This window comes from Podarcis pityusensis, assembly GCF_964106645.2.
Source record: "Podarcis pityusensis genome assembly, chromosome: 7".
Classification (NCBI taxonomy): domain Eukaryota; kingdom Metazoa; phylum Chordata; class Lepidosauria; order Squamata; family Lacertidae; genus Podarcis; species Podarcis pityusensis.
The window spans coordinates 76,746,597-77,034,168 of record NC_138031.1 but is presented as its reverse complement, the minus strand read 5'-3'; the positions used below and the strand labels follow the sequence as shown (position 1 = coordinate 77,034,168).

Here is a 287,572-nt window from a genome sequence, read left to right as displayed (position 1 = left end):
GATTTTTGCTGAAATTGTGACCCCGGGGCTTAGGGATTTTTTCAAAAAAATATTTTCTGCCGGTTAAGTTTTTCAGGGCTGATTTCTTATCCTGTCATAAGTAAACTTCTGTTTCGAGTGCCAAACCTTTCAGGAGAGCATTTTCAAGCTTTTGGCACCATTTTTGAGTGAATTGCCAAAAGTCAGATTTTTCCTGAAATTGTGACCCCGGGGCTTAGGGATTTTTTCAAAAAAATATTTTCTGCCGGTTAAGTTTTTCAGGGCTGATTTCTTATCCTGTCATAAGTAAACTTCTGTTTCGAGTGCCAAACCTTTCAGGAGAGCATTTTTAAGCTTTTGGCACCATTTTTGAGTGAATTGCCAAAAGTCAGATTTTTGCTGAAATTGTGACCCCGGGGCTTAGGGATTTTTTCAAAAAAATATTTTCTGCCGGTTAGGTTTTTGAGGGCTGATTTATTTTCCTTTGATAAAAAGACTTTTTTTTTCCATCGCCAAAGCTTTCAGGGGAGCATTTTCAAGCTTTTGGCACCATTTTTGAGTGAATTGCCAAAAGTCAGATTTTTGCTGAAATTGTGACCCCGGGGCTTAGGGATTTTTTCAAAAAAATTATTTTCTGCCGGTTAGGTTTTTGAGGGCTGATTTATTTTCCTTTGATAAAAAGCCTTCTGTTTCCATAGCCAAAGCTTTCAGGGGAGCATTTTCAAGCTTTTGGCACAATTTTTGAGTTGATTGCCAAAAGTCAGATTTTTGCTGAAATTGTGACCCCGGGGCTTAGGGATTTTTTCAAAAAAATTATTTTCTGCCGGTTAGGTTTTTGAGGGCTGATTTATTTTCCTTTGATAAAAAGACTTCTGTTTCCATCGCCAAAGCTTTCAGGGGAGCATTTTCAAGCTTTTGGCACAATTTTTGAGTGGATTGCCAAAAGTCAGATTTTTGCTGAAATTGTGACCCCGGGGCTTAGGGATTTTTTCAAAAAAAATATTTTCTGCCGGTTAAGTTTTTGAGGGCTGATTTCTTGTCCTGTGACAAAAAGCCTTCTGTTTCGAGTGCCAAACCTTTCAGGAGAGCATTTTCAAGCTTTTGGCACCATTTTTGAGTGAATTGCCAAAAGTCAGATTTTTGCTGAAATTGTGACCCCGGGGCTTAGGGATTTTTTCAAAAAAATATTTTCTGCCGGTTAAGTTTTTCAGGGCTGATTTCTTATCCTGTCATAAGTAAACTTCTGTTTCGAGTGCCAAACCTTTCAGGAGAGCATTTTCAAGCTTTTGGCACCATTTTTGAGTGAATTGCCAAAAGTCAGATTTTTGCTGAAATTGTGACCCCGGGGCTTAGGGATTTTTTCAAAAAAATATTTTCTGCCGGTTAAGTTTTTGAGGGCTGATTTCTTGTCCTGAGATAAAAAGCCTTCTGTTTCGAGTGCCAAACCTTTCAGGAGAGCATTTTCAAGCTTTTGGCACCATTTTTGAGTGAATTGCCAAAAGTCAGATTTTTGCTGAAATTGTGACCCCGGGGCTTAGGGATTTTTTCAAAAAAATTATTTTCTGCCGGTTAGGTTTTTGAGGGCTGATTTATTTTCCTTTGATAAAAAGCCTTCTGTTTCCATAGCCAAAGCTTTCAGGGGAGCATTTTCAAGCTTTTGGCACAATTTTTGAGTTGATTGCCAAAAGTCAGATTTTTGCTGAAATTGTGACCCCGGGGCTTAGGGATTTTTTCAAAAAAATTATTTTCTGCCGGTTAGGTTTTTGAGGGCTGATTTATTTTCCTTTGATAAAAAGACTTCTGTTTCCATCGCCAAAGCTTTCAGGGGAGCATTTTCAAGCTTTTGGCACAATTTTTGAGTGGATTGCCAAAAGTCAGATTTTTGCTGAAATTGTGACCCCGGGGCTTAGGGATTTTTTCAAAAAAATATTTTCTGCCGGTTAAGTTTTTGAGGGCTGATTTCTTGTCCTGTGATAAAAAGCATTCTGTTTCGAGTGCCAAACCTTTCAGGAGAGCATTTTCAAGCTTTTGGCACCATTTTTGAGTGAATTGCCAAAAGTCCGATTTTTGCTGAAATTGTGACCCCGGGGCTTAGGGATTTTTTCAAAAAAATATTTTCTGCCGGTTAAGTTTTTCAGGGCTGATTTCTTATCCTGTCATAAGTAAACTTCTGTTTCGAGTGCCAAACCTTTCAGGAGAGCATTTTCAAGCTTTTGGCACCATTTTTGAGTGAATTGCCAAAAGTCAGATTTTTGCTGAAATTGTGACCCCGGGGCTTAGGGATTTTTTCAAAAAAATATTTTCTGCCGGTTAAGTTTTTGAGGGCTGATTTCTTGTCCTGTGATAAAAAGCCCTTTTGTTTCGAGCGCCAAACCTTTCAGGAGAGCATTTTCAAGCTTTTGGCAACATTTTTGAGTGAATTGCCAAAAGTCAGATTTTTGCTGAAATTGTGACCCCGGGGCTTAGGGATTTTTTCAAAAAAATATTTTCTGCCGGTTAAGTTTTTGAGGGCTGATTTCTTGTCCTGTGATAAAGAGCCTTCTGTTTCGAGTGCCAAACCTTTCAGGAGAGCATTTTCAAGCTTTTGGCACCATTTTTGAGTGAATAGCCAAAAGTCAGATTTTTGCTAAAATTGTGACCCCGGGGCTTAGGGATTTTTTCAAAAAAATTATTTTCTGCCGGTTAGGTTTTTGAGGGCTGAATTATTTTCCTTTGATAAAAAGACTTCTGTTTCCATCGCCAAAGCTTTCAGGGGAGCATTTTCAAGCTTTTGGCACAATTTTTGAGTGGATTGCCAAAAGTCAGATTTTTGCTGAAATTGTGACCCCGGGGCTTAGGGATTTTTTCAAAAAAATATTTTCTGCCGGCTAAGTTTTTGAGGGCTGATTTCTTGTCTTGTGATAAAAAGCCTTCTGTTTCGAGTGCCAAACCTTTCAGGAGAGCATTTTCAAGCTTTTGGCACCATTTTTGAGTGAATTGCCAAAAGTCAGATTTTTGCTGAAATTGTGACCCCGGGGCTTAGGGATTTTTTCAAAAAAATATTTTCTGCCGGTTAAGTTTTTCAGGGCTGATTTCTTATCCTGTCATAAGTAAACTTCTGTTTCGAGTGCCAAACCTTTCAGGAGAGCATTTTCAAGCTTTTGGCACCATTTTTGAGTGAATTGCCAAAAGTCAGATTTTTGCTGAAATTGTGACCCCGGGGCTTAGGGATTTTTTCAAAAAAATATTTTCTGCCGGTTAGGTTTTTGAGGGCTGATTTATTTTCCTTTGATAAAAAGACTTTTTTTTCCATCGCCAAAGCTTTCAAAGGGAGCATTTTCAAGCTTTTGGCACCATTTTTTAGTGAATTGCCAAAAGTCAGATTTTTGCTAAAATTGTGACCCCGGGGCTTAGGGATTTTTTCAAAAAAATATTTTCTGCCGGTTAAGTTTTTGAGGGCTGATTTCTTGTCCTGAGATAAAAAGCCTTCTGTTTCGAGTGCCAAACCTTTCAGGAGAGCATTTTAAAGCTTTTGGCACCATTTTTGAGTGAATTGCCAAAAGTCAGATTTTTGCTGAAATTGTGACACCGGGGCTTAGGGATTTTTTCAAAAAAATATTTTCTGCCGGTTAGGTTTTTGAGGGCTGATTTCTTGTCCTGTGATAAAAAGCCTTCTGTTTCGAGTGCCAAACCTTTCAGGAGAGCATTTTCAAGCTTTTGGCACCATTTTTGAGTGAATTGCCAAAAGTCAGATTTTTGCTAAAATTGTGACCCCGGGGCTTAGGGATTTTTTCAAAAAAATTATTTTCTGCCGGTTAGGTTTTTGAGGGCTGATTTATTTTCCTTTGATAAAAAGACTTCTGTTTCCATCGCCAAAGCTTTCAGGGGAGCATTTTCAAGCTTTTGGCACAATTTTTGAGTGGATTGCCAAAAGTCAGATTTTTGCTGAAATTGTGACCCCGGGGCTTAGGGATTTTTTCAAAAAAATATTTTCTGCCGGTTAAGTTTTTGAGGGCTGATTTCTTGTCCTGTGATAAAAAGCCTTCTGTTTCGAGTGCCAAACCTTTCACAAGAGCATTTTCTGGCTTTTGGGACCATTTTTGAGTGAATTGCCAAAAGTCAGATTTTTGCTGAAATTGTGACCCCGGGGCTTAGGGATTTTTTCAAAAACATATTTTCTGCCGGTTAAGTTTTTGAGGGCTGATTTCTTGTCCTGTGATAAAAAGCCTTCTGTTTCGAGTGCCAAACCTTTCAGGAGAGCATTTTCAAGCTTTTGGCACCATTTTTGAGTGAATTGCCAAAAGTCAGATTTTTGCTGAAATTGTGACCCCGGGACTTAGGGATTTTTTCAAAAAAATATTTTCTGCCAGTTAAGTTTTTGAGGGCTGATTTCTTGTCCTGTGATAAAAAGCCTTCTGTTTCGAGTGCCAAACCTTTCAGGAGAGCATTTTCAAGCTTTTGGCACCATTTTTGAGTGAATTGCCAAAAGTCAGATTTTTGCTGAAATTGTGACCCCGGGGCTTAGGGATTTTTTCAAAAAAATATTTTCTGCCGGTTAAGTTTTTGAGGGCTGATTTCTTGTCCTGTGATAAAAAGCCTTCTTTTTCGAGTGCCAAACCTTTCAGGAGAGCATTTTCAAGCTTTTGGCACCATTTTTGAGTGAATTGCCAAAAGTCAGATTTTTGCTGAAATTGTGACCCCGGGGGTTAGGGATTTTTTCAAAAAAATATTTTCTGCCGGTTAAGTTTTTGAGGGCTGATTTCTTGTCCTGTGATGAAAAGCCTTCTGTTTCGAGTGCCAAACCTTTCAGGAGAGCATTTTCAAGCTTTTGGCACCATTTTTGAGTGAATTGCCAAAAGTCAGATTTTTGCTGAAATTGTGACCCCGGGGCTTAGGGATTTCTTCAAAAAAATATTTTCTGCCGGTTAAGTTTTTGAGGGCTGATTTCTTGTCCTGAGATAAAAAGCCTTCTATTTCGAGTGCCAAACCTTTCAGGAGAGCGTTTTCAAGCTTTTGGCACCATTTTTGAGTGAATTGCCAAAAGTCAGATTTTTGCTGAAATTGTGACCCCGGGGCTTAGGGATTTTTTCAAAAACATATTTTCTGCCGATTAAGTTTTTGAGGGCTGATTTCTTGTCCTGTGATAAAAAGCCTTCTGTTTCGAGTGCCAAACCTTTCAGGAGAGCATTTTCAAGCTTTTGGCACAATTTTTGAGTGAATTGCCAAAAGTCAGATTTTTGCTGAAATTGTGACCCCGGGGCTTAGGGATTTTTTCAAAAAAATATTTTCTGCCGGTTAAGTTTTTGAGGGCTGATTTCTTGTCCTGTGATAAAAAGCCTTCTGTTTCCAGTGCCAAACCTTTCAGGAGAGCATTTTCAAGCTTTTGGCACCATTTTTGAGTGAATTGCCAAAAGTCAGATTTTTGCTGAAATTGTGACCCCGGGGCTTAGGGATTTTTTCAAAAAAATATTTTTTGCCGGTTAGGTTTTTGAGGGCTGATTTCTTGTCCTGTGATAAAAAGCCTTCTGTTTCAAGTGCCAAACCTTTCAGGAGAGCATTTTCAAGCTTTTGGCACCATTTTTGAGTGAATTGCCAAAAGTCAGATTTTTGCTGAAATTGTGACCCCGGGGCTTAGGGATTTTTTCAAAAACATATTTTCTGCCGGTTAAGTTTTGGAGGGCTGATTTCTTGTCCTGTGATAAAAAGCCTTCTATTTCGAGTGCCAAACCTTTCACGAGAGCATTTTCTGGCTTTTGGGACCATTTTTGAGTGAATTGCCAAAAGTCAGATTTTTGCTGAAATTGTGACCCCGGGGCTTAGGGATTTTTTCAAAAACATATTTTCTGCCGGTTAAGTTTTGGAGGGCTGATTTCTTGTCCTGTGATAAAAAGCCTTCTGTTTCGAGTGCCAAACCTTTCAGGAGAGCATTTTCAAGCTTTTGGCACCATTTTTGAGTGAATTGCCAAAAGTCAGATTTTTGCTGAAATTGTGACCCCGGGACTTAGGGATTTTTTCAAAAAAATATTTTCTGCCAGTTAAGTTTTTGAGGGCTGATTTCTTGTCCTGTGATAAAAAGCCTTCTGTTTCGAGTGCCAAACCTTTCAGGAGAGCATTTTCAAGCTTTTGGCACCATTTTTGAGTGAATTGCCAAAAGTCAGATTTTTGCTGAAATTGTGACCCCGGGGCTTAGGGATTTTTTCAAAAAAATATTTTTTGCCGGTTAGGTTTTTGAGGGCTGATTTCTTGTCCTGTGATAAAAAGCCTTCTGTTTCGAGTGCCAAACCTTTCAGGAGAGCATTTTCAAGCTTTTGGCACCATTTTTGAGTGAATTGCCAAAAGTCAGATTTTTGCTGAAATTGTGACCCCGGGGCTTAGGTATTTTTTAAAAAAAATATTTTCTGCCGGTTAAGTTTTTGAGGGCTGATTTCTTGTCCTGAGATAAAAAGCCTTCTATTTCGAATGCCAAACCTTTCACGAGAGCATTTTCTGGCTTTTGGGACCATTTTTGAGTGAATTGCCAAAAGTCAGATTTTTGCTGAAATTGTGACCCCGGGGCTTAGGGATTTTTTCAAAAAAATATTTTCTGCCGGTTAAGTTTTTGAGGGCTGATTTCTTGTCCTGTGATGAAAAGCCTTCTGTTTCGAGTGCCAAACCTTTCAGGAGAGCATTTTCAAGCTTTTGGCACCATTTTTGAGTGAATTGCCAAAAGTCAGATTTTTGCTGAAATTGTGACCCCGGGGCTTAGGGATTTTTTCAAAAAAATATTTTCTGCCGGTTAAGTTTTTCAGGGCTGATTTCTTATCCTGTCATAAGTAAACTTCTGTTTCGAGTGCCAAACCTTTCAGGAGAGCATTTTCAAGCTTTTGGCACCATTTTTGAGTGAATTGCCAAAAGTCAGATTTTTGCTGAAATTGTGACCCCGGGGCTTAGGGATTTTTTCAAAAAAATATTTTCTGCCGGTTAGGTTTTTGAGGCCTGATTTATTTTCCTTTGATAAAAAGACTTTTTTTTCCATCGCCAAAGCTTTCAAAGGGAGCATTTTCAAGCTTTTGGCACCATTTTTTAGTGAATTGCCAAAAGTCAGATTTTTGCTAAAATTGTGACCCCGGGGCTTAGGGATTTTTTCAAAAAAATATTTTCTGCCGGTTAAGTTTTTGAGGGCTGATTTCTTGTCCTGAGATAAAAAGCCTTCTGTTTCGAGTGCCAAACCTTTCAGGAGAGCATTTTAAAGCTTTTGGCACCATTTTTGAGTGAATTGCCAAAAGTCAGATTTTTGCTGAAATTGTGACACCGGGGCTTAGGGATTTTTTCAAAAAAATTATTTTCTGCCGGTTAGGTTTTTGAGGGCTGATTTATTTTCCTTTGATAAAAAGACTTCTGTTTCCATCGCCAAAGCTTTCAGGGGAGCATTTTCAAGCTTTTGGCACAATTTTTGAGTGGATTGCCAAAAGTCAGATTTTTGCTGAAATTGTGACCCCGGGGCTTAGGGATTTTTTCAAAAACATATTTTCTGCCGGTTAAGTTTTTGAGGGCTGATTTCTTGTCCTGTGATAAAAAGCCTTCTGTTTCGAGTGCCAAACCTTTCAGGAGAGCATTTTCAAGCTTTTGGCACCATTTTTGAGTGAATTGCCAAAAGTCAGATTTTTGTTGAAATTGTGACCCCGGGACTTAGGGATTTTTTCAAAAAAATATTTTCTGCCAGTTAAGTTTTTGAGGGCTGATTTCTTGTCCTGTGATAAAAAGCCTTCTGTTTCGAGTGCCAAACCTTTCAGGAGAGCATTTTCAAGCTTTTGGCACCATTTTTGAGTGAATTGCCAAAAGTCAGATTTTTGCTGAAATTGTGACCCCGGGGCTTAGGGATTTCTTCAAAAAAATATTTTCTGCCGGTTAAGTTTTTGAGGGCTGATTTCTTGTCCTGAGATAAAAAGCCTTCTATTTCGAGTGCCAAACCTTTCACGAGAGCATTTTCTGGCTTTTGGGACCATTTTTGAGTGAATTGCCAAAAGTCAGATTTTTGCTGAAATTGTGACCCCGGGGCTTAGGGATTTTTTCAAAAAAATATTTTCTGCCGGTTAAGTTTTTGAGGGCTGATTTCTTGTCCTGTGATGAAAAGCCTTCTGTTTCGAGTGCCAAACCTTTCAGGAGAGCATTTTCAAGCTTTTGGCACCATTTTTGAGTGAATTGCCAAAAGTCAGATTTTTGCTGAAATTGTGACCCCGGGGCTTAGGGATTTCTTCAAAAAAATATTTTCTGCCGGTTAAGTTTTTGAGGGCTGATTTCTTGTCCTGTGATAAAAAGCCTTCTGTTTCCATCGCCAACGCTTTCAGGTGAGCATTTGCAACCGGCTGGCACCATTTTTTGAGTGAATTGCCAAAAGTCCGATTTTTGCTGAAATTGTGACCCCGGGGCTTAGGGATTTTTTCAAAAACATATTTTCTGCCGATTAAGTTTTTGAGGGCTGATTTCTTGTCCTGTGATAAAAAGCCTTCTGTTTCGAGTGCCAAACCTTTCAGGAGAGCATTTTCAAGCTTTTGGCACCATTTTTGAGTGAATTGCCAAAAGTCAGATTTTTGCTGAAATTGTGACCCCGGGGTTTAGGGATTTTTTCAAAAAAATATTTTCTGCCGGTTAAGTTTTTGAGGGCTGATTTCTTGTCCTGTGATAAAAAGCCTTCTGTTTCGAGTGCCAAACCTTTCAGGAGAGCATTTTCAAGCTTTTGGCACCATTTTTGAGTGAATTGCCAAAAGTCAGATTTTTGCTGAAATTGTGACCCCGGGGCTTAGGGATTTTTTCAAAAAAATATTTTTTGCCGGTTAGGTTTTTGAGGGCTGATTTCTTGTCCTGTGATAAAAAGCCTTCTGTTTCGAGTGCCAAACCTTTCAGGAGAGCATTTTCAAGCTTTTGACACCATTTTTGAGTGAATTGCCAAAAGTCAGATTTTTGCTGAAATTGTGACCCCGGGGCTTAGGGATTTTTTCAAAAAAATATTTTCTGCCGGTTAAGTTTTTGAGGGCTGATTTCTTGTCCTGAGATAAAAAGCCTTCTATTTCGAGTGCCAAACCTTTCAGGAGAGCATTTTCAAGCTTTTGGCACCATTTTTGAGTGAATTGCCAAAAGTCAGATTTTTGCTGAAATTGTGACCCCGGGGCTTAGGGATTTTTTCAAAAACATATTTTCTGCCGATTAAGTTTTTGAGGGCTGATTTCTTGTCCTGTGATAAAAAGCCTTCTGTTTCGAGTGCCAAACCTTTCAGGAGAGCATTTTCAAGCTTTTGGCACCATTTTTGAGTGAATTGCCAAAAGTCAGATTTTTGCTGAAATTGTGACCCCGGGGCTTAGGGATTTTTTCAAAAAAATATTTTCTGCCGGTTAAGTTTTGGAGGGCTGATTTCTTGTCCTGTGATAAAAAGCCTTCTGTTTCGAGTGCCAAACCTTTCACGAGAGCATTTTCTGGCTTTTGGCACCATTTTTGAGTGAATTGCCAAAAGTCAGATTTTTGCTGAAATTGTGACCCCCGGGGCTTAGGGATTTTTTAAAAAAAGAATTTTCTGCCGGTTAAGTTTTTGAGGGCTGATTTCTTGTCCTGTGATAAAAAGCCTTCTGTTTCGAGTGCCAAACCTTTCAGGAGAGCATTTTCTCGCTTTTGGCACCATTTTTGAGTGAATTGCCAAAGGTCAGATTTTTGCTGAAATTGTGACCCCGGGGCTTAGGGATTTTTTCAAAAAAATATTTTCTGCCGGTTAAGTTTTTGAGCGGTGATTTCTTGTCCTGTGATAAAAAGACTTCTGTTTCGAGTGCCAAAAATTTCAGGAGAGCATTTTCAAGCTTTTGGCACCATTTTTGAGTGAATTGCCAAAAGTCAGATTTTTGCTGAAATTGTGACCCCGGGGCTTAGGGATTTTTTCAAAAAAATATTTTCTGCCGGTTAAGTTTTTGAGGGCTGATTTCTTGTCCTGTGATAAAAAGCCTTCTGTTTCCATCGCCAAAGCTTTCAGGGGAGCATTTGAAACCGGTTGGCACCATTTTTGAGTGAATTGCCAAAATTCAGATTTTTGCTGAAATTGTGACCCCGGGGCTTAGGGATATTTTGAAAAAAATACTTTCTGCCGGTTAAGTTTTTGAGGGCTGATTTCTTGTCCTGTGATAAAAAGCCTTTTGTTTCCAGTGCCAAACCTTTCAGGAGAGTATTTTCAGGCTTTTGGCACCATTTTTGAGTGAATTGTCAAAAGTCAGGTTTTTGCTGAAATTGTGACCCCGGGGGTTAGGGATTTTTTCAAAAAAATATTTTCTGCCGGTTAAGTTTTTGAGGGCTGATTTCTTGTCCTTTGATAAAAAGCCTTCTGTTTCCATCACCAAAGCTTTCAGGGGAGCTTTTGAAACAGGTTGGCACCATTTTTTAGTGAATTGCCAAAATTCAGATTTTTGCTGAAATTGTGACCCCGGGGCTTAGGGATTTTTTCAAAAAAATATTTTCTGCCGGTTAAGTTTTTGAGCGGTGATTTCTTGTCCTGTGATAAAAAGACTTCTGTTTCGAGTGCCAAACCTTTCAGGAGAGCATTTTCAAGCTTTTGGCACCATTTTTGAGTGAATTGCCAAAAGTCAGATTTTTGCTGAAATTGTGACCCCGGGGCTTAGGGATTTTTTCAAAAAAATATTTTCTGCCGGTTAAGTTTTTGAGCGGTGATTTCTTGTCCTGTGATAAAAAGACTTCTGTTTCGAGTGCCAAACCTTTCAGGAGAGCATTTTCAAGCTTTTGGCACCATTTTTGAGTGAATTGCCAAAAGTCAGATTTTTGCTGAAATTGTGACCCCGGGGCTCAGGGATTTTTTCAAAAAAATATTTTCTGCCGGTTAAGTTTTTGAGGGCTGATTTCTTGTCCTGTGATAAAAAGCCTTCTGTTTCCATCGCCAAACCTTTCAGGAGAGCATTTTCAGGCTTTTGGCAACATTTTTGAGTGAATTGCCAAAAGTCAGATTTTTGCTGAAATTGTGACCCCGGGCCTTAGGGATTTTTTCAAAAAAATATTTTCTGCCGGTTAAGTTTTTGAGGGCTGATTTCTTGTCCTGTGATAAAAAGACTTCTGTTTCGAGTGCCAAACCTTTCAGGAGAGCATTTTCAAGCTTTTGGCACCATTTTTTAGTGAATTGCCAAAAGTCAGATTTTTGCTGAAATTGTGACCCCGGGGCTTAGGGATTTTTTCAAAAAAATATTTTCTGCCGGTTAAGTTTTTGAGGGCTGATTTCTTGTCCTGTGATAAAAAGCCTTCTGTTTCGAGTGCCAAACCTTTCAGGAGAGCATTTTCAAGCTTTTGGCACCACTTTTGAGTGAATTGCCAAAAGTCAGATTTTTGCTGAAATTGTGACCCCGGGGCTTAGGGATTTTTTCAAAAAAATATTTTCTGCCGGTTAGGTTTTTGAGGGCTGATTTATGTTCCTTTGATAAAATGACTTCTGTTTCCATCGCCAAAGCTTTCAGGGGAGCATTTTCAAGCTTTTGGCACAATTTTTGAGTGGATTGCCAAAAGTCAGATTTTTGCTGAAATTGTGACCCCGGGGCTTAGGGATTTTTTCAAAAAAATATTTTCTGCCGGTTAAGTTTTTGAGGGCTGATTTCTTGTCCTGTGATAAAAAGCCTTCTGTTTCGAGTGCCAAACCTTTCAGGAGAGCATTTTCAAGCTTTTGGCACCATTTTTGAGTGAATTGCCAAAAGTCAAATTTTTGCTGAAATTGTGACCCCGGGGCTTAGGGATTTTTTCAAAAAAATATTTTCTGCCGGTTAAGTTTTTGAGGGCTGATTTCTTGTCCTGTGATAAAAAGCCTTCTGTTTCGAGTGCCAAACCTTTCAGGAGAGCATTTTCAAGCTTTTGGCACCATTTTTGAGTGAATTGCCAAAAGTCAGATTTTTGCTGAAATTGTGACCCCGGGGCTTAGGGATCTTTTCAAAAAAATATTTTCTGCCAGTTAAGTTTTTGAGCGCTGATTTCTTGTCCTGTGATAAAAAGCCTTCTGTTTCGAGTGCCAAACCTTTCAGGAGAGCATTTTCAAGCTTTTGGCACCATTTTTGAGTGAATTGCCAAAAGTCAGATTTTTGCTGAAATTGTGACCCCGGGGCTTAGGGATTTTTTCAAAAAAATATTTTCTGCCGGTTAGGTTTTTGAGGGCTGATTTATTTTCCTTTGATAAAAAGCCTTCTGTTTCCATCGCCAAAGCTTTTAGGGGAGCATTTGAAACCGGTTGGCACCATTTTTGAGTGAATTGCCAAAATCAGATTTTTGCTGAAATTGTGATCCCGGGGCTTAGGGATTTTTTCAAAAAAATATTTTCTGCCGGTTAAGTTTTTGAGGGCTGATTTATTTTCCTTTGATAAAAAGACTTCTGTTTCCATCGCCAAAGCTTTCAGGGGAGCATTTTCAAGCTTTTGGCACAATTTTTGAGTTGATTGCCAAAAGTCAGATTTTTGCTGAAATTGTGACCCCGGGGCTTAGGGATTTTTTCAAAAAAATATTTTCTGCCGGTTAAGTTTTTGAGGGCTGATTTCTTGTCCTGTGATAAAAAGACTTCTGTTTCGAGTGCCAAACCTTTCAGGAGAGCATTTTCAAGCTTTTGGCACCATTTTTGAGTGAATTGCCAAAAGTCAGATTTTTGCTGAAATTGTGACCCCGGGGCTTAGGGATTTTTTCAAAAAAATTATTTTCTGCCGGTTAGGTTTTTGAGGGCTGATTTATTTTCCTTTGATAAAAAGCCTTCTGTTTCCATCGCCAAAGCTTTCAGGGGAGCATTTTCAAGCTTTTGGCACCATTTTTGAGTGATTTTTGAGTGAATTGCCAAAAGTCAGATTTTTGCTGAAATTGTGACCCCGGGGCTTAGGGATTTTTTCAAAAAAATATTTTCTGCCGGTTAGGTTTTTGAGGGCTGATTTATTTTCCTTTGATAAAAAGACTTCTGTTTCCATCGCCAAAGCTTTCAGGGGAGCATTTGAAACCGGTTGGCACCATTTTTAAGTGAATTGCCAAAAGTCAGATTTTTGCTGAAATTGTGATCCCGGGGCTTAGGGATTTTTTCAAAAAAATATTTTCTGCCGGTTAAGTTTTTGAGGGCTGATTTATTTTCCTTTGATAAAAAGACTTCTGTTTCCATCGCCAAAGCTTTCAGGGGAGCATTTTCAAGCTTTTGGCACAATTTTTGAGTTGATTGCCAAAAGTCAGATTTTTGCTGAAATTGTGACCCCGGGGCTTAGGGATTTTTTCAAAAAAATATTTTCTGCCGGTTAAGTTTTTGAGGGCTGATTTCTTCTCCTTTGATAAAGCCTTCTGTTTCGAGTGCCAAACCTTTCAGGAGAGCATTTTCAAGCTTTTGGCACCATTTTTGAGTGAATTGCCAAAAGTCAGATTTTTGCTGAAATTGTGACCCCGGGGCTTAGGGATTTTTTCAAAAAAATTATTTTCTGCCGGTTAGGTTTTTGAGGGCTGATTTATTTTCCTTTGATAAAAAGACTTCTGTTTCCATCGCCAAAGCTTTCAGGGGAGCATTTTCAAGCTTTTGGCACAATTTTTGAGTTGATTGCCAAAAGTCAGATTTTTGCTGAAATTGTGACCCCGGGGCTTAGGGATTTTTGCAAAAAAATATTTTCTGCCGGTTAAGTTTTTGAGGGCTGATTTATTTTCCTTTGATAAAAAGAATTCTGTTTCCATCGCCAAAGCTTTCAGGGGAGCATTTTCAAGCTTTTGGCACAATTTTTGAGTGGATTGCCAAAAGTCAGATTTTTGCTGAAATTGTGACCCCGGGGCTTAGGGATTTTTTCAAAAAAATATTTTCTGCCGGTTAAGTTTTTGAGGGCTGATTTCTTGTCCTGTGATAAAAAGCCTTCTGTTTCGAGTGCCAAACCTTTCAGGAGAGCATTTTCAAGCTTTTGGCACCATTTTTGAGTGAATTGCCAAAAGTCAGATTTTTGCTGAAATTGTGACCCCGGGGCTTAGGGATTTTTTCAAAAAAATATTTTCTGCCGGTTAAGTTTTTGAGGGCTGATTTCTTGTCCTGTGATAAAAAGCCTTCTGTTTCGAGTGCCAAACCTTTCAGGAGAGCATTTTCAAGCTTTTGGCACCATTTTTGAGTGAATTGCCAAAAGTCAGATTTTTGCTGAAATTGTGACCCCGGGGCTTAGGGATTTTTTCAAAAAAATATTTTCTGCCGGTTAAGTTTTTGAGTGCTGATTTCTTCTCCTTTGATAAAAAGCCTTCTGTTTCCATCGCCAAAGCTTTCAGGGGAGCATTTTCAAGCTTTTGGCACCATTTTTGAGTGAATTGCCAAAAGTCAGATTTTTGCTGAAGTTGTGACCCCGGGGCTTAGGGATTTTTTCAAAAAAATATTTTCTGCCGGTTAAGTTTTTGAGGGCTGATTTCTTGTCCTGTGATAAAAAGCCTTCTGTTTCGAGTGCCAAACCCTTCAGGAGAGCATTTTCAAGCTTTTGGCACCATTTTTGAGTGAATTGCCAAAAGTCAGATTTTTGCTGAAATTGTGACCCCGGGGCTTAGGGATTTTTTCAAAAAAATTATTTTCTGCGGGTTAGGTTTTTGAGGGCTGATTTATTTTTCTTTGATAAAAAGACTTCTGTTTCCATCGCCAAAGCTTTCAGGGGAGCATTTTCAAGCTTTTGGCACAATTTTTAAGTGGATTGCCAAAAGTCAGATTTTTGCTGAAATTGTGACCCCGGGGCTTAGGGATTTTTTCAAAAAAATATTTTCTGCCGGTTAAGTTTTTGAGGGCTGATTTCTTGTCCTGTGATAAAAAGACTTCTGTTTCGAGTGCCAAACCTTTCAGGAGAGCATTTTCAAGCTTTTGGCACCATTTTTGAGTGAATTGCCAAAAGTCAGATTTTTGCTGAAATTGTGACCCCGGGGCTTAGGGATTTTTTCAAAAAAATATTTTCTGCCGGTTAAGTTTTTGAGGGCTGATTTCTTGTCCTGTGATAAAAAGCCTTCTGTTTCGAGTGCCAAACCTTTCAGGAGAGCATTTTCAAGCTTTTGGCACCATTTTTGAGTGAATTGCCAAAAGTCAGATTTTTGCTGAAATTGTGACCCCGGGGCTTAGGGATTTTTTCAAAAAAATATTTTCTGCCGGTTAAGTTTTTGAGGGCTGATTTCTTGTCCTGTGATAAAAAGCCTTCTGTTTCGAGTGCCAAACCTTTCAGGAGAGCATTTTCAAGCTTTTGGCACCATTTTTGAGTGAATTGCCAAAAGTCAGATTTTTGCTGAAATTGTGACCCCGGGGCTTAGGGATTTTTTCAAAAAAATATTTTCTGCCGGTTAAGTTTTTGAGTGCTGATTTCTTCTCCTTTGATAAAAAGCCTTCTCTTTCCATCGCCAAAGCTTTCAGGGGAGCATTTTCAAGCTTTTGGCACCATTTTTGAGTGAATTGCCAAAAGTCAGATTTTTGCTGAAGTTGTGACCCCGGGGCTTAGGGATTTTTTCAAAAAAATATTTTCTGCCGGTTAAGTTTTTGAGGGCTGATTTCTTGTCCTGTGATAAAAAGCCTTCTGTTTCGAGTGCCAAACCCTTCAGGAGAGCATTTTCAAGCTTTTGGCACCATTTTTGAGTGAATTGCCAAAAGTCAGATTTTTGCTGAAATTGTGACACCGGGGCATAGGGATTTTTTCAAAAAAATTATTTTCTGCGGGTTAGGTTTTTGAGGGCTGATTTATTTTTCTTTGATAAAAAGACTTCTGTTTCCATCGCCAAAGCTTTCAGGGGAGCATTTTCAAGCTTTTGGCACAATTTTTAAGTGGATTGCCAAAAGTCAGATTTTTGCTGAAATTGTGACCCCGGGGCTTAGGGATTTTTTCAAAAAAATATTTTCTGCCGGTTAAGTTTTTGAGGGCTGATTTCTTGTCCTGTGATAAAAAGACTTCTGTTTCGAGTGCCAAACCTTTCAGGAGAGCATTTTCAAGCTTTTGGCACCATTTTTGAGTGAATTGCCAAAAGTCAGATTTTTGCTGAAATTGTGACCCCGGGGCTTAGGGATTTTTTCAAAAAAATATTTTCTGCCGGTTAAGTTTTTGAGGGCTGATTTCTTGTCCTGTGATAAAAAGACTTCTGTTTCGAGTGCCAAACCTTTCAGGAGAGCATTTTCAAGCTTTTGGCACCATTTTTGAGTGAATTGCCAAAAGTCAGATTTTTGCTGAAATTGTGACCCCGGGGCTTAGGGATTTCTTCAAAAAAATATTTTCTGCCGGTTAAGTTTTTGAGGGCTGATTTCTTGTCCTGTGATAAAAAGCCTTCTGTTTCCATCGCCAACGCTTTCAGGTGAGCATTTGCAACCGGCTGGCACCATTTTTTGAGTGAATTGCCAAAAGTCCGATTTTTGCTGAAATTGTGACCCCGGGGCTTAGGGATTTTTTCAAAAAAATATTTTCTGCCGGTTAAGTTTTTGAGGGCTGATTTGTTGTCCTGAGATAAAAAGCCTTTTATTTCGAGTGCCAAATCTTTCACGAGAGCATTTTCTGGCTTTTGGCACCATTTTTGAGTGAATTGCCAAAAGTCAGATTTTTGCTGAAATTGTGACCCCGGCGCTTAGGGATTTTTTCAAAAAAATATTTTCTGCCGGTTAAGTTTTTGAGGGCTGATTTCTTGTCCTGTGGTAAAAAGCCTTCTGTTTCGAGTGCCAAACCTTTCAGGAGAGCATTTTCAAGCTTTTGGCACCATTTTTGAGTGAATTGCCAAAAGTCAGATTTTTGCTGAAATTGTGACCCCGGGGCTTAGGGATTTTTTCAAAAAAATATTTTCTGCCGGTTAAGTTTTTGAGGGCTGATTTCTTGTCCTGAGATAAAAAGCCTTCTATTTCGAGTGCCAAACCTTTCACGAGAGCATTTTCTGGCTTTTGGCACCATTTTTGAGTGAATTGCCAAAAGTCAGATTTTTGCTGAAATTGTGACCCCCGGGGCTTAGGGATTTTTTAAAAAAAGAATTTTCTGCCGGTTAAGTTTTTGAGGGCTGATTTCTTGTCCTGTGATAAAAAGCCTTCTGTTTCGAGTGCCAAACCTTTCAGGAGAGCATTTTCTCGCTTTTGGCACCATTTTTGAGTGAATTGCCAAAGGTCAGATTTTTGCTGAAATTGTGACCCCGGGGCTTAGGGATTTTTTCAAAAAAATATTTTCTGCCGGTTAAGTTTTTGAGCGGTGATTTCTTGTCCTGTGATAAAAAGACTTCTGTTTCGAGTGCCAAAAATTTCAGGAGAGCATTTTCAAGCTTTTGGCACCATTTTTGAGTGAATTGCCAAAAGTCAGATTTTTGCTGAAATTGTGACCCCGGGGCTTAGGGATTTTTTCAAAAAAATATTTTCTGCCGGTTAAGTTTTTGAGGGCTGATTTCTTGTCCTGTGATAAAAAGCCTTCTGTTTCCATCGCCAAAGCTTTCAGGGGAGCATTTGAAACCGGTTGGCACCATTTTTGAGTGAATTGCCAAAATTCAGATTTTTGCTGAAATTGTGACCCCGGGGCTTAGGGATATTTTGAAAAAAATACTTTCTGCCGGTTAAGTTTTTGAGGGCTGATTTCTTGTCCTGTGATAAAAAGCCTTTTGTTTCCAGTGCCAAACCTTTCAGGAGAGTATTTTCAGGCTTTTGGCACCATTTTTGAGTGAATTGTCAAAAGTCAGGTTTTTGCTGAAATTGTGACCCCGGGGGTTAGGGATTTTTTCAAAAAAATATTTTCTGCCGGTTAAGTTTTTGAGGGCTGATTTCTTGTCCTTTGATAAAAAGCCTTCTGTTTCCATCACCAAAGCTTTCAGGGGAGCTTTTGAAACAGGTTGGCACCATTTTTTAGTGAATTGCCAAAATTCAGATTTTTGCTGAAATTGTGACCCCGGGGCTTAGGGATTTTTTCAAAAAAATATTTTCTGCCGGTTAAGTTTTTGAGCGGTGATTTCTTGTCCTGTGATAAAAAGACTTCTGTTTCGAGTGCCAAACCTTTCAGGAGAGCATTTTCAAGCTTTTGGCACCATTTTTGAGTGAATTGCCAAAAGTCAGATTTTTGCTGAAATTGTGACCCCGGGGCTTAGGGATTTTTTCAAAAAAATATTTTCTGCCGGTTAAGTTTTTGAGCGGTGATTTCTTGTCCTGTGATAAAAAGACTTCTGTTTCGAGTGCCAAACCTTTCAGGAGAGCATTTTCAAGCTTTTGGCACCATTTTTGAGTGAATTGCCAAAAGTCAGATTTTTGCTGAAATTGTGACCCCGGGGCTCAGGGATTTTTTCAAAAAAATATTTTCTGCCGGTTAAGTTTTTGAGGGCTGATTTCTTGTCCTGTGATAAAAAGCCTTCTGTTTCCATCGCCAAACCTTTCAGGAGAGCATTTTCAGGCTTTTGGCAACATTTTTGAGTGAATTGCCAAAAGTCAGATTTTTGCTGAAATTGTGACCCCGGGCCTTAGGGATTTTTTCAAAAAAATATTTTCTGCCGGTTAAGTTTTTGAGGGCTGATTTCTTGTCCTGTGATAAAAAGACTTCTGTTTCGAGTGCCAAACCTTTCAGGAGAGCATTTTCAAGCTTTTGGCACCATTTTTTAGTGAATTGCCAAAAGTCAGATTTTTGCTGAAATTGTGACCCCGGGGCTTAGGGATTTTTTCAAAAAAATATTTTCTGCCGGTTAAGTTTTTGAGGGCTGATTTCTTGTCCTGTGATAAAAAGCCTTCTGTTTCGAGTGCCAAACCTTTCAGGAGAGCATTTTCAAGCTTTTGGCACCACTTTTGAGTGAATTGCCAAAAGTCAGATTTTTGCTGAAATTGTGACCCCGGGGCTTAGGGATTTTTTCAAAAAAATATTTTCTGCCGGTTAGGTTTTTGAGGGCTGATTTATGTTCCTTTGATAAAATGACTTCTGTTTCCATCGCCAAAGCTTTCAGGGGAGCATTTTCAAGCTTTTGGCACAATTTTTGAGTGGATTGCCAAAAGTCAGATTTTTGCTGAAATTGTGACCCCGGGGCTTAGGGATTTTTTCAAAAAAATATTTTCTGCCGGTTAAGTTTTTGAGGGCTGATTTCTTGTCCTGTGATAAAAAGCCTTCTGTTTCGAGTGCCAAACCTTTCAGGAGAGCATTTTCAAGCTTTTGGCACCATTTTTGAGTGAATTGCCAAAAGTCAAATTTTTGCTGAAATTGTGACCCCGGGGCTTAGGGATTTTTTCAAAAAAATATTTTCTGCCGGTTAAGTTTTTGAGGGCTGATTTCTTGTCCTGTGATAAAAAGCCTTCTGTTTCGAGTGCCAAACCTTTCAGGAGAGCATTTTCAAGCTTTTGGCACCATTTTTGAGTGAATTGCCAAAAGTCAGATTTTTGCTGAAATTGTGACCCCGGGGCTTAGGGATCTTTTCAAAAAAATATTTTCTGCCAGTTAAGTTTTTGAGCGCTGATTTCTTGTCCTGTGATAAAAAGCCTTCTGTTTCGAGTGCCAAACCTTTCAGGAGAGCATTTTCAAGCTTTTGGCACCATTTTTGAGTGAATTGCCAAAAGTCAGATTTTTGCTGAAATTGTGACCCCGGGGCTTAGGGATTTTTTCAAAAAAATATTTTCTGCCGGTTAGGTTTTTGAGGGCTGATTTATTTTCCTTTGATAAAAAGCCTTCTGTTTCCATCGCCAAAGCTTTTAGGGGAGCATTTGAAACCGGTTGGCACCATTTTTGAGTGAATTGCCAAAATCAGATTTTTGCTGAAATTGTGACCCCGGGGCTTAGGGATTTTTTCAAAAAAATATTTTCTGCCGGTTAAGTTTTTGAGGGCTGATTTCTTGTCCTGTGATAAAAAGACTTCTGTTTCGAGTGCCAAACCTTTCAGGAGAGCATTTTCAAGCTTTTGGCACCATTTTTGAGTGAATTGCCAAAAGTCAGATTTTTGCTGAAATTGTGACCCCGGGGCTTAGGGATTTTTTCAAAAAAATTATTTTCTGCCGGTTAGGTTTTTGAGGGCTGATTTATTTTCCTTTGATAAAAAGCCTTCTGTTTCCATCGCCAAAGCTTTCAGGGGAGCATTTTCAAGCTTTTGGCACCATTTTTGAGTGAATTGCCAAAAGTCAGATTTTTGCTGAAATTGTGACCCCGGGGCTTAGGGATTTTTTCAAAAAAATATTTTCTGCCGGTTAGGTTTTTGAGGGCTGATTTATTTTCCTTTGATAAAAAGACTTCTGTTTCCATCGCCAAAGCTTTCAGGGGAGCATTTTCAAGCTTTTGGCACCATTTTTGAGTGAATTGCCAAAAGTCAGATTTTTGCTGAAATTGTGACCCCGGGGCTTAGGGATTTTTTCAAAAAAATTATTTTCTGCGGGTTAGGTTTTTGAGGGCTGATTTATTTTTCTTTGATAAAAAGACTTCTGTTTCCATCGCCAAAGCTTTCAGGGGAGCATTTTCAAGCTTTTGGCACAATTTTTAAGTGGATTGCCAAAAGTCAGATTTTTGCTGAAATTGTGACCCCGGGGCTTAGGGATTTTTTCAAAAAAATATTTTCTGCCGGTTAAGTTTTTGAGGGCTGATTTCTTGTCCTGTGATAAAAAGACTTCTGTTTCGAGTGCCAAACCTTTCAGGAGAGCATTTTCAAGCTTTTGGCACCATTTTTGAGTGAATTGCCAAAAGTCAGATTTTTGCTGAAATTGTGACCCCGGGGCTTAGGGATTTTTTCAAAAAAATATTTTCTGCCGGTTAAGTTTTTGAGGGCTGATTTCTTGTCCTGTGATAAAAAGCCTTCTGTTTCGAGTGCCAAACCTTTCAGGAGAGCATTTTCAAGCTTTTGGCACCATTTTTGAGTGAATTGCCAAAAGTCAGATTTTTGCTGAAATTGTGACCCCGGGGCTTAGGGATTTTTTCAAAAAAATATTTTCTGCCGGTTAAGTTTTTGAGGGCTGATTTCTTGTCCTGTGATAAAAAGCCTTCTGTTTCGAGTGCCAAACCTTTCAGGAGAGCATTTTCAAGCTTTTGGCACCATTTTTGAGTGAATTGCCAAAAGTCAGATTTTTGCTGAAATTGTGACCCCGGGGCTTAGGGATTTTTTCAAAAAAATATTTTCTGCCGGTTAAGTTTTTGAGTGCTGATTTCTTCTCCTTTGATAAAAAGCCTTCTGTTTCCATCGCCAAAGCTTTCAGGGGAGCATTTTCAAGCTTTTGGCACCATTTTTGAGTGAATTGCCAAAAGTCAGATTTTTGCTGAAGTTGTGACCCCGGGGCTTAGGGATTTTTTCAAAAAAATATTTTCTGCCGGTTAAGTTTTTGAGGGCTGATTTCTTGTCCTGTGATAAAAAGCCTTCTGTTTCGAGTGCCAAACCCTTCAGGAGAGCATTTTCAAGCTTTTGGCACCATTTTTGAGTGAATTGCCAAAAGTCAGATTTTTGCTGAAATTGTGACACCGGGGCATAGGGATTTTTTCAAAAAAATTATTTTCTGCGGGTTAGGTTTTTGAGGGCTGATTTATTTTTCTTTGATAAAAAGACTTCTGTTTCCATCGCCAAAGCTTTCAGGGGAGCATTTTCAAGCTTTTGGCACAATTTTTAAGTGGATTGCCAAAAGTCAGATTTTTGCTGAAATTGTGACCCCGGGGCTTAGGGATTTTTTCAAAAAAATATTTTCTGCCGGTTAAGTTTTTGAGGGCTGATTTCTTGTCCTGTGATAAAAAGACTTCTGTTTCGAGTGCCAAACCTTTCAGGAGAGCATTTTCAAGCTTTTGGCACCATTTTTGAGTGAATTGCCAAAAGTCAGATTTTTGCTGAAATTGTGACCCCGGGGCTTAGAGATTTTTTCAAAAAATTATTTTCTGCCGGTTAAGTTTTTGAGGGCTGATTTTTTGTCCTGTGATAAAAAGCCTTCTGTTTCGAGTGCCAAACCTTTCAGGAGAGCATTTTCAGGCTTTTGGCACCATTTTTGAGTGAATTGCCAAAAGTCAGATTTTTGCTGAAATTGTGACCCCGGGGCTTAGGGATTTTTTCAAAAAAATATTTTCTGCCGGTTAAGTTTTTGAGGGCTGATTTCTTGTCCTGTGATAAAAAGACTTCTGTTTCGAGTGCCAAACCTTTCAGGAGAGCATTTTCAGGCTTTTGGCACCATTTTTGAGTGAATTGCCAAAAGTCAGATTTTTGCTGAAATTGTGACCCCGGGGCTTAGGGATTTTTTCAAAAAAATATTTTCTGCCGGTTAAATTTTTGAGGGCTGATTTCTTGTCCTGTGATAAAAAGACTTCTGTTTCGAGTGCCAAACCTTTCAGGAGAGCATTTTCAAGCTTTTGGCACCATTTTTGAGTGAATTGCCAAAAGTCAGATTTTTGCTGAAATTGTGACCCCGGGGCTCAGGGATTTTTTCAAAAAAATATTTTCTGCCGGTTAAGTTTTTGAGGGCTGATTTCTTGTCCTGTGATAAAAAGCCTTCTGTTTCCATCGCCAAACCTTTCAGGAGAGCATTTTCAGGCTTTTGGCACGATTTTTGAGTGAATTGCCAAAAGTCAGATTTTTGCTGAAATTGTGACCCCGGGCCTTAGGGATTTTTTCAAAAAAATATTTTCTGCCGGTTAAGTTTTTGAGGGCTGATTTCTTGTCCTGTGATAAAAAGCCTTCTGTTTCGAGTGCCAAACCTTTCAGGAGAGCATTTTCAAGATTTTGGCACCATTTTTGAGTGAATTGCCAAAAGTCAGATTTTTGCTGAAATTGTGACCCCGGGGCTTAGGGATTTTTTCAAAAAAATATTTTCTGCCGGTTAAGTTTTTGAGTGCTGATTTATTTTATTTGATAAAAAGACTTCTGTTTCCATCGCCAAAGCTTTCAGGGGAGCATTTTCAAGCTTTTGGCACGATTTTTGAGTTGATTGCCAAAAGTCAGATTTTTGCTGAAATTGTGATCCCGGGCCTTAGGGATTTTTTCAAAAAAATATTTTCTGCCGGTTAAGTTTTTGAGGGCTGATTTCTTCTCCTTTGATAAAAAGCCTTCTGTTTCGAGTGCCAAACCTTTCAGGAGAGCATTTTCAAGCTTTTGGCACCATTTTTGAGTGAATTGCCAAAAGTCAGATTTTTGCTGAAATTGTGACCCCGGGGCTTAGGGATTTTTTCAAAAAAATTATTTTCTGCCGGTTAGGTTTTTGAGGGCTGATTTATTTTCCTTTGATAAAAAGACTTCTGTTTCCATTGCCAAAGCTTTCAGGGGAGCATTTTCAAGCTTTTGGCACAATTTTTGAGTTGATTGCCAAAAGTCAGATTTTTGCTGAAATTGTGACCCCGGGGCTTAGGGATTTTTGCAAAAAAATATTTTCTGCCGGTTAAGTTTTTGAGGGCTGATTTCTTGTCCTCTGATAAAAAGCCTTCTGTTTCGAGTGCCAAACCTTTCAGGAGAGCATTTTCAAGCTTTTGGCACCATTTTTGAGTGAATTGCCAAAAGTCAGATTTTTGCTGAAATTGTGACCCCGGGGCTTAGGGATTTTTTCAAAAAAATATTTTCTGCCGGTTAAGTTTTTGAGGGCTGATTTCTTGTCCTGTGATAAAGAGCCTTCTGTTTCGAGTGCCAAACCTTTCAGGAGAGCATTTTCAAGCTTTTGGCACCATTTTTGAGTGAATTGCCAAAAGTCAGATTTTTGCTGAAATTGTGACCCCGGGGCTTAGGGATTTTTTCAAAAAAATTATTTTCTGCCGGTTAGGTTTTTGAGGGCTGATTTATTTTCCTTTGATAAAAAGACTTCTGTTTCCATCGCCAAAGCTTTCAGGGGAGCATTTTCAAGCTTTTGGCACAATTTTTGAGTGGATTGCCTAAAGTCAGATTTTTGCTGAAATTGTGACCCCGGGGCTTAGGGATTTTTTCAAAAAAATATTTTCTGCCGGTTAAGTTTTTGAGGGCTGATTTCTTGTCCTGTGATAAAAAGCCTTCTGTTTCGAGTGACAAACCTTTCAGGAGAGCATTTTCAAGCTTTTGGCACCATTTTTGAGTGAATTGCCAAAAGTCAGATTTTTGCTGAAATTGTGACCCCGGGGCTTAGGGATTTTTTCAAAAAAATATTTTCTGCCGGTTAAGTTTTTGAGTGTTGATTTCTTCTCCTTTGATAAAAAGCCTTCTGTTTCCATCGCCAAAGCTTTCAGGGGAGCATTTTCAAGCTTTTGGCACCATTTTTGAGTGAATTGCCAAAAGTCAGATTTTTGCTGAAATTGTGACCCCGGGGCTTAGGGATTTTTTCAAAAAAATATTTTCTGCCGGTTAAGTTTTTGAGGGCTGATTTCTTGTCCTGTGATAAAAAGACTTCTGTTTCGAGTGCCAAACCTTTCAGGAGAGCATTTTCAAGCTTTTGGCACCATTTTTGAGTGAATTGCCAAAAGTCAGATTTTTGCTGAAATTGTGACCCCGGGGCTCAGGGATTTTTTCAAAAAAATATTTTCTGCCGGTTAAGTTTTTGAGGGCTGATTTCTTGTCCTGTGATAAAAAGCCTTCTGTTTCCATCGCCAAACCTTTCAGGAGAGCATTTTCAGGCTTTTGGCACGATTTTTGAGTGAATTGCCAAAAGTCAGATTTTTGCTGAAATTGTGACCCCGGGCCTTAGGGATTTTTTCAAAAAAATATTTTCTGCCGGTTAAGTTTTTGAGGGCTGATTTCTTGTCCTGTGATAAAAAGCCTTCTGTTTCGAGTGCCAAACCTTTCAGGAGAGCATTTTCAAGATTTTGGCACCATTTTTGAGTGAATTGCCAAAAGTCAGATTTTTGCTGAAATTGTGACCCCGGGGCTTAGGGATTTTTTCAAAAAAATATTTTCTGCCGGTTAAGTTTTTGAGTGCTGATTTATTTTATTTGATAAAAAGACTTCTGTTTCCATCGCCAAAGCTTTCAGGGGAGCATTTTCAAGCTTTTGGCACGATTTTTGAGTTGATTGCCAAAAGTCAGATTTTTGCTGAAATTGTGATCCCGGGCCTTAGGGATTTTTTCAAAAAAATATTTTCTGCCGGTTAAGTTTTTGAGGGCTGATTTCTTCTCCTTTGATAAAAAGCCTTCTGTTTCGAGTGCCAAACCTTTCAGGAGAGCATTTTAAAGCTTTTGGCACCATTTTTGAGTGAATTGCCAAAAGTCAGATTTTTGCTGAAATTGTGACCCCGGGGCTTAGGGATTTTTTCAAAAAAATTATTTTCTGCCGGTTAGGTTTTTGAGGGCTGATTTATTTTCCTTTGATAAAAAGACTTCTGTTTCCATTGCCAAAGCTTTCAGGGGAGCATTTTCAAGCTTTTGGCACAATTTTTGAGTTGATTGCCAAAAGTCAGATTTTTGCTGAAATTGTGACCCCGGGGCTTAGGGATTTTTGCAAAAAAATATTTTCTGCCGGTTAAGTTTTTGAGGGCTGATTTCTTGTCCTGTGATAAAAAGCCTTCTGTTTCGAGTGCCAAACCTTTCAGGAGAGCATTTTCAAGCTTTTGGCACCATTTTTGAGTGAATTGCCAAAAGTCAGATTTTTGCTGAAATTGTGACCCCGGGGCTTAGGGATTTTTTCAAAAAAATATTTTCTGCCGGTTAAGTTTTGGAGGGCTGATTTCTTGTCCTGTGATAAAAAGCCTTCTGTTTCGAGTGCCAAACCTTTCAGGAGAGCATTTTCAAGCTTTTGGCACCATTTTTGAGTGAATTGCCAAAAGTCAGATTTTTGCTGAAGTTGTGACCCCGGGGCTTAGGGATTTTTTCAAAAAAATATTTTCTGCCGGTTAAGTTTTTGAGGGCTGGTTTCTTGTCCTGTGATAAAAAGCCTTCTGTTTCGAGTGCCAAACCCTTCAGGAGAGCATTTTCAAGCTTTTGGCACCATTTTTGAGTGAATTGCCAAAAGTCAGATTTTTGCTGAAATTGTGACACCGGGGCTTAGGGATTTTTTCAAAAAAATTATTTTCTGCCGGTTAGGTTTTTGAGGGCTGATTTATTTTTCTTTGATAAAAAGACTTCTGTTTCCATCGCCAAAGCTTTCAGGGGAGCATTTTCAAGCTTTTGGCACAATTTTTAAGTGGATTGCCAAAAGTCAGATTTTTGCTGAAATTGTGACCCCGGGGCTTAGGGATTTTTTCAAAAAAATATTTTCTGCCGGTTAAGTTTTTGAGGGCTGATTTCTTGTCCTGTGATAAAAAGACTTCTGTTTCGAGTGCCAAACCTTTCAGGAGAGCATTTTCAAGCTTTTGGCACCATTTTTGAGTGAATTGCCAAAAGTCAGATTTTTGCTGAAATTGTGACCCCGGGGCTTAGGGATTTTTTCAAAAAAATTATTTTCTGCCGGTTAGGTTTTTGAGGGCTGATTTATTTTCCTTTGATAAAAAGCCTTCTGTTTCCATCGCCAAAGCTTTCAGGGGAGCATTTTCAAGCTTTTGGCACCATTTTTGAGTGAATTGCCAAAAGTGAGATTTTTGCTGAAATTGTGACCCCGGGGCTTAGGGATTTTTTCAAAAAAATATTTTCTGCCGGGTAGGTTTTTGAGGGCTGATTTATTTTCCTTTGATAAAAAGACTTCTGTTTCCATCGCCAAAGCTTTCAGGGGAGCATTTTCAAGCTTTTGGCACAATTTTTGAGTTGATTGCCAAAAGTCAGATTTTTGCTGAAATTGTGACCCCGGGGCTTAGGGATTTCTTCAAAAAAATATTTTCTGCCGGTTAAGTTTTTGAGGGCTGATTTCTTGTCCTGTGATAAAAAGCCTTCTGTTTCGAGTGCCAAACCTTTCAGGAGAGCATTTTCAAGCTTTTGGCACCATTTTTGAGTGGATTGCCAAAAGTCAGATTTTTGCTGAAATTGTGACCCCGGGGCTTAGGGATTTTTTCAAAAAAATATTTTCTGCCGGTTAAGTTTTTGAGGGCTGATTTCTTGTCCTGTGATAAAGAGCCTTCTGTTTCGAGTGCCAAACCTTTCAGGAGAGCATTTTCAAGCTTTTCGCACCATTTTTGAGTGTATTGCCAAAAGTCAGATTTTTGCTGAAATTGTGACCCCGGGGCTTAGGGATTTTTTCAAAAAAATTATTTTCTGCCGGTTAAGTTTTTCAGTGCTGATTTCTTCTCCTTTGATAAAAAGCCTTCTGTTTCCATCGCCAAAGCTTTCAGTGGAGCATTTTCAAGCTTTTGGCACCATTTTTGAGTGAATTGCCAAAAGTCAGATTTTTGCTGAAGTTGTGACCCCGGGGCTTAGGGATTTTTTCAAAAAAATATTTTCTGCCGGTTAAGTTTTTGAGGGCTGATTTCTTCTCCTTTGATAAAAAGCCTTCTGTTTCGAGTGCCAAACCTTTCAGGAGAGCATTTTAAAGCTTTTGGCACCATTTTTGAGTGAATTGCCAAAAGTCAGATTTTTGCTGAAATTGTGACCCCGGGGCTTAGGGATTTTTTCAAAAAAATTATTTTCTGCCGGTTAGGTTTTTGAGGGCTGATTTATTTTCCTTTGATAAAAAGACTTCTGTTTCCATTGCCAAAGCTTTCAGGGGAGCATTTTCAAGCTTTTGGCACAATTTTTGAGTTGATTGCCAAAAGTCAGATTTTTGCTGAAATTGTGACCCCGGGGCTTAGGGATTTTTGCAAAAAAATATTTTCTGCCGGTTAAGTTTTTGAGGGCTGATTTCTTGTCCTGTGATAAAAAGCCTTCTGTTTCGAGTGCCAAACCTTTCAGGAGAGCATTTTCAAGCTTTTGGCACCATTTTTGAGTGAATTGCCAAAAGTCAGATTTTTGCTGAAATTGTGACCCCGGGGCTTAGGGATTTTTTCAAAAAAATATTTTCTGCCGGTTAAGTTTTTGAGGGCTGATTTCTTGTCCTGTGATAAAGAGCCTTCTGTTTCGAGTGCCAAACCTTTCAGGAGAGCATTTTCAAGCTTTTGGCACCATTTTTGAGTGAATTGCCAAAAGTCAGATTTTTGCTGAAATTGTGACCCCGGGGCTTAGGGATTTTTTCAAAAAAATTATTTTCTGCCGGTTAGGTTTTTGAGGGCTGATTTATTTTCCTTTGATAAAAAGACTTCTGTTTCCATCGCCAAAGCTTTCAGGGGAGCATTTTCAAGCTTTTGGCACAATTTTTGAGTGGATTGCCAAAAGTCAGATTTTTGCTGAAATTGTGACCCCGGGGCTTAGGGATTTTTTCAAAAAAATATTTTCTGCCGGTTAAGTTTTTGAGGGCTGATTTCTTGTCCTGTGATAAAAAGCCTTCTGTTTCGAGTGACAAACCTTTCAGGAGAGCATTTTCAAGCTTTTGGCACCATTTTTGAGTGAATTGCCAAAAGTCAGATTTTTGCTGAAATTGTGACCCCGGGGCTTAGGGATTTTTTCAAAAACATATTTTCTGCCGGTTAAGTTTTGGAGGGCTGATTTCTTGTCCTGTGATAAAAAGCCTTCTGTTTCGAGTGCCAAACCTTTCAGGAGAGCATTTTCAAGCTTTTGGCACCATTTTTGAGTGAATTGCCAAAAGTCAGATTTTTGCTGAAGTTGTGACCCCGGGGCTTAGGGATTTTTTCAAAAAAATATTTTCTGCCGGTTAAGTTTTTGAGGGCTGATTTCTTGTCCTGTGATAAAAAGCCTTCTGTTTCGAGTGCCAAACCCTTCAGGAGAGCATTTTCAAGCTTTTGGCACCATTTTTGAGTGAATTGCCAAAAGTCAGATTTTTGCTGAAATTGTGACACCGGGGCTTAGGGATTTTTTCAAAAAAATTATTTTCTGCCGGTTAGGTTTTTGAGGGCTGATTTATTTTTCTTTGATAAAAAGACTTCTGTTTCCATCGCCAAAGCTTTCAGGGGAGCATTTTCAAGCTTTTGGCACAATTTTTAAGTGGATTGCCAAAAGTCAGATTTTTGCTGAAATTGTGACCCCGGGGCTTAGGGATTTTTTCAAAAAAATATTTTCTGCCGGTTAAGTTTTTGAGGGCTGATTTCTTGTCCTGTGATAAAAAGACTTCTGTTTCGAGTGCCAAACCTTTCAGGAGAGCATTTTCAAGCTTTTGGCACCATTTTTGAGTGAATTGCCAAAAGTCAGATTTTTGCTGAAATTGTGACCCCGGGGCTTAGGGATTTTTTCAAAAAAATTATTTTCTGCCGGTTAGGTTTTTGAGGGCTGATTTATTTTCCTTTGATAAAAAGCCTTCTGTTTCCATCGCCAAAGCTTTCAGGGGAGCATTTTCAAGCTTTTGGCACCATTTTTGAGTGAATTGCCAAAAGTGAGATTTTTGCTGAAATTGTGACCCCGGGGCTTAGGGATTTTTTCAAAAAAATATTTTCTGCCGGGTAGGTTTTTGAGGGCTGATTTATTTTCCTTTGATAAAAAGACTTCTGTTTCCATCGCCAAAGCTTTCAGGGGAGCATTTTCAAGCTTTTGGCACAATTTTTGAGTTGATTGCCAAAAGTCAGATTTTTGCTGAAATTGTGACCCCGGGGCTTAGGGATTTCTTCAAAAAAATATTTTCTGCCGGTTAAGTTTTTGAGGGCTGATTTCTTGTCCTGTGATAAAAAGCCTTCTGTTTCGAGTGCCAAACCTTTCAGGAGAGCATTTTCAAGCTTTTGGCACCATTTTTGAGTGGATTGCCAAAAGTCAGATTTTTGCTGAAATTGTGACCCCGGGGCTTAGGGATTTTTTCAAAAAAATATTTTCTGCCGGTTAAGTTTTTGAGGGCTGATTTCTTGTCCTGTGATAAAGAGCCTTCTGTTTCGAGTGCCAAACCTTTCAGGAGAGCATTTTCAAGCTTTTCGCACCATTTTTGAGTGTATTGCCAAAAGTCAGATTTTTGCTGAAATTGTGACCCCGGGGCTTAGGGATTTTTTCAAAAAAATTATTTTCTGCCGGTTAAGTTTTTCAGTGCTGATTTCTTCTCCTTTGATAAAAAGCCTTCTGTTTCCATCGCCAAAGCTTTCAGTGGAGCATTTTCAAGCTTTTGGCACCATTTTTGAGTGAATTGCCAAAAGTCAGATTTTTGCTGAAGTTGTGACCCCGGGGCTTAGGGATTTTTTCAAAAAAATTATTTTCTGCCAGTTAGGTTTTTGAGGGCTGATTTATTTTCCTTTGATAAAAAGACTTCTGTTTCCATCGCCAAAGCTTTCAGGGGAGCATTTTCAAGCTTTTGGCACAATTTTTGAGTGGATTGCCAAAAGTCAGATTTTTGCTGAAATTGTGACCCCGGGGCTTAGGGATTTTTTCAAAAAAATATTTTCTGCCGGTTAAGTTTTTGAGGGCTGATTTCTTGTCCTGTGATAAAAAGCCTTCTGTTTCGAGTGCCAAACCTTTCAGGAGAGCATTTTCAAGCTTTTGGCACCATTTTTGAGTGAATTGCCAAAAGTCAGATTTTTGCTGAAATTGTGACCCCGGGGCTTAGGGATTTTTTCAAAAAAATATTTTCTGCCGGTTAAGTTTTTGAGGGCTGATTTCTTGTCCTGTGATAAAAAGCCTTCTGTTTCGAGTGCCAAACCTTTCACGAGAGCATTTTCAAGCTTTTGGCACCATTTTTGAGTGAATTGCCAAAAGTCAGATTTTTGCTGAAATTGTGACCCCGGGGCTTAGGGATTTTTTCAAAAAAATATTTTCTGCCCGTTAAGTTTTTGAGTGCTGATTTCTTCTCCTTTGATAAAAAGCCTTCAGTTTCCATCGCCAAAGCTTTCAGGGGAGCATTTTCAAGCTTTTGGCACCATTTTTGAGTGAATTGCCAAAGTCAGATTTTTGCTGAAGTTGTGACCCCGGGGCTTAGGGATTTTTTCAAAAAAATATTTTCTGCCGGTTAGGTTTTTGAGGGCTGATTTCTTGTCCTTTGATAAAAAGGCTTCTGTTTCCATCGCCAAAGCTTTCAGGGGAGCATTTGAAACCGGTTGGCACCATTCTTTAGTGAATTGCCAAAAGTCAGATTTTTGCTGAAATTGTGATCCCGGGGCTTAGGGATTTTTTCAAAAAAATATTTTCTGCCGGTTAAGTTTTTGAGGGCTATTTTCTTGTCCTGTGATAAAAACCCTTCTGTTTCGAGTGCCAAACCTTTCAGGGGAGCATTTTCAAGCTTTTGGCACCATTTTTGAGTGAATTGCCAAAAGTCAGATTTTTGCTGAAATTGTGACCCCGGGGCTTAGGGATTTTTTCAAAAAAATATTTTCTGCCGGTTAGGTTTTTGAGGGCTGATTTATTTTCCTTTGATAAAAAGAATTCTGTTTCCATCGCCAAAGCTTTCAGGGGAGCATTTTCAAGCTTTTGGCACAATTTTTGAGTTGATTGCCAAAAGTCAGATTTTTGCTGAAATTGTGACCCTGGGGCTAAGGGATTTTTTCAAAAAAATATTTTCTGCCGGTTAAGTTTTTGAGGGCTGATTTCTTGTCCTGTGATAAAAAGCCTTCTGTTTCGAGTGCCAAACCTTTCAGGAGAGCATTTTCAAGCTTTTGGCACCATTTTTGAGTGAATTGCCAAAAGTCAGATTTTTGCTGAGATTGTGACCCCGGGGCTTAGGGATTTTTTCAAAAAAATATTTTCTGCCGGTTAAGTTTTTGAGTGCTGATTTCTTCTCCTTTGATAAAAAGCCTTCTGTTTCCATCGCCAAAGCTTTCAGGGGAGCATTTTCAAGCTTTTGGCACCATTTTTGAGTGAATTGCCAAAGTCAGATTTTTGCTGAAGTTGTGACCCCGGGGCTTAGGGATTTTTTCAAAAAAATATTTTCTGCCGGTTAGTTTTTTGTGGGCTGATTTCTTGTCCTTTGATAAAAAGGCTTCTGTTTCCATCGCCAAAGCTTTCAGGGGAGCATTTGAAACCGGTTGGCACCATTTTTTAGTGAATTGCCAAAAGTCAGATTTTTGCTGAAATTGTGATCCCGGGGCTTAGGGATTTTTTCAAAAAAATATTTTCTGCCGGTTAAGTTTTTGAGGGCTGATTTCTTGTCCTGTGATAAAAACCCTTCTGTTTTGAGTGCCAAACCTTTCAGGAGAGCATTTTCAAGCTTTTGGCACCATTTTTGAGTGAATTGCCAAAAGTCAGATTTTTGCTGAAATTGTGACCCCGGGGCTTAGGGATTTTTTCAAAAAAATATTTTCTGCCGGTTAAGTTTTTGAGTGCTGATTTCTTCTCCTTTGATAAAAAGCCTTCTGTTTCCATCGCCAAAGCTTTCAGGGGAGCATTTTCAAGCTTTTGGCACGATTTTTGAGTGAATTGCCAAAGTCAGATTTTTGCTGAAGTTGTGACCCCGGGGCTTAGGGATTTTTTCAAAAAAATATTTTCTGCCGGTTAGGTTTTTGAGGGCTGATTTCTTGTCCTTTGTTGAAAAGGCTTCTGTTTCCATCGCCAAAGCTTTCAGGGGAGCATTTGAAACCGGTTGGCACCATTTTTTAGTGAATTGCCAAAAGTCAGATTTTTGCTGAAATTGTGATCCCGGGGCTTAGGGATTTTTCCAAAAAAATATTTTCTGCCGGTTAAGTTTTTGAGGGCTGATTTCTTGTCCTGTGATAAAAACCCTTCTTTTTCGAGTGCCAAACCTTTCAGGAGAGCATTTTCAAGCTTTTGGCACCATTTTTGAGTGAATTGCCAAAAGTCAGATTTTTGCTGAAATTGTGACCCCGGGGCTTAGGGATTTTTTCAAAAAAATATTTTCTGCCGGTTAGGTTTTTGAGGGCTGATTTATTTTCCTTTGATAAAAAGAATTCTGTTTCCATCGCCAAAGCTTTCAGGGGAGCATTTGAAACCGGTTGGCACCATTTTTTAGTGAATTGCCAAAAGTCAGATTTTTGCTAAAATTGTGATCCCGGGGCTTAGGGATTTTTTCAAAAAAATATTTTCTGCCGGTTAGGTTTTTGAGGGCTGATTTATTTTCCTTTGATAAAAAGACTTCTGTTTCCATCGCCAAAGCTTTCAGGGGAGCATTTTCAAGCTTTTGGCACAATTTTTGAGTTGATTGCCAAAAGTCAGATTTTTGCTGAAATTGTGACCCCGGGGCTTAGGGATTTTTGCAAAAAAATATTTTCTGCCCGTTAAGTTTTTGAGGGCTGATTTCTTGTCCTGTGATAAAAAGCCTTCTGTTTCGAGTGCCAAACCTTTCACGAGAGCATTTTCAAGCTCTTGGCACCATTTTTGAGTGAATTGCCAAAAGTCAGATTTTTGCTGAAATTGTGACCCCGGGGCTTAGGGATTTTTTCAAAAAAATATTTTCTGCCGGTTAAGTTTTTGAGGGCTGATTTCTTGTCCTGTGATAAAGAGCCTTCTGTTTCCATCGCCAAAGCTTTCAGGGGAGCATTTTCAAGCTTTTCGCACAATTTTTGAGTGGATTGCCAAAAGTCAGATTTTTGCTGAAATTGTGACCCCGGGGCTTAGGGATTTTTTCAAAAAAATTATTTTCTGCCGGTTAGGTTTTTGAGGGCTGATTTATTTTCCTTTGATAAAAAGCCTTCTGTTTCGAGTGCCAAACCTTTCAGGAGAGCATTTTCAAGCTTTTGGCACCATTTTTGAGTGAATTGCCAAAAGTCAGCTTTTTGCTGAAATTGTGATCCCGGGGCTTAGGGATTTTTTCAAAAAAATATTTTCTGCCCGTTAGGTTTTTGAGTGCTGATTTCTTCTCCTTTGATAAAAAGCCTTCAGTTTCCATCGCCAAAGCTTTCAGGGGAGCATTTTCAAGCTTTTGGCACCATTTTTGAGTGAATTGCCAAAAGTCAGATTTTTGCTGAAATTGTGACCCCGGGGCTTAGGGATTTTTTCAAAAAAATATTTTCTGCCGGTTAGGTTTTTGAGGGCTGATTTCTTGTCCTTTGATGAAAAGGCTTCTGTTTCCATCGCCAAAGCTTTCAGGGGAGCATTTGAAACCGGTTGGCACCATTTTTTAGTGAATTGCCAAAAGTCAGATTTTTGCTGAAATTGTGATCCCGGGGCTTAGGGATTTTTCCAAAAAAATATTTTCTGCCGGTTAAGTTTTTGAGGGCTGATTTCTTGTCCTGTGATAAAAACCCTTCTTTTTCGAGTGCCAAACCTTTCAGGAGAGCATTTTCAAGCTTTTGGCACCATTTTTGAGTGAATTGCCAAAAGTCAGATTTTTGCTGAAATTGTGACCCCGGGGCTTAGGGATTTTTTCAAAAAAATATTTTCTGCCGGTTAGGTTTTTGAGGGCTGATTTATTTTCCTTTGATAAAAAGAATTCTGTTTCCATCGCCAAAGCTTTCAGGGGAGCATTTGAAACCGGTTGGCACCATTTTTTAGTGAATTGCCAAAAGTCAGATTTTTGCTAAAATTGTGATCCCGGGGCTTAGGGATTTTTTCAAAAAAATATTTTCTGCCGGTTAGGTTTTTGAGGGCTGATTTATTTTCCTTTGATAAAAAGACTTCTGTTTCCATCGCCAAAGCTTTCAGGGGAGCATTTTCAAGCTTTTGGCACAATTTTTGAGTTGATTGCCAAAAGTCAGATTTTTGCTGAAATTGTGACCCCGGGGCTTAGGGATTTTTGCAAAAAAATATTTTCTGCCCGTTAAGTTTTTGAGGGCTGATTTCTTGTCCTGTGATAAAAAGCCTTCTGTTTCGAGTGCCAAACCTTTCACGAGAGCATTTTCAAGCTCTTGGCACCATTTTTGAGTGAATTGCCAAAAGTCAGATTTTTGCTGAAATTGTGACCCCGGGGCTTAGGGATTTTTTCAAAAAAATATTTTCTGCCGGTTAAGTTTTTGAGGGCTGATTTCTTGTCCTGTGATAAAGAGCCTTCTGTTTCCATCGCCAAAGCTTTCAGGGGAGCATTTTCAAGCTTTTCGCACAATTTTTGAGTGGATTGCCAAAAGTCAGATTTTTGCTGAAATTGTGACCCCGGGGCTTAGGGATTTTTTCAAAAAAATTATTTTCTGCCGGTTAGGTTTTTGAGGGCTGATTTATTTTCCTTTGATAAAAAGCCTTCTGTTTCGAGTGCCAAACCTTTCAGGAGAGCATTTTCAAGCTTTTGGCACCATTTTTGAGTGAATTGCCAAAAGTCAGCTTTTTGCTGAAATTGTGATCCCGGGGCTTAGGGATTTTTTCAAAAAAATATTTTCTGCCCGTTAGGTTTTTGAGTGCTGATTTCTTCTCCTTTGATAAAAAGCCTTCAGTTTCCATCGCCAAAGCTTTCAGGGGAGCATTTTCAAGCTTTTGGCACCATTTTTGAGTGAATTGCCAAAAGTCAGATTTTTGCTGAAATTGTGACCCCGGGGCTTAGGGATTTTTTCAAAAAAATATTTTCTGCCGGTTAGGTTTTTGAGGGCTGATTTCTTGTCCTTTGATAAAAAGGCTTCTGTTTCCATCGCCAAAGCTTTCAGGGGAGCATTTGAAACCGGTTGGCACCATTTTTTAGTGAATTGCCAAAAGTCAGATTTTTGCTGAAATTGTGATCCCGGGGCTTAGGGATTTTTTCAAAAAAATATTTTCTGCCGGTTAAGTTTTTGAGGGCTATTTTCTTGTCCTGTGATAAAAACCCTTCTGTTTCGAGTGCCAAACCTTTCAGGGGAGCATTTTCAAGCTTTTGGCACCATTTTTGAGTGAATTGCCAAAAGTCAGATTTTTGCTGAAATTGTGACCCCGGGGCTTAGGGATTTTTTCAAAAAAATATTTTCTGCCGGTTAGGTTTTTGAGGGCTGATTTATTTTCCTTTGATAAAAAGAATTCTGTTTCCATCGCCAAAGCTTTCAGGGGAGCATTTTCAAGCTTTTGGCACAATTTTTGAGTTGATTGCCAAAAGTCAGATTTTTGCTGAAATTGTGACCCTGGGGCTAAGGGATTTTTTCAAAAAAATATTTTCTGCCGGTTAAGTTTTTGAGGGCTGATTTCTTGTCCTGTGATAAAAAGCCTTCTGTTTCGAGTGCCAAACCTTTCAGGAGAGCATTTTCAAGCTTTTGGCACCATTTTTGAGTGAATTGCCAAAAGTCAGATTTTTGCTGAAATTGTGACCCCGGGGCTTAGGGATTTTTTCAAAAAAATATTTTCTGCCGGTTAAGTTTTTGAGTGCTGATTTCTTCTCCTTTGATAAAAAGCCTTCTGTTTCCATCGCCAAAGCTTTCAGGGGAGCATTTTCAAGCTTTTGGCACCATTTTTGAGTGAATTGCCAAAGTCAGATTTTTGCTGAAGTTGTGACCCCGGGGCTTAGGGATTTTTTCAAAAAAATATTTTCTGCCGGTTAGTTTTTTGAGGGCTGATTTCTTGTCCTTTGATAAAAAGGCTTCTGTTTCCATCGCCAAAGCTTTCAGGGGAGCATTTGAAACCGGTTGGCACCATTTTTTAGTGAATTGCCAAAAGTCAGATTTTTGCTGAAATTGTGATCCCGGGGCTTAGGGATTTTTTCAAAAAAATATTTTCTGCCGGTTAAGTTTTTGAGGGCTGATTTCTTGTCCTGTGATAAAAAACCCTTCTGTTTTGAGTGCCAAACCTTTCAGGAGAGCATTTTCAAGCTTTTGGCACCATTTTTGAGTGAATTGCCAAAAGTCAGATTTTTGCTGAAATTGTGACCCCGGGGCTTAGGGATTTTTTCAAAAAAATATTTTCTGCCGGTTAAGTTTTTGAGTGCTGATTTCTTCTCCTTTGATAAAAAGCCTTCTGTTTCCATCGCCAAAGCTTTCAGGGGAGCATTTTCAAGCTTTTGGCACGATTTTTGAGTGAATTGCCAAAGTCAGATTTTTGCTGAAGTTGTGACCCCGGGGCTTAGGGATTTTTTCAAAAAAATATTTTCTGCCGGTTAGGTTTTTGAGGGCTGATTTCTTGTCCTTTGATGAAAAGGCTTCTGTTTCCATCGCCAAAGCTTTCAGGGGAGCATTTGAAACCGGTTGGCACCATTTTTTAGTGAATTGCCAAAAGTCAGATTTTTGCTGAAATTGTGATCCCGGGGCTTAGGGATTTTTTCAAAAAAATATTTTCTGCCGGTTAAGTTTTTGAGGGCTGATTTCTTGTCCTGTGATAAAAACCCTTCTTTTTCGAGTGCCAAACCTTTCAGGAGAGCATTTTCAAGCTTTTGGCACCATTTTTGAGTGAATTGCCAAAAGTCAGATTTTTGCTGAAATTGTGACCCCGGGGCTTAGGGATTTTTTCAAAAAAATATTTTCTGCCGGTTAAGTTTTTGAGGGCTGATTTCTTGTCCTGTGATAAAAAGCCTTCTGTTTCGAGTGCCAAACCTTTCAGGAGAGCATTTTCAAGCTTTTGGCACCATTTTTGAGTGAATTGCCAAAAGTCAGATTTTTGCTGAAATTGTGACCCCGGGGCTTAGGGATTTTTTCAAAGAAATATTTTCTGCCGGTTAGGTTTTTGAGGGCTGATTTATTTTCCTTTGATAAAAAGAATTCTGTTTCCATCGCCAAAGCTTTCAGGGGAGCATTTTCAAGCTTTTGGCACAATTTTTGAGTTGATTGCCAAAAGTCAGATTTTTGCTGAAGTTGTGACCCCGGGGCTTAGGGATTTTTTCAAAAAAATATTTTCTGCCGGTTAGGTTTTTGAGGGCTGATTTCTTGTCCTTTGATAAAAAGGCTTCTGTTTCCATCGCCAAAGCTTTCAGGGGAGCATTTGAAACCGGTTGGCACCATTTTTGAGTGAATTGCCAAAAGTCAGATTTTTGCTGAAATTGTGATCCCGGGGCTTAGGGATTTTTTCAAAAAAATATTTTCTGCCGGTTAGGTTTTTGAGGGCTGATTTCTTGCCCTTTGATAAAAAGCCTTCTGTTTCCATCGCCAAAGCTTTCAGGGGAGCATTTTCAAGCTTTTGGCACCATTTTTGAGTGAATTGCCAAAAGTCAGATTTTTGCTGAAGTTGTGACCCCGGGGCTTAGGGATTTTTTCAAAAAAATATTTTCTGCCGGTTAAGTTTTTGAGGGCTGATTTCTTGTCCTGTGATAAAAAGCCTTCTGTTTCGAGTGCCAAACCCTTCAGGAGAGCATTTTCAAGCTTTTGGCACCATTTTTGAGTGAATTGCCAAAAGTCAGATTTTTGCTGAAATTGTGACACCGGGGCTTAGGGATTTTTTCAAAAAAATTATTTTCTGCGGGTTAGGTTTTTGAGGGCTGATTTATTTTTCTTTGATAAAAAGACTTCTGTTTCCATCGCCAAAGCTTTCAGGGGAGCATTTTCAAGCTTTTGGCACAATTTTTAAGTGGATTGCCAAAAGTCAGATTTTTGCTGAAATTGTGACCCCGGGGCTTAGGGATTTTTTCAAAAAAATATTTTCTGCCGGTTAAGTTTTTGAGCGCTGATTTCTTGTCCTGTGATAAAAAGCCTTCTGTTTCCATCGCCAAAGCTTTCAGGGGAGCATTTGAAACCGGTTGGCACCATTTTTGAGTGAATTGCCAAAATTCAGATTTTTACTGAAATTGTGACCCCGGGGCTTAGGGATTTTTTCAAAAAAATATTTTCTGCCGGTTAAGTTTTTGAGGGCTGATTTCTTGTCCTTTGATAAAAAGACTTCTGTTTCGAGTGCCAAACCTTTCAACAGAGCATTTTCAAGCTTTTGGCACAATTTTTGAGTTGATTGCGAAAAGTCAGATTTTTGCTGAAATTGTGACCCTGGGGCTAAGGGATTTTTTCAAAAAAATATTTTCTGCCGGTTAAGTTTTTGAGGGCTGATTTCTTGTCCTGTGATAAAAAGCCTTCTGTTTCGAGTGCCAAACCTTTCAGGAGAGCATTTTCAAGCTTTTGGCACCATTTTTGAGTGAATTGCCAAAAGTCAGATTTTTGCTGAAATTGTGACCCCGGGGCTTAGGGATTTTTTCAAAAAAATATTTTCTGCCGGTTAAGTTTTTGAGGGCTGATTTCTTGTCCTGTGATAAAAAGCCTTCTGTTTCGAGTGCCAAACCTTTCAGGAGAGCATTTTCAAGCTTTTGGCACCATTTTTGAGTGAATTGCCAAAAGTCAGATTTTTGCTGAAATTGTGACCCCGGGGCTTAGGGATTTTTTCAAAAAAATATTTTCTGCCGGTGAAGTTTTTGAGTGCTGATTTCTTGTCCTGTGATAAAAAGCCTTCTGTTTCGAGTGCCAAACCTTTCAGGAGAGCATTTTCAAGCTTTTGGCACCATTTTTGAGTGAATTGCCAAAAGTCAGATTTTTGCTGAAATTGTGACCCCGGGGCTTAGGGATTTTTTCAAAAAAATATTTTCTGCCGGTTAAGTTTTTGAGCGCTGATTTCTTCTCCTTTGATAAAAAGCCTTCTGTTTCCATCGCCAAAGCTTTCAGGGGAGCATTTTCAAGCTTTTGGCACAATTTTTGAGTTGATTGCCAAAAGTCAGATTTTTGCTGAAATTGTGACCCCGGGGCTTAGGGATTTTTTCAAAAAAATATTTTCTGCCTGTTAAGTTTTTGAGGGCTGATTTCTTGTCCTGTGATAAAAAGCCTTCTGTTTCGAGTGCCAAACCTTTCACGAGAGCATTTTTGAAGCTTTTGGCCCATTTTTGAGAGAATTGTCAAAAGTCAGATTTTTGCTGAAATTGTGACCCCGGGGCTTAGGGATTTTTTCAAAAAAATATTTTCTGCCGGTTAAGTTTTTGAGGGCTGATTTCTTGTCCTGTGATGAAAAGCTTTCTGTTTCGAGTGCCAAACCTTTCAGGAGAGCATTTTCAAGCTTTTGGCACCATTTTTGAGTGAATTGCCAAAAGTCAGATTTTTGCTGAAATTGTGACCCCGGGGCTTAGGGATTTTTTCAAAAAAATATTTTCTGCCGGTTAGGTTTTTGAGGGCTGATTTATTTTCCTTTGATAAAAAGAATTCTGTTTCCATCGCCAAAGCTTTCAGGGGAGCATTTTCAAGCTTTTGGCACAATTTTTGAGTTGATTGCCAAAAGTCAGATTTTTGCTGAAGTTGTGACCCCGGGGCTTAGGGATTTTTTCAAAAAAATATTTTCTGCCGGTTAGGTTTTTGAGGGCTGATTTCTTGTCCTTTGATAAAAAGGCTTCTGTTTCCATCGCCAAAGCTTTCAGGGGAGCATTTGAAACCGGTTGGCACCATTTTTGAGTGAATTGCCAAAAGTCAGATTTTTGCTGAAATTGTGATCCCGGGGCTTAGGGATTTTTTCAAAAAAATATTTTCTGCCGGTTAGGTTTTTGAGGGCTGATTTCTTGCCCTTTGATAAAAAGGCTTCTGTTTCCATCGCCAAAGCTTTCAGGGGAGCATTTTCAAGCTTTTGGCACCATTTTTGAGTGAATTGCCAAAAGTCAGATTTTTGCTGAAGTTGTGACCCCGGGGCTTAGGGATTTTTTCAAAAAAATATTTTCTGCCGGTTAAGTTTTTGAGGGCTGATTTCTTGTCCTGTGATAAAAAGCCTTCTGTTTCGAGTGCCAAACCCTTCAGGAGAGCATTTTCAAGCTTTTGGCACCATTTTTGAGTGAATTGCCAAAAGTCAGATTTTTGCTGAAATTGTGACACCGGGGCTTAGGGATTTTTTCAAAAAAATTATTTTCTGCGGGTTAGGTTTTTGAGGGCTGATTTATTTTTCTTTGATAAAAAGACTTCTGTTTCCATCGCCAAAGCTTTCAGGGGAGCATTTTCAAGCTTTTGGCACAATTTTTAAGTGGATTGCCAAAAGTCAGATTTTTGCTGAAATTGTGACCCCGGGGCTTAGGGATTTTTTCAAAAAAATATTTTCTGCCGGTTAAGTTTTTGAGGGCTGATTTCTTGTCCTGTGATAAAAAGCCTTCTGTTTCCATCGCCAAAGCTTTCAGGGGAGCATTTGAAACCGGTTGGCACCATTTTTGAGTGAATTGCCAAAATTCAGATTTTTACTGAAATTGTGACCCCGGGGCTTAGGGATTTTTTCAAAAAAATATTTTCTGCCGGTTAAGTTTTTGAGGGCTGATTTCTTGTCCTTTGATAAAAAGACTTCTGTTTCGAGTGCCAAACCTTTCAACAGAGCATTTTCAAGCTTTTGGCACAATTTTTGAGTTGATTGCGAAAAGTCAGATTTTTGCTGAAATTGTGACCCTGGGGCTAAGGGATTTTTTCAAAAAAATATTTTCTGCCGGTTAAGTTTTTGAGGGCTGATTTCTTGTCCTGTGATAAAAAGCCTTCTGTTTCGAGTGCCAAACCTTTCAGGAGAGCATTTTCAAGCTTTTGGCACCATTTTTGAGTGAATTGCCAAAAGTCAGATTTTTGCTGAAATTGTGACCCCGGGGCTTAGGGATTTTTTCAAAAAAATATTTTCTGCCGGTTAAGTTTTTGAGGGCTGATTTCTTGTCCTGTGATAAAAAGACTTCTGTTTCGAGTGCCAAACCTTTCAGGAGAGCATTTTCAAGCTTTTGGCACCATTTTTGAGTGAATTGCCAAAAGTCAGATTTTTGCTGAAATTGTGACCCCGGGGCTTAGGGATTTTTTCAAAAAAATATTTTCTGCGGGTTAAGTTTTTGAGGGCTGATCTCTTCCCCTTTGATAAAAAGCCTTCTGTTTCCATCGCCAAAGCTTTCAGGGGAGCATTTTCAAGCTTTTGGCACCATTTTTGAGTGAATTGCCAAAAGTCAGATTTTTGCTGAAATTGTGACCCCGGGGCTTAGGGATTTTTTCAAAAAAATATTTTCTGCCGGTTAAGTTTTTGAGGGATTATTTCTTGTCCTTTGATAAAAAGACTTCTGTTTCGAGTGCCAAACCTTTCAGGAGAGCATTTTCAGGCTTTCGGCACCATTTTTGAGTGAATTGCCAAAAGTCAGATTTTTGCTGAAATTGTGACCCCGGGGCTTAGGGATTTTTTCAAAAAAATATTTTCTGCCGTTTAAGTTTTTGAGGGCTGATTTCTTGTCCTGTGATAAAAAGCCTTCTGTTTCGAGATCCAAACCTTTCAGGAGAGCATTTTCAAGCTTTTGGCACCATTTTTGAGTGAATTGCAAAAAGTCAAATTTTTGCTGAAATTGTGACCCCGGGTCTTAGGGATATTTTCAAAAAAATATTTTCTGCCGGTTAAGTTTTTGAGGGCTGATTTCTTGTCCTTTGATAAAAAGCCTTCTGTTTCCATCGCCAAAGTTTTCAGGGGAGCATTTGAAACCGGTTGGCACCATTTTTTAGTGAATTACTAAAAGTCAGATTTTTGCTGAAATTGTGACCCCGGGGCTTAGGGATTTTTTCAAAAAAATATTTTCTGCCGGTTAAGTTTTTGAGGGCTGATTTCTTGTCCTTTGATAAAAAGCCTTCTGTTTCCATCGCCAAAGCTTTCAGGGGAGCATTTGAAACCGGTTGGCACCATTTTTTATTGAATTGCCAAAAGTCTAATTTTTGCTGAAATTGTGACCCCGGGGCTTAGGGATTTTTTCAAAAAAATATTTTCTGCCGGTTAAGTTTTTGAGGCCTGATATCTTGTCCTGTGATAAATAGACTTCTGTTTCGATTGCCAAACCTTTCAGGAGAGCATTTTCAGGCTTTTGGCACCATTTTTTAGTGAATTGCCAAAAGTCAGATTTTTGCTGAAATTGTGACCCCGGGGCTTAGGGATTTTTTCAAAAAAATATTTTCTGCCGGTTAAGTTTTTGAGCGCTGATTTCTTGTCCTTTGATAAAAAGCCTTCTGTTTCGAGTGCCAAACCTTTCAGGAGAGCATTTTCAAGCTTTTGGCACCATTTTTGAGTGAATTGCCAAAAGTCAGATTTTTGCTGAAATTGTGACCCCGGGGCTTAGGGATTTTTTCAAAAAAATATTTTCTGCCGGTTAAGTTTTTGAGGGCTGATTTCTTGTCCTTTGATAAAAAGCCTTCTGTTTCCATCGCCAAAGCTTTCAGGGGAGCATTTGAAACCGGTTGGCACCATTTTTTAGTGAATTGCCAAAAGTCAGATTTTTGCTGAAATTGTGACCCCGGGGCTTAGGGATTTTTTCAAAAAAATATTTTCTGCCGGTTAAGTATGGAGGGCTGATTTCTTGTCCTGTGATAAAAAGACTTCTGTTTCGAGTGCCAAACCTTTCAGGAGAGCATTTTCAAGCTTTTGGCACCATTTTTGAGTGAATTGCCAAAAGTCAGATTTTTGCTGAAATTGTGACCCCAGGGCTTAGGGATTTTTTCAAAGAAATATTTTCTGCCGGTTAAGTTTTTGAGAGCTGATTTCTTTTCCTGTGATAAAAAGCCTTCTGTTTCGAGTGCCAAACCTTTCAGGAGAGCATTTTCAGGCTTTTGGCACCATTTTTGAGTGAATTGCCAAAAGTCAGATTTTTGCTGAAATTGTGACCCCGGGGCTTAGGGATTTTTTCAAAAAATATTTTCTGCCGGTTAAGTTTTTGAGGGCTGATTTCTTTTCCTGTGATAAAAAGCCTTCTGTTTCGAGATCCAAACCTTTCAGGAGAGCATTTTCAAGCTTTTGGCACCATTTTTGAGTGAATTGCCAAAAGTCAGATTTTTGCTGAAATTGTGACCCCGGGGCTTAGGGATTTTTTCAAAAAAATATTTTCTGCCGGTTAAGTTTTTGAGGGCTGATTTCTTGTCCTGTGACAAAAAGCCTTCTGTTTCCATCGCCAAAGCTTTCAGGTGAGCATTTGCAACTGGTTGGCACCATTTTTTGAGTGAATTGCCAAAAGTCAGATTTTTGCTGAAATTGTGACCCCGGGGCTTAGGGATTTTTTCAAAAAAATATTTTCTGCCGGTTAAGTTTTTGAGGGCTGATTTCTTATCCTGTGATAAAAAGCCTTCTGTTTCGAGTGCCAAACCTTTCAGGAGAGCATTGTCAGGCTTTTGGCACCATTTTTGAGTGAATTGCCAAAAGTCAGATTTTTGCTGAAATTGTGACCCCGGGGCTTAGGGATTTTTTCAAAAAAATATTTTCTGCCGGTTAAGTTTTTGAGGGCTGATTTCTTGTCCTTTGATAAAAAGCCTTCTGTTTCCATCACCAAAGCTTTCAGGGGAGCATTTGAAACCGGTTGGCACCATTTTTGAGTGAATTGCCAAAATTCAGATTTTTGCTGAAATTGTGACCCCGGGGCTTAGGGATTTTTTCAAAAAAATATTTTCTGCCGGTTAGGTTTTTGAGGGCTGATTTATTTTCCTTTGATAAAAAGACTTCTGTTTCCATCGCCAAAGCTTTCAGGGGAGCATTTTCAAGCTTTTGGCACCATTTTTGAGTGAATTGCCAAAAGTCAGATTTTTGCTGAAATTGTGACCCCGGGGCTTAGGGATTTTTTCAAAAAAATATTTTCTGCCGGTTAAGTTTTTGAGGGCTGATTTCTTGTCCTGTGATAAAAAGCCTTCTTTTTCGAGTGCCAAACCTTTCAGGAGAGCATTTTCAGGCTTTTGGCACCATTTTTGAGTGAATTGCCAAAAGTCAGATTTTTGCTGAAATTGTGACCCCGGGGCTTAGGGATTTTCTCAAAAAAATGTTTTCTGCCGGTTAGGTTTTTGAGGGCTGATTTATTTTCCTTTGATAAAAAGACTTCTGTTTCCATCGCCAAAGCTTTCCGGGGAGCATTTGAAACCGGTTGGCACCATTTTTGAGTGAATTGCCAAAAGTCAGATTTTTGCTGATATTGTGACCCCGGGGCTTAGGGATTTTTTCAAAAAAATATATTCTGCCGGTTTACTTTTTGAGCGCTGATTTCTTGTCATGTGATAAAAAGCCTTCTGTTTCGAGTGCCAAACCTTTCAGGAGAGCATTTTCAAGCTTTTGGCAGCATTTTTTAGTGAATTGCCAAAAGTCAGATTTTTGCTGAAATTGTGACCCCGGGGCTTAGGGATTTTTTCAAAAAAATATTTTCTGCCGGTTAAGTTTTTGAATGCTGATTTCTTGTCCTTTGTTAAAAAGCCTTCTGTTTCCATCGCCAAAGCTTTCAGGGGATCATTTGCATGCTTCTGGCACCATTTTTGAGTGCATTGCCAAAAGTCAGATTTTTGCTGAAATTGTGACCCTGGGACTTAGGGATTTTTTCAAAAAAATATTTTCTGCCGGTTAAGTTTTTGAGGGCTGATTTCTTGTCCTGTGATAAAAAGCCTTCTTTTTCGAGTGCCAAACCTTTCAGGAGAGCATTTTCAAGCTTTTGGCAGCATTTTTGAGTGAATTGCCAAAAGTCAGATTTTTGCTGAAATTGTGACCCCGGGGCTTAGGGATTTTTTCAAAAAAATATTTTCTGCCGGTTAAGTTTTTGAATGCTGATTTCTTGTCCTTTGTTAAAAAGCCTTCTGTTTCCATCGCCAAAGCTTTCAGGGGATCATTTGCATGCTTCTGGCACCATTTTTGAGTGCATTGCCAAAAGTCAGATTTTTGCTGAAATTGTGACCCCGGGGCTTAGGGATTTTTTCAAAAAAATATTTTCTGCCGGTTAAGTTTTTGAGGGCTGATTTCTTGTCCTTTGATAAAAAGCCTTCTGTTTCCATCGCCAAAGCTTTCAGGGGAGCATTTGAAACCGGTTGGCACCATTTTTTATTGAATTGCCAAAAGTCTAATTTTTGCTGAAATTGTGACCCCGGGGCTTAGGGATTTTTTCAAAAAAATATTTTCTGCCGGTTAAGTTTTTGAGGCCTGATATCTTGTCCTGTGATAAATAGACTTCTGTTTCGATTGCCAAACCTTTCAGGAGAGCATTTTCAGGCTTTTGGCACCATTTTTTAGTGAATTGCCAAAAGTCAGATTTTTGCTGAAATTGTGACCCCGGGGCTTAGGGATTTTTTCAAAAAAATATTTTCTGCCGGTTAAGTTTTTGAGCGCTGATTTCTTGTCCTTTGATAAAAAGCCTTCTGTTTCGAGTGCCAAACCTTTCAGGAGAGCATTTTCAAGCTTTTGGCACCATTTTTGAGTGAATTGCCAAAAGTCAGATTTTTGCTGAAATTGTGACCCCGGGGCTTAGGGATTTTTTCAAAAAAATATTTTCTGCCGGTTAAGTTTTTGAGGGCTGATTTCTTGTCCTTTGATAAAAAGCCTTCTGTTTCCATCGCCAAAGCTTTCAGGGGAGCATTTGAAACCGGTTGGCACCATTTTTTAGTGAATTGCCAAAAGTCAGATTTTTGCTGAAATTGTGACCCCGGGGCTTAGGGATTTTTTCAAAAAAATATTTTCTGCCGGTTAAGTATGGAGGGCTGATTTCTTGTCCTGTGATAAAAAGACTTCTGTTTCGAGTGCCAAACCTTTCAGGAGAGCATTTTCAAGCTTTTGGCACCATTTTTGAGTGAATTGCCAAAAGTCAGATTTTTGCTGAAATTGTGACCCCAGGGCTTAGGGATTTTTTCAAAGAAATATTTTCTGCCGGTTAAGTTTTTGAGAGCTGATTTCTTTTCCTGTGATAAAAAGCCTTCTGTTTCGAGTGCCAAACCTTTCAGGAGAGCATTTTCAGGCTTTTGGCACCATTTTTGAGTGAATTGCCAAAAGTCAGATTTTTGCTGAAATTGTGACCCCGGGGCTTAGGGATTTTTTCAAAAAATATTTTCTGCCGGTTAAGTTTTTGAGGGCTGATTTCTTTTCCTGTGATAAAAAGCCTTCTGTTTCGAGATCCAAACCTTTCAGGAGAGCATTTTCAAGCTTTTGGCACCATTTTTGAGTGAATTGCCAAAAGTCAGATTTTTGCTGAAATTGTGACCCCGGGGCTTAGGGATTTTTTCAAAAAAATATTTTCTGCCGGTTAAGTTTTTGAGGGCTGATTTCTTGTCCTGTGACAAAAAGCCTTCTGTTTCCATCGCCAAAGCTTTCAGGTGAGCATTTGCAACTGGTTGGCACCATTTTTTGAGTGAATTGCCAAAAGTCAGATTTTTGCTGAAATTGTGACCCCGGGGGCTTAGGGATTTTTTCAAAAAAATATTTTCTGCCGGTTAAGTTTTTGAGGGCTGATTTCTTATCCTGTGATAAAAAGCCTTCTGTTTCGAGTGCCAAACCTTTCAGGAGAGCATTGTCAGGCTTTTGGCACCATTTTTGAGTGAATTGCCAAAAGTCAGATTTTTGCTGAAATTGTGACCCCGGGGCTTAGGGATTTTTTCAAAAAAATATTTTCTGCCGGTTAAGTTTTTGAGGGCTGATTTCTTGTCCTTTGATAAAAAGCCTTCTGTTTCCATCACCAAAGCTTTCAGGGGAGCATTTGAAACCGGTTGGCACCATTTTTGAGTGAATTGCCAAAATTCAGATTTTTGCTGAAATTGTGACCCCGGGGCTTAGGGATTTTTTCAAAAAAATATTTTCTGCCGGTTAGGTTTTTGAGGGCTGATTTATTTTCCTTTGATAAAAAGACTTCTGTTTCCATCGCCAAAGCTTTCAGGGGAGCATTTTCAAGCTTTTGGCACCATTTTTGAGTGAATTGCCAAAAGTCAGATTTTTGCTGAAATTGTGACCCCGGGGCTTAGGGATTTTTTCAAAAAAATATTTTCTGCCGGTTAAGTTTTTGAGGGCTGATTTCTTGTCCTGTGATAAAAAGCCTTCTTTTTCGAGTGCCAAACCTTTCAGGAGAGCATTTTCAGGCTTTTGGCACCATTTTTGAGTGAATTGCCAAAAGTCAGATTTTTGCTGAAATTGTGACCCCGGGGCTTAGGGATTTTCTCAAAAAAATGTTTTCTGCCGGTTAGGTTTTTGAGGGCTGATTTATTTTCCTTTGATAAAAAGACTTCTGTTTCCATCGCCAAAGCTTTCCGGGGAGCATTTGAAACCGGTTGGCACCATTTTTGAGTGAATTGCCAAAAGTCAGATTTTTGCTGATATTGTGACCCCGGGGCTTAGGGATTTTTTCAAAAAAATATATTCTGCCGGTTTACTTTTTGAGCGCTGATTTCTTGTCATGTGATAAAAAGCCTTCTGTTTCGAGTGCCAAACCTTTCAGGAGAGCATTTTCAAGCTTTTGGCAGCATTTTTTAGTGAATTGCCAAAAGTCAGATTTTTGCTGAAATTGTGACCCCGGGGCTTAGGGATTTTTTCAAAAAAATATTTTCTGCCGGTTAAGTTTTTGAATGCTGATTTCTTGTCCTTTGTTAAAAAGCCTTCTGTTTCCATCGCCAAAGCTTTCAGGGGATCATTTGCATGCTTCTGGCACCATTTTTGAGTGCATTGCCAAAAGTCAGATTTTTGCTGAAATTGTGACCCTGGGACTTAGGGATTTTTTCAAAAAAATATTTTCTGCCGGTTAAGTTTTTGAGGGCTGATTTCTTGTCCTGTGATAAAAAGCCTTCTTTTTCGAGTGCCAAACCTTTCAGGAGAGCATTTTCAAGCTTTTGGCACCATTTTTGAGTGAATTGCCAAAAGTCAGATTTTTGCTGAAATTGTGACCCCGGGGCTTAGGGATTCTTTCAAAAAAATGTTTTCTGCCGGTTAGGTTTTTGAGGGCTGATTTATTTTCCTTTGATAAAAAGACTTCTGTTTCCATCGCCAAAGCTTTCAGGGGAGCTTTTTCAAGCTTTTGGCACCATTTTTGAGTGAATTGCCAAAAGTGAGATTTTTGCTGAAATTGTGACCCCGGGGCTTAGGGATTTTTTCAAAAAAATATTTTCTGCCGGTTAAGTTTTTGAGGGCTGATTTCTTGTCCTGTGATAAAAAGCCTTCTTTTTCGAGTGCCAAACCTTTCAGGAGAGCATTTTCAGGCTTTTGGCACCATTTTTGAGTGAATTGCCAAAAGTCAGATTTTTGCTGAAATTGTGACCCCGGGGTTTAGGGATTTTTTCAAAAAAATGTTTTCTGCCCCTTAGGTTTTTGAGGGCTGATTTATTTTCCTTTGATAAAAAGACTTCTGTTTCCATCGCCAAAGCTTTCAGGGGAGCATTTGAGACCGGTTGGCACCATTTTTGAGTGAATTGCCAAAAGTCAGATTTTTGCTGAAATTGTGACCCCGGGGCTTAGGGATTTTTTCAAAAAAATATATTCTGCCGGTTTACTTTTTGAGCGCTGATTTCTTGTCATGTGATAAAAAGCCTTCTGTTTCGAGTGCCAAACCTTTCAGGAGAGCATTTTCAAGCTTTTGGCAGCATTTTTTAGTGAATTGCCAAAAGTCAGATTTTTGCTGAAATTGTGACCCCGGGGCTTAGGGATTTTTTCAAAAAAATATTTTCTGCCGGTTAAGTTTTTGAATGCTGATTTCTTGTCCTTTGTTAAAAAGCCTTCTGTTTCCATCGCCAAAGCTTTCAGGGGATCATTTGCATGCTTCTGGCACCATTTTTGAGTGCATTGCCAAAAGTCAGATTTTTGCTGAAATTGTGACCCTGGGACTTAGGGATTTTTTCAAAAAAATATTTTCTGCCGGTTAAGTTTTTGAGGGCTGATTTCTTGTCCTGTGATAAAAAGCCTTCTTTTTCGAGTGCCAAACCTTTCAGGAGAGCATTTTCAAGCTTTTGGCACCATTTTTGAGTGAATTGCCAAAAGTCAGATTTTTGCTGAAATTGTGACCCCGGGGCTTAGGGATTTTTTCAAAAAAATATTTTCTGCCGGTTAAGTTTTTGAGCGCTGATTTCTTGTCCTTTGATAAAAAGCCTTCTGTTTCGAGTGCCAAACCTTTCAGGAGAGCATTTTCAAGCTTTTGGCACCATTTTTGAGTGAATTGCCAAAAGTCAGATTTTTGCTGAAATTGTGACCCCGGGGCTTAGGGATTTTTTCAAAAAAATATTTTCTGCCGGTTAAGTTTTTGAGGGCTGATTTCTTGTCCTTTGATAAAAAGCCTTCTGTTTCCATCGCCAAAGCTTTCAGGGGAGCATTTGAAACCGGTTGGCACCATTTTTTAGTGAATTGCCAAAAGTCAGATTTTTGCTGAAATTGTGACCCCGGGGCTTAGGGATTTTTTCAAAAAAATATTTTCTGCCGGTTAAGTATGGAGGGCTGATTTCTTGTCCTGTGATAAAAAGACTTCTGTTTCGAGTGCCAAACCTTTCAGGAGAGCATTTTCAAGCTTTTGGCACCATTTTTGAGTGAATTGCCAAAAGTCAGATTTTTGCTGAAATTGTGACCCCAGGGCTTAGGGATTTTTTCAAAGAAATATTTTCTGCCGGTTAAGTTTTTGAGAGCTGATTTCTTTTCCTGTGATAAAAAGCCTTCTGTTTCGAGTGCCAAACCTTTCAGGAGAGCATTTTCAGGCTTTTGGCACCATTTTTGAGTGAATTGCCAAAAGTCAGATTTTTGCTGAAATTGTGACCCCGGGGCTTAGGGATTTTTTCAAAAAATATTTTCTGCCGGTTAAGTTTTTGAGGGCTGATTTCTTTTCCTGTGATAAAAAGCCTTCTGTTTCGAGATCCAAACCTTTCAGGAGAGCATTTTCAAGCTTTTGGCACCATTTTTGAGTGAATTGCCAAAAGTCAGATTTTTGCTGAAATTGTGACCCCGGGGCTTAGGGATTTTTTCAAAAAAATATTTTCTGCCGGTTAAGTTTTTGAGGGCTGATTTCTTGTCCTGTGACAAAAAGCCTTCTGTTTCCATCGCCAAAGCTTTCAGGTGAGCATTTGCAACTGGTTGGCACCATTTTTTGAGTGAATTGCCAAAAGTCAGATTTTTGCTGAAATTGTGACCCCGGGGCTTAGGGATTTTTTCAAAAAAATATTTTCTGCCGGTTAAGTTTTTGAGGGCTGATTTCTTATCCTGTGATAAAAAGCCTTCTGTTTCGAGTGCCAAACCTTTCAGGAGAGCATTGTCAGGCTTTTGGCACCATTTTTGAGTGAATTGCCAAAAGTCAGATTTTTGCTGAAATTGTGACCCCGGGGCTTAGGGATTTTTTCAAAAAAATATTTTCTGCCGGTTAAGTTTTTGAGGGCTGATTTCTTGTCCTTTGATAAAAAGCCTTCTGTTTCCATCACCAAAGCTTTCAGGGGAGCATTTGAAACCGGTTGGCACCATTTTTGAGTGAATTGCCAAAATTCAGATTTTTGCTGAAATTGTGACCCCGGGGCTTAGGGATTTTTTCAAAAAAATATTTTCTGCCGGTTAGGTTTTTGAGGGCTGATTTATTTTCCTTTGATAAAAAGACTTCTGTTTCCATCGCCAAAGCTTTCAGGGGAGCATTTTCAAGCTTTTGGCACCATTTTTGAGTGAATTGCCAAAAGTCAGATTTTTGCTGAAATTGTGACCCCGGGGCTTAGGGATTTTTTCAAAAAAATATTTTCTGCCGGTTAAGTTTTTGAGGGCTGATTTCTTGTCCTGTGATAAAAAGCCTTCTTTTTCGAGTGCCAAACCTTTCAGGAGAGCATTTTCAGGCTTTTGGCACCATTTTTGAGTGAATTGCCAAAAGTCAGATTTTTGCTGAAATTGTGACCCCGGGGCTTAGGGATTTTCTCAAAAAAATGTTTTCTGCCGGTTAGGTTTTTGAGGGCTGATTTATTTTCCTTTGATAAAAAGACTTCTGTTTCCATCGCCAAAGCTTTCCGGGGAGCATTTGAAACCGGTTGGCACCATTTTTGAGTGAATTGCCAAAAGTCAGATTTTTGCTGATATTGTGACCCCGGGGCTTAGGGATTTTTTCAAAAAAATATATTCTGCCGGTTTACTTTTTGAGCGCTGATTTCTTGTCATGTGATAAAAAGCCTTCTGTTTCGAGTGCCAAACCTTTCAGGAGAGCATTTTCAAGCTTTTGGCAGCATTTTTTAGTGAATTGCCAAAAGTCAGATTTTTGCTGAAATTGTGACCCCGGGGCTTAGGGATTTTTTCAAAAAAATATTTTCTGCCGGTTAAGTTTTTGAATGCTGATTTCTTGTCCTTTGTTAAAAAGCCTTCTGTTTCCATCGCCAAAGCTTTCAGGGGATCATTTGCATGCTTCTGGCACCATTTTTGAGTGCATTGCCAAAAGTCAGATTTTTGCTGAAATTGTGACCCTGGGACTTAGGGATTTTTTCAAAAAAATATTTTCTGCCGGTTAAGTTTTTGAGGGCTGATTTCTTGTCCTGTGATAAAAAGCCTTCTTTTTCGAGTGCCAAACCTTTCAGGAGAGCATTTTCAAGCTTTTGGCACCATTTTTGAGTGAATTGCCAAAAGTCAGATTTTTGCTGAAATTGTGACCCCGGGGCTTAGGGATTCTTTCAAAAAAATGTTTTCTGCCGGTTAGGTTTTTGAGGGCTGATTTATTTTCCTTTGATAAAAAGACTTCTGTTTCCATCGCCAAAGCTTTCAGGGGAGCTTTTTCAAGCTTTTGGCACCATTTTTGAGTGAATTGCCAAAAGTGAGATTTTTGCTGAAATTGTGACCCCGGGGCTTAGGGATTTTTTCAAAAAAATATTTTCTGCCGGTTAAGTTTTTGAGGGCTGATTTCTTGTCCTGTGATAAAAAGCCTTCTTTTTCGAGTGCCAAACCTTTCAGGAGAGCATTTTCAGGCTTTTGGCACCATTTTTGAGTGAATTGCCAAAAGTCAGATTTTTGCTGAAATTGTGACCCCGGGGTTTAGGGATTTTTTCAAAAAAATGTTTTCTGCCCCTTAGGTTTTTGAGGGCTGATTTATTTTCCTTTGATAAAAAGACTTCTGTTTCCATCGCCAAAGCTTTCAGGGGAGCATTTGAGACCGGTTGGCACCATTTTTGAGTGAATTGCCAAAAGTCAGATTTTTGCTGAAATTGTGACCCCGGGGCTTAGGGATTTTTTCAAAAAAATATTTTCTGCCGGTTTACTTTTTGAGCGCTGATTTCTTGTCCTGTGATAAAAAGCCTTCTGTTTCGAGTGCCAAACCTTTCAGGAGAGCATTTTCAAGCCTTTGGCACCATTTTTGAGTGAATTGCCAAAAGTCAGATTATTGCTGAAATTGTGACCCCGGGGCTTAGGGATTTTTTCAAAAAAATATTTTCTGCCGGTTAAGTTTTTGAGGGCTGATTTCTTATCCTGTGATAAAAAGCCTTCTGTTTCGAGTGCCAAACCTTTCAGGAGAGCATTGTCAGGCTTTTGGCACCATTTTTGAGTGAATTGCCAAAAGTCAGATTTTTGCTGAAATTGTGACCCCGGGGCTTAGGGATTTTTTCAAAAAAATATTTTCTGCCGGTTAAGTTTTTGAGGGCTGATTTCTTGTCCTTTGATAAAAAGCCTTCTGTTTCCATCACCAAAGCTTTCAGGGGAGCATTTGAAACCGGTTGGCACCATTTTTGAGTGAATTGCCAAAATTCAGATTTTTGCTGAAATTGTGACCCCGGGGCTTAGGGATTTTTTCAAAAAAATATTTTCTGCCGGTTAAGTATGGAGGGCTGATTTCTTGTCCTGTGATAAAAAGACTTCTGTTTCGAGTGCCAAACCTTTCAGGAGAGCATTTTCAAGCTTTTGGCACCATTTTTGAATGAATTGCCAAAAGTCAGATTTTTGCTGAAATTGTGACCCCGGGGCTTAGGGATTTTTTCAAAAAAATATTTTCTGCCGGTTAAGTTTTTGAGGGCTGATTTCTTGTCCTGTGATAAAAAGCCTTCTGTTTCGAGTGCCAAACCTTTCAGGAGAGCATTTTCAGGCTTTTGGCACCATTTTTGAGTGAATTGCCAAAAGTCAGATTTTTGCTGAAATTGTGACCCCAGGGCTTAGGGATTTTTTCAAAAAAATATTTTCTGCCGGTTAGGTTTTAGAGGGCTGATTTATTTTCCTTTGATAAAAAGACTTCTGTTTCCATCGCCAACGCTTTCAGGTGAGCATTTGAAAAAATCCCTAAGCCCCGGGGTCACAATTTCAGCAAAAATCTCACTTTTGGCAATTAACTCAAAAATGGTGCCGAAAGCTTGAAAATGCTCCCCTGAAAGCTTTGGAGATGGAAACAGAAGGCTTTTTATCACAGGACAAGAAATCAGCCCTCGAAAACTTAACCGGCAGAAAATATTTTTTGGAAAAAATCCCTAAGCCCCGGGGTCACAATTTCAGCAAAAATCTGACTTTTGGCAATTCACTCAAAAATGGTGCAAAAAGCTTGAAAATGCTCTCCTGAAAGGTTTGGCACTCGAAACAGAAAGCTTTTTATCACAGGACACCAAATCAGCGCTCAAAAACTTAACCGGCAGAAAATATTTTTTGGAAAAAAAACCCTAAGCCCTGGGGTCACAATTTCAGCAAAAATCTGACTTTTGGCAATTCACTCAAAAATGGTGCCAAAAGCCTGAAAATGCTCTCCTGAAAGGTTTGGCACTCGCAACAGAAGGCTTTTTATCACAGGACAAGAAATCAGCCCTCAAAAACTTAACCGGCAGAAAATATTTTTTTGAAAAAATCCCTAAGCCCCGGGGTCACAATTTCAGCAAAAATCTGACTTTTGGCAATTCACTCAAAAATGGTGCCAAAAGCCTGAAAATGCTCCCCTGAAAGGTTTGGCACTCGAAACAGAAGGCTTTTTATCAAAGGACAAGAAATCAGCCCTCAAAAACTTAACCGGCAGAAAATATTTTTTTGAAAAAATCCCTAAGCCCCGGGGTCACAATTTCAGCAAAAATCTGACTTTTGGCAATTCACTCAAAAATGGTGCCAACCGGTTTCAAATGCTCCCTGAAAGCATTGGCGAAGGAAACAGAAGGCTTTTTATCACAGGACAAGAAATCAGCCCTCAAAAACTTAACCGTCAGAAAATATTTTTTTGAAAAAATCCCTAACCCCGGGGTCACAATTTCAGCAAAAATCTGACTTTTGGCAATTCACTCAAAAATGGTGCCAAAAGCCTGAAAATGCTCTGCTGAAAGGTTTGGCACTCGAAACAGAAGGCTTTTTATCACAGGACAAGAAATCAGCCCTCAAAAACTTAACCGGCAGAAAATATTTTTTTGAAAAAATCCCTAATCCCCGGGGTCACAATTTCAGCAAAAATCTGACTTTTGGCAATTCACTCAAAAATGGTTCCAAAAGCCTGAAAATGCTCTCCTGAAAGGTGTGGCACTCGAAACAGAAGGCTTTTTATCACAGGACAAGAAATCAGCCCTCAAAAACTTAACCGGCAGAAAATATTTTTTTGAAAATATCCCTAAGGCCCGGGGTCACAATTTCAGCAAAAATCTGACTTTTGGCAATTCACTCAAAAATGGTGCCAAAAGCCTGAAAATGCTCTCCTGAAAGGTTTGGCACTCGAAACAAAAGTCCTTTTATCAAAGGACAAGAAATCAGCGCTCAAAAACTTAACCGGCAGAAAATATTTTTTTGAAAAAATCCCTAAGCCCCGGGGTCACAATTTCAGCAAAAATCTGACTTTTGGCAATTCACTCAAAAATGGTGCCAACCGGTTTCAAATGCTCCCCTGAAAGCTTTGGCGATGGAAACAGAAGGCTTTTTATCACAGGACAAGAAATCAGCCCTCAAAAACTTAACCGGCAGAAAATATTTTTTTGAAAAAATCCCTAGGCCCCGGGGTCACAATTTCAGCAAAAATCTGACTTTTGGCAATTCTTTCAAAAATGGTGCCAACCGGTTTCAAATGCTCCCCTGAAAGCTTTGGCGATCGAAACAGAAGGCTTTTTATCACAGGACAAGAAATCAGTCCTCAAAAACTTAACCGGCAGAAAATATTTTTTTGAAAAAATCCCTAGGCCCCGGGGTCACAATTTCAGCAAAAATCTGACTTTTGGCAATTCTTTCAAAAATGGTGCCAACCGGTTTCAAATGCTCCCCTGAAAGCTTTGGCGATCGAAACAGAAGGCTTTTTATCACAGGACAAGAAATCAGCCCTCAAAAACTTAACCGGCAGAAAATATTTTTTTGAAAAAATCCCTAGGCCCCGGGGTCACAATTTCAGCAAAAATCTGACTTTTGGCAATTCTTTCAAAAATGGTGCCAACCGGTTTCAAATGCTCCCCTGAAAGCTTTGGCGATGGAAACAGAAGGCTTTTTATCACAGGACAAGAAATCAGCCCTCAAAAACTTAATTGGCAGAAAATATTTTTTTGAAAAAATCCCTAGGCCCCGGGGTCACAATTTCAGCAAAAATCTGACTTTTGGCAATTCACTCAAAAATGGTGCCAACCGGTTTCAAATGCTCCCCTGAAAGCTTTGGCGATCGAAACAGAAGGCTTTTTATCACAGGACAAGAAATCAGCCCTCAAAAACTTAACCGGCAGAAAATATTTTTTTGAAAAAATCCCTAAGCCCCGGGGTCACAATTTCAGCAAAAATCTGACTTTTGGCAATCAACTCAAAAATTGTGCCAAAAGCTTGAAAATGCTCCCCTGAAAGCTTTGGCGATGGAAACAGAAGTCTTTTTATCAAAGGAAAATAAATCAGCCCTCAAAAACCTAACCGGCAGAAAATATTTTTTTGAAAAAATCCCTAAGCCCCGGGGTCACAATTTCAGCAAAAATCTGACTTTTGGCAATTCACTAAAAAATGGTGCCAAAAGCTTGAAAATGCTCCCCTGAAAGCTTTGGCGATGGAAAAAAAAGTCTTTTTATCAAAGGAAAATAAATCAGCCCTCAAAAACCTAACCGGCAGAAAATATTTTTTTGAAAAAATCCCTAAGCCCCGGTGTCACAATTTCAGCAAAAATCTCACTTTTGGCAATTCACTCAAAAATGGTGCCAAAAGCTTGAAAATGCTCTCCTGAAAGGTTTGGCACTCGAAACAGAAGTCTTTTTATCACAGGACAAGAAATCAGCCCTCAAAAACTTAACCGGCAGAAAATATATTTCTGAAAAAATCCCTAAGCCCCGGGGTCACAATTTCAGCAAAAATCTGACTTTTGGCAATTCACTCAAAAATGGTGCCAAAAGCCTGAAAATGCTCTCCTGAAAGGTTTGGCACTCGAAACAGCAGGCTTTTTATCACAGGACAAGAAATCAGCGCGCAAAAACTAAACAGGCAGAAAATATTTTTTTGAAAAAATCCCTAAGCCCCGGGATCACAAATTCAGCAAAAATCTGACTTTTGGCAATTCACTCAAAAATGGTGCCAAAAGCCTGAAATTGCTCTCCTGAAAGGTTTGGCACTCGAAACAGAAGTCTTTTTATCACAGGACAAGAAATCAACCCTCAAAAATTTAACCGGCAGAAAATATATTTCTGAAAAAATCCCTAAGCCCCGGGGTCACAATTTCAGCAAAAATCTGACTTTTGGCAATTCACTCAAATATGGTGCCAAAAGCTTGAAAATGCTCTCGTGAAAGGTTTGGCACTCGAAACAGAAGGCTTTTTATCACAGGACAAGAAATCAGCCCTCAAAAACTTAACGGCAGAAAATATTTTTTTGAAAAAATCCCTAAGCCCCGGGGTCACAATTTCAGCAAAAATCTGACTTTTGGCAATTCACTCAAATATGGTGCCAAAAGCTTGAAAATGCTCTCGTGAAAGGTTTGGCACTCGAAACAGAAGGCTTTTTATCACATGACAAGAAATCAGCGCTCAAAAAGTAAACCGGCAGAATATATTTTTTTGAAAAAATCCTTAATCCCCGGGGTCACAATATCAGCAAAAATCTGACTTTTGGCAATTCACTCAAAAATGGTGCCAACCGGTTTCAAATGCTCCCCGGAAAGCTTTGGCGATGGAAACAGAAGTCTTTTTATCAAAGGAAAATAAATCAGCCCTCAAAAACCTAACCGGCAGAAAACATTTTTTTGAGAAAATCCCTAAGCCCCGGGGTCACAATTTCAGCAAAAATCTGACTTTTGGCAATTCACTCAAAAATGGTGCCAAAAGCCTGAAAATGCTCTCCTGTAAGGTTTGGCACTCGAAAAAGAAGGCTTTTTATCACAGGACAAGAAATCAGCCCTCAAAAACTTAACCGGCAGAAAATATATTTCTGAAAAAATCCCTAAGCCCCGGGGTCACAATTTCAGCAAAAATCTGACTTTTGGCAATTCACTCAAATATGGTGCCAAAAGCTTGAAAATGCTCTCGTGAAAGGTTTGGCACTCGAAACAGAAGGCTTTTTATCACAGGACAAGAAATCAGCCCTCAAAAACTTAACGGCAGAAAATATTTTTTTGAAAAAATCCCTAAGCCCCGGGGTCACAATTTCAGCAAAAATCTCACTTTTGGCAATTCACTCAGAAATGGTGCCAAAAGCTTGAAAATGCTCCCCTGAAAGCTTTGGCGATGGAAACAGAATTCTTTTTATCAAAGGAAAATAAATCAGCCCTCAAAAACCTAACCGGCAGAAAATATTTTTTTTTGAAAAAATCCCTAAGCCCCGGGGTCACAATTTCAGCAAAAATCTGACTTTTGGCAATTCACTCAAAAATGGTGCCAAAAGCTTGAAAATGCTCTCCTGAAAGGTTTTGCACTCGAAACAGAAGTCTTTTTATCACAGGACAAGAAATCAGCCCTCAAAAACTTAACCGGCAGAAAATATATTTCTGAAAAAATCCCTAAGCCCCGGGGTCACAATTTCAGCAAAAATCTGACTTTTGGCAATTCACTCAAAAATGGTGCCAAAAGCCTGAAAATGCTCTCCTGAAAGGTTTGGCACTCGAAACAGCAGGCTTTTTATCACAGGACAAGAAATCAGCGCGCAAAAACTAAACAGGCAGAAAATATTTTTTTGAAAAAATCCCTAAGCCCCGGGGTCACAATTTCAGCAAAAATCTGACTTTTGGCAATTCACTCAAAAATGGTGCCAAAAGCCTGAAATTGCTCTCCTGAAAGGTTTGGCACTCGAAACAGAAGTCTTTTTATCACAGGACAAGAAATCAACCCTCAAAAATTTAACCGGCAGAAAATATATTTCTGAAAAAATCCCTAAGCCCCGGGGTCACAATTTCAGCAAAAATCTGACTTTTGGCAATTCACTCAAATATGGTGCCAAAAGCTTGAAAATGCTCTCCTGAAAGGTTTGGCACTCGAAACAGAAGGCTTTTTATCACAGGACAAGAAATCAGCCCTCAAAAACTTAACGGCAGAAAATATTTTTTTGAAAAAATCCCTAAGCCCCGGGGTCACAATTTCAGCAAAAATCTGAATATTGGCAATTCACTAAAAAATGCTGCCAAAAGCTTGAAAATGCTCTCCTGAAATGTTTGGCACTCGAAACAGAAGGCTTTTTATCACATGACAAGAAATCAGCGCTCAAAAAGTAAACCGGCAGAATATATTTTTTTGAAAAAATCCCTAAGCCCCGGGGTCACAATATCAGCAAAAATCTGACTTTTGGCAATTCACTCAAAAATGGTGCCAACCGGTTTCAAATGCTCCCCGGAAAGCTTTGGCGATGGAAACAGAAGTCTTTTTATCAAAGGAAAATAAATCAGCCCTCAAAAACCTAACCGGCAGAAAACATTTTTTTGAGAAAATCCCTAAGCCCCGGGGTCACAATTTCAGCAAAAATCTGACTTTTGGCAATTCACTCAAAAATGGTGCCAAAAGCCTGAAAATGCTCTCCTGAAAGGTTTGGCACTCGAAAAAGAAGGCTTTTTATCACAGGACAAGAAATCAGCCCTCAAAAACTTAACCGGCAGAAAATATATTTCTGAAAAAATCCCTAAGCCCCGGGGTCACAATTTCAGCAAAAATCTGACTTTTGGCAATTCACTCAAAAATGGTGCCAAAAGCCTGAAAATGCTCTCCTGAAAGGTTTGGCACTCGAAAAAGAAGGCTTTTTATCACAGGACAAGAAATCAGCCCTCAAAAACTTAACCGGCAGAAAATATATTTCTGAAAAAATCCCTAAGCCCCGGGGTCACAATTTCAGCAAAAATCTGACTTTTGGCAATTCACTCAAATATGGTGCCAAAAGCTTGAAAATGCTCTCGTGAAAGGTTTGGCACTCGAAACAGAAGGCTTTTTATCACAGGACAAGAAATCAGCCCTCAAAAACTTAACGGCAGAAAATATTTTTTTGAAAAAATCCCTAAGCCCCGGGGTCACAATTTCAGCAAAAATCTCACTTTTGGCAATTCACTCAAAAATGGTGCCAAAAGCTTGAAAATGCTCCCCTGAAAGCTTTGGCGATGGAAACAGAAGTCTTTTTATCAAAGGAAAATAAATCAGCCCTCAAAAACCTAACCGGCAGAAAATATTTTTTTTTGAAAAAATCCCTAAGCCCCGGGGTCACAATTTCAGCAAAAATCTGACTTTTGGCAATTCACTCAAAAATGGTGCCAAAAGCTTGAAAATGCTCTCCTGAAAGGTTTTGCACTCGAAACAGAAGTCTTTTTATCACAGGACAAGAAATCAGCCCTCAAAAACTTAACCGGCAGAAAATATATTTCTGAAAAAATCCCTAAGCCCCGGGGTCACAATTTCAGCAAAAATCTGACTTTTGGCAATTCACTCAAAAATGGTGCCAAAAGCCTGAAAATGCTCTCCTGAAAGGTTTGGCACTCGAAACAGCAGGCTTTTTATCACAGGACAAGAAATCAGCGCGCAAAAACTAAACAGGCAGAAAATATTTTTTTGAAAAAATCCCTAAGCCCCGGGGTCACAATTTCAGCAAAAATCTGACTTTTGGCAATTCACTCAAAAATGGTGCCAAAAGCCTGAAATTGCTCTCCTGAAAGGTTTGGCACTCGAAACAGAAGTCTTTTTATCACAGGACAAGAAATCAACCCTCAAAAATTTAACCGGCAGAAAATATATTTCTGAAAAAATCCCTAAGCCCCGGGGTCACAATTTCAGCAAAAATCTGACTTTTGGCAATTCACTCAAATATGGTGCCAAAAGCTTGAAAATGCTCTCGTGAAAGGTTTGGCACTCGAAACAGAAGGCTTTTTATCACAGGACAAGAAATCAGCCCTCAAAAACTTAACGGCAGAAAATATTTTTTTGAAAAAATCCCTAAGCCCCGGGGTCACAATTTCAGCAAAAATTTGAATATTGGCAATTCACTAAAAAATGCTGCCAAAAGCTTGAAAATGCTCTCCTGAAAGGTTTGGCACTCGAAACAGAAGGCTTTTTATCACATGACAAGAAATCAGCGCTCAAAAAGTAAACCGGCAGAATATTTTTTTTTGAAAAAATCCCTAAGCCCCGGGGTCACAATATCAGCAAAAATCTGACTTTTGGCAATTCACTCAAAAATGGTGCCAACCGGTTTCAAATGCTCCCCGGAAAGCTTTGGCGATGGAAACAGAAGTCTTTTTATCAAAGGAAAATAAATCAGCCCTCAAAAACCTAACCGGCAGAAAACATTTTTTTGAGAAAATCCCTAAGCCCCGGGGTCACAATTTCAGCAAAAATCTGACTTTTGGCAATTCACTCAAATATGGTGCCAAAAGCTTGAAAATGCTCTCGTGAAAGGTTTGGCACTCGAAACAGAAGGCTTTTTATCACAGGACAAGAAATCAGCCCTCAAAAACTTAACGGCAGAAAATATTTTTTTGAAAAAATCCCTAAGCCCCGGGGTCACAATTTCAGCAAAAATCTCACTTTTGGCAATTCACTCAAAAATGGTGCCAAAAGCTTGAAAATGCTCCCCTGAAAGCTTTGGCGATGGAAACAGAAGTCTTTTTATCAAAGGAAAATAAATCAGCCCTCAAAAACCTAACCGGCAGAAAATATATTTCTGAAAAAATCCCTAAGCCCCGGGGTCACAATTTCAGCAAAAATCTGACTTTTGGCAATTCACTCAAATATGGTGCCAAAAGCTTGAAAATGCTCTCGTGAAAGGTTTGGCACTCGAAACAGAAGGCTTTTTATCACAGGACAAGAAATCAGCCCTCAAAAACTTAACGGCAGAAAATATTTTTTTGAAAAAATCCCTAAGCCCCGGGGTCACAATTTCAGCAAAAATTTGAATATTGGCAATTCACTAAAAAATGCTGCCAAAAGCTTGAAAATGCTCTCCTGAAAGGTTTGGCACTCGAAACAGAAGGCTTTTTATCACATGACAAGAAATCAGCGCTCAAAAAGTAAACCGGCAGAATATTTTTTTTTGAAAAAATCCCTAAGCCCCGGGGTCACAATATCAGCAAAAATCTGACTTTTGGCAATTCACTCAAAAATGGTGCCAACCGGTTTCAAATGCTCCCCGGAAAGCTTTGGCGATGGAAACAGAAGTCTTTTTATCAAAGGAAAATAAATCAGCCCTCAAAAACCTAACCGGCAGAAAACATTTTTTTGAGAAAATCCCTAAGCCCCGGGGTCACAATTTCAGCAAAAATCTGACTTTTGGCAATTCACTCAAATATGGTGCCAAAAGCTTGAAAATGCTCTCGTGAAAGGTTTGGCACTCGAAACAGAAGGCTTTTTATCACAGGACAAGAAATCAGCCCTCAAAAACTTAACGGCAGAAAATATTTTTTTGAAAAAATCCCTAAGCCCCGGGGTCACAATTTCAGCAAAAATTTGAATATTGGCAATTCACTAAAAAATGCTGCCAAAAGCTTGAAAATGCTCTCCTGAAAGGTTTGGCACTCGAAACAGAAGGCTTTTTATCACATGACAAGAAATCAGCGCTCAAAAAGTAAACCGGCAGAATATTTTTTTTTGAAAAAATCCCTAAGCCCCGGGGTCACAATATCAGCAAAAATCTGACTTTTGGCAATTCACTCAAAAATGGTGCCAACCGGTTTCAAATGCTCCCCGGAAAGCTTTGGCGATGGAAACAGAAGTCTTTTTATCAAAGGAAAATAAATCAGCCCTCAAAAACCTAACCGGCAGAAAACATTTTTTTGAGAAAATCCCTAAGCCCCGGGGTCACAATTTCAGCAAAAATCTGACTTTTGGCAATTCACTCAAATATGGTGCCAAAAGCTTGAAAATGCTCTCCTGAAAGGTTTGGCACTCGAAACAGAAGGCTTTTTATCACAGGACAAGAAATCAGCCCTCAAAAACTTAACGGCAGAAAATATTTTTTTGAAAAAATCCCTAAGCCCCGGGGTCACAATTTCAGCAAAAATCTGAATATTGGCAATTCACTAAAAAATGCTGCCAAAAGCTTGAAAATGCTCTCCTGAAATGTTTGGCACTCGAAACAGAAGGCTTTTTATCACATGACAAGAAATCAGCGCTCAAAAAGTAAACCGGCAGAATATATTTTTTTGAAAAAATCCCTAAGCCCCGGGGTCACAATATCAGCAAAAATCTGACTTTTGGCAATTCACTCAAAAATGGTGCCAACCGGTTTCAAATGCTCCCCGGAAAGCTTTGGCGATGGAAACAGAAGTCTTTTTATCAAAGGAAAATAAATCAGCCCTCAAAAACCTAACCGGCAGAAAACATTTTTTTGAGAAAATCCCTAAGCCCCGGGGTCACAATTTCAGCAAAAATCTGACTTTTGGCAATTCACTCAAAAATGGTGCCAAAAGCCTGAAAATGCTCTCCTGAAAGGTTTGGCACTCGAAAAAGAAGGCTTTTTATCACAGGACAAGAAATCAGCCCTCAAAAACTTAACCGGCAGAAAATATATTTCTGAAAAAATCCCTAAGGCCCGGGGTCACAATTTCAGCAAAAATCTGACTTTTGGCAATTCACTCAAAAATGGTGCCAAAAGCCTGAAAATGCTCTCCTGAAAGGTTTGGCACTCGAAAAAGAAGGCTTTTTATCACAGGACAAGAAATCAGCCCTCAAAAACTTAACCGGCAGAAAATATATTTCTGAAAAAATCCCTAAGCCCCGGGGTCACAATTTCAGCAAAAATCTGACTTTTGGCAATTCACTCAAATATGGTGCCAAAAGCTTGAAAATGCTCTCGTGAAAGGTTTGGCACTCGAAACAGAAGGCTTTTTATCACAGGACAAGAAATCAGCCCTCAAAAACTTAACGGCAGAAAATATTTTTTTGAAAAAATCCCTAAGCCCCGGGGTCACAATTTCAGCAAAAATCTCACTTTTGGCAATTCACTCAAAAATGGTGCCAAAAGCTTGAAAATGCTCCCCTGAAAGCTTTGGCGATGGAAACAGAAGTCTTTTTATCAAAGGAAAATAAATCAGCCCTCAAAAACCTAACCGGCAGAAAATATTTTTTTTTGAAAAAATCCCTAAGCCCCGGGGTCACAATTTCAGCAAAAATCTGACTTTTGGCAATTCACTCAAAAATGGTGCCAAAAGCTTGAAAATGCTCTCCTGAAAGGTTTTGCACTCGAAACAGAAGTCTTTTTATCACAGGACAAGAAATCAGCCCTCAAAAACTTAACCGGCAGAAAATATATTTCTGAAAAAATCCCTAAGCCCCGGGGTCACAATTTCAGCAAAAATCTGACTTTTGGCAATTCACTCAAAAATGGTGCCAAAAGCCTGAAAATGCTCTCCTGAAAGGTTTGGCACTCGAAACAGCAGGCTTTTTATCACAGGACAAGAAATCAGCGCGCAAAAACTAAACAGGCAGAAAATATTTTTTTGAAAAAATCCCTAAGCCCCGGGGTCACAATTTCAGCAAAAATCTGACTTTTGGCAATTCACTCAAAAATGGTGCCAAAAGCCTGAAATTGCTCTCCTGAAAGGTTTGGCACTCGAAACAGAAGTCTTTTTATCACAGGACAAGAAATCAACCCTCAAAAATTTAACCGGCAGAAAATATATTTCTGAAAAAATCCCTAAGCCCCGGGGTCACAATTTCAGCAAAAATCTGACTTTTGGCAATTCACTCAAATATGGTGCCAAAAGCTTGAAAATGCTCTCGTGAAAGGTTTGGCACTCGAAACAGAAGGCTTTTTATCACAGGACAAGAAATCAGCCCTCAAAAACTTAACGGCAGAAAATATTTTTTTGAAAAAATCCCTAAGCCCCGGGGTCACAATTTCAGCAAAAATTTGAATATTGGCAATTCACTAAAAAATGCTGCCAAAAGCTTGAAAATGCTCTCCTGAAAGGTTTGGCACTCGAAACAGAAGGCTTTTTATCACATGACAAGAAATCAGCGCTCAAAAAGTAAACCGGCAGAATATTTTTTTTTGAAAAAATCCCTAAGCCCCGGGGTCACAATATCAGCAAAAATCTGACTTTTGGCAATTCACTCAAAAATGGTGCCAACCGGTTTCAAATGCTCCCCGGAAAGCTTTGGCGATGGAAACAGAAGTCTTTTTATCAAAGGAAAATAAATCAGCCCTCAAAAACCTAACCGGCAGAAAACATTTTTTTGAGAAAATCCCTAAGCCCCGGGGTCACAATTTCAGCAAAAATCTGACTTTTGGCAATTCACTCAAATATGGTGCCAAAAGCTTGAAAATGCTCTCGTGAAAGGTTTGGCACTCGAAACAGAAGGCTTTTTATCACAGGACAAGAAATCAGCCCTCAAAAACTTAACGGCAGAAAATATTTTTTTGAAAAAATCCCTAAGCCCCGGGGTCACAATTTCAGCAAAAATCTCACTTTTGGCAATTCACTCAAAAATGGTGCCAAAAGCTTGAAAATGCTCCCCTGAAAGCTTTGGCGATGGAAACAGAAGTCTTTTTATCAAAGGAAAATAAATCAGCCCTCAAAAACCTAACCGGCAGAAAATATTTTTTTTTGAAAAAATCCCTAAGCCCCGGGGTCACAATTTCAGCAAAAATCTGACTTTTGGCAATTCACTCAAAAATGGTGCCAAAAGCTTGAAAATGCTCTCCTGAAAGGTTTTGCACTCGAAACAGAAGTCTTTTTATCACAGGACAAGAAATCAGCCCTCAAAAACTTAACCGGCAGAAAATATATTTCTGAAAAAATCCCTAAGCCCCGGGGTCACAATTTCAGCAAAAATCTGACTTTTGGCAATTCACTCAAAAATGGTGCCAAAAGCCTGAAAATGCTCTCCTGAAAGGTTTGGCACTGGAAACAGCAGGCTTTTTATCACAGGACAAGAAATCAGCGCGCAAAAACTAAACAGGCAGAAAATATTTTTTTGAAAAAATCCCTAAGCCCCGGGGTCACAATTTCAGCAAAAATCTGACTTTTGGCAATTCACTCAAAAATGGTGCCAAAAGCCTGAAATTGCTCTCCTGAAAGGTTTGGCACTCGAAACAGAAGTCTTTTTATCACAGGACAAGAAATCAACCCTCAAAAATTTAACCGGCAGAAAATATATTTCTGAAAAAATCCCTAAGCCCCGGGGTCACAATTTCAGCAAAAATCTGACTTTTGGCAATTCACTCAAATATGGTGCCAAAAGCTTGAAAATGCTCTCGTGAAAGGTTTGGCACTCGAAACAGAAGGCTTTTTATCACAGGACAAGAAATCAGCCCTCAAAAACTTAACGGCAGAAAATATTTTTTTGAAAAAATCCCTAAGCCCCGGGGTCACAATTTCAGCAAAAATCTGAATATTGGCAATTCACTAAAAAATGCTGCCAAAAGCTTGAAAATGCTCTCCTGAAAGGTTTGGCACTCGAAACAGAAGGCTTTTTATCACATGACAAGAAATCAGCGCTCAAAAAGTAAACCGGCAGAATATATTTTTTTGAAAAAATCCCTAAGCCCCGGGGTCACAATATCAGCAAAAATCTGACTTTTGGCAATTCACTCAAAAATGGTGCCAACCGGTTTCAAATGCTCCCCGGAAAGCTTTGGCGATGGAAACAGAAGTCTTTTTATCAAAGGAAAATAAATCAGCCCTCAAAAACCTAACCGGCAGAAAACATTTTTTTTGAGAAAATCCCTAAGCCCCGGGGTCACAATTTCAGCAAAAATCTGACTTTTGGCAATTCACTCAAAAATGGTGCCAAAAGCCTGAAAATGCTCTCCTGAAAGGTTTGGCACTCGAAACAGCAGGCTTTTTATCACAGGACAAGAAATCAGCCCTCAAAAACTTAACCGGCAGAAAATATTTTTTTGCAAAAATCCCTAAGCCCCGGGGTCACAATTTCAGCAAAAATCTGACTTTTGGCAATTCACTCAAAAATGGTGCCAAAAGCTTGAAAATGCTCTCCTGAAAGGTTTTGCACTCGAAACAGAAGTCTTTTTATCACAGGACAAGAAATCAACCCTCAAAAACTTAACCGGCAGAAAATATATTTCTGAAAAAATCCCTAAGCCCCGGGGTCACAATTTCAGCAAAAATCTGACTTTTGGCAATTCACTCAAAAATGGTGCCAAAAGCCTGAAAATGCTCTCCTGAAAGGTTTGGCACTCGAAACAGCAGGCTTTTTATCACAGGACAAGAAATCAGCGCTCAAAAACTAAACCGGCAGAAAATATTTTTTTGAAAAAATCCCTAAGCCCCGGGGTCACAATTTCAGCAAAAATCTGACTTTTAGCAATTCACTCAAAAATGGTGCCAAAAGCCTGAAAATGCTCCCCTGAAAGCTTTGGCGATGGAAACAGAAGTCTTTTTATCAAAGGAAAATAAATCAGCCCTCAAAAACCTAACCGGCAGAAAACATTTTTTTGAGAAAATCCCTAAGCCCCGGGGTAACAATTTCAGCAAAAATCTGACTTTTGGCAATTCACTCAAAAATGGTGCCAAAAGCCTGAAAATGCTCTCCTGAAAGGTTTGGCACTCGAAACAGCAGGCTTTTTATCACAGGACAAGAAATCAGCGCTCAAAAACTAAACCGGCAGAAAATATTTTTTTGAAAAAATCCCTAAGCCCCGGGGTCAAAATTTCAGCAAAAATCTGACTTTTAGCAATTCACTCAAAAATGGTGCCAAAAGCCTGAAAATGCTCCCCTGAAAGCTTTGGCGATGGAAACAGAAGTCTTTTTATCAAAGGAAAATAAATCAGCCCTCAAAAACCTAACCGGCAGAAAACATTTTTTTGAGAAAATCCCTAAGCCCCGAGGTAACAATTTCAGCAAAAATCTGACTTTTGGCAATTCACTCAAAAATGGTGCCAAAAGCCTGAAAATGCTCTCCTGAAAGGTTTGGCACTCGAAAAAGAAGGCTTTTTATCACAGGACAAGAAATCAGCCCTCAAAAACTTAACCGGCAGAAAATATTTTTTTGAAAAAATCCCTAAGCCCCGGGGTCACAATTTCAGCAAAAATCTCACTTTTGGCAATTCACTCAAAAATGGTGCCAAAAGCTTGAAAATGCTCCCCTGAAAGCTTTGGCGATGGAAACAGAAGTCTTTTTATCAAAGGAAAATAAATCAGCCCTCAAAAACCTAACCGGCAGTAAATATTTTTTTGAGAAAATCCCTAAGCCCCGGGGTCACAATTTCAGCAAAAATCTGACTTTTGGCAATTCACTCAAAAATGGTGCCAAAAGCTTGAAAATGCTCTCCTGAAAGGTTTTGCACTCGAAACAGAAGTCTTTTTATCACAGGACAAGAAATCAGCCCTCAAAAATTTAACCGGCAGAAAATATATTTCTGAAAAAATCCCTAAGCCCCGGGGTCACAATTTCAGCAAAAATCTGACTTTTGGCAATTCACTCAAAAATGGTGCCAAAAGCCTGAAAATGCTCTCCTGAAAGGTTTGGGACTCGAAACAGCAGGCTTTTTATCACAGGACAAGAAATCAGCGCTCAAAAACTGAACCGGCAGAAAATATTTTTTTGAAAAAAATCCCTAAGCCCCAGGGTCAAAATTTCAGCAAAAATCTGACTTTTGGCAATTCACTCAAAAATGGTGCCAAAAGCTTGAAAATGCTCCCCTGAAAGCTTTGGCGATGGAAAGAAAAGTCTTTTTATCAACGGAAAATAAATCAGCCCTCAAAAACCTAACCGGCAGAAAATATTTTTTTGAAAAAATCCCTAAGCCCCGGGGTCACAATTTCAGCAAAAATCTGACTTTTGGCAGTTCACTCAAAAATGGTGCCAAAAGCCTGAAAGTGCTCTCCTGAAAGGTTTGGCACTCGAAACAGAAGTCTTTTTATCACAGGACAAGAAATCAGCCCTCAAAAACTTAACCGGCAGAAAGTATTTTTTTGAAAAAATGCCTAAGCCCCGGGGTCACAATTTCAGCAAAAATCTGACTTTTGGCAATTCACTCAAAAATGGTGCCAAAAGCTTGAAAATGCTCTCCTGAAAAGTTTGGCACTCGAAACAGAAGTCTTTTTATCACAGGACAAGAAATCAGCCCTCAAAAACTTAACCGGCAGAAAATATATTTTTGAAAAAATCCCTAAGCCTCGGGGTCACAATTTCAGCAAAAATCTGACTTTGGCAATTCACTCAAAAATGGTGCCAGAAGCTTGCAAATGATCCCCTGAAAGCTTTGGCGATGGAAACAGAAGTCTTTTTATCAAAGGAAAATAAATCAGCCCTCAAAAACCTAACCGGCAGAAAATATTTTTTTGAAAAAATCCCTAAGCCCTGGGGTCACAATTTCAGCAAAAATCTGACTTTTGGCAATTCACTCAAAAATGGTGCCAAAAGCCTGAAAATGCTCTCCTGAAAGGTTTGGCACTCGAAACAGCAGGCTTTTTATCACAGGACAAGAAATCAGCGCTCAAAAACTAAACCGGCAGAAACTATTTTTTTGAAAAAATCCCTAAGCCCCGGGGTCAAAATTTCAGCAAAAACCTGACTTTTGGCAATTCACTCAAAAATGGTGCCAAAAGCTTGAAAATGCTCCCCTGAATGCTTTGGCGATGAAAACAGAAGTCTTTTTATCAACGGAAAATAAATCAGCCCTCAAAAACTTAACCGGCAGAAAGTATTTTTTTGAAAAAATCCCTAAACCCCGGAGTCACAATTTCAGCAATAATCTGACTTTTGGCAATTCACTCAAAAATGGTGCCAAAAGCTTGAAAATGCTCTCCTGAAAGGTTTGGCACTCGAAACAGAAGGCTTTTTATCACAGGACAAGAAATCAGCCCTCAAAAACTTAACCGGCAGAAAATTTTTTTTGGAAAAAATCCCTAAGCCACAATTTCAGCAAAAATCTGAATTTTGGCAATTCACTCAAAAATGGTGCCAAAAGCTTGAAAATGCTCTCCTGGAAGGTTTGGCACTCGAAACAGAAGGCTTTTTATCACAGGACAAGAAATCAGCCCTCAAAAACTAAACCGGCAGAAAATATTTTTTTGAAAAAATCCCTAAGCCCCGGGGTCACAATTTCAGCAAAAATCTGAATTTTGGCAATTCACTAAATAATGGTGTCAACCGGTTTCAAATGCTCCCCTGAAAGCTTTGGCGATGGAAACAGAAGTCTTTTTATCAAAGGAAAATAAATCAACGTTCAAAAACTTAACCGGCAGAAAATATTTTTTTGAAAAAATCCCTAAGCCCCGAGGTCACAATTTCAGCAAAAATCTGAATTTTGGCAATTAACTAAAAAATGGTGCCAACCGGTTTCAAATGCTCCCCTGAAAGCTTTGTCGATGGTAACAGAAGGCTTTTTATCAAAGGACAAGAAATCAACGCTCAAAAACTTAACCGGCAGAAAATATTTTTTTGAAAAAATCCCTAAGCCCCCGGGGTCACAATTTCAACAAAAATATGACTTTTGGCAATTCACTCAAAAATGGTGCCAAAAGCTTGAAAATGCTCTCCTGAAAGGTTTGGCACTCGAAACAGAAAGCTTTTTATCACAGGACAAGAAATCAGCCCTCAAAAACTTAACCGGCAGAAAGTATTTTTTTGAAAATATCCCTAAGCCCCGGGGTCACAATTTCAGCAAAAATCTGACTTTTGGCAATTACTCAAAAATGGTGCCAAAAGCTTGAAAATGCTCCCCTGAAAGCTTTGGTGATGGAAACAGAACTCTTTTTATCAAAGGAAAATAAATCAGCCCTCAAAAACCTAACCGGCAGAAAATATTTTTTTGAAAAAATCCCTAAGCCCCGGGGTCACAATTTCAGCAAAAATCTGACTTTTGGCAATTCACTCAAAAATGGTGCCAAAAGCCTGAAAATGCTCCCCTGAAAGGTTTGGCGATGGAAACAGAAGGCTTTTTATCAAAGTACAAGAAATGAACGCTCAGAAACTTAACCGGCAGAAAATATTTTTTTGAAAAAATCCCTAAGCTTTCGGGTCACAATTTCAGCAAAAATCTGACTTTTGGCAATTCACTCAAAAAATGGTGCAAAAAGCTTGAAAATGCTCTCCTGCAAGGTTTGGCACTCGAAACAGAAAGCTTTTTATCACAGGACACGAAATCAGCGCTCAAAAACTTAACCGGCAGAAAATATTTTTTTGAAAAAATCCCTAAGCCCTAGGGTCACAATTTCAGCAAAAATCTGACTTTTGGCAATTCACTCAAAAATCGTGCCAACCGGTTTCAAATGCTCCCCGGAAAGCTTTGGCGATGGAAACAGAAGTCTTTTTATCAAAGGAAAATAAATCAGCCCTCAAAAACCTAACCGGCAGAAAACATTTTTTTGAAAAAATCCCTAAGCCCCGGGGTCACAATTTCAGCAAAAATCTCACTTTTGGCAATTCACTCAAAAATGGTGCCAAAAGCCTGGAAATGCTCTCCTGAAAGGTTTGGCACTCGAAAAAGAAGGCTTTTTATCACAGGACAAGAAATCAGCCCTCAAAAACTTAACCGGCAGAAAATATTTTTTTGAAAAAATCCCTAAGCCCCGGGGTCACAATTTCAGCAAAAATCTGACTTTTGGCAATTCACTCAAAAATGGTGCCAAAAGCCTGAAAATGCTCTCCTGAAAGGTTTGGCACTCGAAACAGCAGGCTTTTTATCACAGGACAAGAAATCAGCGCTCAAAAACTAAACCGGCAGAAACTATTTTTTTGAAAAAATCCCTAAGCCCCGGGGTCAAAATTTCAGCAAAAACCTGACTTTTGGCAATTCACTCAAAAATGGTGCCAAAAGCTTGAAAATGCTCCCCTGAATGCTTTGGCGATGAAAACAGAAGTCTTTTTATCAACGGAAAATAAATCAGCCCTCAAAAACTTAACCGGCAGAAAGTATTTTTTTGAAAAAATCCCTAAACCCCGGAGTCACAATTTCAGCAATAATCTGACTTTTGGCAATTCACTCAAAAATGGTGCCAAAAGCTTGAAAATGCTCTCCTGAAAGGTTTGGCACTCGAAACAGAAGGCTTTTTATCACAGGACAAGAAATCAGCCCTCAAAAACTTAACCGGCAGAAAATTTTTTTTGGAAAAAATCCCTAAGCCACAATTTCAGCAAAAATCTGAATTTTGGCAATTCACTCAAAAATGGTGCCAAAAGCTTGAAAATGCTCTCCTGGAAGGTTTGGCACTCGAAACAGAAGGCTTTTTATCACAGGACAAGAAATCAGCCCTCAAAAACTAAACCGGCAGAAAATATTTTTTTGAAAAAATCCCTAAGCCCCGGGGTCACAATTTCAGCAAAAATCTGAATTTTGGCAATTCACTAAATAATGGTGTCAACCGGTTTCAAATGCTCCCCTGAAAGCTTTGGCGATGGAAACAGAAGTCTTTTTATCAAAGGAAAATAAATCAACGTTCAAAAACTTAACCGGCAGAAAATATTTTTTTGAAAAAATCCCTAAGCCCCGAGGTCACAATTTCAGCAAAAATCTGAATTTTGGCAATTAACTAAAAAATGGTGCCAACCGGTTTCAAATGCTCCCCTGAAAGCTTTGTCGATGGTAACAGAAGGCTTTTTATCAAAGGACAAGAAATCAACGCTCAAAAACTTAACCGGCAGAAAATATTTTTTTGAAAAAATCCCTAAGCCCCCGGGGTCACAATTTCAACAAAAATCTGACTTTTGGCAATTCACTCAAAAATGGTGCCAAAAGCTTGAAAATGCTCTCCTGAAAGGTTTGGCACTCGAAACAGAAAGCTTTTTATCACAGGACAAGAAATCAGCCCTCAAAAACTTAACCGGCAGAAAGTATTTTTTTGAAAATATCCCTAAGCCCCGGGGTCACAATTTCAGCAAAAATCTGACTTTTGGCAATTCACTCAAAAATGGTGCCAAAAGCTTGAAAATGCTCCCCTGAAAGCTTTGGTGATGGAAACAGAACTCTTTTTATCAAAGGAAAATAAATCAGCCCTCAAAAACCTAACCGGCAGAAAATATTTTTTTGAAAAAATCCCTAAGCCCCGGGGTCACAATTTCAGCAAAAATCTGACTTTTGGCAATTCACTCAAAAATGGTGCCAAAAGCCTGAAAATGCTCCCCTGAAAGGTTTGGCGATGGAAACAGAAGGCTTTTTATCAAAGTACAAGAAATGAACGCTCAGAAACTTAACCGGCAGAAAATATTTTTTTGAAAAAATCCCTAAGCTTTCGGGTCACAATTTCAGCAAAAATCTGACTTTTGGCAATTCACTCAAAAATGGTGCAAAAAGCTTGAAAATGCTCTCCTGCAAGGTTTGGCACTCGAAACAGAAAGCTTTTTATCACAGGACACGAAATCAGCGCTCAAAAACTTAACCGGCAGAAAATATTTTTTTGAAAAAATCCCTAAGCCCTAGGGTCACAATTTCAGCAAAAATCTGACTTTTGGCAATTCACTCAAAAATCGTGCCAACCGGTTTCAAATGCTCCCCGGAAAGCTTTGGCGATGGAAACAGAAGTCTTTTTATCAAAGGAAAATAAATCAGCCCTCAAAAACCTAACCGGCAGAAAACATTTTTTTGAAAAAATCCCTAAGCCCCGGGGTCACAATTTCAGCAAAAATCTGACTTTTGGCAATTCACTCAAAAATGGTGCCAAAAGCTTGAAAATGCTCGCCTGAAACATTTGGCATTCGAAACAGAAGGCTTTTTATCAAAGGACAAGAAATCAACGCTAAAAAAATTAACCGGCAGAAAATATTTTTTTGAAAAAATCCCTAAGCCCCGGGGTCAAAATTTCAGCAAAAACCTGACTTTTGGCAATTCACTCAAAAATGGTGCCAAAAGCTTGAAAATGCTCCCCTGAATGCTTTGGCGATGAAAACAGAAGTCTTTTTATCAACGGAAAATAAATCAGCCCTCAAAAACTTAACCGGCAGAAAGTATTTTTTTGAAAAAATCCCTAAACCCCGGAGTCACAATTTCAGCAATAATCTGACTTTTGGCAATTCACTCAAAAATGGTGCCAAAAGCTTGAAAATGCTCTCCTGAAAGGTTTGGCACTCGAAACAGAAGGCTTTTTATCACAGGACAAGAAATCAGCCCTCAAAAACTTAACCGGCAGAAAAAATTTTTTGGAAAAAATCCCTAAGCCACAATTTCAGCAAAAATCTGAATTTTGGCAATTCACTCAAAAATGGTGCCAAAAGCTTGAAAATGCTCTCCTGAAAGGTTTGGCACTCGAAACAGAAGGCTTTTTATCACAGGACAAGAAATCAGCCCTCAAAAACTAAACCGGCAGAAAATATTTTTTTGAAAAAATCCCTAAGCCCCGGGGTCACAATTTCAGCAAAAATCTGAATTTTGGCAATTCACTAAATAATGGTGTCAACCGGTTTCAAATGCTCCCCTGAAAGCTTTGGCGATGGAAACAGAAGTCTTTTTATCAAAGGAAAATAAATCAACGTTCAAAAACTTAACCGGCAGAAAATATTTTTTTGAAAAAATCCCTAAGCCCCGAGGTCACAATTTCAGCAAAAATCTGAATTTTGGCAATTAACTAAAAAATGGTGCCAACCGGTTTCAAATGCTCCCCTGAAAGCTTTGTCGATGGTAACAGAAGGCTTTTTATCAAAGGACAAGAAATCAACGCTCAAAAACTTAACCGGCAGAAAATATTTTTTTGAAAAAATCCCTAAGCCCCCGGGGTCACAATTTCAACAAAAATCTGACTTTTGGCAATTCACTCAAAAATGGTGCCAAAAGCTTGAAAATGCTCTCCTGAAAGGTTTGGCACTCGAAACAGAAAGCTTTTTATCACAGGACAAGAAATCAGCCCTCAAAAACTTAACCGGCAGAAAGTATTTTTTTGAAAATATCCCTAAGCCCCGGGGTCACAATTTCAGCAAAAATCTGACTTTTGGCAATTCACTCAAAAATGGTGCCAAAAGCTTGAAAATGCTCCCCTGAAAGCTTTGGTGATGGAAACAGAACTCTTTTTATCAAAGGAAAATAAATCAGCCCTCAAAAACCTAACCGGCAGAAAATATTTTTTTGAAAAAATCCCTAAGCCCCGGGGTCACAATTTCAGCAAAAATCTGACTTTTGGCAATTCACTCAAAAATGGTGCCAAAAGCCTGAAAATGCTCCCCTGAAAGGTTTGGCGATGGAAACAGAAGGCTTTTTATCAAAGTACAAGAAATGAACGCTCAGAAACTTAACCGGCAGAAAATATTTTTTTGAAAAAATCCCTAAGCTTTCGGGTCACAATTTCAGCAAAAATCTGACTTTTGGCAATTCACTCAAAAATGGTGCAAAAAGCTTGAAAATGCTCTCCTGCAAGGTTTGGCACTCGAAACAGAAAGCTTTTTATCACAGGACACGAAATCAGTGCTCAAAAACTTAACCGGCAGAAAATATTTTTTTGAAAAAATCCCTAAGCCCTAGGGTCACAATTTCAGCAAAAATCTGACTTTTGGCAATTCACTCAAAAATCGTGCCAACCGGTTTCAAATGCTCCCCGGAAAGCTTTGGCGATGGAAACAGAAGTCTTTTTATCAAAGGAAAATAAATCAGCCCTCAAAAACCTAACCGGCAGAAAACATTTTTTTGAAAAAATCCCTAAGCCCCGGGGTCACAATTTCAGCAAAAATCTGACTTTTGGCAATTCACTCAAAAATGGTGCCAAAAGCCTGAAAATGCTCTCCTGAAAGGTTTGGCACTCGAAAAAGAAGGCTTTTTATCACAGGACAAGAAATCAGCCCTCAAAAACTTAACCGGCAGAAAATATTTTTTTGAAAAAATCCCTAAGCCCCGGGGTCACAATTTCAGCAAAAATCTCACTTTTGGCAATTCACTCAAAAATGGTGCCAAAAGCCTGAAAATGCTCTCCTGAAAGGTTTGGCACTCGAAACAGCAGGCTTTTTATCACAGGACAAGAAATCAGCGCTCAAAAACTAAACCGGCAGAAAATATTTTTTTGAAAAAATCCCTAAGCCGCGAGGTCGAAATTTCAGCAAAAATCTGACTTTTGGCAATTCACTCAAAAATGGTGCCAAAAGCTTGAAAATGCTCCCCTGAAAGCTTTGGCGATGGAAACAAAAGTCTTTTTATCAAAGGAAAATAAATCAGCCCTCAAAAACCTAACCAGCAGAAAATATTTTTTTGAAAAAATCCCTAAGCCCCGGGGTCACAATTTCAGCAAAAATCTGACTTTTGGCAATTCACTCAAAAATGGTGCCAAAAGCTTGAAAATGCTCTCCTGAAAGGTTTGGCACTCGAAACAGAAGTCTTTTTATCACAGGACAAGAAATCAGCCCTCAAAAACTTAACCGGCAGAAAATATTTTTTTGAAAAAATCCCTAAGCCCCGGGGTCACAATTTCAGCAAAAATCTGACTTTTGGCAATTCACTCAAAAATGGTGCCAAAAGCTTGAAAATGCTCGCCTGAAACATTTGGCATTCGAAACAGAAGGCTTTTTATCAAAGGACAAGAAATCAACGCTAAAAAAATTAACCGGCAGAAAATATTTTTTTGAAAAAATCCCTAAGCCCCGGGGTCACAATTTCAGCAAAAATCTGACTTTTGGCAATTCACTCAAAAATGGTGCCAAAAGCTTGAAAATGCTCCCCTGAATGCTTTGGCGATGAAAACAGAAGTCTTTTTATCAACGGAAAATAAATCAGCCCTCAAAAACCTAACCGGCAGAAAATACTTTTTTGAAAAAATCCCTAAGCCCCGGGGTCACAATTTCAGCAAAAATCTGACTTTTGGCAATTCACTCAAAAATGGTGCCAAAAGCTTGAAAATGCTCTCCTGAAAGGTTTGGCACTCGAAACAGAAGTCTTTTTATCACAGGACAAGAAATCAGCCCTCAAAAACTTAACCGGCAGAAAGTATTTTTTTGAAAAAATCCCTAAGCCCCGGGGTCACAATTTCAGCAAAAATCTGACTTTTGGCAATTCACTCAAAAATGGTGCCAAAAGCTTGAAAATGCTCTCCTGCAAGGTTTGGCACTCGAAACAGAAGTCTTTTTATCACAGGACAAGAAATCAGCCCTCAAAAACTTAACCGGCAGAAAATATTTTTTTGAAAAAATCCCTAAGCCCCGGGGTCACAATTTCAGCAAAAATCTGACTTTTGGCAATTCACTCAAAAATGGTGCCAAAAGCTTGAAAATGCTCGCCTGAAACATTTGGCATTCGAAACAGAAGGCTTTTTATCAAAGGACAAGAAATCAACGCTAAAAAAATTAACCGGCAGAAAATATTTTTTTGAAAAAATCCCTAAGCCCCGGGGTCACAATTTCAGCAAAAATCTGACTTTTGGCAATTCACTCAAAAATGGTGCCAAAAGCTTGAAAATGCTCCCCTGAATGCTTTGGCGATGAAAACAGAAGTCTTTTTATCAACGGAAAATAAATCAGCCCTCAAAAACCTAACCGGCAGAAAATACTTTTTTGAAAAAATCCCTAAGCCCCGGGGTCACAATTTCAGCAAAAATCTGACTTTTGGCAATTCACTAAAAAATGGTGCCGAAAGCTTGAAAATGCTCCCCTGAAAGCTTTGGCGGTGGAAACAGAAGTCTTTTTATCAAAGGAAAATAAATCAGCCCTCTAAAACCTAACCGGCAGAAAATATTTTTTTGAAAAAATCCCTAAGCCCCGAGGTCAAAATTTCAGCAAAAATCTGACTTTTGGCAATTCACTCAAAAATGGTGCCAAAAGCTTGAAAATGCTCCCCTGAAAGCTTTGGAGATGGAAACAAAAGTCTTTTTATCAAAGGAAAATAAATCAGCCCTCAAAAACCTAACCAGCAGAAAATATTTTTTTGAAAAAATCCCTAAGCCCCGGGTCACAATTTCAGCAAAAATCTGACTTTTGGCAATTCACTCAAAAATGGTGCCAAAAGTTTGAAAATGCTCTCCTGAAAGGTTTGGCACTCGAAACAGAAGTCTTTTTATCACAGGACAAGAAATCAGCCCTCAAAAACTTAACCGGCAGAAAATATTTTTTTGAAAAAATCCCTAAGCCCCGGGGTCACAATTTCAGCAAAAATCTGACTTTTGGCAATTCACTCAAAAATGGTGCCAAAAGCTTGAAAATGCTCGCCTGAAACATTTGGCACTCGAAACAGAAGGCTTTTTATCAAAGGACAAGAATCAACGTTCAAAAACTTAACCGGCAGAAAATATTTTTTTGAAAAAATCCCTAAGCCCTAGGGTCACAATTTCAGCAAAAATCTGACTTTTGGCAATTCACTCAAAAATGGTGCCAACCGGTTTCAAATGCTCCCCGGAAAGCTTTGGCGATGGAAACAGAAGTCTTTTTATCAAAGGAAAATAAATCAGCCCTCAAAAACCTAACCGGCAGAAAACATTTTTTTGAAAAAATCCCTAAGCCCCGGGGTCACAATTTCAGCAAAAATCTGACTTTTGGCAATTCACTCAAAAATGGTGACAAAAGCCTGAAAATGCTCTCCTGAAAGGTTTGGCACTCGAAAAAGAAGGCTTTTTATCACAGGACAAGAAATCAGCCCTCAAAAACTTAACCGGCAGAAAATATTTTTTTGAAAAAATCCCTAAGCCCCGGGGTCACAATTTCAGCAAAAATCTCACTTTTGGCAATTCACTAAAAAATGGTGCCAAAAGCTTGAAAATGCTCCCCTGAAAGCTTTGGCGATGGAAACAGAAGTCTTTTTAACAAAGGAAAATAAATCAGCCCTCAAAAACCTAACCGGCAGAAAATATTTTTTTGAAAAAATCCCTAAGCCCCGGGGTCACAATTTCAGCAAAAATCTGACTTTTGGCAATTCACTCAAAAATGGTGCCAAAAGCTTGAAAATGCTCTCCTGAAAGGTTTTGCACTCGAAACATAAGTCTTTTTATCACAGGACAAGAAATCAGCCCTCAAAAACTTAACCGGCAGAAAATATTTTTTTGAAAAAATCCCTAAGCCAAAATCCCTAAGCCCCGGGGTCACAATTTCAGCAAAAATCTGACTTTTGGCAATTCACTCAAAAATGGTGCCAAAAGCCTGAAAATGCTCTCCTGAAAGGTTTGGCACTCGAAACAGCAGGCTTTTTATCACAGGACAAGAAATCAGCGCTCAAAAACTAAACCGGCAGAAAATATTTTTTTGAAAAAATCCCTAAGCCCCGAGGTCAAAATTTCAGCAAAAATCTGACTTTTGGCAATTCACTCAAAAATGGTGCCAAAAGCTTGAAAATGCTCCCCTGAAAGCTTTGGCGATGGAAACAAAAGTCTTTTTATCAAAGGAAAATAAATCAGCCCTCAAAAACCTAACCAGCAGAAAATATTTTTTTGAAAAAATCCCTAAGCCCCGGGGTCACAATTTCAGCAAAAATCTGACTTTTGGCAATTCACTCAAAAATGGTGCCAAAAGCTTGAAAATGCTCTCCTGAAAGGTTTGGCACTCGAAACAGAAGTCTTTTTATCACAGGACAAGAAATCAGCCCTCAAAAACTTAACCGGCAGAAAATATTTTTTTGAAAAAATCCCTAAGCCCCGGGGTCACAATTTCAGCAAAAATCTGACTTTTGGCAATTCACTCAAAAATGGTGCCAAAAGCCTGAAAATGCTCTCCTGAAAGGTTTGGCACTCGAAACAGCAGGCTTTTTATCACAGGACAAGAAATCAGCGCTCAAAAACTTAACCGGCAGAAAATATTTTTTTGAAAAAATCCCTAAGCCCCCGGGGTCACAATTTCAACAAAAATCTGACTTTTGGCAATTCACTCAAAAATGGTGCCAAAAGCTTGAAAATGCTCTCCTGAAAGGTTTGGCACTCGAAACAGAAAGCTTTTTATCACAGGACAAGAAATCAGCCCTCAAAAACTTAACCGGCAGAAAGTATGTTTTTGAAAATATCCCTAAGCCCCGGGGTCACAATTTCAGCAAAAATCTGACTTTTGGCAATTCACTCAAAAATGGTGCGAAAAGCTTGAAAATGCTCCCCTGAAAGCTTTGGTGATGGAAACAGAACTCTTTTTATCAAAGGAAAATAAATCAGCCCTCAAAAACCTAACCGGCAGAAAATATTTTTTTGAAAAAATCCCTAAGCCCCGGGGTCACAATTTCAGCAAAAATCTGACTTTTGGCAATTCACTCAAAAATGGTGCCAAAAGCCTGAAAATGCTCCCCTGAAAGGTTTGGCGATGGAAACAGAAGGCTTTTTATCAAAGGACAAGAAATGAACGCTCAGAAACTTAACCGGCAGAAAATATTTTTTTGAAAAAATCCCTAAGCTTTCGGGTCACAATTTCAGCAAAAATCTGACTTTTGGCAATTCACTCAAAAAATGGTGCCGAAAGCTTGAAAATGCTCCCCTGAAAGCTTTGGCGATGGAAACAGAAGTCTTTTTATCAAAGGAAAATAAATCAGCCCTCTAAAACCTAACCGGCAGAAAAAAATTTTTTGAAAAAATCCCTAAGCCCCGGGGTCACAATTTCAGCAAAAATCTGACTTTTGGCAATTCACTCAAAAATGGTGCCAAAAGCCAGAAAATGCTCTCCTGAAAGGTTTGGCACTCGAAACAGAAGGTTTTTTATCACAGGACAAGAAATCAGCCCTCAAAAACTTAACCGACAGAAAAATATTTTTTTGAAAAAATCCCTAAGCCCCGGGGTCACAATTTCAGCAAAAATCTGACTTTTGGCAATTCACTCAAAAATGGTGCCAAAAGCTTGAAAATGCTCTCCTGAAAGGTTTGGCACTCGAAACAGAAGTCTTTTTATCACAGGACAGGAAATCAGCGCTCAAAAACTAAACCGGCAGAAAATATTTTTTTGAAAAAATCCCTAAGCCCCGGTGTCACAATTTCAGCAAAAATCTGACTTTTGGCAATTCACTAAAAAATGGTGCCAAAAGCTTGAAAATGCTCCCCTGAAAGCTTTGGCGATGGAAACAGAAGTCTTTTTATCAAAGGAAAATAAATCAGCCCTCAAAAACCTAACCAGCAGAAAATATTTTTTTGAAAAAATCCCTAAGCCCCGGGGTCACAATTTCAGCAAAAATCTGACTTTTGGCAATTCACTCAAAAATGGTGCCAAAAGCTTGAAATGCTCTCCTGAAAGGTTTGGCACTCGAAACAGAAGTCTTTTTATCACAGGACAAGAAATCAGCCCTCAAAAACTTAACCGGCAGAAAATATTTTTTTGAAAAAATCCCTAAGCCCCGGGGTCACAATTTCAGCAAAAATCTGACTTTTGGCAATTCACTCAAAAATGGTGCCAAAAGCTTGAAAATGCTCGCCTGAAACATTTGGCATTCGAAACAGAAGGCTTTTTATCAAAGGACAAGAAATCAACGCTCAAAAACTTAACCGGCAGAAAATATTTTTTTGAAAAAATCCCTAAGCCCCGGGTCACAATTTCAGCAAAAATCTGACTTTTGGCAATTCACTCAAAAATGGTGCCAAACGCTTGAAAATGCTCCCCTGAATGCTTTGGCGATGAAAACAGAAGTCTTTTTATCAACGGAAAATAAATCAGCCCTCAAAAACCTAACCGGCAGAAAATACTTTTTTGAAAAAATCCCTAAGCCCCGGGGTCACAATTTCAGCAAAAATCTGACTTTTGGCAATTCACTCAGAAATGGTGCCAAAAGCCTGAAAATGCTCTCCTGAAAGGTTTGGCACTCGAAACAGAAGTCTTTTTATCACAGGACAAGAAATCAGCCCTCAAAAACTTAACCGGCAGAAAGTATTTTTTGAAAAAATCCCTAAGCCCCGGGGTCACAATTTCAGCAAAAATCTGACTTTTGGCAATTCACTCAAAAATGGTGCCGAAAGCTTGAAAATGCTCTCCTGAAAGGTTTGGCACTCGAAACAGAAGTCTTTTTATCACAGGACAGGAAATCAGCGCTCAAAAACTAAACCGGCAGAAAATATTTTTTTGAAAAAATCCCTAAGCCCCGGTGTCACAATTTCAGCAAAAATCTGACTTTTGGCAATTCACTCAAAAATGGTGCAAAAGCTTGAAAATGCTCCCCTGAAAGCTTTGGTGATGGAAACAGAACTCTTTTTATCAAAGGAAAATAAATCAGCCCTCAAAAACCTAACCGGCAGAAAATATTTTTTTGAAAAAATCCCTAAGCCCCGGGGTCACAATTTCAGCAAAATCTGACTTTTGGCAATTCACTCAAAAATGGTGCCAAAAGCCTGAAAAATGCTCCCCTGAAAGGTTTGGCGATGGAAACAGAAGGCTTTTTATCAAAGGACAAGAAATGAACGGCTCAGAAACTTAACCGGCAGAAAATATTTTTTTGAAAAAATCCCTAAGCTTTCGGGTCACAATTTCAGCAAAAATCTGACTTTGGCAATTCACTCAAAAATGGTGCAAAAAGCTTGAAAATGCTCTCCTGCAAGGTTTGGCAATCGAAACAGAAGCTTTTATCACAGGACACGAAATCAGCGCTCAAAAACTTAACCGGCAGAAAATATTTTTGGAAAAAAAACCCTAAGCCCTGGGGTCACAATTTCAGCAAAAATCTGACTTTTGGCAATTCACTCAAAAATGGTGCCAAAAGCTTGAAAATGCTCTCCTGAAAGGTTTGGCACTCGAAAACAAAAGTCTTTTTATCACAGGACAAGAAATTAGCCCTCAAAAACTTAACCGGCAGAAAATATTTTTTTGAAAAAATCCCTAAGCCCTAGGGTCACAATTTCAGCAAAAATCTGACTTTTGGCAATTCACTCAAAAATGGTGCCAACCGGTTTCAAATGCTCCCGAAAAGCTTTGGCGATGGAAACAGAAGTCTTTTTATCAAAGGAAAATAAATCAGCCCTCAAAAACCTAACCGGCAGAAAACATTTTTTTGAAAAAATCCCTAAGCCCCGGGGTCACAATTTCAGCAAAAATCTGACTTTTGGCAATTCACTCAAAAATGGTGACAAAAGCCTGAAAATGCTCTCCTGAAAAGTTTGCACTCGAAACAGAAGGCTTTTTATCACAGGACAAGAAATCAGCCCTCAAAAACTTAACCGTCAGAAAGTATTTTTTGAAAATATCCCTACCCCCCGGGGTCACAATTTCAGCAAAAATCTGACTTTTGGCAATTCACTCAAAAATGGTGCCAAAAGCTTGAAAATGCTCCCCTGAAAGCTATGGCGATGGAAACAGAAGGCTTTTTATTACTGGACAAGAAATCAGCCCTCTACAACTTAACCGACAGAAAAATATTTTTTTGAAAAAATCCCTAAGCCCCGGGGTCACAATTTCAGCAAAAAATCTCACTTTTGGCAATTCACTCAAAAATGGTGCCAAAAGCCTGAAAATGCTCTCCTGAAAGGTTTGGCACTCGAAACAGCAGGCTTTTTATCACAGGACAAGAAATCAGCGCTCAAAAACTAAACTGGCAGAAAATATTTTTTTGAAAAAATCCCTAAGCCCCGAGGTCAAAATTTCAGCAAAAATCTGACTTTGCAATTCACTCAAAAATGGTGCCAAAAGCTTGAAAATGCTCCCCGAAAGCTTTGGCGATGGAAACAAAAGTCTTTTTATCAAAGGAAAATGAATCAGCCCTCAAAAACCTAACCAGCAGAAAATATTTTTTTGAAAAAATCCCTAAGCCCCGGGGTCACAATTTCAGCAAAAATCTGACTTTGGCAATTCACTCAAAAATGGTGCCAAAAGCTTGAAAATGCTCTCCTGAAAGGTTTGGCACTCGAAACAGAAGTCTTTTTATCACAGGACAGGAAATCAGCGCTCAAAAACTAAACCGGCAGAAAATATTTTTTTCAAAAAATCCCTAAGCCCCGGGGTCACAATTTCAGCAAAAATCTGACTTTTGGCAATTCACTCAAAAATGGTGCCAAAAGCTTGAAAATGCTCCCCTGAATGCTTTGGCGATGAAAACAGAAGTCTTTTTATCAACGGAAAATAAATCAGCCTCAAAAACCTAACCGGCAGAAAATACTTTTTTGAAAAAATCCCTAAGCCCCGGGGTCACAATTTCAGCAAAAATCTGACTTTTGGCAATTCACTCAAAAATGGTGCCAAAAGCCTGAAAATGCTCTCCTGAAAGGTTTGGCACTCGAAACAGAAGTCTTTTTATCACAGGACAAGAAATCAGCCCTCAAAAACTTAACCGGCAGAAAGTATTTTTTTGAAAAAATCCCTAAGCCCCGGGGTCACAATTTCAGCAAAAATCTGACTTTTGGCAATTCACTCAAAAATGGTGCCGAAAGCTTGAAAATGCTCCCCTGAAAGCTTTGGCGATGGAAACAGAAGTCTTTTTATCAAAGGAAAATAAATCAGCCCTCTAAAACCTAACCGGCAGAAAATATTTTTTTGAAAAAATCCCTAAGCCCTGGGGTCACAATTTCAGCAAAAATCTGACTTTTGGCAATTCACTCAAAAATGGTGCCAAAAGCCAGAAAATGCTCTCCTGAAAGGTTTGGCACTCGAAACAGAAGTCTTTTTATCACAGGACAGGAAATCAGCGCTCAAAAACTAAACCGGCAGAAAATATTTTTTTCAAAAAATCCCTAAGCCCCGGTGTCACAATTTCAGCAAAAATCTGACTTTTGGCAATTCACTCAAAAATGGTGCCAAAAGCTTGAAAATGCTCCCCTGAAAGCTTTGGCGATGGAAACAGAAGTCTTTCTATCAAATGAAAATAAATCAGCCCTCAAAAACCTAACCGGCAGAAAACATTTTTTTGAAAAAATCCCTAAGCCCCGGGGTCACAATTTCAGCAAAAATCTGAATTTTGGCAATTTACTCAAAAATGGTGCCAACTGGTTTCAAATGCTCTCCTGAAAAGTTTGGCACTCGAAACAGAAGGCTTTTTATCACAGGACAAGAAATCAGCCCTCAAAAACTTAACCGTCAGAAAGTATTTTTTTGAAAATATCCCTACCCCCCGGGGTCACAATTTCAGCAAAAATCTGACTTTTGGCAATTCACTCAAAAATGGTGCCAAAAGCTTGAAAATGCTCCCCTGAAAGCTATGGCGATGGAAACAGAAGGCTTTTTATTACTGGACAAGAAATCAGCCCTCTACAACTTAACCGACAGAAAAATATTTTTTTGAAAAAATCCCTAAGCCCTAGGGTCACAATTTCAGCAAAAATCTGACTTTTGGCAATTCACTCAAAAATGGTGCCAACCGGTTTCAAATGCTCCCCGAAAAGCTTTGGCGATGGAAACAGAAGTCTTTTTATCAAAGGAAAATAAATCAGCCCTCAAAAACCTAACCGGCAGAAAACATTTTTTTGAAAAAATCCCTAAGCCCCGGGGTCACAATTTCAGCAAAAATCTGACTTTTGGCAATTCACTCAAAAATGGTGACAAAAGCCTGAAAATGCTCTCCTGAAAGGTTTGGCACTCGAAAAAGAAGGCTTTTTATCACAGGACAAGAAATCAGCCCTCAAAAACTTAACCGGCAGAAAATATTTTTTTGAAAAAATCCCTAAGCCCCGGGGTCACAATTTCAGCAAAAATCTCACTTTTGGCAATTCACTCAAAAATGGTGCCAAAAGCCTGAAAATGCTCTCCTGAAAGGTTTGGCACTCGAAACAGCAGGCTTTTTATCACAGGACAAGAAATCAGCGCTCAAAAACTAAACTGGCAGAAAATATTTTTTTGAAAAAATCCCTAAGCCCCGAGGTCAAAATTTCAGCAAAAATCTGACTTTTGGCAATTCACTCAAAAATGGTGCCAAAAGCTTGAAAATGCTCCCCGAAAGCTTTGGCGATGGAAACAAAAGTCTTTTTATCAAAGGAAAATGAATCAGCCCTCAAAAACCTAACCAGCAGAAAATATTTTTTTGAAAAAATCCCTAAGCCCCGGGGTCACAATTTCAGCAAAAATCTGACTTTTGGCAATTCACTCAAAAATGGTGCCAAAAGCTTGAAAATGCTCTCCTGAAAGGTTTGGCACTCGAAACAGAAGTCTTTTTATCACAGGACAGGAAATCAGCGCTCAAAAACTAAACCGGCAGAAAATATTTTTTTCAAAAAATCCCTAAGCCCCGGTGTCACAATTTCAGCAAAAATCTGACTTTTGGCAATTCACTCAAAAATGGTGCCAAAAGCTTGAAAATGCTCCCCTGAAAGCTTTGGCGATGGAAACAGAAGTCTTTCTATCAAATGAAAATAAATCAGCCCTCAAAAACCTAACCGGCAGAAAACATTTTTTTGAAAAAATCCCTAAGCCCCGGGGTCACAATTTCAGCAAAAATCTGAATTTTGGCAATTTACTCAAAAATGGTGGCAACTGGTTTCAAATGCTCTCCTGAAAAGTTTGGCACTCGAAACAGAAGGCTTTTTATCACAGGACAAGAAATCAGCCCTCAAAAACTTAACCGTCAGAAAGTATTTTTTTGAAAATATCCCTACCCCCCGGGGTCACAATTTCAGCAAAAATCTGACTTTTGGCAATTCACTCAAAAATGGTGCCAAAAGCTTGAAAATGCTCCCCTGAAAGCTATGGCGATGGAAACAGAAGGCTTTTTATTACTGGACAAGAAATCAGCCCTCTACAACTTAACCGACAGAAAAATATTTTTTTGAAAAAATCCCTAAGCCCCGGGGTCACAATTTCAGCAAAAATCTGAATTTTGGCAATTCACTAAATAATGGTGCCAACCGGTTTCAAATGCTCCCCTAAAAGCTTTGGCGATGGAAACAGAAGTCTTTTTATCAAAGGAAAATAAATCAACGTTCAAAAACTTAACCGGCAGAAAATATTTTTTAGAAAAAATCCCTAAGCCCCGGGGTCACAATTTCAGCAAAAATCTGACTTTTGGCAATTCACTCAAAAATGGTGCCAAAAGCCTGAAAATGCTCCCCTGAAAGGTTTGGCGATGGAAACAGAAGGCTTTTTATCAAAGGACAAGAAATGAACGCTCAGAAACTTAACCGGCAGAAAATATTTTTTTGAAAAAATCCCTAAGCTTTCGGGTCACAATTTCAGCAAAAATCTGACTTTTGGCAATTCACTCAAAAATGGTGCAAAAAGCTTGAAAATGCTCTCCTGAAAGGTTTGGCACTCGAAACAGAAAGCTTTTTATCACAGGACACCAAATCAGCGCTCAAAAACTTAACCGGCAGAAAATATTTTTTGGAAAAAAAACCCTAAGCCCTGGGGTCACAATTTCAGCAAAAATCTGACTTTTGGCAATTCACTCAAAAATGGTGCCAAAAGCTTGAAAATGCTCTCCTGAAAGGTTTGGCACTCGAAACAAAAGTCTTTTTATCACAGGACAAGAAATTAGCCCTCAAAAACTTAACCGGCAGAAAATATTTTTTTGAAAAAATCCCTAAGCCCCGGGGTCACAATTTCAGCAAAAATCTGAATTTTGGCAATTCACTAAAAAAATGGTGCCAAAAGCCTGAAAATGCTCTCCTGAAAGGTTTGGCACTCGAAACAGAAGTCTTTTTATCACAGGACAAGAAATTAGCCCTCAAAAACTTCACCGGCAGAAAATATTTTTTTGAAAAAATCCCTAAGCCCCGGGGTCACAATTTCAGCAAAAATCTGACTTTTGGCAATTCACTCAAAAATGGTGCCAAAAGCTTGAAAATGCTCTCCTGAAAGGTTTGGCACTCGAAACAAAAGGCTTTTTATCACAGGACAAGAAATCGGCCCTCAAAAACTTAACCGGCAGAAAATATTTTTTTCAAAAAATCCCTAAGCCCTAGGGTCACAATTTCAGCAAAAATCTGACTTTTGGCAATTCACTCAAAACTGGTGAAAACCGGTTTCAAATGCTCCCCGGAAAGCTTTGGCGATGGAAACAGAAGTCTTTTTATCAAAGGAAAATAAATCAGCCCTCAAAAACCTAACCGGCAGAAAACATTTTTTTGAAAAAATCCCTAAGCCCTGGGGTCACAATTTCAGCAAAAATCTGACTTTTGGCAATTCACTCAAAAATGGTGCCAAAAGCCTGAAAATGCTCTCCTGAAAGGTTTGGCACTCGAAAAAGAAGGCTTTTTATCACAGGACAAGAAATCAGCCCTCAAAAACTTAACCGGCAGAAAATATTTTTTTGAAAAAATCCCTAAGCCCCGGGGTCACAATTTCAGCAAAAATCTCACTTTTGGCAATTCACTAAAAAATGGTGCCAAAAGCTTGAAAATGCTCCCCTGAAAGCTTTGGCGATGCAAACAGAAGTTTTTATCAAAGGAAAATAAATCAGCCCTCAAAAACCTAACCGGCAGAAAATATTTTTTTGAAAAAATCCCTAAGCCCCGGGGTCACAATTTCAGCAAAAATCTGACTTTTGGCAATTCACTCAAAAATGGTGCCAAAAGCTTGAAAATGCTCTCCTGAAAGGTTTTGCACTCGAAACATAAGTCTTTTTATCACAGGACAAGAAATCAGCCCTCAAAAACTTAACCGGCAGAAAATATTTTTTTGAAAAAATCCCTAAGCCCCGGGGTCACAATTTCAGCAAAAATCTGACTTTTGGCAATTCACTCAAAAATGGTGCCAAAAGCCTGAAAATGCTCTCCTGAAAGCTTTGGCACTCGAAACAGCAGGCTTTTTATCACAGGACAAGAAATCAGCGCTCAAAAACTAAACCGGCAGAAAATATTTTTTTGAAAAAATCCCTAAGCCCCGGGGTCAAAATTTCAGCAAAAATCTGACTTTTGGCAATTCACTCAAAAATGGTGCCAAAAGCTTGAAAATGCTCCCCTGAAAGCTTTGGCGATGGAAACAAAAGTCTTTTTATCAAAGGAAAATAAATCAGCCCTCAAAAATCTAACCAGCAGAAAATATTTTTTTGAAAAAATCCCTAAGCCCCAGGGTCACAATTTCAGCAAAAATCTGACTTTTGGCAATTCACTAAAAAATGGTGCCAAAAGCTTGAAAATGCTCCCCTGAAAGCTTTGGCGATGGAAACAGAAGTCTTTTTATCAAAGGAAAATGAATCAGCCCTCAAAAACCTAACCGGCAGAAAATACTTTTTTGAAAAAATCCCTAAGCCCCGGGGTCACAATTTCAGCAAAAATCTGACTTTTGGCAATTCACTCAAAAATGGTGCCAAAAGCCTGAAAATGCTCTCCTGAAAGGTTTGGCACTCGAAACAGAAGTCTTTTTATCACAGGACAAGAAATCAGCCCTCAAAAACTTAACCGGCAGAAAGTATTTTTTTGAAAAAATCCCTAAGCCCCGGGGTCACAATTTCAGCAAAAATCTGACTTTTGGCAATTCACTCAAAAATGGTGCCAAAAGCTTGAAAATGCTCTCCTGAAAGGTTTGGCACTCGAAACAGAAGGCTTTTTATCACAGGACAAGAAATCAGCGCTCAAAAACTAAACCGGCAGAAAATATTTTTTTGAAAAAATCCCTAAGCCCCGGGGTCACAATTTCAGCAAAAATCTCACTTTTGGCAACTCACTCAAAAATGGTGCCAAAAGCTTGAAAATGCTCCCCTGAAAGCGTTGGCGATGGAAACAAAAGTCTTTTTCTCAAAGGAAAATAAATCAGCCCTCTAAAACCTTACCGGCAGAAAACATTTTTTTGAAAAAATCCCTAAGCCCCGGGGTCACAATTTCAGCAAAAATCTAACTTTTGGCAATTCACTCAAAAATGGTGCCAAAAGCTTGAAAATGCTCTCCAGAAAGGTTTGGCACTCGAAAAAGAAGGCTTTTTATCACAGGACAAGAAATCAGCCCTCAAAAACTTAACCGGCAGAAAATATTTTTTTGAAAAAATCCCTAAGCCCCAGGGTCACAATTTCTGCAAAAATCTGACTTTTGGCAATTCACTCAAAAATGGTGCCAAAAGCTTGAAAATGCTCTCCTGAAAGGTTTGGCACTCGAAACAGAAGTCTTTTTATCACAGGACAAGAAATCAGCCCTCAAAAACTTAACAGGCAGAAAATATATTTTTGAAAAAATCCCTAAGCCCCGGGGTCACAATTTCAGCAAAAATCTGACTTTTGGCAATTCACTAAAAAATGGTGCCAGAAGCTTGCAAATGATCCCCTGAAAGCTTTGGCGATGGAAACAGAAGGCTTTTTATCACAGGACAAGAAATCAGCCCTCAAAAACTTAACCGGCAGAAAATATTTTTTTGAAAAAATCCCTAAGCCCCGGGGTCACAATTTCAGCAAAAATCTGACTTTTGGCAATTCACTCAAAAATGGTGCCAAAAGCCTGAAAATGCTCTCCTGAAAGGTTTGGCACTCAAAACAGAAGGCTTTTTATAACAGGACAAGAAATCAGCCCTCAAAAACTAAACCGGCAGAAAATATTTTTTTGAAAAAATCCCTAAGCCCCGGGGTCACAATTTCAGCAAAAATCTCACTTTTGGCAATTAACTCAAAAATGGTGCCAAAAGCTTAAAAATGCTCCCCTGAAAGCTTTGGCGATGGAAACAAAAGTCTTTTTATCAAAGGAAAATAAATCAATCCTCAAAAACCTAACCGGCAGAAAATATTTTTTTGAAATAATCCCTAAGCCCCGGGGTCACAATTTCAGCAAAAATCTGACTTTTGGCAATTCACTCAAAAATGGTGCCAAAACCTTAAAAATGCTCTCCTGAAAGTTTTGGCACTCGAAACAGAAGTCTTTTTATCACAGGACAAGAAATAAGCCCTCAAAAACTTAACCGGCAGAAAATATTTTTTTGAAAAAATCCCTAAGCCCCGGGGTCACAATTTCAGCAAAAATCTGACTTTTGGCAATTCACTCAAAAATGGTGCCAAAAGCTTGAAAATGCTCCCCTGAAAGCTTTGGCGATGGAAACAGAAGTCTTTTTATCAAAGGAAAATAAATCAGCCCTCTAAAACCTAACCGGCAGAAAATATTTTTTTGAAAAAATCCCTAAGCCCTGGGGTCGCAATTTCAGCAAAAATCTGACTTTTGGCAATTCACTCAAAAATGGTGCCAAAAGCCTGAAAATGCTCTCCTGAAAGGTTTGGCACTCGAAACAGAAGGCTTTTTATCACAGGACAAGAAATCAGCCCTCAAAAACTTAACCGGCAGAAAATATTTTTTTGAAAAAATCCCTAAGCCCCGGGGTCACAATTTCAGCAAAAATCTGACTTTTGGCAATTCACTCAAAAATGGTGCCAAAAGCTTGAAAATGCTCTCCTGAAAGGTTTGGCACTCGAAACAGAAGTCTTTTTATCACAGGACAAGAAATCAGCGCTCAAAAACTAAACCGGCAGAAAATATTTTTTTGAAAAAATCCCTAAGCCCCGGGGTCACAATTTCAGCAAAAATCTGACTTTTGGCAATTCACTCAAAAATGGTGCCAAAAGCTTGAAAATGCTCGCCTGAAAGCGTTGGCGATGGAAACAGAAGTCTTTTTATCAAAGGAAAATAAATCAGCCCTATAAAACCTAACCGGCAGAAAACATTTTTTTGAAAAAATCCCTAAGCCACAATTTCAGCAAAAATCTGACTTTTGGGAATTCACTCAAAAATGGTGCCAAAAGCTTGAAAATGCTCTCCTGAAAGGTTTGGCACTCGAAACAGAAGGCTTTTTATCACAGGACAAGAAATCAGCGCTCAAAAACTAAACCGGCAGAAAATATTTTTTTGAAAAAATCCCTAAGCCCCGGGGTCACAATTTCAGCAAAAATCTGACTTTTGGCAATTCACTCAAAAATGGTGCCAAAAGCTTGAAAATGCTCCCCTGAAAGCTTTGGCGATGGAAACAGAAGTCTTTTTATCAAATGAAAATAAATCAGCCCTCAAAAACCTAACCGGCAGAAAACATTTTTTTGAAAAAATCCCTTAGCCCCGGGGTCACAATTTCAGCAAAAATCTGAATTTTGGCAATTCACTCAAAAATGGTGCCAACTGGTTTCAAATGCTCTCCTGAAAAGTTTGGCACTCGAAACAGAAGGCTTTTTATCACAGGACAAGAAATCAGCCCTCAAAAATTTAACCGTCAGAAAGTATTTTTTTGAAAATATCCCTACCCCCCGGGGTCACAATTTCAGCAAAAATCTGACTTTTGGCAATTCACTCAAAAATGGTGCCAAAAGCTTGAAAATGCTCCCCTGAAAGCTATGGCGATGGAAACAGACGGCTTTTTATTACAGGACAAGAAATCAGCCCTCTACAACTTAACCGACAGAAAAATATTTTTTTGAAAAAAATCCCTAAGCCCCGGGGTCACAATTTCACCAAAAATCTGACTTTTGGCAATTCACTCAAAAATGGTGCCAAAAGCTTGAAAATGCTCGCCTGAAAGCTTTGGCGATGGAAATAGAAGGCTTTTTATCAAAGGACAAGAAATCAGCACTCAAAAACTTAACCGGCAGAAAATATTTTTTTGAAAAAATCCCTAAGCCCCGGGGTCACAATTTCAGCAAAAATCTGACTTTTGGCAATTCACTCAAAAATGGTGCCAAAAGCTTGAAAATGCTCCCCTGAAAGCTTTGGCGATGGAAACAGAAGTCTTTTTATCAAAGGAAAATAAATCAGCCCTCAAAAACCTAACCGGCAGAAAATATTTTTTTGAAAAAATCCCTAAGCCCCGGGGTCACAATTTCAGCAAAAATCTGACTTCCTGCAATCCACTAAAAAATGGTGCCAACCGGTTTCAAATGCTCCCCTGAAAGCTTTGGCGATGGAAACAGAAGGCTTTTCATCACAGGACAAGAAATCAGCCCTCAAAAACTTAAGCGGCAGAAAATATTTTTTTGAAAAAATCCCTAAGCCCCGGGGTCACAATTTCAGCAAAAATCTGACTTTTGGCAATTGACTCAAAAATGGTGCCAAAAGCTTGAAATTGCTCCCCTGAAAGCTTTGGCGATGGAAACAGAAGTCTTTTTATCTTTTTTTTTTTTAAACAATTTATTAGGTTTTACAATAAAAATAAACATAATAAACAATATAACATTTGTCTTAACATAGTTTCACATTTTCTTTGGACTTCCTCACATCTCCCGCTCCCACTTTCATCGTTATAACATTTTGTCAGAAGTCTTTTTATCAAAGGAAAATAAATCAGCCCTCAAAAACCTAACTGGCAGAAAACATTTTTTTGAAAAAATCCCTAAGCCCCGGGGTCACAATTTCACCAAAAATCTGACTTTTGGCAATTCACTAAAAAATGGTGCCAAAAGCTTGAAAATGCTCGCCTGAAAGCTTTGGCGATGGAAATAGAAGGCTTTTTATCAAAGGACAAGAAATCAGCACTCAAAAACTTAACCGGCAGAAAATATTTTTTTGAAAAAATCCCTAAGCCCCGGGGTCACAATTTCAGCAAAAATCTGACTTTTGGCAATTCACTCAAAAATGGTGCCAAAAGCTTGAAAATGCTCCCCTGAAAGCTTTGGCGATGGAAACAGAAGTCTTTTTATCAAAGGAAAATAAATCAGCCCTCAAAAACCTAACCGGCAGAAAATATTTTTTTGAAAAAATCCCTAAGCCCCGGGGTCACAATTTCAGCAAAAATCTGACTTCTGGCAATCCACTAAAAAATGGTGCCAACCGGTTTCAAATGCTCCCCTGAAAGCTTTGGCGATGGAAACAGAAGGCTTTTCATCACAGGACAAGAAATCAGCCCTCAAAAACTTAAGCGGCAGAAAATATTTTTTTGAAAAAATCCCTAAGCCCCGGGGTCACAATTTCAGCAAAAATCTGACTTTTGGCAATTGACTCAAAAATGGTGCCAAAAGCTTGAAATTGCTCCCCTGAAAGCTTTGGCGATGGAAACAGAAGTCTTTTTATCTTTTTTTTTTTTTAAACAATTTATTAGGTTTTACAATAAAAATAAACATAATAAACAATATAACATTTGTCTTAACATAGTTTCACATTTTCTTTGGACTTCCTCACATCTCCCGCTCCCACTTTCATCGTTATAACATTTTGTCAGAAGTCTTTTTATCAAAGGAAAATAAATCAGCCCTCAAAAACCTAACTGGCAGAAAACATTTTTTTGAAAAAATCCCTAAGCCCCGGGGTCACAATTTCAGCAAAAATCTGACTTTTGGCAGTTCACTCAATAATGGTACCAAAAGCCTGAAAATGCTCTCCAGAAAAGTTTGGCTCTCGAAACAGAAGGCTTTTTATCACAGGACAAGAAATCAGCCCTCAAAAACTTAACCGGCAGAATTTTTTTTTTTGAAAAAATGCCTAAGCCCCGGGGTCACAATTTCAGCAAAAATCTGACTTTTGGCAATTCACTCAAAAATGGTGCCAAAAGCTTGAAAATGCTCTCCTGAAAGGTTTGGCACTCGAAACAGAAGGCTTTTTATAACAGGACAAGAAATCAGCCCTCAAAAACTAAACCGGCAGAAAATATTTCTTTGAAAAAATCCCTAAGCCCCGGGGTCACAATTTCAGCAAAAATCTGACTTTTGGCAATTCACTCAAAAATGGTGCCAAAACCTTAAAAATGCTCTCCTGAAAGTTTTGGCACTCGAAACAGAAGTCTTTTTATCACAGGACAAGAAATAAGCCCTCAAAAACTTAACCGGCAGAAAATATTTTTTTGAAAAAATCCCTAAGCCCCGGGGTCACAATTTCAGCAAAAATCTGACTTTTGGCAATTCACTCAAAAATGGTGCCAAAAGCTTGAAAATGCTCCCCTGAAAGCTTTGGCGATCGAAACAGAAGTCTTTTTATCAAAGGAAAATAAATCAGCCCTCTAAAACCTAACCGGCAGAAAATATTTTTTTGAAAAAATCCCTAAGCCCTGGGGTCACAATTTCAGCAAAAATCTGACTTTTGGCAATTCACTCAAAAATGGTGCCAAAAGCCTGAAAATGCTCTCCTGAAAGGTTTGGCACTCGAAACAGAAGGCTTTTTATCACAGGACAAGAAATCAGCCCTCAAAAACTTAACCGGCAGAAAATATTTTTTTGAAAAAATCCCTAAGCCCCGGGGTCACAATTTCAGCAAAAATCTGACTTTTGGCAATTCACTCAAAAATGGTGCCAAAAGCTTGAAAATGCTCTCCTGAAAGGTTTGGCACTCGAAACAGAAGGCTTTTTATCACAGGACAAGAAATCAGCGCTCAAAAACTAAACCGGCAGAAAATATTTTTTTGAAAAAATCCCTAAGCCCCGGGGTCACAATTTCAGCAAAAATCTGACTTTTGGCAATTCACTCAAAAATGGTGCCAAAAGCTTGAAAATGCTCTCCTGAAAGGTTTGGCACTCGAAACAGAAGGCTTTTTATCACAGGACAAGAAATCAGCCCTCAAAAACTTAACCGGCAGAAAAATTTTTTTTGAAAAAATCCCTAAGCCCCGGGGTCACAATTTCAGCAAAAATCTGACTTTTGGCAATTCACTCAAAAATGGTGCCAAAAGCTTGAAAATGCTCTCCTGAAAGGTTTGGCACTCGAAACAGAAGGCTTTTTATCACAGGACAAGAAATCAGCCCTCAAAAACTAAACCGGCAGAAAATATTTTTTTGAAAAAATCCCTAAGCCCCGGGGTCCCAATTTCAGCAAAAATCTGAATTTTGGCAATTCACTCAAAAATGGTGCCAAAAGCTTGAAAATGCTCTCCTGAAAGGTTTGGCACTCGAAACAGAAGGCTTTTTATCACAGGACAAGAAATCAGCGCTCAAAAACTAAACCGGCAGAAAATATTTTTTTGAAAAAATCCCTAAGCCCCGGTGTCACAATTTCAGCAAAAATCTGACTTTTGGCAATTCACTCAAAAATGGTGCCAAAAGCTTGAAAATGCTACCCTGAAAGCTTTGGCGATGGAAACAGAAGTCTTTTTATCAAATGAAAATAAATCAGCCCTCAAAAACCTAACCGGCAGAAAACATTTTTTTGAAAAAATCCCTTAGCCCCGGAGTCACAATTTCAGCAAAAATCTGAATTTTGGCAATTCACTCAAAAATGGTGCCAACTGGTTTCAAATGCTCTCCTGAAAAGTTTGGCACTCGAAACAGAAGGCTTTTTATCACAGGACAAGAAATCAGCCCTCAAAAATTTAACCGTCAGAAAGTATTTTTTTGAAAATATCCCTACCCCCCGGGGTCACAATTTCAGCAAAAATCTGACTTTTGGCAATTCACTCAAAAATGGTGCCAAAAGCTTGAAAATGCTCCCCTGAAAGCTATGGCGATGGAAACAGACGGCTTTTTATTACAGGACAAGAAATCAGCCCTCTACAACTTAACCGACAGAAAAATATTTTTTTGAAAAAAATCCCTAAGCCCCGGGGTCACAATTTCACCAAAAATCTGACTTTTGGCAATTCACTCAAAAATGGTGCCAAAAGCTTGAAAATGCTCGCCTGAAAGCTTTGGCGATGGAAATAGAAGGCTTTTTATCAAAGGACAAGAAATCAGCACTCAAAAACTTAACCGGCAGAAAATATTTTTTTGAAAAAATCCCTAAGCCCCGGGGTCACAATTTCAGCAAAAATCTGACTTTTGGCAATTCAATCAAAAATGGTGCCAAAAGCTTGAAAATGCTCCCCTGAAAGCTTTGGCGATGGAAACAGAAGTCTTTTTATCAAAGGAAAATAAATCAGCCCTCAAAAACCTAACCGGCAGAAAATATTTTTTTGAAAAAATCCCTAAGCCCCGGGGTCACAATTTCAGCAAAAATCTGACTTCTGGCAATCCACTAAAAAATGGTGGCAACCGGTTTCAAATGCTCCCCTGAAAGCTTTGGCGATGGAAACAGAAGGCTTTTCATCACAGGACAAGAAATCAGCCCTCAAAAACTTAAGCGGCAGAAAATATTTTTTTGAAAAAATCCCGAAGCCCCGGGGTCACAATTTCAGCAAAAATCTGACTTTTGGCAATTCACTCAAAAATGGTGCCAAAAGCTTGAAATTGCTCCCCTGAAAGCTTTGGCGATGGAAACAGAAGTCTTTTTATCTTTTTTTTTTTAAAAAAACAATTTATTAGGTTTTACAATAAAAATAAACATAATAAACAATATAACATTTGTCTTAACATAGTTTCACATTTTCTTTGGACTTCCTCACATCTCCCGCTCCCACTTTCATCGTTATAACATTTTGTCAGAAGTCTTTTTATCAAAGGAAAATAAATCAGCCCTCAAAAACCTAACTGGCAGAAAACATTTTTTTGAAAAAATCCCTAAGCCCCGGGGTCACAATTTCAGCAAAAATCTGAATTTTGGCAATTCACTCAATAATGGTACCAAAAGCCTGAAAATGCTCTCCTGAAAAGTTTGGCACTCGAAACAGAAGGCTTTTATTAACAGGACAAGAAATCAGCCCTCAAAAACTTAACCGTCAGAAAGTATTTTTTTGAAAATATCCCTACGCCCCGGGGTCACAATTTCAGCAAAAATCTGACTTTTGGCAATTCACTCAAAAATGGTGCCAAAAGCTTGAAAATGCTCTCCTGAAAGGTTTGGCACTCGAAACAGAAGTCATTTTATCAAAGGAAAATAAATCAGCCCTCAAAAACTTAACCGGAGGAAATATTTTTTTGAAAAAATCCCTAAGCCCCGGGGTCACAATTTCAGCAAAAATCTGACTTTTGGCAATTCACTCAAAAATGGTGCCAAAAGCCTGAAAATGCTCTCCTGAAAGATTTGGCACTCAAAACAGAAGGCTTTTTATCACAGGACAAGAAATCAGCCCTCAAAAACTTAACCGGCAGAAAGTATTTTTTTGAAAAAATCCCTAAGCCCCGAGGTCACAATTTCAGCAAAAATCTGAATTTTGGCAATTCACTCAAAAATGGTGCCAACCGGTTTCAAATGCTCCCCTGAAAGCTTTGGCGATGGAAACAGAAGTCTTTTTATCAAAGGAAAATAAATCAGCCCTCAAAAACCTATCCGGCAGAAAATATTTTTTTGAAAAAATCCCTAAGCCCCGGGGTCACAATTTCACCAAAAATCTGACTTTTGGCAATTCACTCAAAAATGGTGCCAAAAGCTTGAAAATGCTCTCCTGAAAGTTTTGGCGATGGAAACAGAAGTCTTTTTATCAAAGGAAAATGAATCAGCCCTCAAAAACCTATCCGGCAGAAAATATTTTTTTGAAAAAATCCCTAAGGCCCGGGGTCACAATTTCAGCAAAAATCTGACTTTTGGCAATTCACTCAAAAATGGTGCCAGAAGCTTGCAAATGATCCCCTGAAAGCTTTGGCGATGGAAACAGAAGGCTTTTTATCACAGGACAAGAAATCAGCATTCAAAAACTTAACCGGCAGAAAATATTTTTTTGAAAAAATCCCTAAGCCCCGGGGTCACAATTTCAGCAAAAATCTGACTTTTGGCAATTCACTCAAAAATGCTGCCAAAAGATTGAAAATGCTCTCCTGAAAGGTTTGGCACTCGAAACAGAAGTCTTTTTATCACAGGACAAGAAATCAGCCCTCAAAAACTTAACCGGCAGAAAATTTTTTTTTGAAAAAATCCCTAAGCCACAATTTCAGCAAAAATCTGACTTTTGGCAATTCACTCAAAAATGGTGCCAAAAGCTTGAAAATGCTCTCCTGAAAGGTTTGGCACTCGAAACAGAAGGCTTTTTATCACAGGACAAGAAATCAGCCCTCAAAAACTTAACCGGCAGAAAATATTTTTTTGAAAAAATCCCTAAGCCCCGGGGTCACAATTTCAGCAAAAATCTGACTTTTGGCAATTCACTCAAAAATGGTGCCAAAAGCTTGAAAATGCTCTCCTGAAAGGTTTGGCACTCGAAACAGAAGGCTTTTTATCACAGGACAAGAAATCAGCGCTCAAAAACTAAACCGGCAGAAAATATTTTTTTGAAAAAATCCCTAAGCCCCGGGGTCCCAATTTCAGCAAAAATCTGAATTTTGGCAATTCACTCAAAAATGGTGCCAAAAGCTTGAAAATGCTCTCCTGAAAGGTTTGGCACTCGAAACAGAAGTCTTTTTATCACAGGACAAGAAATCAGCGCTCAAAAACTTAACCAGCAGAAAATATTTTTTTGAAAAAATCCCTAAGCCCCGGGGTCACAATTTCAGCAAAAATCTGACTTTTGGCAATTCACTCAAAAATGGTGCCAAAAGCTTGAAAATGCTCCCCTGAAAGCTTTGGCGATGGAAACAGAAGTCTTTTTATCAAAGGAAAATAAATCAGCCCTCTAAAACCTAACCGGCAGAAAATATTTTTTTTTGAAAAAATCCCTAAGCCCTGGGGTCACAATTTCAGCAAAATCTGACTTTTGGCAATTCACTCAAAAATGGTGCCAAAAGCCAGAAAATGCTCTCCTGAAAGGTTTGGCACTCGAAACAGAAGGCTTTTTATCACAGGACAAGAAATCAGCCCTCAAAAACTTAACCGACAGAAAAATATTTTTTTGAAAAAATCCCTAAGCCCCGGGGTCACAATTTCACCAAAAATCTGACTTTTGGCAATTCACTCAAAAATGGTGCCAAAAGCTTGAAAATGCTCGCCTGAAAGGTTTGGCGATGGAAATAGAAGGCTTTTTATCAAAGGACAAGAAATCAGCACTCAAAAACTTAACCGGCAGAAAATATTTTTTTGAAAAAATCCCTAAGCCCCGGGGTCACAATTTCAGCAAAAATCTGACTTTTGGCAATTCACTCAAAAATGGTGCCAAAAGCTTGAAAATGCTCCCCTGAAAGCTTTGGCGATGGAAACAGAAGTCTTTTTATCAAAGGAAAATAAATCAGCCCTCAAAAACCTAACTGGCAGAAAACATTTTTTTGAAAAAATCCCTAAGCCCCGGGGTCACAATTTCAGCAAAAATCTGAATTTTGGCAATTCACTCAATAATGGTACCAAAAGCCTGAAAATGCTCTCCTGAAAAGTTTGGCACTCGAAACAGAAGGCTTTTTATCACAGGACAAGAAATCAGCCCTCAAAAACTTAACCGTCAGAAAGTATTTTTTTGAAAATATCCCTACGCCCCGGGGTCACAATTTCAGCAAAAATCTGACTTTTGGCAATTCACTCAAAAATGGTGCCAAAAGCTTGAAAATGCTCTCCTGAAAGGTTTGGCACTCGAAACAGAAGTCATTTTATCAAAGGAAAATAAATCAGCCCTCAAAAACTTAACCGGCAGAAAATATTTTTTTGAAAAAATCCCTAAGTCCCGGGGTCACAATTTCAGCAAAAATCTGACTTTTGGCAATTCACTCAAAAATGGTGCCAAAAGCCTGAAAATGCTCTCCTGAAAGATTTGGCACTCAAAACAGAAGGCTTTTTATCAAAGGACAAGAAATCAGCCCTCAAAAACTTAACCGGCAGAAAGTATTTTTTTGAAAAAATCCCTAAGCCCCGAGGTCACAATTTCAGCAAAAATCTGAATTTTGGCAATTCACTCAAAAATGGTGCCAACCGGTTTCCAATGCTCCCCTGAAAGCTTTGGCGATGGAAACAGAAGTCTTTTTATCAAAGGAAAATAAATCAGCCCTCAAAAACCTATCCGGCAGAAAATTTTTTTTTGAAAAAATCCCTAAGCCCCGGGGTCACAAATTTCACCAAAAATCTGACTTTTGGCAATTCACTCAAAAATGGTGCAAAAGCTTGAAAATGCTCTCCTGAAAGGTTTGGCACTCGAAACAGAAGGCTTTTTATCACAGGACAAGAAATCGGCCCTCAAAAACTTAACCGGCAGAAGTATTTTTTTGAAAAAATCCCTAAGCCCCCGAGGTCACAATTTCAGCAAAAATCTGAATTTGGCAATTCACTCAAAAATGGTGCCAACCGGTTTCCAATGCTCCCCTGAAAGCTTTGGCGATGGAAACAGAAGTCTTTTTATCAAAGGAAAATAAATCAGCCCTCAAAAACCTATCCGGCAGAAAATATTTTTTTGAAAAAATCCCTAAGCCCCGGGGTCACAATTTCACCAAAAATCTGACTTTTGGCAATTCACTCAAAAATGGTGCCAAAAGCTTGAAAATGCTCCCCTGAAAACTTTGGCGATGGAAACAGAAGTCTTTTTATCAAAGGAAAATAAATCAGCCCTCAAAAACCTAACCGGCAGAAAATATTTTTTTTGAAAAAAAACCCCTAAGCCCCGGGGTCACAATTTCAGCAAAAATCTGAATTTTGGCAATTCACTAAAAAATGGTGCCAACCGGTTTCAAATGCTCCCCTGAAAACTTTGGCGATGGAAACAGAAGGCTTTTTATCAAAGGACAAGAAATCAACGCTCAAAAACTTAACCGGCAGAAAATATTTTTTTGAAAAAATCCCTAAGCCCCGGGGTCACAATTTCAGCAAAAATCTGACTTTTGGCAATTCACTCAAAAATGGTGCCAAAAGCTTGAAAATGCTCTCCTGAAAGGTTTGGCACTCGAAACAGAAGGCTTTTTATCACAGGACAAGAAATCAGCCCTCAAAAACTTAACCGGCAGAAAATATTTTTTTGAAAAAATCCCTAAGCCCCGGGGTCACAATTTCAGCAAAAATCTGACTTTTGGCAATTCACTCAAAAATGGTGCCAAAAGCTTGAAAATGCTCCCCTGAAAGCTTTGGCGATGGAAACAGAAGTCTTTTTATCAAAGGAAAATAAATCAGCCCTCTAAAACCTAACCGGCAGAAAATATTTTTTTTTGAAAAAATCCCTAAGCCCTGGGGTCACAATTTCAGCAAAAATCTGACTTTTGGCAATTCACTCAAAAATGGTGCCAAAAGCCAGAAAATGCTCTCCTGAAAGGTTTGGCATTCGAAACAGAAGGCTTTTTATCACAGGACAAGAAATCAGCCCTCAAAAACTTAACCGACAGAAAAATATTTTTTTGAAAAAATCCCTAAGCCCCGGGGTCACAATTTCAGCAAAAATCTGACTTTTGGCAATTCACTCAAAAATGGTGCCAAAAGCTTAAAAATGCTCCCCTGAAAGCTTTGGCGATGGAAACAGAAGTCTTTTTATCAAAGGAAAATAAATCAGCCCTCAAAAACCTAACTGGCAGAAAACATTTTTTTGAAAAAATCCCTAAGCCCCGGGGTCACAATTTCAGCAAAAATCTGAATTTTGGCAATTCACTCAATAATGGTACCAAAAGCCTGAAAATGCTCTCCTGAAAAGTTTGGCACTCGAAACAGAAGGCTTTTTATCACAGGACAAGAAATCAGCCCTCAAAAACTTAACCGTCAGAAAGTATTTTTTTGAAAATATCCCTACGCCCCGGGGTCACAATTTCAGCAAAAATCTGACTTTTGGCAATTCACTCAAAAATGGTGCCAAAAGCTTGAAAATGCTCTCCTGAAAGGTTTGGCACTCGAAACAGAAGTCATTTTATCAAAGGAAAATAAATCAGCCCTCAAAAACTTAACCGGCAGAAAATATTTTTTTGAAAAAATCCCTAAGTCCCGGGGTCACAATTTCAGCAAAAATCTGACTTTTGGCAATTCACTCAAAAATGGTGCCAAAAGCCTGAATATGCTCTCCTGAAAGATTTGGCACTCAAAACAGAAGGCTTTTTATCAAAGGACAAGAAATCAGCCCTCAAAAACTTAACCGGCAGAAAGTATTTTTTTGAAAAAATCCCTAAGCCCCGAGGTCACAATTTCAGCAAAAATCTGAATTTTGGCAATTCATTAAAAAATGGTGCCAACCGGTTTCCAATGCTCCCCTGAAAGCTTTGGCGATGGAAACAGAAGTCTTTTTATCAAAGGAAAATAAATCAGCCCTCAAAAACCTATCCGGCAGAAAATATTTTTTTGAAAAAATCCCTAAGCCCCGGGGTCACAATTTCACCAAAAATCTGACTTTTGGCAATTCACTCAAAAATGGTGCCAAAAGCTTGAAAATGCTCCCCTGAAAGCTTTGGCGATGGAAACAGAAGTCTTTTTATCAAATGAAAATAAATCAGCCCTCAAAAACCTAACCGGCAGAAAACATTTTTTTGAAAAAATCCCTTAGCCCCGGGGTCACAATTTCAGCAAAAATCTGAATTTTGGCAATTCATTAAAAAATGGTGCCAACCGGTTTCCAATGCTCCCCTGAAAGCTTTGGCGATGGAAACAGAAGTCTTTTTATCAAAGGAAAATAAATCAGCCCTCAAAAACCTATCCGGCAGAAAATATTTTTTTTGAAAAAATCCCTAAGCCCCGGGGTCACAATTTCAGCAAAAATCTGACTTTTGGCAATTCACTCAAAAATGGTGCCAAAAGCTTGAAAATGCTCCCCTGAAAGCTTTGGCGATGGAAACAGAAGTCTTTTTATCAAAGGAAAATAAATCAGCCCTCTAAAACCTAACCGGCAGAAAATATTTTTTTTTGAAAAAATCCCTAAGCCCTGGGGTCACAATTTCAGCAAAAATCTGACTTTTGGCAATTCACTCAAAAATGGTGCCAAAAGCCAGAAAATGCTCTCCTGAAAGGTTTGGCATTCGAAACAGAAGGCTTTTTATCACAGGACAAGAAATCAGCCCTCAAAAACTTAACCGACAGAAAAATATTTTTTTGAAAAAATCCCTAAGCCCCGGGGTCACAATTTCAGCAAAAATCTGACTTTTGGCAATTCACTCAAAAATGGTGCCAAAAGCTTAAAAATGCTCCCCTGAAAGCTTTGGCGATGGAAACAGAAGTCTTTTTATCAAAGGAAAATAAATCAGCCCTCAAAAACCTAACTGGCAGAAAACATTTTTTTGAAAAAATCCCTAAGCCCCGGGGTCACAATTTCAGCAAAAATCTGAATTTTGGCAATTCACTCAATAATGGTACCAAAAGCCTGAAAATGCTCTCCTGAAAAGTTTGGCACTCGAAACAGAAGGCTTTTTATCACAGGACAAGAAATCAGCCCTCAAAAACTTAACCGTCAGAAAGTATTTTTTTGAAAATATCCCTACGCCCCGGGGTCACAATTTCAGCAAAAATCTGACTTTTGGCAATTCACTCAAAAATGGTGCCAAAAGCTTGAAAATGCTCTCCTGAAAGGTTTGGCACTCGAAACAGAAGTCATTTTATCAAAGGAAAATAAATCAGCCCTCAAAAACTTAACCGGCAGAAAATATTTTTTTGAAAAAATCCCTAAGTCCCGGGGTCACAATTTCAGCAAAAATCTGACTTTTGGCAATTCACTCAAAAATGGTGCCAAAAGCCTGAATATGCTCTCCTGAAAGATTTGGCACTCAAAACAGAAGGCTTTTTATCAAAGGACAAGAAATCAGCCCTCAAAAACTTAACCGGCAGAAAGTATTTTTTTGAAAAAATCCCTAAGCCCCGAGGTCACAATTTCAGCAAAAATCTGAATTTTGGCAATTCATTAAAAAATGGTGCCAACCGGTTTCCAATGCTCCCCTGAAAGCTTTGGCGATGGAAACAGAAGTCTTTTTATCAAAGGAAAATAAATCAGCCCTCAAAAACCTATCCGGCAGAAAATATTTTTTTGAAAAAATCCCTAAGCCCCGGGGTCACAATTTCACCAAAAATCTGACTTTTGGCAATTCACTCAAAAATGGTGCCAAAAGCTTGAAAATGCTCTCCTGAAAGGTTTGGCACTCGAAACAGAAGGCTTTTTATCACAGGACAAGAAATCGGCCCTCAAAAACTTAACCGGCAGAAAGTATTTTTTTGAAAAAATCCCTAAGCCCCGAGGTCACAATTTCAGCAAAAATCTGAATTTTGGCAATTCACTCAAAAATGGTGCCAACCGGTTTCCAATGCTCCCCTGAAAGCTTTGGCGATGGAAACAGAAGTCTTTTTATCAAAGGAAAATAAATCAGCCCTCAAAAACCTATCCGGCAGAAAATATTTTTTTGAAAAAATCCCTAAGCCCCGGGGTCACAATTTCACCAAAAATCTGACTTTTGGCAATTCACTCAAAAATGGTGCCAAAAGCTTGAAAATGCTCCCCTGAAAACTTTGGCGATGGAAACAGAAGTCTTTTTATCAAAGGAAAATAAATCAGCCCTCAAAAACCTAACCGGCAGAAAATATTTTTTTTGAAAAAAAACCCCTAAGCCCCGGGGTCACAATTTCAGCAAAAATCTGAATTTTGGCAATTCACTAAAAAATGGTGCCAACCGGTTTCAAATGCTCCCCTGAAAACTTTGGCGATGGAAACAGAAGGCTTTTTATCAAAGGACAAGAAATCAACGCTCAAAAACTTAACCGGCAGAAAATATTTTTTTGAAAAAATCCCTAAGCCCCGGGGTCACAATTTCAGCAAAAATCTGACTTTTGGCAATTCACTCAAAAATGGTGCCAAAAGCTTGAAAATGCTCTCCTGAAAGGTTTGGCACTCGAAACAGAAGGCTTTTTATCACAGGACAAGAAATCAGCCCTCAAAAACTTAACCGGCAGAAAATATTTTTTTGAAAAAATCCCTAAGCCCCGGGGTCACAATTTCAGCAAAAATCTGACTTTTGGCAATTCACTCAAAAATGGTGCCAAAAGCTTGAAAATGCTCCCCTGAAAGCTTTGGCGATGGAAACAGAAGTCTTTTTATCAAAGGAAAATAAATCAGCCCTCTAAAACCTAACCGGCAGAAAATATTTTTTTTTGAAAAAATCCCTAAGCCCTGGGGTCACAATTTCAGCAAAAATCTGACTTTTGGCAATTCACTCAAAAATGGTGCCAAAAGCCAGAAAATGCTCTCCTGAAAGGTTTGGCATTCGAAACAGAAGGCTTTTTATCACAGGACAAGAAATCAGCCCTCAAAAACTTAACCGACAGAAAAATATTTTTTTGAAAAAATCCCTAAGCCCCGGGGTCACAATTTCAGCAAAAATCTGAATTTTGGCAATTCACTCAAAAATGGTGCCAACTGGTTTCAAATGCTCTCCTGAAAAGTTTGGCACTCGAAACAGAAGGCTTTTTATCACAGGACAAGAAATCAGCCCTCAAAAACCTAACCGGCAGAAAATATTTTTTTTGAAAAAAAACCCCTAAGCCCCGGGGTCACAATTTCAGCAAAAATCTGAATTTTGGCAATTCACTAAAAAATGGTGCCAACCGGTTTCAAATGCTCCCCTGAAAACTTTGGCGATGGAAACAGAAGGCTTTTTATCAAAGGACAAGAAATCAACGCTCAAAAACTTAACCGGCAGAAAATATTTTTTTGAAAAAATCCCTAAGCCCCGGGGTCACAATTTCAGCAAAAATCTGACTTTTGGCAATTCACTCAAAAATGGTGCCAAAAGCTTGAAAATGCTCCCCTGAAAGCTTTGGCGATGGAAACAGAAGTCTTTTTATCAAAGGAAAATAAATCAGCCCTCTAAAACCTAACCGGCAGAAAATATTTTTTTTTGAAAAAATCCCTAAGCCCTGGGGTCACAATTTCAGCAAAAATCTGACTTTTGGCAATTCACTCAAAAATGGTGCCAAAAGCTTGAAAATGCTCTCCTGAAAGGTTTGGCACTCGAAACAGAAGGCTTTTTATCACAGGACAAGAAATCAGCCCTCAAAAACTTAACCGGCAGAAAATATTTTTTTGAAAAAATCCCTAAGCCCCGGGGTCACAATTTCAGCAAAAATCTGACTTTTGGCAATTCACTCAAAAATGGTGCCAAAAGCTTGAAAATGCTCCCCTGAAAGCTTTGGCGATGGAAACAGAAGGCTTTTTATCAAAGGAAAATAAATCAGCCCTCTAAAACCTAACCGGCAGAAAATATTTTTTTTTGAAAAAATCCCTAAGCCCTGGGGTCACAATTTCAGCAAAAATCTGACTTTTGGCAATTCACTCAAAAATGGTGCCAAAAGCCAGAAAATGCTCTCCTGAAAGGTTTGGCATTCGAAACAGAAGGCTTTTTATCACAGGACAAGAAATCAGCCCTCAAAAACTTAACCGACAGAAAAATATTTTTTTGAAAAAATCCCTAAGCCCCGGGGTCACAATTTCAGCAAAAATCTGAATTTTGGCAATCCACTAAAAAATGGTGCCAACCGGTTTCAAATGCTCCCCTGAAAGCTTTGGCGATGGAAACAGAAGGCTTTTCATCACAGGACAAGAAATCAGCCCTCAAAAACTTAAGCGGCAGAAAATATTTTTTTGAAAAAATCCCTAAGCCCCGAGGTCACAATTTCAGCAAAAATCTGACTTTTGGCAATTCACTCAAAAATGGTGCCAAAAGCCTGAAAATGCTCTCCTGAAAGGTTTGGCACTCAAAACAGAAGGCTTTTTATCACAGGACAAGAAATCAGCGCTCAAAAACTAAACCGGCAGAAAATATTTTTTTGAAAAAATCCCTAAGCCCCGGGGTCACAATTTCAGCAAAAATCTGACTTTTGGCAATTCACTCAAAAATGGTGCCAAAAGCTTGAAAATGCTCTCCTGAAAGGTTTGGCGATGGAAACAGAAGTCTTTTTATCAAAGGAAAATAAATCAGCCCTCAAAAACCTATCCGGCAGAATATATTTTTTTGAAAAAAAAACCCTAAGCCCTGGGGTCACAATTTCAGCAAAAATCTGACTTTTGGCAGTTCACTCAAAAATGGTGCCAAAAGCTTGAAAATGCTCTCCTGAAAGGTTTGGCACTCGAAACAGAAGGCTTTTTATCACAGGACAAGAAATCGGCCCTCAAAAACTTAACCGGCAGAAAATATTTTTTTGAAAAAATCCCTAAGCCCCGGGGTCACAATTTCAGCAAAAATCTGACTTTTGTCAATTCACTCAAAAATGGTGCCAAAAGCTTGAAAATGCTCCCCTGAAAGCTTTGGCGATGGAAACAGAAGTCCTTTTATCAAAGGAAAATAAATCAGCCCTCAAAACCTAACCGGCAGAAAATATTTTTTTTGAAAAAAAAACCCTAAGCCCCGGGGTCACAATTTCAGCAAAAATCTGAATTTTGGCAATTCACTAAAAAATGGTGCCAACCGGTTTCAAATGCTCCCCTGAAAACTTTGGCGATGGAAACAGAAGGCTTTTTATCAAAGGACAAGAAATCAACGATCAAAAACTTAACCGGCAGAAAATATTTTTTTGAAAAAATCCCTAAGCCCCGGGGTCACAATTTCAGCAAAAAACTGAATTTTGGCAATTCACTCAAAAATGGTGCCAAAAGCTTGAAAATGCTCTCCTGAAAGGTTTGGCACTCGAAACAGAAAGCTTTTTATCACAGGACAAGAAATCAGCCCTCAAAAACTTAACCGGCAGAAAATATTTTTTGGAAAAAAGAACCCTAAGCCCTGGGGTCACAATTTCAGCAAAAATCTGACTTTTGGCAGTTCACTCAAAAATGGTGCCAAAAGCTTGAAAATGCTCTCCTGAAAGGTTTGGCACTCGAAACAGAAGGCTTTTTATCACAGGACAAGAAATCAGCCCTCAAAAACTTAACCGGCAGAAAATATTTTTTTGAAAAAATCCCTAAGCCCCGGGGTCACAATTTCAGCAAAAATCTGAATTTTGGCAATTCACTCAAAAATGGTGCCAACCGGTTTCAAATGCTCCCCTGAAAGCTTTGGCGATGGAAACAGAAGGCTTTTTATTACAGGACAAGAAATCAGCCCTCTACAACTTAACCGACAGAAAAATATTTTTTTGAAAAAATCCCTAAGCCCCGGGGTCACAATTTCAGCAAAAATCTGACTTTTGGCAATTCACTCAAAAATGGTGCCAAAAGCTTGAAAATGCTCCCCTGAAAGCTTTGGCGATGGAAATAGAAGGCTTTTTATCAAAGGACAAGAAATCAGCACTCAAAAACTTAACCGGCAGAAAATATTTTTTTGAAAAAATCCCTAAGCCCCGGGGTCACAATTTCTGCAAAAATCTGACTTTTGTCAATTCACTCAAAAATGGTGCCAAAAGCTTGAAAATGCTCCCCTGAAAGCTTTGGCGATGGAAACAGAAGTCTTTTTATCAAAGGAAAATAAATCAGCCCTCAAAAACCTAACCGGCAGAAAATATTTTTTTTGAAAAAAAAACCCTAAGCCCCGGGGTCACAATTTCAGCAAAAATCTGAATTTTGGCAATTCACTAAAAAATGGTGCCAACCGGTTTCAAATGCTCCCCTGAAAGCTTTGGCGATGGAAACAGAAGTTTTTTTATCAAAGGAAAATAAATCAACGTTCAAAAATTTAACCGGCAGAAAATATTTTTTTGAAAAAATCCCTAAGCCCCCGAGGTCACAATTTCAGCAAAAATCTGACTTTTGGCAATTCACTCAAAAATGGTGCCAAAAGCTTGAAAATGCTCTCCTGAAAGGTTTGGCACTCGAAACAGAAGTCTTTTTATCACAAGACAAGAAATTAGCCCTCAAAAACTTAACCGGCAGAAAATATTTTTTTGAAAAAATCCCTAAGCCCCGGGGTCACAATTTCAGCAAAAATCTGAATTTTGGCAATACACTAAAAAAATGGTGCCAAAAGCCTGAAAATGCTCTCCTGAAAGGTTTGGCACTCGAAACAGAAGTCTTTTTATCACAGGACAAGAAATTAGCCCTCAAAAACTTAACCGGCAGAAAATATTTTTTTGAAAAAATCCCTAAGCCCCGGGGTCACAATTTCAGCAAAAATCTGACTTTTGGCAATTCACTCAAAAATGGTGCCAAAAGCTTGAAAATGCTCCCCTGAAAGCTTTGGCGATGGAAACAGAAGTCTTTTTATCAAAGGAAAATAAATCAGCCCTCAAAAACCTAACCGGCAGAAAATATTTTTTTGAAAAAATCCCTAAGCCCCGGGGTCACAATTTCAGCAAAAATCTGACTTTTGGCAATTCACTCAAAAATGGTGCCAAAAGCCTGAAAATGCTCTCCTGAAAGATTTGGCACTCAAAACAGAAGGCTTTTTATCAAAGGACAAGAAATCAGCCCTCAAAAACTTAACCGGCAGAAAGTATTTTTTTGAAAAAATCCCTAAGCCCCGAGGTCACAATTTCAGCAAAAATCTGAATTTTGGCAATTCACTCAAAAATGGTGCCAAAAGCTTAAAAATGCTCTCCTGAAAGGTTTGGCACTCGAAAAAGAAGGCTCTTTATCACAGGACAAGAAATCAGCCCTCAGAAACTTAACCGGCAGAAAATATTTTTTTGAAAAAATCCCTAAGCCCCGGGGTCACAATTTCAGCAAAAATCTGAATTTTGGCAATTCACTCAAAAATGGTGCCAACCGGTTGCAAATGCTCCCCTGAAAGCTTTGGCGATGGAAACAGAAGGCTTTTTATCAAAGGACAAGAAATCAACGCTCAAAAACTTAACCGGCAGAAAATATTTTTTTGAAAAAATCCCTAAGCCCCGGGGTCACAATTTCAGCAAAAATCTGACTTTTGGCAATTCACTCAAAAATGGTGCCAAAAGGTTGAAAATGCTCCCCTGAAAGCTTTGGCGATGGAAACAGAAGTCTTTTTATCAAAGGAAAATAAATCAGCCCTCAAAAACCTATCCGGCAGAAAATATTTTTTTGAAAAAATCCCTAAGCCCCGGGGTCACAATTTCAGCAAAAATCTGAATTTTGGCAATTCACTCAAAAAATGGTGCCAACCGGTTTCAAATGCTCCCCTGAAAACTTTGGCGATGGAAACAGAAGGCTTTTTATCAAAGGAAAAGAAATCAACGCTCAAAAACTTAACCGGCAGAAAATATTTTTTGGGAAAAAAAACCCTAAGCCCTAGGGTCACAATTTCAGCAAAAATCTGACTTTTGGCAATTCACTCAAAAATGGTGCCAAAAGCTTGAAAATGCTCTCCTGAAAGGTTTGGCACTCGAAACAGAAAGCTTTTTATCACAGGACACGAAATCAGCCCTCAAAAACTTAACCGGCAGAAAATATTATTTGGAAAAAAACCCCTAAGCCCTGGGGTCACAATTTCAGCAAAAATCTGACTTTTGGCAATTCACTCAAAAATGGTGCCAATAGCTTGAAAATGCTCTCCTGAAAGGTTTGGCACTCGGAACAGAAGTCTTTTTATCACAGGACAAGAAATCAGCCCTCAAAAACTTAACCGGCAGAAAATATTTTTTTGAAAAAATCCCTAAGCCCCGGGGTCACAATTTCAGCAAAAATCTGACTTTTGGCAATTCACTCAAAAATGGTGCCAAAAGCTTGAAAATGCTCCCCTGAAAGCTTTGGCGATGGAAACAGAAGTCTTTTTATCAAAGGAAAATAAATCAACGTTCAAAAATTTAATCGGCAGAAAATATTTTTTTGAAAAAATCCCTAAGCCCCCGGGGTCACAATTTCAGCAAAAATCTGACTTTTGGCAATTCACTCAAAAATGGTGCCAAAAGCTTGAAAATGCTCCCCTGAAAGCTATGGCGATGGAAACAGACGGCTTTTTATTACAGGACAAGAAATCAGCCCTCTACAACTTAACCGACAGAAAAATATTTTTTTGAAAAAATCCCTAAGCCCCGGGGTCACCATTTCACCAAAAATCTGACTTTTGGAAATTCACTCAAAAATGGTGCCAAAAGCCTGAAAATGCTCTCCTGAAAGATTTGGCACTCAAAACAGAAGGCTTTTTATCAAAGGACAAGAAATCAGCCCTCAAAAACTTAACCGGCAGAAAGTATTTTTTTGAAAAAATCCCTAAGCCCCGAGGTCACAATTTCAGCAAAAATCTGAATTTTGGCAATTCACTCAAAAATGGTGCCAAAAGCTTAAAAATGCTCTCCTGAAAGGTTTGGCACTCGAAAAAGAAGGCTCTTTATCACAGGACAAGAAATCAGCCCTCAGAAACTTAACCGGCAGAAAATATTTTTTTGAAAAAATCCCTAAGCCCCGGGGTCACAATTTCAGCAAAAATCTGAATTTTGGCAATTCACTCAAAAATGGTGCCAACCGGTTGCAAATGCTCCCCTGAAAGCTTTGGCGATGGAAACAGAAGGCTTTTTATCAAAGGACAAGAAATCAACGCTCAAAAACTTAACCGGCAGAAAATATTTTTTTGAAAAAATCCCTAAGCCCCGGGGTCACAATTTCAGCAAAAATCTGACTTTTGGCAATTCATTCAAAAATGGTGCCAAAAGGTTGAAAATGCTCCCCTGAAAGCTTTGGCGATGGAAACAGAAGTCTTTTTATCAAAGGAAAATAAATCAGCCCTCAAAAACCTATCCGGCAGAAAATATTTTTTTGAAAAAATCCCTAAGCCCCGGGGTCACAATTTCAGCAAAAATCTGAATTTTGGCAATTCACTCAAAAAATGGTGCCAACCGGTTTCAAATGCTCCCCTGAAAACTTTGGCGATGGAAACAGAAGGCTTTTTATCAAAGGAAAAGAAATCAACGCTCAAAAACTTAACCGGCAGAAAATATTTTTTGGGAAAAAAAACCCTAAGCCCTAGGGTCACAATTTCAGCAAAAATCTGACTTTTGGCAATTCACTCAAAAATGGTGCCAAAAGCTTGAAAATGCTCTCCTGAAAGGTTTGGCACTCGAAACAGAAAGCTTTTTATCACAGGACACGAAATCAGCCCTCAAAAACTTAACCGGCAGAAAATATTATTTGGAAAAAAACCCCTAAGCCCTGGGGTCACAATTTCAGCAAAAATCTGACTTTTGGCAATTCACTCAAAAATGGTGCCAAAAGCTTGAAAATGCTCTCCTGAAAGGTTTGGCACTCGAAACAGAAGTCTTTTTATCACAGGACAAGAAATTAGCCCTCAAAAACTTAACCGGCAGAAAATATTTTTTTGAAAAAATCCCTAAGCCCCGGGGTCACAATTTCAGCAAAAATCTGAATTTTGGCAATTCACTAAATAATGGTGCCAACCGGTTTCAAATGCTCCCCTGAAAGCTTTGGCGATGGAAACAGAAGTCTTTTTATCAAAGGAAAATAAATCAACGTTCAAAAATTTAATCGGCAGAAAATATTTTTTTGAAAAAATCCCTAAGCCCCCGGGGTCACAATTTCAGCAAAAATCTGACTTTTGGCAATTCACTCAAAAATGGTGCCAAAAGCTTGAAAATGCTCTCCTGAAAGGTTTGGCACTCGAAACAGAAGTCTTTTTATCACAGGACAAGAAATCAGCCCTCAAAAACGTAACCGGCAGAAAATATTTTTTTGAAAAAATCCCTAAGCCCCGGGGTCACAATTTCAGCAAAAATCTGAATTTTGGCAATTCACTAAAAAAATGGTGCCAAAAGCCTGAAAATGCCCTCCTGAAAGGTTTGGCACTCGAAACAGAAGTCTTTTTATCACAGGACAAGAAATTAGATCTCAAAAACTTAACCGGCAGAAAATATTTTTTTGGAAAAAATCCCTAAGCCCCGGGGTCACAATTTCAGCAAAAATCTGAATTTTGGCAATTCACTCAAAAATGGTGCCAACCGGTTTCAAATGCTCCCCTGAAAACTTTGGCGATGGAAACAGAAGGCTTTTTATCAAAGGAAAAGAAATCAACGCTCAAAAACTTAACCGGCAGAAAATATTTTTTGGAAAAAAAAACCCTAAGCCCTAGGGTCACAATTTCAGCAAAAATCTGACTTTTGGCAGTTCACTCAAAAATGGTGCCAAAAGCTTGAAAATGCTCTCCTGAAAGGTTTGGCACTCGAAACAGAAGGCTTTTTATCACAGGACAAGAAATCAGCCCTCAAAAACTTAACCGGCAGAAAATATTTTTTTGAAAAAATCCCTAAGCCCCGGGGTCACAATTTCAGCAAAAATCTGACTTTTGGCAATTCACTCAAAAATGGTGCCAAAAGCTTGAAAATGCTCCCCTGAAAGCTATGGCGATGGAAACAGACGGCTTTTTATTACAGGACAAGAAATCAGCCCTCTACAACTTAACCGACAGAAAAATATTTTTTTGAAAAAATCCCTAAGCCCCGGGGTCACCATTTCACCAAAAATCTGACTTTTGGAAATTCACTCAAAAATGGTGCCAAAAGCTTGAAAATGCTCGCCTGAAAGCTTTGGCGATGGAAATAGAAGGCTTTTTATCAAAGGACAAGAAATCAGCACTCAAAAACTTAACCGGCAGAAAATATTTTTTTGAAAAAATCCCTAAGCCCCGGGGTCACAATTTCAGCAAAAATCTGACTTTTGGCAATTCACTCAAAAATGGTGCCAAAAGCTTGAAAATGCTCCCCTGAAAGCTTTGGCGATGGAAACAGAAGTCTTTTTATCAAAGGAAAATAAATCAGCCCTCAAAAACCTAACCGGCAGAAAATATTTTTTTGAAAAAATCCCTAAGCCCCGGGGTCACAATTTCAGCAAAAATCTGACTTCTGGCAATCCACTAAAAAATGGTGCCAACCGGTTTCAAATGCTCCCCTGAAAGCTTTGGCGATGGAAACAGAAGGCTTTTCATCACAGGACAAGAAATCAGCCCTCAAAAACTTAAGCGGCAGAAAATATTTTTTTGAAAAAATCCCTAAGCCCCGAGGTCACAATTTCAGTAAAAATCTGACTTTTGGCAATTCACTCAAAAATGGTGCCAAAAGCTTGAAAATGCTCTCCTGAAAGGTTTGGCACTCGAAACAGAAGGCTTTTTATCACAGGACAAGAAATCAGCGCTCAAAAACTAAACCGGCAGAAAATATTTTTTTGAAAAAATCCCTAAGCCCCGGGGTCACAATTTCAGCAAAAATCTGACTTTTGGCAATTCACTCAAAAATGGTGCCAAAAGCTTGAAAATGCTCTCCTGAAAGGTTTGGCGATGGAAACAGAAGTCTTTTTATCAAAGGAAAATAAATCAGCCCTCAAAAACCTATCCGGCAGAATATATTTTTTTGAAAAAAAAACCCTAAGCCCCGAGGTCACAATTTCAGCAAAAATCTGAATTTTGGCAATTCACTCAAAAATGGTGCCAAAAGCTTAAAAATGCTCTCCTGAAAGGTTTGGCACTCGAAAAAGAAGGCTCTTTATCACAGGACAAGAAATCAGCCCTCAAAAACTTAACCGGCAGAAAATATTTTTTTGAAAAAATCCCTAAGCCCCGGGGTCACAATTTCAGCAAAAATCTGACTTTTACCAATTCACTCAAAAATGGTGCCAAAAGCTTGAAAATGCTCCCCTGAAAGCTTTGGCGATGGAAACAGAAGGCTTTTTATCAAAGGACAAGAAATCAACGCTCAAAAACTTAACCGGCAGAAAATATTTTTTTGAAAAAATCCCTAAGCCCCCGGGTCACAATTTCAGCAAAAAACTGAATTTTGGCAGTTCACTCAAAAATGGTGCGAAAAGCTTGAAAATGCTCTCCTGAAAGGTTTGGCACTCGAACCAGAAGGCTTTTTATCACAGGGCAAGAAATCGGCCCTCAAAAACTTAACCGGCAGAAAATATTTTTTTGAAAAAATCCCTAAGCCCCGGGGTCACAATTTCAGCAAAAATCTGAATTTTGGCAATTCACTCAAAAATGGTGCCAACCGGTTTCAAATGCTCCCCTGAAAGCTTTGGCGATGGAAACAGAAGGCTTTTTATTACAGGACAAGAAATCAGCCCTCTACAACTTAACCGACAGAAAAATATTTTTTTGAAAAAATCCCTAAGCCCCGGGGTCACAATTTCAGCAAAAATCTGACTTTTGGCAATTCACTCAAAAATGGTGCCAAAAGCTTGAAAATGCTCCCCTGAAAGCTTTGGCGATGGAAATAGAAGGCTTTTTATCAAAGGACAAGAAATCAGCACTCAAAAACTTAACCGGCAGAAAATATTTTTTTGAAAAAATCCCTAAGCCCCGGGGTCACAATTTCAGCAAAAATCTGACTTTTGGCAATTCACTCAAAAATGGTGCCAAAAGCTTGAAAATGCTCTCCTGAAAGGTTTGGCACTCGAAACAGAAAGGTTTTTATCACAGGACAAGAAATCAGCCCTCAAAAACTTAACCGGCAGAAAATATTTTTTGGAAAAAAAAACCCTAAGCCCTGGGGTCACAATTTCAGCAAAAATCTGACTTTTGGCAGTTCACTCAAAAATGGTGCCAAAAGCTTGAAAATGCTCTCCTGAAAGGTTTGGCACTCGAAACAGAAGGCTTTTTATCACAGGACAAGAAATCGGCCCTCAAAAACTTAACCGGCAGAAAATATTTTTTTGAAAAAATCCCTAAGTCACAATTTCAGCAAAAATCTGAATTTTGGCAATTCACTCAAAAATGGTGCCAACCGGTTTCAAATGCTCCCCTGAAAGCTTTGGCGATGGAAACAGAAGGCTTTTTATTACAGGACAAGAAATCAGCCCTCTACAACTTAACCGACAGAAAAATATTTTTTTGAAAAAATCCCTAAGCCCCGGGGTCACAATTTCAGCAAAAATCTGACTTTTGGCAATTCACTCAAAAATGGTGCCAAAAGCTTGAAAATGCTCCCCTGAAAGCTTTGGCGATGGAAATAGAAGGCTTTTTATCAATGGACAAGAAATCAGCACTCAAAAACTTAACCGGCAGAAAATATTTTTTTGAAAAAATCCCTAAGCCCCGGGGTCACAATTTCAGCAAAAATCTGAATTTTGGCAATTCACTAAAAAATGGTGCCAACCGGTTTCAAATGCTCCCCTGAAAGCTTTGGCGATGGAAATAGAAGGCTTTTTATCAAAGGACAAGAAATCAGCACTCAAAAACTTAACCGGCAGAAAATATTTTTTTGAAAAAATCCCTAAGCCCCGGGGTCACAATTTCAGCAAAAATCTGACTTTTGGCAATTCACTCAAAAATGGTGCCAAAAGCCTGAAAATGCTCTCCTGAAAGGTTTGGCACTCGAAACAGAAGGCTTTTTATCACAGGACAAGAAATCAGCCCTCAAAAACTTAACCGGCAGAAAAAATTTTTTTGAAAAAATCCCTAAGGGTCACAATTTCAGCAAAAATCTGACTTTTGGCAATTCACTCAAAAATGGTGCCAAAAGCTTGAAAATGCTCCCCTGAAAGCTTTGGCGATGGAAACAGAAGGCTTTTTATCACAGGACAAGAAATCAGCCCTCAAAAACTTAACCGGCAGAAAATATTTTTTTGAAAAAATCCCTAAGCCCCGAGGTCACAATTTCAGCAAAAATCTGACTTTTGGCAATTCACTCAAAAATGGTGCCAAAAGCCTGAAAATGCTCTCCTGAAAGGTTTGGCACTCGAAACAGAAGGCTTTTTATCACAGGACAAGAAATCAGCCCTCAAAAACTTAACCGGCAGGAAATATTTTTTTGAAAAAATCCCTAAGCCCCGGGGTCACAATTTCAGCAAAAATCTGACTTTTGGCAATTTACTCAAAAATGGTGCCAAAAGCTTGAAAATGCTCCCCTGAAAGCTTTGGCGATGGAAACAGAAGTCTTTTTATCAAAGGAAAATAAATCAGCCCTCAAAAACTTAACCGGCAGAAAATATTTTTTTGAAAAAATCCCTAAGCCCCCGGGTCACAATTTCAGCAAAAATCTGACTTTTGGCAATTCACTCAAAAATGGTGCCAAAAGCTTGAAAATGCTCCCCTGAAAGCTTTGGCGATGGAAACAGAAGTCTTTTTATCAAAGGAAAATAAATCAGCCCTCAAAAACCTAACCGGCAGAAAATATTTTTTTGAAAAAATCCCTAAGCCCCGGGGTCACAATTTCAGCAAAAATCTGACTTTTGGCAATTCACTCAAAAATGGTGCCAAAAGCCTGAAAATGCTCTCCTGAAAGGTTTGGCACTCAAAACAGAAGGCTTTTTATCACAGGCCAAGAAATCAGCCCTCAAAAGCTTAACCGGCAGAAAATATTTTTTTGAAAAAATCCCTAAGCCCCGGGGTCACAATTTCAGCAAAAATCTGAATTTTGGCAATTCACTAAAAAATGGTGCCAACCGGTTTCAAATGCTCCCCTGAAAGCTTTGGCGATGGAAATAGAAGGCTTTTTATCAAAGGACAAGAAATCAGCACTCAAAAACTTAACCGGCAGAAAATATTTTTTTGAAAAAATCCCTAAGCCCCGGGGTCACAATTTCAGTAAAAATCTGACTTTTGGCAATTCACTCAAAAATGGTGCCAAAAGCCTGAAAATGCTCTCCTGAAAGGTTTGGCACTCGAAACAGAAGGCTTTTTATCACAGGACAAGAAATCAGCCCTCAAAAACTTAACCGGCAGGAAATATTTTTTTGAAAAAATCCCTAAGGGTCACAATTTCAGCAAAAATCTGACTTCTGGCAATCCACTAAAAAATGGTGCCAACCGGTTTCAAATGCTCCCCTGAAAGCTTTGGCGATGGAAACAGAAGGCTTTTTATCACAGGACAAGAAATCAGCCCTCAAAAACTTAACCGGCAGAAAATATTTTTTTGAAAAAATCCCTAAGCCCCGAGGTCACAATTTCAGCAAAAATCTGACTTTTGGCAATTCACTCAAAAATGGTGCCAAAAGCCTGAAAATGCTCTTCTGAAAGGTTTGGCACTCGAAACAGAAGGCTTTTTATCACAGGACAAGAAATCAGCCCTCAAAAACTTAACCGGCAGAAAATATTTTTTTGAAAAAATCCCTAAGCCCCGGGGTCACAATTTCAGCAAAAATCTGACTTTTGGCAATTTACTCAAAAATGGTGCCAAAAGCTTGAAAATGCTCCCCTGAAAGCTTTGGCGATGGAAACAGAAGTCTTTTTATCAAAGGAAAATAAATCAGCCCTCAAAAACCTAACTGGCAGAAAATAATGTTTTGAAAAAATCCCTAAGCCCCGGGGTCACAATTTCAGCAAAAATCTGAATTTTGGCAATTCACTCAAAAATGGTGCCAAAAGCTTGAAAATGCTCCCCTGAAAGCTTTGGCGATGGAAACAGAAGGCTTCTTATCACAGGACAAGAAATCAGCGCTCAAAAACTTAACCGGCAGAAAATATTTTTTTGAAAAAATCCCTAAGCCCCGGGGTCACAATTTCAGCAAAAATCTGACTTGTGGCAATTCACTAAAAAATGGTGCCAACCGGTTTCAAATGCTCCACTGAAAGCTTTGGCGATGGAAACAGAAGTCTTTTTATCAAAGGAAAATAAATCAGCCCTCAAAAACCTAACCGGCATAAAATATTTTTTTGAAAAAATCCCTAAGGGTCACAATTTCAGCAAAAATCTGACTTCTGGCAATCCACTAAAAAATGTTGCCAACCGGTTTCAAATGCTCCCCTGAAAGCTTTGGCGATGGAAACAGAAGGCTTTTTATCACAGGACAAGAAATCAGCCCTCAAAAACTTAACCGGCAGAAAATATTTTTTTGAAAAAATCCCTAAGCCCCGAGGTCACAATTGCAGCAAAAATCTGACTTTTGGCAATTCACTCAAAAATGGTGCCAACCGGTTTCAAATGCTCTGCTGAAAGCTTTGGCGATAGAAACAGAAGGCTTTTTATCACAGGACAAGAAATCAGCGCTCAAAAACTTAACCGGCAGAAAATATTTTTTTGAAAAAAAACCCTAAGCCCCGGGGTCACAATTTCAGCAAAAATCTGACTTTTGGCAATTCACTCAAAAATGGTGCCAAAAGCCTGAAAATGCTCTCCTGAAAGGTTTGGCACTCGAAACAGAAGGCTTTTTATCACAGGACAAGAAATCAGCCCTCAAAAACTTAACCGGCAGGAAATATTTTTTTGAAAAAATCCCTAAGGGTCACAATTTCAGCAAAAATCTGACTTCTGGCAATCCACTAAAAAATGGTCCCAACCGGTTTCAAATGCTCCCCTGAAAGCTTTGGCGATGGAAACAGAAGTCTTTTTATCACAGGACAAGAAATCAGCCCTCAAAAACTTAACCGGCAGAAAATATTTTTTTGAAAAAATCCCTAAGCCCCGGGGTCACAATTTCAGCAAAAATCTGAATTTTGGCAATTCACTTAAAAATGGTGCCAAGCGGTTTCAAATGCTCCCCTGAAAGCTTTGGCGATGGAAACAGAAGGCTTTTTATCACAGGACAAGAAATCAGCGCTCAAAAACTTAACCGGCAGAAAATATTTTTTGGAAAAAATCCCTAAGCCCCGGGGTCACAATTGCAGCAAAAATCTGACTTTTGGCAATTCACTCAAAAATGGTGCCAACCGGTTTCAAATGCTCTGCTGAAAGCTTTGGCGATAGAAACAGAAGGCTTTTTATCACAGGACAAGAAATCAGCGCTCAAAAACTTAACCGGCAGAAAATATTTTTTTGAAAAAATCCCTAAGCCCCGGGGTCACAATTTCAGCAAAAATCTGAATTTTGGCAATTCACTCAAAAATGGTGCCAAAAGTCTGAAAATGCTGTCCTGAAAGGTTTGGCACTCGAAACAGAAGGCTTTTTATCACAGGACAAGAAATCAGCCCTCAAAAACTTAACCGGCAGAAAATATTTTTTTGAAAAAATCCCTAAGCCCCGGGGTCACAATTTCAGCAAAAATCGGAATTTTGGCAATTCAATCAAAAATGGTGCCAAAAGCTTGAAAATGCTCCCCTGAAAGCTTTGGCGATGGAAACAGAAGGCTTCTTATCACAGGACAAGAAATCAGCGCTCAAAAACTTAACCGGCAGAAAATATTTTTTTGAAAAAATCCCTAAGCCCCGGGGTCACCATTTCAGCAAAAATCTGACTTTTGGCAATTCACTCAAAAATGGTGCCAAAAGCTTAAAAATGCTCTCCTGAAAGGTTTGGCACTCGAAAAAGAAGGCTCTTTATCACAGGACAAGAAATCAGCCCTCAAAAACTTAACCGGCAGAAAATATTTTTTTGAAAAAATCCCTAAGCCCCGGGGTCACCATTTCAGCAAAAATCTGACTTTTGGCAATTCACTCAAAAATGGTGCCAAAAGCCTGAAAATGCTCTCCTGAAAGGTTTGGCACTCGAAACAGAAGGCTTTTTATCACAGGACAAGAAATCAGCCCTCAAAAACTTAACCGGCAGAAAATATTTTTTTGAAAAAATCCCTAAGCCCCGGGGTCACAATTTCAGCAAAAATCTGAACTTTGGCAATTCACTAAAAAATGGTGCCAACCGGTTTCAAATGCTCCCCTGAAAACTTTGGCGATGGAAACAGAAGTCTTTTTATCACAGGACAAGAAATCAGCCCTCAAAAACTTAACCGGCAGAAAATATTTTTTTGAAAAAATCCCTAAGGGTCACAATTTCAGCAAAAATCTGACTTCTGGCAATCTACTAAAAAATGGTGCCAACCGGTTTCAAATGCTCCCCTGAAAGCTTTGGCGATGGAAACAGAAGGCTTTTTATCACAGGACAAGAAATCAGCCCTCAAAAACTTAACCGGCAGAAAATATTTTTTTGAAAAAATCTCTAAGCCCCGAGGTCACAATTTCAGCAAAAATCTGACTTTTGGCAATTCACTCAAAAATGGTGCCAAAAGCCTGAAAATGCTCTCCTGAAAGGTTTGGCACTCGAAACAGAAGGCTTTTTATCACAGGACAAGAAATCAGCCCTCAAAAACTTAACCGGCAGAAAATATTTTTTTGAAAAAATCCCTAAGCCCCGGGGTCACAATTTCAGCAAAAATCTGACTTTTGGCAATTTACTCAAAAATGGTGCCAAAAGCTTGAAAATGCTCCCCTGAAAGCTTTGGCGATGGAAACAGAAGTCTTTTTATCAAAGGAAAATAAATCAGCCCTCAAAAACCTAACTGGCAGAAAATATTTTTTTGAAAAAAAACCCTAAGCCCCGGGGTCACAATTTCAGCAAAAATCTGACTTTTGGCAATTCACTCAAAAATGGTGCCAAAAGCCTGAAAATGCTCTCCTGAAAGGTTTGGCACTCGAAACAGAAGGCTTTTTATCACAGGACAAGAAATCAGCCCTCAAAAACTTAACCGGCAGGAAATATTTTTTTGAAAAAATCCCTAAGGGTCACAATTTCAGCAAAAATCTGACTTCTGGCAATCCACTAAAAAATGGTGCCAACCGGTTTCAAATGCTCCCCTGAAAGCTTTGGCGATGGAAACAGAAGTCTTTTTATCACAGGACAAGAAATAAGCCCTCAAAAACTTAACCGGCAGAAAATATTTTTTTGAACAAATCCCTAAGCCCCGAGGTCTCAATTTCAGCAAAAATCTGACTTTTGGCAATTCACTCGAAAATGGTGCCAAAAGCCTGAAAATGCTCTCCTGAAATGTTTGGCACTCGAACCAGAAGGCTTTTTATCACAGGACAAGAAATCAGCCCTCAAAAACTTCACCGGCAGAAAATATTTTTTTGAAAAAATCCCTAAGCCCCGGGGTCACAATTTCAGCAAAAATCTGACTTTTGGCAATTTACTCAAAAATGGTGCCAAAAGCTTGAAAATGCTCCCCTGAAAGCTTTGGCGATGGAAACAGAAGTCTTTTTATCAAAGGAAAATAAATCAGCCCTCAAAAACCTAACTGGCAGAAAATATTTTTTTGAAAAAAAACCCTAAGCCCCGGGGTCACAATTTCAGCAAAAATCTGACTTTTGGCAATTCACTAAAAAATGGTGCCAACCGGTTTCAAATGCTCCCCTGAAAGCTTTGGCGATGGAAACAGAAGGCTTTTTATCACAGGACAAGAAATCAGCCCTCAAAAACTTAACCGGCAGAAAATATTTTTTTGAAAAAATCCCTAAGCCCCGGGGTCACAATTTCAGCAAAAATCTGAATTTTGGCAATTCACTTAAAAATGGTGCCAAGCGGTTTCAAATGCTCCCCTGAAAGCTTTGGCGATGGAAACAGAAGGCTTTTTATCACAGGACAAGAAATCAGCGCTCAAAAACTTAACCGGCAGAAAATATTTTTTGGAAAAAATCCCTAAGCCCCGGGGTCACAATTGCAGCAAAAATCTGACTTTTGGCAATTCACTCAAAAATGGTGCCAACCGGTTTCAAATGCTCTGCTGAAAGCTTTGGCGATAGAAACAGAAGGCTTTTTATCACAGGACAAGAAATCAGCGCTCAAAAACTTAACCGGCAGAAAATATTTTTTTGAAAAAATCCCTAAGCCCCGGGGTCACAATTTCAGCAAAAATCTGAATTTTGGCAATTCACTCAAAAATGGTGCCAAAAGTCTGAAAATGCTGTCCTGAAAGGTTTGGCACTCGAAACAGAAGGCTTTTTATCACAGGACAAGAAATCAGCCCTCAAAAACTTAACCGGCAGAAAATATTTTTTTGAAAAAATCCCTAAGCCCCGGGGTCAAAATTTCAGCAAAAATCGGAATTTTGGCAATTCAATCAAAAATGGTGCCAAAAGCTTGAAAATGCTCCCCTGAAAGCTTTGGCGATGGAAACAGAAGGCTTCTTATCACAGGACAAGAAATCAGCGCTCAAAAACTTAACCGGCAGAAAATATTTTTTTGAAAAAATCCCTAAGCCCCGGGGTCACAATTTCAGCAAAAATCTGACTTGTGGCAATTCACTAAAAAATGGTGCCAACCGGTTTCAAATGCTCCGCTGAAAGCTTTGGCGATGGAAACAGAAGGCTTTTTATCAAAGGACAAGAAATCAGCACTCAAAAACTTAACCGGCAGAAAATATTTTTTTGAAAAAATCCCTAAGCCCCGGGGTCAAAATTTCAGCAAAAATCTGACTTTTGGCAATTCCCTCAAAAATCGTGCAAAAAGCTTGAAAATGCTCCCCTGAAAGCTTTGGCGATGGAAACAGAAGTCTTTTTATCAAAGGAAAATAAATCAGCCCTCAAAAACCTAACCGGCATAAAATATTTTTTTGAAAAAATCCCTAAGGGTCACAATTTCAGCAAAAATCTGACTTCTGGCAATCCACTAAAAAATGGTGCCAACCGGTTTCAAATGCTCCCCTGAAAGCTTTGGCGATGGAAACAGAAGGCTTTTTATCACAGGACAAGAAATCAGCCCTCAAAAACTTAACCGGCAGAAAATATTTTTTTGAAAAAATCCCTAAGCCCCAATTTCAGCAAAAATCTGACTTTTGGCAATGCACTCAAAAATGGTGCCAAAAGCCTGAAAATGCTCTCCTGAAAGGTTTGGCACTCGAAACAGAAGGCTTTTTATCACAGGACAAGAAATCAGCCCTCAAAAACTTAACCGGCAGAAAATATTTTTTTGAAAAAATCCCTAAGCCCCGGGGTCACAATTTCAGCAAAAATCTGAATTTTGGCAATTCACTAAAAAATGGTGCCAACCGGTTTCAAATGCTCCCCTGAAAACTTTGGCGATGGAAACAGGAGTCTTTTTATCACAGGACAAGAAATCAGCCCTCAAAAACTTAACCGGCAGGAAATATTTTTTTGAAAAAATCCCTAAGGGTCACAATTTCAGCAAAAATCTGACTTCTGGCAATCCACTAAAAAATGGTGCCAACCGGTTTCAAATGCTCCCCTGAAAGCTTTGGCGATGGAAACAGAAGGCTTTTTATCACAGGACAAGAAATCAGCCCTCAAAAACTTAACCGGCAGAAAATATTTTTTTGAAAAAATCTCTAAGCCCCGAGGTCACAATTTCAGCAAAAATCTGACTTTTGGCAATTCACTCAAAAATGGTGCCAAAAGCCTGAAAATGCTCTCCTGAAAGGTTTGGCACTCGAAACAGAAGGCTTTTTATCACAGGACAAGAAATCAGCCCTCAAAAACTTAACCGGCAGAAAATATTTTTTTGAAAAAATCCCTAAGCCCCGGGGTCACAATTTCAGCAAAAATCTGACTTTTGGCAATTTACTCAAAAATGGTGCCAAAAGCTTGAAAATGCTCCCCTGAAAGCTTTGGCGATGAAAACAGAAGTCTTTTTATCAAAGGAAAATAAATCAGCCCTCAAAAACCTAACTGGCAGAAAATATTTTTTTGAAAAAAAACCCTAAGCCCCGGGATCACAATTTCAGCAAAAATCTGACTTTTGGCAATTCACTCAAAAATGGTGCCAAAAGCCTGAAAATGCTCTCCTGAAAGGTTTGGCACTCGAAACAGAAGGCTTTTTATCACAGGACAAGAAATCAGCCCTCAAAAACTTAACCGGCAGGAAATATTTTTTTGAAAAAATCCCTAAGGGTCACAATTTCAGCAAAAATCTGACTTCTGGCAATCCACTAAAAAATGGTGCCATCCGGTTTTAATGCTCCCCTGAAAGCTTTGGCGATGGAAACAGAAGGCTTTTTATCACAGGACAAGAAATCAGCGCTCAAAAACTTAACCGGCAGAAAATATTTTTTTGAAAAAATCCCTAAGCCCCGGGGTCAAAATTTCAGCAAAAATCTGACTTTTGGCAATTCCCTCAAAAATCGTGCAAAAAGCTTGAAAATGCTCCCCTGAAAGCTTTGGCGATGGAAACAGAAGTCTTTTTATCAAAGGAAAATAAATCAGCCCTCAAAAACCTAACCGGCATAAAATATTTTTTTGAAAAAATCCCTAAGCCCTTGGGTCACAACTTCAGCAAAAATTTGACTTCTGGCAATCCACTAAAAAATGGTGCCAACCGGTTTCAAATGCTCCCCTGAAAGCTTTGGCGATGGAAACAGAAGGCTTTTTATCACAGGACAAGAAATCAGCCCTCAAAAACTTAACCGGCAGAAAATATTTTTTTGAAAAAATCCCTAAGCCCCGGGGTCACAATTTCAGCAAAAATCTGACTTTTGGCAATTCACTCAAAAATGGTGCCAAAAGCTTGAAAATGCTCTCCTGAAAGGTTTGGCACTCGAAACAGAAGTCTTTTTATCAAAGGAAAATAAATCAGCCCTCAAAAACCTAACTGGCAGAAAATATTTTTTTGAAAAAAAACCCTAAGCCCCGGGATCACAATTTCAGCAAAAATCTGACTTTTGGCAATTCACTCAAAAATGGTGCCAAAAGCCTGAAAATGCTCTCCTGAAAGGTTTGGCACTCGAAACAGAAGGCTTTTTATCACAGGACAAGAAATCAGCCCTCAAAAACTTAACCGGCAGGAAATATTTTTTTGAAAAAATCCCTAAGGGTCACAATTTCAGCAAAAATCTGACTTCTGGCAATCCACTAAAAAATGGTGCCAACCGGTTTTAATGCTCCCCTGAAAGCTTTGGCGATGGAAACAGAAGGCTTTTTATCACAGGACAAGAAATCAGCCCTCAAAAACTTAACCGGCAGAAAATATTTTTTTGAAAAAATCCCTAAGCCCCGGGGTCAAAATTTCAGCAAAAATCTGACTTTTGGCAATTCCCTCAAAAATCGTGCAAAAAGCTTGAAAATGCTCCCCTGAAAGCTTTGGCGATGGAAACAGAAGTCTTTTTATCAAAGGAAAATAAATCAGCCCTCAAAAACCTAACCGGCATAAAATATTTTTTTGAAAAAATCCCTAAGCCCTTGGGTCACAATTTCAGCAAAAATTTGACTTCTGGCAATCCACTAAAAAATGGTGCCAACCGGTTTCAAATGCTCCCCTGAAAGCTTTGGCGATGGAAACAGAAGGCTTTTTATCACAGGACAAGAAATCAGCCCTCAAAAACTTAACCGGCAGAAAATATTTTTTTGAAAAAATCCCTAAGCCCCGGGGTCACAATTTCAGCAAAAATCTGACTTTTGGCAATTCACTCAAAAATGGTGCCAAAAGCTTGAAAATGCTCTCCTGAAAGGTTTGGCACTCGAAACAGAAGTCTTTTTATCACAGGACAAGAAATCAGCCCTCAAAAACTTAACCGGCAGAAAATATTTTTTTGAAAAAATCCCTAAGCCCCCGGGTCACAATTTCAGCAAAAAACTGAATTTTGGCAATTCACTCAAAAATGGTGCCAAAAGCTTGAAAATGCTCCCCTGAAAGCTTTGGCGATGGAAACAGAAGGCTTTTTATCAAAGGAAAATAAATCAGCCCTCAAAAACCTAACCGGCAGAAAATATTTTTTTGAAAAAATCCCTAAGCCCCTGGGGGCACAATTTCAGCAAAAATCTGACTTTTGGCAATTCACTCAAAAATGGTGCCAAAAGCTTGAAAATGCTCTCCTGAAAGGTTTGGCACTCGAAACAGAAGGCTTTTTATCACAGGACAAGAAATCAGCCCTCAAAAACTTAACCGGCAGAAAATATTTTTTTGAAAAAATCCCTAAGCCCCCGGGTCACAATTTCAGCAAAAATCTGACTTTTGGCAATTTACTCAAAATTGCTGCCAAAAGCTTGAAAATGCTCTCCTGAAAGGTTTGGCACTCGAAACAGAAGTCTTTTTATCACAGGACAAGAAATCAGCCCTCAAAAACTTAACCGGCAGAAAATATTTTTTTGAAAAAATCCCTAAGCCCCGGGGTCACAATTTCAGCAAAAATCTGACTTGTGGCAATTCACTAAAAAATGGTGCCAACCGGTTTCAAATGCTCCCCTGAAAGCTTTGGCGATGGAAACAGAAGGCTTTTTATCAAAGGACAAGAAATCAGCACTCAAAAACTTAACCGGCAGAAAATATTTTTTTGAAAAAATCCCTAAGCCCCGGGGTCACAATTTCAGCAAAAATCTGACTTTTGGCAATTAACTCAAAAATCGTGCAAAAAGCTTGAAAATGCTCCCCTGAAAGCTTTGGCGATGGAAACAGAAGTCTTTTTATCAAAGGAAAATAAATCAGCCCTCAAAAACCTAACCGGCAGAAAATATTTTTTTGAAAAAATCCCTAAGCCCTTGGGTCACAATTTCAGCAAAAATTTGACTTCTGGCAATTCACTCAAAAATGGTGCCAAAAGCTTGAAAATGCTCCCCTGAAAGCTTTGGCGATGGAAACAGAAGGCTTTTTATCAAAGGAAAATAAATCAGCCCTCAAAAACCTAACCGGCAGAAAATATTTTTTTGAAAAAATCCCTAAGCCCCTGGGGGCACAATTTCAGCAAAAATCTGACTTTTGGCAATTCACTCAAAAATGGTGCCAAAAGCTTGAAAATGCTCTCCTGAAAGGTTTGGCACTCGAAACAGAAGGCTTTTTATCACAGGACAAGAAATCAGCCCTCAAAAACTTAACCGGCAGAAAATATTTTTTTGAAAAAATCCCTAAGCCCCCGGGTCACAATTTCAGCAAAAATCTGACTTTTGGCAATTTACTCAAAATTGCTGCCAAAAGCTTGAAAATGCTCTCCTGAAAGGTTTGGCACTCGAAACAGAAGTCTTTTTATCACAGGACAAGAAATCAGCCCTCAAAAACTTAACCGGCAGAAAATATTTTTTTGAAAAAATCCCTAAGCCCCGGGGTCACAATTTCAGCAAAAATCTGAATTTTGGCAATTCACTCAAAAATGGTGCCAAAAGCTTGAAAATGCTCCCCTGAAAGCTTTGGCGATGGAAACAGAAGTCTTTTTATCAAAGGAAAATAAATCAGCCCTCAAAAACCTAACCGGCATAAAATATTTTTTTGAAAAAATCCCTAAGGGTCACAATTTCAGCAAAAATCTGACTTCTGGCAATCCACTAAAAAATGGTGCCAACCGGTTTCAAATGCTCCCCTGAAAGCTTTGGCGATGGAAACAGAAGGCTTTTTATCACAGGACAAGAAATCAGCCCTCAAAAACTTAACCGGCAGAAAATATTTTTTTGAAAAAATCCCTAAGCCCCCGGGTCACAATTTCAGCAAAAAACTGAATTTTGGCAATTCACTCAAAAATGGTGCCAAAAGCTTGAAAATGCTCTCCTGAAAGGTTTGGCACTCGAAACAGAAGTCTTTTTATCACAGGACAAGAAATCAGCCCTCAAAAACTTAACCGGCAGAAAATATTTTTTTCAAAAAATCCCTAAGCCCCCGGGTCACAATTTCAGCAAAAAACTGAATTTTGGCAATTCACTCAAAAATGGTGCCAAAAGCTTGAAAATGCTCCCCTGAAAGCTTTGGCGATGGAAACAGAAGGCTTTTTATCAAAGGACAAGAAATCAGCACTCAAAAACTTAACCGGCAGAAAATATTTTTTTGAAAAAATCCCTAAGCCCCGGGGTCACAATTTCAGCAAAAATCTGACTTTTGGCAATTCACTCAAAAATCGTGCCAAAAGCCTGAAAATGCTCTCCTGAAAGATTTGGCACTCAAAACAGAAGGCTTTTTATCAAAGGACAAGAAATCAGCCCTCAAAAACTTAACCGGCAGAAAGTATTTTTTTGAAAAAATCCCTAAGCCCCGGGGTCACAATTTCAGCAAAAATCTGAATTTTGGCAATTCACTCAAAAATGGTGCCAAAAGCTTAAAAATGCTCTCCTGAAAGGTTTGGCACTCGAAAAAGAAGGCTCTTTATCACAGGACAAGAAATCAGCCCTCAAAAACTTAACCGGCAGAAAATATTTTTTTGAAAAAATCCCTAAGCCCCGGGGTCACAATTTCAGCAAAAATCTGAATTTTGGCAATTCACTAAAAAATGGTGCCAACCGGTTTCAAATGCTCCCCTGAAAGCTTTGGCGATGGAAACAGAAGGCTTTTTATCAAAGGAAAATAAATCAGCCCTCAAAAACCTAACCGGCAGAAAATATTTTTTTGAAAAAATCCCTAAGCCCCTGGGGGCACAATTTCAGCAAAAATCTGACTTTTGGCAATTCACTCAAAAATGGTGCCAAAAGCTTGAAAATGCTCTCCTGAAAGGTTTGGCACTCGAAACAGAAGGCTTTTTATCACAGGACAAGAAATCAGCCCTCAAAAACTTAACCGGCAGAAAATATTTTTTTGAAAAAATCCCTAAGCCCCCGGGTCACAATTTCAGCAAAAATCTGACTTTTGGCAATTTACTCAAAATTGCTGCCAAAAGCTTGAAAATGCTCTCCTGAAAGGTTTGGCACTCGAAACAGAAGTCTTTTTATCACAGGACAAGAAATCAGCCCTCAAAAACTTAACCGGCAGAAAATATTTTTTTGAAAAAATCCCTAAGCCCCGGGGTCACAATTTCAGCAAAAATCTGACTTGTGGCAATTCACTAAAAAATGGTGCCAACCGGTTTCAAATGCTCCCCTGAAAGCTTTGGCGATGGAAACAGAAGGCTTTTTATCAAAGGACAAGAAATCAGCACTCAAAAACTTAACCGGCAGAAAATATTTTTTTGAAAAAATCCCTAAGCCCCGGGGTCACAATTTCAGCAAAAATCTGACTTTTGGCAATTAACTCAAAAATCGTGCAAAAAGCTTGAAAATGCTCCCCTGAAAGCTTTGGCGATGGAAACAGAAGTCTTTTTATCAAAGGAAAATAAATCAGCCCTCAAAAACCTAACCGGCAGAAAATATTTTTTTGAAAAAATCCCTAAGCCCTTGGGTCACAATTTCAGCAAAAATTTGACTTCTGGCAATCCACTAAAAAATGGTGCCAACCGGTTTCAAACTGCTCCCCTGAAAGCTTTGGCGATGGAAACAGAAGGCTTTTTATCACAGGACAAGAAATCAGCCCTCAAAAACTTAACCGGTAGAAAATATTTTTTTGAAAAAATCCCTAAGCCCCGAGGTCACAATTTCAGCAAAAATCTGACTTTTGGCAATTCACTCAAAAATGGTGCCAAAAGCTTGAAAATGCTCTCCTGAAAGGTTTGGCACTCGAAACAGAAGGCTTTTTATCACAGGACAAGAAATCAGCCCTCAAAAACTTAACCGGCAGAAAATATTTTTTTGAAAAAATCCCTAAGCCCCGGGGTCACAATTTCAGCAAAAATCGGACTTTTGGCAATTTACTCAAAAATGGTGCCAAAAGCTTGAAAATGCTCTCCTGAAAGGTTTGGCACTCGAAACAGAAGTCTTTTTATCACAGGACAAGAAATCAGCCCTCAAAAACTTAACCGGCAGAAAATATTTTTTTGAAAAAATCCCTAAGCCCCGGGGTCACAATTTCAGCAAAAATCTGAATTTTGGCAATTCACTCAAAAATGGTGCCAAAAGCTTGAAAATGCTCCCCTGAAAGCTTTGGCGATGGAAACAGAAGTCTTTTTATCAAAGGAAAATAAATCAGCCCTCAAAAACCTAACCGGCATAAAATATTTTTTTGAAAAAATCCCTAAGGGTCACAATTTCAGCAAAAATCTGACTTCTGGCAATCCACTAAAAAATGGTGCCAACCGGTTTCAAATGCTCCCCTGAAAGCTTTGGCGATGGAAACAGAAGGCTTTTTATCACAGGACAAGAAATCAGCCCTCAAAAACTTAACCGGCAGAAAATATTTTTTTGAAAAAATCCCTAAGCCCCCGGGTCACAATTTCAGCAAAAAACTGAATTTTGGCAATTCACTCAAAAATGGTGCCAAAAGCTTGAAAATGCTCTCCTGAAAGGTTTGGCACTCGAAACAGAAGTCTTTTTATCACAGGACAAGAAATCAGCCCTCAAAAACTTAACCGGCAGAAAATATTTTTTTCAAAAAATCCCTAAGCCCCCGGGTCACAATTTCAGCAAAAAACTGAATTTTGGCAATTCACTCAAAAATGGTGCCAAAAGCTTGAAAATGCTCCCCTGAAAGCTTTGGCGATGGAAACAGAAGGCTTTTTATCAAAGGACAAGAAATCAGCACTCAAAAACTTAACCGGCAGAAAATATTTTTTTGAAAAAATCCCTAAGCCCCGGGGTCACAATTTCAGCAAAAATCTGACTTTTGGCAATTCACTCAAAAATCGTGCCAAAAGCCTGAAAATGCTCTCCTGAAAGATTTGGCACTCAAAACAGAAGGCTTTTTATCAAAGGACAAGAAATCAGCCCTCAAAAACTTAACCGGCAGAAAGTATTTTTTTGAAAAAATCCCTAAGCCCCGGGGTCACAATTTCAGCAAAAATCTGAATTTTGGCAATTCACTCAAAAATGGTGCCAAAAGCTTAAAAATGCTCTCCTGAAAGGTTTGGCACTCGAAAAAGAAGGCTCTTTATCACAGGACAAGAAATCAGCCCTCAAAAACTTAACCGGCAGAAAATATTTTTTTGAAAAAATCCCTAAGCCCCGGGGTCACAATTTCAGCAAAAATCTGAATTTTGGCAATTCACTAAAAAATGGTGCCAACCGGTTTCAAATGCTCCCCTGAAAACTTTGGCGATGGAAACAGAAGGCTTTTTATCACAGGACAAGAAATCAGCCCTCAAAAACTTAACCGGCAGGAAATATTTTTTTGAAAAAATCCCTAAGGGTCACAATTTCAGCAAAAATCTGACTTCTGGCAATCCACTAAAAAATGGTGCCAACCGGTTTCAAATGCTCCCCTGAAAGCTTTGGCGATGGAAACAGAAGGCTTTTTATCACAGGACAAGAAATCAGCCCTCAAAAACTTAACCGGCAGAAAATATTTTTTTGAAAAAATCTCTAAGCCCCGAGGTCACAATTTCAGCAAAAATCTGACTTTTGGCAATTCACTCAAAAATGGTGCCAAAAGCCTGAAAATGCTCTCCTGAAAGGTTTGGCACTCGAAACAGAAGGCTTTTTATCACAGGACAAGAAATCAGCCCTCAAAAACTTAACCGGCAGAAAATATTTTTTTGAAAAAATCCCTAAGCCCCGGGGTCACCATTTCAGCAAAAATCTGACTTTTGGCAATTTACTCAAAAATGGTGCCAAAAGCTTGAAAATGCTCCCCTGAAAGCTTTGGCGATGAAAACAGAAGTCTTTTTATCAAAGGAAAATAAATCAGCCCTCAAAAACCTAACTGGCAGAAAATATTTTTTTGAAAAAAAACCCTAAGCCCCGGGGTCACAATTTCAGCAAAAATCTGACTTTTGGCAATTCACTCAAAAATGGTGCCAAAAGCCTGAAAATGCTCTCCTGAAAGGTTTGGCACTCGAAACAGAAGGCTTTTTATCACAGGACAAGAAATCAGCCCTCAAAAACTTAACCGGCAGGAAATATTTTTTTGAAAAAATCCCTAAGGGTCACAATTTCAGCAAAAATCTGACTTCTGGCAATCCACTAAAAAATGGTGCCAACCGGTTTTAATGCTCCCCTGAAAACTTTGGCGATGGAAACAGAAGGCTTTTTATCACAGGACAAGAAATCAGCGCTCAAAAACTTAACCGGCAGAAAATATTTTTTTGAAAAAATCCCTAAGCCCCGGGGTTACAATTTCAGCAAAAATCTGACTTTTGGCAATTCCCTCAAAAATCGTGCAAAAAGCTTGAAAATGCTCCCCTGAAAGCTTTGGCGATGGAAACAGAAGTCTTTTTATCAAAGGAAAATAAATCAGCCCTCAAAAACCTAACCGGCATAAAATATTTTTTTGAAAAAATCCCTAAGCCCTTGGGTCACAATTTCAGCAAAAATTTGACTTCTGGCAATCCACTAAAAAATGGTGCCAACCGGTTTCAAATGCTCCCCTGAAAGCTTTGGCGATGGAAACAGAAGGCTTTTTATCACAGGACAAGAAATCAGCCCTCAAAAACTTAACCGGCAGAAAATATTTTTTTGAAAAAATCCCTAAGCCCCGGGGTCACAATTTCAGCAAAAATCTGACTTTTGGCAATTCACTCAAAAATGGTGCCAAAAGCTTGAAAATGCTCTCCTGAAAGGTTTGGCACTCGAAACAGAAGGCTTTTTACCACAGGACAAGAAATCAGCCCTCAAAAACTTAACCGGCAGAAAATATTTTTTTGAAAAAATCCCTAAGCCCCGGGGTCACAATTTCAGCAAAAATCTGACTTTTGGCAATTCACTCAAAAATGGTGCCAAAAGCTTGAAAATGCTCTCCTGAAAGGTTTGGCACTCGAAACAGAAGTCTTTTTATCACAGGACAAGAAATCAGCCCTCAAAAACTTAACCGGCAGAAAATATTTTTTTGAAAAAATCCCTAAGCCCCCGGGTCACAATTTCAGCAAAAAACTGAATTTTGGCAATTCACTCAAAAATGGTGCCAAAAGCTTGAAAATGCTCCCCTGAAAGCTTTGGCGATGGAAACAGAAGGCTTTTTATCAAAGGAAAATAAATCAGCCCTCAAAAACCTAACCGGCAGAAAATATTTTTTTGAAAAAATCCCTAAGCCCCGGGGTCACAATTTCAGCAAAAATCTGACTTTTGGCAATTCACTCAAAAATGGTGCCAAAAGCTTGAAAATGCTCTCCTGAAAGGTTTGGCACTCGAAACAGAAGGCTTTTTATCACAGGACAAGAAATCAGCCCTCAAAAACTTAACCGGCAGAAAATATTTTTTTGAAAAAATCCCTAAGCCCCGGGGTCACAATTTCAGCAAAAATCTGACTTTTGGCAATTTACTCAAAAACGGTGCCAAAAGCTTGAAAATGCTCTCCTGAAAGGTTTGGCACTCGAAACAGAAGTCTTTTTATCACAGGACAAGAAATCAGCCCTCAAAAACTTAACCGGCAGAAAATATTTTTTTGAAAAAATCCCTAAGCCCCGGGGTCACAATTTCAGCAAAAATCTGACTTGTGGCAATTCACTAAAAAATGGTGCCAACCGGTTTCAAATGCTCCCCTGAAAGCTTTGGCGATGGAAACAGAAGGCTTTTTATCAAAGGACAAGAAATCAGCACTCAAAAACTTAACCGGCAGAAAATATTTTTTTGAAAAAATCCCTAAGCCCCGGGGTCACAATTTCAGCAAAAATCTGACTTTTGGCAATTCACTCAAAAATCGTGCAAAAAGCTTGAAAATGCTCCCCTGAAAGCTTTGGCGATGGAAACAGAAGTCTTTTTATCAAAGGAAAATAAATCAGCCCTCAAAAACCTAACCGGCAGAAAATATTTTTTTGAAAAAATCCCTAAGCCCTTGGGTCACAATTTCAGCAAAAATTTGACTTCTGGCAATCCACTAAAAAATGGTGCCAACCGGTTTCAAACTGCTCCCCTGAAAGCTTTGGCGATGGAAACAGAAGGCTTTTTATCACAGGACAAGAAATCAGCCCTCAAAAACTTAACCGGTAGAAAATATTTTTTTGAAAAAATCCCTAAGCCCCGAGGTCACAATTTCAGCAAAAATCTGACTTTTGGCAATTCACTCAAAAATGGTGCCAAAAGCTTGAAAATGCTCTCCTGAAAGGTTTGGCACTCGAAACAGAAGGCTTTTTATCACAGGACAAGAAATCAGCCCTCAAAAACTTAACCGGCAGAAAATATTTTTTTGAAAAAATCCCTAAGCCCCGGGGTCACAATTTCAGCAAAAATCGGACTTTTGGCAATTTACTCAAAAATGGTGCCAAAAGCTTGAAAATGCTCTCCTGAAAGGTTTGGCACTCGAAACAGAAGTCTTTTTATCACAGGACAAGAAATCAGCCCTCAAAAACTTAACCGGCAGAAAATATTTTTTTGAAAAAATCCCTAAGCCCCGGGGTCACAATTTCAGCAAAAATCTGACTTTTGGCAATTCACTCAAAAATGGTGCCAAAAGCCTGAAAATGCTCTCCTGAAAGGTTTGGCACTCGAAACAGAAGGCTTTTTATCACAGGACAAGAAATCAGCCCTCAAAAACCTAACCGGCATAAAATATTTTTTTGAAAAAATCCCTAAGGGTCACAATTTCAGCAAAAATCTGACTTCTGGCAATCCACTAAAAAATGGTGCCAACCGGTTTCAAATGCTCCCCTGAAAGCTTTGGCGATGGAAACAGAAGGCTTTTTATCACAGGACAAGAAATCAGCCCTCAAAAACTTAACCGGCAGAAAATATTTTTTTGAAAAAATCCCTAATCCCCGAGGTCACAATTTCAGCAAAAATCTGACTTTTGGCAATGCACTCAAAAATGGTGCCAAAAGCCTGAAAATGCTCTCCTGAAAGGTTTGGCACTCGAAACAGAAGGCTTTTTATCACAGGACAAGAAATCAGCCCTCAAAAACTTAACCGGCAGAAAATATTTTTTTGAAAAAATCCCTAAGCCCCGGGGTCACAATTTCAGCAAAAATCTGACTTTTGGCAATTTACTCAAAAATGGTGCCAAAAGCTTGAAAATGCTGCCCTGAAAGCTTTGGCGATGGAAACAGAAGTCTTTTTATGAAAGGAAAATAAATCAGCCCTCAAAAACCTAACTGGCAGAAAATATTTTTTTGAAAAAAAAACCCTAAGCCCCGGGGTCACAATTTCAGCAAAAATCTGACTTTTGGCAATTCACTCAAAAATGGTGCCAAAAGCCTGAAAATGCTCTCCTGAAAGGTTTGGCACTCGAAACAGAAGGCTTTTTATCACAGGACAAGAAATCAGCCCTCAAAAACTTAACCGGCAGAAAATATTTTTTTGAAAAAATCCCTAAGGGTCACAATTTCAGCAAAAATCTGACTTCTGGCAATCCACTAAAAAATGGTGCCAACCGGTTTCAAATGCTCCCCTGAAAGCTTTGGCGATGGAAACAGAAGGCTTTTTATCACAGGACAAGAAATCAGCCCTCAAAAACTTAACCGGCGGAAAATATTTTTTTGAAAAAATCCCTAAGCCCCGAGGTCACAATTTCAGCAAAAATCTGAATTTTGGCAATTCACTCAAAAATGGTGCCAAAAGCTTGAAAATGCTCCCCTGAAAGCTTTGGCGATGGAAACAGAAGGCTTCTTATCACAGGACAAGAAATCAGCGCTCAAAAACTTAACCGGCAGAAAATATTTTTTTGAAAAAATCCCTAAGCCCCGGGGTCACAATTTCAGCAAAAATCTGACTTGTGGCAATTCACTAAAAAATGGTGCCAACCGGTTTCAAATGCTCCGCTGAAAGCTTTGGCGATGGAAACAGAAGGCTTTTTCTCAAAGGACAAGAAATCAGCACTCAAAAACTTAACCGGCAGAAAATATTTTTTTGAAAAAATCCCTAAGCCCCGGGGTCAAAATTTCAGCAAAAATCTGACTTTTGGCAATTCCCTCAAAAATCGTGCAAAAAGCTTGAAAATGCTCCCCTGAAAGCTTTGGCGATGGAAACAGAAGTCTTTTTACACAGGACAAGAAATCAGCCCTCAAAAACTTAACCGGCAGAAAATATTTTTTTGAAAAAATCCCTAAGCCCCGGGGTCACAATTTCAGCAAAAATCTGACTTTTGGCAATTTACTCAAAAATGGTGCCAAAAGCTTGAAAATGCTGCCCTGAAAGCTTTGGCGATGGAAACAGAAGTCTTTTTATGAAAGGAAAATAAATCAGCCCTCAAAAACCTAACTGGCAGAAAATATTTTTTTGAAAAAAAAACCCTAAGCCCCGGGGTCACAATTTCAGCAAAAATCTGACTTTTGGCAATTCACTCAAAAATGGTGCCAAAAGCCTGAAAATGCTCTCCTGAAAGGTTTGGCACTCGAAACAGAAGGCTTTTTATCACAGGACAAGAAATCAGCCCTCAAAAACTTAACCGGCAGAAAATATTTTTTTGAAAAAATCCCTAAGGGTCACAATTTCAGCAAAAATCTGACTTTTGGCAATTCACTCAAAAATGGTGCCAAAAGCTTGAAAATGCTCTCCTGAAAGGTTTGGCACTCGAAACAGAAGTCTTTTTATCACAGGACAAGAAATCAGCCCTCAAAAACTTAACCGGCAGAAAATATTTTTTTCAAAAAATCCCTAAGCCCCGGGGTCACAATTTCAGCAAAAATCTGAATTTTGGCAATTCACTCAAAAATGGTGCCAAAAGCTTGAAAATGCTCCCCTGAAAGCTTTGGCGATGGAAACAGAAGACTTTTTATCAAAGGAAAATAAATCAGCCCTCAGAAACCTAACCGGCAGAAAATATTTTTTTGAAAAAATCCCTAAGCCCCGGGGTCACAATTTCAGCAAAAATCTGACTTTTGGCAATTCACTCAAAAATGGTGCCAAAAGCCTGAAAATGCTCTCCTGAAAGATTTGGCACTCGAAACAGAAGGCTTTTTACCACAGGACAAGAAATCAGCCCTCAAAAACTTAACCGGCAGAAAATATTTTTTTGAAAAAATCCCTAAGCCCCGGGGTCACAATTTCAGCAAAAATCTGACTTCTGGCAATTCACTCAAAAATGGTGCCAAAAGCTTGAAAATGCTCTCCTGAAAGGTTTGGCACTCGAAACAGAAGTCTTTTTATCACAGGACAAGAAATCAGCCCTCAAAAACTTAACCGGCAGAAAATATTTTTTTGAAAAAATCCCTAAGCCCCCGGGTCACAATTTCAGCAAAAAACTGAATTTTGGCAATTCACTCAAAAATGGTGCCAAAAGCTTGAAAATGCTCCCCTGAAAGCTTTGGCGATGGAAACAGAAGGCTTTTTATCAAAGGAAAATAAATCAGCCCTCAAAAACCTAACAGGCAGAAAATATTTTTTTGAAAAAATCCCTAAGCCCCGGGGTCACAATTTCAGCAAAAATCTGACTTGTGGCAATTCACTCAAAAATGGTGCCAACCGGTTTCAAATGCTCCCCTGAAAGCTTTGGCGATGGAAACAGAAGGCTTTTTATCAAAGGACAAGAAATCAGCACTCAAAAACTTAACCGGCAGAAAATATTTTTTTGAAAAAATCCCTAAGCCCCAGGGTCACAATTTCAGCAAAAATCTGACTTTTGGCAATTCACTCAAAAATCGTGCCAAAAGCCTGAAAATGCTCTCCTGAAAGATTTGGCACTCAAAACAGAAGGCTTTTTATCAAAGGACAAGAAATCAGCCCTCAAAAACTTAACCGGCAGAAAGTATTTTTTTGAAAAAATCCCTAAGCCCCGAGGTCACAATTTCAGCAAAAATCTGAATTTTGGCAATTCACTCAAAAATGGTGCCAAAAGCTTGAAAAATGCTCTCCTGAAAGGTTTGGCACTCGAAAAAGAAGGCTCTTTATCACAGGACAAGAAATCAGCCCTCAAAAACTTAACCGGCAGAAAATATTTTTTTGAAAAAATCCCTAAGCCCCGGGGTCACAATTTCAGCAAAAATCTGACTTTTGGCAATTCACTCAAAAATGGTGCCAAAAGCCTGAAAATGCTCTCCTGAAAGGTTTGGCACTCGAAACAGAAGGCTTTTTATCACAGGACAAGAAATCAGCCCTCAAAAACTTAACCGGCAGAAAATATTTTTTTGAAAAAATCCCTAAGCCCCGGGGTCACAATTTCAGCAAAAATCTGAATTTTGGCAATTCACTAAAAAATGGTGCCAACCGGTTTCAAATGCTCCCCTGAAAACTTTGGCGATGGAAACAGAAGTCTTTTTATCACAGGACAAGAAATCAGCCCTCAAAAAATTAACCGGCAGGAAATATTTTTTTGAAAAAATCCCTAAGGGTCACAATTTCAGCAAAAATCTGACTTCTGGCAATCCACTAAAAAATGGTGCCAACCGGTTTCAAATGCTCCCCTGAAAGCTTTGGCGATGGAAACAGAAGGCTTTTTATCACAGGACAAGAAATCAGCCCTCAAAAACTTAACCGGCAGAAAATATTTTTTTGAAAAAATCCCTAAGCCCCGAGGTCACAATTTCAGCAAAAATCTGACTTTTGGCAATTCACTCAAAAATGGTGCCAAAAGCCTGAAAATGCTCTCCTGAAAGGTTTGGCACTCGAAACAGAAGGCTTTTTATCACAGGACAAGAAATCAGCCCTCAAAAACTTAACCGGCAGAAAATATTTTTTTGAAAAAATCCCTAAGCCCCGGGGTCACAATTTCAGCAAAAATCTGACTTTTGGCAATTTACTCAAAAATGGTGCCAAAAGCTTGAAAATGCTCCCCTGAAAGCTTTGGCGATGGAAACAGAAGTCTTTTTATCAAAGGAAAATAAATCAGCCCTCAAAAACCTAACTGGCAGAAAATATTTTTTTGAAAAAAAACCCTAAGCCCCGGGGTCACAATTTCAGCAAAAATCTGACTTTTGGCAATTCACTAAAAAATGGTGCCAACCGGTTTCAAATGCTCCCCTGAAAGCTTTGGCGATGGAAACAGAAGGCTTTTTATCACAGGACAAGAAATCAGCCCTCAAAAACTTAACCGCCAGAAAATATTTTTTTGAAAAAATCCCTAAGCCCCGGGGTCACAATTTCAGCAAAAATCTGAATTTTGGCAATTCACTTAAAAATGGTGCCAAGCGGTTTCAAATGCTCCCCTGAAAGCTTTGGCGATGGAAACAGAAGGCTTTTTATCACAGGACAAGAAATCAGCGCTCAAAAACTTAACCGGCAGAAAATATTTTTTTGAAAAAATCCCTAAGCCCCGGGGTCAAAATTTCAGCAAAAATCTGAATTTTGGCAATTCACTCAAAAATGGTGCCAAAAGTCTGAAAATGCTGTCCTGAAAGGTTTGGCACTCGAAACAGAAGGCTTTTTATCACAGGACAAGAAATCAGCCCTCAAAAACTTAACTGGCAGAAAATAATGTTTTGAAAAAATCCCTAAGCCCCGGGGTCACAATTTCAGCAAAAATCGGAATTTTGGCAATTCACTCAAAAATGGTGCCAAAAGCTTGAAAATGCTCCCCTGAAAGCTTTGGCGATGGAAACAGAAGGCTTCTTATCACAGGACAAGAAATCAGCGCTCAAAAACTTAACCGGCAGAAAATATTTTTTTGAAAAAATCCCTAAGCCCCGGGGTCACAATTTCAGCAAAAATCTGACTTTTGGCAATTCACTAAAAAATGGTGCCAACCGGTTTCAAATGCTCCGCTGAAAGCTTTGGCGATGGAAACAGAAGGCTTTTTATCAAAGGACAAGAAATCAGCACTCAAAAACTTAACCGGCAGAAAATATTTTTTTGAAAAAATCCCTAAGCCCCGGGGTCAAAATTTCAGCAAAAATCTGACTTTTGGCAATTCCCTCAAAAATCGTGCAAAAAGCTTGAAAATGCTCCCCTGAAAGCTTTGGCGATGGAAACAGAAGTCTTTTTATCAAAGGAAAATAAATCAGCCCTCAAAAACCTAACCGGCATAAAATATTTTTTTGAAAAAATCCCTAAGCCCTTGGGTCACAATTTCAGCAAAAATTTGACTTCTGGCAATCCACTAAAAAATGGTGCCAACCGGTTTCAAATGCTCCCCTGAAAGCTTTGGCGATGGAAACAGAAGGCTTTTTATCACAGGACAAGAAATCAGCCCTCAAAAACTTAACCGGTAGAAAATATTTTTTTGAAAAAATCCCTAAGCCCCGAGGTCACAATTTCAGCAAAAATCTGACTTTTGGCAATTCACTCAAAAATGGTGCCAAAAGCCTGAAAATGCTCTCCTGAAAGGTTTGGCACTCGAAACAGAAGGCTTTTTATCACAGGACAAGAAATCAGCCCTCAAAAACTTAATCGGCAGAAAATATTTTTTTGAAAAAATCCCTAAGCCCCGGGGTCACAATTTCAGCAAAAATCTGAATTTTGGCAATTCACTCAAAAATGGTGCCAAAAGCTTGAAAATGCTCCCCTGAAAGCTTTGGCGATGGAAACAGAAGTCTTTTTATCAAAGGAAAATAAATCAGCCCTCAAAAACCTAACCGGCAGAAAATATTTTTTTGAAAAAATCCCTAAGCCCCGGGGTCATAATTTCAGCAAAAATCTGACTTGTGGCAATTCACTAAAAAATGGTGCCAACCGGTGTCAAATGCTCCCCTGAAAGCTTTGGCGATGGAAACAGAAGGCTTTTTATCAAAGGACAAGAAATCAGCACTCAAAAACTTAACCGGCAGAAAATATTTTTTTGAAAAAATCCCTAAGCCCCGGGGTCACAATTTCAGCAAAAATCTGACTTTCGGCAATTCACTCAAAAATGGTGCCAAACGGTTGCAAATGCTCCCCTGAGAGGTTTGGCGGTCGAAACAGTAGGCTTTTTATCACAGGACAAGAAATAAGCCCACGACAACTTAACCGGAAGGAAAAGATTTTTTTGAAAAAATCCTATGCCCCAGGGTCACAATTTCATCCAAAATCTGACTTTCGGCAATTCACTCAAAAATGGTGCCAAACGGTTGCAAATGCTCCTCTGAAAGATTTGGGCATGGAAACAGAAGGCTTTTTATCACACGAATAGAGATCAGTCCTCGACAACTTAACCGGCAGAGAAAGATTTTTTTGAAAAAATCCCTAAGCCCCGGGGTCACAATTTCATAAAAAATCTGACGTTCTCCAATTCACTCAAAAATGGTGCTGAACGGTTGCAAATGCAAACGGTTGCAAACCCCTGAGAGGTTTGGCTGTCAAAACAGAATGCTTTTTATCATAGGACAAGAAATCATCCCTCGACACATTCACCGGCAGAAAAGATTTTTTTGAAAAAATCCTAAGCCCGGGGGTCACAATTTCATCCAAAATCTGACTTTCCGCAATTCACTCAAAAATGGCGCCAAACGGTTGCAAATGCTCCCCTGAAAGGTTTGGCGGTCGAAACAGAAGGCTTTTTATCACAGGGCAAGAAATCAGTCCTCGACAACTTAACCGGCAGAAAAATATTTTTTTGAAAAAATCCCGAAGCCCCGGGATCACAATTTCATCAAAAATCTGACTTTCGGCAATTCACACAAAAATTGTGCCAAACGGTTGCAAATGCTCCAATGAGAGGTTTGGCGGTCGAAACAGAAGGCTTTTTATCACAGGACAAGTAATCAGCCCTCGACAAATTCACCGGCAGAAAAGATCTTTTTGAAAAAATCCCAAGCCCTGGGGTCACAATTTCATTCAAAATCTGACTTTCGGCAATTCACTCAAAAATGTTGCGAAACGGTTGCAAATGCTCCTCTGAAAGATTTTGGGATGGATATAGAAGGCTTTTTATCACAGGACAAGAAATCAGCCCTCGACAACTTAACCGGAAGAAAATCTTTTTTTTTGAAAAAATCCCTAAGCCCCGGGGTCACAATTTCAGCAAAAATCTGACTTTCTGCAATTCACTCAAAAATGGTGCCAAACGGTTGCAAATGCTCCCCTGTGAGTATTGGCGGTCGAAACAGAAGGCTTTTTATCACAGGACAAGAAATAAGCCCTCGACAACTTAAGCGGCAGGCTTGGGGGGGAATTGTCATCGCGCCACTCCTTGGTGTGTGGAGTGCCTCAGGGTGCGATTCTCTCCCCGATGCTTTTTAACATCTTTATGCGCCCCCTCGCCCAGCTTGTCCGGAGTTTTGGGCTGGGTTGCCATCAGTATGCTGATGACACCCAACTCTATCTGTTGATGGATGGCCATCCTGACTCGGCCCCAGACACACTGACCAGATGTCTGGAAGCTGTGGCTGGATGGTTACGTGGGAGCCGGTTGAAGTTAAATCCTTCGAAGACAGAGGTCCTCTGGCTGGGGCGGGACGATATGGGATTGAGGGGGCAACTCCCATCTCTTGCGGGGGTGCAATTAGTGCCAGCACCGTCCGTTAAGAGTTTGGGTGTAATCTTCGATACCTCCCTTTCTATGGAGGCGCAGATTACAGCTATAACAAAGGCGGCATTTTTTCATCTCCGCCAAGCTAAGCAGTTGGCCCCTTATCTCTCTCGCCCTGACCTAGCCACTGTGATCCATGCGACGGTCACCTCCAGACTGGATTATTGTAACTCGCTCTACGTGGGGCTGCCCTTGAGACTGACCCAGAAACTCCAGCGGGTGCAGAATGCCGCGGCGAGACTCCTTATGGGGTCTTCGCTGCGAGATCACATTCATCCGGTACTATACCAGCTGCACTGGCTCCCGGTGGAGTACAGGATCAGGTTTAAGGTGCTGGTTTTAACCTTTAAAGCCCTATACGGCCTAGGACCCTCGTACCTACGGGACCGCCTCTCCTGGTATGCCCCACAGAGAAACCTACGGTCTGCAAATAATAACATCCTTAAGGTCCCAGGCCTCAGAGAGGTTAGGCTGGCCTCAACTAGAGCCAGGGCCTTCTCGGCTGCGGCTCCAATCTGGTGGAATGCTCTGTCACAAGAGACTAGGGCCCTGCGGGACTTGACATCTTTCCGCAGGGCCTGCAAGACAGAGTTGTTCCGCCAGGCCTTTGATCAGGGCGCAGCCTGACTCCCTCCTCTGGCAACCTGCACAGAACTTTGCTTAATTGGTTGCCATCAATTTGATTTAATTAATTTTTATAATGAAATATTTTTAGATTGTGTGATTATTTGATTATTTGATTATTTGATTGTTGTTAGCCGCCCTGAGCCCGGCTTCGGCTGGGGAGGGCGGGATATAAATAAAATTTATTATTATTATTATTATTATTTGAAAAAATCCCTAAGCCCCGGGGTCACAATTTCATCCAAAACCTGATGTTCTCCAAATTACTTGAAAATGGTGCCAAACGGTTGCAAATGCTCCTCTGAAAGATTTGGGGATGGATATAGAAGGCTTTTTATCACAGGACAAGAAATCAGCCCTCGACAACTTAACCGGAAAAAAATCTTTTTTTTGGAAAAAATCACTAAGCCCCGGGGTCACGATTTCATCAAAAATCTGACTTTCGGCAATTCACTCAAAAATGATGCCAAACCATTGCAAATGCTCCCCTAAAAGGTTTGGTGGTTGAAACAGAAGGCTTTTTATCACAGTACAAGAAATCAGCCCTCGACAACTTAACCAGGCAGAATTTTTTTTTTTTTTTAAACATCCCTAAGCCCCGGGGTCACAATTTCAGCAAAAATCTGATGTTCTTTAATTCATTCAAAAACGGTGCCAAACGGTCGCAAATCCTGCCTTGAAATGTTTGGCGGTAGAAACAGAAGGCTTTTTGTCACAGGACAAGAAATCATCCCTCGGCAACTTAACCGGTAGAAAAAGTTTTTTTTGAAAACATCCCTAAGCCCCGGGGACACAATTTCAGCTAAAATCTGACGTTCTCCAATTCATTCAAAAATGGTGCCAAACAGTTGCAAATGCTCCCCTGAGAGGTTTGGCGGTTGAAACAGAAGGCTTTTTATCACAGGACAAGTAATAAGCCCTCAATGACTTACATGGTGGAGAAAGATTTTTTTGAAAAAATCCCTAAATCCGGGGTCACAATTTCAGCAAAAATCTGACTTTCGGCAATTCACTCAAAAATGGTGCCAAACGGTTGCAAATGCACCCCTGAGAGGTTTGGCGGTCGAAACAGAAGGCTTTTTATCACAGGACAAGAAATAAGCCCTCGACAACTTAAGCGGCAGGAAAAGATTTTTTTTGAAAAAATCCCTAAGCCCCGGGGTCACAATTTCATCCAAAACCTGATGTTCTCCAAATTACTTGAAAATGGTGCCGAACGGTTGCAAATGCTCCCCTGAGAGGTTTGGCGGTCGAAACAGAAGGCTTTTTATCACAGGACAAGAAATCAGTCCTCTACAACTTAACCTGCAGAAAATATTTTTTTTTGAAAAAATCCCTAAGCCCCGAGGTCACAATTTCATCCAAAATCTCACTTTTGGCAATTCACTCAAAAATGGTGCCAAACGGTTGCAAATGCTCCTCTGAAAGATTTGGGCATGGAAATAGAAGGCTTTTTATCACAGGAAAAGATATCAGCCCTTGACAACTTAACCGGCAGAGAAAGATTTTTTTGAAAAAATCCCTAAGCCCAGGGGTCACAATTTCAGCAAAAATCTGACGTTCTCCAAATCACTCGAAAATGTTGCCGAACGGTTGCAAATGCTCCCCTGAGAGGTTTGACGGTCAAAAGAGAAGGCTTTTTATCACAGGAAAAGAAATCAGACCTCGACAACTTAAGCGGCGGAAAAAGATTTTTTTGAAAAATCACAATTTCAGAAAAAAACCCTGATGTTCTCCAATTCACTCAAAAATGGTGCCAACCGGTTGCAAATGCTCCCCTGAAATGTTTGGCAAAAAAGTCAAATTTTTGTAAACGAAAGTTCAACCACTACGCCCCCCCAAGGCTCAGCAACTTCTCTCTCCAGAGTTTTGCAATATGGCAACCCTCATCATGCAGCTGTCTAGCATACATGTATTGTTCGTTTTGACTGTATTGTCAATATCCCACAGCTCTCTCAAAGTTCTTCCGCCTGTTTTTGGTTAATCTATTCTCTCATGAGAGTGGGGGGTGCTGTGAGTGGGTCTGTAATCAGATCCGTCCACAGAAAGAAACAGGGAAGTCAGTTGGAGACCGAGAGCAGCCTGGATCTCTTATCCCTGGAAGAGTTTGCTGTATGGAGGCACCTGGTTTGAAGTCGGTACCTTCAGAGCTATGGGGAGCAGCCTGTTTAGGTTTCAAATTCCTTTCCCTATTAAAGGTGGAACTTTTTAGACCTGTCACTTTTGAACCGGCTGTCTTTTCCCTTGATATTTTTCCAACAAGCATTTCTTTTATGGAAAGCCACTTCTCCTGGAGTATGTACAAATAGCCGGGTCCTCGTGTAGTTCTGCTATGTATATCTAGGCCTGCAGCCAAATTTGGATGATGAAAGGGGTACCCCAAGGCTGCAAGGTGAGGTGAAAATAGTATGTGTATTGTAGAAATGCTTTTTTTAGCATAGTCTGGGGTGGGGTGGGGGGTGGGGGTGGAAGAAACCAAAATCTTGGCAAGGGAGCTGAGGCCTTGTTGTATCAAGGAGATGTCACCCGGGAGAACCAAATATTTTGCCAGAATGTCATATTTGAAAAGGCGATCTGAACTGAGGTGCCTTGGCTGCAGGGTGGATAAAAATCAATAATTTTTTTTAAAATATTTTTTTTTAAAAAAAATAAAACATATTTTTAAAATTTAAATGGGATTTTCAAAATAAAATGCTTTTGGAAGAAAAAATCTATCTACAGATAGATTTCTATTTAAGTTAAATTATACTTCAAAGGCTATTCATCAGGAAATAAGAAGAAGAAGAAGAAGAAGAAGAAGAAGAAGAAGAAGAAGAAGAAGAGTTTGGATTTGATATCCCGCCTTTCACTCCCTTTAAGGAGTCTCAAAGCGGCTAACATTCTCCTTTCCCTTCCTCCCCCACAACAAACACTCTGTGAGGTGAGTGGGGCTGAGAGACTTCAGAGAAGTGTGACTGGTCCAAGGTCACCCAGCAGCTGCATGTGGAGGAGCGGAGACACGAACCCGGTTCCCCAGATTACGAGACTACCACTCTTAACCACTACACCACACTAAGTTTTTCATGTGTGCTAAAACTCAGTCTATGTTTTTTTTGTTTGTTTAAAAACAGTTTAACCACATCAGTTAACAAACATGGATACACATGCTATAATGTTATTGTTTTAGTTAAATAAATTGTTTAAATTGTTATTAAGGAAATGATTATTTTTCTCCTTCCAATAAAGTACAGCAGAAAGTTGTCCAAATATAAAGTTAACTTTTTAAGCCTCACAATAATTTCATAATTATCTGTCTACGTGTTTCTAATAGTATAACCAAATTGTTAATTTTTGACGGAACTGTAAAAGCTACTCTGAAAATTTTTTCTTCCAAAAGTGAAACCTTCATCTGGTTGAAAATATTAAGATTATACCAGCAAGAACGAGTTTTTCTGTGAAAAAAATAATGATTTAAATCAAGCCTTACTGACTAGTGATTTAAATCATGATACGGGGGGGATACGGTAGCTCTGTTTGGTATTTTGTTGTTGTTTAGTCATTTAGTCGTGTCCGACTCTTCGTGACCCCATGGACCAGAGCACGCCAGGCACTCCTGTCTTCCACTGCCTCCCACAGTTTGGTCAGACTCATGCTGGTAGCTTCGAGAACACTGTCCATCCATCTCATCCTCTGTCTTCCCCTTCTCCTTGTGCCCTCCATCTTTCCCAACATCAGGGTCTTTTCCAGGGAGTCTTCTCTTCTCATGAGGTGGCCAAAGTATTGGAGTCTCAGCTTCAGGATCTGTCCTTCCAGTGAGCACTCAGGGCTGATTTCCTTCAGAATGGATAGGTTTGATTTTCTTCAAGTCTATGGGACTCTCAAGAGTCTCCTCCAGCGCCATAATTCAAAAGCACCAATTCTTCGGCAATCAGCCTTCTTTATGGTCCAACTCTCACTTTCATACATCACTACTGGGAAAACCATAGCTTTAACTATACGGACCTTTGTCAGCAAGGTGATGTCTCTGCTTTTTGGTATAAGTTGTTTATTTTAAAGTTATTGTGACTTTTACCTTGGATCAGATTGTTACGATTAATGTTTGGTGTTTTATTATGTTTTTATGTGCTGGAAGCCACTCAGAGTGGCTGGAGCAACCCAGCCACATGGGCAGGGTATGAAATGAATGAATGAATGAATGAATAAATAAATAAATAAATATCATCATCATCATCATCTACCCACTTTGGGGGTGATGAGAACATCTAGTTCATAATAATCTGAACTTGCAGTCTTCTCTTGACTGCCCTGTGATTGGCTTTGTGTGGGCACATGACAACTTCCTTGCTCTCCTGCCTTATGTGTCTGTCTTGCCCTGTTTGGACTTGCTTCCCCCCTCCTATCTTCCTCGCAGTCCTGTCTGGATGAATTTAACTGGCTCCATGACCTTGTCCTCCATTTGTCTCTGAGCGAGGATCAAAACAAATACACCCTTAGACTTTATTGACCCCGGATTTATCCATTCAGGCGTGCGAACTTCGTTCTTGTCTGGCAGCCAAGCAAGCATGTAACCCAAGCACTAATGGTAATGCGTTTATTTGATGGCACAGCAGATCTCAAGTTATGGCTGTTAGTGTTCTTTTAATTGTGTTTCTTCCTTTGCTTACTATCCTGTTACTGGGCGTTGAGAAAAAATAATCCAGCCCGTTTTGCTGGCTCCGCAAGCTCGCAAAGCATCTTTTTGAACTTAATCCCCATTTCAAAATGAGAACACAACTCGAAACTATTTGAATAACCTTTTCTTTTCCTTTTAGGTCATGTGCTTCCGTAAAATAAATATGTTGTATGATATTAAACAGTCAGAAATAAAGCGTGGAAAGCTTGTAACGAAAAACAAAAACAAAAACACATTCATTACAGCGCTTAATCCTTAGCACTTTTAGAAATAATAAAGCACTTCAAAAGCACATCAAAGTGCAAGTAGATAAATAGGTACCACTCTGGCAAGAAGGTAAACGGTTTTTCCATGCGCTGCTATGGTTTCGCCAGAAGCGGCTTAGTCATGCTGGCCACATGACCTGGAAAAACTGTCTGTGGACAAATGTCAGCTCTCTCGGCCAGTAAAGCGAGATGAGGGCCGCAACCCCAGAGTCGTTCGCGACTGGATTTAACTGTCAGGGGTCCTTTACCTTTACAGTGGTACTTCGGGTTACATACGCTTCAGGTTACATACGCTTCAGGTTACAGACTCCGCTAACCCAGAAACAGTGCTTCAGGTTAAGAACTTTGCTTCAGGATGAGAACAGGAATCGTGCTCCGGCGACGTGGCAGCAGCAGGAGGCCCCATTAGCTAAAGTGGTGCTTCAGGTTAAGACCAGTTTCAGGTTAAGAATGGACCTCTGGAACGAATTAAGTACTTAACCCGAGGTACCACTGTATTTACCTTTCTTAACCTGAAGTTTGGCACCAAGATTTCCTTCCTGCTCAAAACATATCTATAAAGCTGAGCACCCACCCAAAATATTATTTCCTTTGTGACTAGGATTTGCAGTCTGTTTCATGCGCTGTACATAGTGGTTTGCCGCTGGCGGCATTCGAGCAGTGTACGGATGGTGGCGGGATCCTCCCCTCACATACAGCTGTGGTGGCGCAATGGCTGCTCGCGCCGCCGTGCCCGGGGGCGGCAAAACAAGCACCCCGTGGGGTGCCTTCTTGTCACCCCCCTCAGACATGGTACCCGGGGGTGAACCGCCCCTTCCTCCACCACTGAAGGGTTAATGGTGAGATCTGGCACCACTTTTTTTAAAAAAGAAAAGAAAAATAGCACGGAATAAGATACATTTCACTCTGGTTGGGAAGCCTGTGACCAAGTCAACTCTAGCCCACCAGGTTCTTCCAATCTTCCTGCTGTAAAACCTTTTGTTGTAGTGTTGGGAATGTAGAGAAGTTATATTTTTTTTTTGGAAATGATATATAATGAATTGAAAAAAACGTTTAAAATGACGTTTGTAAAAAACAACAACACCAGAAGCATTTTTGTTAGGGATTGTAGGACAAGACCTGCCAAGAAAAATAAAGAACTTGTTTATGTATGCTACAACAGCGGCAAGAGTCTTGTTAGCACAAGGACAAAAGAACAGTGGCAAGAAAAATTGATGAGCTATGCGGAATTGGCCAAACTGACATACAAACTGTGTGATAAGGACAATTGTGACTTCAAGGAAGAATGGGAACTTTTTACAAATTACCTAAAAAGACAACAAAATGATCTGGACTCCTTGGCAGGTTTTGAATAAACACCCACAAATTTATTAGTTGAACACATGCTAGATAAGGCAAGGATATGTACAATTTTATAACATGCAGAGAACAATATGTGCAAATAAACCAGGGAGGGGAGCTGAGGGAAGTCCTGGGTGTGGGGGAGAGGGAGGGATGGGGGGAAAGGGAAAAAATAATGGAATTGATTATTTGGACTGATAATTTGTTATGCTAAAATGGTTTAATAAAAATATTTTTTTAAAAAAACTTTTTGTTGTTGCTGTTGATGTGGTTGTTTGATGGGTGCCCTGCTTGTGTCAGTAGGGGTCTAGCTATGATTGCAGGTGATGTGCGAGTCATGATGAGATTATTACCTGTATTGGCCTCACAGGGGAAATGGGATTGGCGCCAAACATAAAGATCAGAGCAGGATCGGGTTATGTGTGACAATCTGTTCTTGCCCACTTGGGATAAGCGTAATGTCCGTGTTGGAGGCAGGGATCCTCATCTCAGCTATAGCCCTGAAATGACAACAGAATCCTAAAATAACAAAGGCTGGTGTCCTTCAAAGGCTGGCAGACACATTCCCAACTTCAATTTATGACCACATAGACTGCTTTGTTGGGAGAATGGCTGAGGTACATCACTTGCTCTTTTGCTGTCTGGTGAATGGTTACCCTTCAGGACTGGGGCTAAGGTGGATGGCGCTGTAGTCTTAACCACTGAGCCTCTTGGGCTTGTGAAAAGGTTGGCGGTTTGAATCCCCATGACTGAGTGAGCTCCCGTTGTTCTATCCCAGCTCCTGCTAACCTAGCAGTTCAAAAGCACACCAGTGCAAGTAGGTAAATAGTGGCATTTCTGTGAGTTCTGGCTTCCATCACGATGTCCTGTTGCACCAGAAGTTGGTTTAGTCATGCTGGCCACATGACCTGGAAAGCTGTATGTGGAAAAACACCAGCTCCCTCACCCTGAAAGCAAGCTGAGCGCCGCAACCCCATAATCTCCTTTGACTGAACTTAAACGTCCAGGGGTCCTTTACCTAATAGGATCAATGTGTTGGCAGTGAATATCACACTCATTCTCTCATTCTGGTAGACAACCACTTAATCCTGTCTTTAGAATGTAGTATGCAGGGACCTGTGGCATGTGTGGATATTTATGGCCTCTTCCACAAGCGGGTGGTAAGTGGGATATCCCAGGAATTGTAGCTCATAAGCCAAACCCCTTGTACATTTGGCTTCAAAGGGTGTGTGGATGTGCTTGTGTTTGCTGCCCAACTCACCCAATTGTAAATGGAAGGATTAATCGTAATCTCTTCCCAAACCTCCATCTCTTTCCTTCCTCCTGTGGCTTCACTCCTATGTTTCTTGAGCGGCACAGCTGGGCAACACCAATGCAAAATGCTTCTGAAGCTGCAGAGATACCAGACAGCTTGTGATAAGACATGGACTTCTGCTGTTCAGAGTAAAGAATCTGACTGGGTGAATGCAAACCCTCTGATATGCCAGAAGGAGCTCTTTTGACCCCAACTAATACAATTACTCTAATACACTAATACAAATACAATAACTAATACAATTAATACAATTGGCTCGCCAGCTGCAGCTTCGTCACGCTGGCCATGTGACCCGGAAGTGTCTTCGGACGGCGCCGGCTCACGGCCTCTTGAGCAACCCTAGAGTCGGACACGACTGGCCCGTACGGGCAGGGGTACCTTTACCTTAAAACAATTACAGTGGTACCTCGGGTTAAGAACTTAGGTAATTCGTTCTGGAGGTCTGTTCTTAACCTGAAACTCTTCTTAACCTAAAACACCACTTTAGCTAATGGGGCCTCCCGGTGCCGCCTGAGCACAATTTCTGTTCTCATCCTGAAGCAAAGTTCTTAACCCAAGGTAGTGTTTCTGGGTTAGAGGAGTCTGTAACCTGAGGTCTATGTAACCTGAAGCATATGTAACCTGAGGTATCACTGTATAGTTATAAATGGAAAAGGGACACGGGTGGCACTGTGGTCTAAACCACAGAGCCTCTTGGGCTTGCTGATCAGAAGGTTGGCATTTTGAATCCCCATGATGGGGTGAGCTCCCATTGCTATAGCACACCAGTGCAAGTAGAAAAATAGGTACCGCTGTGGTGGGAAGGTAAATAGTGTTTTCGTGTGTTCTGGTTTCCGTCACAGTATTCTGTTGTGCCAGAAGCAGTTTAGACCTGCTGGCCACATGACCCAGAAAGCTGTCTGTGGACAAACACTGGCTCCCTCGACTTGAAAGCGAGATGAGTGCCATAACCCCATAGTCACCTTTGTATGAATTAACTGTCCAGGGGTCCTTTACCTTTTACCTTAAAAAGATAAAGGTACCCCTGACTGTTAGGTCCAGTCACAGACGACTCTGGGGTTGCGTGCTCATCTCGCTCTATAGGCCAAGGGAGCCAGCGTTTGTCCACAGACAGCTTCCTGGTCATGTGGCCAGCATGACTAAGCCGCTTCTGGAGAAGCAGAGCAGCGCATGGAAATGCTGTTTACCTTCCCGCCAGAGCGGTACCTATTTATCTACTTGCACTTTGATGTGCTTTCCAACTGCTGGCAGGAGCTGGGATCAAACAATGGGAGCTCGTGGGGATTCAAATTGCCGACCTTCTGAGCCTTAGGCTCAGTGGTTTAGACCACAGCACCACCCGCGTCCCTACCTAGTTATAAATGAGCCTATGTGCCAAAAACCCTCTTCCATTTGCTTCGACTCCTGTTCCCAGAAGTCCTGTATTAGTAACCATTCTGCTGTTATAAGACATTTTTAAAAATCAAATGCTCTTCAGCATAATTGGGGGGGGGGGGCTGTGAATCGAACCCACAAGCAGGCCTGTTGACTTGATCTCTTTCCCTGCTATTGAAATGTGAAATAGCTCCCACAACTGGAGCCTTTCTCCAATATGGAAAATGTTAACCAAGTAAACAAACTTGAAAACTTGGCAAAACTGAAGTTTGTGGCAACCTTGTAAATTCCAAGCTGCTTTTTTTGATGTCAGGAGCTTGGAGGGCAAAAAGGAATTTTGTTTTTGTTTATGTTTTAAAAACTCATTTAATCAAGTATTAATCAATATTTGGGACAAGTTTTCTTCTTTAACCATTGGGTTGTTGCCTGGCCCGGGTCTCTGGGATGTAATGGGCTTTGGATATGCATTTAAGTAAACACTTCATTTCTGTTTTTGAAAGCCTGGTGTGTGCTAATTTCATTGCATGTTTTCCTGTGGGAAAAGCATTTCAACGCATTGAGTAACTTTAGAGTCCCTGGAATGTGCATACATATTAAGTGGGTATCACTGTTTGCATCCTAGCAGGAAAACGAAGAGATAAAAATCAATTCTAATGAATTCTAATTAACCCAGTGAACTCTCCGTAGGGGTTGAAGTATGAAGAAAGAGCCTCAAGGCAGCTGTAAATAGAGCAATAGGTCACGGAAAGCTCATCTACTGAAATCCAGTGAATTAGTTATATTAGCCCAGCAAAAGGATTATGATTTTGAAAACAAGATGTTTGTCACCCCTCTTCATTAGGAAATAGAGTAGATGGCTTCGCTCACACAGAAACACAGACTTTTCTCTCTTATATTCAGGTTCAACCTTAATTATATTTGGATCTTGTTGTAAGAAGCAACTTTGAGATGACCTTGGCAGCCCCATTCTTCAGATAAAGTTTGCACTAAACAAAATCCAACGAAGTCGGACGCTGTGGCGATTTTAATCAGAAAAGCAGTGGGAGTGCTGGACCCTTTCTTCCCCCAATACTCTCCTGTTCCCATTCTTTCTCTCTAGCCTATTTTCGCCTACTAAAGACTCTGAGAGCTGGGGGACAGGGAGGGAGCGAGAAAGAAATTGGGAGGATATTGCAGGAAAAGGAACCAAAGGGGGTTTAGCAAAGCTTTCCGCTTGAAATCTCTCCCAAGCGCTACTTCGCAGCAGCAAAGCCACATTTGAAAACAAAGATCTGCTACTCTCACATCTCCTTTTGACACTTCTTATTTCTTCTTTGGTGATCATTAGTAGCCGAGTAAGATTGTCTTCCATAAACATGGTTTGAACAATGAGTCTGTAAGTGACTGTGGAGGCCAATTCTGGATCCACACATCCTTCCACAGTGGGGACATTGGTTCATGGGTGGGCGTTGATCATGGTGTGGATTTGCCAGACGTGCCTTCCTCTTAGCACGTTTCTCCCTTGCATCCTGAGTTCTAGTGTCTTCAAAGTCCATGACACCTTTGGTAAAGGATGTTCTCCAACTGGAGTGCTAGCAGGCCCGTGTTTCCCCGTTGTTGGTGTTTATACTACTTTTTTTAAGATTTGCCTTGAGACAGTCTTTAAACCTCTTTTGCTGAACACCAGCATTACGATTTCCATTTTTAAGTTCAAAATAGAGTAGTTGCTTTGGATGATGATAATCAGGCATCTGCACAAGCCCAGTCCAACAAAGTTGATGTTGAAGAATCATTGCTTCAACACTGGTGATTTTTGCTTCATCCAGTACACTGATATTAGTTCGCCTGTCTTCCCAAGTGATGTGTAAGATTTTTCAGAGACACTGTTGATGGAATCTTTCGAGAAGTTGGAGATGGCGTTTGTAAGTGTTCCATGTTTCACAAGCATACAATAAGGTTGGTAGTACAATAGCTTTGTAAACAAGCATTTTGGTTTCCCTGCGAATGTCCCAGTCCTCAAACACTCTGCACTTCAATCGGGAGAAAGCCGCACTCGCAGAGCTCAGGCAATGCTGGATGTTGGCATCACTGGTGACTTAATAGTGCAACTGTACATGTTTGCTCAGAAGTAATCCCTCCTCCAATTCTTTGTGCCTTATTTCCGTGTGTGTGTATGTGTGTGTGAAACTATACCATTCACTATTCCATTATTATATCCATCAAAACTTATTTACACTGTTGAGTTTATCTTAATGCTGCCAACGTTTTCAAGTGTAAACAGTCTGCCCCCACCATATACTGAATAAACATTTTGCAATCTTCTTTAAATGTTGTTCTTGTTCTCTTATTCTATATGTTAGGTCCTCAAGTTGTGCATATTCCATATTCCATATTCCATATTCCATATTCCAAGTTGCCATTCTTCTTAGTTGGGACCTCGCTCGCTTTCCATTTTTGGGCTAACGAAACACGGACAAAGTAGTGGCATACATAAATAACCTTTTTTGACACCTGGGAATTTCCATCTGAATTATCTCCAACAAAAAGGACTCTGGTGTTTTTTTGTGTTTTTTTAAAGTGCTTTAAAACATTTTTTTCAATTCATTATAAATTATTTCCCAATACTCTTTTACCCTTCTACAAGTACAAATTGTGCCTTATTTCCTAGGAAGTATGCTTAGGATTATAGTTCCAGTTTTCAGAAAACTCTGTCCAATGAGGGTAGCTGTTTATAGCGGCATAAAGACATTGCTTTCATTCAACTACATATATGACAAATGGATCCTACCTTGCAGGATTTTTCTAAGTAATAGAATAACAAAACAGGAGGGGTGTGCGAATGCAAGCATAACTTCTGCTTTTTGTGAGCAAGTAAAGATAAAAGCTGCCCTGAATTCATTACACTCCGTAGAGTCTTTCGTCTCTTCAGGTACACTTTTTCTTCTAGCTCCTTTTTAAAATTTGGATTTTTAAAGGTTTGTTTAATCACAAACTGACAGGTTTCTGCTCCGTATCAGTGTAAACATAGCAACATGAACTCCAGAACTGATCTAGTGATGTTTTAACAAGGGAAGATTAGGGTATTGCCTGTAACATTCAGTTGCATTCTTCATCAGTTGGATTGAAAAGATTGCTCAGTCTTAAATTATCACTCCCTCATGCCTTACTTCCTGCTGAAAGCATGATTTGCTAATCCCGTAACATTCCTGGATTTAGGGTGTGTAAATGCCAGGCTCCTTATAGACTATTTCCACTAGTAGGAATTTGGGCTCTAAAGTTTCTTTGCTCAATTACAAATAGAACACGTCTTATGCAACAGTTCTATTTTGATTTGAATCCTGCACAATGCTTGTGAGTTGGTTCCACCATATCATCTGGAAACTGCAATGAAGGTTCATTCTTTGAACACCTGTATCCAATTCTATTATACAGGCGGAAAGAGGCACTATTTTTGAACATGAGCTAGATGACAAAAATATGCCAACAATTCACAACCGTGACGCCTCAAGTTCTGAGGAATCGCATGATAAAACAGGGCTATCAACTGTCTGGCTCCGAAGCGCCCTCTCCGATTGCATGGAGCCCGGACAGCCCCGTGGTTTTCTTCGGAGCTGAGGGCGATGAAACAATCGCTGAGACGGCTAGAGCGTCGGTGGCAGAAAACTCACTCCGAATCTGACCGGACACGGGTTAGAGCTCAACGTCGAGCCTACCAAGTGGCGATAGCGACAGCGAAGAAGACTTTCTTCACCGCCTCTATTGCATCTGCAGAAAATAGTAGCAGGAGACTCTTTCAGGTGGTTCGCAATTTAACGGAACCACCTTTACCACCGGGGCATTGTAAAGACCCCAAGATCTCCTGCAACGATTTTGCAAAGTTTTTTGCAGATAAAATCACTCATATTCGGAAGGAGCTAGACACCACCGTGGGAGCAGGGCCAGGGCGGGAGAGTGCTAGAGCTCTGTCTGGTCAAGTTGCATGGAATCAATTTCAATCCGTTACCCCCGAGGATGTGGACAGGCTGCTTGGACGCGTGAAAGCAACCACCTGTCTCCTTGATCCTTGCCCATCCTGGCTAATAAAAGCAAGCCGGGAGGGCTGGGTGATGGGCTCAGCGGGGTGGTGAATGCTTCCCTCTGTGAGGGAACATTCCCAGATCCGCTGAGAGAGGCGGTCATTAAACCTCTTCTTAAAAAACCATCTTTAGACCCGGCCAGTATGGCCAACTATCGCCCAGTCTCAAATCTTCCATTCTTGGGCAAGGTGATTGAGCGCGTGGTTGCTGAACAACTCCAGGCACGCCTGGAGGATGCGGACCATTTGGATCCCTTCCAATCGGGATTCAGGCCTCACCATGGGACTGAAACTGCCTTGGTCGCGCTGGTTGATGATCTCCGGCGAGCTAGGGACAAAGGTGAGAGTTGTTTCCTGGTTCTGCTGGATCTCTCAGCGGCCTTTGATACAATCGACCATAACATCCTTCTGGACCGTCTAGAGGGGCTGGGAGCTGGGGGCACTGTTATACAGTGGTTTCGCTCCTTCCTCCTGGGCCGTGTTCAGAAAGTGGTGGTGGGGGATGAGTGTTCAGACCCCTGGGCCCTCACTTGTGGGGTGCCTCAGGGTTCCGTCCTCTCCCCAATGCTTTTTAACATCTATATGAAGCCGCTGGGAGAGATCATCAGGGGGTTTGGACTGGGTGTCCATCAATATGCAGATGATACCCAGCTCTACCTCTCTTTCAAATCAGAACCAGTGAAGGCGGTGAAGGTCCTGTGTGAGTGCCTGGAGGCGGTTGGAGGATGGATGGCGGCTAATGGATTGAAGTTGAATCCTGACAAGACAGAAGTATTGTTTTTGGGGGACAGGGGGCGGGCTGGTGTGGAGGACTCCCTGGTCCTGAATAGGGTAACTGTGCCCCTGAAGGACCAGGTGCGCAGCCTGGGAGTCATTTTGGACTCACAGCTGTCCATGGAGGCGCAGGTCAATTCTGTATCCAGGGCAGCTGTCTACCAACTCCACCTGGTACGCAGGCTGAGACCCTACCTGCCCGCGGACTGTCTCGCCAGAGTGGTGCATGCTCTAGTTATCTCCCGCTTGGACTACTGCAATGCGCTCTACGTGGGGCTACCTTTGAAGGTGACCCGGAAACTACAATTAATCCAGAATGCGGCAGCTAGACTGGTGACTGGGGGCGGCCGCCGAGACCACATAACACCGGTCCTGAAAGACCTACATTGGCTCCCAGTACGTTTCCGAGCACAATTCAAAGTGTTGGTGTTGACCTTTAAACCCCTAAACGGCCTCGGCCCAGTATACCTGAAGGAGCGTCTCCACCCCAATCGTTCTGCCCGGACGCTGAGGTCCAGCACCGAGGGCCTTCTGGCGGTTCCCTCATTGCGAGAAGCAAAGCTACAGGGAACCAGGCAGAGGGCCTTCTCGGTAGTGGCGCCCGCCCTGTGGAACGCCCTCCCATCAGATGTCAAAGCGATAAATAACTACCTGACATTTAGAAGGCATCTTAAGGCAGCCCTGTTCAGGGAAGCTTTTAATCTGTGATATTTTACTGTATTTTTTGTTTCTATGGAAGCCGCCCAGAGTGGCTGGGGAAACCCAGCCAGATGGGCGGGGTACAAATAATAAATTATTATTATTATTATTATTATTATTATTATTATTATTATTACGACTTACAGCCGTACCTTGGTTCTTAAACGGAATCCGTTCCAGGAGTCTGTTCGACTTCTGAAAATGTTCAAAAACCAAGGCGCAGCATCGGATGTTTGGCTTCCAAAAAATGTCCGCAAACCGGAACACTCACTTCCGAGTTTGCGGCGTTCAGGAGCCAAAATGTTTGAGTCACAATGTACGACTGTACTCCTTATGTGACTATCCCAGCTTCATTGAACTGTATACCTTCATTTTACTGGGCAAATCTATGCTATACTTTTCAAGTTTATACATTTCATTAGTTTTACAACCAATTTAACATTTCAAAGTTTGACCTCCTGCCCCCTTTTTCTGTGGTTCCTTAAATTTAATTTTTAATATCTTCTGCATATCCAAATTCATTTAATTTGCTCATTTAATTATCTACTTTAAATATATACTCTTATGAAACTGCAGGTTATTACCATAATCCTCCCATTGTTTTTATCTGTTTGCAATTTATCTGTAAATATTCAATAAACTGTTTCCATTCTTTTATAAAAAAATTGTTATCATGATTTCTTATTCTTCTGGTAAGTTTTGCCATTTCTGCATCTTCCATAAGTTTTCGTATTCATTCTTTCTTTGCTGGCAACAGAGCTTTTTTTCAGCCAGAATTGGCCAGAACTGAGTTCTTTTACCTTTTAGGTGGGCACCATTGCCATCCTAAGAGAACAAGAGAGGCTTTCCTCGTGAGTTCCAGCACCTCTTTTTCTAGAAAAATAGCACTTGTTGAAACCAAATTACTTGTCATTGGGCTACACTGGTCTTTTTCTAAGTTTCCATAATGGGAACATTTATATGGCAAAACCGTAACAATCAAAAAACAAACACAACTGCCCCCATTTTGGTTTCTCAAATGTGCTGTTTCACAAACACACGAAATTGTACAGGCATCCTGATGAATTGTTCTCTGAGCATTTCCTTTGGGTATACAAGGAATGCTGACTATTCTTGAAGCTGGGAGTTGTACAAAAGATCCTTCGCGGTTGCACCGTCAGCTGAAATGTTTGAACTGAGCAGCTGCTTATCTTGTGAATGGAATTTCCTGTTAGTACACTTTTCGGCCCTGGTCTTCAGAAAAAAAGAACGGCAAATGTCAAGAAGCCTTGCCGATGGATCATGCCCAAATATCTTCGTGACGAGGGATATTTCACTTTCTTAAAACTGTATATTCTTCTGTCTGAATAGGGGAACCATTTCAGATTGAGGGGTGGGAGCAGGCATAAAAGATTTCAGATAGAGGGGCAAAACGCCAAACAAGCTTTGGAAGCCTAATCTTGGATATATTCCCAATGAAATTTGCAGAAACCCCAAAATGCTGCATTGAAGAGCATTCACAGCTGCTGCTTCTTTATACTTTACATACTATAACTGTAGTAAAGTTATTAACAAATATTATCCATTTTGCTTTAATTTTAGAAAGGATTTCTGTCTTTGGCATGCCTAAATCCCCACTCAGCCATGAAGCTCACTGACTTTTGGTCAGTCACTCACTCTCAGCCTAACTTACCTCACTGACTGGCCACAGCTCTCCAAGATTCCAGGGTTTTATCCCAGCAAGATTTTCTCCTGGAGATTTTCTACATGGAAAGCAGATGATCTGCCTCCGAACTACAAACTTTCCACTGAATTTAGAGCAACTAGTTTAAAACACAGCTATGTTTTTCTTTTTCTCAGTTTCAATCAAATCTGGTTTAGGGAAAAACACATTAAGATGCAGTATTTCCTAAGAAGCAACAGGAGAGATATGGATTGTGGCTAATATTGTGTGCACACTGCTTCTCAAACCAGCAGTGGGGGTACATTGGATGCAGAGTAAACAGGAGTGTGTAATTCAGCTTAAGATGGGACAAACCATTCTTGGACAGCTTCGTAGTGTCAGCAGACCTTGCAGCTTGTGTGAATCAGATTGGAATAATTTCTGGAGTTCAAAGGCTTTATTCATGCAGGAACTATTTACGGGGTGGGTGCAAATGAGAGAAAATAGAAGACATCTTGTCTGTAGAGAAGAACAAACCAAATAGCTCAGCTTTTAAGGGTGGGGTTACAAGAAACATTGATACACAAACAGTGCCCTCTCATGGTTTAAGTAACACATGCCTTAACTACGAACTCAAGAAAAGGAAATATAGTTTTCTCCAACACATAGGCATGCAGTCTAATCCATATGTTTGTGTTCTGAGCAGAGCATAATCTATTGGCTGCAGACTGGGAAGGTTTGCTCCAGATTGTGGAATTAGCTGAAATCTTTCCCCAGCCTGCTGAGGATGCTATAACCTTCCAAAATGAGAGTCTGCGTGCATGCATATGTATGTTTAATTATAATACAAAAAATGGTCTTGATCGTATCACTTGCTTTAGACTTCTCCATGGAATCCTTAATGAGTGGCATGTCCAACCTTTACCTTATATAGGCACAAAGTGTTGCTATTAAAGGCCCCTTACTTTCTTAGAAATGGACAGCTGGTGATACATATCATGACATTCATTGCAAGACAGAAGTCCCTTTTTTAATATGCCCATTTGCAAAAAACAAACAAACTTCTGTACCTAAAAATATCAGATGAAATCAAATCTCTCTTAGTCAAAGGGGTAAAATTTCAAAGCAAGACAAAAGAATCAAGGAGTGACTGCATTTCAAGAATCCTCCATGTAAGAATTTGTTGTCATCTGTCACTCTGCAACAGTGTCTGTTTCCAGAAGCTGGCATCTCAGCTGCTATGCCACTCCTTGAAAACCACTCCACCCATAGAAATCTGAGTGTTGCATCGGGAGAGCTTCAGATAGCAGATGCATTACTGCACTGATTGTGCAAATGTCTCCTATGGAGCACTCAAGTTTCCCCCCCCCCCCCCAGTGGCTGTTATTTATTGGTGCTTTAAAGGAAAGCACTGACATTTCATTATGGCCCTTAATACAGTATGATTGCATCTTGCACAAGGTTTATGCTTTGGAGGTGGTGCACATACGCAAAACCGTGTATACACAACCTGCCCCCTTGGAACTACCCTGCGCAAGCAAACTTTTCTTCCAGAGCAGGCATGCTAAGAGAGCCTTAATCTTCCCCACCAAACAAGCTGGGAGCTTTTAAGCTCTCCTCCTTGCTTTTGGGCAAGTCCTGCTCAGTGTGTGGCTCTGGGGGCGCTCTCGCAAAACCTTGAAAGGGCTGTCTGAGTTCCCATAAGATCTCACAAGAGCACCCCAGAGCCTTGGAAGCGAGCCAGAGAGCTTCAAAGCTCTTTCCACGCAAGGAAAGCCCAGCGCAAAGGAGCAGTTGATTTGGGCAATTTTGACAGCTTTCAGACACGCATGGTTGAAATCGGGTCATAGAATGGCATCCAACGTAGGATTTCTAGAATGCCAAAAGGGTCCGATCCACAGCAGCTGTGTCATAGCCACTGGTGCAGGTGGAAGACAATAACTTGCTCACCAGTCCTCTGTCTCTTGGCTACTCCTAGGTGAGCAGCTGTCGAGGCAGTTGCTGCAACAGAGAGGTCCTCCCTCTTCAATCCTCTTCTTGACCTGGGAGACAGAAGCAGGGGGCAGGAGGGAGAGGTGTGGAAGTCCTTGACCCAACACAGCCTGCTGTATCCCTCCCTCCTCCACCACCTGTTCTTCACTTTCTGAATGGCCGCCAAGACTGTACAACACCGGTCCTGAAAGACCTACATTGGCTCCCAGTACGTTTCCGAGCACAATTCAAAGTGTTGGCATTGACCTTTAAAATCCTAAATGACCTTGGCCCGGTATACCTGAAGGAGCGTCTCCACCCCCATCGTTCAGCCCGGACACTGAGGTCCAGCTCTGAGGGCCTTCTGGCGGTTCCCTCACTGCAAGAAGTGAGGTTACAGGGAACCAGGCAGAGGGCCTTCTCGGTAGTGGCGCCCACCCTGTTGAACGCCCTCCCAGCAGATGTCAAGGAAATAAACACCTATCTGACTTTTAGAAGACATCTGAAGGCAACGCTGTTTAGGGGAGTTTTTAATGTTTGATTGGTGGTGTATAAATGATGATGATGATGATGATGATGATGATTTTCTATCCTGCATCATCTCCTGCCTCTGACTGTCATCTCCTGGCTGTTACAGGCTCCCCCAGATCACTGCTCCTTTCTTCCAAGTCAGTCTTGCAACTCTACTTCTGCCCAGCCACCACTGCTCAGTGTCCAAACAGTCTCCGATATCCCTCTGTTGGAGGCAATATTCCACTTGCTGGAATTTTAATTGAGGAGTATGCTCATGATCCCCTCGGGGGCTTCCTAAATGCACCCGCTTGGCCACTGGGAGAGCAGGATACAAAAGCAGGTGTGTTTTAGGTCCGATCTTGCCAGGCTCTTTTTATAGACTTAGGTTTAAAAGTGTCAGACTCCAAACAGTATAGAATATCAGTTGTAATTCCCTTTGCCGCTTAACTGCAGGTGAATGATGACTCGGTAATGCTTGGAGACACTAATCGGGAAGCAGCCAAAAAGCCAAGGTATTTTAAAATCCACTGCATGAATATCTGGTCATTTCTTAGATTTGGATTATTTCTATATAAGTGAAAGATTTCACTTGCAAAAACTGCATTCTGCATTTTTGGAAATGTGTGTCAAACTGAAAGGGCCAACTGGCAAATCTGGCAGTCGTAGAAGAAAGCTCTTTTGTATTCACAACTAGGAAGAGGAGAAATGAATGCAAGTTATGTTGAAATGGGAATTCTAGCATTGGCTTCATCCTCATATGAGAAGCACAGTCTGAATCTGCTTCAGTGATCTGAGTGTTCCACCTTGTGGTCAAGTCATTGAACTAGAAGTGATTCAGGAAAAACTGACAGAAAAGATCAGTGTGCAATAAATTGAAGCTTATTTTCCTTCCCATGGTTTTCCAGTATCCAGTGAGCCTGGGAGGTTCATAACATGAGCCTGGATTTGAACTCTGCTATACTCAAAGCGAGTCCAAAATTCCATGCATTGGCTCAAAGTGGCTCTTTGCAGAAGCCAAGAAAATGATGCAGCACAGTATTTTTCAAAGTATGGGCTAGGGATGACCACTATGCATTGAGGCCACAGGTCTATCTTCTGGTTGCACTGAAGACTTTCAGATAGGCCAGTGCCAGTAACAACTTCCCACATGTTGGCTAGAGCAAGAGAGTGGGTCAGAGCAAGGGTCCATTTGGGTGGTGAAAACACCACGCTTCATGGTAGGCCATAAAACGAGCCCTCGGTGCCCTGACCCACGGGTCACGTTTTTACCAAAAAATCTGACGTCCGATTCACTTGAAAATGGTGCCCAACCCCTGCAAATTGCCTGCTGCAAAGTCGTCCGATTCACTTGAAAAGGGTGCCAACACCTGCAAATTGCCCCCTGCAAAGTTTGGCGGTACAAACAGCGCATTCCACAGTAGGTGGAAGGCAATACGGGGAGAAATTGTGCTGTTGCTGTGACTTCATAGCTAGAAAACTCTCTTTTTGCCTCTTACGTGACAACTCAGCAGAGTCTGTTTGCACATTGGGAGAAACATATTGATGGTAGAGCCGTTTAAGAATGGAACCATTTTGGAACCAATGGTTCTGCCATCTTGGCCTCACCACCAAGAAGGGTCTATCTCTTGTAAGCTTGTCCTAAGACATGGACAGTCATGTAATATCTCTCATTTATGTCTCGTAGCCAAGGAGTAATTATCACTTTGTTAGCATGGCATCTAGTATACCCTGCTTCTTTACATTTCCAACACTTACTAGATCCTGTTCTATACATCTTTGCTAATTTAACCAGATACCACCAATACATCATTTTCATATAATTCTCTTTTAGTAGGGTTGTATGCAACAATTCATAAAATATTGCATGTCAATAAAAAGGTCATAAATGCAACAATGTGAATAAAATATGTATTTTTTTAAAAAAATAATTATAATATAATGATGAGAGTTCATATTCAACAAAACTGGAAAGTCATAGGAACTCTCTGATAGCCTTAGAGTAACTGAAAGAGAACTGAAACTGACAGAGCCTTCCATCCCTGCCTCTGACTGCAGTTTTTCCACATAGGAATTTGTTTTCACAGAAAATCCATTCCTGGCCTTCCCTACAGTTTGCTTTACTTTTTCTTTACTTTTTCAATGTAATTTGAAATTGGTGTGTGGGATGGGGAGTTGTTGCTATTGTTACGCAGACTCTATCATGTGCCAGCCCTCCAATACCTAAGCCAAATCCAACCTACACCTGGAATCAAGAGTTGGTGGGGCCAACCATGGTCCGCACCACAGTGAATAGGAAAAGACCAAGGAGCCACAGAGTGGACATGGTCATCTATTTAAAAAAGAAGAGCAGATGAAGATTGCTCTTAGACAGAAGGCATAGTCAACAACTTGATCAGTGAGCTCCACCTGACAAACCACTTATTGGGCATGCATCTTGATTTGATTGCTTATGCAGAAGTTAAGCAAGGTGGATGACAGAGCACTTTAATCCACTTTAACTGCACCATCCTAAATCTCCAGTGTACACTGCAATCCCTCCCACAAAATACTAACAAGGAAGTGGCCGCTTCCACTTAGATCAGGCTTTCTTTCTGGCTTTTCTTTCACGCTCTCCATGACCAGCTTGACAGGTCCTGGTGGATCCTGTAGGGATTTGACAAAGGAGGTATTTGCCAGGTTCAGGGTATGGAGAGCCGAAAGGGGAGCGTCCAGGGCTGGCATTGCTTCGGCAAGGTCTCCCTCGCACTCCTCCTGTAATCATATCAAATATACCACATAGTCAGGATGAACAGTCCAGTGAAACAATCACTATCCAAGAACCACCCTTTCCTTTCTTATTCCAGGTGCTGTCACTGGATGTGCCTTCATTGGAATTGATTGAGGGCCCTCTCAGTGGCAGTTCCCCACCTGTCAAATGCACTCCCTGGTGCAACAGGAACGTGGTCACCCAGTAAGTTTTAGAACTCAGTGGGGATTTGGTCTCCTCTGGCCTAACACTCTAACTCATTCTCATCCTCTCCCTTTCTTTGCTTGCTTGTGTTGATGGGGAGAGGGAGAGGGGTAGAGGGAGTTATTTTTTGTCTTTGGAAGATAAATGCATCAATATTCTTCCTAGATGACTTAAATACGTCTGCCAAGGAGGTATACGGAGCCTAGCCTTCTACAGAATTCCTTAGGCAATGGATTGATCACAGCAACTGGTATGACAAGAAGGACACCTCAAGGCTTGCTATTGTTGATGTTCTGTTCCTTTCAGCAAAGGAGCCTCCGGGAGGTGGAAGGAATGATATTACCTGCATGATGTCAGATTAAATGCAATAGGACAGCCTTTCTCAACTTTGGGTCCCCAATGTTGTTGGACTACAACTCCCATCATCCCTAACTAGAAGGACCAGGTCAGGGATGGTGGGAGTTGTAGACCTACAACATCTGGGGACCCAAGGTTGAGAAGGGCTGCAAAAGGGCACCATCCTTCCCTCTAATGTTAGGATTTTAGCTAAGAAAGAGCCATGGAGAAAGAAGAAAATCTAAAGGCAATGGGGGAAATGTACAAACACAAAAGCTGGTGCCATAAGAACTGGATATGCTTATTACCCAGGGAATACTTATAATTAATTAGGGTGGGGAGGTGGAAAACATGGAGGAAGGAGGGGGTCACCCTGACTGGAAACTTTACCAAGAGCACTCCTATTAGAAGGTGAGGGTGCCCAACATCTTTCCTCCTCTAATTTTGGACTCAGATAGTTGTATGTCAATCAGTCTGAAAGAAATATGGATCAGCCTACAAATGGTAGCTCTGTGAGGGATGTCCTAACAACTTTCAGCACCTTTAACAAACTACAGTTCCCAGGATTCTTTGGGAGAGGAAGCCAGGGCAATTTAAAGTGGCATAATAGTACCTTAAATGTATGGTGTAGACGTGACCTTGCCACCTTCACCAGCAGTTTCAACTGTCTGCCTGGGGTCACCAGAAGGAATGGCAAAGATGCACTGAGACTTACTCTGCCTTCCTTTGTGTCTCACAGGGCGTTTCACAAGGCACCTGGCCATTGTTTCCACCAGTGCCTTTGATGATCAAACTTTAGATTTGAGATTTGAGGCCACTATTCTGAGGAATGTGCTTCTCTTCAAGAGAGCACATGTTGTGGTATTTATATGTGCAGAAGCTGCCCCAGGAGTTTAAACATAACACATAACTTTCTTTGGTACGATAAAACATACAGTGCTTTTTTCGGGGGGGGGGGATGTTTAGGGGTACTCTCATTTTGACTCAAGGAAATCACCATTTTATACTTGAAATTGGGGAAAATAAATACAATAAATGGACAAAAGTACAAAGAACACGCACTACCTCATGCTAGATTCCAACTTCTACTTCACACATTAAATGCTTGTTCAGTCTGAGACTCAGGAAATGAGGCCGCCATCGGGGGTAGCAACAGAATTGAGGATTCACCGTGCTAGAGAAGAAAATAAAAAGTTTAAAATGTTTAGTTTCTTCCGTTTGATTCACAAAATGTTTAGAGGTGTGAGTACCCCTGCGTCCCCCCAGAAAAAAAGCACTGAAAATACACACACACACACACACACACACACGAGAAACTGGCAGACTTACGAGATTTTACCTACTTATTCTGAGGCACATAGCACTTTAAAACAAATGCACAGTAAAACTCCCTCTCTCACTCTCTGCACTTGATAACAGACCTAACTGAAAAGAACTGCCTGCTGTGATGACATCCTAGAATTCCAGACCACATCAACTCTTTCCATAATGCATTTTCCCCAACCACAACTAGCCACTATCTACCAAGTACACTGCTCTTGCTGTAGAATCCTTTACTGTTGTGTGTTTGTTATCTGAAGTGACACTTGATTTAGGATCAGGAGGCTGATAAAAAACCTCCATTGTTAGCAAAAAAGGAAGCTGTTGTTGGTCCATCTAACTTAGCACTGTCTGCGCTGACTGGTAGAAGCTCTCCAGGGTTTCAGGTGTTGGAAATGCCAGGGACTAAAATGTAAAGCCACATGCTCTGCCACTGAATTATGAATGGGGATGGGGGAGAAATAATGAGCAGTATCCAATTAAACCATTGTCTCAGTACAAGGATTTCTGCTTGTGCAATGGAATTCCCCCTAGATATGTTGCTCCAACCCTTTGGAGCAGATTTGGGGAGAGTTTGGGATAGATGCCTGGAGGGAGGACTTGTGCAAAAGGAAATCCTTTGCACTTTCCCAATCTTAACAATGAAGTTCGCTGGCCAGGCCACATATGCAAAATGAGCACTCACACTTTACATGGTGGGTGCCCTTTGCGGGATCATGCATAGTGCTGCAGTTCCCAGGGAGCTTACTGGCAAACAGGGGCAGGCTTGCCTCTCAGTGTTAATTTTTGGAGGTCCACGCCCACCCTCAGTAATCAAGTTTCTTGCTGGGAGGTGGGGCCAGCCCCATTTTTATAAATAGGGGGTGGAGCCGACAATAGCCAGAGTGGCACAGAGTGGCGAGTACTTGGGGCCCCATTTCCTTTTCCACGTATACTTCCTGCCATGGAGCCAGGCTGCCTTGACAGCTCTTTGTTATTAATTCCCCCCCCCTTCCTGTTGCTTACTGCTGGCAAGGCCTGTTAGGCCTTCCATTTTTCGGGGGCCTGTGGCCTAGCAAAGCCTATTGAGGCCTCCCTTTGTTCCCTGCCAGCCGCTGGATTGCAGTGGGGGGATCTGCGGCCTACTGAGGCCTAGTGAAGCCTCCAATTGTTCCCTTGCAGATTCTGGACTGCAGCGAGAGGGCTGAGGCCTAGTGAGGCCTTCCTTTGTTCCCTTGCAGCCCCTGGACTGCAACGGGGGGCCTGCGGCCTACTGAGGCCTAGTTTAGCCTCCAATAGTTCCCTGGCAGATGCTGGATTGCAGCGAGAGGGCTCTGGCCTAGTGAAGCCCCCCTTTGTTCCAGGGCAGCCGCTGTTGGGGTGCTATTCCCAGCGCATGGTATTTGCCCAATTTTTTGCTGGGCCCTCTGTGGGACCGGGGGTTGGTCTAGATGACCTCTGGGGTCCCCTTGCAATTTGGATTTGTCTACCTGCCATTTATAGCCCTGTGCATTGGCTTGCTAGCATTCATGTCATTTCATTCTCTCTTGTTTCTGGCCTGCTCTAGTCTCGCAGCCTGGGCCTTGCCCTGTGGCAGACGTGTGTAAATTTATGAGAGCCCGCCCTGAGGAGCCTGGCCAGTTCCTTGTTCATGCATCTGGCAACCCTTTGACTCGTTACCAGTTCACAGGAGTGCTGCGTAAAGTGAGGTCGTGTGGTGAAGGACCTCGAAATTGAAGTTGGTAGGCCTATTCTTTTCAGACCTGATGGCGTGCATCTTTCCAACCCTGTGAGCGAGCTCTTGTTATGTGACATCAGGCATGGCCTGATGGAGTGGTTGGAGGTAAGTTGAATGGTTTTCCGGATATAGGTGGTCTTGGCGGCAAGACTGCAAGTTTGTGGTCTCGGGTGGCGGTTATGGCCTTGGGTGGAATCCTTTAGTCTTTTCTTCCCTATACAGTGGTGCCCCGCAAGACGAATGCCTCGCAAGACGGAAAACCCGCTAGACGAAAGGGTTTTCCGTTTTGGAGGTGCTTCGCAAAACGAATTTCCTATGTGCTTGCTTCGCAAGACGAAAATGTCTTGCGAGTTCCTGCGGGGTTTTTTTCCTCCCCCCCCCTTTTTCCCAAGCCGCTAAACCGCTTATCAGCTGATGGCTAAGCCGCTTAACAGCTGATCGCTAAGCCGCTTATCAGCTGATCGTTAAGCAGCTTATCAGCTGATCTTTAAGCCGCTTAACAGCTGATCGCTAAGCCGCTTATCAGCTGATCCGCTAAGCCCGCTAAGCCGCTAATACTGTAGCGCTAATCCGCTAAACCGCTAATGGGCTTGCTTCGCAAGACGAAAAAACCCGCAAGACGAAGAGACTCGCGGAACGGATTCTTTTCGTCTTGCGAGGCACCACTGTATGGTGGGGGGCAGGGCGTGAAGTGGTGACTCACCCCTTTGCGGCGGCGATTCCAGGGTCCCCCTCTTAAAGGGGTTATATATATGGGTGTCACTGGCCATACACCGAAAGGTCATCAGTGAACTACCCTGTATGCAGGGATATGGGCTTGGCTGCCCTGCTACACTTACATCTCGCAGAGCACCCCCATATCCCATTTACTCTGATGAGCCCCAGTTCCCCCCAGCTGGGGGGCTGGGAGGGATACACGCCCAAGGCCTAAGCCAAGGTCTTCCTACATTCGGAAGTTTAATAAAGTTGTGGCCTAATTTTAATTCCACATAATGTTGTCAGTCTTTATTCCTTCCTTATGATCCCTGGGGGCTGGGGCTGTTGCTGCCTGGTCACACAATGCATATACTACACTGGCTCCGGCCTGGTGGAACGCTCTGTCTCATGAGATCAGGGCCCTGCAGGACCTGATTTCTTTCCACAGGGCCTGTAAGACAGAGTTGTTCCACCTGGCCTTTGGCTTGGAATCATCTTGATCCCCTCCCCCTCTTTCTCTCTCCCCCCCCCCCCCCTGTGATGGAACTCCTATTTGGGGACTTCCCTGGCTTTTTTCTGGCCCATGTAGGACCAGTCTGGATAGTTAGCCTTGGTGAACACTTGACGTTTTCATTCCCAAAAAAGTCTTTGATTTGAGTTTCTACTGAAATGAGGCTGCAGTTTAATGTTGCATTTTAATCTTGTTTTTTAAGTTGTATTTTAATCAATTGTTTTTATACCTGGTGTTAGCCGCTGTGAGCCCGGTCTTGGCCTGGGAGGGCAGGGTATAAATAAAATTATTTATTATTATTATTATTATTATTATTATTATTATTACTACTAAGGTAATCAGTGCACAAAATGCATATATTTCTGAAAATAACATGCAGAAATGAATTATATTGGGGAAAACGACTTGCAAAAATGGATATATTAGGCAAATACATACAAAAGTGTGTATGTTAGGGGAAATTAGCACTCAAACGCTAATGATTTGGTTTTTTTGGCCGGGGGGGGGGTGGGTATTGCAAACCGGTGTGGAAATCAGCAGAACTGAACATAAAATTGGGAAAATGTGAAACCGAAATTAATGGATTTGCTCATCCCTAGTGATGTTTGCAACTCTTCACCATGGCAAAGTGGGAGAAGAGAACCTAGGGGTGGGGCATGTTGGAAAGAAAGGTCAGGGTTACATTTAACTTTTTTGCTCCTTTTCAAAGGATTGGCAAAATGATGGCTGCGGAAAACCTCCTCCTGACTCCTTCAAAATCTTACTACGTCTTCAACCCGCACAGTTTCTCCCGGGTCATGAAAGGAATGTTGCTCTGCCCACAAACCCATTTGCAGGTGTGAAAGCTACACTTGATTTTATTTCATCAACAAATGAAACGGATTTGTAAAAATGTTACATGAAAAAAAAAAATACGAGGCACTACACTTCTGTAAAACAAGAAAATCCTTAATAAAATATTTTTAAAAAATAAAAAAATAAGGGCACCATCATCACCATAAAATTTAGCTTCTTGGGATTGTGGCTGCGAAGGAAAAGCCTGAGCTGGAATAGAAGAACAAGCTGATTGTAGAAAGTGCAGCAAACAAGAAACGGCTGGAGGAAATTGAAGACGTAATCCTGGAAGTTCTTTCCAAGTCAGAAGGAAATATCTAAGAAGATGAAACAGCTATTAAAATCATCTCTTCCTCCCAAGAGTTGTCTGAAGAAATCTCTGAAAAGCAAGAAATTACCACTATTACTGAAATGGAAATAGATACCACCTGAATTGGGGTACAAGCCAGTGGCCATTCATTTAGCAATAGTCGTCTTCTGCGTGTCTGATCTGGCTGACATGGAACCAGTGTATCAATATTCCCTGATATGGTTTATTAACTGCTATGTCCAGTCTCTTGCCAATAGCAGGAAAAGCGATGTTTTGGAAGAAAGGATTGACTTCATAATTGAACATTTCACAATCAGCATCTACAATGACTGCCGATCCCCGTTTGAGAAGGTCAAACTTCTTTTCTCCTTCCTTCTGGCTATGGGGATCATGAAAGGGAGAGATAAGATTGATGGTGAGGTCTGGTGTTTCCTACTGACGGGTGAGGTTGTGCTCAAGAACCCGGATGCGAATCCTGACCCAGAGTGGTTGTCTGACAAATCATGGGCTGAAATTGTGCATTCCTCAGGGCTGAAAAACTTGCATGGGCTGTTGCATCATGTGGAGTCCAATGTTGTGGAGTGGAAAACGATTTATGGTTCTGCCAAACCTCATGAAGAAGAGTTTCCTGGTGAATGGAATCTGGTCACAGGTCTTGACCGCATGGTCATCCTCTGATTCCTGAGACAAGATAAAATCATCCCAGCCACCCAACTCTTCATCGCAGACAATATCGAACCCCACCTCTGATTTTTGTTCTGTTGCCAGGTGCTGATCCCATGGCAGGTGAGGTTTCTTAAATACCCAACATGAAATCCTTCTTTTATGATACTGCCTTTCCAGTTGAACAAGGCTATAATCTGCATCTTTCACTACCCACACCCTGAGCAGCAGCTCAAACTCTGACCCAGAGGAGTGCACAGCCAGATTTTTTTTTTAAAAAAATGGCAGTGCAAGCAGATGAGGAGGAGGAGGAGGAGTTTGGATTTGATACCCCGCTTTATCACTACCCTAAGGAGTCTTAAAGCAGCAAACAATCTCCTTTCCCTTCCTCCCCCACAACAAACACTGTGAGGTGAGTGAGGCTGAGAGACTTCAGAGAAGTGTGACTAGCCCAAAGTCACCCAGCAGTTGCATGTGGAGGAGCAGGGAAGCGAACCCGGTTCACCAGATCACGAGTCCACTGCTCTTAACCACTACACCACACTGGCTCTCAATGAGGTGCTGGACCCAGACCTGGGTCCCCCATTCGAAACTCGAGCCAGAGATTCCATGTCCAGTGGCAGTAATGCTTCTCAATGCCAGTTGCTGGAAACCACAGAAGGCAACAGTGCTGCTGTGTTCAAGACTTACTTGCAAGTTGCCCACAGGCATCTGGTTGAGCATTATGAGAGCAGGATTCGGGATTAGATGGGCCATTGGTTCTTATTATGCTCTTATGAGACTCCCAAACTGGGATCCCCAGAAACAGCATCTCCGGGGTCAGATTCATCTGTAGGTCCAACCTTCCCTTCTGCCCCAGGGCCTGTTTTCCAGCACACAAAATGCAACCAAGGGAACTCAGCAGAGAAAGACCACAGTTCATGGTACGCTTTTCATGGAGAGGTTCACAGGTTCAGTTGCTGGCATCTCCAAGTAAGGCTGGGAGAGAAATCTGCCTTAAGCCATGGAGAGCTGTTGCCAGTCCGTGTTACCCTAACTGGGCTAGATGAACCCATGTTCTGACTCTGTATAAATAAAGTAGCTTCCTACTGACATTCCTTAATTTATCTGTATGTTGTGTGCAGAAGTCTTTGTAACAGCAGCTTGCCTGAAAGTCCTCAAAAAAGCACTTTAATAATAATAATAATAATTTTCTTTGTACCCCACCCATTTGACTGTGTGGCACCATGAGCAGCTTCCAACATATATAAAAACATAATAAAACATCGCATATTAAAAAGCTTCTCTTTACATGGCTGCCTTCAGATGTCTTCTAAAGGTGACAGTTACTTTAAATGAGAAGATTCGGTTTGGGTTTCTTGAATAGCGTTCCTGACACTAAAACCCTGCACATTTATTAAAACAATTTGTATTTAAATATTTGACCCTAGTCTTGATGATCTCGGCATGGAAAGCATCCAGACTACTTCACTTGGCCAGGGCCAAGGAACAATCGCAGCAAAGATGATTAATCAGGCTATCGTGGATGGGACTTGGGTTGTGCTGCAGAACTGCCATCTCTCAACCAGCTGGATGTCTGCTTCAGGAAAAAAATGGTGAAGAGGTCATAGTACCTGAGAGTACTCACGACAAGTTCAGGCAAGAATTCAGTATCTATTAATCAGTCTACATGAACGCTGTACAAATCCTGTTTCCTGGGCTCCAGACATCCGCTTATGCTGATCAGGAAAGGGGTGCGATGAAAGTTCTGATCCCCTGGGGCTCTGGGGTCACAGAGAAAGTGGCAGCAGGCTTTTTTTTTTTAAAGGCAATATTAGGTAAATATCTCTTCCCAAGTGTGGTCATGTCAGATAATATCACAGTGAACAGCAGGGTCATGCAGGTAAGGTCAGGATCCTTAGCATGGGCCTCAATTTAGCAGTATCAACTTCAGGGCCAAGGTCTAATATACAGGTTAGTATATAAAGCCCTTAAAAGCTTGTCCCTAGTTTACTTGTGAGATTTCCTTATCCTATATATGCCCATGCAACTGCTTTGATCTGTGGAACTGGCACTGTTACAAGTGCCACATCATACTTGATCCGCATTTGTAAGAAATTGATATTTTCAGTTGGAACTCCCAAGCAGGTACCTTCATTCTACTCTTTTTGGTGCCTGCTAAAAACATCCATAAATGTAGAATCTTGACATACATTTTAATTTGCTCCCTGCCCATCAATCTTATTTATTTTTTCAATGTTTTCAATAGTTGTTTCCTTTTTTTAAGATGATTTTATGGTTTTACTCTTTTTGTAAGCTGCTTTGAGCTTTTCTTGCAATCAAGTGGTGTATAGATCTTGTGAAATAAATAAAAATAAAAATACACCCAGATGTAGGCAAGCCCTATCAGGACCATGGACAGGTCCTGTGACCTCCAGTGGCTACAGTTTTCTCTTGATTGTGGTTAATGGGTGGATGTTGTCTCAGCAAAGAGGTTGAGGTTGGCAAACCCTGTCCTGTAATTAGCCCTGCCTTTGCGGAGGAGCTGGCTGTGTTTTTTAAAGGGCTATTATCCAGTTCCATAAATGCTAACATCTACAAGGCTGAAAGATGAAATGCTACTGGGGACTCACCCTAAGGGTTTGAGTCACAAACCCCACATCAGCCCACTCACAAAGGGCCATCAGAAACCCCACCTGAGCACACTCACAAAGCACCATCGCAAACCCCACCTCAACCGTCTCACAAAGGGCCATCACAAACCCCACCTCAGCCCACTCACAAAGGGCCATCACAAACCCCACCTCAGCCCACTCACAAAGGGCCAGTTCAGCCTTGTTTGGAATTTCTTCCCCATCATTGCAGGGTCATGGCTAAGACATCCCCCATCCATCTCACTCTTTCCATGATGACACTGTATATTGCTTTGCTTGATAAGGATCCTGTGAGCTTCATCTTCCCGCTTGCCCACCTCCACCTTGTTGCGCCCTAAGACAGAGGGAGCAACTGCGTTAGTTCTCCCATCTCATTTGTGCCCTAGAAAGATATGGAAATGTCATGGAGGAAGCCCATGTTGAGCTGCGTCCAGCTTAAACTGCAGAGCACACTGGTATGTGCATGGAAAGAAATGAACTGGGGAAACGTAAAACTGTAGTAAAGCACATGTGCTGCTGTTCTGGAATTTTTGTTCTGGAATTATTCTACTTCACCCAGAATTCAGGAAGAGTGGATGTAGGAATGCTCTGGCACAAACCAGAAGAACAGCTGTACATAGCATTGCCACTTTGTTAGTGGCAAGCAATGCACTAATCTAACAAACCTATAAAATGGAAAGTTGTAATAGGTGAAGTCATCTGGCCTCCCTAGGCTAACCATTTCTCTTTACCTGTCACCTATTTCCATATGAAATGCGTCTTGCACTGAAGTCCATAGGGGTATCTTCACCTACAGCATAGGTTTATATCTACTCCAGATTCTCAATATAGTGCATCTAACAAAATGATTTTGAAAGTCCATGTTCACTTTGACCTTGTCATACCACAGATATCCATGTCACCCAAACCTTAAATCATGACTCTCTAATTCCAAAATCCCCCTATTTCTTAGGATCACTCACTCCTTCATCCACGCTAAGCAATAGGTGGCAAAATACAATTTCTAATCAGGCAGTTCCAATCCTCCCCTTTGCTTTACATCTTGCAGTACTTTCATTTTAACTTGTGGTTTTTTTCATTGCCATAACACTTAGATAAACCCCTTTTGCCATTCTTTAAATAGTGAATCAGTCGCAAGAGGTATTATTTGAAATAAAAATATCATGCTAGGCAAAACATTCATTTTTATCACTGAAATTTTGCCTAGCGATGACAATTTTTACTTTTCCCATCTTGGCATAATAATTCAAGACAGGGGTGCCAGATTACATCACAATCCAATGTTAAGTTTATATTGGGGTTATCTGGTGCACAGAGGACATTTCAGCAAATGAGCTGCAAATAGGTAAGTTGTTAGGTGAAGAGCCTAAGCGGGAAAGTGTTCTGGGATTTAAAAGCTGTCTAAAACAATATTCATCTGCTTTTCTTTTTTCATAGATTACGATGTCGATTTTCTGGATAATTCTCTTGGTGTCAATTTCTGGCACCAAGCATGCTGAGGTAAGAAAAAAATGTGACTAGGGTAGGGCTTGCCGATACGAAGGTCTGCAGTTTGAATCCCCGTGACGGGGTGAGCTCCCGTTGCTTGGTCCCTGCTCCTGCCAACCTAGCAGTTCAAAAGCATGTCTAAGTGCAAGTAGATAAATAGGTACCGCTCTGGTGGGAGGGTAAACGGCGTTTCTGTATGCTGCTCTGGTTTGCCAGAAGCGGCTTAGTCATGCTGGCCACGTGCCCAGAAGCTGGACGCCAGCTCCCTCAACCAGTAAAGCGAGTTGAGCGCCACAACCCCAGAGTCGTCCGCGACTGGACCTAACAGTCAGGGGTCCCTTTACCCTTTACCTTTAAAGGTAAAACATTTGAATTTATTGCTAAAAATGTCTAAAAACGCCCCCCCCTTTCACTGGCAGAGGAAGAAGAGCACACCACCCCAGGAAGCATGATCCTGGCAGGGTGCCATTGCAGCTGCCCCCGCGCTGGGCACCACGCCCCCACAGGCAGCGCTTCCCGCCCCCAGGACGCACGCCCCGCCCCGCCTTCTCTCTGCCCCCCGTTGCCGGAGCATGAAGCTCCTCCATTGCCCCTTTTGTGGGGTCACAAGAGAGTGAGTGTGATGCAGTTAGCGTGTTAGGCCGGGGGAGACCAGGGCTATCAAATCCCTACTGAGAATATATTTGATGTCATTACAGGAGGAGTGCGAGAGCGACCTGGTGGAGCGAATGCCCGCCCTGGAAGGTCCGTTTTTGGCTCTCCAGACCGTGAAGGTGACAAATACCTCATTTGTGAACTGCATAAACGATCCACCAGGACCTGTCAGGTTAGGCATGGAAAACGTGAAAAAAAAGCCAAAAAGGAAACATGATTCAACTGGAAGCGGTAATTTATTTTTTTAATCCTCTATTGGGAGGGGTTGTCATGTGTTTCTTTGTTGATACTGAGCATTTTCATCGTATCACTTTATATTATATATTCAGACATTCAACCAGTAGACTTTAGTCCATTAGGGCAAGTGGGGAACTGCCCTAAAAAGCTAAGTCTCTGTTAGCCAGCCCCCATCTGCTCCTGTTCCTCCTTAGACCCAGTGTTGCTGTTATGGAACTCAGCAGCAAGGAGGGTGAGGACAAAGCCAGAATTAGTTCACTCTGCCTGTCATTGGCTCTAATTCCCCACTACTGTTGACTCTCCCGTATTCTGCCCTACAAGTCCAATGGGCATCAGCCTTCCCCCTGCATTCAATGCAGTAAAATGAACCATAGATGCAAGTGTCATTTTATGACCTTATCCATTTCCTTTGGCTTAGGAATCACCTGGATGCTCCAAAAACTATTATAGGGGAAAGAACAGGAAGGTTGAAAATCTTCCAGATTTTTAAAATGAGATATTTATATTTTGAAAACATTTTCATATATATGTATTTATTTGAAATTTCAGGTAGTTCCAAAATGGTAGTAAGGCACCTGAAATTCCTCGACTCCTTGAAGACTTCAGACAAAGAGAATTTCCTCCCAGCTGTAATGAAGAGCAGTAGAGAGAAGTTGTGGACTTTCAGCCAGGTGGACTTTCACCCAGCTTTCATAGAGCCAGCTGTATCATCTGCCTGCAAAGGCTTGTGCCAAGGAGTTGGATCCATGGAAGCGTACGACCAGGTGGCAAAGGTGGTGGCCCCAAAACATCAAGAACTCAGGAAAGAGGAAGGGTTGCTCACTCTGCTGATGCAGAAGCTCAATATGGACAGAGACGAACTAAAGAAAGTAATTGACCGTCTCCGGGACCTAAACGATGAACTTGAATCACTTACTAAACGGAAAAAAGAACTTGAAAAGAGGATTGAGAAATGCGCTCTGAAGCTGGAAAGGGCTGGAAAGATGAGCTTGGGAGGAAAGGAGGATAGGGGCACGGAAGCAGCAAGCTATAATCTTTCCATTATCAAGGTGTCTGACTCCACTTACGTAAGGACCTTGGAGAACGCCATCCAGTTTGGAACCCTAGTCTTGCTTGAAAATATCGGCGAGGAAGCGTTGGGTGACCTCTCACAGCCAGTGCTGCTAATGGCAACTTTCAAACAACAGGGTGTAGAGTACAGGAGACTGAGTGAGAATGTTCTTGAGTACTCAAGCAATTTCAAGTTTTTACTCAATGGATTTCAAGTGGGATACTACTTGGAGGAGTCTGACCACGTCACCAAGGAGCCCATGTCTCTGGTTATGTTGAAACAGGTAGATTTTATGGAAATTTGTATCTGTTTTCATTATCTGCTATATCTGTTGCAAGCTCAGTATTATGAACAGATACTGAGAGAGAACGTTATTGAGTACTCAAGCAATTTCAAATTTTTACTCAATGGATTTCAAGTGGAATACTACTTGGAGGAGTCTGACCACGTCACCAAGGAGCCCATGTCTCTGGTTATGTTGAAACAGGTAGATTTTATGGAAATTTGTATCTGTTTTCATTATCTGCTGTATCCGTTGCAAGCTCAGTATTATGAACAAAGACTGAGAGAGAAGGTTCTTGAGTACTCAAGCAATTTCAAGTTTTTACTCAATGGATTTCAAGTGGGATACTACTTGGAGGAGTCTGACCACATCACCAAGGAGCCCATGTCTCTGGTTATGTTGAAACAGGTAGATTTTATGGAAATTTGTATCTGTTTTCATTATCTGCCATATCTGTTGCAAGCTCAGTATTATGAACAGAGACTGAGAGAGAATGTTATTGAGTACTCAAGCAATTTCAAGTTTTTACTCAATGGATTTCAAGTGGAATACTACTTGGAGGAGTCTGACCACGTCACCAAGGAGCCCATGTCTCTGGTTATGTTGAAACAGGTAGATTTTATGGAAATTTGTATCTGTTTTCATTATCTGCTGTATCCGTTGCAAGCTCAGTATTATTAACATACTATTAACATAGTATTATTAACATATTATTGTTGAAAGACAATAGCTGTCGACACACCAAGGCCCATGACTTTCTCCAAAGAATCCTGGGCACTGTATCTTTCAGAGCTACAATTCCCAGCATCCTTAACAAACTCCAGTTCTTGATTAGTTAGAAAGCAAAATCACTGGCAGATTCCGGTACCTAGTTGCCCACTAAAATGTTGGTGCATTTTTGTTTTGATTTTCCCCCCTGAATTTGACTATGATTATGAAATGTGGTGAACTGAAGAATGGGACAGTAAGGAATTAATATGTAGATTATGCCCTCTCCCTTGGTTGTCCTCCTTAGGTTGCAGTTTCTGACGCCAAGGAGCAGCTAGTGGGTGCAGATAGAAAGGAAGCCAATGAAGCGGCCGCTATTGCCCAGGGTATTCAGGTCATTGTGCTGTGCAGCCTGGTGCTCCCTCCCCATTCTCTACTAGGCCAACTTACCTGAGAGTAAGCCCCCTTGAACCCAAGAAGACTGAAAAAAGAGGCACACACAGGGCTGAACTGTCAGCACCTGATGTGCCCTTCCACAGTTGCTCTTTAACTAAAGAACTGCAATTAAGAGGGGATGTTCACACATGATGTTACTTAGAGGGGTTTCAACCCCTTGCCCCCCCCCCACTTCTGATCCGCCCATAGCTGTCAACTTTTCCCTTTTCTTGCGAAGAATCCTATTCGAAATAAAGGAATTTCCCTCAAAAAAAGGGAAACGTTGACAGCTGCCTCCCCAGGGTTGCTATTTACCCCAGAGTTAAAAGTAATATTGGGCTAAAAAATGCCTCCTTTTGTGGGGTCACAAGTGAGTGAGTGTGATGCAGTTGAGTGTTAGGCCAGGGGAGACCAGGGTTCAAATCCACACTGAGTTCTAAAACTCACTGGGTGACCATGTTCCCATTGCACCAGGGAGTGCATTTGACAGGTGGGGAACTGCCACTGAGAGGGCCCTCAATCAATAGCAATCAAGGCACATCCAGTGGCAGCACCTGGAATAAGAAAGGAAAGGGTGGTTCTTGGAAAGTTATTGTTTCACTGGACTGTTCATCCTGACTATGTGGTATATTTGATATGATTACAGGAGGAGTGCGAGGGAGACCTTGCCGAGGCAATGCCAGCCATGAACACTCCCCTGAATGAAACTACACATTCTGGGGAAGAATAACTCAGACCTCTTACAATGATGTTTCCACAAATACCATCCAAGAAACAATTCAGCTTTAACAGAGATCAAAGAACAGGACTCTGCATTTCTGCCTTGTAGAATTCTCTGAAGTAATAAAGGAGACCTAAGTTGTGCTTTCAAGGCATCTGCAAGAAAAAGGTTTCTTACTTGAGGCAGACTCTGTTGACACAAGTGCCCCCTTCTTTCTTTTTAAATCACCCCTCCAATCTTCTCTTAGCAGAGGGCGGGCGAGATGTAAAGTGGACGCCTGCCAATTTTTAATTTTAAAACCATTCTGGGGTGCAAAACTGTGTGATTGTTCTTGCTTAGTCGATCCTGAAGAAAAGAGCTTCTGGTTTTATTACTGGTCACGAGTGTGGGGTGAAAAAGAAAGACAGACGGGGGTGCGGGGGGGGGGGGGGTGCGGGGAAATGACAGCAGTGGCCACAAACATTTTAATCTCCCACCACGCTTAAATGCAAAGCCTGCAAGACCAGAAGCGTTTGTGGCTTGGTTTGGCGGTTTTGTTGCTTTAATGCAAAGATCCAATTTAGCAGTTTCAAGTTCAGGGCCAAGGTCAAATATACAGGTTAGTATATAAAGCCTTTAACAGCTTGCCCCTAGTTTACTTGTGAGATTTCCTTATCCTATATATGCCCATGCAACTGCTTGGATCTGTGGAACTGGCACTGTTACAAGTGCCACATAATACTTGATCCGCATTTGTAAGAAATAGATATTTTCAGATGGAGCTCCCAAGCAGGTACCTGGGTGTAAATATACACCCAGATTTAGGCAAGCCCTATCAGAACCATGGACAGGTCCTGTGACCTCCAGTAGCTACAGTTTTCTCTTGATTGTGGTTAATGGGTGGATGTTGTCTCAGCAAAGAGGTTGAGGTTGGCAAACCCTGCCCTGCAGTTAGCCCTGCCTTTGCAGAGGAGCTGGCTGTGTTCTTTAAAGGGCTGTTGTCCACTTCCATAACTGCTAACATCTACAAGGCTGAAAGATGAAATGCTACTGGGGACTCATCCTAAAGGTTTGAGTCACAAACCCCACCTCAGCCCACTCACAAAGGGCCATCACAAACCCCACCTCAGCCCTCTCACAAAGCACCATCACAAACTTACCTCAGCCCTGACACAAAACGCCCTCACAAACCCCATAGTATATTGGGATTTGTGACAAAACTCCATCATCCCTAGTAATGCAAGGCCAGCTAACATATGGCTGCTTATTAAAAGTGTCCCACTGTAGGTTCCAGTTCCCCCCTGTGCCCACTGTATTAGGGCTCCAGTCACCTTGTGAGTCTTATTTAGTCTTCTGTTTTAATCAGAAGGTATATCTGCATTCTCCATAAACATCTTACCATTTTCATTCCAATGCGTTGTTTCTGTTCCAAGGCGAATCTAACTATGGTAGGAGATTACTGGACGACAAGGACAGGCTTCTCCAGCTCTCTGTTCTTTCCAATTGCATAATGTAAAGATGCAGAAGTCCTGGAAAACTATCAGCTTTCTCCAGAGGGGGAATATTTTGTAAAAAGTCCATTCTTTTGGGAGGAGTGGTTTGTTGTTCAGGGCCTCCCAATCACCTTGACTGCACAACAGGGATTTGCTGGGATGTGGCTGAATCCCACCCAAGACTAAAGCTGGTCTGGAAGTCCTCTTTACTTTGCTCCCAGTTTTCTTTCTTGGGTTGAGCCCAACTCTTTGCTTTGTCATTTCATTCAACTTCGCTTCTGGCTTTCCCCAGTTCCTACCTTGGCTTTCATTTTCAGGTCAGGGTCATGGCTTTGAGCCCCTGCATTGCAGGATGTTGAACTAGATGACCCTCTCTTCCATTCTAGCTCTATGATTCTTTGATTCTGTTAACTTCATAATCCGTCCATTCCTGTGTAAGGTCTTCCTTCCCCTCTGCCTTCCACTCTCTACCCCAGATATTAATCTTCTGGTGGTTTTAGGCCCCATCTGCACCATACATTTAAAGCAATATCATACCTATTTACACAGTCATGAATTCCCCCTCTAAAATATTGGGAACTGGAGTTTATTAAGGGTGCTGAGAGGTTAGTTCCTCTTCCTAGGGAACTCTGGAGCTTGCAGCTCTGTGAGGGGAACACAGCTATTAGATTTTGGGCGTATATTGACTGATCACAAAGTTTATTTGAGTCTGCTACTTTTATTTTATTTCCCCCCCCCCATTTTGTTTTATGTTGCTGTTTGATCAGTCAGGATACACACACACACAGATGCACACACTCTTTTGTTTATTTTCTATGGGACAGACAGCCACAGCAGCTTAGAAAGCAGTAGGATAGGTAAGGCACAACTTCAAAGGGGAAAGCTATTATTATAATCAGTTGGACAGGAAGAAATGACTGGATTGGATATAGAAGAAAGAAGAGGATGAGTCAAATATGAAACATGGATTGAATAATTGTTCCACCCCTGAGCTTTTGGAGAGCCAGTGTGGTGTAGTGGTTAAGAGCGGTAGTCTTATAATCTGGGGAACCGGGTTCGCGTCTCCGCTCCTCCACATGCAGCTGCTGGGTGACCTTGGGCCAGTCACACTTCTTTGAAGTCTCTCAGCCCTACTCACCTCACAGAGTGTTTGTTGTGGGGGAGGAAGGGTAAGGAGAATGTTAGCCGCTTTGAGACTCCTTAAAGGGAGTGAAAGGCGGGATATCAAATCCAAACTCTTCTTCTTCTTCTTCTTCTTTTGCTGTAACCAGATAGTAATATTGGCTTGGCTAATTAGGCCACGCAATACCTCACTACACCAGCTCACTTGCCTTATGGATATGCTTTGCAGTATTCAAGCCTGGAGTGCTCTGGTCCATGGGGTCACGAAGAGTCGGACACGACTAAACGACTAAACAACAACAAATTCAGTCTTTTAGTTCCTTTAAGGCCAGAACTCAAAAGATGGAAATTCAAAGGGGAACAACATATATCTCATGCAGTGAATGGGCAGGACACATTTTAGAGGATATGTGCAATGACTGACATTCTGGGGGAAAGTAACTCAGGCCTCTTAGAATGATGTTTCCACAAATACCACACAAGAAACTATTCGGCCTTAACAGAGATCAAAGAACAGGACTCTGCATTTCTGCCTTGTGGAATTCTCTGAAGGGATAAAGGAGCACCTAAGTTGTGCTTCCAAGACATCTGCAAGAAAAAGGTTTCTTACTTGAGCCAGACCCTGTTGACACAAGTGCTACCAAGAGCACAAAACACTTGGAGAAGTGTTCATAAGCTGCTGTTCCTTGCATCACTCTATTCAAAGGAAACAGCTCAGGCTGACCTGTGTTATTCCCATGGCAGCCCGAGACACCACTGTCCTGATAACCTTAGGTGGATTATCCTATGCTTTGGAGTTCTGCTTATGAGGTTAGCTATGGGCCGGTACCGTCTCCTGACATGGAACAGTATGCTCTTATTAGCAGGCCTAATTTTGACTCAAATGCAAATCTAGATTAGACCTTCAGCTATAAAACAGGGGAATCTGTGGTCTTCCAGTTGCTGTTAGACTCTTAACTCCTATAATCCCTGACCATCACCTATGCTGTCTGGTCCTGATGGGGGTTGGAGTCCAACAACATCTTTTAAACAGCATAGGGGATAGGATTGAGTCCTGCGGAACCCCTCATTCAAGATTCCAAGGGGATGAAAAGCACTCCCCAAGTAACACCCTCTGGGAGCTACCATCCAAGTAGGACTGGAACCACTGCAAAGTGGTGCCACCCACACTTAGTTCTGAGAGTCACTCCAGAAGGATAACATGGTTGATGGTATCAAAAGCCACTGAGAGGTCGAGAAGAATTGACAGGGATAGGTTTCCCTTGTCTCTCTCTCGACAGAGGTCGTCAGACAGGACGACCAAAGCAATTTCTGTGCCAAAACCGGGCCTATACCGATTGAAATGGATCCAGAAAATCCCAAAGCACCTGGATCTGGTCTGCAACAACTTGCTCCAGAACCTTGCTCAGGAAAGGTAAGTGGTATAGGATTGCAGCCTAGACCACACTCCTCAAAGCACTCTGGATAAATGGGGTAGCATAGTCTATCTAGAGTCCAGGAAACATGTCAAAATGCTGCCAGCTTTCCAAGGGGGAAATACTGCTTTCTCAGTGGAAATGTAGTAGCTATGGCTGCAGAAAAATCTTTTCACAAATATATTTAGAAGGCTAATGCATGAATGTGTTAGCTATTCATGCTTAGGACACTTCTGAATTGATTTTTACAAGGTAGTTAACTGTACATTGGTGTCAAGGAGAAACAAATAAATGACATTTAGCACTGATTTACAATAATTTGAATACTGGAGTTAACGGTTTTATCAATTCATACCAGTCACTTACTCATACATAAATATATTACAGGTCTTTTATAGCCTGTGCAGGGACAGCTTAATAGGAAGGCACAAACCACATTCTAGTGGATTTGCATTTCTTAATCCTCATGCAGGCTTTGTCTCTTGTTTCCATAGCAATGAGTAGATCTATATTCCAATCACGCTGTCTGCTGGGCTTGCTGTCTCCATCAGGAAAACGGAGCCAGTTACTTAGTACGTGTGCGTTTTGGGGAATGATGTGGCATGGCAAACTCTAAAATAAAGAGTCGGATTCATTGGATATTTGAATGGGGATATATCAATGGAGCAACTTTGCTTGTGTGCATTTCTTCAGAACGCCGACTAGGTGAACATTGTTTAATTGGCATAGCTCTTGGCAGCTGGAATTTGTCTAGCATGCTTACTACAAATGAGAAATTAATAGTTTTTTCTATCACTCTCTCCAAGAAAACAGAGCTGCATTTTCCAGTGCATTTTTTTCTTCTCGATCGTACAAGCTACTTCCGTATGTTCTAATATGGTTGGTGGTGATTTATATGTAAATAATTTTAACAGGTTTGTTGCTTCTGCAGCCATGTAGCTCTGTACATTGAAACAATGAATTCTTCACAACATTTTTTTCCCTTTACCAGAAATCTTGGGATCCAATTATTCTGTATTTTTGATCACCTGTTAAGCTTTCTATACCAATTCTGTTTACCAAAGCTTAAGTAAATACTGGATGAGCATTCCTGACAAGCTTTATGGTATAGAACAGAATATGTGAATATTAAGTCTTTGAATTTGAAAGGACCCGTTTACCATTCTGATGTAGCTGTGCTATGCAGTGTTTTGTCTCCTTCCTCAGTGCCTTATATTTTTTATACTGGATCCATGAAAGTTGGATCCAGTATAATATATACTCAATCCATGAAAGTTGCAAACTTTCATCCTAGCCCACTGGCAGAAGCTACTGGAGTAATTTCCACTGATTTCAGAAGAAATTACGCTAGGGTGTGTGGCACACATCACTGATGCTGCAAACCTTACCTGGGAGTAAGTCCCATTGAACACAATAGGACTTTCTTCTAGTAAAACATGAATAGGCTGCTAAGCACACTGACTAGGGAGTACATCTCATTGTACTAAATGGAACTTGCTTCTGAGCAAACAAAGCACTTTTGAGCCTCTCATATTGTTGCTGTGGATATGTATGAAAATCAGTGCAGGAGAGAGGGGAAAATGTCATTTGAAATTCAGTATACATTCTAGGCAATTTTACATTCACATTACAGATGAAGGAAATGCAAGTGTTTTTGGTGCCATGCATGAAACCATGCTTTGGTGTAATATATATCAGCAATGAAACAGGTGCCTTAGACAAAATTCTTAGTACAAATTACTTTTATCAGCTTCAGGTTAATTAAATTGCTTTGTATAGAATTCCTGCTCTTCAATTTGCAGGCACAATTTTGTGTTGTACTTTTCATAATGAACCAAAAACAACAATACATTACCATATATGTATATTTTATAAAAATATTTTGAAAAACAAGATTTTGGCTTGTATCTTTATGTTGCAATTGTTTGAAATTGTTTAGCCAATGTCATGTGGCAATAGATCTGCTTATTCTAAGCAGTTTTTCAGATTGGCATATACTTTGTGGACAGCTTCACTTTCATTTCTGAATATTCTTCAATAAAATATGCAAAGTTTAATGCCCCATTATTTTAACTAAAAAAAAATCATTAAAAATATGTCCTGCTATACAGTCATTTAAATAGCAGAGGGCGCTACAGAACTACAAATACAAACCCCACGCCAATAAATAAAAATCTCTGTTTAGCAGCATGCTAACCGCACGCACTGCTTGCTCTGTGATAGAAAAAAACACAAAATCGTTGCCTTCACGTTGCTCACTGAAGGAGGGGGCGGTCGCCAGCTTGCAGAATATTAGGAGACAATTTGTAGTTAGTTTAATAAACGGTTGCTTATATCTCAGACAGTTCATACACATCTTTCGTGCATGGCGAAGTATCCTGCCTGCCCTTACAACACGTCCATACTCCAGTTCCTAAGCATCCTTTTCCCACACTATTTCGAGTAGAGTTGCCTCCATGCTTTCGAGATTAAAACGCAGCCCTCTCTCCGTTGTCTCACAACCGTCCCATCACCAGAGGAAGGTTTTCCTCGATGTCCCAAGCAAGTGGCACTTTTAAAGGCAAGCATTCCGTCCCTCCTGCAACCCCACGCAGCACGCCGCGCACCCCTGCGCGGAAGCCTCCCCGGGGTGGTCCTCTCCTCATCCCTTTGCCATCCGCGTTTGCCATCCTTTGGTCACAAGCTGCCGTTCCTTCGAGGAAGCCCAGAGCGCGCAGAAGAAGCCCGTTCTGCTGGCGCGCGTCTCTCCCATTCCCCATCCAGCCGCGCGGTGCCAGAATGCCAACGACGACGACCGCTTGCGCTCCGCCCCGTGCGTAAAAACCACAATAATATTAGTAATATATACAGAGGCAGGGGAAGCGAAGTACAAAGCACCTCTGAAGGCTTGCAAGATCTCTTAGGAAAGGAGTCAGAATCCACCAGCAGAGAGATCTGCCCTTGCTGTTCCTCCCCACCGCGGGATCCATCCCTTCACGTGGGGGCTGGAAGCTCGGTGGGCATGTTTACGCGCCTTCCAAAACAAGACTCCGTCTTGAAACGCGCAAAGCGGATATTTAAAACCTTGGCTCGGGACCGCCCCCTAAGGGCGAAAGGAGGCATCTCTTGAAGCTGATGAGCTTTGGGTGAAATAATTGGGGGGGGGGGGGAGAAGGAAAAAAAAAGGTAAGGAGGGAGGGGTGGGTGGGTGCGCGCGCGCGCGGAGGGGGTGAGGAGAGAGAGAGGAACCAAACCCGGTGCGCGTGTCTGTGCGCGCGCGCGTGCGTGTGCATGTGTGGCTTTTGAACTGCCCACAGACTGTCACCGAGAGAAGCGGGAGGGAGGGGGAGAAATGCAGCGGCAGCAGTAGCGGCGGCGCCGGCGTTACTCCAAGCAGCCACAGCTCCAGCCACTACACTCCCAGCCAGCGAGCGAGGGAGATCTCCGGCGAGACTCAGCGGGCGCCAGGGCGAGCCGGGACCCCGCGCTCTCTCTCTCTTTGTGACCCCAGCCTCGCAGCCGCGCCAAAGGGGACAGAGGAGCAAAGGAACGAGGTAAGAGCCATCCGAGAGGCTGGAGAGAATTTGGATTTTCTTGTTTTCCCCCTCTGTGTTTTTTACGCGGCAGCCAGCTGGTCGATCCGGTTCTTATTGCTGTTGAAACAAACGCCCCCGCCTCCAAAAATGAAAACCGCTTGTTCTCTCGAAATATTTAATATGTGTGTGTATGTGTGTTGGGAGATTTATATATATATATATATTTAAAAAAGGGAGAAGCAAGATCTAGGTAGCCCACATGCCTGGGCGATGGGTTTCTATGAAAGGGAGAATTTTTAAGTCAGTGCCTATGTCTTGAAATCTTTGCATGGAGACCTCCAGGGGCTGGAGAGATGGCATGATGGAGAAAGGGATGGATGTGGGGAATCAGGGTGGAGGGTTTGGGGTTGTTTTTCTCTTTAATTTTTTTACAACCACCACTTTTTTTTTTTTTGGAGAGGATGTTACAGATTTCTTTCCCCATCTTTTATATATAGCTATATCTATATGTACCGTATAAATAAATAAATAAATAAATATAGACTGCATAGCATGGATATCTCGAAGAAGGCATATTGGGGAGGGGGCATACCATCCATGTTAAGATCATGCAGGGGAGGGGGGAGAGGAAGGAGGGGGGAAGAGCGTAAAAGCGAGATAACATGGCATGAGAGCCTCAGCTTGGGCTTGAAAGGATGGTTTTTCGCAGTTATATTACCTGTGGAACACTTTGGAGAAAACTCCTAAACGATCTGTGCGTGTGTATTTTGGCTAAACGTGTTTCCCCTCCTCCTTCTTTTTAAATCACCCCTTCAATCTTCTCTTAGCAGAGGGCGGGCGAGATGTAAAGTGGACGCCTGCCAATTTTTTATTTTAAAACCATCCTGGGGTGTTACACTGTGCGATTGTTCTTGCTTAGGCGATCCTGAAGAAAAGAGCTTCTGGTTTTATTATTGGTCAGGAGTGTGGGGTGAAAAAGAAAGACAGACGAGGAGGGGGCGCGGTGGGGGGGATATGATAGCAGTGGCCACAAACATTTTAATCTCCCACCCTGCTTAAATGCAAAGCCTGCAAGACCAGAAGCGTTTGTGTGTCTTGGCTTGGGGATTTTTTTTGCTTTAATGCAAAGATCCACATCATCTCTATGGAGTTTAGGAATACTGCATGGATCCCCGTGGCTTCGTCCTCTCCGCCATGAATATGCATAGCAAGCCCCCTCCTGGCATCCTCTCCCCACCCCCAAGCGAATGTGGTTTCATGTAAATCAGAGATCCTGCAGTTTCTCTCCCTTCTCCACCCCTCTGCTGCGTTAGCCACCGAATCATGGCACATGAAAACGAGCGCATCTTAGTGGCTCCCGGAGATGAGGCTCCCGGGTACCACGCTTTCTTTTTTTGGGGATGCCTTTTCAAGTAGCCGTCCCCGAGGCCAGCGCATTCACACGTCGTCTACGACACCGGGTCGGTGTTGGGTGAGAAAACCTCCCAGCTGGGCTCCTCTTTTGGCGATACTGCAGGGAAAATGAATGAAACTCTCTTGTAATTACCTATTCCTTTGTCTTCGCCTCGCGCATGCGTAGCAGAGCAGGGTGGGGAAGACGGACGAGGCAAGTCTCTCCATCGTTAGTCAGGCACTTATCAGAATTGGCAGAACAAAGGCAGGCATCTTGAGATAAGGATCTCCCAGACCTGTAGGAAAGCATTGGAGGGAATCCTTTTTTTTTTTGCCAGCAGATCCATCTTGCATAAGCACCTTGTTAAATGCTCCAGTGGATTTAAAGGGGCAGAGGGAGAGGGAGATTGTAGACTCAGCATCAATTTTACAAACCCATGTGAATGAAATTCTGCTTAATATTAAGCGGTGGTGATCTCTGTTCGCTGTTAAGATTGTGCATCAGTCCAGCCATACTATCACAACTCCTTTTTCCAATGTAGCAGTGAAAAAATTGCTGCTAATCTAGATGAATGGGGGTGGGGGGGGGGAAGGGTAAAGAAATGGCCATGCTGGGGTGTAGGCTGTGGAAAATCTTCACTGTCTAGTATTTTGCAAAATGGCCTTCAAAGAACTGTGCTGAGGAATAGGGGCAACCATTTCAATGCGTTTCTCCACACCCTGTCTCTTATCTGCTAGGCTGGCCATCTTTTCTGCAAACATTTTTGGGGGTACCAAATGAACTGCACTAATGAGGCCGATCCATTAGAAGAGGACAATTAGGCAACTTCCGTGTACCTAGTTCAATTAAAGTCCGTGTTTAATGATACTGTGAAGAATCTGTCGCTATAGGAAGCACCCCGGCTGACACTGTCTGCCAAATTCCTCCACCTAGAGGGAGACACTCTCCTCCTCTCTGGCATTTTTTCCTATACAGTCCTGTTTTCTTCATTTAGTTCTCTTCTTTCCAACCTTCTCTCCATTCATTTCAAGAAATGGGATTTACCAAGATGTACTGTACGGTGGATACAGATGCCCATCCCCCCCCACATCTGCAATTGAAGTGTGGCAAAACCCTCCACAGACAGCATTTTGGCAGGATAATACGGATGAATTAGTTTAGTAGTGAGCCCACACATCATACTCAAATTCTTCCATTTATAAGAGCTGGGGGAAGGATCTGCAGAAGCACCATTTGCTTAGACACAGCAGTTTGGGAGGTACAAACATCTACGCACAATGTGGGAATTGAGACGACAAGTTTACCATGCTCCTATGTGTGTTAACATTGTCTTGTTCACATGGGAGGCTGATTCAAATGACCAGGCTCAACCTTGGCTAGTTAGTCTAGAGGAAACCACAGTGATGAACTGGTTGGATTTGCAGCTTTACCCAGGCACAGATCTAATCAAGAATTTGCCAACACACAGGAGCTGTCACATCTGAATTGCTACTTCTAGGCCCAACTAAATATATATATATATATATATATATATATATGTATTAGAACTGTCGATCCAGCCAAACACTGGATTTTGAGATGTCTTGGAATGCTGATTGGGTAATGTCTGTCCACAGGCCTCAGAGTCAGTCCATCAACAGTTTATTGCCTTGCCCACAGGACATTAAAAAAACACACCAAGTGACAGAATATATCTGAGAACCACAGTCTCAGAGTGGAGGAAGAGGGGAGGGGACTTTGCTAAAGGCTGGCACAAGATTCCCAGATTTATTAGAGTGCAAACAGTAGCATGGTATATTTTAACAACAGCTGTAGTAGTATACACACACACATGTGTGTGTGTATATATATATATATATATATATATATACACACACACACACATACATCTCACTGCGGGTTAATCAGTCACCTAAACAAACAGACATCAGTAAAAATGCACACAACCCAAATCCTCAAAGCAAAAGGATTTGTGCTTTTGGAATGCCTAGTGTATCGACCCAATAACTGATCAATAGTTGGTCAGACATATAGAATGTGGGTAGGATTATTTCCCTTTGTTTTGCTGAACAGCACAGCTGGTTTGGAGAAGAAAACAGAAAGTGAAGTTTTAGATGGAGAGGAGGAGCATGAATCGAAGGAAAGAAGTCACCACTACCACTTGTTTTTTTGTCACCTGTTAGTGGCTGCATATTAATGGTGAAAGCTGCTTTCCCCAGTCAAGTAAAACTGCTGACAGGAAGCCAGCAGCTCCCCACATGTTAACTTGTCAAAACAGCTGATTGGGTAACTCAGGAAATTTGTTAGTGAAATAACTGTTAGGGAAGCACATCACACAACACTGCTCTGCAAAAAAAACCAAAAAAAACCAAACAGATCTGCCAGTCCCCTTGCTGCATGCTGTTTACAAATACTGCCCAAACTTGTGGAATCTTCTGCTTGCAATATTGTTCATAGCCTTTCTTGCTCCCCTCCCCCCATGTATCAAAAGAGAGTAGAAGCTAAGAAATATTTCAGTTTTTGTTAAAAGCATAGTTTCAAAACTGCACCATGCCCATGTGTTTTGTGAAATCATGGCCCTCTGCAAAAATGGCAGCGTTAGTAACTGCAACCGGAAGCTACAAATAAAATTTGTATTTTCTAAAGCGTCCTGTATTCATCTGTCTTTCTTGCAATCCCTTGTTGCAGCTGACATTTTGATCTGCTGACCAAGCCATTTGTGTCATCAGTTGCACTTCTAAAAACATCTTTTCCACAGAAAACAGAAGTAGGTTTGTTTTATTAATAAGCAATTGGTGAAACCCACAATGTAAAATGGATTCCTCCTCTCACATCATAAATTCTCTTTACCTCTTTAACAATGTTACTTTTGAGTAAGTGGTTGGTGCTCGCATCCTTAACATAGCAACCAGAAGTATATCTCACTGAAATCAGTGGAACTTGCTTTCACATAATATGTAGGATTGGGTGCAAGTTGACTGATGAAGTTCTATGGTCATTTTTAACAGTTAAGAGCCAGTACTAAACAAGATCTCCTGAGGAACAATTATTGATAAGTGTCATCTGGAGAAGTAACATGGCCCGATCCCATGACTGCTTTGAAGTAAGTTCTACTGAGTTCAAATGAGCTTACTTCCAAGTAAATGTCAGTAGGTCACACTTCCAAGTAATCTTGGACATAAGCCCACATAAATCAACGAGATTTGCTTCCAAGTCAGCTTGCTTGGGTATTGGGCTACTAATTGCCTTATTCTAGTAGACCCTTAATTCTACAGGTGTGCTTTTGATGTGCAAAATTTCAACTTGTGAGAGCACACTTCCAAGTAAACTTGGACATAAACCCACATAAATCAACGAGATTTGCTTCCAAGTCCACTTGCTTGGGTATTGGGCTGCTAATTGCCTTATTCTAGGTAAAGGTAAAGGTACCCCTGCCCGTACGGGCCAGTCGTGTCCGACTCTAGGGTTGTGCGCCCATCTCACTTAAGAGGCCGGGGGCCAGCGCTGTCCGGAGACACTTCCGGGTCACGTGGCCAGCGTGACGAAGCTGCTCTGGTGAGCCAGACCAGCGCAGCACACGGAAACGCCGTTTACCTTCCTGCTATAAAGCGGTACCTATTTATTGACTTGCACTTAGGGGTGCTTTCGAACTGCTAGGTGGGCAAGAATTGCCTTATTCTAGTAGACCCTTAATTCTACAGATGTGATTTTGATGTGCAAAATTTCACCGAGCGAGAGCTTAGGGCTTTCACTTCTTTGTTTTGAAAAGATTCCCAGCCCACATGGTTTCCAAGAAAAGTGTGTCCAAACAATGTCACCTGAAAGATCAGAAACTAAATGTAGGGAAGGGGTAGAACTTCTGGTTCTCCTAAATCTCTTATTTCCTCGTTCCTTTTGCCACCCACACAGCCATGTCTGCACTTCTTGCTGGAATCTTGTGGGTAGCAGGAGAGGATATATTGATTAAATATTATCCTTCCTAACTCACGCTAGTGAGTTTATTCACACAGCAGAGTACATTCCCCTCTTTACACAGCAGGAAGCTAGTTGCAGATTCGTTAGAATCTCTTAAGTTCTACTATTCCTGGTAAGACCCCTTTGATTCCCTCCTAAAAGAATAAAAACACAACAGTCTTCTTTTAAAGGTAATAAGTTTACTCACATTTAGTTCACAGTTGGAGCCCTGAAGGCAGGCTTTAGCTTAGAGTTACAGAAGAGGGTTTTAGTTCATCCCATATGGGAATTCATCCCACATGCTGCTGGCTGAGAGCCACAGTGTAGTCCAAGAGAAGAAAAGGCATCAAAAAAGGAAAGTGGCTATGTGACTGGACCTTTTGTGGGGTCTGGAAGGGTCATGCCCACCTTACCAAGGAAGGATGCTCCAGACCAGGTGTAACAGGAAGTTCAACTGGTTGGACCGACATTCCCTGCATGTCCACTCTAGGCAAACAGGAAATGTTGTATTTGACTGCTTATGTTACATCCCACACTTCTTCCTTGTCCTTTGCCCTCCCATTCCCGACAGAACCTTTGACTTTATGCGAATATGTTCTGTTTTGCAACCAGGATATAGGACACACATCTCGCAGGTGTATGTAAAGACAGAGAACATTTGCTTTGCATGCAGAAGCCCCCAGCTTCAAGCTCTTGGTATCCCCAGGTAGGGCTGGGAAGGATCCCAGTCTGAAACCTCGCCAAACTGAACTAGATGGACCAATGGCCTTTACATAGCAGCTTCCTATGTTAGTGGAAACATCTGTATAATTTACTAGGAAGGCAGGCTTTGGGTTTCTTAGCATGGGGGGAGGATTGCTAGAAATGAATGAGCTTCCAAGGCACCAGCAGGAACAGAAAGAAGAGGAATCTGAGGCCATCGACTAGAGCAGGGCCAGGATTTTTGGCCCAGCTTTTTTCAGCAATTTAGAATGGGAATGAAAAGAAAGCACTCACAAACCAGAGGTGGTGCAGGAGACTTTATCTAGTGTGTGTGTGGTGGTGGTTGTGGGAAGGGCTTGGTTTGCCTTACGTAAATGAGGTGGTGGTTTGTTTTTGTTTTTGTTTTAAAATTGGGGGTGGAAATCACCTGGCTGCCCATCGTCTCTGCAAGGCGTGCCAGGATCTTCTGGTCCTGTTTTCTGCTGGAGGCAGGCCGATATGCCAAGGGGAACTCCTGGTCACCACTAGCAGAGGAACCACGGCAGAATGGGGAGGTTCTTAGGTGCTTCATGCTTGCTCTGGGACTTGTTCAAAAACAGGATTTAATTAAGGAAATCCAGCCGTTCCTTCACCCATGAAAACTTGGAGGTATTTTCTGTTGTTCCCCAGAAACGAGAGGAAGTATATTCTCCCTTTTCAGGGGTTGCAGTTGAGGGGAGGATAAATGATCCTCCTAAAATGGAGCAGTGAAATTTGTCTCGGTGGTACAAGGAACAGCCCCTGGTAGGAAGCTAGGAAGAGGTTGGAGCAGAGGTCAAGTGTGGATGTGTTGGCTACTGAAAATAAGGAAGCAAGCAGTGGCAAGGAGAGAAGCTGAGGGAAGAGTTGTAAAGAGAAGGCCCGAGAACTTCAGAGTAGACAAAATGGAGAAGGCACATGAAGTCTCATGCTAGCAGTGCTACAGCCAAGTGTAGACGTTGGGAAGAGGGGGAAAGGATACAGACAGGTGTGGGGAACATTTCACCTTATACATGTTGCTGAGATACAACTCCCATCATCCATGGCTGTTGGCCATGCTTGGTGGGGCCAATGAGAGTTGCAGTTCATCAGCATCTAGAGGACCAAAGGTTGCCAGGTGTGGATGCTGCTGGGGGTGGCAAAATGGAAGGGAGACCCACAGAGTGGCAAGGGTGCAATTCAGAGCCCGAGGTGAGTCTAACCAGTGCCAGAGTTTGCCTGCGGAATCAATAAATGGAGTAGTGTATGGAGTCTTGCAATACTGAGTTGTCTGTAGCTAACATAGAGATAAGCCTGTCTGTAGCTAACATAGAGATCAGCCCTGATTATAGGCTTTAGGTAGTGCTAGTGAATTTTAACTGACCCATGAGATGCTTGTAGCCTGGCTAATACATGTATATGACTATGAGCTAATTTATCGAGTCCTTTACCTAACTAGTGAATTAATAATAATAATATAATAAAAATTTATTTATATCCCGCCCTCCCCAGCCAAAGCCGGGCTAGGAGCAGCTAACAATAGTAAAATAATACAGCATTCTAAAATCAATTCATTCTAAAATCAATTCAAATCAAATTAATGGCAACCACTGGGCTAGAGTTCTATGAGGATTACCGAAGGAGGGGGTCAAACTGTGCCTTGGCCAAAGGCCTGGTGGAACATCTCTGTCTTGCAGGCCCTGCGGAAAGATGTCAAGTCCCGCAGGGCCCTAGTCTCTTGTGACTGAGCGTTCCACCAGATCGGAGCCACAGCTGAAAAAGCCTTGGCTCTGGTTGAGGCCATCCTAACCTCTCTGTGGCCCGGGCCCTCCATGGTGTTTTTGTTTGAAGACCGTAAGGTCCTCCGCGGGACATACCAGGAGAGGCGGTCCCGTAGGTACGAGGGTCCTAGGCCGTGTCTGGAAGTGGTGCAGGCAATTTTCTGTTCTTGGCAAGGAACAATTTCTAGGGCCCACGCTCTGTCTAAATAGCAATAACATGAAATAATAATACAGTGCTGCTGGGCATGTGCAGAGTTCCTTTGTCCTGCCACTGAGTAATAGCGCTAGGTAGCTTACACACACTTACGCAGGGCTTGATGCATTTAGAAGTTCCTCCTCCTTATGTTTCATACCTCCCCACCTTGATCTTTAACCAGTAACAGAATGACTAAAGTGGTCCTCTTTCCCCCTAATCCCCATCAGGACAAGAGGCCTACATTACTGCTACCAGTAAATAGGGAAAAGAAGCCTCGCCTTGAGGTTGGAGCATATTGCAGGTGCCATGGGGAAAACTGACATCTGGTGTCCTTCCCTTTCTGTATCATTTATAGCATAGACCAGGGGTCTGCAACCTTTAAGACAAAAAGAGCCACTTGGACCCGTTTCCGAAGAAAAAAAACCTGGGAGCCGCAAAACTCCTCATTATAAAAATAACTTTTATGTCACTTTTTTTTTTATTTCTTTGTTTGACCCCTCAGAATTACTCCTCCTCATAGAAATAAACGTTAAATTAACAAGTTACCTTTTTGTGTGTGTGTGTTCTTCACTCCCCTTCAAAACAGTGACCAGCGTACATGCCCCCTTTCAATGCAGTGACCAGCGTACATGCCCCTTACAATGTAGCGGGCGGGCAGGTGGGAAGGTGATGTCGGGACGGTGTGTGACTAACGCACACACCGCCCCCATGCGACGTCACAGCCAGTACAGCGCCCACCACAGTGGGGAGTGTCGGGGCGCACAGTGCGCCTCCTCCTCTTGCTAGTATCCGCCCCGGAGCCGCGGTAAAGGTGTAAAAGAGCCACATGCGGCTCCGGAGCCGCGGGTTGCAGACCCCTGGCATAGACCATCACCATAGTGGAGCCTCACACTACCAGTAGTAGCTGCCAGAGTATGAAGACAGTGGCATTCCATGCAGTAAATGCCTACGTATGCCACAGCACAAAGACTGGGTGAGGTCACATAATAATAATAATAATAATAATAATAATAATAATAATATTTATACCCCACCCATCTGTCTGGGTTTCCTCAGCTGCTCTGGGCGACTCCCAACAGAATATTAAAAACAACGATAAAGCACCCAACATTAAACACTTCCCCTAAACAGGGCTGCCTTCAGATGTCTTCTAAAAAGTCAGATAGTTGTTTATTTCATTGAAATCTGCTGGGAGGGCGTCCCACAGGGCGGGTGCCACTACCGAGAAGGCCCTCTGCCTGGTTCCCTGTAACCTCACATCTCGCAGTGAGGGAACCACCAGAAGGCCCTTGGAGCTGGACCTCAGTGTCCAGACTGAACGATGGGGGAGGAGATGCTCCTTCAGGTATACTGGACCGAGGCCATTTAGGGCTTTAAAGGTCAGCACCAACACTTTGAATTGTGCTCGGAAACGTACTGGGAGCCAATGTAGGTTTTTCAGGACCGGTGTTATATGGTCTTGGCGGCCGCTCCCAGTCACCAGTCTAGCTGCAGCCTTCTGGATTAATTAGCATGTCTTCTACCCCTCATTTAAGAGATAGATGCAGGGACCCCTGACCAGTGTGCATAGCCTCCAACACGTCCCACTGGAAAACCAGGATGGCCATCTTCCAGGGCCGCACTTCCGTGTGAGTCATGTGACTTGCATGAGAAAACGGTCCCCCAAAACTGGATGCCCTAGACAGTTGATGGGTATGGTGTGTTGGGCTGGATATTATGGCTAGAGCCTAGGTGGTTCTGGAACTGTGACTCTGTGTTGACCTGATACTTCATAAATTGGCTTTTCTTAAGTTAGCTTGGTTGCCTGTATTTCTCCTCTGCATGTGGTGAGATGTCCACTCACAGTCCAGAAGAATATTGAGGGAAGCCAGAATTGAGCAGAACAGTAAGGGTAAGATAATGGTGTTGGAGAAGGAGTTGATTTAGATAAATGGTTTTTTAGTGACAGGAAACAGCCTCCTCAGTGGTTCTAGAGAATGGTTCCTCAGACTCCATCCCCATGAATCTCTTTTTTAAATATTTATTTATTTGGTTTTTCAAATTAAAAATTTACAGAGATATATCAAACATAAATCATACAAACAAGATTCTAAAGAATCTCCTGGACTTCCATCCTCCCCTTTGTGGGTCCTATTATTAATCCTTTCCTCCTGCATCTTTTATGATGATCCAAATCTTTTACATCTCCATTGTATCCAGAATTTACCCTTAACTACAAGTAGTATTCCAATCCTACTAAGGATTTTAACTTTTTACAATGGTCTTTAAGATAAGTTCTATTTTCCCCCCATTCCTTATTAAAATTTTGGTCTTCCTGATTTCTGATTCTTTCTGTCATTTAACCATTTCGCCATAGTCCAGCCTTTCTCGACCTGTGCGTCCCCAGATGTTGTTGAACTGCAACTCCCATCACCCCTAGCTAGCAAGGCCAGAGCTCAGGGATGATGGGAGTTGTAGTCCAACAACATCTGGGGACCCAGAAGTTGAGAACCGCTGGATAGTCCATCAACTTCATCTACCATTCTTCTCTGGTAGGAACTTTATCTTCTTTCCATCTCTGGGCCAATAACATTCATGTAGCCATCCGCCTGTAAATCTCACTGGGTGGCTGTGGCAGTAATCATAATGTAGGGTCTACAAAGTGTCTTGAAAACATAGGCATTGTACAAGGATGATGTTAAAAGCAAGTTCCACCTGCAGACTTGAAATGTAAAGAGGTTGCTGGTGTTCTTACAGTTATAAGGCAAAAGCAGAAAATACAGTGGTACCTCGGGTTACATACGCTTCAGGTTACAGACTCCGCTAACCCAGAAATAGTGCTTCAGGTTAAGAACTTTGCTTCAGGATGAGAACAGAAATCGTGCTCCGGCGGTGCGGCAGCAGCAGAAGGCCCAATTAGCTAAAGTGGTGCTTCAAGTTAAGAAGAGTTTTGGGTTAAGAACAGACCTCCGGAATGAATTAAGTACTTAACCTGAGGTACCACTGTATAAAGCACATTGTATACCGTGTTGGAAACTGAGATATGGAAGCTAGGAGCTAAATGGCACCTTAAACCTAGGTTATGGGCACAACAAAGAATGTCTAAGTGTGCTTTTTTAATAACAAGAATACAAAGCTGAACATGAATGAACTGCAGCTAAAATATTATGTTCTTTTTTAACATGGTATAGTCCTTCCCTTGCCCACACCCCTAATATTCTTAAGATGGTCTCTTCTCCAGTCTTCAGAGAGCAGCTAGAAGTGGGGAGGCAGGAAAAGGACCTCTTTTCCTTCCACTCTGCAGTTTTAATCTGAAATCTTAGGCACAGTACTGCACCCAGAGCTCAGAAACCTCTCACACCAATGGAATTCCATGTCGCAAAATGTGCCTAGAACAATGGGAGTTTCGAACACTGATCTCGAACACTCCCAAAGCTGATTTTCCACTCTGGAAAGTGAACATTGGTTACACAGGTATGTTTGCAGTTTATATTTCCACCCATGGTCAACGTAATGTACTATTTGCATGCCGGCAAGCGTTTCCCAAACCTCTGACAACCGAGTCACATTTTAGTCTGAACTGAAACTGGAGGCAGTGGGGGACTATGGGCATTCAAATTTCAGCAGTCCCCTGTGCAATGCCAAAATTTGGTGCCTCCTTTTCTCTTGCCTTCTGTTCTAAGTCATTTTTGCGGCGCCCCCTTGCAGCTCCCTCTCGTCTTGGTGCCCAGTGCAGGCAAACTATTCAAATTCCTCTAAAACCACCTTTGTAGAAGGCGCACTTCACTCTGAACATTTGCAAAGTTTTACATTAAGAGTCTGCAAGCTGAAGGCTTATCTTCCCTTAGCAAACCTGCTCTTTAAAAGCTCAATTGGAACAAACATCAATCTATGCAAAACCTGAATTGACATTTGCTCCGATTCAGCTTGAGAGAGTGGGTTTTCGTGGGGGAAATTTCGGGGCGAAAGAAAAAGAAAAATTACGCTTGGGTGCAGAGTGTTAAAGTGCGGACCTTTGTCTGGAAAGAGTGGGCCAAAAAGTAAGCGTGGAAAAGCCCTGAGCCACTGTTTTCGACTGGACCAGGGCAGAGATACAGTGAGCAGTTTCTTCTGAAGTCAGGGCCTTCTGCCCAGTCTCTGTCTTGGTGTGATAAAACGATCCAGTCACAACCAATGAAAAGATGTGGCTGAATTACCTTGCACCAGCAGAACCAATGGGAAAGTGGCCAGGCCAGTGAAAACAGCGAATGATGCGCTGAGGCAGCCGTGGGCAGGTACTTGGGGCTGAAAGAAGCCATTAATTTATTTATTTTGTGTGGCATGCCAGCAGTTCTCTTGTGGCACACAAATGTAGGAATTGCTGCAGTAGGATTCATTGTTCCTAGCTGCTTTCCATATTCAACTTGCTGCTGTGTGTGTAATTAACTGCCCAGCACCTGGAAGTAATGCAAAGCCACTGTTAATGGTGCAAAAAGAAGCACTTAACAGAAAACCATGTGCTAATACAAATCTTTAAACACCCTATGCAGTCAAATCGACAATAGATTTGCACCCTCTTTAAATACCAGGTTCCACCTGACGATGATGAACAATACAAATTGTTTTTTCATAGAGATATCACATATGCTTCGTGTTTTCCTTTTCTCTCTGGTTCTGGCTCCATCTTGTGAAGAAAAAAAGAAAAGTGCCCAAACAGGAAAAACGCTAGAGAAGATGTCTTCCTGCCAGACAACAATCCCTTCTAAAAGATGAATGTTTTGGATTAAGTTGTTGAGCTGAGTCAGGAAACAGAAAATTTGGGAAGTGGGGTAAGGGGGAGAGAAACGGCTGGCCTTCTTCTTGTCAATCAACGCTAATTGCAGCCAGGCACCAATGAATGAAGTCAAGGAACAAATTCCTAAAAGCATCAGAGATTTGAAAATAGAAACCATATGCAATGTGTAATGGAGGCTTAATGCATTAAGAAGTGGTTTCAAGATACCGAATGAAAAAATGCCTGTGGAGAATGGAAAGCACTCGTACGATGGATCTCCCCCCTGCAGCGTTGCAATATCACATGTGCCACAATTTTCTTGCTCTCTGGATACCGATAGCATCTTGACATCTTATTTAAAGAGAGAGGTGATTGTTTCATTACAATTTGCACCTGTCAAATGAAAGAAACAAAGAAGAAAATAGAAACTTCCCATTTCCACAATGCCTTTTGCCTTCCAGTTTTTCTGCTTTTTTCAGATACGAAACTTTTCCATTCTTTCCCCAACATCTCACAAGCTGACACAAGGAATGCTTATCCCTCACCCCCCCCAAACATGTGTGAACAAAAGAAAATGTAAAGGTTTGTACTTACATGCTGTGAATGGTCACAGCCAGGACACATTTAAAGGCATTTTATTTATCTATCCTGTTGAGATAGATGAAATTAAATCTTTCCCACTGAAATCAGTGTAGCTGGAAATTTCTTACTTTTGGCTTGATTGTGCGCAGTTCTTAAAAAGATGGAAGCCATGTGGATTAAAACTGCAGATGGGAGCTCAAATGATGGAAAGGTCCCCCTACACACACACACACACACACACACACACACACACACACAATGACAGGAAGGGAAGGGAAGAATTGAACCCTTCTCTTTGACATCTAGTTTTCTATATAGAGGGAACTCTATTGTATGGAAGGGAAAAAACCCCATAGAAGTCTGAGGTGGTACAGCCCAGAGACAAGCATACTGTCTCAGTGATAACATGCCTACAGCTTCTAATTTCTAGAAGATTTCCGTTGCCTAGTCCTGGAAGCTACAAAGCACTGTACCAGAAAAAATGAAGACCCTCTACATCCTCCTTCAAATGCAATGGATTATATGGGATTCCTTGTTCTTGGGCACTTGTGCCACTGTGGTGGTGCTGATAGAGATCACCCACTGTAGCTGAATGCCAATTTTGGGTCTAGCAGTATTTGGAAGGCCGAAAAGTATTCATCAGCCAAAAAAGATACCCACCTAAGCATCACAAGATGATGGTGTCCTTTCACGAGAACATGCATGGCACCGTCCAATAGGACAGCTCATCCTCAGATGCTTTCCCTACAAAGAGCTGTTTGAAACAGGGCTGTGTTCCTGCAGCAACTCTCTTTGATATATTCTTCTCCCTGTTGCTCTCATATGGCTTCAACTGGACTGAAGACAGTGCGTACATCCATTCAACGAGTGGTGGTGGGGGGTCTGTTCAACTTAGCATGTCTCCACAGCAAGACAAGTGTGATGGTCCTTATCTGAGAGATGCAGTTTGCAGATGATAATAATCATAATCATAATTTATTATTTATACCCCACCCATCTGGCTGGGTTTCCCCAGTCACTCTGGGCGGCTTCCAACAGAATATTAAAAACACGATAAAACATCAAACATTAAAAACTTCCCTAAACAGGGCTGCGTTCAGATGTCTTCTCAAAGTCAGATAGTTGTTTATTTCCTTGACATCTGATGGGAGGGTGTTCCACAGGGCGGGCGCCACAACCGAGAAGGCCCTCTGCCTGGTTCCCTGTAACCTCACATCTCGCAGTGAGGGAACCGCCAGAAGGCCCTCAGAGCTGGACCTCAGTGTCTGAGCTGAACGATGGGGATGGAGTCACTCCTTCAGTTATACTGGGCCGAGGCCATTTAGAGCTTCAAAGGTCAGCACCAACACTTTGAATTGTGCTCGGAAATGTACTGGGAGTCAATGTAGGTCTTTCAGGACCGGTGTTATGTGGTCTCGGTGGCCACTCCCCATCACCAGTCTGGCTGCCGCATTCTAGCTGTAGTTTCCAGGTCACCTTTATAGGTAGTCCCATGTAGAGCGCATTGCAGTAGTCCAAGCAGGAGATAACAAGAGCATGCATTGCTCAGTCTTGACAGCACACTCAGAGGAAGCTCTACAGAGACTCATCGGTTGTTTCCCCAAGTCTGCAGGGAGTTCGGTGTTACCATCAGCCTGACGAAGATCAACGTCTTGGGTCAGGACATCACCAGCACTCCACACATCAGGATTGGTGACCACACACTTGAGGTGGTAGACAATTTTGTCTCCCTGGGTTCCACCATAACCAGCAGCCTCTCCTTCGATGCTGATCCAGAAGAAGGCAGCTATGGCAATGGCTCACCTCTCCAAAGGAGTATGGGAGAATGTGATGCTAATGTCCAATATCATGTTGAAGGTCTACTAGGCATGTGTGTTTAGCACACTGCTTTATGGAGGTGAGTCTTGAGCAGCTTGCAACCACCAGGAGCGATGCCTCAGTGCCTTCAGGAAGTTTTTGGGCATCACATGGCAGGACAGAGTCTCAAACAGACTCACATTCTCAGCGTATTTGCACTTCTGTCCCATCAATGTCTATGCTCGCTTGGTCATGTCCGCAGAATGGAAGATGGCAGGATCCCCAAAGTCTTGCTCCATGGGCAGTTTGCTTCGGGCATGTTGGCAGACCAACTCCACATTACAAAGATTTCAGCAAATGTGACACGAAGGACACCTTCACCTGCCCCAGCTGCAACAGAACATGTCTCTCCCGTATCAGTCTCTATAACCGCAGCAGGCACTGCAACCTTCCAACAGTTTGACTTCACTCCCAAAGGCACAAATGGATGCCCACAACAAGCAATTGGAAGGAAGACGTATTATAGAGAGTGTTCCTTCATTATGCAAAGACAGATAACACATTCTTAAATAGATCTAATAGAAATATTGCATGGACCCCATGGCTTTCTCTCTGCCAACTAATATTCTTGGGCAATCCCTCCCTCATGCCCCACTCCCAAGCAAATGTGGCTTATTGTAAATCTTAGATCCTGCAGTTTAGCTTCATTCTCCACCCCTTGCTTATACAGTGGTACCTCTGGTTATGAACTTAATTCGTTCTGGAGGTCTGTTCTTAACCTGAAACTGTTTTTAACCTGAAGCACCACTTTAGCTAATGGGGCCTCCCGCTCCTGCCACACCGCCGCTGCGCAATTTCTGTTCTCATCCTGAAGCAAAGTTCTTAACCCGAGGTACTATTTCTGGGTTAGCGGAGTCTGTAACCTGAAGCGTGTGTAACCCGAGGTACCACTGTATTCACAGAATTGCTGCAGATCTCTCTCCCTCTCTCCCTATGTGTTTGCACACTAAAATCTGTGCCTTTGTCTCTAGTTACATACAGCACATGGATAACAGGTGAAATTAAGCTCTACTGGTTAAATTGGGCATTGTGAGGGGAGAGCCAAGGATTTAGGAGGAGTTTGCTGTTCCTAACTGCGAGGTGTGCAATGCTAGCTTTTGGTGACTGTATTGCAAAGGGGTTCTCATTTTGCAATCAGAGAATGCTTATGGTACAGTAATAATCAGGCACCCACAGAAGAATCTGCTTGACTTCATGGAATATTCTGGACAGTATAGAGCTGTGATCAAAAAATGGGAAGATGCCGGAATAGGAGAGCTACTGTGTAGTGGCTAGAATGCTGGGAAATAGAACTTGCAATGCAAGCCCCAGTGCAACCATTTATTTAAAAAGCCCAAGGAACAAGATTTTACTTCCTCTCTAAGACGCTTATTCTTTGCATGACTCATTAATTAATTGACTGTTGGTTATACTGAGGCATGCAACAAGAAGAAAGTACTATAGCTTCTGTTCCTTCTATCCTGGTCTTCTAAGAACTCGGCACAAAGCAAGTTTTGGATCTGGAAGCATGTATGTACTTTATATGGTGGTGGGGGAATCTACATTTTACACTCCTGTATAGAGAAAAGAAGGGGTATGCAAATTAAAATCATTTGCATGCATGCACTTAATTTGTTGCAAGGTGGTATTTTGAGTGCAAAAGTCAAGTTGTCACCTAATTTAGGTTTGGGGGGAATGCCCTGATACAGTCAAATGCAAAGAGGAAGGAAGGAGAAACAGCAATGGCAAAGCAGAGACTTGGTGTCTTTTTTTTACATATGATGTGTTTGCAGATCTGGGTTTCCAACCACTGTGCACTCAGCAGGGACCCAGGGCTAGTCCTGGCTCTGTGCTGAAAACATCTATCTGGTACATGGGTTTACAAACGAATGTTTTTTCCTGTTGACATTTTTATGTATAGCTGTACATTTTTGACATGCCATGTGTGTTCTACCTCCTGGGAGAAATTCATATCGGATCTAGACAGTCTGCCCAGAGCTCCTTGTGTCTTTTGAACCATTTCTTCACAGTGACCATGTGTTTTTTCGTGTCCTCTTCAAAAAGCCACAATGCCTTGAGAAAGAAAACAGCAAGGGTTCTCCACAGAATGTTGTAGCAGATGCCAGATTCCCTGCTGCCCAGTTGGCCAAACTACACACATCCTGACTGTGTGTGTACCACAGCACTAGTTGTTTTCCCATGCTTTTACACAAGGCTCAACAACGACACCAGAGTGTATAAATATACGGAAATCATGAGGAGGCTTCATGCTGTGTCCCTTCAGGTGACTGATGACAGGAGAGGATTTGGCAGTGTGCCCTTCTCCTGACAAGCTGCTGGCCCTTCTCCTGCCAAATCTAGAAGGTGGTTTGATGCTCCACTGGTGCATGGTTGTAGAGGTTAAGCTTTTGTGGTGAAACTCTTGTAAGGCCTCTTCAGGCAAGGAATCCATTTTTAAAAGGAACAACATGTGGTGTCAATGTCCTGGTGTGTCCCACGGAGGACCTTACAGTCTTCAGATAAAAACATCTTGGAGGTCCTGGGCCACAGGGAGGTTAGCTGGCCTCAACCAGAGCCAGGGCTTTTTCGGCTGTGACTCTGATCTGGTGGAACACTCTGTCACAAGAGACTAGGGCCCGGCGGGACTTGACATCTTTCTGCAGGGCCTGCAATACAGAGCTATTCCACCAGGCCTTTGGCCAAGGCACAATCTGACCCCCTCCTTCTGTAATCCTCATAGAACTCTAGCCCAATGGTTGCCATTAATTTGATTCAGAATTGATTTTAGAATGAACTGATTTTAGAATGTATTTCAATTAATTGATTGTGATTTTATGTAAACTGTTACTTTTACTGTTGTTAGCCGCTCTGAGTCCGGCTTCGGCAGGGGAGGGCGGGATATAAATAAATTATTATTATTATTATTATTATTATTATTATTATTATTATTATTATTAACATGATAAGCGAAAGGTGTAGATGCTTCTGTATTACACTCCAGATAAGTGAAACACACCCAGAGCACAAAAGATGCATTTAGGTTGTTCCTTAAGCTAGGTGCTGAGGCTGAGGGACATCTTGTGAGTCTATGGCTGCTGTGAGATTTTTTAAAAATTTCTTTATTTGGTTTTTCAAATTAAAATTTTACAGAGATATATCAAACATAAATCATACAAACAAGATTCCAAGGAATCTCCTGGATTTCCATCCTCCCCTTTGTGGGTCCTGTTATTAATCCTTTCCTCCCACATCTTTTTATGATAATCCCAATCCTTTTGCCTCTTCCATTATGGTCAGAATCAACCTTAAGCTACAAGTGATATTCCAATCCTACTAAAGTGCTGTGAGATTTTTAACTGGGGTCTTCCTGAGTGACACTATACACCACACCAGGAAAACCTGGACCAATAAATTGGTTTAAACCACTCAAGTCTGTGTGCATGCCCACAGTGGATCTCAGGTTTCTCTGAAACTTAAGGTGGTTGGGGAAGTACCATTTTAAGAGAAGGGGCAGCAATATGCAGCACAAAAAACCCCCACCGGGCACCACGCACTGGTGTGGATAGAAAACACTTGGGAGGCATAAAATTGAAAGAAATCAAGGTTCACGAATGCACATGGAATCAGCGACCCACATATTTATGAATGCCCAGCTATGCAAATGGCCTTCCTCTATAATCTATTTCCTCTTCTTTTCTCTTGCCCTTCCCCCCCGTGGATGTCTTGCTGCCATCCTAAATCTAGCATTGTGACCAGGGAGCTCTGCCGTTTACCTGCCATTTTATCTCCTTCCTCCCCATAGCATGCACTCCTCTTTTCACTGCAACCTCTTGCAGACATCTGCCAAATTCTGCTGCTACTGCTTTTTCAACTTCTCCAAAGATTTGCCTCTGTCTTTCTTCTGCTTTCGCTAAACTTCCTGCTTGTGTCTTGGCAATCTTTTGTCTCGATGCATGTGGGTCTCCCCCTGGTTTGTCCTCTATCCTTTCGTCTATCTCATTCATTCATAGTGGTACCTCAGGTTAAGTACTTAATTCGTTCCAGAGGTCTGTTCTTAACCTGAAACTGTTCTTAACCCGAAGACCACTTTAGCTAATGGGGCTCCCCACTGCCGCTGCGCTGCCGGATCACGATTTCTGTTCTCATCCTGAAGCAAAGTTCTTAACCCGAGGTACTATTTCTGGGTTAGTGGAGTCTGTAACCTGAAGCGTATGTAACCTGAAGCGTATGTAACCTGAAGTGTATGTAACCCAAGGTACCACTGTACTTCTTAATGCTTCTGCACTACTTGCCTTCTGTTTGAAGCTCAGCGATCTTTCACTAAACAAGATATCTGCATTACACACTTAAACTTTTTAAAATGGTCATTCCCCACCCAAAGCAATCCTGGGAAGTGCAGTTCTCAGAGATGGGTTACTATGTTTTCCCAAGAGTCTTTGGAGCAAGCCATGAAACCGGAACATAAATGATACGTGTTGTTGTGTAGTTTCCCTCTGACACTCTCTTCTCTTACTTTCCAGCTACATTTCTCAGCTCCCTTTATTACAGTTCTTGTGCCCTGCCACACTTCATTAGAGGCCATCTGAGCCTCTTGGGCTTGCCGATCAGAAGGTCGGTGGTTCGAATCCCCGCAAGGGAATGAGCTCCCATTGCTCTGTCCCAGCTCCTGCCAACCTAGCAGTTCGAAAGCACACCAGCCCAAGTAGATAAATAGGTACCGCTGCAGTGGGAAGGTAAATTTATCCGTCTCTCAAGTGTCTCACTTAAGTCTGAGTTCCTCATCAGACTCTACTTCGGCAAAGTTAAACATAAAGCCACATTTTCTGTCAGCTAACCCTCCCCAATTCCTGCTTCAAACCCATCTTCACAGGAACTTGTCGTCCGTGTTACTGTGGTTTTTTTGTTGAGAATGTGAACTCAGAGGATCCATACAGTGTTCAGACAGTGTGGTTAGGGTGTTAGGACCTGTGAGATCAGAGTTCAAATAGTCACTCAGTCGTGAAGCTCCCTTGGTGATCCTGAGATGGTCACAGTACCTCAGACTTGCCTACGGTCTGACAAAGTTGTTGCGAGGATAAAATGGAGAGGGGGATAGGCATTCCTCCTTCCTTGAAGGAAAGATGGGATATCCATGTAATAATAAAATGTTTTGGGTGTAGTGTGTGGATTGCAGCTGAATCCACACTTATTGTACCCTGGTAAGTACATGACAATTCTTAGGATGGTGAGACTGCTGGGAAATGAATTATGTCAGTATATTTGCATCAAATCCCTCTGGGCTCTCTTCTTTCTTTGCACAGCAGAGTAAACGTTTGTTTTGTATGGATGAGGGGACAGGGTGGGGCAAAGCCAGCTGGCTATGCTCTTCTGGCAGCACCCAAGTCGGAAATTTGCATCCAGAGTCCTAGGACTCATTTTGGGGTTTAGGTCCTTGAACAGAACAGCAAGCCTTTTATGAAACCTGAGGGGAGTTTCATATATGGTGCAGCAGGGAAGTCTGCTCTTTGGTCAGAAAGAATAAAAATGACAAATCCACAGGCTTGAGATGCACACAAATTAGTCCTTTGGATTCCAGCCAGGGATTTGTTTACTGCCGGTATCTATAGGACGGGAATATTTATAAAATAGGTGGGCCACTTGCAGATGTAGGATTCTCTGCTTCCAGCCTTTTGCAGAAAGGTGGTCAGTCAGTTCAAGCTAGGAATCCAAAATGTGCTAACAATCAGTGCACATGAGTTAACCAATCACATTCCCCATACTCCGGTGCACCAGAGAAACAGAGATGCTACAGACTTATGCCTGTGATATGCCCCTAGGCTTTAAATATAGAAGGCACTAGGGTCAATCCCAGTTGAAAGGATATTTGGCAGTGGGGCTGGTAAAGAACCTTTAAGCCAGTCAGAAGTGACAGGACAGGGCTTAACCAACCAATAGTGTCACTTCTTATAAGGCAGCTCCTTACATCAGTATTTCTGCATAAGAAAGGTGAGTGTTTGGATCATAACTGCAGATGGAGCAAGAGATTACATTCACAGAACGAAGCCTTCCTGCCTTCCCTCTTCAGTTCCTTGTTCATACATCTCCCACCGACCACAAGTCTCTTCCTGGGAGCTGGGGGACCCTTGGAAATGGTGGATGATACCTTGTAAGGGGATGGAGACTTGGTGTAAATCACATCCCCCCCCCTCCGTGTGAACAGAGGAGCTACTTAAGATCCTGAAAGACCTACATTAGCTCCCAGTACATTTCTGAGCACAATTCAAAGTCTTGGTGCTGACCTTTAAAGCCCTATACGGCCTCAGCCTAGTATACCTGAAGGAGCATCTCCACCCCCATCGTTCAGCCTGGACACTGAGGTCCAGCTCCTAGGGCCTTCTGGCAGTTCCCTCACTGCGAGAAGTGAGGTTACAGGGAACCAGGCAGAGGGCCTTCTCCGTGGAACGCCCTCCCATCAGATGTCAAGGAAATAAACAACTATCTGACTTTGAGAAACAGGTAAGTAGCTTTGTTGGTCTGCTGTAGTCGAAACAAACAAAAAAACCCCTTCTAGTAGCACCTTAGAGACCAACTAAGTTTGTTATTGGTATGAGCTTTTGTGTGCATGCACACTTCTTCAGATACACTAGGAATCACAAGACAGAGAAACCAGTAGGAGAACACTTCAATCTCCCAGGACATTCTATACAAGATCTCAAAGTAGCTGTCAAAAGAATTTCATAAATAGACTGGAAGAGAAGTTGCTGAATTACAACTTGTTACCAAACTTAAAATCATGGAGAGACCTGGTCTGAATAGAGACATTGGATTCTTATCTCATTATACATGGTAAAGCTATTTTTAGCTCACCCCTTGCTTTTTCCTGTAAGACCAATTGCAGTATTAACAGTCGTCAACAGGTTTACCACACCTAGCAGCCAATCACCCATTCCCACCACCCTTCTGAGTAATACCCCTCCCCACCCTCTCACTATATATAAGGGTCTGGTGACTTCTTTTTCAGTGTATCTGAAGAAGTGTGCATGCACACGAAAGCTCATACCAAGAACAAACTTAGTTGGTCTGTAAGGTGCTACTGGAAGGATTTTTTAAAATTTTGTTTTGACTTTGAGAAGGCATCCCTGTTTAGGGAGGTTTTTAATGTTTGATTTTTAATGTGTTTTAATATTCCATAGGGAGCCGCCCAGAGTGGTTGGGGAAACCAGCCAGATGGGCAGGGTATGAATAAGAATAAGAATAAAAATCCAAGCCAATGAGGTTAATAATGTGTGGAAAGGAGAGAGACAGGCACAGAGACAGAGAAAGAAAGAAAGAAAGATGACATAACGATGCAGATCCTGCTTTGGACAAATATGTTTGTTTTGAAGTATTCTGTGTAGGATTCATTTTCACAGTACATTCTTAAGAAAACCATATTAGGGTTGCTAAGAACGTTTGTTTTATTGTTCTTGTAAATGAAAAGGATATAAACATGGTCACAGCTCTCAGCGCCCTCCCAGACCGCACCAATCCTTTGTTTTGGAAGACAGAGGGAGAAAGTGTCTCAAAAGAATGAATGTGTGCTAATTCAGCAGGACTTAACTGATCCTCCCCAAGAACATAAATAATTTCTTCACTTTCTCTCCGATTCCTGCGCATGTAGAGAATTATAACTTGCAAGGGCCTCATGGGTCATTTAGCACAAGTCATCGGCACAGAAGCAGGAAATACTGTGCTCAAAACATCCCTCTCAGATCAGCTTACATAAGAGAAAAATGGCTTCCATGATCAGACCATAGACAGAGAGCAGGAAGGAATTTTTGTTGAATTCCAGTAAGCAAGCACCCCAAACATCAACTAATGCTCCTTAGAGAAGAGTATTTTTACCTGTCCGTATATCCTGTCTCACATGGGAGTTGATAAATAGAACACACATCCACAGAGGTAATATAGACCAGAGTGTAGACAGAGAAGACAGGTAAGGGTTTCTTTTCGATCCCTTTTCACTCTTTTTCCTTAAGTCTGCAAGGATTTTGGAATATATTCTATCCCCTCTCCAAAGATTTGTTGAATGAGGCCGTATTTAGCCTAATTACAAATAATAAGATTTATTTGTTTGTTTCTAACCTGCTCTTCACCACCTGGCCCCCGGTGGAACCACAACATTAGAGCAGCAAGACATCAATAAAAAATAGATACAGATATAGATATAATAATGAAAACATCCTACGACATCTTCAAAATGCATAAAGGTAAAGGGACCCCTGACCATTAGGTCTAGTCGTGACCGACTCGGGTTGCGGCGCTCATCTCACTTTATTGGCCAAGGGAGCCGGCGTACAGCTTCCGGGTCATGTGGCCAGCATGACTAAGCCACTTCTGGCGAACCAGAGCAGCACATGGAAACACCATTTACCTTCCCGCTGGAGTGGTACCTATTTATCTACTTGCACTTTGACGTGCTTTCGAACTGCTAGGTTGGCAGGAGCAGGGACCGAGCAACGGGAGCTCATCCCGTTGTGGGGATTCGAATCGCCGACCTTCTGATTGGCAAGTCCTAGGTTCTGTGGTTTAACCCACAGCGCCACCCGCATCCTTCAAAATGCATAAATGCAGGCAAAAAACGAAAACAGCTGCAAACGAAGTGGCTCATTATCATTTTCACGACCTGGGGAATGAGGTGTAGGTTCACTAACTAACAAAAAATCGTCAATGGCTTTCCAAGGCGGGGTGCAGAATCTTTTCTGGTTAGTGGTCAGACACTCATCTCCCCACACCTGGAGGGCCGCCTATCAATCACCTGGCATCACAGTGACTTCAGGTGATGCTGTGCTTTGAAGCCCCGACCACCAGGACTTCAAAGCACAGTGAAGACTGTTTGCGAAAGGGCTTTCAAACAGCTTGCACAGCTGTTTGAGCTTCCTAGCAGGGAACAGGTGAATGCAGCCAAACTGAGCAGGATTAAACCCACCGCTCATCAGCTGATGAGTGGAGGGTTCAATCCTGCCGGCTGCAAGGCTCTTCTACTCTGTAGGAAACACACTGGCAAAGCAGACCACAGCAGAGTTGAACCCTGCCCTCCCAACCACTGGGTATGCTTTTTGGGTAGACAACTCTTTTTTGTTTGCCACTCCCCGCTGCCTTGCTCTCCCTTCATTCTATCTGTCAAAAAGCAGTGTTCTATACACAGAGTCATTCTCACATCTCAGGTAAGTGTGCCCATCAGCACTTTTCACCTCGATTAGTTGCCACATCGAGACAAAACTGCAAATGGAAGGCTAACAATTGCAGCAGAAACCCACAACAAAACATTCAAGCCATGGGTCATAATCTATTTTACAAAGGTGATGATCTTGATGCATACCTCTGTCCAATTCTTTTCAAAGACGTTTGCTGTTCAGATGGGACTGACACTTAACATTTTCGCCAACTTGGTATCTTGCCATTGCATTCCTAAACCATACTCTAACGCGGGGGTAGGCAACCTAAGGCCCAGTGGCCGGATGCGGCCCGATCGCTTTCTCAATCCGGCCTGTGGACGGGAATGTGTCCTTTTATTTAAAATGCATCTCTGGGTTATTTGTGGGGCCTGCCTGGTGTTTTTACATGAGTAGAATGTGTGCTTTTATTTAAAATGCATCTCTGGGTTATTTGTGGGGCCTAGGAATTTGCTCATATTTTCCCCCAAAAATATAGTCCAGCCCACCACATGGTATGAGGGACGGTGGACTGGCCTATGGCTGAAAAAGGTTGCTGACCCCTTCTCTAATGTTTAACCCCCCCCCCAATTGTCCATGATTCTTTAAAGCTACTGTTGCCACAAACACAGGGAAATGCTAGAATATTCAGTAGTTTTGACATGTGCTTGTCATAGCCCGTGAGCAATGCAATATAGATTTAAAAGATAAAGCATTTTGATGCATGTCTGTACTTAAGTCTCAGAACATCTTGCTTGCATTGGGCAATGCCCTCACAATGGTTTGATCAGTTTCATAGGCACTGAATGTACCCTGATCAGGAAGAAGGCATGAGCATGGGGGAGACTTCTTCTTAGCATGCAACAGCACACACCTGCCCAATGTCATCAAAGGAGGTGGGGTACTGTGGGGTTTAATGTGCTGCGACATGGCTGGCAAATTGCAGCGTGGACACCTTGTGCCAAAGGTCAGACAGCTTGTCGCATACATGGATAGGAACAGGAAGGTAGCTGCTTAAGGTCAAGTCTCCTTGCCTTTTAACTTCTGTACTCTGCAGTTCAATGGAGGAACAACCAACTCCAAGGCGGAAGGGAATGCACTGTGGGGTGCATAAGTGTCAGGGACTGGGCAGAGGAGAAATGGTGGAGACTTCCATATTTTTCGCTCTATAAGACACACCAGCCCACAAGACGCACATAGTTTTTGGAGGAGGAAAACAAGAAAAAAAATATTCTGAATCTCAGAAACCACAACAGCAAGAGGGATCGCTGCACAGTGAAAGCAGCAATCCCTCTTGCTGTTCTGGCTTCTGTGATAGCTGCGCAGCCTGCATTCGCTCCATAAGATGCACACACATTTCCCCTTACTTTTTAGGAGGAAAAAAGTGAGTCTTATAGAGTGAGTCTTATAGTCTTATAGAGCAAAAAATATGGTACTTCCCCAGCCTGACCCTTCCAGAGAAGACAGCTCAGAGGCAGATGAGGGGGAAAGCTGGGAAATAACCTCTCTTTTTGAGGTGTTGATGGGAGTTTGTTCTTTTCCCCCCAGGCCATGCACCCTTGCTCAAAAGAGCCTGGCTTTGTCTCAAATAAGATGCAGAGGCATAAGAGAGAGAGAAAATGCATTTGGATCACCTGGATCTAACCTGAGACAAACAGGGTTGGCTGTTGTACTTCTGGGCCAGTTCACACAGTTCTGGCATGGCAGCATTGTGCTCGTTTTTATCCAGGGTAAATTGGCCATATTATTGCTGTATCATAAGCGTAGATCAGCAGTAAACTCCCGTGGAGTTTTTCCTACAATACTGGGAATGCTGGCAATCACTGCAAAATGGAGAGCGTGCAGACGGCTGCTTTGCCAAAGGCAAATGGAGGAATGCAAGCACAACAAGCTGGAAATATATCCCTGCAGGTCGCAATGGCTGTGTCAATTGACCCTCCACCTGATGAGTAGTGTTCTTGAGATGTAGTCCTTTGCCTTCCTGGGAGGCTAAGGTGGAAGAACATTGAGAATGTCCTCACGTTTTTCACACCCAGAAGCCAGCTTTAACTCCAACCTACAGCATGAGAAGGGGCGCGGGTGGCATTGTGGTTTAAACCACAGAGCCTAGGGCTTGCCGATCAGAAGGTCGGCAGTTCAAATCCCTGCGACGGGGTGAGCTCCCATTGTTCGGTCGCAGCTCCTGCCAACCTAGCAGTTCGAAAGCCCATCAAAGTGTTTCTGTGCACTACTCTTGTTCACCAGAAGCAGCTTAGTCATGCTGGCCACATGACCTGGAAGCTGTCTGCGGACAAACGCCAGCTCCCTTGGCCTATAGAGTGAGATGCACGCAAAACCCCAGAGTCATCTACGACTGGACCTAATGGTCAGGGCTACCTTTACCTTTACCTTTTACAGAATGAGATCAGCTTCTCTTTTGTTCCCTGCCACATATGTCTGCCTTTCTCTCCTCATTGTATAACCTGAGAGATAAAACTGCACTCAAGTCACTGGTATGTTCCATCGTGTCCCACTTTGGGGTCTCCAACTCCCTCCAATGAAGACCAATGGATTAAAGGATATTAAGAAAAATCATAGAGAGACTTAACCCCAAAGCTCTATCCCACCATGATCATAAGATGATTTCAGAAGCTACATTCAATATTGTTTGGCCAGGGATGGAGATGTGCTCTGGTGCGCTCAAATGTGCTCTGGGAATTCTATTCATAGAACCTTGAATAAAAGACTCCAGCAAGTCTCCAGAAAATGTGAGGCACAGTAGCTTTTCACAGGCATTTGAATAATTACCAGGTCACTGGGAGTTCAGCTGTCATGTACTTCTTCAGACGAGTTGGTCTCTCTGACAAACTGATTTCTAAACAAATTATTGATAGTGATGGCAACTGAACTGCAGGGCTTCTTGTGTGGAGGCTCTGAACCTGACCAAGACAATGTGCTGCATTGACAGAGTCCATTAAGGCGCACTGTCCTCTTGGTCATATCCCTGAGGCTGATCTGAGTCGAAGGCCATTCTCTGGGGATGGTGGGGATTGTCTGAAAGTGCCGTGCGACGTTAACACTTCTCTTCTGCCTTCTTTTCTGATGGTATTGTTACCTAGGTATCACAGCCAAACAAAACCACCTAGTTCCCGTTGGCTGACAAAGGCTATGAATGACACACCATACATTTCCCACATTTGTCAGCAGTGTCCTGGCAGAAATCGGACAAATGTCCAGGACAATCTGGACATATGGCAGCCCATGGCGGCAGTGCTGATTTTGCCAATTTCCCCATAAAATAGCTCTTTGGGCAAAGCTCAACAATTTGGCCCCCCAAATAGCTTTTCTTTCTGGATTTTCACTGTTTGAAATATGGCAACCCTATTGTATTTTTATTTTTTAAAAATTTTTAGGGACACGGGTGGTGCTGTGGTCTAAACCACAGAACCTAGGGCTTGCCGATCGGATGGTCAGCGGTTTGAATCCCCATGACGGAGTGAGCTCCCGTTGTTCGGTCCTAGCTCCTGCCAACCTAGCAGTTCGAAAGCATGCCAGTGCAAGTAGATAAATAGGTCCCGCCGTGGCGGGAAGGTAAACGGTGTTTCCACATGCTTTGGTTTCCGTCACGGTGTTCCATTGCACCAGAAGCAGTTTGGTCATGCTGTCAGTTTGGCAGTTTGGCCAGAAAGCTGTCTGTGGACAAACGCCAGCTCCTTTGGCCTGAAAGTGAGATGAGTGCCGCAACCCCATAGTTGTCTTTGACTGGACTTAACCATCCAGGGTTCCTTTACCTTTACCTTTTTTACCTTTATAGCCCTCCTAACTCCTTCCCAAAGCTGGGCAAGCAGTAACTAGGCTTTGGGAAGGACGAGTCATTGTGCCTCCTTCCTGAAACAAGCACTTACTACTCCTGAAAAAAAGCACTTGACTCCTGTGCCCTGTGCAGGAGAATCAGTCACGTTGCCCTAAATCTGCCTCTGCAGCCATGACCGCTCTCCATAGTTGCCTGTATCTCCAGACATAACTGAGATGTTGGATGATGAAGGGGAGATGCTTCTGTCTGGCAACCTGAGATGCTTGTGCAGATGGAACAATTGGTAGAGTGCGACATTTAATTCCAGGCAGATGAAACTACTTGCTCCAGAAACAGATACCGGGACCAAGCAGATTTCAAGACATCTTATAAAAAAAATTGGAGGCCTAAATAGTTTAGAAGCTAAGAATGCTGTACAACAGGGCACAGACATAACTGTCAGATAGCTTGGTAAAGGGAGGAATGGCCTTCAGGGCATACTGATTTGCGTCCAAGGCCTTGTTAGGACTCCTGAACCCAGCAAACTGTGCAGTCATCTGCTTGCAACAGAAGGCTGTTGTGTCTTCTCTGAAATCAGTTTCGCTGTTAAATTGGTTTGTACAAAGGGGGACTGCCTGCCCTTGAAATATGGATTAAGTGCCCCTCCATGCAAGTTGTCTAATCTAAATAGAGCTAGGTCATTTAAAATTGCATCCAAGTTTGGGTTTAGAGTTTGCAGCTGCAAAGCATAAGTTTGTGACTTTCAATCCCCAGTAGTTGATAGTGTCCCACCATATATATATATATATATATATATATATATATAGTGCCTTTTAAGTGTTCGGTGGACTTCATTTATGTCGGCAATCCCATAGCACAGTGGTTTTCAACCAGTGTGCCGTGGCACCCTGGGGTGTCTTGAATGATGGTCAGGGGTGCCGTGGGCAACACTGACCTCTGTCCCTCTTTTCTTCCCTCTCTCCTCTGATGCCCTCTCATGTCTCTGCCTCACAAAGGCTTGCACAGCTGCTGGTTGCAGCAGCTACAAGCTTCCCAGGTGAATGGTGCCTATGGGGCTGGCCAGGTGGTGCTTCCCATGCCCCTGTGGGGGGCAACTCAAGAGACCAGGGGCAGCAGCTGCGGGTGCCCAGAGGAGTCCCAAGGAGAGAGGAGAGGAGGCTGAGGGACCACTCCACAAGCAAGTGTGTTTGGAAAAGGGTGAGAGGCCGCCATCTCTGCAGGCAAGGGGTGACATAACTGGGCCCCTGAGCCCCACAGGGCTGCTGCAGAAAGAATGTACAGTGGTACCTCGGGTTAAGTACTTAATTTGTTCCAGAGGTTCGTTCTTAACCTGAAACTGTTCTTAACCTGAAGCACCACTTCAGCTAATGGGGCTTTCTGCTGCTGCCGCACCGCCAGAGCATGATTTCTGTTCTCATCCTGAAGCAAAGTTCTTAACCTGAAGCACTATTTCTGGGTTAGCAGAGTCTGTAACCTAAAGCGTATGTAACCTGAAGTGTATGTAACCTGAGGTACCACTGTAGTTGGTCAAGGGAGCCGGGACCCAAAAAGATTGAAAACTTCTAACTTAGCAAATAAATGGAATTAAAACTGCGGAGCTTTGGCAGGATCTGGTACAAGCTCTGGGTTGCTACCAGAGTATGGACAGTTGTGGCCAGGCTATCGTGATTTAGGCTGTCCCTGGAATTGGGGTACCACCTTAAGTTGGTGAAAAGTACTTTGTGTCATGGATGCTATACGGGTCTCAAAAGACAAGGCCAGAGCTGGATATAATTGGAAATTTCTTTTTTGAGCAAGCAGTATATAATTGTTATTAATAACCAATGTCCTAAATAAACAGGCACCACTTCTAGGTGGTGAATCTGATTTTTTGGGGGCACTTCAACCTCCTCCAAAACAGGTTGCGCCAGTAATGCCTCCATCTTGCCTGGACTGAGCTTCCATTTGTTGGCTCTCAGCCAGTGTGGTACTGATTTCAGACATCGATTCAGCACTTCCACAGCTTTGCCCGCATCTGAATAAAAGGAGATAAGCACATGCTTAACTCCCCATTGAAATCAATCTGACTTAATTGGCTTAACATTGACTGGATAATGCTCATTGAATAGAGAGGCACAAGGGGCAAGGGCAGTTTAGCACACATCCTCTTTTCTAAGAAAGATTCCAATAAACCATTCCACTCCTTTTTGATATGTCATAGACAACATTCTATTTTACTCCTCTCTGTGTTGTTGAACATGGAATTTTTTTGTTTTGTTTGGAGTACAATGGAGCCAATGCATGATCAATACCTGTGAGAGGTGATAGATAACCATGTGATTAATCACTAAACAGAGACACATTTATCACCTATATTTGGTTGCATCAGCTTCTTCTTGTCCAGTAAATCCTGCCCCATTTAGATGTGCTTCAACCAACCACAGCCACCAGAGTTAGCCCAGAGAAATATGCCTTCATTTTTAGTAAAGCGTCTCAAGTGCCTCAAAGAATTTTCAGACACACAACTTTTAGTTGACCAGAACAGATAGATCCCACCTGCTTCTAAGACACACAAGAGTGAGAACTTTGGATACCTGTCCCTATTTACTGATATGTCTAGATGTTATCGAAAACCCATTAAGCATGGGTGAGATATGCGCCACCACAGCTGCAGATTTTGGAGTACCGTTAAAGGGCAGCAAACTGGAAATAGCTTCTTATAGGTTTGTCTTCACAGCAGGGGTGGGGAACAGGATCCATGTGGCAGACCATATCCTTTCCCCCCCATCAGCACTCTGGTCAGTGACCGAAATGAACCGATTGTCAGGCTTCAGGGAATTGGCTTCCTTCCCCCATGGCAGTAGATAAGAAGATCAAAGAAAGGAATGTCTTACCAGTTAGAAACTTTAATAACCAGAGTGAGAGACCAAAGAACACATCTCCTAGAAATGGCGGTGCTCCCAATTAATGGTCACTCCCTCCCCCGTCCCTATTAATCTACGTCACTCCTATGTCTTGTAATCTGAATTTGTATCATCTGTGTCTCTGTTCCGACACTTTCTGAGCTCTTCTTGACCTTGGCCTGAGCAGAGGAATCCTGTCCAGAGACTGTGAATCTGTTAACTCTCTCTCCTGGCGTTTCTTCTGCTAGCTGTTCCCCATCCAGTATTTCCCAGCTTTTGCCTTCTGAACTATGTCCCTCTGCAAACCACTGTTCCAAATCTATACTGTCCTCCTGCTCCTGGGAAGATTCAGGATCCAGATACGGAGCAGGGGGAGGGGGAGGCTCCCACCATTCCTTCTCAGTGCAGCCCTCCTCAACACAGTCCCTGTCATTGATTCAAATTCCCCCCATCAGGAGCGATACATATCTATTCAGTGCAATTACACACACAGATACTATGCAAGGTATGTGTTGAGGGTCTGGGATGCTTAACATAGATATTGGCAGAGACTGGCAGGTTTCATTACAGAACAGTAGCACCTGTGTGATTTCTGTAGTAAATTGTAAGCCAATCGCAGGACAATTGCAAATTAACTGCACTACAATGGCTGTCAAAGCACTTTACAAACTTGCCTGCCTTGCAGAAACAGCCATCACATTAGGGACGGGAGGCTTTCTTTGCCAAGCCATGGCTTTGCAAGACTGCACATTCATTAAAGTCCGTTTTGGATGCTTTGCTGGCTCAGATTTTAATAGCACATGCTCACCTATTTTTCAGGTGCTTTTGAACTGCTTGACACTTTCATCATGCCCAATTAGGATATATCCTCTCCGTTTGATCGGGTGACAATGTAATGACCATTTCATGGTGAATGTTTTCTTTTCTGCTTTTGAGAGACTGACAGAAGCTAAAGGGAGGCAGGATAAATCTTGCCCCCAGGTAAGGTAAGCATGTAATCATATTTGCTGCAGTTGGAGAGCTCCCGAAAGCAGGAATTGGCTCAGCACCTGACAGTAAGCACTGGTGGCTGCTGTAAAGGGTTTGATTTCAATATCAAATGAATGCATATGTAGAAGCAGGAGGAGAAAGGATGCTGGCAAGCAGAATAGGAAGAAATGCTGTAGATTCTTTCAATTTTTGAATATCTATTTTTTTTTAAAATAAATATTTATTTGGTTTTTCAGATTAAAAATTTACAGCCACATGTCCAACATACAACATAAAAACCAGATTCTTGGACTTAACTCCTCCCCTTTGTGGGTCCTATTGTTAATCATTTCCTCCTGCATCTTTTATAATAATCCAAATATTTAATTTTGGTCTCCCCAATTTCTGATTCTTCCGGTTGTTCTAGCCATTTCGGCATAGTCCATCAACTTGATCTGCCCTTCTTCTCTGGTAGGGATTTTATCTTCTTTCCTTCTCTGGGCCATTTCTGAATATCTAGGAAAGGGTGATGAAGGGCACAACATACTTGAAACGATTCTGCACAAGCCCTTTTTGATATGAATTGGAGCTACCTTTGAGGTGACCCAGAAACTACAACTAATCCAGAATGCGGCAGCTAGACTGGTGACTGGGAGTGGCCACCAGGACCGTATAACACCGGTCCTGAAAGACCTATATTGGCTCCCAGTATGTTTCTGAGCACAATTCAAAGTGGTGGTGCTGGTTATATCTACCTTATTGATGGAAGGACAGTTCTGGATCTAGCCTACTATAGGAAGCAAGAGTGCATACTTAACAAACCTTTTAATTTCTTAGGGCATTGCCATTCTTTGGTTTGTTTTCTGCCTAGCCCTGGTGTAGTAAGACGTACTGAATATATACCTAACTGTGGAGCTTTTCTGCCATTTTTAAAAACTGTTATGAATCAACACAGTTGATCACTCAGTAAATCAAAAGGAAAGAGACGGGAACAGTGTCATATGGGTCTTCCGGTTTGTTCCATGTTCTCATGACAGGCTCATGTGAAGGGCAAAGAATGATTGCCTCAGCAAAAGGCAGGTTGGGCAGCTGCAAATATTGTGATGGGTGGACGGACAGAAAGCTAATACTGTATTTTCTGTAATGCATAACCTGGACTGGGAAGAACATGTCTCCCTTGGCAAATATCTGCACCTCCTTAGGGGGGCTCACTTCCCACCAATGTTAGCTATGGCAAGTGGTTAGCAGATCTTGGCTGGAAAAATCAAATTTTCATAGTAAGTCTGGGTCAAGGGATTCTGTAACAAATCAGTTAACTCCTATTAAGATTCGTATTGTAAAGGATGTGTGGAAAAAATCTAGGCACACCCAACACTATCGATTTCTATATACAGTGGTACCTTGGTTCCCAAATGGCTTGGCTCCCGAACAAATCGGCTCCTGAACGCTGCAAAGTGAATGTTCTGGTTTGCGAAGGTTTTTCGGAAGCCAAACGTCCGACATGGCTTCCACAGTTTCTGACTGAGTACAGGAAGCTCCTGCAGCCAATCGGAAGCCGCTCCTTGGTTTTTGAACCATTTCGAGAGTCGAACAGACTCCCGGAACGGATTAAGTTGAAGAAACAAGGTACCACTGTATGGGGATTAGTTTTTTCCAGAGATGGTATCTTAACCCTTCCTGCATATTCCCAAATCTTTGACCTCTGTAAGAAAGGCCTGGTTGTTGAACCCAGTCTACATTTTTTATAATTTTGATTACAGTACAGTCATACCTTGGGTTGAACGTGCTTCAGGATGAGCGCGTTCGAGTTGTGCTCTGTGGCAACCCAGAAGTAACGGAGCGCGTTACTTCCGGGTTTCGACGCTTGCACATGCGCAGACGCTCAAAATGACATCACGCGCATGCGCAGAAGCACCGAAAAGCGGCGCACGTATGCGCAGACGTGCTGTCGCTAGTTACATTTGCTTCTATATGTGAATGGGGCTCCAGAACGGATCCCATTCGTATCTAGAGGTACCACTGTATATATAATTTAAATGGCAGCAACACACCTATTCTTATTCTTATCCGGAAGAAATGTATTCATGTGAGAAATCAGTGGAGAAGCAAGACTGTTTAAAACCAAGCTACAGTATATACAAACGTTTGAAGCACATGGCTGGCCAAACTTAATAGTGATCACAGTTGCTTTGCAAGGCTGAACTAGGTGCAGGAGGGAAATTGCTCACCTGCGTTCTAAGTTGTTTGAATAGGCTGAACATTTGGCAATGCAAACACCTCTGTCTGGCCCAGTTTTCCGTGCAGGTGGACTGTTCAAATGATAGCTCCCTAGTTTCGGAGCAGTCTTTTCTGTGGATATTATACAACTGGCTTAACCTGTCTTACTTCTGTCCCTGAAGTAGACGTGGCATTTATTTAACCTTCAGGCCCACCGTTGCCTACATATTGGCAATTTGCAGTATGTTTTTAGAGCAGTCATTTTTACTGACTTCAAGCCTGATACGTGGAATAACATGACTTGGCACTGTTTCAGTTTGTTTTTCGTTTTCAGGTGCTAGAAATGATAGCCGCACTGAATATTCTCCAGTTTCAATTTTCACTAGCAGTTTCAGTGGGTTGGAATTTGTTTGCTTCCCGATACTTAAGATTGTACAGATATTTCCTTTTTTAAAAACTTGTTTGTTATTATTTTGTCTTCTGGCTGTTTATCTTTTCCAGGAATAGTCACATAGGTGATCTCACCCAAGCAATGATCATGTGGTGGATGGGCCGACATAAATCATGTAGGACTATAAGATGACACAATTGAGAATAAATTAATAAGGGAAGCTTTTTTCCAGGAAGTGATGAAAAACTAGTTACTTTTTTCTTAACATCATTCTCATCAATGCTGTGTGGGTAATGGTCATGGCCTCTCTTAGTGGCTTGTTTTAAATATTTTAAATATTTATAGTCTTAATTTTATATGTACTGTATCAAAATGCCTTTAGGCAATCCTAAAATGAAGGTGTATAGATTCTGAAAATATGGGGGCAGAATGGTGATGGAGAAGTCAAGCTTGCTCTAGATTCAAACCTAAGTTTGCTGGGTTGATTTCTGTAGGACAACCTCCCCCTGTTTGATGCACTCTAGTGGTTTGGGACTATAGCTCTAGGGCATACTGATTTTTTCAACTTTCAAATTACAAAAATGAGGGGTGTTAAAAAGTTGCAGCATGACTTGGGAATTCAAAATATATTTTGGTTAAATGAATATACATTAGTTTTTCTTGTGTGCAAAACTGCATAGAAATCATTTAAAATGATTGCCAAGTATTTGCAGTTATATTATATATAATTACAATCATAATTATTTACTATTTAGCACTGCCTGACATTTTCAGAAGGTAAAATTAAAATTCTTTGGTTTTCTGAAAGAAGTTTAAGTGCTTCTTCATCAAGTGTAGACATACCAAGCTAAATGTTGTCCAATCACAAAAATAACAGTAATTTCCTCACACACCCCAAAAATATTTTTAAGACCCCTCGCTAAAGAAATTAGCAAAAACTAAGTTTCACCCTCTAAAACAGGGGTCAGCAAACTTTTTCAGCAGGGGGTCGGTCCACTGTCCCTCAGACCTTGGGGGGGGGGGCAGACTATATTTTGGAGGGAAAAAATGAACAAATTCCTATGCCCCACAAATAACCCAGAGATGCATTTTAAATAAAAGCATACATTCTACTCATGTAAAAACACGCTGATTCCCGGACCATCCGTGGGCCGGACTGAGAAGGCGATTGGGACACATCCAGCCCCCAGGCCTTAGTTTGCCTACCCATGCTCTAAAATGACATACCCTATGTATAGCTCCCATCAGCCCCAAGCCATCCCTGGTCAAAGACCAAATATAATGGAAATTGTAGCTCAAACTTTATGGAGGATACCAGGTTAAGAAGGCTGCAGTGCTATTTTTTCTAGAAAAAAGAGGTGCTGGAATTCTCCTTGTTCTCTTATAATGACAATGGTGTCATTTGAATCCTCATGACTGAGTGAGCTCCCGTTGCTCTGTCCCAGCTCTTGCCAACCTAGCAGTTCGAAAGCATGCCAGTGCAAGTAGATAAATAGGTCCTGTTGTGACGGGAAGGTAAACAGCATTTCTGTGCACTCTGGTTTCCACCATGGTGTTCCATTGCACCAGAAGCGGTTTAGTTATGCTGGCCACATGACCTGGAAAGCTGTCTGTGGACAATCGCCTGCTCCCTCGGCCTGAAAGTGAGTTGAGTGCCACAGCCCCATAGTCGCCTTTGACTGGACTGAACTGTCCAGGGGTCCTTTACCTTTTACAACAACAACAACAGTCTATACCAGGGGTCGGCAAAGTTTTTGTGGCTTGGGCTAGTTCATGGTCCCACAGTCGCCGTGGTGGGCTGGAGTGTGCACGCACGCAAGCAAGCAAGTGCAAACGCTATTTCCGGCACTCCTTCCGGCGTGGAGGAGGCGTGTGTGGCTTCCCATTGGCTGCAGGAGCTTCCTGTAGCCTGTTGGGAATCTGCATACGTGCAGCTACACACACAGTGTCAATTAGGGTTTGGCCAACAGCCAAGGCAATGTGAAGGAGTAAGTCTGCCGGGTGATACAGAGGCATGGAGACAGCTCCGTGATTGGTCAAGCTCTCTCACGGGAATAATGATTAATGGCCTACTAACTGGAATGTGTGTTAGTACGAGTACGAGTTTGAGTGTAGGAGTTGTGAGTCGTGTATGAGAGAGCTAGTCAAAGATCCGTGTTCTGTTCTGTTCCTGTAAATAGTCCACTGTATATAATAAACACCTAACTACAAGTTCCTGGTTCCTGCTTCGTCCATCCTGTCTGCAGCCAAGTTGCCAATTGCTTTCGTGAACTCTGCGTTTACTCTGCTAGGTCTGCCTAAGGTCCTGCAACTAGTCAGAAAGTTGTGAAACACCAATAGGTTTTGCCAATATAGCCAATGGGAAGCCGGCCAGTGTCGCAGAAGGTGGTCCCCGCTCTGCTCCGTGCCGGTTTAGTGTGGCGCACGGGATCCAACCGAGCAGGTGGCAGGGGTCCATGGGCTGGTTAAACGATCCCCATGGGCTGCTTGTGGCCCATGGGCTTTAGGTTGCCGACCCCTGGTCTATACCACCCTTCATCCGAAGATCATAGGGTAATTTACATATAAAAACAATAATACATACCACAATAACAATAAAAAAGAAAACACCACACACAGAGTTGTAGTAATTTTGTTGCGATGAATCATTGAACCCTAAATCTAAACAATAATGCCTCCAAAACTGGAAGTACTTTATGCCTTTATTCCTTCCTTTTTCTTGAACTCTGAGCAGTGCTTTAGTATGCTCAGCAGGTATTGTGGGAAGCAGGTATAGACGAACCACACATGACCTTCAGGTGGCACACCTGTTAACCAGAAGGTTGGTGGTTCAAGCCCACCCAGGGATGGCTGTGGGCAGGATTCCTGTACTGCAGGTGGATCCCTTCCAACTCTACAATTTTATGTGCAAAGATCTCTCACATACAGTTGTGCTGGGGACGAGCTTAGTGACCTGGGCTCCTTAATGTGCACACGAGCACTAAACTCAAGCAACTTTCCTATGAGAAAAATGCTGGTGACTACTTTTGATGAAAATATTCTGGCAGCTAGCCCAAATTTCTGGCTTTTACACAACTAATCTGACAACTGGGGACGCAGGTGGCGCTGTGGGTAAAACCTCAGTGCCTAGGACTTGCCGATCGTATGGTCGGCGGTTTGAATCCCCGCGGCGGGGTGAGCTCCCGTCGTTCGGTCCCAGCTCCTGCCCACCTAGCAGTTCGAAAGCACTCTTAAGTGCAAGTAGATAAATGGGTACCTCTTTATAGCAGGAAGGTAAACGGCGTTTCCGTGTGCTGCGCTGGTGCTGGCTCGCCAGAGCAGCTTCGTCACGCTGGCCACGTGACCCGGAAGTGTCTTCGGACGGCGCCGAGAGCGAGATGAGCACGCAACCCTAGAGTCGGACACGACTGGCCTGTACAGGCAGGGGTACCTTTACCTTTACCTTTAATCTGACAACTTGGACCAGGGGTTAAAAAATATTATGGCGATCTCCTCCCTTCTTTGTTGATTAGCACCCCTAATGATCAGATACTTACCAGCTACCTGCCTGTAACTGATATGATAATCCCATGAAGTAATTCCTTTGGGTGAAGGCAGCTGATTCAAGCCTTGAAATGATAACCCAGCTCAGGGATGTCCCAAAGGGTTGGTTTGGAATAGAATATGTCCATTATTTTGGTGTTATCTGTATGTGAAGTATTGATGGAGGGGACCTAATATTCTTCAGTGCCAATGGACAGATTTTCAAGAAGCTTTGAACCAGGGTCCAATTGCCGTTACTGCAATTGATGTAGGAAAACTTTTTTTATCAGCGAGCATAGAATTGATGAATGACCAGAAAATATAATTTGCCATGCACCTTGAGCCTTTAACAAACTTGCTAGAGATGTTGAGTGTTTTGGTTGAAGAGGGTCTTAATTAAAGCTAGTTCAGCAAGAATCGTGAAGTTAAGTTTTTCACAGTTTGGCGATGAGAGTTGGCACGTGTTAATATGTTGGAGGATTGAGCCACTGTTGAAGGCACAGGATCAAAAGCAGTAAGAAAATATGGCAACCTTAAACAAATTATGTTAATTTTCTATCCAAAGTCACTAAGACTTTAATAGCTACTTACTGACAAAGATATGAGAAGCTATGTTCAGCTTTCTTGGAAGACAACACAACACATCTCAATAAAACATGCATCCAACATGGGTTAAATGCAAACGATGTTTATCAAAAAGTCATTGAAAGACAACTTAATTTCTGATTTCAATGGGAAAAGGTTTCTCAGTGACCCTTGAAAGCCAGCCAATGAAATCTTCCAGTGCATGCCTCAATAAACAACAAATGATTTAATGAGGTACTCTAACAAGGGCTGATGTGTCTACCCAATTAGAGTAGAAAGACATTTCCCTCTATAAAACTCATCCTCCCATTAAAATTCATTTTGGTTGCTCAACTTTCCTTAAACTGTGTTGAAGCATTGTCTGAAGAATGTTGCACACGCTAACAATCTTTGTGTTTGTGTGGGGGGGCAGGGGGCTGATTTTCCATATGGAAAAAGAATGGCAGTTACCTGGTCTGACCAGTCGGCAGAATTAACAGTGATTTATTTGTACAAAATGTCACAGCGGAATGAAGTCAGATAACATACATAACTCAAGAGTAATAGGCTTTTCTATGCCTAGAATCATAACTGCAACCATGATTCGCACCATAATCTAATCTTGGGGATGGTGCAGACATGTTTTACATGAACTAAACCAGGGGTCAGCAAACGTTTTCAGCGCGGGGCCGGTCCACTGTACCTCAGACCTTGGGGGGGGGGGGGCCCAGACTATATTTTGAAAAAATAATAATGAATGAATTCCTATGCCCCACAAATAACCCAGAGATGCATTTTAAATAAAAACACACATTCTGCTCATGTAAAAACACCAGGCAGGTCCCACAAATAACCCAGAGATGCATTTTAAATAAAAGGACACATTCGACTCATGTAAAAACACGCTGATTCCTGGACTGTCTATGGGCCAGATTTAGAAGGTGATTGGGCAGCATACAGCCCCGGGCCTTAGTTTGCCTACCCATGAACTAAACCATTTGGTAATCCAATGTTACATCCATCAAATCTTATTTAAACTGTTGAATTTATCTTAATGCTGCTAACATTTTTAAACAAACACAATTTTCACCCATATACTCAGTAAACATTTTCCAGTCTTCTTTGAACGTATGTTCTTCTTGTTCTTTTATTCTCTGTGTTAAATCTGCAAGCTGCGTGTATTCCATCAGTTTAAGTTGCCATTCTTCTTTGGTTGGAACCTCGCTTGTTTTCCATTTGGGGGCTGACAAAACACAAGTCCACCACATATAAAAAGGTAAAGGGACCCCTGACCATTAGGTCCAGTCGTGGCCGACTCTGGGGTTGCAGGCTCATCTCGCTTTATTGGCAAAGGGAGCCAGCGTACAGCTTCCGGGTCATGCGGCCAGCATGACTAAGCTGCTTCTGGCGAACCAGAACAGCACACGGAAACGCTGTTTACCTTCCCACCAGAGTGGTACCTATTTATCTACTTGAACTTTGATGTGCTTTCGAAACGCTAAGTTGGCAGGAGCAGGGACCGAGCAACCGGAGCTCACCCCGTTGCAGGGATTCAAACTGCCGACCTTCTGATCGGCAAGTCCTAGGCTTTGTGGTTTAGACCACAGCATATATAACTGATCTCAAATAGAATTTTCTTGCCTGACCTGCCGAGCTGCCATTGATCTCAGTGGTTCTTTCACAGAAGAATTTACTGGTGGTTTGTTTGACAGTAAGGAAAGACTTTGGTCTTTCAAATTCCATGCAAGTCCAAAATTTGGTGCTCCCTCATCTCCCAATTTCCGTCTTAGTTGCGGCGCTCCCTAGGCTCGACGCCCAATGTGGCTAAAAGTTCTAGGAACAGTGATTTAAAGTTTCTTCCCTCGAGGAAGCTCTCCCACTTTGCATCAGCTGAGTTCCCCAATTCAGAAATTAATTCTAGACTACACTGTTTACACAGTCCTTGTGACACTCTTTGTTTGTGAGGCACTTGGTTCCTATGGGTTGTGGGTCAATGACCTGCTCTGCAGATTCGGTAGCAAGCAACCCAGAACTCCAAACAGTGGAGATCTGTTTTATGTCGCTGCCTAGTGTGTTTCTAAATCTATCAGCTACGGCCTGGATACTGTTATGTCTGGCAAGCATATCTGTGTGCCAGAACCTTGAGTTGTGTATATTTATATTGGGGGGGAAATCAATGCGTTTTAAAATATTAACTAACCTTTTTTTGTTTTGCACGGGGGAAATCATTGGTGTAAAAATTCAGAATGCAATACCGTGAACTGGTAGCAAAATGACAATACAGTGGTACCTTGGGTTACATACGCTTCAGGTTACAGACTCCGCTAACCCAGAAATAGTACCTCGGGTTAAGACCTTTGCTTCAGAATGAGAACAGAAATCGTGCTCTGGCGGCGCGGCAGCAGCAGGAGGCCCCATTAGCTAAAGTGGTGCTTCAGGTTAAGAACAGTTTCAGGTTAAGAACAGACCTCCAGAACGAATTAAGTACTTAACCCGAGGTACCACTATACTTAAACCGAGGTACCACTGTAATAAACTCACAAGGCAAAGTAGTAGCTTCAAAATGGGTAGAACTTTACTGTGACCACAGAGGTGAACAGTGATCATCATTGGAAGGATCAATGAGAAGTTTGGTCTTGGACATATCTGGCGCTTTGAGATGGTCACAAAGTATGGAAAAAGCAGGGGAAGTTGCAGATTGGAAGCAGGAGGAAGGGAGAATATTCTGGTATGGAGAGCTACAACTGAGCATATGGGTGGAAGCAATGCATTTTTTCTAGAAAAAGGTGCCGGAACTCACCATGAACACCCCCCTTGTTCTCTTATTATGGTGTCCAGCTGAGAAGTGCTGGAATGGAGTTCCAGTGAGTTCTGGCTGTAAAAAAGTTCTATGTGGAAGTGAAAGCCATGGGATGGGATGAGGCTACTTGGGTACAATGTATATTGTAAAGGGGCAAGAACAGAGCCCTGAGGAACTCCAACAGGGAGAAGGAAAACAAAGCTCTCTCTACTCCAACCGTGGAAACATTGAAAGAGCAATTAGTTATGAACACTGCCCAAATTGTGCATTTTTCAATCAATAGCGATGGAATCCTACTGCCTAGGCCAGCTTGCTTGGGATACTGAGTTGAATCCTAGAACAATAGGATTCAGAATGCAGCAGTCTGATTGGTCTGCAGGAGCCACCCAATCAGGCTCCTGGATGAAGTGAATCAGCGACCTGATTGGCCTGCAGGAGCAGCCAATCGGGCTTCTGGAGGAGGTGAATCCGCAACCTGATTGGCCTACAGCAGCCCGGAATTAGCCAGTCACGCAGGACCCATTGTGTAAATGATGTATATATAACTAGACATTTTGGGGGAAGTTGCATTCATTGCTACTACGAGCTGAATAAAGAGCATGAAATTCACACTTGATTCCGAGTATATTTCAGGCACCTTCCCTGATGCTTGAACACATGACATTGGTCCCCCTGCTTCCAGCTCAGAGTGGGGCGGGAATGTTGTGGAAAAGTGAGGAAGGAAAGTGTTGTCACCACCCTTGGGGTCCTGCTTCACGGGCAATAAAATTGTGCGTTATCGCCTTTCTTCTCTTCCTCCTTGCATCCGCCTCCTCCGTGCTCCTAGAGAGATCCAGAGGAGTGCTCCTTGGCCTGCACTTTTCTAAGTTTAGATAACCCTTGGCACGTTCTGCAATAATGCCACCACCTTTTAAACCCCGCAAGACAGCAAAGCAGAAGCTTCCAGCATCTGTGGCCTACATCAGCCAGGCTGGTTGCTGGGCCAATGGCCAGACCATTGTAACCATGGACCATTAATTGTTCTTCATGTGGCAGCTCCAGTGTGTCCAAGCATCTCAGGTGTCCCAGGCAGGATGCTCTTTGCTGAAGGGGGTGTGTGTGTTGGCGACTGTTGCATGCAAGCCCATTGTACTTGGCCAATTCTAGCTGTGTAATTGCTACATACGGGATATCAGGAATCTCTTCTAAAACATGTGGCTTTCTGTTTCTTTTCCTGCTGCTTTTCCCACTGCTCAGCCATTTTGCCAGTTTTCAGAAGGATTGGGCAGATGTATGTGAGCATTTGGTTGATAGGGGCAACACTCATCGAGTGGTCTAGGACCGCATTTAGTGGCGGCTGGAGAACATATGGAGCAATGGCTGAGGTCCGCAATACCTCAAGGACCACCTCTTTATATGAACCTACCCAGACCCTGAGATCATCTTCTGAGGGCCTACTTCATGTGCCCCCTCCTCAAGAGGTCCAGAGGGTGGCAACACGAGAACGGGCCTTCTCTGCAGTGGCTCCCTGTCTGTGGAATGCTCTCCCCAGGAAAGTTCACCTGGCGCCTTCATTATACACCTTTAGGCACCAGGCAAAATGTTCCTTTTTAACCAGGCCTTTGGTTGACCTGATGGACATCTATTGTACTTTTAAAATGTGGCTCTTTTGCGGGGAGTGTTATTGGGTTATTGTTCTTATTTTGATTTTATGGATTGTGATTTTATTTTGTGAACTGCCCTGAGACCTCCGGGTATAGGGCGCTATACAAAATCAATCAATCAATCAATCAATCAATCAATCAATCAATGTGTGAGTGAGACTGAGTTTCCCTGGTACCCTCATCAGGTGTTCTGAGTTGTGGAGCTAGCCTTGCCTCTTACAGATTTTCCCATTCACCCTCAGTTGGCATTTTATAATTTGCAGGAACTTGTCATTAGGGTTGCCAATGTTTAGCTTTCAAACATCAAGGCGTCTGGGTGAGGCTAGCGGGAAGAGCGAGACAGGCCAGGGGGCAGAGTGTGGTGGACTCCAACAGGGGCAAAGCTAACGACAACAATTTCCTGTTTGTTCTTGTGGCTCGTGTTGGCAGATAAGATGAGCTGAGCACATGGATTCTAGTGCGCAGTTGATTCTAGTTCAAGGATGCAGGTGGCACTGTGGTCTGAACCAGTGAGCCTCTTGGGCTTGCCAATCAGAAGTTCGGCGGTTCAAATCTACACAATGGGGTGAGCTCCCGTTGCTCTGACCCAGCTCCTGCCAACCTAGCAGTTCGAAAGCACACCAGTGCAAGTAGATAAATAGGTACCGCTGCGGCGGAAAGGTAAACAGCATTTCCATGTGTTCTGGTTTCCATCACAGTGTCCTGTTGTGCCAGAAATGGTTTAGTCATGCTGGCCACATGACTCGGAAAGCTGTCTGTGGACAAACACTGGCTCCTTCAGCCTGAAAGTGAGATAAGCGCCACAACCCCATAGTCGCCTTTGACTGGACTTAACCATCCAGGGGTCCTTTACCTTTTTACCTAGTGCACAGTATGTATGTAAAGCAGCCTCAGTGAGGGGGTGGGGGAGAGAGGCATTTGAAATAATGAGCTGTGGCTGAGCCTGGCTACCGTGTGCACGTGTGTGTATGTGGGCAGTCAAGTGATTTATAAAATGTCCTTTTATGGAAAACACTTTCCCTTTTATTTCCTCTTTTTCTACGGAGTGTAAACTCCAGCTGCCAGTTTACTTTGCAACTTTTCGATCATCTTAAACATGCATAGCCGAAATGCTTAATTTTAGTTCACCGACATCCTGCCTTGTTGAATCGGTGCAGATAGACTGTGGGGGAAATGTTGTTTCAACATGCAAGTGCTTTAATGCCCATGAACAAAAAGAATAAAAATGTAGGAAGACTTGATATCCTGAGCAGCAAATCCAGTAACGTGGCATTATTTCTTTTGTGTTTTCTGCTTTGTATTCTAATTCCAAAAACATTAGCCTGGAATCATGTTTTGTTTCTATCAGTTTGTAATGGAAACTTGCACTGGCAAAATGGTAAGTTAGATTGAAATATGGACTTTTCTTTTAACTGTTGATCCCACATTAAAACCACTCATTCACCCCCTGGCCATGAACAGTGCAGGGACAGTGTGATGCAGAGTTTTCCAAACTTGGGTCTCCAACTGTTTTTGGACTGGAATTCCCAGCATCCCTGTCCACTGGTCCTGCTAGCTAGGGAAGGTGAGGGTTGTAGTCCATCACCAGCGGGAGACCCAAGTTCAGGGGAAAACTGCACTATGCTATTTATTGGACAAAATGTATGCGCTGCTTCATTGTAAGAAAACCTCTTAAGCGGTTGCAGTGGCATAGTGTGGGTGGGCCCTGAGTGTAAAAGTCTTAGAGGCGCGTTATTATTATTATTATTATTATTATTATTATTAAGTAATAAAATATAGCGCGCCCTCTCAACCACACAGAATATCTCTCAGTGTTCATTGGCAGACTGAGGAATGGGTTTGGGCAATGGCTGTTTGCTTGGGCACCCTCTGCACGGGCTTTCGAAAGATACCTGCTTCCTGAACTGAAAAAAAATAAATGTTTAAAATAACTTATTTTAGAAGCCAGAGGCTTTTCTATTAGGAATTGTAGTTGCTGAAATTCCAAGGGAGCAGAAAATGAAGTTGTTGGACTATGCTGAAATGGCAAAACTGCCTGGAAAGCTCAGAAACCAGGAAGACCAAAACTTTAATAAGGAATGGGGAAAATTTATAAGTTACCTTAAAGCAGTTGAAAACACGAGCAGGACTGTAATAACACTTGTACTGTAATGAGAACTTTGGATATAATGGAGTTGGATTTTTGAAAAAAGTTGCAGTAGAAAAGGTTTAACGACAGAACCCATGGAGGGGAAGGTGGGAATTCCAGAGATTCGGAGGAATCTTCCAGCTGTGGATATGTTGTGGTATGATTACAATTTTGAATATGTAAAACCAAATAAAAATTATTTTAGAAAGATACCTGCTCCCAACCAATCTCCCATCTGCTGTGCTTGACGCTCATGCATCAGCCACTCAGGTAGGTCACTGAGTTATTTCCCCTTCGTTCCAGCCTGTCAGTGGGCAGTAGCAAGGATGCTTGCTTTGCCCTGGGTGATGGCAACCCACGCTATGCCACTGGGTGGCTGAGATGGCCACAGAGCTTGCCTGCAGCACCACCAGTTTGCGAAGCAGTGGTGGCTCAGGCAATCACTTCAATGCCTCATCACAAATTAAAGTTCTCTTCCTCACAATTATGCATTGGGGTGTGTGGATGACCCTAGCAGTCACCTTGTGGGCCTGATGGTCTAGCTGCCACACTGAGTGGCAGTGGCTTTCCAGGATCCTTTTACAGACCTGCTATCCAATATCGTTTTACGGGAGATTCCTGGGATTGAATCTGGTACCGTGTCAGGCTTCGGGGAATCTGTTTCCTTCCCCCGTGGCAGTAGATAAGAGATCAAATGAAAGGAACGCCTTACCAGTTATAATCTTTAATAATCACAGCAAGAGAATAAAGAACACGTCCCCTAGAAATGGCGGTGCTCCCAATTAAGGGATACTCCTCCCTCCATCCCTATTCATCTACATCACTCCTACGTCTTGTAAACAGGAGCTGAATCTATTGTGGTGATTTACTTCACAATGCTGTTGTTAGGAGGAGCTGGAAAAAGAATGAGAATCCCTGTTGCAGCAGTGCTAAATAAAAGACAAAGGTCACACTTAATGTTTAAAGCAGTATCATACCACTTTAAGCAGCCTTGCCTCTAGGTAGCATGCAGTCAATTCCAACAGAAAGGAAATGACATTCCAGACCAAAAGAAGATTCTGTCAAAAGATTCTGCCCTCTGCCCCAAAGCACAGGACAAACAACTTATTTCAAGCTTAGGGAAAACTCTTTAACAGGGTAGTACTGGATCTTCTGTTCAAAAGCACTGCTCCTGCAAAGGATTCTCAGACTGTGACTTAGCTTATTCTAGTTAAAAATGTGTCAAGAAAAGCCAATTTGCCTCTCTCTCTTTGATCTCCTTTTCTTCCCTCCCAAATCTTCCTGGGATTCTTTGAGAGTTCCTTCACCTCAGGCTACAATAGCTTAATGTGGGCTATAACTTAATACATTGGCACCTGAATGCTTGGAATGTGGGCAATGCTATATTCTGTTCTTAAACATCTACCATTGCCAGTTTAGGGACAGCTCCCCAGGGTGCTGGTTTTTTGGAATACATTCCAGTCATTCCAGTCTTCTGGCAGTGGTATTTGCTCAAAGAAGGAAGACCGCTTTTTTTGCCTTCAACCTACAAGTTCCAAACCAAGGTGAAAGGCCAGCGTTCAAGAAATGCTTCCTGTTCGCCAAAGATATTTATAGCATTTATTTCGCATACTTCTGTCCCACTTTGTTGTTCCTTGAGGCTCTCAAGTTGGCTTCCAAAATATTTGCACAATATAATTGCATTCAAGAAAATTTGTACACATGATCAGAAATAGCAGGATGCATTTTTCCTCCCCTCTCCTCCATCATTCTTGGTATTCCCACTTGGAGGGTCTCTGAGGCATAGAATCATAGAATCATAGAGTTGGAAGAGACCACAAGGGCCATCGAGTCCAACCCCCTGCCAAGCAGGAAACACCATCAGAGCACTCCTGACATATGGTTGTCAAGCCTCTGCTTAAAGACCTCCAAAGAAGGAGACTCCACCACACTCCTTGGCAGCAAATTCCACTGTTGAACAGCTCTTACTGTCAGGAAGTTCTTCCTAATGTTTAGGTGGAATCTTCTTTCTTGTAGTTTGGATCCATTGCTCCGTGTCCGCTTCTCTGGAGCAGCAGAAAACAACCTTTCTCCCTCCTCTATGTGACATCCTTTTATATATTTGAACATGGCTATCATATCACCCCTTAACCTCCTCTTCTCCAGGCTAAACATGCCCAGCTCCCTTAGGCAATTGGGGCTAAGCCACTAGACCTCATGTGAGTCCCATGATGGGTCCCAAGTCATATTCAATTATACAATTGAATATAAATATAGATGGGAAATGGCTATGTATAGTGAATACTTATCTACTTTTAAAAATTTTCACCTACGATCTTTTTCTTTTATTTCTTTTACAGTGGTGCCTCGCAAGACGAAATTAATTCGTTCCGCGAGTTTTGTCGTCTTGCGATTTTTTTCGTCTTGCGAAACACGGTGTCAGGAAAGTTTTGGAAAAGCTTCAAAGATCACCAAAGTCTTTAAAAACCTCAAAAAAGGCTACCACACCGCATTCTATGAGTTGCTCCTCGAAGTCAAGTCGCAACTGTATTAACGGTGTTAAGAAAAAGGAAACAAACTTGCAAGACGTTTCCGTCTTGTGAAGCAAGCCCATAGGGAAAATCGTCTTGCGAAGCAGCTCAAAAAACGCAAAACCCTTTCGTCTAGCGAGTTTTTTGTCTTGCGAGGCATTCGTCTTGCGAGGTACCACTGTACTTCTTTATTTTTTCTTTGTTCTTTTTTCTGATATCTTATCTTTCATTTCACTCCTTTATTGTGAATAGCATTTTATAGAGGTATAAATAACTGTAAATATGAAAAGAGACAAAGTATTCTCTAATTCTTTTCCTTGGTTATGTGTATTTTCTTTTTCTTTTTTGTATTTTCTTTTGTTGTAAATATGTATGTTTTCTAATTTGTACTTAATAAAAATTAAAATGAAAAAAAATAATAAAGTGAGATGAGCGCTGCAATACAGTGATACCTCAGGTTACATACGCTTCAGGTTACATACGCTTCAGGTTACATACTCCGCTAACCCAGAAATAGTGCTTTAGGTTAAGAACTTTGCTTCAGGATGAGAACAGAAATTGTGCTACGGCGGTGCAGCAGCAGCAGGAGGCCCCATTAGCTAAAGTGGTACTTCAGGTTAAGAACAGTTTCAGGTTAAGAACGGACCTCATTAAGTAATTAACCCGAGGTACCACTGTGTGTGTATATATACACACACACACACACACACACACACACACAAATATATATCCACACACACACACAATTTTCTGTTTTACAATTTAAAATACTCATTTAAACATCCTTAAAATATCAATGACTTCCCTTCTTCTCTTTCCATGGTTCATTTTGCAGATCCTAAATCCCTGGATATTCAGTATTCCATTATTACATCCATCAAAACTTATTTATACTGTTGAATTTATCTTAATGCTGCCACTGTTTTCAGGTGTACACAACTTACCCTCCAAATATTCAATAAACATTTTCCAATCTTCTCTAAACATATGTTCTCCATGTTCTCTTATTCCATGAGTAGAATGTGCCCTTTTATTTAAAATGCATCTCTGGGTTATTTGTGGGTATAGGAATTTGTTCATTCCCCCTCCCCCAAATATAGTCTAGTCCCCCACAAGGTCTGAGGGACAGTGGACTGGCCCCCTGCTGAAAATGTTTGTTGACCCCTGTCTTATTCTAGATGTTAAGTCTGCAAGCTGCGCATATTCCAAGACTGTCCCAAGTCTTTCTCAGCTGGTAGCTGGCAGTTCCTAGGCCACAGTTCCTATTGAGGACCTTTTGAGGCATCTGAGTGGGGTGAGCAGCTTAAATTTGCTCAGCCCACGATGAAGAGGAGTCTTCTCTAGCTGGGAGTTGCCAAGGAACATGCCACACCCCAAGGACCAATGGCGCCGGCTTGCATCTGGAGGTGTGTGATGTCACCATGCCCCACGGAATGTGTGCATGACATCACCACGCCCTATAGTGTGCTGACGTCACTCACGATGTGGTGATGTCACATGTGCTTGTGTCATGGTGTGCCCACACAGTTGTCACTGCACTTTGGGGGTCCCCAGCCCTTTCATTGAGAATTGGGGGCTGGGGTCCCACAGCTCTGTATAGATGAAGCCTATGCCAAGAAAGAGCAGGCAGTCTGTTGGGGCTTGGACCAGATGTTTTGTGTGTATAAATGTATGTGTGTGCTTCTGGTATGACACCTTTTTTTTATATAAAAAAAGTTTTTATTTATACTTTTCAGGTTTATACATTTCATTAGTTTTATAATCAATTTAACATTTCAAAGTTTGACTCCCTTCCTCTTTCTGTGGTTCCTTGAATTTATTTTTGAATATCTTCTGCATATCCAAATTCATTTAATTTGCTCATTTGATTACAGTGGTACCTCGGGTTAAGTACTTAATTTGTTCCAGAGGTCTGTTCTTAATCTGAAACTGTTCTTAACCTGAAGCACCACTTTAGCTAATGGGGCCTCCCGCTGCTGCCGCACCACTGGAGAACGATTTCTGTTCTCAACCTGAAGCAAAGTTCTTAATCTGAAGCAGTATTTCTGGGTTAGCGGAGTCTGTAACCTGAAGCGTCTGTAACCTGAATCGTATGTAACCCGAGGTACCACTGTATCTACTTTAAATATATATACTCTTATGAAACTGCGGGTTTTTAAAATAATCCTGCTTTTGGTATGACTCCTGTGCCTTTAACAGCTGACTAACAGGTTCAAAAGCATGCAGTGCAAGTAGATAAATAGGTACTACTCCGGCGGGAAGGTAAACGGCGTTTCCGTGCGCTACTCTGCTTTGCCAGAAGCGGCTTAGTCATGCTGACCACATGACCCGGAAGCTGTACGCCGGCTCCCTCGGCCAATAAAGCGAGATGAGTGCCACAACCCCAGTCGGCCACGACTGGACCTAATGGTCAGGGGTCCCTTTACTTTTTAACAGGTAAACATATTGCAGACAAATGTTTCTTGACATGGACAAAAGGGATCAGAATTGTGTTTTCCTCCTGAAGTTCTGCATGGTAATTAAAGGCCCAGGAATTCAGCGAGACAAAAGGACTAACTCTGCCCCACCCTAGATTAACTAGGTGGCCTTGTGCAATCCAATATTTCTAAACCTCAGCTCCAAATCTGCAAAATGGGAATATTTAAGGACCTGCCTAGTTGTTCTACTAAGAGGATGATTGAGAAAAAGTTAGTGTGTGGGCAATCTATCCGGAATATATTTGTATTTCGAGGAGATAGTCCTCTAACATGGTTATGCTTCCTGCCCCCTGTTCCTTCCCCCTCCCTTTCTCTTGTTAAATTATTTGATGGCTGAGAACAGCCTTTAATGTTCTAATCTGTTGGAAGGAAGCGATAGTACTGGGTACCTTCTTTGATGTTGAACATTGTTTGGAGAAAGTGAGGCATTGGGAGAGGGTGGCTAATGAATAATCTGCAAGTCGCCAGTCAGGCAAGCCACAGGCTAGCTATATAGCGATCTCTATAAATCAAATGGTTTTTGGGCATAGTTTTTCAGAAGCTCGTGCCCAGACTCATCGATTACAGGGCTGTGCAAACTGAGGCTACCTGTTGGAGTCCCTTCGCCACTTCTTGAGGGCTTCCAAGTGGCATATCGAAGTGCATGCTTGGTAATGTATAAACAGTGGTACCTCGGGTTAAGTACTTAATTCGTTCTGGAGGTCTGTACTTAACCTGAAACTGTTCTTAACCTGAAGCACCACTTTAGCTAATGGGGCCTCCCGCTGCGGCTGCCGTGCCGCTGGAGCATGATTTCTGTTTTCATCCTGAAGCAAAGTTCTTAACCTGAAGCACTATTTCTGGGTTAGCAGAGTCTGTAACCTGAAGGGTATGTAACCTGAAGCTTATGTAACCCGAGGTACCAGTGTAATGCTTGCTGTTTAGAGTAAAATCTTTAATCTTCCCACTGTTTCTATTGCCTCTGAATCTCATTTTAAAAGAGCCGCCTTGCATTTGGCAAGGCAGTTAGTAAGTGAAATGTGCCGTTGGCGGGATCAGCGGATTGTGAAAAGCTCCTCAGTTGTGTGCCTTCTGAACTTCAGTCTTGCACTTGTTGAAGTCAGCGGCAGAACTGAACTTTTCCCTCAGCAAAGTCAGCCCCAAACTGACAGCTTCACCCTTCAAGCCCAAGTCTGTGCCTGGTTTCTAAATTTAAAGTTAATCCTCTTTCAACAGAAGTCTTATTAAAAACAACAGGAGTGCATAAACCTTCTAATCTTTCAAGGCCACTATGGGGTGCTTTGAAAAAAAATAAATTCCATAGAAGAACTGTACTGATGCCAGTATAAGATTTATTTTTTCCTGTCCGAAATGGCAGTAAACACATTGAAGTAAGTCCACCAAAATCAGATAAGGAAGTGAGAAGGGAAGCACTAAGATTGGAATGGCATTTTTGTGGTTTCTGACCATGACAGATTGGGGCACAGTGTTGGCCTAGCTCAAATTAGTCAGAGCACAGGGAGTCCAGTTGGTCCATTTCTTTCTTTCCCACCCTTCCTTTGTGAACTGGATTGAAAGGGAAAAGGTAGAAATTCTTCTGTTAACTAGTACATTTGCCAGAGGAAAGTGCCTCGGTGATTTCTGAAGATTGCTTTTGTGAACTGGGGGAAAAGAAAAAGAGCAAAATGAAGGAACCATAGCTATCACAGTATTTTAATATTCTTTTGGAAGCCGCCCAGAGTGGCTGGGGAAGCCCCGCCAGATGGGCGGGGTATAAATAATAAATTATTATTATTATTATTATTATTATTATGTATAACCTGATGCTTTGCAGAGCATAAACTTTGTTGAATACAGACAGACCCAGGTTTGCCACCCCTACCCCAAATATCCCCAGTGAGAAGGGTGCTCAAAATAATCCCCCTGTCATTTATGAGAAGAGATTGCTGTAATTAAACGCATAGTCAATCAAATAAATTTTAGGAAAAAACAAAGCCACTTGAAAAGCAAACTTCCCTCACTGTAGAGGCTTTCTCAGATGGTTCCTTCTCAACCCAATAAGAGGAGGTCAAGTTTTGGGTTTGTGTTAACCTTTGCCCTACAAGTCCAATTTTCAAAAGGTTTCAGACCTACAATTACTCAAACAATGCATTTCAACAAATAAATACCCCCCGTACCCCCAGGCAGTCCCGTGAAAAGCCTCATTGCACCATAAATTCACATATCTTTCTCTTTTTGTGCTGGGCATATCTTATGTGTGAGTGGGAAAACCAGTTTTGCCACTGTTAGTACAATGCTGTTTCTGGCTTCCCGACAAATAGATGTGTGTGATACACATGTTTGCAAACATACCTGGCAAACAAGACTCCTTGTTTGATTAACACAGAACTCTTGCACCTTGCAATTTTCTCCCTCTGCTTCCTTCATTAGGACACAGCAGTGAGCTTGTAATTCTAATGTTTACTCCATGCACTTTCTCTGAGCACTTTTTCTAATGTGATTGGGTGACTCCTAAGCATTCATTGCACGTGATTTTTGCATTTTGCATTTTGCATTTTGCTACATCCTGTCGATCCAGCGTAATCCTAGTCTAGTGAACTGGGCATATCTCAGGCCTGAAGGTGTTCAGCAGACTCAATTTTTAGCTCAGGTTATTTATATATACTGTATTTTTTTGCTCTATAAGACTCACTTTTTCCCTTCTAAAAAGTAAAGGGGAAATGTGTGTGCGTCTTATGGAGCGAATGCAGGCTGCGCAGCTATCCCCAAAGCCAGAACAGCAAGAGGGATTGCTGCTTTCACTGCGCAGCGATCCCTCCTGCTATTCTGGCTTCTGAGATTCAGAATATTTTTTTTCTTGTTTTCCTCCTCCAAAAACTAGGTGCGTCTTGTGGTCTGGTGTGTCTTATAGAGCGAAAAATACGTCATTTGCTACGTTTATATGCCACCTTTATCTTCCAAGGAGCTCAAGGTGGTTAATATGGCTCTCCTCTACCCCATTTCATCCCCACTGAAACCCTGTGAGGTAGGTTAGGCTAAGAGATGGTGACTGGCACAAGATCACACAGTGGGGATTTGAACCCTGTCCTCCTAGGTCCTGATCCAACACATTAACCCAGGGGTCAGCAAGGTTAACCTTGCTGGGCCCATTCACTCCCGTGGAGATCGCTCCATGGGCTGGATCGCGTCTGCGCAGATGTGATTTCTGCCATCAGCATCCACGCAGACGTGATTTCCGGTGCTGTGGAAGCAAGTCCCCACTCTGCACTGCGCTGCTTTAGTGCAGCGCGGGGGGACTCACCAAGCGGGTGGCTTGGTTTGGGGGCGGCTCGTGGGCCATTTAAACGACCCCCATGGGCTGCTTGTGGCCCATGGGCTGCATGTTGCTGATCCCTGCTTTAACCATTACGCCACACTGGTGTAATTTGGGTTGCTAATCTGAATGTATGTATGGTGGGTCCTTCAAATTATCTAGTTTCATATGGACTCCATTTTGAACTTACTGAAAAAGAGAATCATTTTATGACAATGACTGCTTGAATTGATCCTGGTGTGTGTAGCATTGTGGTTAACCACACTGCATATGGAATTTGAATTTAGCTTTTCAAATCTCTATAGATGTGTTCACGAGAATGGAAAGTGTCCCTTCCACACACACAGTCCATGGAATTTGTTCTTCCGGCACATCAGGTTACATTGTGGTGATATCTTAACACACCAAAAGAACTGGAACCAATGAAAGACTGAAAATAACAAATCCCCTCTAGTTAGTATTCACATTTTTACATATTTGTGATTCATGAGCTGCTGATAAATGCCAGTTGAAAGCTAAGCAGAAAGAAAAAGAAGACTAAATGAGGTTCAAGTGACCTGAAAACAGAAATCTATTTTGTGCTGAATTCTAGAGCAACTGAGCTGTGTCTGATAAATTAACTTCCCAGTCCGAAAGCTATGCGTTTAATTTTATGGCTGAGCTTTTTTCATTGTTGAAAAAGAATCACATAGGAGAGGAATAATGTTCAATTTCTATTCACATGAATGGGATGAATACCTAGGTTCCTTTAGGTCGCTCTGACATTCTATCCAGGGAGTGTATAATAATTCTGTTGAGTTACACAATTCCAACAAACATAAGGAGGAAGTGCATGTGAGTTTTTCTTGGAAGTGTGTGCCTGATTTGACCATCACCTGATACTTGTTCTTTTCCATTGGTTTTATGTCGCCACGTGACCATTAAACTTAATACGGCAATCTCTTTAAAACAACAAGGGATGAATGAATGCGTTTATGGCTGTCGGCAACGATAAAACAGATGTGCTCAGAAATCAATGTGTTTCTCTCTGCAGTTGAGATCACTTGCCAATATAGCCTAGTTCAGGGTTGGGGAACTTGTAGCTCTCCATATGTGGCTTGGACCACAGTTCCTTTTTTTTAAGAAATCATTTTTATTTTATTTTACAAATAAAAGTTGATAACAATCCAGATGCATATCCGTATATAGAGATTGCTCTGAATCTTTAGACTTCCCCCCCATCTCCTTCATGGGTCCTATTATCAACTTTTACAACTGCATATTATTACATAATCTATATTTTGTATCCATCCATGTTATCCATAGTATTTGTTACATTACAAGTGGGAAGTCCATCAAAGCTTGGCTTGCCATTTCTGTCTAGTAGGGACTCTTTCTTCTTTCCATCTCTAGGCTAGTAGCATCCAAGCAGCTGTTGTCACATACATAAAAAGTCTTTTCTGTTCCTTTGGAATGTCAGTAGCTATAATTCCTAATAGAAAAGCTTCTGGTTTTTTTAACAAAAGTAATTTTAAACATTTTTTTTTCATTTCATTATATATCATCTCCCAGAAAGCTTTCATAACCTTACATGACTTGGACCACAATTCCTATCAGCCCCAGTCAGCATGGCCAATGAATGGTCAGGGATGATGGGAGTTGTAGTCTAGCAATATCTGGAGGACCATCCCACATACAGGAACAAAGGAAATGCATTAAAAACAGACAGATCACCCATCCAATTCTCACAAACAACTTGACTCTTTATGGTCCCATTTCTCATGTTCTCCCTCTGTCTGTTGGTCTCCTTGTATTCTACCAGACTTTTCCAGACTTATAATATCCAGATTTCCACCCTCCTTTCATCTTCTGGTTTTGGTAAGTAGTGAAAAACATGTGCAGCCTTCTAAAAAGTCTCATCCATTTGCACTTGCTTGCAACCAAGCAACCTTTTGAAAGTTTGTGTCCCTAATGGGGCAAACAGATAAAATCGTAAAATTTTGTATGATAGAGAAATGGCAGTCTGGATCTAGCCTTCTACATATCTTCATTCATTTTTATTTGTATGCAGATTTTCCACACATAATAATAATAATAATAATAATAATAATAATAATATTTATACCCCACCCATCTGGCTAGGTTTCCCCAGCCACTCTGGGCGGCTTCCAACAGAATATTAAAACCACGGTAAAAGATCAGACATTAAAAACTTCCCTAAACAGGGCTGCCTTCAGGTGTCTTCTAGAAGTCAGATAGTTGTTTATTTCCTTGACATCTGATGGGAGGGCGTTCCACAGGGCGGGCGCCACTACCAAGAAGGCCCTCTGCCTGGTTCCCTGTAACCTCACTTTGCATAGTGAGCAAACTGCCAGAAGGCCCTCAGAGCTGGACCTCAGTGCCCGGGCTGAACGATGGGGGTGGAGACGCTCCTTCAGTTATACTGGGCCAAGGCTGTTTAGGGTTTCAAAGGTCAGCACCAGCACGCTGAATTCTGCTTGGAAATGGAGCTTACAACAAAGAAAACAGGAATGCATTTCAAACAAACGCAACGAAAACAATTTCATAATAACATAGCAAACCAATAGCAAATATAATAGCATACAACCCCCCCCCCCCACATTTCAATACTATAAATGTAGCAAGATTACATAAACATCATGGTATGATGTTGTTCACAAGCCCTTTCCTGTAGCCACTTAGAAGGCTTCCATGGGCAAGGGGTGAGATAGCCGAAAACACCCTCCCTATATCTTGCCAATATAATACTGATCTTGCACCTTCCCTTCTCCCTGATTTAGATATACCCTATGGCTAGCATCACTGTTAACCACAAGCCTTTGTTGATTTATGCATCGCACCTGCATTGCTCCAAGATCCACAGCATGGCATTTTACAGTGCAATTCTAACCATTCCTACTCATAAATACCGTATTTTTTGCTCTATAAGATGCACCAGACCACAAAACGCACCTCGTTTTTAGAGGAGGAAAACAAGAAAAAAAATATTCTGAATCTCAGAAGCCAGAACAGTAAGAGGGATCGCTGCGCAGTGAAAGCAGCAATCCCTCTTGCTGTTCTGGCTTCTGGGATAGCTGCGCAGCCTGCATTTGCTCCATAAGATGCACACACATCCCCTTACTTTTTAGGAGGGAAAAAGTGAATCTTATAGAGCAAAAAATACGGTAAATCCTAATGAATACAGTGGGGTTTCCTCCCAGGCAAGAGGGGTTAGGATTACAATCGCCAGTAAAACTAGACTCTAATCCAGTTCAGATGGGCTTTCCTGCAGCTCATTTGCACACACATGCGCACATGCGCAGACAACCATACTGCTTTTATAAGTAGTCTTTTTGCACTGGGTGGTGGCCAGCATAACATTAGGCAAGGATACTTTCTGGCTTTTTGCCAGCAGCCTTTGTTGAATGGCTTCTCCCACTGCCTCGGTGCAACGCGTTCTTGACACTTCAGTGAGTGCATTCTTTTCACATGCACCACATAAACCACTTGCTGACACGAGCAGTTCATTGCCCAAACAAGCTAGTAAAAGACGATTCTGAGATATAGAAACTTGAGAGGTGGTGAAAAGGCACACAGCATCATATGAGCTTCAGAAATGGGTTGTGAAACCAGCCTTGTTTAGACTGGAAGGGAAAGGGAAGTACTCTGCTTCAGCCTGGTGCTATGTGGTTGCCAGCATGTCATGTACATGACTGGGCTTTTTGCTGTCACCCACAGACCACCTGCCCCACTGATTATTGCAACCATCGTAGAAGATATTATATAATTTAACGGTCTTCTTTTGACACGCAAGTCATTGTCTCCTGCCCAGGTGTGTTTTTAAGCCACTTAATAAGCTCGATATTCAATACCTCATGCCCGAAATGTCTTAAGCCCATGGATGACTATGAACCTTAATCTAATGTGTGAGAAAGCAGAACAGAATAGAGGAATTTGATCTTCTGTGTCGCTGCTTTCAGTGCAAGCATGGGACTCTGGCTTGGTTCCTTTGCCCTGTGAGGAACTTGCTCTTTTCTTTTGTGGGTTTAAGCAGTAGGCAATGGTTTCAACCACAATCCGGAAGGGGGGAAAGTGGGGATAAGTTGTCATCGGAGAACATGCACGACTGAAAATGAAATGCAACAGAAATCTGGAAGCGTTGCGAGCTTCCTGCGTACACAAAAACTCAGCATGAATGGACAATACCCAGGTTCACAATGGAGACCTAAAATGTCTGAAATCCTACCAATAGGGCATGGGGTAAAAAAGTTGACAAATAGCTTATTTCCACCCTAGCACATTTCCACAAAGAAGATATTGTAGGCTTCTATTATAGACAGTGCTATCGTTGCACCGAATGCAGTGGCTGTTCAATAATCTGGCAATGCAGGCAGAGACTGGAAATGGACAGAAGGGACTTTTATTAAAACAGTTTTCACTCTGTCTGTTACTACTAAACAAAGGGTGAGAAGCTTCTGGCCCACAAGAGAGGCGGTGGATAGGGCCCGAGGCAAAAGTGGGCAGTGCAATGAATGCAAATTTTACCTTTGTATAGCAGGTCAGTTTCTGCACACCCTCAAATATCCCTCTCTATCATCCACCCAGACAAGATAGAGTCATTATCAACGTTCCAGGGCACATTCCAGCAAGCAAAATGGGGGAGGGAACATGGCTTGGGGCCAGATAGAACAGCCCAGAGGGCCATTTTATGACCATGAAATTTCCCACGGAATAAAGGGACAAGCCTGTTCCAAAAGCAAGCAGCAAACGAGTATGCGGGGCAAATTCTGCTCTGCTCCTCCCCAGGTTCTTTGCTCATTATATTCAGTTTCTTTTAGAAGCCCAAAGAGGCTTAGGTGTGGTTTCTGCGCAGTCTCCAGTAGACTAGGCTGAGGTTCAATTCACATGTAACATACCAGCCAGCAGCTGATGGGAGTTGTGGTACAAAACACCCGGAAGGCTGCTAAATCTGCTGTACACACTAACCTTGGAGTAAGTCCTCTGCAACGCAATAGAATTTATGTCTGAGCAGACATGCATAGGACTATGCTGTTATTTGCATTTAAGTGGGATGGATTTTATGCTGAAATATTCACCATGTGAGTACTGTCCCTTTGGAGTCGCAATACAGGAAAGAACTGAGCTGGAGTCCAAAATAAATACATGAGATTTATGTGCTTAACTCTTGTTTGTAAGTCCTGTGATCCCGCAAAGCTTAATTACTTTTACATTACTCTGAATTGTAGCCTTTGAGACGTTATGGTCTTAAAGGGAAATATTTTGGTTTCTGTGTGGCTGGTATAAGTCGGTGCCTCCAATTTCAAACATGTACTTTGGTGTAGCTAGTCACAACACCATCTCTGCAAGGATGGTGATAACACCATGTTGTGTAAATGAAAGCCTTTGCAGCTTTGCTGGTTTCAAAGAGCAACACAGTGATAGCTCTTAACTAGATGAAAGTTTCCAACACCTTGTTCAAATAGTGTGCTGCCTAGCTGAAAGGGTGTTGCATAACCAGACCTCTTCAGCAAGGCCAGACAGTTCGTAATATTGCCAGAACAGTTACTATTTAAAACCCCCAGCTCTGTTGGTTTAAAAAACACTTAGTTTTCCGAATATCACAGACCCTCCAAGTATTCCAGCTTTACAGAAGCTGTCCCGATTTCTGATTTGATCCTAGAATGTCCCACTTTTCCTTATGATGCCTCTATTTTCATCGGAGAAATGTTGGAGGGAAAGGTAGGATGTCCCTATTTTCATCGGAGAAATGTTGGAGGGTATGGAGGTATCTGACCCCTGAGCCATCTGAAGGCAGCTCTGTATAGGGATTTTTTTTAAAAAAAGTTTAATGTTTCATTGTGTTTTTTTATATGTTGGAAGCCGCCCAGAGTGGCAACCCAGTCAGATGGGTGAGGTACAAAATTCTTCTTAATCTTATTGAATAGGATGTCCCTATTTTCATCAGAGAAATGTTGGAGAGCATGATATAGGTCTGCCTATTTGACATCTTTTTGGCTGTTTGTGAAGATTTTTACTCTGAAATGAAAAGTTCACTTCTCTCACCACTAACGAAAACTAATAAGTGAATAGAAAGAGAACCTACGAACATGATGTTGGCACAAAAACCTTGCACGTACACTATGTAAAAAAATGAAAGTTTACTATCCTAATCTTCTCTCCCCCCCCTCTCTTCTTTCCCAGCCTTTATCTATAACATTAGTGTCTCACATTGAAGATAGCTGATCTGTAGAAAAGATTCTATGAACAGAAAACTGAGACACTCTACAGTATGTACTTTTGTAATTCAAGAAGATCTTTAATAAAAATGCAAATTAAAAAATGCGTGGTTTTAGCTTCCAGGTTTGATGCATTTGCACCGACATGGCTGTTGGTGCAACTTGCTTTCTTAAGAAAATAATAACATAAAATGAGATCCAGCAGCCAGTTGGATGCTTGTGGGAAGGTCACAAGTAAGGCATGAAGCTCCCACTGATGTTCCCTGCAGCCTATGCTTCTCTAGGTAGCATATAACCAACCTGAACTTAGCCACAAATGCATTTGTCCTCCATAACTTTTTCTATGAAAACATAAGAACAGGCTCAGCAAATCTCAGACTGGGCCTGGACCAGCATCTTATCATGCCACCTGTTGCTCAATAGTCAAGTGTAGGTACGTGGGTGGCGCTGTGGTCTAAACCACTGAGCCTCTTGGGCTTGCTGATCGGAAGGTCGGCGGTTTGAATCCCCACGATGGAGTGAGCTCCCGTTGCTTTGCCCCAGCTCCTGCCAACCTAGCCGTTCTAAAGCACGCCAGTGCAAGTAGATAAATAGGTACCACTGTGGCGGGAAAGTAAACGACATTTTCGTGCGCTCTGCTTTTCGTCATGGTGTTCCATTGAGCCAGAAGCTGTTTAGTCATACTGGCCACATGACCCGGAAAGCTGTCTGTGGACAAACGCCGACTCCCTTGGCCTGAAAGCGAAATGAGCGCCGTAACCCCATAGTCGCCTTTGACTGGACTTAACCATCCAGGGTTCCTTTAGCTTTTAACTTTTTAAACAATAGTCAGGTGAGAAGCAACAATGCTCCACATCCCACAATTCCATCTCTGTGTGAGCTCTGCTTCCTTACTTCCTATCACAAAAAATTATCTATCTACATGCAGAATATGGGTGGTTTTAGGAGTCATTCTCTCTTGCCAGGGAACCCTGGACCTGAAGTACTTCAAAGGACGGTGCAGTTCTAAGGAGGAATGCATGCATATGGGATACATGCAAAGATTATTTCAGGGCAAAGGAAAGGCTGAAATGAAATGTGATCCGAGGGTAAGAGTGGACCTGGTTTTCAGATGAAGCCATTAGTTTGTTGCTCAGGCAATCATTAGTCACAGTGGCTTATATTCCAGCACATCTGAAAATTTATCTTCCCTTGGTGGTTCATTCGCTGAGGAATGGCCAGACCACACTGCTGAGGTATTGGCTGAGCTTGGAAAGTGAGTTTGCACCAAGCCCACTCTTCTGTCATCAAAGTGGCCCATCAGTCTGAGAGAGTAATTTGTGAATGCGATGACTCTGATTTCAGGAACGCACAGGTCTTTTATCATTGGGTTTGCCCTGGGGGCGCTTTGATCTCAAGGTGCCGGTATCCCTTCTCACATTATGAGAGCTACAAGATAAACATCAGTCGGAGAGACAGACGATAAGCCTAGCTTTGACAATAGGCAGGTAGCCAGGTGATGGGTGATTCACTCTGAGCTTCTTTAAGTGTAAAGCTATGCTGATTTTGCTCCTCAACCCTTGACTCTTGGGATCCATTACTCTGTTCTAGCACTCTTATCTGGGCGCTGTTATAACAAGCATAAACATGCTCTTCTAATCAGAGCTTATCTGACCCTGGTGTTTGTCATACTAGAACAGCCAGGCAATAAACAATCCCACCATAAAATATCTATGACACTGACCAGTATTCCATAGTCCACTGCACGGTGGGTACAAAAAGTATTATTATTGAAATAATTTTTATTTGATTTTACAAATATTAAATTATAACAATACAACCATGCTCATCAACAGTTAAAATATTCTTTCGAATCTCTTGACTTCCCACCTTCCCCTCCGTGGGTCCTGCATCTTTTTTAATATTCCATGTTTTATATAACTCCATAGTACTTGCTACATTACAAATGCTGTTGCAATCCTGCTAAATGTTTTCATCTGCTTACAGTGATCTCAAAGACAGATTATAAGTTTCCCCCATTCTTTGTTGAAATTTTGGTCTTCTTGATTCCTGAGCCTTCCAGTCATTTTTTTTTGCCATTAGGGGCAAAAAATATTAGAAGGAATTGCTGGGCTTGCATGATTTGGAGCATTTTGGGGGGTGTATGCTACATTTCTGAGACACTTCAACAGTGGGATGGAATTTAGAGAATACACTTCTGCAGTCCTAGGTTTAGCGAAATTCTCTCCCCTTTTTTAAGATCTGCTGTTATGAGGGAAGGAGGAGGTCCCAATTAATAGCCCACTGTTAAGATACCCTGATCTCTTTGGGACAGAGGTATCAGTGCTTCAAGCCAGCACATGAAGGTTATGAAGCAGTAAAGGCATCTCCTCTTCCTCTGTTCTGACACCCTGATTGGTTTGGGTCCCAGCTTTCCAATTGGATGGGGAAGCCCCTGAGGGCTAAACCACTGAGCCTCTTGGGCTTGCCGATCAGAAGGTCGGCGGTTCAAATCCCCACAACGGGGTGAGCTCCCATTGCTCGGTCCCAGCTCCTGTCCACCTAGCTGTTCAAAAGCACGCCAAAAAGTGCAAGTAGATAAAAAGGTACCACTGCAGTGGGAAGGTAAATGGCATTTCCATGTGCTGCTCTGGTGTCGGTGTTCCGTTGCGCCAGAAGCGGTTTAGTCAGGCTAGCTGCATGACCCAAAAAGCTATCTGTGGACAAACTCTGGCTCCCTCAGTCTGAAAGCGAGATGAGCGCCGCAACCCCATTGTCGCCTTTGACTGGACTTAACCATCCAGGGGTCCTTTACCTTTTACCTATGAGGCTGGTATGAGAATGGGAACGTCCATATATGCCACCCTAAGCTCCTTGCAGGAAGAGATTGCAGATAAAAAATGTAACAAATGAAGGAATGAAGAGTGAATTGCCTGGTTGCTTGTGAAAAGACAATAGCAAGTTTGGGAAGGTAATAAGTAATGGGGCGCAACTGCAACAGATAGTTACTAACCTGCCATTCCTTTCCTCCTGCCCTTTTTTGTTCTAACCAAATTGTCAACGGTGTGCTCTTAGTTTTCCATATATGAAGGTGAAGGTGGCCCTATGCTGTGTGTTCATATGTGTGTGTGTGTGTGTTTTCTATTTATCTATCACTCTGGAATTCACTGATCGATACAGAGACCCCCAGTAGGATGGACTAAAAAAAAAAAAGGGTGTTTTTTTTTTAAGACTGTGGGAAGAAATGCATGGAAACTACCAATGTTGCTTAAAGCCGCAGAAAGAATCTGTTGTTTTGAAACCGAGATGGGAATGCAGCTTCAAACAAAACTAAATCTTGCATGGCATGTTTACAGCAACGTGGCTTTGAACTGGTGAGAATCTAGTAATTCAGACTGTGAAGTTGAAACTTTTTTGAGTTTCAAAGTAAACTCTCCTCTCAGAACAAGCATGGGGTGGCCTTAAGAAGAGACCCACGTGAGGAAAGAGATGGACCAGTGCAGCCGAAACATTACTGTTTACAGTAGCGCTTCAGCACCCTATTTCCTAACTCGTGTTATGTTGTGCTAGCTTGGGATGCTTTAAGCTAGTTTGAACTTCCTCCTGCTCCACCACTCCTATTCAAATGTTCCCTGTAAACAAGCACCTTTTAAATAGTATTTACTTCTGTTGGCATATAAACATTCTTAGAGCACAGCTGGATATCCATTTTCAGAATTTGGACTTGAAATTCCAAGCAAAGCAGCGATAGGGATTGTTGATGCCTCGTTTCCAAACACTGGACATGAGCCAGCCAAAGTAAATCCATTTAAAAGTCCTTTTTGATACCAGTGGAACGCCTGTTAAACACGTGATTAGCTTTTCCATCGAAATGGATGGGGGCTTAACTTTGGCTCATCTTTGTCCTGTTGAACCAGTATTATTTCCCCGTTCCTCTATTTATAGCTGCCGGTTAGTACCAATATTTTCATATTTTCCATGTAATGTCAAGCTTCACTCACGCACCAGATCTCTCTTTGTTTGGTGGGAAAGGTCTCGAGCGCACAAGGGGAGAATGACCATAGCCTGAGTTCAAAGTTGAAACAAACATTGAGTTTGTAGGCTTTTCGCTCGAGTCTGAGGAAAACACAAGATGAATGTCAGCCAGACTACAAAATATTGGGAACTACAAGGGAAGGAGAGCGCTCCTGCAAAAACCGGCCCAGCAAAGTGAAACAGAGCCGCTTGTCACCTCACTTCACATCATGAACTCTCATAGGGTGTCTTCTCCCAGTTTGCCCCAGTTTCTGGGAACATCAGCACTGGTGCAGGGAGCAACTTTTGGGTAGGTTGTTTCCACATAGGCTGGTGCACTGGGAATGGGCTGAACCCTGGGAAAGAGTGTTGATTGATTGATTGATTGATTCATTCATTCATTCATTAACTAGGCGTGGGGAACCGCAGCCCTCAAGATTTTGTTGGACTGCAACTCCCATCATCCCTAGCCAGTTTGGCCAGCTGTCAGGAATATCAGAAGCTGTAATTCTGCAATGTCTGGAGGTTCTCCAGTGGTCAATTGAACATTGTCACTGGTTTAGGATATAATGGGAAGCATGGTTAAGTGGTGAATACTGATTAGTCCTTGTGTGAAGGAAGGCACAAAACAAGTGAAAGGGGTTTGGCACCTTCATTATACACCTTTAGGCACCAGGCAAAAATGTTCCTCTTTAACCAGGCCTTTGGCTGATTGACATCTTTCAAAATGTGTTGGGGAAAGGGGGTTTATTGGGCTGTTTTTTTGTTTTTGTTTTTATTATGTATTTTGCATTTTTATATTGTGATTTTATGTTGTAACTGCCCTGAAACCTACATGCATAGGGCAGCATACAAATTTTATAAATAAATCTTTTACCTCTTATCTCTCTCTCCCCTTTGTCTAAACTGAGACTCTAATCTCCGAGGCAGGGAATGTGTTTTTTTTCTTTTTCTCCCCTCACTCTTTAGCACTCCATCCATGTACACTGATGGCCATACATCAACAGGAAAGATTTTGGATAAGTTGTGGCGCTCTTTATTTTAAAGCTGGCAGCAGTTTCAAGTTTGATAGCTGTGCTGTTGTTATGCTTGGGTAGCTGATCACCACTGTATGGCTTGACTGGGGCTAATTCTCTCTGCATTGTCCTAATGTTTGTTTGTTTGTTAGTAAATTTATTTCGTTTTTCAGATTAAAATTTTATAGTCACATGTCCAACATACAACATAAAAACAAGATTCTTGGACTTCCCTCCTCCCCTTAGTGGGTCCTATTGCTAATCATTTCCTCCTGCATCTTTTATAATAATCCAAATCTTTTATCTCTCCAATGTTTCCAGAATTCACCATTAAACTACAAGTGGTATCCCAATCCTAGTAACAATTTTAACTGTTTACAATGGTCTTTAAGATAAGTTATAAATTTCCCCCATTCCTTATTTAAAATGTGGTCCTCCTGATTTCTGTTTCTTCTGGTCATTGTAGCCATTTTGGCATAGTCCATCAACTTGATCTGCCATTCTTCTCTGGTAGGGACTTTATCTTCTTTCCATCTCTGGGCTAATAACATCTGTGCAGCTGCCGCTTTGTCCTAATGTTAGTCCACCAAATTCATCTGTTGCAATACTATTACCTTAGCGATTTCAGATCCCTTTGTTTCCCAGTCTTTCAGTGTTAATGTTGCTTTTTACGCATGACAACTGTGAGGTGGCAGTTAGCGATGTTCTAACAAGCCTGACATAAGGAGTGTGCATTTGAGGACTTTGTGGTTTGGATCTAGACTTAGCCTTCCATGGATGAAATGACTCCTTCCATCCATAGATTGCTTTTGGGGAAAGGGGGCCTTGGCAAAAGTTGCTTCTCTCTCTGCTGGAGAACATGTCCTCTAGGAGGAGTTCCACTCTAGGGATGCTCCTGCAGGAGAGAGTGACAGACTCCAACCCTGTATCTTCTGCTGTCTCATAGAAGAACTGTGTATAGTCTGGCCCTAAACCAGAAATGGATGCCATGGTGATGCCATTTTGGCATATCTTCAAAATATGCAAATGAAGCAAAATCTGTGTTTGTGTCTATCAGTTTATCTATAAGCCCAATATGGCTGACCGTTGTTACAATTCCTGGAGAAGGGCAATGGGCTTAAATATCTAGTATAGCTCTGTTGCCGTTTCTGAGATTTCCCAAGGCATTGTATACACATTTCCAAGGGTACTTTCATAGGCTTAAGAGCTAGAAACTCAACTCTGTAAGAGAGAGGAGGGGAATAAGAGGGGAAGAGGTTCTAAGGATGTGGGATTCAACACCCAGTTCCAATTTATGTTCTTGCATGGTGACGCACTGAGTTCTGCCTAATTGCTTTATTTTGGTAAGTGGCACGATGGATTGATGGGTGGCGTGACTCTTAGTGTTATGAACTCTTTAGGGTTAAAATGTGTTTTCCCAGTAGTGTAATTATCTGATTAGGACTCTTGATGGTACTGAGAAGCTTGCAGTTACCCCACTGCACTTTTTGACCCTTTATGCTGCTATAGGGAATTATATGTCGTTTTCTTCCATTGCTATCCTGCTGCGGCAAAAAAAATATTATCCAGCTTACTTGGGAAATGTGGCCCCACAAATGGCAACATCCCTTGGTGCAAACTTTATTAGATGCAGCATCTGGATCATAAAATGCAACACATGTTTCCAGATGGTTATGGGAAACAAACCCTTATCTCATTAGGAAATCACTGGGGACATCCTGCAATTGTAAACTTTCTGTGTTAAAGGCCCAGACCGTTCTGTGAAATGTCTTATTGCTTGGAGTAGTTTTCTGCAAAGCACAGCGATTCTGCTTCAGCCCAGAGAACCATTTATGTCAAATTCCTCCAGGATGACATTAGCATGAAGTGCAGGGGCCAGCTTTGCAGTTTCAGCAATGAATTTTATCACACTAATGCACGGGTGTGTGCTTCTTCCTATTAGAATACAAATGCAAAGAAATTAGCATAGGCTGAATTCAGAGGTAAAGACAAGCAGTGGTTTGCCATGAGGACAAGTCTAAGGTTTGTGTGCTTCTTTTGCCTGCCTCAAATGCACGTAAGGCGAAGAGATTAGAAGCCTCCACTTTCTACGTTTGCTCTTGCATCTAAATGTAGCAAACTACGGTTTGCTCAAACCACAGTTTTGACTTAGAATCCTACTTTGAGGGCAAACTATGGTTTGCCCACTAACTAAGCAGAAGCTTCTAATCTCTCCTCCTCCCATGTAGAAGAAGGGGTAAAAGGAAGAAGGAGCATTAAGACCTAAAGCTTATGCCTACCTGCCTCCTGAACAACAAACCATGGTTTATTGTTACATTTGAATTCCGTCAGGGTGAGTTTCCAGAAACGCCGCTGCTCTACACAGAACAAGGCACAATAGAACTTGGCTGAATCGGATGTGGTCTGCATCGCTTACCAGCCTTGCCTGAGTGCTTTTGGCTGGCTTGGAGTGTGTGTTTGAATTGGAATAATGCCTCTTCTTTACCTAGATGGAGGATTGAGTGATGTGAGTAGAGGTGTATAAACTGCTGACTTTTGGATGGCTGGAATGTGATCTGCTGTCTTCTTCTTCTTTGGCGAGCACTCATAGCTGAGTAAGATTGTCTTCCATGAACACAATCTTAACAGTGAGTCTGTAAGTGTCTGTGGAGGCCAATTCTGGATCCACATGTCCTTCCACAGTGGGGACGTAGGTTTCCGGGCAGGAGTTGATCATGGTGTGGATTTGCCAAGCGTGCCTTCCTCTTAGCACGTTTCTCCCTTTCGTCCTGAGTTTGAGCATCTTCGAAGCCTATGACACCTTTGGTAAAGGCTGTTCTCCAATTGGAGCGCTCGTAGGCCAGTGTTTCCCAGTTGTTGGTGTTTATACAATTTTTTTTAGATTTGCCCTGTGAGAGTCTTTAAACCTCTATTGTTGACCACCAGCATTATGCTTCCCATTTTTAAGTTCAGAATAGAGTAGTTGCTTTGGAAGACGATAATCAGGCATCCACACAACATGACCAGTCCAACAAAGTTGATGTTGAAGAATCATTGCTTTGACACTGGCGATCTTTGCTTCTTCCAGTACACTGGCATTAGTTTGCCTGTCTTCCCAAGTGATGTGTAAAAATTTTTGGAGACACCGTTGATGGAATCTTTCAAGGAGTTGGAGAAGGCGTTTATAAGTGGTCCAAGTTTCACAAGTATACAGTAAGCATACTGTACTTGGATGGAGGATTGAGTGATGTGAGTAGAATTATATACACCTCTTGACTTTTGGATGACTGGAATTTGGTCTGTTGTACAAAGGTCAGCGTCACACCCATTGCTGCAACCAGTTTTGCCTCTGGCCACTTCCACAGACAGACATCTGACTCCTGAAGGGTTTCCCGTGAGGGAATGTGGCTTTTGAGCTGAAAAAGTTGCCTCACCTCTCTTCTATAGGGAGTGATGGACTGCAGAGGAGCAATATTGTGCATCTTAGTTTCCCTGCCATTCCTCCACCCTGAAGCTCTTCATGGACCCTGCTGTTCAGATTGAACAAGTTATAGGACACAGTTGACTTGTGACATAAAAACAGCAAATGTAGAGAAGTTTTTAATGTTTGATTAGAGAATCATAGAATTGTAGAGTTGGAAGGGACCCCGAAGAGCCCAACCCCCTGAAATGCAGGGCTATGCAGCTGTCCCATATGGGGATCAAACCTGCAGCCTTGGTGCTTTTCATACTTTGTTGGGAGCCACCCAGATTGGCTGGAGCAACTCGGTCAGATAGGGGGATAATAATAATAATAATGTGATGGTGATGTTGTCAGGAGGGGCAAAAGGAGGGGGCCGAGCCAGCACATCACTTTAAGATGTGCTTATCCACCTGCCATTTGGTGGGCAACCTGGTATAGAAATCTTGAGGGTTGAGTAATGTTCTATTTTATGTATTTTGAAATGACAGAGTTGTCTATAAACTCAGCACACTAGAAGTACCACAAACAGCTGGGACACATCTACAGAAGTGCAACCAAGGTTGGGCAGAGTAGCTGCAGAAAAATCTATGGTCCCCACTTAAATAAATCAAGCTGTGTAATCAAGCTCTTTGCCCCTGAGAAAAGGAGGACCGATTGTCAGACCCACAGGCAAACCTTGTGATTTAAGGTAAGAAGAGAATATTGCAGCATCAGGAACAGAAAGGGTGCAAAGGTAGCATTCCAGAGAATTTTCAGAGATATAGATAAGATTCTTCCCACCGTGGAGGGGAAGACTCACTACTAGAAGGGAAGCCGATACTCCAAAATGATGATGTTTTCCTGAAGAACTGGAGCCATAAGTGAGGAAGAACAGAAACTGAGAGAACTGAGACTGCTTCAGGGCAAGCGTAGAAGCAACTGATTATTTTGGAAAGCAGATGAAAATGGTGAACAGGGTGAAACGGAGAGGGAGGCTGGAGTAATGCTTAGTGAAACAGTGGAAGAGGATATGGAGCAATGTGGTCTGACAAGACCGCTATGGAAGGGAGAAGAAGAAGAAAAAAGGAAGTCAAGGATTTGCCAAGGGGAAGAAACTTTCATAATTTTCCAGTTTCAGACACAGCGGCTGCTGACAAGAGGTTCAGATGACACTTCTTGTTTCTCCTGTAGTGGCATTTCCTCCCTTCCCTATCAGCCTTTTGCTTGGTTATATTTTGGGCACTTGACTACTTATGAGAACTGCAGCTTCTTGTCACTTGAGCTGACAAGTGCCAAGAAATCCCACGCTTTGCACCATGAAGCTGGTGGGTCAGCTGCCCCATCTGAAGGCTTCATCACATATTGAAGCCGCTAAGTGAGACTTGTAAGGTGACTTGTAAGTGCCAAGAAGAGACTGCCGCTTCCTCTACAGCCTTCCTTTCTCACACTCTGAACAACTTGCTAGAAATATTGCCCAGATAGGCACACCACTCAAAGAACCTCCTTCATATGTGGGCTTTGCCTGCTCCTTGGGGTACCAGAGTGGATTTCTGCCCTCCCATTCTGACACACGCTTCAACTGCCTGTCTGATTTGTTGACCAGATGTAGACAAATATCAGGACCCCCCCCCCAAGTGTCCCTGTTTTCCAGGGGATGGTCCCAGTTTGGAAGACGTCCTAGTTTCTGATTTGATCCCAGAATGTCCCATTTTTCCTTAGGATGTCTCTGTTTTCATCAGAGAAATGTTGGGGGTTATGGCAGCATGTCTCTATTTTCATCAGAGAAATGTTGGAGGGTATGGAATAGTGTGTCCCTATTTTCATCGGAGAAATATTGGCGGGGACATCTCTATTTTCATTGGAGAAATGGTGGAGGATATGCAATACGATGTCCCTATTTTCATCAGAGAAGTGTTGGAGGGTATGAAATATGGTAGTTGACTTTCGCTTCCCATGACCTTCTGCATTTGATGCTGTCCTAGCTGTTCCCTTGCCATTGTCTAGGCCTCTGGCCCTAAATCCTAGACAGGACCATTTATATCCCATGCTCCTGATATATAAGTGCCCCAATCCTCAATATTTGTTCTGATGTATTTCCAGTGGTCCCTGTACTCTATGGTGCAGGGATCCATGGGAGAACAGTTCTGGGTCTTTGGAGTGATTTCCTGTCTGGGGTGCATTTTGCCACAACATTTCTTTGAATTTGTTGGCAGGTGAAGAGGCACATCTTTGTCCAGGTCTTTGGGAAGGGGTGCTCTTCATGAAGCAATGAGAATGTCTTTTCTGCCAGTGCTCTGCGGTTTAACTGCCTTGTGGTTTTCCAATAAAGAACGCTAGTGCTGCAATATTTTGCTTTAGCTTCTCATTGTTAAATGTGTTTTAATATGTATGTGCTTTCCAAACTGAGACCTTCGGGTGAAGGGTGCATTTTAAACATTCTTAATAAATAAGTAAGGTATAAAGTAAAGGACCCCTGGATTGTAAAGTCCAGTGAAATTTGACTTTGCGGTGCTCCTCTCTGCTTTCAGGCCGAGGGAACCAGAATTTATCCATAGACAGATTTTCTGGGTCATGTGGCCAGCATGACTCAACTGCTTCTAGTGCAATGGGACACAGTGACGAGTGCCAGAGTGCACAGAAATGCTGTTTACCTTCCCACTACAGTGGTATCTATTTATCTACTCGCGCTGGTATGCTTTCGAACTGCTAAGTTGGCAGGAGCTGGGACAGAGCAGCGGGAGCTCACTCCGTCACAGGGATTCGAACTTTTGACCCTGTGATTGGCAAGCCAAAGATTCTTGGTGGTTTCAACCACAGCGCCACCTGCGTCGCCCTAAAATAAGTAAACATTGTACTGGCACAGGGGTTAGTATACCCCCCCTTCCCTTAAATCCTAAGCACTGGGCAATTCTTAGGATTGCACCGTAAGGCTGCACCCTTTTGTCTTCTCACACCACCCTGCCAGTGTCCCCCAGAAAAATGTTCCCCGGGGCCATCACCCTGGCAGTCCCCCACAACCCAAGATACGCCCCTGGCCTTAAATATCCATGCATTCTGATTAGTGCTAGAGACACCATTTATGTTTACAAAGGCTAAGCAGCCATTTCTTCTTTGTGCCTGATATATATATATATATATATATATATATATATATGCACCCAGCATCGCCAGAGTACACGCGAAGCCTTGTGGCACAATTCATGAAAAGGATCTGTTTTTTTTTAATGCCTAACAAATCAGGCACAATGGGAGTGGGGTCAACACTTTGACCGCATCATTTTCACCTATGAAAATTCTCCCTAGCTTCTATTGGCCCCATGGGGCAACAAATACAGGTCACCATAAGCTGCAGGTTATTGCATCACACCTAGCAATTTTTTTCTTCCCCATCCTATTATTATTATTATTATTATTATGTTACAAAACAAACTGGCAGCCCTTTTTATTTTTCCTTAAACAACCAACCTGAAGAAGAGCTCTAAGAACTTAAAAGCTTGCTCATTATTTTGTGGTGCTTTATTTCATTACAATGAAAGCATCGCTCTACTGTTGCATTACAATCATCTCTTGAGCTTTTGTTTGGGGATCATAACATTTAACTTAAGAAATCTCTCTCATTTACTTTCGCTACTTCAGGGAACACCTTGAATATTTTGTGTCTCTAGAAGCCTGTATGGAAAACCTAGTTTTGCAATAAAAACACAGGGGAAGGAACACTGGGCTGGTGGAACAGCTTGGAATAATAATAGACTAATAGAATTGTAGAGTTGGAAGGGACCCTGAGGGGCATCTAGTCCAACCCCTGCAATGTAGGAACCTCAACATATGGTACCCTATCCCATTTGAAATAGTAATAATATTTCTACCTCACCCATCTGACTGGGTTGCCCCAGCCATCCTGGATGGCTGTCAACATACATAAAAACGTAATAAAACATCAAATATTTTTTAAAAAAATCCTTCCCTATACATGGCTGCCTTCAGATGTCTTCTAAGGGTTGTTTAGTCACTTATCTCCTTGGCTTGGGGGTCACATAACTCCACACCTTCCAACATTTCTCCGATGAAAATAGGGACGTACTAAGGAAAAACGGGACATTCTGGGATCAGATCAGAAACCGGGACAGCTTCTGTAAATCTGAGACTATCCCTGGAAAATAGGGACTTGGAGGTTCTGTGTGTACACACACCAACCACTTGTTAGAATGGAGTCTGATGTTGGGTTCTTTGCAGAGAAAAGCTAAATATGTGCTTAAGCTCCCCTATGTGTAGGCTAGGCTGCTTGTGGAAAGTCCTATTTTCCCTGGTTCCCCCCTCAGTTCTTCCTTGTGAGCTCCAAGTGTGCACAACATGAAGCCAGAGAAATAGAAAAACATGCTGCATACCTTATCATCTGACTTTATGGTTTCCCTGTGAGGGGTGTGCTGTGATTGATGGTTGAATTGTGCTATAGCCTATGCTCAGTTGTGGCGACGTGATTTGGAGTGTGAGACAGTCAGTGATGGGACTATTTTGAACTCTCCTCTTGTAGAAGGGACGCAGGTGGCACTGTGGGTTAAACCACAGAGCCTAGGACTTGCCGATCAGAAGGTCGGCGGTTCGAATCCCTGCCACGGGGTGAGCTCCCGTTGCTTGGTCCCTGTTCCTGCCAACCTAGCAGTTCGAAAGCACGTCAAAGTGCAAGTAGATAAATAGGTACCGCTCCAGCAGGAAGGTAAATGGCGTTTCCGTGCACTGCTCTGGTTCACCAGAAGCGGCTTAGTCATGCTGGCCACATGACCCGGAAGCTGTACGCCGGCTCCCTCGGCCAATAAAGCAAGATGAGCACCGCAACCCCAGAGTCGGCCACGACTGGACCTAACGGTCAGGGGTCCCTTTACCTTTACCTTGTTGAAATGAATGTGTGCTTCCCATTCACTCCTATGGGCAAGAATCAAGTGCTGCACTTTGCTGAGATCATATCTCATGATACTAGCCAACCTCCTAACCTCCACTGGCCATGAGCCTATGGGGGAAGCAATATGTCGTGTGAGTGTGGAGCAGATATTGTGCTCCCACCTCTTGAAATCATCATCATCATCATCATCTACTTGGCCTTCTTCTCCCCACCCCCATCCTGATGGCAGGCATTTTGCTGGCCATGTCAAAAGCAAAAGACTTTGAAAAAAAGTGGAAGAGGCACATCAAACAAAAGCACACTTGTTTTATCCAAGCATTGCCGGGCAAACAAATAGAGGCTTAATTGGGGATTGGCTATCTGCAAGCAAATATAGCTCTCGCTATTGTTTAAAATCTTTGTTCCTGCTGATTTGCAAAACTGCTCTGAAGTGCAATGTGACTGGATGGGCATGAAAACTCCCATTTTCTTTATATAATAAGTGCACTGTGACCTACATGGGCAAGTTGTGAGAATTGGGGTGGCTGCATTGTTACTAGACTCCAGTAACTGTGCTCCTGACCCAAGTGTGGTGGGTGCCCTTTCTTGTGGGTATGTGGGAAGCCCATTTTGGAAGCTCTCCTCCTAACCTCATAACTTCAGAGGAGCCAAATTGCCACTTATTATGAACTGTTTCACAGTGAGCACCAGTGCATCAAAATATCTCCTGTTCAATGAAGGGATACAGATTATTGTACCCACAGTGAGGGCTGTGATTCCAAGACACCTTCTTGGGCTCAGAAATCTCACTGCAGGTGAGGGACACAAGCTCCTCACCTTGTGTCACAGGAGGCCCAGCGAAGAATAACCATGTATAAACCAGCCTTGCACATGTCAGGCACATGTCCCAGGCTCATAAACATATATGGCTTATGTAGCCATGGATGAATGATGCTTGCGTGAATCTAGAAATCATGATTTACAAACCTCAGATGTTCGAATGCAGACATGGACTTGCCAAACCAGACTCTTTTAAATGAAAGGGTTGACTATGTTTTCTAGAAATATCAGGTTTAGAATTATGGAATGCCTACTTTATAGGGTGGAGATCATTTGAGATAGTGATACCACTGAGAGATCCTGGGTCTGGTTTACAAAGCAATTTCCCCCCGCATCCCTATCAAATGTTACATAATGGTGGGTAAAAACGTTACCCACTGTTTCATTTGTAAGGAAAATATGTAAGTGTTTAAAAATAGCAATACAGTGGAACCTTGGTTTTCGAGCGTCTCGGAAGCTGAACAATTCAGAACCCGAACGCCAAAAACCCAGAAATAATTGCTTCCATTTTTGAATGTGCCTTGGAAGTCAAATGACTTCTGAGGTGCGTTTTTCATCCCCCCCCCCCATTGACTTTGCAGCCAGCCCATTGATCCTCGATTTTCGAACATTTTGGAAGCTGAACTGTCTTCCAAAATGGATTATGTTCGAAAACCGAGATTCCATTATAATAAAATGTTCTGAGAGGCAGAGATATTCTGCTACATCTCGCTTCGGATACTATATGCAATGCCTTGGCTTGTAGCTATGTGTAGATTTTAATGCAGAGCCTGTCTCCCAGCCACAACTGTGAAGTGTTAGAAAAAGGAAGAAGAGGCGTGCCTTCTATTGCAGATTCCCATTTTTCTTGCTTTCTAATCTAGCCACCTGTGCCAAGGTATTACTGTTCAAAGTCTTATTAGAGACAGAATTGGGACTTTGGGTGGTTCTGATCTATGGTATGAAGAGTTATATGAAGGAGCAGAAGGCTATACAGTGGTACCTCAGGTTAAGAACTTAATTCGTTCTGGAGGTCCGTTCTTAACCTGAAACTGTTCTTAACCTGAGGTACCACTTTAGCTAATGGGGCCTGCCATGCCGCCGCCACGCTATTTCAGTTCTCATCCTGAAGCAAAGTCCTAAACCGGAGGTACTATTTCTGGGTTAGTGGAGTCTGTAACCTGAAGCGTCTGTAACCTGAGGTACCACTGTATTAATCAAACCTTTGTCTTCTAAGGCGTTCTGGATTCCGGCTTCTGCCAAAATTTGCCTGGAGTGAAATTTGCAACAGGTTTTGCTCAGGTTGAATATCTGTAGGAATTCTGAGGGCAGGTAAAGAGAAGGTAGATAATGAAATTAGTCCCAGGGAACGGTCTGAATGCATGTGAGGCCACCGTCTTGCAAGTCTGGGTGTGGTCAGTGCCTGGTGAGAGACAACCCACCCGCCACCTTGGGTTCCATAATGGAAGGAAGGTGGGATATAAATGTTAGGGATTTATTGAGGGTGGGGAGGTTGGACATATTTATGCAAGTGCCATCTGCTTAATGATGTTTGCATGTATGCTCAGGGGCTGTAGCTCAGAAGGTTTGTGTAATGGATTTAGGGGTTGCTCGTGCGTAAGTTGCCGCCACTCCTGGCGAGGTTACCTGGTTAAACCCTTTCTGACTGAACAGCCTCCAGCATCGTGACTGTCTCAGTCGCTGGCAGAATCCGTCAGTGGGCGTTTCTTAAACTTTTTCCAGCACAAAATTTCCTTGACGCCTAGTCTCCGCCTAGACTCCCTGTGCGGAAGCCTTCTGCGCAGGGAGGGTGTGGGCAGCGGAGGACCCGTACTCTCTCTGCTGGTCTCCGGCGAGGAGTCTTGGAGCCTCCTCTCCGATTCCCCCATCTGCCCCCCTTCTCTACTGGTGTTACGCTGATTTCCTTCCCCAGCGGACGGGCTGCCTCTTTCCCTACTGGGACCCTCTCCGCCATCCCTCTGGAGCCTTCCCTCCGCCTCTAGCTCCGATGGCAGTTCCCTGACAGTTTGCATACAGAAGGTTTTGGGTGCAATCCTTGGTATGTCACAGCTAGTTAGGGAACTAGTTTGAACTGTAGTCCAAAAACAACTGGAGACCCAAGTTTGGGAAGCACTTAGCTAGATGAACCAGTGGCTTTCTTCCTATGCTCCATTGTATACATTTATACCTGTCAAGCTCCTGCCAACCTAGCAGTTCGAAAGCATGTCAAAGTGCAAGTAGATAAATAGGTACCGCTCTGGCGGGAAGGTAAACGGCGTTTCCGTGCGCTGCTCTGGTTCGCCAGAAGCGGCTTAGTCATGCTGGCCACATGACCCGGAAAGCTGTACGCCAGCTCCCTTGGCCAATAAAGCGAGATGAGCGCTGCAACCCCAGAGTCGGTCATGACTGGACCTAATGGTCAGGGGTCCCTTTACCTTTTTACCTTTTATACCTGTCAAGGCTTCAGGGAATCCTATATCTCTCACAGTGGGATGCCAAGAAGTAGATAAACAATAAGAGTTCTTACTAGTAGTTTATTCAGCTTTCACCGAGAGAGATGAAGGAATGCGGTCTCTCGTAGATAATGGCGTTGCTCCAAGTAAAGTCCCACCCCCTCAGTCCCTCCTACTCTATGTCATCCCTGCGCTGGCTGATTCTCAGGACATGCTTGCTCCTAGGAGAAGCGGGGTCAGGAATGCTTTCTAGAGATACTGAGTCTGTTAGGTGTTTCTCCCCTGGTGCTGTTTCTCCCTCCAGTATTTCCCAACTTCTCCCCTCTGCAGTCTTTGAACCTTCTGCAAACCACTGTTCTAAATCTATACTGTCCTCCTCTTCTTGGGAAGGTGCAGAGAGAGGGTGGGTGGTCCCCACCATTCCTCCCCAGTCCAGCCCCTGACAATACCGAAGGGGAGGGATAAGCATTTCCTCTTACTGCTCTTTCTGGGAACTGGGGAGGGAACATTGGTTTACTACTAGTGTTACAATGTGGTGGCTTGGATTGCACATGAAATAATAATTATAACAAGTTCCTTAACTACTGTGAGTGTACGTGTACAGTGGTATCTCGGGTTAAGAACTTAATTCGTTCTGGAGGTCCATTCTTAACCTGAAACTGTTCTTAACCTGAGGTACCACTTTAGCTAATGGGGCTTCCCGCTGCCGCCGCACCGCTACTGCACGATTTTTGTTCTCATCCTGAGGTAAAGTTCTTAACCCGAGGTACTATTTCTGGGTTAGTGGAGTCTGTAACCTGAAGCGTCTGTAACCCGAGGTACCACTGTACTATAGACTTAAAATGGTGTAACTATTGTTTCCTTTCTCCTGAGGAATCTGGGGAACTCTAGCACTGTCATGTGGGATCCCGGATGGGACTCCAAGAGAGAATGATCAGCTGTTCTTAAACTACAACCTTATTTAAGGAAAGCCACGACAAGTCAGACCCGTAGAAAACAAACATAAATTTGGAATGTAGGTACCAGTTATGCCCACAGTCTGCGGTGATGTAAACTGCTCATCATTCCCCTCTCCGCAACGAATTCCAATGCTGGTGTGAGAAAAAAGCCAGTTCATGAGTGTTTTGTGTTTTGACCCTGTCTCAAAACAAGGTGGCCTTCTTTCTGGGTAACCCTCTTTCTCTTTCCTTGTCCCCAGGGCTCCAATATGGGAGGCAAACTGAGCAAGAAGAAGAAGGGCTACAATGTGAACGACGAAAAGGCCAAAGACAAGGACAAGAAGGCTGAGGGGGCAGCCGTGGAGGAAGGCGAGGCTCCGAAGGAGAATGAGCAGATCCAGGCCACCACAACGGAGACGGCAGAAGTGAAGGAGAACAACCAGGAGGATAAGCAGGGAGACAAGGAGGCCAAAAAGGCGGAAGAGAAAGAAGGGGACAAAGAGATGGCTGCCCCGAGCCAGGAAGAGCCCAAGAAACCTGAGCCGGAGAAGCCTGAGGCTGTCGTCGATGCCAAGGCTGAGCCTCCGAAGAACAACGAGCAGCAGGCCCCCAAGGTGGAGGAGCCCAGCCCTGCCGCTCCTCCTCCAGCCAGCAGCGACGCGCCGAAACCTTCTGAGCCCAGCAGCGATGCAAAAGCTTCCCAGCCTTCAGAAGCCACAGCTACTAGTAAAGTAGATGACAAGGGCAAGGAGGAAGGGGAAGTCAAAAAGACTGAGGCTCCTGCAGTACCCACAGCCCCCCAAGAAACTAAAAGTGAAGTGGCCCCAGCTTCAGACTCAAAACCTAGCAGCAGCGAGGCTGCACCTTCTTCCAAGGAGATCCCGGCAACAACAGAAGCACCTAGTTCTACTCCTAAGGCCTCGGAGCCTGCGGCCCCGCCAGAGGAAGCAAAACCATCTGAAGCCCCGGCAACTAATTCGGATCAAACCATAGCAGTGAAAGATTAAATTTGGACAGCCTATTGGGAAACGAAACGGTGGCAGCAGCAGCAGCAACGACGACAAATTAACCACTTTAAACAACCTGTGTATTTTTATTATTATTACCTCTCTCTTTCTCTCTTTCTCTCTCTTTCTTTTTTCCCCCCAGCTCTACTAACTCATTTCAGATCTGAGATAACAATATGTATTGCCCAGGAAAAATAAAAAAGGAAAAAACAACAACAAAGTTTTAAAAAAACAGATTGTCCCATCAAGTTGAAAGGGAGGGGGTTGGGGTGCTGGTTCTGGCAGAGGACGGGCTGGGGTGGGGATCCAAATAGTATTTTTGTGGGGGAAATATCTAATATACTTTCTGCCAACTTTGCAAAGTCCTGTATTTCAATCAGTAGTTAAAATAAGGCAACCCAGATGTCCGAAAATGCAACACCTCTTTTTTTTGTACGTGAACCGCTTCGTAAACGCACTCCACCAATCTTTGGATCTTTTCCTTTCTTCTTTTTCTCTAATGGGGGGTTTGGGAGTGATGATGTAATTGAAGATCCTGCCCAGTTGGGCTCAGTGCCACACCAATCAGATCTTTATGAAAGCAGTATTTCCTGCGGTTTGTATTTTTTTTTTTTTAATTTACAGCCTTTATCATTTTGTATTTTTTATGCAGTGGATGAACGGCAGCTTTCAGACGAAACTCACACAGCTGTCCACATTTTTTCTCAATGCCAATCCTCTGATTCTTCTTCCTCTCCAAATATTTTTGGGAGTTAAAAAAACAAAAAATAAAAAAACAAAAAAAAACCGCATTCTCATCCTACTTAGCCTACCTAGATTTCTCATGACGAGTTTAATGCATGTCCGTGGTTGGGTGCACCTGTAGTTCTGTTTATTGGTCAGTAAAAATGAAAAAAAAAAAATTCTGCGTTCATTGCAGTTCCAGTTTCTCTTCCATTCTGTGTCACAGACACCAATACACCACTCATTGGGGAAAAAAACAAAACAAAAACAAACGAAAAAGCAAAATGTACAATGGATGCATTGAAATTATATGTAATTGTATAAATGGTGCAACAGTAATAAAAGTTAAATAATTTAAAAACATTTAAGGTGTTAGCGGTTGCAAATTTATTCAGATTAACTCTCCTTGCTTGAACGTAGTGAAAAATATTTTGAGCTGTCCATGGTAGTTTAAATGCGAGCCCCACTCTTTCAAAAATGGCTCCCCCTGCCATTATTCCTGATATTTGACTGTGCTGGCTGGGGTTAATTGGAGTCCACAGAGCCTAGCAGAGGAAAAGTGGAGAGATTTGGATCTCTCCGTTTTCAAACCAAGGGCTACAGTAAATTCAGAGTTGCAAGCTGAGGTCAGTTTTTCGAAAGGCGGTGCTGGTGGATGTAGAGACAAGTTGGTGGTAGGATCAGTGGGGCCAAAGAAGTAGGGAAAGAAATGTAGCTATGAAACAAAGCAAGAGCAGATAGAACAAGGAGTTCTCTGCAAGTCACATATTCTAGGTGCTTTGTCAAATGGACGTAATCCACTAACAGGAAAGGGAAATGTCTATAGTGACAGAAATAAGCAATAACCAATCACAGGGCAGAGAAGAGAGCAAGGCAAAGACACAGTATAGCTACTTGGGGGGCAATTAGGCCTCTGGTTTCCCATGGAGGGGCAATGGCTCAAGTAGCAGACCCTCCAAATGTCCGTTTTCCAGAGACAGTCCTGGTTTCTGATTTTATCTTGGAATGTCCCGCCTCACCTTAGGACATCCCTATTTTCACCGGAGAAATGTTGGTATGGTAGGACGTCCCTATGTTCATCAGAGAAATGTTGGAGGGTATGGAGTTATGTGACCTCCCCAAGCCAAGGAGGTAAATAACTATACAACCTTTAGAAGATATCTGAAGGGAGAAGCATTTCCCCAATAGCCAGAACCCAGGCTGTGTAGGGCTTTAAGGGTCTAAACTAGCACTTACTACTGGACTCGGATAACCAGTGCAGGCATATCAGAACTGGTGAGGTGCGCTCATTCCAGCACACACTTGAACAATCAGGTGACAGCATTCTATACCGGTGGAAAGTTCTGGGCTATTCCAAAGGCAGTCCTATAAAGGATGCATTCCAGTCATGCTGTCTAGAGGTTACTAGAGCATGTCGGATTGTAGCCAGGTCATTGTTTTCCAGCAAAAGTTGTAGCTGGCAAATCAGCTGAAGTTAATAAATGGCCACAGCTTCCATCAGAGACTCTAAATCTGGCTGTAATGCTAAGTCCAAGAGTACTTCCAAACCACGAGCCTGTTCCACAGGGGAGAGTGCAATCCCGCCCAAATGGCCACTTCTCCAGCTAGCTAGTTCAGCGAGTCACCTGCTATATTGCTCAGACATAACCCGGATTGAACTTCAGTTTATCCACCTTTGTGGAGCCCAGTACTGATTCCATATACCCTTCAGGAAAGCAGTTGCCACATCAACATACAGTGGTACCTTGGTTTGCGAACAGTCTGGTTTGCATACGTTTTGAGTTATGAACATGTCAAACCCGGAAGTGTGTGTCCCCGTTTGCGAACTTTTTTGGATTACGAACAATTTTTTTTGAATTACGAACAATTTTTTTTTTTGAGGCCCCATTGGCAAAAGCGTGCCTTGGGTATGACCTGTTTTGGTTTACGAACGGACCTCCGTAACGGATTGTGGTCGTAAACCAAGGTACCACTGTACTGGTGACACCCAGGGCCTTTTTTCAACAGGAACTCACCAGATCTCAGTTCTGACCCCTCTCAGGTGAGCACCTTTTCCTTCCCAGAGTAGCTGTATGCACAAAGCTAACTTGGAAGTTTATTATGGTGCAAAATGATCGAGCATGGCACTCATTCCTCAGCAACTCTTTTGAAAAAGCACCTGGGGGAGAATCCATGCCTTTCAAGGAAGCATACAATGAAATAAACAAACGGTATGTTTGTTTTAACGAATAGAAATCAATTGTTAGTGCTTTGTTTAAAGCTGTTGCCATGGGGTGTTTCACCAACCAGCCTCAACATAGCTCTTCAGCAATCTCCTGGAGAATGTCACAGGCCTGTAGGTGTTTCTTTAGGATAAGTAGGAAGTTTTCTGGTACCCCCTCGGTTTATGCTTTCCTTCCAGTCAGACATGAAATGCCATAACATGGCCTTTAGCAGCTCCTTTTGTTTGAGCCTCAACTGTCCCTGAAGACTACAGATCCTCTTATTCAGTTTGGATTTGAAGAGCTGTCCAACTGCTTGTTTGGGTGGAAGCTCACTTTGGGAAGGGAGCGTCTGGTGACTCCTTCCCATAGGTGCCAGCTCTGTAGGCCTGAGGTGTCTTCTGCCTTCCCAAAGTCTGTTGGGATGGGGCCTAGTCCACCCAACCTTGAAGGGGCGGGAGAGGCAGAGCCTTTCCTCGCCCACCTGCCCCTCCCTCCTCCCTCTCTCTTATTTTTTTTCTGCTGTCCTCCGCCACTTTGAGAGATGCTGTGCAACCTGGCAAGATGTTGCCCTGGTCTCTGCAGCATCTGCAGCAGTCACACAACATTGTGCCAAGTGTGGCAGCACACACTGCACACATTATGAGCCTCCCCAATGCTGGGCACAACTCTGCTCCTCTGCTCTTACCCTTCAGAAGAAACGACTTGTCAATTTCTGTTGCCATAGAACAGGAATCAGCAGCATCTTTGCTAACCAGAGCCACGTGTGGCATTGGGCAGGTTCTAGGTGGGTACATGGCAGCGGGCATGGGCAGCTGTGGCTGTCGCTAGTGGTAGGCAGAGCCACTTTTGACGTACATGCACACATTCAACATGCACACGTTCTGTGTGTGCACTCTCACACAATTTCAAAGGGGGGGGGAGGTGCAAGGGGGTGTCCTACAGAGTGCCGCCTTCTCAAGGTGTTGCTTGTCAGTGGTTCACATTTTAGTTCCTGTGCTACAACTCAGTGTTGGGCATCCCTGCCTGGAGTCAGAACCATGGCTGTAATACATACTTTGCCAAGTAAGGCTGGGTTTTAGAAGGCTATATCTGAAGATACAACCCATACATCTTTCCTGATTATACTGTTCCAGTTACTTGTAGGTGGAACTGAGAAACTGTCATTTCCCGTGGTACAGATGTCCACGATTTGTGTCCTGTTCCGTAGCAGCATCTTGTAAAAGCTGGACTTAATCCACAGATCTACAACCAACGCTACTGTAAAATAGATACAGATATTTAGTTTGGAGCTGTCTGTTGCTGCGTTTTGGTCACCTATTGGTACTTGCCATAGTTGAAGAAAATAATATGAATTCCCATGCACAGAGAAGCTGTTGAACTTTTATAAAACATGTTAAAAAAACCCCAACTAATGTGAAAGGATGAGAGAACACCAGGCTGCCAAGCCATAGTGGAGCTTGAACCAGCAACCCTAGAAGTCAGCGACTGGCTCGCTGCTCCATGTAGCAGCAAGATTGCTGGTTGGAACAGGAAATTGCCGCTGGATGCTATAAATCTTCCAGATTTGATATGCTCCTTCATTCTGAGCAATTTATCAGTGAGGAAGGCCTTGAGGGGGTTTATTGATCTGTGCCTGCCTGAATTCCTTGCCAGCACTTGGGCCTCCTCAGACAATGAGATGTTGAGATTTGCCATTGCATCTCGTTTGCAGATAACCTGAATGGTTTGAACAAAGACTACATCTGCTTCGGCTAACTAAACCATGCTTGCTACATAGATAAAACTATATCCTAAGTGGAAGGTCTTTTTGTATGAATGATGCTTGCATTAGCTAAAAAGGCAGGGTCCACTCAGTGAGGAGGAGCCCTGTATAGAAGAGGATAAGGAATACAGACTTTGGCCTTCATTGTAGCTGGAGAAAGCCTTTCAAAAATCATTTGCAGAGATACATATACCAGAAATGCACAGACTGAGCACATAGCCTCTGAAATAACCAAAACAATAGTACAACAGCAACAATACATTTTTAAATGATTTTTTTTTTTGTTTTGCTAATTGGTATGGGTTCAGTGCTTCAGAAAGCTGCCTACTTTAGTTAGAAGTGCCTTGTGAGCTGTCTGATTCAGCTGAGGGTCCATCTGTATAAATCTGCTTCATAATCCCTGCCCCCCTACTTAACTATTGATTTTTTTTTTTAGGCAGCAACTTTTTTTGACAAAAGTGGATGAAATTTGCAGGCACCCGTCTTTCCAGGGTGAATAATGGCTACTACATTATAGGCAAATGTGTTTAGAGGTTTTTGTGCTGGGCACCTTTGAAGTTTGATTTTTATTTTATTTTTACTTTTTCTATTTTGGGGCAGAGTTTGATGAACTTTGCAGACAAGGTCACCCCTTCCGAGGGTGTATAAATCCTGTCAAATTTCAAAAGACAGCAGCATTGGTTTTTCCCACAGCAACAGCCATTCCAGTTTTAAGCTGGGTGAAAAAGGAACCACTTTACTCTGCCCCCTTAGTGTTTTGTGGGCTGTTGGTCTCAAAATGGCCGATGTGAGATAGGTGCTCCTAGGTAAGAAAACTCCAAAATGGAGACAACAAAGCTCCACAGACTGCTTCAGATCTCCATGTTCCCTCTCTTGCAGCCTCATATAAATCCTGATTAGCAACCCAACAAGGCAGAAATCCATTTGATGCACCACACTTCATCTCAGAATTCAGGATTTGTCTGAAACTGATGCACACCCCTATTATGTGGGAGGTAGGCGATGGTGAGAAGAAAGAGGGAGAGAGACTCGCACATGATGTAATGAGGACCATCTAATTGGTGTCCTGGTGACCCCAGGAAAGCCCCGACTTCCAAGGAACTGCAGTAATTGTGCTAGTTGGGACAGGGCAAGAACATGCTTTTTTAAATTAAAAACTCCAACTCAGGTATGGGTACTAGCTGAATGCAGGGATGGTCACTGGATAATAGAAGTTGGTTGCTGTGGACACCAGGCTCCTCCAAGATGACATGCCTGATGGGGAAATTACACAATGACATATAAAATGGAAAGAGGGATAAGTTTCTCCTTTGGCATCAGAGATATCCTAGAAATGAAGGAGGGATGGGACGCTTGTTTATATGCCCAATGTTCAGCCTGGACCCTGAAGTCCACCTCCGAGGGCCTTTTAACCCTCACTGCGAGAAGTGAAGCTACAGGGACCAGGCAGAGGGCCTTCTTAGCAGTAGCCTGTGGAAGAACTTCCCATCGTATGTCAAGGAGATAAAGAACTACACAACTTTTAGAAAACATCTGAAGGCAGCCCTGTATTGGGAAGTTTTTAATGTTTGATGCTTTATGTTTTTATATGTGCTGGAAGTCGCCCAGAGTGCTGGGGAAACCTAGCCAGATGAGTGGGGTATAATAATAATAATAATAATAATAATAATAATAATAATAATATATTGCCATGCTCCCACCCCCCAAAACACATACACACACATTTCTTCAAAAGTGGGAAGATGTCCAGGAAAACTAGGAAGAAAGGACTTTGAAAGATGAAGCACTAAAAGTATCCACTAAGAATGAAAAGAGATTGTGTGACCTATCAAACCTTGGACTAATTCCCTTTGTATTCTGCTACAGCTCCTTGATGTTGAGCCAACACAGCTTCTTTTAGTTCTTCTTCTTTTTTTTTAATGCATGCTTCATAGGAAGTTAGCCATTTAAAAAGTGCTAAATGGATCGGCCTAGACATGACTGCCTCCAAGACACAGAGACAATGCAGGGAAGGGAACATCACAACTAGCTTTCTTGCACTTCTTTGACAGTGTATGCCATCCGTGCATGGCAAGCTGCCCTCTACAGATGAATCTGGCCACCATGACCTTGTAATGTGGATGCTTATGGGAGCCTCAAAATGGAGACATTCCCTCTGAAGCAATCCTATCAAAGACCATGTCTGGTCTACATAGAAATCTTGATTGCTTTCCATTCCGACTTGCACTCCAGTGTTAATCCACTTGCATGTGTACCAGTCATTGAATACTAGTTTTGGATTTGTTTAATCTTTGAACCAAAACAGTGCGGGCACTTATCAATTTACAATTATGCAGATGTGATTTCTAGCTCTTCTAAACAATTCTTAGCATTCATGTAGAGCTTTAGAGGGTTCAAGATGCACCACATCACATCATTATTAGTTTCTTATTACACGTAGGGAGAACAACTGAGATGATGAGGTAGCAGCTTACCTAATGCCACCTATTTGAGTTCATGGCACAGGTAATACTTCAACCCGTGACTTCCTGTTCAATTGCTTAGCCATTATAAGCCTTCTCAAAAAGGCTAAAATGACCCCAGACAAAGTTAGGACCCATTAAAAAAACAACTTACCTTAGTTTCAACCATTGTCATCTCCCAGGAACTATCAGCTATGTTAGCAATGGCGTTTCCATACTCAGAGGCAATATGCCTCCTACTACCAGATTGATGCTTTTGAATTATGGTGCTGGAGGAGACTCTTGAGAGTCCCATGGACTGCAAGAAGATCAAACCTATCCATTCTGAAGGAAATCAGCCCTGAGTGCTCACTGGAAGGACAGATCCTAAAGCTGAGGCTCCAATACTTTGGCCACCTCATGAGAAGAGAAGACTCCCTGGAAAAGACCCTGAGGTTGGGAAAGATGGAGGGCACAAGGAAAAGGGGAAGACAGAGGACGAGATGGACAGTGTTCTCGAAGCTACCAACATGAGTTTGACCAAACTGTGGGAGGCAGTGGAAGACAGGAATGCCTGGTGTGCTCTGGTCCATGGGGTCATGAAGAGTCGGACACGACTAAACAACAACAATTATGTTTTTACCCCATTACAGTAAGAAACCTCCAGTGACGTAGCATGGGTTGCCAGGGCCTAGGGCAAAGCAGGGTGGGTGGGGAGGGAAATGGATGGAGTATGCATGCGCATTCAACTGCCTAACAACGTCAATGTCACCCAGGAGATTGTAGCCGTAGAGATAAGAAAAGAAGAGTCATTCTGTTGTCTTAAGAAGTTGTTTCCTGGTTCGTATGGAGAAACAATTTTCAATAGAAACCAGCAATGGAATTGTGGCAGCACCAGGTGTTCAAATTTTGCACCCCCAACAATTTTGTGTCTGGGGCAACCGCCCCTGTGGCCCCTCCCACACTAGGCCACTAGAAACCTGGGGTATTGACAGAAGTATTTTTTAACGTCTGCATGCATATTCTTTTGTTTGTTTGTTTGGAGTATTTATATACCACTTAATTATAATAATCTCTAAGCAAGTAACTCATACAGTCATAACTCGGAATAAATACGCTTCAGGTTGAGCACTTTCGGGTTGCACTCCGCGGCGACCCGGAAGTAACGGAGTGTGTTACTTCTGGGTTTCGCCGCTCACACATGCGCAGATGGTCAAAATGACGTCACGCGCATGCGCGGAAGCGTCGAAACGTGACCTGCACACGTGTAGACGCGCTGTTGCGTCTTACTTTCTGTTCAGGATGCGAACGGGGCTCCGGAATGGATCCTGTTCGCATCCCGAGGTCCCACTGTACAGTGAAAATTGAAATCAGTCAAAACTTTAAAATTCAACTAAAATGCCCGCTGGGGAAAAAGGTATTCATTAAACGCCACAAGATCAACAAGGAGGGGACTTGTTTGACTTCAACAGGAAAGAAGTTCCATAAAATTGGACCCACAGTGCTGAATTCCTGGCTCCTGGTGAATACAAGCTTTGCATCTGACCCATAGGGGACCACTAACAGTGACTTCCCCAAAGATCTCAGTTAACAGGCAGGGATATAAGGGAGCAGGTAGTCCTTGAAGTATCTTCAACCCAAATTGTTAAGTATCATATAAATTAATACAAGAACCTTGAACGTGGACCAATAGCATGTGGGCAGCCAGTGCAAAATTTTGAGCACTGTAGTAATGTCCTGACAATAGGTGTGGGACGTGGGTGGCACTGTGGTCTAAACCACTGTGGTCTAAACCACTGAGCCTCTTGGGCTTGCTCATCAGAAGGTCGGCGGTTCAAATCCCTATGATGGGGGTGAGCTCCCTTTGCTCTGTCCTAGCTCCTGCCAACCTAGCAGTTCGAAAGCATGCCAATGCAAGTAGATAAATAGGTACTGCTGTGGCCAGAAGGTAAATGGTGTTTCATTGTGCCTTGGTTTTCGTCACGGTGTTTCGTTGTGCCAGAAGCGGTTTAGTCATGCTGGCCACATGACCTGGAAAGCTGTTTGTGAACAAATGCCGGTTCCCCATAGTTGCCTTTGACTGGACATAACCATCCAGTGATCTTTTATCTTCACCCTGGCAATAGTCTGTCCTCATCAAGAGTCTAGCCACAGTGTACCAAAATCACAATTGGCACTACGAAAGGCACAGACATCTTCCACTGCAAAATGGTTTTCACAATAATGGGTGGGGAGACAGGAGTGCAAAACAGATGGATTTATGGCAAAGCCACAAAATAATATCCAAAGTAAGGAAGATCAAACAAATGAAACAATTATGTTAAGTGATGGAACATATACGGTTAAGCAGAATAATCAACTAGCTGCTCAAAATATAGCAAATAAGGTTTTGAACCACACTTGTATTTTTCAAAATGTTTTGGAACCTGAAGGTTCCTGAGAAGCTGATAGGGGATTTCTCACCTGAAGAAAGTGTAACAAGGGACAAACGTCCCCGAAATAGCTTGTTGCTATTGATCTTCAGAAACGTACATCAGCAATTGAACATATCGACAACTTTCTCTAGAAGGCATTTTCTGTAACATGTGCAGTGATTGTGGGGTCGGATGGGCTTGGATCGGCCCCTTATGCTCCATGTGCACCCAAAAATGCTCTAAAATATGCAGTGGTTCCTTGGCAGGCTAGACAATGTGCAAAGGTTGCCCTAAAAAGGTAAAAGGTAAAGGTAAAGGGACCCCTGACAGTTAAGTCCAGTCGTGAATGACTCTGGGGTTGCGGCACTCACCTCGCTTTACAGGCCAAGGGAGCCGGCATTTGTCCGCTCTGCAGACAGTTTTACCGGGTCATGTGGCCAGCATGACTAAGCCACTTCTGGCGCAATGGAACACCGACACCAGAGCAGCACATGGAAATGCCGTTTACCTTCCCGCCAGAGCGGTACTTATTAATCTACTTGCACTTTGATGTGCTTTCAAACTGCTAGGTGGACAGGAGCTGGGACTGAGCAATGGGAGCTCACCCCGTTGCGGGGATTTGAACCGCCGACATTTTGATCGGCACGCCCAGGGCTCAGTGGTTTAGACCACAGCACCACCCGCGTCCCTTGCCCTAAAAAGGTAGGACACCCCTAAAGTGAGTGGATCAGGCTTTGCTTGCCTGCCTTTCTAATGTGGTTGAGCTTTGCAGCAGCTGGGGAGCAAATCCAGAGAGGTTTTGCTCTCTGCCCAACTCAGATGTTACCACAGTGCACATGGCAGAGGTTAAAGACTCTTATGCTGATGTAGTACAGCACGAGGTTAAAAGAGCAGTGCTTTTATTTTCTGATAACCCTGGATTCCAAAACAGCGTACAACAAACGGACAAGTCCCTGAACAGATTTCAAAAGATATCACATGTCTGTGAGCTAAACACATTGTTGTTTTAAGCCCTGCTGCTCTGTCAGATTATCCAACTTTGTCAGCTGCACCTCATTTTCCCTCTCTTTCTTTCTGCAATAAAAGAAAGTATTACCAAGCTAGCATTTTCCTGTTTGGAAAAACGAACTGTTGTAGCTCTCACTTGCTAAGATATAAAAGAGCAGTTTAAGCGCTCATTAGACCCAAATAACCTTTTGGGCAGGGCTTTGTAGTATTGAATGCTGTTATTTCAATATTTTGCCATCGTTCTTCATGGAACTTGAGTGAAAATTGTCTGCATATTGGTAATGGATACGACAAAATAATGAATAGGGGTCTGAAAACGAAGCCTTATGAGGAGTGCTTGAAGGATATTTAGCCTGGAAAAGAGGAGACTGAGAGGAGATATGACGACCATCTTCAAATATCTTAAGGACTGTCACATAGAGGAGGGAACATGTTTCTTTTCTCCTGTTCAGGCGGGTCGGACTCAAACCACTGGCTTCAAGTTGAAAAAAAGGAGATTCTGAGTAATACCGTGGTACCTCTGGATGTGAACGGGATCCATTCCTTAGCCCCGTTCACATCCTGAGTAGAACATAAGACGTGTCTGCGCGTCTGCGGATGCGCAGGTCGTGTTTTGCCGCTTCCGCACATGTGCGTGATGTCATTTTGAGCACCTGCGCATGTGCAAGCGGCGAAACCCGGAAGTAACTTCTGGGTCGCCGTGGAGCGTAACTTGAAAGCGCTCAACCTTAAGCACATTTAGCCCGAGGTATGACTGTATTCGGAAGAACTTTCTGACAGTAAGAGCTGTTCAGCAGACTCCCATGAGAGGTGGTGGACTCTCCTTCCTTGCAGGTTTTAAAACAGAGGTTCTATGGTAATCTGTCATGGATGCTTTAGCTGGGATTCCTGTGTTGCAGGGGGTTGGACTAGATGACCATTGGGGTCCCTTCCAACTCTACGATCTATGATTCTATGAAAGTTTTAAAGGTGTGCATGCTCCACTTCAGCTTTTGCAACCTGGTTCCCTCCTGATGTTTTGGACTACAACTCTCAACAGCTCCAACCAGAGAAATAAATACTGATGACATCTTGCCCCCAATCTTCCTATGACCACTCCCTACAGCTTCATGGGGATAAAATAGCAATGGCACCCAATGGCATAACTGCCAGAGGGATAAAAAAACACTCTCCTAACAGTATTCTTTAGACTCAGTTCCATAGGTATCCACTGTAACACTGTGCCCTTAGTACTCATTCCAGCCAAGTGTCAGCCAAGGAAGATACAGTAGTACCTTGGGTTAAGAACTTAATTCGTTCTGGAGGTCCGTTCTTAACCTGAAACTGTTCTTAACCTGAGGTACCACTTTAGCTAATGGGGCCTCCTGCTGCCGCTGCGCCACTGGCGTGCGATTCCTGTTCTCAACCTGAGGTAAAGTTCTTGACCTGAGGTACTATTTCTGGGTTAGCGGAGTCTGTAACCTGAAGTGTCCACTGTACCATGGTCAATAGTATCCAAAACCATACAGTTCAGGAAGAAGGAGCAGGTCCACACTTCTCATGTCCTGCTCTTGTTAAAGGGCTGCTTTGGTCTCATGACCAGGCCCAAACCTGAGCCAGGGTCTAGATAATCCAGCTCATCCAAGAATGCCTGCAGCTGTTCTGTCACAAATCTTTCTAACACCTTCCCAATAAAAAGGGGTATCTATGACTGCTCAGTAGTTATTCTGAAGGGGTGGTGCTGTGGTCCAAAACACTGACCCTCTTGGGCTTGCCGATCGGAAGGTCGGCGGTTCAAATCCACGCGACGGTGGTGAGCTCCTGTTGCTCTGTCCCAGCTTCTGCCAAACTAGCAGTTCGAAAACACACCAGTGCAAGTAGATAAACTGGTACTGCTGTGGCAGGATGGCAATTGGCATTTCTGTGCGCTCTGGCACTTGTCAGGTGTCCCATTGCACCAGAAGTGGTTTAGTCACATGACCCGGAAAGCTGTCTGTGGACAAATGCCGGCTCTCTTGGCCTAAAAGCGGAGATGAGTGCCGCACCCCATAGTCAAATTCAATTGGACTTCTCCATCCAGGGGTCCTAAAAATCTTTACTTAGTTATTCTGAGTCCAATGGGCTCAAAGAGGCTTCTTCAGGAGTGGATGTATCTCTACCTCTTTCAAGGCAGTGGGGACCAGCAACTTGCACAATGATACATTAACCAAACTCAGGACCCAACCAGTCAAACCTCCTTCCATAGCACCATTCACATCTTTGACAGACATGCACTTGGGAGACCTCGCTCAGGTATCAAGCTAATTGGGCAGCCTTGGACCAATTGCACTCTCTCAAAATTATTTTGTAGGTTGTTGAGAAGGTACCCCATATTTGCTGCCTTCTGCTGAATTGAGGAAGGGTCCAGCAGAAACATGATAAATAAAATTGTCTGATGCCAAATCAAATACAAGACTTTTCCATGGAGACAGTTTCCACATTCAGCTGAAAGTCACCCAGTGTTGAGAAACTGAGATATACATGTGCATGTGTGAAACAGTTTTATTTAGCCCTGTCCTTGCCAATAACGTCTTTTGCCAACGTCATTGAAAACTTTATCTGAAAAAAGAAGTGCAAATCACGAGGGTTGGCTTCTTTTAATTTTAATCGCATTAGGCCAAACTACACATATCTGCTTTGTACCCTATACTGATCGCATGCCACACCAGAAACATTTTCTGCTGCAGCTCCCTCCATGCCTTTACAGAATAAATATTGCTTGAAATTCCAGTTAGCAATTTTAAACTTGCCCGTTAATAGTTGCTAGGGAGAAAGTGAGCCTTGGGACAATGAGGTTTGGCATGGAGCTATGAACTTTCACAATGCAAGCCTGGGCAATAATGAGGAGGAAGACTCTTTTTAAAGAAGTGTATACGCTGATTGGACAGAACTGGCACGGCTGTTTGCCAACTTGCCATGATGAACTGTGCAAAAATGCCCTGGAAAATCCCTTCCTCCTGGACACTGCTGACTGCTGAGCAATCTGTGCTGTGTGTGCTTTTTGTTTTGTGCTCTTCTGGGCAAAGGCAAAGAAACACACAAACACACACACACACGAGCTCAAATTCCCACATGAAGAAGAAGAAGAAGAAGAAGAAGAAGAAGAAGAAGAAGAAGAAGAAGAAGAGAAAACCTTATTTATTACCTTTTTAATTTGAAATGGAAACAATCGTGGCTACATTCTAGACTGTAAAAGTATGTTACAGTCGTACCTTGTTTTTCGAACAGCCTAGTTCTCGAACATTTTGGCTACCGAACAATCGAAACCCAGAAGTGACTGTTCCGGTTCTCAACTCATAGAATCATAGAGTTGGAAGAGACCACAAGGGCCATCGAGTCCAACCCCTGCCAAGCAGGAAACACCATCAGAGCACTCCTGACATATGGTTGTCAAGCCTCTGCTTAAAGACCTCCAAAGAAGGAGACTCCACCACACTGCTTGGCAGCAAATTCCACTGTCAAACAGCTCTTACTGTCAGGAAGTTCTTCCTAATGTTTAGGTGGAATCTTCTTTCTTGTAGTTTGGATCCATTGCTCCGTGTCCGCTTCTCTGGAGCAGCAGAAAACAACCTTTCTCCCTCCTCTATGTAACATCCTTTTATATATTTGAACATGGCTATCATATCACCCCTTAACCTCCTCTTCTCCAGGCTAAACATGCCCAGCTCCCTTAGCCGTTCCTCATAAGGCATCGTTTCCAGGCCTTTGACCATTTTGGTTGCCCTCCTCTGGACACGTTCCAGTTTGTCAGTGTCCTTCTTGAACTGTGGTGCCCAGAACTGGACACAGTACTCCAGGTGAGGTCTGACCAGAGCAGAATACAGTGGCACTATTACTTCCCTTGATCTAGATGCTATACTCCTATTGATGCAGCCCAGAATTGCATTGGCTTTTTTAGCTGCCGCATCACACTGTTGGCTCATGTCAAGTTTGTGGTCAACCAAGACTCCTAGATCCTTTTCACATGTACTGCTCTCAAGCCAGGTGTCCCCCATCTTGTATTTGTGCCTCTCATTTTTTTTGCCCAAGTGCAATACTTTACATTTCTCCCTGTTAAAATTCATCTTGTTTGTTTTGGCCCAGTTCTCTAATCTGTCAAGGTCGTTTTGAAGTGTGATCCTGTCCTCTGGGGTGTTAGCCACCCCTCCCAGTTTGGTGTCATCTGCAAATTTGATCAGGATGCCCTTGAGTCCATCATCCAAGTCGTTGATAAAGATGTTGAATAAGACCGGGCCCAAGACAGAGCCCTGTGGCACCCCACTAGTCACTCTTCTCCAGGATGAAGAGGAACCATTGATGAGCACCCTTTGGGTTCGGTCAGTCAGCCAGTTACAAATCCACTGAGTGGTAGCATAGTCAAGACCACATTTTACCAGCTTCTTTACAAGAATATCACGGGGCACCTTGTCAAATGCCTTGCTGAAATCAAGGTAGGCTACATCCACTGCGTTCCCTTCATCTACCAGGCTTGTAACTCTGTCAAAAAACGAGATCAGGTTAGTCTGACATGACTTATTTTTCAGAAATCCATGCTGACTATTGGTGATCACAGCATTCCTTTCTAGGTGCTCACAGACTGTTTGCTTAATGATCTGCTCCAGAATCTTCCCTAGTATTGATGTCAGACTGACTGGGCGGTAATTATTTGGGTCCTCTCTTTTCCCCTTTTTGAAAATAGGGACAACATTTGCCCTCCTCCAGTCTGCCGGGACTTCGCCTGTTCTCCAGGAATTCTCAAAGATGACTCCCAGTGGTTCTGAGATCACATCTGCCAGTTCTTTTAATACTCTTGGATGCAGTTCATCTGGCCCTGGAGACTTGAATACATCTAGACTAGCCAAGTATTCTTGTACTATCTCCTTAGTTATTCTGGGCTGTGTTTCCTCTGCTGAATCATTTGCTCCAAATTCTTCCAAAATGTTATTTTGGAAGCTGAATGTCTGAGGGGGCTTCTGCAGCTTCTGTTTAGCAGGCCCGTTACTGTGGCATGCATATTTTAATGTATGATTTAATGCATATCTCTGCCAATGTTTTTGAAGAACTAGCTGTGCATCAGCATTTTGTTTATGTGTGGCCAGCACTGAGACAGAGACAGTTTCACACTGGAGAACAGGAAGCACAGCTTCTAATGGCCTGCTTTTTATTTAAGGCCAACTAGCTGACCTGGAGTTTCGTCATCATTCCAAATTTCTGCCAGAAAGTGAAAGAACTTGTGCTTTGTGCTCAAAAGACCCATTTCACTCCTTGCCATAATTTCTTTAAAGGGCATAATTTCTAAATATGTACAGTGGTACCTTGGTTCTCAAACTTAATCCGTTCTGGAAGCCCATTCCAAAACCAAAGCATTCCAAAACCACATGCGCTTTCCCATAGAAAGTAATGCAAAATGGATTAATCCTTTCCAGACTTTTAAAGACAACTCCTAAAACAGCAATTTAACATGAGTTTTACCATCCAATGAAACTGTTGATCCATAAAATGAAAGCAATAATCAATGTACTGTACTATAAAATAAATAAGACAGCATTGTAGATGATAAAAATTAAAACTATTTCCCCCCTTACCTGAACTGATGATAGTCATTTTTTGGATGGGGGGCTTTTATTAATTTCTGCAGTCACGCAATCAATCAATCAATCAATCAATCAGTAGCTGACTGAGTACCACACTGTCACAAAAACAAATTAACTGAAAAAGCCTCAAAAACAAAAATGCAAAATAAATTGCAAAAACAAAAGCCCCAAACTTAATCTGTTTGACTTCCGAAAAATTTGAAAACCAAGGCGTGGCTTCTGATAGGTGCAGGAGCCCTGGAAGCAATAGCCAACAGCCACATCGGACATTCAGCTCAGAAAAACATTAAAAAACCAGAACACTTACTTCCAGGTTTTTGGCGTTTGAGTACCAAGGTGTTTGAGAACTAAGGTACCACTGTAGACTCTAAACCTATGTGGGCATCTCAGTGTTTGCCAAACAAAGGAGCTGTGCTCTTTAATCCCAAGCATGCAATATGAAACTTGGAAAAGGCACTCTATCCACAAACAGGGACACTTTAGTTCTTATTTAACATTACCCCTGTTTCTTTAAAGAAAAGGCGTGAGCAGAAAGATAGGAGAAGTGTGTATGGTTGAATGTGAGTATACCTATAAGGGCACCTCAAATATCCATTTTAGGAAGCCCAAGTAGAAGGCAGGGTTAGACACCAGCATGAGAAAGTGGCTAAAATAGAAAATACTTGGTGTGCAAAGTTCTTAAATAAAACTGGTTGGCATCTGTCTGTCTCGAGAATGCGCCTTTGTGGTTGAAGCCAAACCATTGGAGAGTTACAGTACCCGCTGTGGCTGTAGAGACCAGCATGGGAGAGCCATGTTTTGTTGCAGATCTACCATGGCAGTTCTTCTTTCTGCACTTCTTCAACTTCTCTGACTTGCTCATCATTAAACAGAGAACATTACAAGGTGGCAGGAAATGAGCATAATTAAAGTGGGAACAGTGCACTTGTGTTGTTGTTTAGTCGTTTAGTCGTGTCTGACTCTTCGTGACCCCATGGACCAGAGCATGCCAGGCACTCCTGTCTTCCACTGCCTCCCACAGTTTGGTCAAACTCATGCTGGTAGCTTCAAGAACACTGTCCAGCCATCTCGTCCTCCATCGTCCCCTTCTCCTTGTGCCCGCCATCTTTCCCAACATCAGGGCCTTTCCAGGGAGTCTTCTCTTCTCATGAGGTGGCCAAAGTATTGGAGCCTCAGCTTCAGGATCTGTCCTTCCAGTGAGCACTCAGGGCTGATTTAAAGCGCTAAAGTCACACACACATTTATGACAAACACTGGGTGTAAGTTTTTAGAGTTGGCTATCTGGAATTAGTGTCCAGGGGGAATTTCTGGGTTCTCAAAACTCCCCCCCCCAAAGCTCTACAACTTTTCTAAAGAAAGCTCAGCCGCTTTCTGTCCGAATTTTTACCTCTTGAAATATGACAACCCTAGACTCATGGTGCTCATGGATAAATGAGAGAAAGGAGGGGGATCTTCCTGATCTGCAACACTTCCATACTGTGGGCAACACTGGCCTCTGTCCCTCTTTCCCTCCCTCCCTCCTCTGATGCCCTCTTGTGTCTTTGACTCCCAAAGGCTTGTTTGTTGCAGCAGCCCTGGCTACAATGTGCTCCGCAGGCGAATGGTGCCTCTGGGGCTGACCAGGGGCTGCTGGTTGCCAGGATCTGAGGTGGCCTCGGAGTAAGCAAGCAAGCAGGCGAGGGAGCCCAGCTAGCCAGTCGACCAGCCCTTGCTGTTGGGAATGGACAGATAAGTGGAAGGCCGGGCAAGCAGGCTGGTCTTTCTTGTGCTTGCTGTGTTCAAGGCCTGCCTGGGAGCTGAGTGCCCGGTTCTAAAGGGGAGCCTTTCCGCCATGCGGGTCCCGGGCAGCGCCTGCTGCTGCCCCTGCTGCCTCCCAAGGTAAGATGCTGGCCTCACATTCACCTTTGGTCAGTCTTCATTGGGCACTAAGGCTGGGGGCATCCTCTTCCCAGGCCCCTATGGGGCAGTGTGAGGAAGCATCTTTATTTGGGGCAGGTGGGGGGCAGCAGCAGCTGCTGCCCAGAGGACTCCCAAGGAGGAGGAGGAGGAGAAGAAGAAGAAGAAGAGTTTGGATTTGATATCCCGCTTTATCACTACCAGAAGGAGTCTCAAAGCGGCTAACATTCTCCTTTCCCTTCCTCCCCAACAAACACTCTGTGAGGTGAGTGGGGCTGAGAGACTTCAAAGAAGTGTGACTGGCCCAAGGTCACCCAGCAGCTGCATGTGGAGGAGCGGAGACATGAACCCAGTTCCCCAGATTACAAGTCTATCACTCATAACCACTACACCACACTGGCACACCGGAGAGGAGAGAGGAGGCTGAGGGAACACTCCACAAGGGAGGATGTTTGGAAAAGGGTGAGAGGCTTCCAGCTCTGCAGGCAAGGGGTGACATAACTGGGATCCTGAGCCCCACAGGGGTGCCGCAGAAAGAATGTAGATGGTCAAGAGAGGTGTGAATTCAAAAAGGTTGAAAACTTCTGGGTGAGGGTATGACAATAGAAGCGTTTGCTCGTTTGCAGACTGAGGGGTCATTTCCCTCAGCAAAGAGAAATTATGTGAGAAGTTTATTTCTTTCACTAAAAATAGGGAAATCGCTTCAGGAAATAACGACCAGTTACCAGCCTGAATTGGCAGTTTCAAGACAGCCACATTTCCTCTTCCTGTCTCCGTGTGGTGGCTCTAAACATGCTTAGAGTAAAGGTTATTCTGAAGTCAACAATCACAACACCCCTCTTGCTATCTCATCTATCCTGTACCTTATAAAGACCTGGGCTGGGCATTCTGAGAGAGCTTTGACCTACAGGCCTTCTGTTCCCTTTGTGGGTCAAAGTAGGCTGGCAAGGAACATTTCCATTTTCCTCTGGTCAGATTTATACAGACTGGTGTGCTTTCCCCTGCCTGGCTTTGAGTGATATTCCCTGTACTTTCATTTAGAAAACTGCATGTATGTTTTGACTGCAGCGTTACAATGCACTCTGGGTTTTACAGGCTTGGCTAGTATTTCAGGGCCAACCTTGATGTGAAGCAGAACCTCATGGTTCTGAAGGGATGATGGGCAAAATTCAGACTTGGTTTCTGAATGGTACAGGAAGACTTTTTAAAATGTTGGCCCTAGGAAGAGGAACGGGGCACACAATTTGAGCTGTGTTTCAGGCAGTAAAATGTTTAGGGCCAGTGTAGTTTATTTGGGAATACATTTCTGTGTAAAAGCGTTATGCTTGCTCGTCCACAGTGCTATTCAATTTGTACTTTTTTCACTTATTAGCATATTCATATGGTAATAGTCTCCCATCTCCCCTCAGAGTAGCAGCCCTACTAGGCAGAATAAGGTATTCATTCTAAACAGAAAAGAGCATTATGTGGTAAATGTGGGGCTTTCCCCCCAGCTGGAACTTACCGGAACTTAGTTCCGGCACATCTCAGGTGGGTGCCATTGCCATTCTAAGAGAACAAGGTTCATGGTGACTTCTGCCTCACTTTTTTCTAGAAAAATAGCACTGGGAAAAGGTTATGTAGCACATTCCACCACCCCTTTTGTTGAACACATCTTGCAATGCATATTTGCATTGCCACTTTACCAGTAAGTAGTCCCTGGGAGGTGATGGCTGACCAAGTCTGAAGAGAAAAATAAAATAAAAAAGGGAGTCAGGTTTCCCACCGAAAAAAGGAGTGCCAGTATTGTTGTTGGAAATTAGAAGTTGCCATGGCTGCGCTCCCTGGGTTGCTGAAAGTTATTGCACTGCCGGGCACAAGCTTATATATGTTCTAAAACATGTATAAGAATCAAGGACCCCTGCACTAGCTATAAGAATTTCTGCATTCTTATATACAAACGTGCAAGGAACTCTGGGCTGCCCACTGCAGCAGTCACCTGGGCAGCAGCATGCAGTAGCATCTCATCTGACTGTGGCTGGAACAGGTTGTATGTAAAAAGGTAAAGGTAAAGGACCCCTGGACGGTTAAGTCCAGTCAAAAGTGACTATGGGTTTGCGGCACTCATCTCGCTTTTCAGGACAAGGGAGTCGGCGTTTGTCCATAAACAGCTTTCTGGGTCATGACTAAACTGCTTCTGGCACAATGGGAAACTATGACGTAAACCAGAGCACATGGAAATGCCGTTTACCTTCCCACCGCTTTGGTACCTATTTATCTACTTGCACTAGCGTGCTTTCAAACTGCTAGGTTGGCAGGAGCTGGGACAGAGCAATGGGAGCTCACCCCAGTGAGGGGATTCAAACCACCAACCTTCTGATCGGCAAGCCCAAGAGGCCCAGTGGTTTAGACCACAGCACTACCTGCATTCCTGGTTGTATGTGCCAGGTGGCTGGAGAGAGGGTGGCTTTTCTAGGATTCTGATGTTGCCCCAACTAAAAGTGGTTTGCCATGCAAGGGGAATTCTGGTCACATGCCTTGACCTTGAGGTCAGCTATTTATCTTGGCAATCTCAAAAACATGGGGCCCACAAAGTCGTTTGCTGGATGGCATTCTTTACTTTTCCCAGAGATTCCTTCCAGCCAGATGGCCTTACTACATACTAAAGAATATACAAGGCTAGTCCACTAGGGCCCCACCATCTGCCTTCAGCCAGCCCCTGCCTGCCGGCCTTCATACTTAACAACCAATCCAGAGGATGGCACTGCCTGTCAATTTCCTCCTCCTCCTTAGTCTGCATTACTCTATTAGTCGAGAGAATGTAGCTTGGCAATAGCCTTAACTATCATCCTGTTGAAGCCTTGCTCAATTGCATACTTTGAGTGATCCCTGTCATTTCAAGCTAGCATTAAAAAGGAGTCACTGAGATAGTCTAACCCAGGGATAGCCAGATGTTCCTAGACTCCAACTCCCATCATTCCTGACCTCTGGCCATGCTGGCTGCGACTGGTGAGAGCTGGAGTCCAACAACATATGGAGGGCTTAACACTGGACACCCAGATCTCACCTGATACAGTGGTACCTCAGGTTAAGTACTTAATTTGTTCCGAAGGTCCGTACTTAACCTGAAACTGTTCTTAACCTGAAGCACCACTTTAGCTAATGGGGCCTCCTGCTGCTGCTGCGCCGTCGGAGCACGATTTCTGTTCTCATCCTGAAGCAAAGTTCTTAACCTGAAGCACTATTTCTGGGTTAGTGGAGTATGTAACCTGAAGCGTATGTAACCTGAGGTACCACTGTATACAGAATTGATTTCTTTTGTGCGTGCTTGTTACAAACCACTGTTGAAGTAAGCTGAGTAAAATCACAGCTAAGATGCTCAAATCATATACCTGACTGACACTCTTCTTTGGAAATTAAACTCATTTCCAGACTTCATCATTCAAAATTTTTACTTGCAGAAACGTATACTTATAGATGAATTAAAACATAATATTTACAGCCACAAGCTCATCCAAGCAGTCTCTCCTTCTAATTTCCAAACAACTGTATATTCCTTTCTTTCCAGAGCTTAGCACTCAGCCTTCTGTATCTCAGTTAGGCCATGCCTTGCAGCTCCCATGAGAGATTTCTACTTTTACCTTCTCCTGAAGCTTTGCTCTTTCTTTTAAGCAGAGAAGAAGAACTCCAACACTCTATTCATTTTAGCAGTGTTCACAGTGGATTGTAAAACACAGTCATCTTGTTTCACATAAAATGGAGTCTCTCCTTCACCGGATACCTCCCATGTGACAACATTAGCTGATCACATGAGAACTACTAGAGAACTCTCTTGAATTCAGTTACCAGCCAATCAAATTTAAACACATAGTAATGCATACAAGCATTTACAATCTCATTGAATCAGATAACTATAGTTAACAACCACACCATCTTAAAATGGCTAAAGCACAGCTGGAGAGGCATTTTGTACTCTTACGTTTTCTGCGTAGGCACAGATAGGAGTATCTATTCTATCTAATTATTAAATCTTCTAATTTACATTTCAAAATATTCATTTAAACAACCTTAAACCCATGACTTCCCTTCCTCTCTTTCCGTGGTTCATTTTGCATACCATACATCCCTGAATATTTTACATGAACTAAATCATTCAGTAATCCATTGTTACATCTATCAAAACATATTTACACTGTTGAATTTATTTTAACGCTACCAGCGTTTTTAAATAAACACAATTTCCACCCATATATTCAGTAAACATTTTCCAGTCTTCTTTAAACGTACATTCTTCTTTTTCTCTTATTCTATATGTTAAATCTACAAGCTGCGTGTATTCCATTGGCTTAAGTTGCCATTCTTCTTTGATTAGGACCTCGCTCGCATTCCATTTTGGGGCTAACAAAGCATGGGCTGCAGTAGCAGTACACATAAACAGTCTTTTTCACATCTGGGAATTTCTCTCTGAATTATCCTCAACAAAAAGGACGTGTGTGTGTGTGTGTGTGTGTGTGTGTGTTTGAAAGGTACTTTTAAACATCCCCCCCCCCCCCAGATAGGAGTATCTTTAACCAGCTCAATCTGGTTTGCCAGCTGCAATCCTATCGAGAGAAAGTGAACCTTGCCTCAGTTACACAGACTGTGGTTACAGCCAGATTAGGCTACTGCAATGCCCTCAGTGTGGGGCTGCCTTTAAAGACAGTTTGGAAACTTGAACTGGTATAGAATGTAGCTGCAGAATGCTTGGGGAGCCAGACATTCACAACATATAAAGCGTGTTCTCCCTCATGGAGAGCACGTGTTGCAGTGGGGTCTGCCGAGCCACCCCTCTGTTGCCATGCAGGGTTCCTAAAGAGGGGGCCTAGGGCAACAATTGGATGGCTGGGTTGCTGGGGTAAAAGTTATGTTGCAATTCGGGTGGGAGGGGCAAAAGGTTTTAAATACTCTGCATGCAGCCTGGAGCTTTCTCTTTGCTGCATGCAATGGATCACCCGTCCACCTGCCCTAAATTAAGGGGTTTTTTTTGTGTTGACCTTGCTATGCCTGTCATGGGGTCGTCTGCCGTTGGGGC

General features: G+C 41.7%; 2 protein-coding genes and 2 long non-coding RNA genes across 11 annotated transcripts; 2 read left to right on the top strand and 2 right to left on the bottom strand.

The window, feature by feature from the left end:
• Positions 1-162,977: 162,977 nt before the first annotated feature.
• On the bottom strand, positions 162,978-168,599 carry LOC308482106. Of its 6 annotated transcripts, none has more exons than XR_013989025.1 (3): positions 168,167-168,599; positions 165,492-165,600; positions 162,978-163,891 (listed from the first exon to the last, which is right to left on the bottom strand). It is a non-coding gene; the product is annotated as an uncharacterized lncRNA (long non-coding RNA). The 6 variants fall into 6 exon arrangements; XR_013989026.1 differs by lacking the exon at positions 168,167-168,599 and adding an exon at positions 166,752-166,849; XR_013989027.1 differs by lacking the exon at positions 168,167-168,599 and adding an exon at positions 166,432-166,650.
• A 4,690-nt stretch (positions 168,600-173,289) lies between these two features.
• On the top strand, positions 173,290-179,108 carry LOC308481972 (dynein axonemal heavy chain 3-like). 3 transcript variants are annotated; one of them, XM_081014871.1, is made up of 5 exons: positions 173,290-173,565; positions 174,548-174,610; positions 175,297-175,483; positions 176,039-177,231; positions 178,613-179,108. In XM_081014871.1, the coding sequence occupies exons 1-5, from the start codon at positions 173,503-173,505 to the stop codon at positions 178,694-178,696; spliced, it is 1,590 nt and encodes a 529-aa protein (XP_080870997.1). In that variant the 5' UTR covers positions 173,290-173,502; the 3' UTR covers positions 178,697-179,108. The 3 variants fall into 3 exon arrangements, 2 of the variants coding, with proteins under 2 accessions (XP_080870997.1, XP_080870998.1); XM_081014872.1 differs by having other exon boundaries at positions 173,290-174,455; XR_013988923.1 differs by lacking the exons at positions 173,290-173,565; positions 174,548-174,610; positions 175,297-175,483; positions 176,039-177,231 and adding exons at positions 177,243-177,435; positions 177,839-177,925.
• A 6,855-nt stretch (positions 179,109-185,963) lies between these two features.
• BASP1 (brain abundant membrane attached signal protein 1) lies at positions 185,964-265,569 on the top strand. The gene is made up of 2 exons (XM_081015068.1): positions 185,964-186,229; positions 263,737-265,569. Exon 2 carries the CDS (start codon positions 263,746-263,748, stop codon positions 264,481-264,483), a length of 738 nt encoding a protein of 245 aa, XP_080871194.1. The 5' UTR covers positions 185,964-186,229; positions 263,737-263,745; the 3' UTR covers positions 264,484-265,569.
• LOC308482205 lies at positions 252,540-261,627 on the bottom strand. Its single transcript, XR_013989148.1, has 2 exons — positions 261,309-261,627; positions 252,540-252,904 (listed from the first exon to the last, which is right to left on the bottom strand). It is a non-coding gene; the product is annotated as an uncharacterized lncRNA (long non-coding RNA).
• Positions 265,570-287,572: the final 22,003 nt, after the last annotated feature.

Coding starts and splice junctions, on each gene's coding strand:
- LOC308481972 (XM_081014871.1), top strand. CDS start 173,503: ATGGAAATGTCATGGAGGAAGCCCATGTTGAGCTGCGTCCAGCTTAAA. Junction 173,566..174,547: donor TTAAACTGCAGAGCACACTG/GTATGTGCATGG, acceptor CTTTTTTCATAG/ATTACGATGTCGATTTTCTG. Junction 175,484..176,038: donor ACATGATTCAACTGGAAGCG/GTAATTTATTTT, acceptor TTGAAATTTCAG/GTAGTTCCAAAATGGTAGTA.
- BASP1 (XM_081015068.1), top strand. CDS start 263,746: ATGGGAGGCAAACTGAGCAAGAAGAAGAAGGGCTACAATGTGAACGAC.